At 40.3% G+C, this 242,491-nt stretch overlaps 8 protein-coding genes across 16 annotated transcripts; 3 read left to right on the plus strand and 5 right to left on the minus strand.

The window, feature by feature from the left end:
• Window positions 1-5,358: 5,358 nt before the first annotated feature.
• Window positions 5,359-38,448, minus strand: LOC131191397 (protein regulator of cytokinesis 1-like). Of its 4 annotated transcripts, none has more exons than XM_058169477.1 (14): window positions 38,158-38,448; window positions 32,757-32,889; window positions 30,385-30,507; window positions 28,285-28,518; window positions 27,272-27,448; window positions 26,242-26,394; window positions 25,991-26,138; window positions 25,337-25,473; window positions 21,573-21,668; window positions 16,438-16,578; window positions 15,856-15,945; window positions 14,705-14,797; window positions 10,823-10,924; window positions 5,359-5,928 (listed from the first exon to the last, which is right to left on the minus strand). In XM_058169477.1, the coding sequence occupies exons 1-14, from the start codon at window positions 38,175-38,177 to the stop codon at window positions 5,863-5,865; spliced, it is 1,713 nt and encodes a 570-aa protein (XP_058025460.1). In that variant the 5' UTR covers window positions 38,178-38,448; the 3' UTR covers window positions 5,359-5,862. The 4 variants fall into 4 exon arrangements, with proteins under 4 accessions (XP_058025460.1, XP_058025459.1, XP_058025463.1 ...); XM_058169476.1 differs by lacking the exon at window positions 38,158-38,448 and adding an exon at window positions 35,237-35,394; XM_058169480.1 differs by lacking the exon at window positions 32,757-32,889.
• Window positions 36,830-101,961, plus strand: IDUA (alpha-L-iduronidase). Of its 2 annotated transcripts, none has more exons than XR_009153491.1 (15): window positions 36,830-37,618; window positions 40,765-40,905; window positions 61,844-61,926; window positions 65,948-66,055; window positions 67,007-67,102; window positions 68,694-68,896; window positions 71,060-71,239; window positions 81,632-81,848; window positions 82,802-83,011; window positions 84,784-84,905; window positions 91,505-91,630; window positions 94,826-94,902; window positions 97,983-98,083; window positions 99,708-99,888; window positions 101,048-101,961. XR_009153491.1 is itself a non-coding variant. In XM_058169475.1 (15 exons), exons 1-14 carry the CDS (start codon window positions 37,476-37,478, stop codon window positions 99,803-99,805), a joined length of 1,905 nt encoding a protein of 634 aa, XP_058025458.1. In that variant the 5' UTR covers window positions 36,830-37,475; the 3' UTR covers window positions 99,806-99,839; window positions 101,048-101,961. The 2 variants fall into 2 exon arrangements, 1 of the variants encoding a protein (XP_058025458.1); XM_058169475.1 differs by having other exon boundaries at window positions 99,708-99,839.
• SLC26A1 (solute carrier family 26 member 1) lies at window positions 45,228-59,774 on the minus strand. Of its 2 annotated transcripts, none has more exons than XM_058169473.1 (3): window positions 59,662-59,774; window positions 51,789-52,417; window positions 45,228-47,323 (listed from the first exon to the last, which is right to left on the minus strand). In XM_058169473.1, exons 2-3 carry the CDS (start codon window positions 52,392-52,394, stop codon window positions 45,821-45,823), a joined length of 2,109 nt encoding a protein of 702 aa, XP_058025456.1. In that variant the 5' UTR covers window positions 52,395-52,417; window positions 59,662-59,774; the 3' UTR covers window positions 45,228-45,820. The 2 variants fall into 2 exon arrangements, with proteins under 2 accessions (XP_058025456.1, XP_058025457.1); XM_058169474.1 differs by lacking the exon at window positions 59,662-59,774 and adding an exon at window positions 54,966-55,078.
• Window positions 101,962-103,264: 1,303 nt separating the features above from the next.
• On the minus strand, window positions 103,265-123,626 carry LOC131193235 (purpurin-like). Its single transcript, XM_058173230.1, has 6 exons — window positions 123,593-123,626; window positions 115,885-116,005; window positions 113,086-113,222; window positions 110,616-110,728; window positions 106,031-106,243; window positions 103,265-105,078 (listed from the first exon to the last, which is right to left on the minus strand). Exons 2-6 carry the CDS (start codon window positions 116,002-116,004, stop codon window positions 105,068-105,070), a joined length of 594 nt encoding a protein of 197 aa, XP_058029213.1. The 5' UTR covers window position 116,005; window positions 123,593-123,626; the 3' UTR covers window positions 103,265-105,067.
• An 8,179-nt stretch (window positions 123,627-131,805) lies between these two features.
• On the plus strand, window positions 131,806-179,802 carry PDE6B (phosphodiesterase 6B). The gene is made up of 22 exons (XM_058173229.1): window positions 131,806-132,273; window positions 137,810-137,962; window positions 138,085-138,174; window positions 139,814-139,954; window positions 142,446-142,520; window positions 142,603-142,667; window positions 144,743-144,809; window positions 145,117-145,164; window positions 146,130-146,279; window positions 147,417-147,560; window positions 147,909-147,974; window positions 150,061-150,207; window positions 154,686-154,793; window positions 156,526-156,635; window positions 159,259-159,346; window positions 161,190-161,290; window positions 164,274-164,381; window positions 166,430-166,493; window positions 172,584-172,658; window positions 174,152-174,235; window positions 177,659-177,812; window positions 178,551-179,802. Exons 1-22 carry the CDS (start codon window positions 131,806-131,808, stop codon window positions 178,604-178,606), a joined length of 2,562 nt encoding a protein of 853 aa, XP_058029212.1. The 3' UTR covers window positions 178,607-179,802.
• Window positions 179,803-182,198: 2,396 nt separating this feature from the next.
• ATP5ME (ATP synthase membrane subunit e) lies at window positions 182,199-187,091 on the minus strand. The gene is made up of 4 exons (XM_058169823.1): window positions 186,975-187,091; window positions 184,662-184,716; window positions 183,734-183,832; window positions 182,199-182,383 (listed from the first exon to the last, which is right to left on the minus strand). Exons 1-4 carry the CDS (start codon window positions 187,008-187,010, stop codon window positions 182,361-182,363), a joined length of 213 nt encoding a protein of 70 aa, XP_058025806.1. The 5' UTR covers window positions 187,011-187,091; the 3' UTR covers window positions 182,199-182,360.
• On the plus strand, window positions 187,001-197,844 carry MYL5 (myosin light chain 5). Of its 3 annotated transcripts, none has more exons than XM_058169821.1 (8): window positions 187,001-187,120; window positions 189,430-189,610; window positions 190,314-190,421; window positions 193,449-193,524; window positions 194,016-194,120; window positions 195,082-195,160; window positions 196,465-196,513; window positions 197,402-197,844. In XM_058169821.1, exons 2-8 carry the CDS (start codon window positions 189,608-189,610, stop codon window positions 197,498-197,500), a joined length of 519 nt encoding a protein of 172 aa, XP_058025804.1. In that variant the 5' UTR covers window positions 187,001-187,120; window positions 189,430-189,607; the 3' UTR covers window positions 197,501-197,844. The 3 variants fall into 3 exon arrangements, with proteins under 3 accessions (XP_058025804.1, XP_058025805.1, XP_058025803.1); XM_058169822.1 differs by lacking the exon at window positions 187,001-187,120 and adding an exon at window positions 187,195-187,212; XM_058169820.1 differs by lacking the exon at window positions 187,001-187,120 and having other exon boundaries at window positions 187,977-189,610.
• A 1,878-nt stretch (window positions 197,845-199,722) lies between these two features.
• On the minus strand, window positions 199,723-229,212 carry TMEM175 (transmembrane protein 175). 2 transcript variants are annotated; one of them, XM_058169819.1, is made up of 11 exons: window positions 228,993-229,212; window positions 225,878-225,916; window positions 224,281-224,378; window positions 221,982-222,033; window positions 220,951-220,986; window positions 218,807-218,890; window positions 216,849-217,013; window positions 215,713-215,791; window positions 213,507-213,636; window positions 203,206-203,693; window positions 199,723-200,324 (listed from the first exon to the last, which is right to left on the minus strand). In XM_058169819.1, exons 1-11 carry the CDS (start codon window positions 229,128-229,130, stop codon window positions 200,209-200,211), a joined length of 1,425 nt encoding a protein of 474 aa, XP_058025802.1. In that variant the 5' UTR covers window positions 229,131-229,212; the 3' UTR covers window positions 199,723-200,208. The 2 variants fall into 2 exon arrangements, with proteins under 2 accessions (XP_058025802.1, XP_058025801.1); XM_058169818.1 differs by lacking the exon at window positions 199,723-200,324 and having other exon boundaries at window positions 200,384-203,693.
• Window positions 229,213-242,491: the final 13,279 nt, after the last annotated feature.

The following is a 242,491-nucleotide window of genomic DNA, read 5'->3' on the forward strand; positions in this document are numbered from 1 at the left end:
GGTACAACATTTACAACACAATTGATGATCAATATATCAATATAAATCATAAGGATTGCCAGCAACAAGTTATAGTCATACAGTCATAAGTGGAAAGAGATTGGTGATGGGAACTATGAAATGATTAATAGTAGTGCAGATTCAGTAAATAGTCTGACAGTGTTGAGGGAATTGTTTGTTTAGCAGAGTGATGCCCTTCGGGGAAAAACTGTTCTTGTGTCTAGTTGTTCTGGTGTGCAGTGCTCTATAGCGTCGTTTTGAGGGTAGGAGTTGAAACAGTTTATGTCCAGGATGTAAGGGATCTGTAAATACTTCCCACTTCCTTTTTCAGAGTGACTTATACTCGGGCCATCTCTCCATTGAATAATGTCAGCGTTCCAGGAAACCCCCTCCTGCAGAAAAGACTCTGAGGCAAACATCTTTCAAAGTTCTTTTATTAGCATAGGTAGGCTGGCACAACTGGATGAATTCCGAATCTGGAGATCTGGGTTTTTCCTCAGTAGTACAAAACCCCAGACCACCACACCCCTTGACTCCTCTGCCGATCACGTGCTCCAATCACCAACCATCCCATCTTGAGGCATCACTCCGACCACTCCTTCTCCAGATACAGTCTTGGCCTGACCTCGACCAGCAGGAAGAATGTTATTATGTCTAATGGCCCTTTGTACCACCACCACCCTTCTCCTACTTTCCCACACAGGAGAAAGTGGCAGCGTGTGGAAGCCTTCGGCCTAGTATGGCTTCCAAAGCTGACAGTATGCCTTTTTTACATAATCTTTCAGCTGTTAACTTCTTCCATTCAAAATATTTCACATTACCCAGCGCAGCAGGAATTCATTGATACGACAACAAAACCAGTTTTTATGATCTCACTGATGAGTCTGATCAATCAAATGGCCTAACACAGGGCTGTCAAACTCCTGGCCAGATGCATCATGTGCTGGCCACGCCCTCCCCCCACGGTTTAGCGAAGGAGGTGGGGAAGTCCCAATACGTCACATGACAACGCAAGTTTGACAGCCCTGGCCTAACAGCTCAAACATATAGATTGGCTGTGTCTGTTTGAAGTGATTCTCATTCCAAAGTGCATAAGATGGACATCTAAGTCTCCAGTCTTAAATGATGGAAAACCTCTTAGATACACTTGAATTTAGTTCTAACTTTACTTGACCTCAGGACTAAGCTGGCTTGATTTTGTTAGTACTTGATTGAGAAACTTCCACAGAATATCAGAGCTAAACTGGGAAGTTGAAAAAAAAATCCTCTTAAGTTTGGGGCAAACCACAGTAAATACTGAAATGGGATTGTTCTTTCTCATTCCCTTGATAGCACATATTCAGGAATCTGCTCTAAATAACAGACTTTGGCTGAAATGCAGTAGAAACTATTGAGAAATGCAGTAGGTTGTGGAATGCAGCAGGTGTATGTGTACAGTATGTGGAGGAAGGGAATCCATATAAATAAAGAATTCCCTTTGAGCTGAAATTTATCATCCATCCATCTTGAAAATTTGGTTCTGGATGCTTTATTCAGAGAACTAAAGACATAGAGAAATAGACTGATATCCCTCTGGAATGCAGATGGTGAAAGTTTGAATGCTTAGCTTTTATCTTATTAAAGTGTCCCCCTTAAGTGTGTATTCGATTTTATTAACAAGGAATCAAAACAAATCAACTACTTCATTTAAATCCCATTATTTCTTAATACAATTAGAAGTAACACAGAAACTCAATCTTTTTCCTGCTCTTCTTGGACAAGCAGGGTGTCCTATAAAGACTGATCCCTGTCGTACGCACACAACTATAGTTCCTAAGCAGTCTTCCAGGGGAGCTCCCCAGGTAATAGTCTTGCAGTAAGGATGCTGAAATTCAATAGTATCCTCTTGTGAACAGAAAGAGATTTTGCTCAATCAAGATGAAAAAGAAAATAGGTTAACTTCTCAGGATTCTCAAACATTGTATTATGACTCTCAAAACAGTAAATAGCCGTGGGGGTGCAGTGGTTAGAATGTAGTATTGCAGGCTAATTTTGCCAGCTGCCAGTAGTTCGATCCTGACTGGCTCAAGTTTGACTCAGCCTTCCATCCTTCCGAGACTGGTAAAATGAGGAACCAGACTGTTGGGGGGGGTGGGGTGGCAATATGCAGAATCTGCAAACCATTTAGAGAGGGCTGTAAAGCACTATGAAACAGTATCTAAGTCTAAATATTATTGCTATATAAATTTGGCTTTGCCTGTTTTCCCCTATATAATCTTCCTCATCTGCCATGTTGAAAAACCTACGAATTTGAAATCATTGATGATCGAGGCAGCTGAGAAGCATATTGTATAGTGGTTGGATTAATTTTAAATAAATTATTCAGAGGACAAGCATTGGATGTATTTAGATTTCTAACTATGGTACCAACATATTAGACCCTCTAGAGGGCAGTGTTTAGCTAGAGAAGAATATAGCAAGAATTAAAACAATGCTAATACTATTACAATGTGTTAGCACTAACAATTTTACTTCTGGTTATATTTGATTTTGTTACCATTGCAGTAGTTTTAAATATATGTAAAATAGGAAATTTCTCCTTAATTCCAAGTTGCTTCTCTCCTTGGTTAGTTTCCATCCATTGTGTCTTGGCTTGCCTTCTGGTGCTTTGGAAAATAGGTAGAAAACAGTACCTCTACAGCATACTGTCAACACAATGAAATGTAGGGATAAAACAATTTTATTTTTGCAATATTAGTATGAGAAGCTATGGAAATAAATTATTTCAAAGAAAGTCTGCCTTAATTAACTCAGTCCAATAGTAGTTGGGAATTCACTCTTGAAGTTTTAAAGATTCGGCTTTTAACCAAAAACTAGGTATCTTTCTGAAATATGTGAGAATTTATTCCTTCACCTACATGAGGTTTTGCAATTATAACACAATTTTGTTTTCTTAACATTTTGGAGGCAAATCCAATATAATTAAAATATTTTTGCTGTTAATAAAAATTATCTGCATAGTTTAATTTCTTGCATTTACCATTTCTTAGAAGAAATTGAAATGATATAAGTATGTCATTTGAAGTATATTGTCAGCCTGAGACAAATGTAAAAAGGTCACCATAACCTACTTAAGCATTCCACCTCCCCTGCTGCAGTTTGCTAAAATAAATATTGTGTGTAAATTACAAGTAGTATGACATGTGACATTTTTATCGCAGATATTTATAATGCACAGATATATTTTTCATATATTAAAGATGCATTTGCAAGCATAAGGTCATTTGCACCTCTATAACTGTCTGGTTCGGTTCTGCAACCCAACAAGAAAAACACAGACTTCAGAGGATAATTAGAACTGCAGAAAAAATAATTGCTACCAACCTGCCTTCCATTGAGGACCTGTATACTGCACGAATCAAGAAGAGGGCCGTGAAAATATTTACAGATCCCTCGCATCCTGGACATAAACTGTTTCAACTCCTACCCTCAAAACGACGCTATAGAGCACTGCACACCAGAACAACTAGACACAAGAACAGTTTTTTCCCGAAGGCCATCACTCTGCTAAACAAATAATTCCCTCAACACTGTCAGACTATTTACTGAATCTGCACTACTATTAATCTTCTCATAGTTCCCATCACCAATCTCTTTCCACTTATGACTGTATGACTATAACTTGTTGCTGGCAAAGCTTATGATTTACATTGATATATTGATCATCAATTGTGTTGTAAATGTTGTACCTTGATGAACGTATCTTTTCTTTTATGTACATTGAGAGCATATGCACCAAGACAAATTCCTTGTGTGTCCAATCACACTTGGCCAATAAAATTCTATTCTATTCTATTCTATTCTATTCTATTCTATTCTATTCTATTCTATTCTATTCTATTCTATTCTATTCTAATCTAATCTTTCAAAATTATGAACATTTGCTGGGTTAAAATTGGAAACACAATCATTTATATCCTGCCCTTGACATATTATTCACTATTAGACCATTTTTTATTTATTCTAGGAATTCTGGTAATCCTCAGCGTAGGACCACAATTGAGTCCAATATTTCCGTTGCTAAGTGAAACATTTGTTAAGTGAGTTTGCATTTTACAATCTTGCTTGCCTCAGTTTTTAAGTGAATCACTAATTGTTACATAAATTAGTCAAAGTGCTGTTCAGTGAATCTGGCTTCCTCATTGGTTTTGCTTGTCTGAAGATTTCTAGACCGGGATGCCCTATGCACGGTCACTCACACCCTCGTGATGTCTCGCCTGGATTACTGCAATGCTCTCGACATGGGGCTCCCCCTGAAGGGCATCCGGAGGCTGCAGTTAGTCCAGAATGCGGCTGCGCGGGTGATAGAGGGAGCCCCTCGTGGCTCCCGTATGACACCTATCCTGCGCAGACTGCACTGGCTACCTGTGGCCTTCCGGGTGCGCTTCAAGGTCTTGGTAACCACCTTTAAAGCGCTCCATGGCATAGGGGCGGGTTATTTACGGGACCGCCTACTGCTACCAAATACCTCTCACCGACCCGTGCGCTCTCACAGAGGGACTCCTCAGGGTGCCGTCAGTGAGGCAGTGTCGTCTGGCGACGCCCAGGGGAAGGGCCTTCTCTGTGGGGGCTCCCACCCTCTGGAACGAACTACCCCCAGGACTTCGTCAACTTCCGGACCTCCGAACCTTCCGTCGCGAGCTTAAAACACACTTATTCATCTGCGCAGGACTGGATTAGATTTTAAATTTATTGGTTTTAAATGGGTTTTATTATTTATACTGTTTTTAAATATTCGGCCTTGTAGAATAAGTTTTTTAATTGTTATTTTAATCTGTATTTATATGTTTTTATTTGCCTGTGAACCGCCCTGAGTCCTTCGGGAGATAGGGCGGTATATAAATGTGATTAATAAATAAATAAATAAATAAAAGAGGATCACGTGACTCCAGGCTCTGCAACTGCCATAAACTGCCATTTGCACTTTTTTTTCCCCCTCGTCCTCTACTCTCTCTGGACAACAATCAACCATCTAACAATCAATATAATTTAAACCAGATAAGCACATAATACAAATAAAAAAGGAACTTTAAGTCCCTTTCTGTAATCTTTTTGAAACTTACTGGACAATTTCAAGATCCATGCAAAAGCCATTATATCAAAGCCATCTCAGAAATTAATGTTATTATTAAGTACATACTGTTGCTTGATGAATAGCCATCGTTACCATGGGTCGGTCCCTCCCAAATTCTGTGGCAAAATATTCTGATGGTTTGAGGAGAAATGCCTCCAATGCATTCCAACACAGCATATATTACTACTATATAAACATTATCAGAGGAAGCAGCTCATTTTTTGAAAAAACTTTTTCAAAATAGATGAACTAAAATGTCTTTATTTTTTTACATTTACATAATGTAAATTTACGATTACTTATTTTGTAATCATAAAATGTCAATAATGAATAGGAAAACATATCAATAGATAATCTGACTTTCATTTATTCTCTTAAAACAAGGGCTTTCTGATACTGTACAGTACACCGGCTTTTTTATCACACACCCCCCCCTCAACTTATATATAATTATTCCTTTAATCATACATTTGATATGTTCACTCTGCATTTAAGACATATAAAGGAAACTATTTAAAAGAAACTATTTAAGCTTACTGTTTGCTAAAGTCGTTCTTCCATAAAAATAGCATTTTATTATATAAGTGATGGTATTCTGACATCATTTTATATACATATAACCAGAACAGAAATAGATTATTACAAAAAGTTGACCTATTAGTATCTTATTATATAATTATATAATGTTCATTATATTTACAGTTCCCATTGACTTGATGAGTTTTTAAAAGAATTCAAGTAGGGTTCATTCAATTCTCTTTGAGTGTGGAATTCAAAATCCTGTTGTTGATGCTTGATTTAACTGCAAACTCCTTCTGCAAGGGATAACAAAAATATACAGTAGAGCTAACAAAACATAAATTCATAAATCAGTTTACATTTCAATGCATTTCTCCTTCATGCTCCAATAAAGCTGTAAATCCAATGATCCTATTGTTTTGGTGATCCCAACAACCAAATATGTGTGAATATGCTCACATTATATATTGCGCTAAGCTCTGGCTTGCTTAAATACAGGTAGTCCTCACTTATTAACCACAATTGGAATCAGCAATTCCATCGCTATGCCATGTCATCATCAAGTGACCATACCAACTTACAATGTCAGTTCTAGCTCTAGTTGTAAAGCAAATCATCTGTGGTCTTTAATAAGCGTAACATCTGTTATATTACTGTGACTTGTAATTTCCTGTCAGCTTTCCCACTGATTTTGCTTCTTGAAAGCTGACTGGGAAGGTTGTAAATGCTGTGGCACCCAGGCCCCCCCCCCCACATAAATACATGCCAGCTGCAAGCACCTGCATTGCCATCACACGACCACAGAAATACTGCAGCGGTCGTAAGTGTGAAGCCCAGTTGCAAGTCTTCCTTTTTGAGTGCCATCGTAACTTCAAATGTTGCTGAACCGATAGTTGGGTTGGTAAGAAAGGATTACCTGTAGAGCTTACTGAATCAATCAAAATTGGCTGAGTTTACAGAACACATTCCTCTGAGGCCAAATTTTCTGCCTCACCTGACCTAAAACATTTTAATTAAAAAGCAAAACCAGACAAAACAAAGTTGCAAAGCAAACTACCAGCATCGCCTTTACTTTCAATAACGTTCCCAAAGCATGATGCGAAGTTGCAGCACAGTGCTTTGTACAGAAGTATCTACATCCATTGAATAGGGAAAGATAAGCAGGGATATTAGAACATGGGCAGGGACAGCTTTCGGCAAGCCAAGGCTTTGTAACAAGTTCCCACCAGGTTGCCATATTATGAATGGGTAATCCGCCCAGCACCCGTTTTGCAAGCCTACCCACATCATGTTCTCAGAATTGATCTATTCCAAGAAAAGGATGTGCTCTACATAAAGCAAACCAAGTAATCCATGCTATAGTTTAGTGTGATGGGTTAACCCAGTGACTTGCTCTGTCAACACACTTAAATGGTAGGGAATTTGTAACCAGCACCCCAACCAGCATCACTTACCACTAGCCATGCTGGTTGAGCTGTTATTAGGTACCAGGAATTTCTGGAGCATTGGTTTACTTTCTTGACCTGAAATTACTTTGATGTTTACAATATTTTTTTTAATTTAACAGTGACATCCAATGCATATTTATTTCAAAGTAATCCCCACAAGATTTAGTAGGAGTTACATGCCTACATATGCTTTAGTATATGTGAGATTGTTTGGTGGAATTAAAGCTGCTTGATGGAATTAAATTTAAGATGAACTGTTTTCAACTTTACTTTCTAAAACTTCAATCAAGAAAGTCCCATAATACTATCTGGAAGAATTAAACTGTAATAGAGCTAAGCACTATCAATTACACTTTACAGTACTCCAAATAGTAATAAAATCATTGAGAGTAGCACTATTCTAGTCAGCTTTTTCTAGCTTATGGTAGCTTCCAGCAGTGTAATTCAGTATATTAAACATTTTCTAAAGATTTTCTAAAGATTTCATCACTGAGGGACAGGTGATCATATCTTGCCCTTTATACATTATTTGACAAGGCACTGAAGAGAATTTCACAGAGAACCAATTATTCAAAGCAAATTATTGGAAAACAGAGAAATGGAGATGAGAGTCAAAAGAATATCAGATCAACAAACCAAAAGACTTGTCTCTAAACAAACATTTGGATTTAGGAAAAAAACTTGAAGAAAAAGATGACATAATTCATAGAAGTTGTTCAAAATGAAGACTGCAGAGAATCGTGAACCAATAAACCAATAAAGACATAACTGAATCATTAAGTAGGATAAACTAGGAAAATTTGCAGGTTTGATGAAACAGGGAGCCACTGGCACTCACTGGGGTGAATAAAAATCTTACGACTTTGATAGAAAAGGGATCGCTTAAAGACTGGCAGTTTTACAATGATTAAAAGTTTTTTAGCGGCCATGAAATTGTTGTTAATGACTCCTGGCTGTCAGAAATGGTCATGTCACCCCCTCGCAATCACATGACCGCATGTTGGGTGGTCCACCTTTATGACCAATTGTGGCGTTCCATGGTCATATGACAATTCGTGATATTTCTGGCCAAAAAAAAAATCCTTTCAAATGAATGGATTCATTTAATGACTGCCATGTCCGTTTAAAGATTGCTACAAAATGTCCTGAAAAATTGTCTCTGGTTTATGAGGGTGCCTCAACTTGTGACCACAACGACTTATGACCATAACTGTGGTATCAATTACAGTCATAAGTACAGGACTACCTGCAGAAATCAGAAAATTAGTGAATGAACTGTGAACACGGATCATAATGCCTCAGTATTTTGAATGCTATATTATTTTAGAAAATGGGGAAAAGATTATGATTTGATAGTGTAATCTGACAAAAAGCAAAAAAGTAATCAAGGGGAAGAGGGTTGGTTGAAAGTTTTGGGTTGCTGTTTTTTTAGTGGTATACAGAAGCATGTGTGCAAAAAAGAAGTATGTGTGCAAAAAAGGGATAAGAGAAGAAAAATAGTTAAAAATATAACCATAGAACTGAATCAAAACAGCAGTCTTCAGTTCTCATCAATCCTAACCAATCCTTAGATCTTGAACATGTTATTTGCCTTAGTTTTGATATGCAGCAATATCTAAAATACAGTTATCCATGTTTTGGTTACATAAGCTTAAGTCTTTGTAACACCCACCCCACAATGGACATCCCATTTCTATTGGTGTAAATTTCAAAAATGGTGGTTGTGTTTACATGTATAAGTATTTTACATTATATTTATGCTATAATGTATAATATAAACATTTACATAAAATACATATTACAACAGTATTTTTTTTAAAGAGAAGCTACTAACTTTTAGTAAAATTGAAACTGAATTAACCGCATGCTTTTGCATCTGGCCAATACTGAGGCCACACAAACGCAGAGTATATATGGATCTTCAATGCATGATTGAAGTCATTGGTTTTCAAATGGGGGTGTTTTTTTTTAGTTTACTTTAATATGATCATATGTTGTCTTTTCCTTTTAACTTGCAGCACAACCTGGTGACAATATATGCACTGGGTTCTGGTGAAGGGAGTAAACCAGTGGTGGGTTTCTACTAGTTTGCCCCGGTTCAGGTGAACTGTGGCCGGAGGCTCCATCCAGCCACCTGCACCTCATGACGGACGCTCTGCGCATGTACAGAAGGTTCTGTGCATGCACAGAAGCGCCACATGCGAGTGCGAGCGTGTGCATGGTCCACTTCCGAACCGGTAGCGAAGGTAAGAGAAAACCACTACTGGAGTATAAACCACCCATTTCAAAAGAAATTAGGGTGAAAAATGTGGTAAAAAGTATGTAGATAATGTAGTTTTACCATAGGAAAAGAAAATACGTTTCTGAGGGGGAAAGTACCAGGGAAAAGAGTAGAGCAGAATTTTCATGCGGAGCTAGTTAGAATGGATTCTTTTTCCAGGGAGAGCAAAGCATGATTTTTAACAAGCAGATAGATGGATATTTTAATAGTCATATTAGCTGAAACCCTCCTAGGAATAAAATGATTCTCGGGGGGGAGAGAAACCCCATAACCTTGCCTCAGATGCATGGATATGTTTCAAAATAAGCTGGAATGGAGAACTGTTCAAAGAAACCATTTGAAGTTTACGGGATAGTAAGAAATTCAAAATGTAGTAGCTTGATTGCCAATTGGGATATATGAAACTGAGAATATTTTACAAGTATTAAATGTGCCCTCTTTTTCCATATTTGTTTTTAGGGGCAGTTAGACATAGGATTTAATCAAAACTGCTATTTTGAAAAAAGGGAGCTAGAAGACTTATGTAAAAAAGTAATGATTTATTAGCCCATTGTTGCTAATGAAGTCTTCTTGATAAAAAAGCAAGATCAAATTTAGTTAAAAAATTAAATTTGGCTTCACAAAACTAGTTTGTTAAATAATTACAGGTGGGCACAGAATCAACATTGTGGGTTGAGGGGGAAAAAAGGTATTAATAGCAGAAATGCGATATCAAGGTTTCCTATATTTTGTGCAGAAAATATCATTTTTAACTGAGCTGAGAATAAACAAAACGGGACTGTTTATATAGGATTAAGGCAAGCCTGAATTTAAAAAAAAGAAGTAGCTGAAGAGCAAGTGCAATTAAAAGAATGTTAGTTGGACAAATTAATCCACCAGGATGTGCCTTTGTTCTGTCTTGAATTACTCAGCATTCATGAAGCAATCTTCAAATACAGGTAGTCCTCAACTTACGACCACTACTGATCCCAAAATTTATGTTGCTAAGTGAGACATTTATTGAGTTTTGGCCCATTTTATGACTTTTCTTGCCACAGTTAAGTAAATCATTGCAATTGCTAATTTGGTCACCTGGTTGTTAAATGAATCTGTCTTCCCCATTTTGTTTGTCAGAAGGTCACAAAAGGTGGTCACATGACCCTGGCAACCATCATAAATAGGAGTTGCCAAGCCTCTGAATCTGAAAAAGGCTGCAAGTCACTTTTTTCAGTGCCATTGTAACTGTTAAATCAAGGACTACCTGTAATCCCAGACAGGATAAGGATTAACATTCCCATCCTACAAAACATTCACACAGCCGATGATGATTTCCTCTCCCAAGATGACAGTAATTTAAGAAAATTCCTGGCCCCTATCAATGCCATTACTAAACTGTAATAAACCAATATTTAGTACAGTGCTCCAGATGCTCTACTTATTTCTTATGAATCTATGCAGTAAGAAAACACAAGTTAGACATACCAGAAAATCTGAATAACTAAGTTGGTTGGCAGATTTGCTTTTCTTGCGCTCTTCTAATGATGATTGGTTCAGGGAATATAGAGGTGTGCTTTTGGAAGGAGTCTGCAAAATGTAATACACACCTAGTCTCAAGTTACATCAAATATAGCCAAGCAAATAAGCTGTTGTAGAACAGGAGGAAAAAATGCACCTAATTTAAAAATGATAATTTCATTATCAAGCAAAAGCCTGAAAACAACTCCTGTTCAGAATTAAGTTTTAAGATTCATATATTTCCATTTCTCTGCTCGTTACTTGCACTATTTGCCAGGAAATCTTACTGGTAAACTGTATCTATTTTCCATTTACCATTTGGAAACTGTTCCAAGTAGTCCCTTTAGCAGCATAGGCCTTATATCTTAGCTTTTACCGCCTTTCTTACATTCAATGAATAAGAATCTTGTTTGACAGTACATACATTATGTGTCTGTTCGCTAGCTTTTTCACTGCAGGGAAACTACCCAATATATCTTAGACTGTAGAGCTTTACAGATTATTAGTTTGATTGAAAATGATTTCAGATAACCACTGGCACGGCAAATTGCCTCCCTTGAGTGATGGGACAGAGGGGAACCAAAAAAGGTCGGACAGTTTAGTATAAACTAGAATTAAAAAATTAACCAAAAAAAAAAAGCCATTCTGTTAAATGGCAATTCTTATCATATTTTAGCAAATTCTTATCAAGAAACTTTCCCAGAAGTTAGGCTGTTGGTTTGAGTTCCGAGCTTGGCAATTTGGTTGCAAATGTTTCATCACCATTCAAGGAGACATCATAGGTGCATTTTGAATTGTGGTCGTTAGTAACAACAGCCAGCCACTCAAACTATCAAACAAGGTAAAGCTAGACTATGACCCAGAAGCACCCAGATAACAACTCTAATCCTAATCTGCACCATACAGATGGAATTTAACTATAGCCCAGCAACAACAGCCAGGCAATCAAACAGTCCAAAATCAGACCATGACTCAGAAATATTCAAACGAACATTCAGACTAATTTGCATCTCATTAAAAGGTATTTAAAGACCAGTGTTCTGACAGACAAGCACAATTCAAAATGCACTGAAGATGTCTCCTTGAATGGTGATGAAACATTTGTAACCAAATTGCCAAGCTCGGAGCTCAAACCAACAGCCTAACTACCAACCCGAGCTACTAATATTCAAACAAATTTCAAACATTTCCTAGAAGTGTCCATGTAGTTAAACACAACTCGAGAGATTTGTTTGACGGCTAGAGCCATGACTTATAGAATCTGTTTCATGTCTCACACAATTTTGCAACTCATTATCTCATCTAGCTGGTTAAAAAAACACTTTTTTAAAAAAGATAAAAAGTGAATAAAGAGACCAAAACCAAAAACATAAGGAATAGCATCCATAGTGATAGTCTGCTTCAATTGGCCTTTTGAGTTATCACTTGAATGTCATCAATCATTAAACATAATTAAAAGTAACCCACCCAATTAAGTTTATACAGTATTTTTTAGGTTAGGTTTATATAGTATGTATCTGAAAAGTAAACCAGACCTTTTATTTTCTCTGAATAATTTATCTAAAATGAATGGGATCATCCTTGACCCACAGAGAATATACTAGTAAAGAGACAGCTTTCTGGTTAATCTTTCGTGGGAATGAGTTGTCTGCTTAAATTCAGTATTTTAATCAGAATACTCTGGGAGGAAGGTAACAATCTCTCATTCATGAAACAATTGCTTTCTGCATACCTAAAGGAGCAAGTAAGTCATATCTAATGAACTATCATGGAATTTACTTCCAGATATATATTCAAAGAACTTTAATGGAACTTACTTCCAGATATATATTCAAAGTTCAAGAACACCTTATCTTAACCTTGCATAACACAATAAGCAAATCATAATTCTTCTTGCTTATATCTATCTATCTATCTATCTATCTATCTATCTATCTATCTATCTATCTATCTATCTATCTATCTACCTACCTATCTATCTGGAACTATATATGTATTTACTTTCTTATAACTAAATATATCCAGCTGAAGGATATATTTTTTACATTCTTCTATTTGTTACATAAACAGTCATGATACATCATAAATATTCTTCGTTCTGTACTATGACCTTTCCCTGGCAAATTAAAACTGTATTAAACTTGTAATCTTTTCAACTGTACATTTTCAACAAATCTTATGCAAGCATACTTTATGAAGAAGTATTTTCTCAGAAATGGAAAAATACTGATGTCAGTTACTTTTCTAAAAGTATGTGAATGTAAGATTCCATTCAGCATACACATTGAAAAACCTTGCTCCTAAACATTTAGTATTACAGGTCTAATGAACTTTTATATAAGTAATTTTGTATAAATCCAACAACTGAACACCTGCTGGTAAGAATGTGAGCTTTTCTTAGTATTTTCAGTTTTGTCGTTATGGGTGCATATGAAATATTTTCTGTAAAATATTTTGTAGGCAAAAACTGGACCTCTGCAGTGTTCATCATAACTCTGTATGTCAGATTTCCTAGGATCAATAAGACAATCACTGAGCTTTCATTGACTAGCAGTCAAAACATTTTTGCCAAGTTTGAAACGCCATTTAATATCAAAAAATAAATAGCAATAACAATAGCACTTAGACTTGCAATGTATACCGCTCCATAGTGCTTTACAGCAGAGTTCCCCAGTGTTTTCGCTTTTGCAGATCGGGGATGGGAAGGGGGAGGGGATGGTTCTGCACACGTGCAGCTCCATTTGCGTGAGCAACGTGCTTGCCATTCACGTAATGGAGTTTGCCAGTGTTTGTGCAAATGAGGATGCTTGTGCATGCTTGCCGGCTGTTTCCACAGCCCTGTTGCAAATCCCTCACAGCCCACTAGTAGGCCACGGCCCACAGGTTGGGGATCCCTGCTTTATAGCATTCTCTGAGTGGTTTACAATGTCAGCGTATTGTCTTCTGCAACGATCTGGGTACTCATTTTACTGACCTTGGAAGGATGAAGTCTGAGTCAATCTTGAGCTCCGTCAGGATTGAACTCAAGACTATGGGCAGAGTTACCCTGCAGTACTGCATTCTAGCCCCTGCACCACCAATCTATTTATCATAGATTGATAAATATGGATTATATTTATATATCAAATAAACTTTGAAAAGTAACATTACAAGAGGCAGCACAATCATTTGCTTACCAAGGTAAAACAAGACTAAATTCTTTCTTTAAAAAAAATAATTCTTAACCTCATATACACAGCGCAAAACTAAATAATTTTTCCTGATACACTTTTACAATAAAAGTTATGTTGCCAGAACCAGTTAGAGATGTTAATTATACATGCAAACATAGAAAGCACAGCTTGCATTCCATTAATATCCAAAACAAACAAGAAATTAGTGGAACTTAAATTAGTTTTGAATAAGCACTTATGGAAAGATTATTAACACTCGTCAATTCAAGTTAAGTCCAGTTTTTTTGCTTTTTGTGTTCAAAGCTACACTGATTCAGGAGCTTAGGTCGAAGCTTGCAAATGAAACCCAGTGTGTCATATATGGTCTGTCAAACACATTGTTATTCTCTCTCTAATCCTGGAGGAAACTTCCCTGGATGTCAATCACCAAGCAGATCAGCCAGTAATAGAGCAATTAGGGAAGAGTATAAATCAGGCAGGCTCATGTGTCATATGATCCACAAATGCCTTGCCCTCAATGACAGAAACCCAGCCAATATTGATCAAGTGGATTTGCACTGTGTCTCCAAACTCAAACATACAGCTACTCATTATTGTATTATTCAACATACAGCGGTTAAATATTATTCAACAACTAGTCCGAGTTTTAAAAAGGAATGTGATCAGCTTTACTCACTTTGCTTTGAAATGACTGTTTACTAGGAACAGCAAAATTGGTTGTTATGTTATTGCAACTGGATGCTTTAAGTACACTTAAGTTTGAGGCTACCTGAAAAAAACCAATAGTTCTAGTCAGGAATAAGAAACTTGTAGACATTTCAATAAGCAGCATATTTAAAACCCAATACTAATCTCCAAGAACGTATTCTTAATCTCAAACTTAAAAAAGACCTTTAAAAGTCTTCACTTTCAGGACTGTACTAGATCAAGACAAGAAAAAATCAGACAGAAGGAAAAAAAAAATTTCTTCCTGTCATTTAACAGACAACTGTATCTGGATTGTGGAGTCCTTAGTGCTGAGCTTATTTTTATGATGTTAGAGCAGGGGCATCAAATTTGCAGCCCACGAGCTGGATGCATCACGCACAGGCCATGCCCACCCTGGCTTTGCAAAGGCAAAAAACATCACGATATGTCACGTGACTTCACGTGACACGATCGATTTTGATACCCATGATGTTAGAGCTACTGAGCAGAAAGAATGTTTTAGGGTGGCCTATACTAGACAATCAAGATAGGATTCTAATAGATTTTGTCTCATTTTTTAAAAAAGTATTTAATAATCCAGAAATTGCTTTCAAAATACAGCCCTAATATATTTATTCACTTTTTGTGCAGAATAGAAACTTTGGCAGAAATGTTTAAGACATTCCTGGGGATAATGGACCTGCTGAAATTCCCAATATATCTGTCAGGTTCCAACCGATTTTAAGATTGTTTTATTTTATTTTTTTTTTAAAAATTGAAAGCTGATAACTAAAGGGCCAGCTTCAAACATAATCTTTATTTCCAAGAGTACTTTTGTGTCCCATACAGCTTTACAAACTGAATATAATGGGTTGTTTCAGCCTAGCATTTGACTTGAACCTCTGCTTACCTGCTCAGAAAAAAAAAAGACAAAAATAAAAAGATAGGGAGGAATTTGGAGGTCTGGGGAGAAAACTCAACAATTGCTTCCTGGGATATAGGAATTTCAAGATCAGCCCTTCAAAAAAGACCCTGCAATATTATATTATATTCCTGACTTTTTTATACCATATCTCATGTATACACAGGACAAACAGCATGAACATTTGTTACCAAGTAAGCATTCAGAAAATATTTTACTTTGCGTATCTTGTTTGTAGTTGGAGTATTCAAATGGGCAGGTCTTTTCACAGCTCCTTTTGGAGTCGCAGATTCCTCCCACTTCACTGACTGAAACATGAAAAGTCATTTTAAGGTAATAAATGTTGATACATTTACACCAATCTACATCCAGTCCATACAGACAACCATGACCATCACAGAAATGTATGGATCACTTCCACCTTTTAATTATTGTTAAAAGATGGACAAGCATGTTGAGCCTTCTGTGTTTACATTCTCTCCTTCAAAATTAATTACATTTAGACTATTATTACTCATTAATCTAGCCAAAATTAATCCCTAACGTATTTGCAAACAGATGCCAACCGTGCTTTGAATTCACTTATTTAGCGTCTTGAGAACATGGAGAAAAGGGATAAAAAGATACCAAAAGTATAATTAGTTTTTTTAAAAACTCACTTTCCCCTAAGTTTCAGAATTATTTGTTCAATAGTATGATGCTTGCAGCTAAAAAATAAATAAATGTAAAAGACCTGTCTTCAAGCATGAAAGTTGCTTTATTCCACAATAAAAGCACCGAAATCATGAATAACAACTTACTGTTTTGGGTTGATCTTTTTTAAGTTTGTAATGTTGCAGCTGATGGGCCATGGAATCAAGAAACCTCTGGCTTCTAATAAGAAAATCTGAATCATGATCCTTCTCCCAATTTTCAATTTTTTTCTTCAGTTCTTCTCCTAACTAAATTTGTAAAAGAAATGTCTACATTAATTATTCTGCAACTTTATTTATTCCATTTCTCTAGCTGCCCAATTCAACCAAGTGCCCAAGTAATTAAAGTTTCAAATGTAAAAAAGGCTTACCGTATATACTCGAGTATAAGCCGAGTTTTTCAGCACGTTTTTTGTGCTGAAAAACGTCCCCTCGGCTTATACTCGAGTCTACGTCTTCGGGAACCCCGCACAGGAGGGGGTACCGAACGGACTCCCATGGGAGGGACGGGGAGCGGGCCCACCGAGGTCTCGCGGGATTTGTCGCCCCCAGGCCGGCCCCCATTCCCGTGTCTGGTGGGCGGACGGCGCAAACTTGGCGGGCTGTGCATTGGCGCGGGGAAGCCCTGGTGGTGCAGTGTTCCCGTTCGCCCTGGCCTCCGTCCTCCGATCTCCTGCGCTGGGAGCGGCGGCGAGCCAGCGGCAACCGGGCACCGCGGACTTTGGCAAGGAGGAAGGTGGGAGGGAAGCGGAGCTGCCGGCTGTGGGGGTTGAGGCGTGCAAGAGGTGGCGTGGAAAGGCCTTTTGTGTGTGTGCGTGTGTGCGCGCCTGTGTGCCCTAGGGAGGAGCGGGCTGCCAGCTGTGTGGGGGTTGAGGCGTGCAAGAGGAGCGCGCCTCCTCCTCTTCCTCCACGCTCGCTCCTCTTGCACGCCCCTCAACCCCACCATCCCCCACCCTCTCCGCGCGTGAAGGTCACCTCCTCCCTCTTCCAGGCGGCGGCGGCGGGTCCGGCTCCGGGGGGGGCGCCACAGCCGGGAGCTCCCCTTCCCTCCCACTGGTCCCAGTCCAGCGAGCGGTGGCGACATGCGGCGCGCTCCGCTTCCCCCGTCCGGCTGGATTGGGACCGGCTTGGCTTGGGTCCGCGCGGCGGGGCGGGGGAGCCGCCAGCCTTCTCGGCTGAGGAGGAGGTTTCCCGAGCGGTGGCGTCGGCCGAGAAGGCTGGCGGCTCCCCGCCCGCGCGGACCAAGCCGGTCCCAATCCAGCCGAGCGGTGAAAGCGGGCGGCGCTCGGCATGTCGCCACCGTTCGGCTGGACTGGGACCGTGGGAGGAAGCGGAGCTGCCGGCTGTGGCGCTCCGCCGGAGCCTGAGCCGGAGCCGCCGCCTGGAAGAGGAGGAGGTGACCTTCACGCTGGAGAGGGTGGGGATGGTGGGGTTGAGGGCGTGCAAGAGGAGTGGCGTGGAAAGGCCTTTTGTGTGTGTGTGCGTGTGTGTGCGCCTGTGTGCCCTAGGGAGGAAGCGGGCTGCCAGCTGTGTGGGGGTTGAGGCGTGCAAGAGGAGCGCGCCTCCTCTTCCTCCACGCTCGCTCCTCTTGCACGCCTCAACCCCACCATCCCCACCCTCTCCGCGTGAAGGTCACCTCCTCCCTCTTCCAGGCGGCGGCGGCTCGGCTCAGCGGAGCGCCACAGCCGGCAGCTCGCTTCCTCCCACTGGTCCCAGTCCAGCCGAGCGGTGGCGACATGCGGCGCCGCTCCGCCACCGTTCGGCTGGATTGGGACCGGCTTAACAGGTCCGCGCGGGCGGGGAGCCGCCAGCCTTCTCGGCTGAGGGAGGAGGTTTCCCGAGCGGTGAAAGCGTCGGCCGAGAAGGCTGGCGGCTCCCCGCCCGCGCGGACCAAGCCGGTCCCAATCCAGCCGAACGGTGAAAGCGAGCGCGCCGGCATGTCGCTTTCACCGCTCGCTGGACTGGGACCGTGGGAGGAAGCGGAGCTGCCGGCTGTGGCGCCCGCCGGAGCCTGAGCCGGAGCCGCCGCCTGGAAGAGGAGGAGGTGACCTTCACGCTGAGAGGGTGGGGATGGTGGGGTTGAGGGGCGGCAAGAGGAGCGAGCGTGGAGGAAGAGGAGGAGGCGCGCCTCTTGCACGCCTCAACCCCCACAGCCGGCAGCTCCGCCTCCCTAGGCACACAGGCGCACACACACGCACACACACAAAAAGGCCTTTCCACGCCACTCCTCTTGCACGCCTCAACCCCCACAGCCGGCAGCTCCGCTTCCTCCCACCTTCCTCCTTGCCAAAGTCCGCGGTGCCCGGTTGCTCGCTGGCTCGCCGCCGCTCCCAGCGCAGGAGATCGGAGGACGGAGGCCAGGCGAACGGGAACAGCCCACGCCCGAAGAGGGAAAGGGAGCGAGTGGGTGGGTGGCTGGGACGAGACCCCACCACAAACACACACACACGCCCGTGAGACGCCTTGCTTGCATGTCACACACACGCACCGCTCGCTGGGAAAAAAAGGATGGATGGATGGATGGAAGTAAGGAAGGAAGGATGGATTGATGGATGGAGGCGACCGCTTTGAGCGCAACCCTTCTCCGCAACTAAGGGGGTCAATGTTTTCCCCAATCCTAGGGTGTGGGGAAACAGTCATTCTTTCTTCCCCCCTAGTCTCTCCCGAGATCGCACTGCAGCGCCCATCATCCCCAGCCGGCAATCTGAGCTCGTGCCATCGATGTGGTCCTTGAACTTCCCCCTTCTTGTTTCTAACCCAGCCTAGGATGGCCGGCGTGGAGTGTGTGGTGGTGGTAAAACGGCCAGGAGAAAGCTTTCGCTCTTTTCGAGAGGTCCTCTTGGAAGGCTGCCTTGGAAAGGGAAAGTGGGGAGGGGGCAGAGATTTCTCCCTCAAAGGTCCCCTTGGAAGGCTGGGTTGGAAAGGGAAAGTGGGGAGGGGGCAGAGATTTCTTCCTCGGGTCCTTCTAGAGTCCTTGAGAAACTGATATCATACAAGGTTAATAAATTATACTCCTCCTCCTCATTGATGAGTTTTTCATCCTGAAATTGATTGAAACATTGTACCATCATATGCTGCCATAGTATAGTGTTAACAACATCTGTAAAGATGATATATGAGCATGACACTAAGTTTTTTCTATATTTCCCCCTTTATTGAAAAACTTCCATCATGCTTCTTTCTGAAAACAAAGGTCATTATAATATACCTCATTATATATTTGATTTGATGATATTTCAGTTAATAAATACCATTTAAGGTGTTAAGCTTCTTTTCTTTTTCAGCAGCAAAGTGAATTACAACTTTAAAGAACTTTATTACTTTATATTCATTTATTTTAAGTATAGATTTTAGATTTTTAAACAAATATGTTTAGAGCTTTTATATCTTTCAAGTTATTCAAATTATCCCTCAGCAGGTATATAATGGCATCCAATTCCAATATCATGTTGGGGCTTTTGAGCAAGGGAGGAGGAACGTGAGCACCGCCTTTCGGCTGGCATTCCGGGATTTCCCTTTGTTTAGAGCTGGGAATCCTCCTTCCCCTTTGCACTCCCTCCCTCCTCTCTCTCTCTCTCTCTCTCTCACACACACACACACACACACACAGACTTCTAAAGTCGATTGGCACAATGAAAGGCAAAGACCACAATTGTTTTAAGAAAGAAGCTTTAGCAGGGAGGGGGGATGGGAGGGTGTTTTAAGTTTTGGGAAACAGCCAGGCCAACTGTATTGGAGAAGGTCACACAACTGGCCTTAACATTTTAGCTGCTGTCTTTTTCCTCACACTTGGGTTTAATGATATTAGAGACCCTTATTGCCCTGCCAAAAAAAAAAAAAAGAGCCACCCCAACGTCTATGAAAATTAACCTTCTCTGCCAAGAGACACTGTGCAGGGTATTTTCACTATTGGTGTGCATACAGGCTTAGATTTGTGCTGGGTTCTTAGTGCTTAGAGCACTGACCTTCAGAGGCACCCTGGTCCCTTGGAAGCTAAAGGAGGACTCATTTTCATGCTTGCAGTTGTATTGTCAATTTCTGTGAGACAATGTTGTTGAAGTAACTCACTCACTCATTCATTCATTCATTCATTCCTTGTGTGTCCAATCACACTTAGCCAATAAAAATTCTATTCTATTCTATTCTATTCATTCATTCATTCATTCATTTTATTTTGTCAAATACATATTAAATAATTATATAAATATAAGCATGAATTGAATACATAAAAGGAATACAACTAAAGGGAACATTAGGACAGGGACGGTAGGCACGCTGGTGCTCGTATGCACGCCTTACAGACCTCTTAGGAATGGGGTGAGGTCAATACTAGATAGTCTTTGGTTAAGGCTTTGGGGATTTTGGGAAGAGACCACAGAGTCAGGTAGCACATTCCAGGCATTAACAACTCTGTTACTGAAGTCACATTTTCTGCAATCTAGATTGGAGAGGTTCACTTTTAAGTTTGAATCTATTGTGTTCTCGTGTATTGTTGTGGTTGAAGCTGAAGTAGTCATTGATAGGAAGTACATTGTAGCAGATAATTTTATGAGCTATGCTCAGGTCATACCAAAGGCGGCGTAGTTCTAAATTTTCTAAAGCTGGGAATCCTCCTTCCCCCTTTTGCACTTTTATTGTTTTTCGTTCAAATAAATATTCATGTTATTTTACTTGGCTCTATCTTTATTTTTTACATTGACCAGTAGCTGCCTCATTTCCCACCCTCGGCTTATACTCGAGTCAATAGTTTTTCCCAGTTTTTGTGGTAAAATTAGGTGCCTCGGCTTATATTCGGATCGGCTTATACTCGAGTATATACGGTACTCCAACATCAGTTTCATAATGCTACTTCAGAATAAAACTTTTTATGCCTTAACTATTAAAGCACACAATGCAAACAAATCATCAATGATTTTAAGAGCTGATGGGCCATGGAATCAAGAAACCAGTAGAAATATATATTTCCCATTTGAGTAATTTATAGACAGGATTACATAAACAGAAATTTTTGTAATCTATTAAAGATCCTTATAAAATGAAGTTAGAATAAAAGAGCCAGTATGATTATCTTAACTTCAAGTTACATTGCAGCTCTTTTAACTTGCACTGTTAACATTATTTGATGTTTGTCTTTTTATTTAGGAAGGTTCACTATCACTAAGATCTTCCACTGTTATCCTCATTTCAAAATACACACCTACACAAACAAGACAAGCTATGAAAACATTGTCCTGGCATTTTACCTTTGACAACTGTTTCTGAATCTTCAATCTTTCACGTTCATCTTTGAGTAGGTTACCCCCCCTGTTTAGGAGCCTGCTTGGATCTGTTGATTTTTTCTAAACACAAATACTGAATAGATTAATATACTGAATAACCAAACATGTATTTACTGAAAGCAACTTCAGTATCACTACCAATCCTTTTCATATGGGGATCTTCCTTCAGGCGTATAGCCAAAGGATAATGGTTATTGTGTATGTATTGGATGTAACTTTCTGAGTTCATCAACTTATGCTAGAGTAGCTTTTATTTTAGTGATGAATTTAACAAGAAAACAAATCAGACAATTCTAAGTAGTCCAAGAATGGTTGAGCCAAAGGTGCTTTTTTCAAGAGGCAGCTGGGCTTTCTAGTTTTTCTTCGAATACGTTTTGCTTCTCATCCAAGAAGCTTCTTCAACTCTGACTGGATGGTGGGGAATGGAAGAATTTAGATTCCTTGCAGACAGCTGGTCATTTGCATTCTTTTAGAGCAGGGGTGTCCAAAGTTTTTTTGGTGAGGGCCAAATACAGAAAAATAAGCAAAGGCCCGGGTCACACACAAGAGGTGACATATTGACACATGATTACTGTGTGTATTTCTAACTCACCTATAATGTGAAGAACATTGCTCTCAGTGGGAGCAGTGATGCTGTCCTTTGGATTGAAGGATGGCTGGGATGTCAGGAGAAAGTTTGGTGGTTGAGACACGAAGGACTTCACAGAGATGGCTATCAGTCATTCTGGATCTCAGTCTGCTTTTGTTCTGATTTAACAGAGAAAATGTTTGTTCACACGAACAGGCTCATCATTCTTTTTGCGTGGCGTCTCATCAGAGGAAACTTGGCATGATCCAAACTCTGATAGAAGTCAGGGAGGGAGAGAAGCTGATGTTGACTCTTCAGAGAATCATCACATTGCATTTCAATCAGTTCTAACTGCAGACTCTCCTCCACTTCTTCTGCATCCACCAGGAAGGGGGTCGAGAACAGCTTGATTTGTTTTTCAATGACAGAAAAATCTTGAAAACGCTGGTTGAATTCTGTCACGAGAGATGTAATTACGGAAGCATATTTCTCCTTTTTAGCAGAAAGGTCTGCCTTTGGAAAAGCAGACTTGATTTCAGACAGCGCAGGGAAGTGTGCAGCATTAAAGCTTCGTAGTTGTGTCTCAAACAGGCGGAGCTTTACACAGAAGGCTTTCATGTGCGCATACAGGTGTGACACCAGCTGTTCTTTGCCTTGTAGGTTCTTGTTCAGTGTATTCAGATGATGAGTGAGATCAACTAAAAATGCCAGGTCTGCCAGCCACAGAGGGTCACTCAGTTCATGAAGAGGTCGGCCCTTCTCTTTCAAAAACTTGTCGATTTCTTATCTCAGCGAATAAAACCGCTGCAGCAAAGAGCCGCGGCTCAGCCAGCGCACATCAAGATGGTAGAGTACATCCCTGTATTCAGCATCCACGTCAGATAAGAAAGCTTGAAATTCCCTGTGGTACAGTCCTCTAGCTCGAATTATGTTGACAGTTTTTACAACAGTGTTTATCACATCGCCCAGCTGGACAGTCTTGGCACACAGTGCTTCTCGGTGGATTATACAGTGCATCCTAACAGCCTCATCTCCGCTCTCTTTTACCTTGACGCACACCATGGATGCCATTCCTTTGCGCTCACCCGTCATGGCCGGAGCTCCATCCGTTGTTACTCCACAGAGCTTGTCCCATTTAAGCCCCACCTTTTCAACTGCCTCTGACACAGCGTCAAAAATATTTCCACCCGTCGTTGTGCCTTTTAGGCTCATCATATCAAGCAGCTCCTCCGTACAGCAAAAGTTATCATCGACTCCCTGCAAAATAATTAAAAGCTGTGCGGTGTCTGTATGCCTGTGCTCTCATCGCATGCTATCGAGTAAAAATCAAAAGCACAAGCTTTCTCTCTCAGCTGAAGTTTCAGGTTAGCTGACAAGTCCTCGATTCTCCGCACCACTGTATTTCTGGATAAGCTCACGTTGTTGAAATCCTGCACTTTTTCCGGGCACATTACTTCTGTGACTTTGATGAGGCACTGCTTTATGAAATCACCGTCTGAGAACGGTTTGCCATGCTGGGCAATAAGTTGTGCGACTTCATAGCTTGCTGCTGTGGCGTTTTCCTGTATTTTGTTAGCATGAAATAAAAACTGTTGTTGAGCTTGCAGGCTAGCTGCCATTTGCTTGAATTTCTGTGCTCGTTCGGCACCTGTGTACGATGCGTAGCTCTGATGCTTGGTCTCATAGTGCCGATGGACATTATACTCTTTCATCACGGCAACATCTTCATTGCAAATCAAACAGACACACTTTCCGTTGATTTCTTTAAAGAAATATTCATTTTCCCACCGTGTTTGAAATCTTCTACACTCACTTGCTATCTTGCGTTTCTTCGGTGCTGCCATTTCTGGTGACTCGTGGTAAATATTTTTCTTTGCTTAATTTTGTTTAGTGGAGAAGCACCTTTTCTGTGACTGGCTCCATCTAGTGTTGAAACTGAGAAGTGCAACAGAGCTCAAGCGCCATGTGCGGGCCATATTCAATTATATTTTCAGAATTTGCTGCGGGCCAATAAAAACTGACCCGCGGGCCGCAGTTGGCCCGCGGGCCGTAGTTTGGACACCCTTGTTTTAGAGGGTCGTTGAGGCCATTTGGAGGCTTGTCTGTATCCTCAGAGTCACCAAATGGGTATGGAGCCTTCAAATCAGTCCTTTCAGTTGCAAGAAGGCTCCACACCCATTTGCACTACTCAAGTGACCCTCCAAGTGGCCTCAATGACTTTCTAAAAGAACACAAAAGTTCAGCTGCCTGAAAGGAATATAAATCCTTCCATTCCCCACCATCCAGTCAGAGCTAAAGAAGCTTCTTGGATGAGAAGCAAAACTTCTTTAAAAAAACAACACAGAAAGTCCAGTTGCCGTTTGAAAAAAGCACCTTTGGGTTAGCTTAGAGTTGTTACATTCCCAAAACTGGTCCAAGTCCAACCTCTCCTGAATTCCACTGACCCTCATCTAGCACCAATTTAGTGTTGAACTTTAGTTGACTAGATTCCTGTGTATAAATCTGAACAAGTCTTCTATGCTGCAACCTAACAGATGGTCCTGACTCTTTGCACCTGACATTAATCGTTATAGGAATGTAATGACTCTAAGCTGATGATGTGCTTAACTACACCCCCCCGCCCCCCAGCTGTCTGCTCTTCTCCTACTGTATTGCTTGTATTGTACCTGAACCAATTTTAGGAATGCTGGAAAAAAAACCTGTAGGTTTCCAGATTTTAGCAGTTAAACTCAAATAAACAGGGATTCTCATTGAAATTGAGTTGGATGAAGTTGGATTTCTTCTCTCAGTCTATTAAAATTTGCAGTTATAAAGAATAAAATCAATAAATGGATACTGAAATCAGCTTAATTGATCGTGGCAAAAAGCCTATTATTTTTTTATCACAAATTTTATCATTGCCGATACAACATCCTTTTTCTAGCATCTACATTTAAAAACCAAATAATTTTCTTCTCATTCATCTTACTGGGTTGGAATTCTCCAAATCTGTTCTTTCTGGGGACAATGGGGTGATATTATAACCCTTCTGGAAAATACCAGCACCAGGCAAATAACGCTGTTTTAACTCATATCAGAAATTAGGATTTGCTGTAAAAAAATTAAAAATAATAAATTATTCCAGGCAATTAAAAAGACAGTAAGTTTGAAGAGCATCTACCTCCAATTCAATGAAGTCATCCAGAATGGCCTCCCATTTATGAACACTGTCATAAAGATACTTGGCTTCCTCATAAATCATTTTTATTTTGAACAGTTCTTCATCATGATGATTCAATAATTCTTCTGAGAAATTGTCTATATGAATCAAAAACTTTCATTAAACATAGCAAAAAAAAAAAATAAAGATGCAAAACACATTCATTGTTACTGAACCCAGAAAACTTTTAAACATTTATCCCACTATTCCAATAAACAATAGATAGTTTTTGGGTTGCGTTCAAAGTTATAACACTTCTGAAAGAAGACGACTTATAACCAGTGCTCAGAGTTCTGGATGTTGTAGCATTCCCAGATACATATTTGTGATCTGGGTACTTTATGCCACCGCAGCTAGCTGCAAACATCATGATTTTGTATGTTTCCTGCCAACTTCCCACAAGTCAATGGGGAAGCCAACAGGAAATTTACAGTTGCTCCCACTACTTTTTCACCAATCCTTTGTAGCTCCTGCCCAAAGCAAGCCTCCCATATGCCATTTTCTCTCTTTTGCATGACAAAAAGCACTTATTTGCTTTCAAGCATAGGACTTCTCATGTATAAAGCGAATAATGATTACATTTTGAATATATAAACATATGCTACAGTGAATTACCATCATAAAAGGGCTGAAACGCAGCTTTTTGTTCATCAGAATAAAAGCATTTCTGCCAATAGCTTTCAAGATCTTGCCTGACTTTCAAAATTATTTCTTTAACTTTCTCCTTCTTCATCTCTTCCAGTGTTTGTAATTCTTCTTCCCACTAATGAAAATAAAATGAAACCATTAATTGTGATGGTTACAAAATATATTTCACCTACTATATTCATGTTAGTAACGGAGAGAGAGGTCAAATTTCCCCTTACCATATTCGTGGCTTCAGAGATGGAACACTGGCTGGCCATTTCCGTGAACTGTTCTTGCTTTTCTTGTGGCCACTGAAGCCTGTCCCATAGAAGTTGAACTTGTTTCCTCAGGAGGTCCTTGGTGGCCATCAGAGATTCCTTCTTCTTCTGCAACTAAAGAGGCACACTCAAATAAGTACATGTAAGAAGGTTATCTAAAGAACGGAGAACAAGAGTTTGGTCTAGAAACTCTTGTTTCTAGAGAGTGTGAATTCTAATCCCACCTTAGTCATAAAAGTCAGCTGGGTGACTTTGGGCCAGTCGTCTCTCTCAGCCCAACTTACTTTGCAGAATTGTTGTTGTGTGGAAAATATAAGGAGGCAGATGTGTTGGATATGTTCACAGCTTGAGTTATTTGTAAAAATAATAAAGATGGGGTACAAATAAATAAATAAATAAAAACTAAGGCAAGTGAACTGTGCTTCTCTGTAAATAATAGCCTAAAAGGAAAAGCAAGTCAGATCCAACATAGAACCCAGGTCGACTAGGTAAGTCAATATATTTAGGAGTCAATAGGAAACAAGACGCTCAGTTTCTGTGCTTGTTTGCCCAGTGAAGAATAATGGTTGATACTGTAATATAATCTCTTTCTCTGTATGTAAACATACATGCATGCCTGTTCAAAAGTTGTAAAAATACAGTAACTAAAATGCTATTAAATAGCTTTTAATCATCTTAACCTTGTCCATCATTTGCAAACACTGCTGATATTAAGATCCAAAACATGAGTCTGAACTAAAGAAAACACATATTAATTAAAATTTGACTTATTATCATCCTTCCCACCAGGCCTTAAGTTTTATAATGTTAGACAGTAGACAGATAACACACATGCTATAAATGCTATGAATCTGCACCAAGAAAAGTTGAGATGCTTTCATTTTGGAGCCTTGATTTTTATGCAGTATAACTTTAAACAATATTGTGAGTTAATAGTTCCAAGTAATCAATTCATTCATAGGAATAGAATCTTTTATACAAGAAGCCCAACCTGATGGATAAGCTGTTGGAGATCTTCAAGATACTTTTTTGTAAGACAAATATATCCTTCTTCTTCATCGTCACATAACATATTATTTTCCAGTGATCCATCGGGTGTGTGCCCAATTTCTTTACTATATAGTCTGATTTCTCTTCTTAGTTTATGAAACTCTTCTAACCTTTGTTCCTGTTCAAATAACTCAAATAGTTCAAATGTATCAAAGAGCTTATTTTATTCAATTATTATACAGTTTAGAATCTGCCAACTTGCAATATCACAGAAGAAATAAAAAACAGTATTAATAAGAAAAAAACATGATAACAAATACAAGAACGAACACGATGGACAGGGACTATAGCAGAGAAGACATGCTTCCTGGCTCTTAAAAGATAATTTGATTGATTGATTAAAAGTGCCTGGAACATGCCAGTCCTGTTGGCTCATATAAACAAGGCCATGGAATACCATGGAAGATAGACAGTCCCCTTAAAACATGGCTGTTCAACAAACTTGGGGATCTCATGCCAACAGTGACTCCATGCATTGACTGCATCATGCATAATATTCTAATGTATTCTGTCATCACAAAACAAACACGTATTTCTTTTACATGGTTTTTGTATACTGTTTCAACTGTTGATTTTATTGTAAGCTGCCCACCTGTGTGGGATGGGTGGCCATATAAATTTGATAAATAAATCACTTATAGTCCAGCTGGGGAGCTACCACCCTGAAGAAAACTGTCCCCACAATAGGGTAACAAGGGGATATTAACTGACTTTCCATCAATCATAAAATAGAATCTCTGCATATTTGTCCATTTCATTCTTAATTTGATTGCAAATTTTTTGCATAAATTGGGATGAAAGTGTATCAGGCAGCTTTATAGGATTTTCATTGCACATGGGATGCAGAACAGAGATATCTCATAATGCTCATTCTTTTTTGCTCAAGAAACATTTAGCTTATTTTTTACTGCAATGTCTGACTTGCTAATGAAGGGATATAAATCAGTAACATACCTTTACTTTCAGAAGATCTGTTACATGTTCTTTTATTTCTTCCAGCTGTGTGCTATTCGGAATAGTGCCAGTAGGGATGTAGTAAGGGGCTACACAAAGCTCTGTACATAATGCCTGATCGTCTCGCTGTAGCTGTGTCAACTTCTCCAGCCTCTCCTGTTTTTCTTTGATAGCACTATCTAAAGCCAGACGATATTCCTTCTCTAATTGAAGGATAGTTAACCCATCATCAACCTGTAGTTATACAGCAAATATATATATTTAGCACTTCTGTTAGTGACCTCTAGCCAATTACCTGCTTATTTTACTAGATCTAGTATAGCAAACTCCATGTTCCATCATTACAATTAGACCTTGGAGACACACCTTCTCTATGGCTACCTCCAAACTGTGAAATAATATCAGTCCACATGGCCTTGATCCTGTGGTTATAAGGGAAAGCCTTAAAACATGGCTCTTTCAGCAGACCAATGGAAGATTTGTAACCCTATGCCCATGATGGCGAACCTATGGCACATATGCCAGAGGTGGCATGCAGAGCCTTCTCTGTGGGCACACATGATGTTACCAGCTGCTCTTCTGGTTTCCAGTGCACCGGCCAGCTGGTCTTCGCAGGTGCTGGAAAACGGCCCAAAAAATGGCCAAAAAACTGGCGGTTTTCAGGCCAGAAACAGCCAAAAACCAGGCATGCGTGCACCAGCCAGCTGGTCTTCAGGTTTCCGGTGCTCTGGCGCATGTGAAGACCAGCTGGCCGATGCACATGCTGGAAACCTGAAGACCAGTTGGCCAGCGTGTGCATGCGAACCAGCCAGCTGGTGTTCGAGTTTGTGGTGCTCCAGTGTGTGCACATACACCCGTATTCCAGTTTGGGCACTTGGTGCCAAAAAGGTTCACCATCACAGTCCTATACAAATGTTGGCATTTTACAATTTGGTTCTTGGTATTTTCTCCCCCAATATAGGTAGCTAGGTGTATATTCCAAAGGTGAGGCTGCAATGGTTATTGATTATTTTTGCTAACTACCTTCCTACAAGAGTGATTTTGGGGCTTGCTTTATGTTGCCTGCTGAGTCTTGTTTATGAAATCAGGGTCTATAGGCTAACCCCCCCCCTCAAATTATTCAAATAGCAGAACATCTCTGAGGAGTTACAGAGCAAGAAATATCTGGTTCTAAAGAGGTGCTGGGAGATGCAAGAGGCCTCCTGCTTACCATGGAACTCCAGTTTATGGAAGAAAAGAACAATAGGAAACAGTTTACAAGCTCTTTAGCCAATGAACAATTGAACAGTCAACTGAAATAAGCTTATTATTCTCCCCTTTGCTGAGAAATAGACCATTTCCCCCAGTTTGCTTCAAAAAGTAAGAAATCCCTCAGATAATTCCTGCCCCCATTTCATAATTTTCAGTCCGTCATCAAGCTGCATTCAATTTAATTTACTGTTATTTGTTTTTTAAATAGTCATCCCTAAAAAAAGATAAAAGCAATTTAGCATTTAGAAAATGATGAAATTTTTAAAAATCCTAAAACATTAGAAGTGTTAAATACTGAAATCATGAATTTGAATATTAATTTGTATTCCAATTTAAAAAATCCATTAGAATATGAAATTTAGGAGATTAAGAGGCAGGCTGGGTGAACGGGTAATTTTTAAATTTTCTGCAAAGTCTTTATAATAAAGACCAACTTAATTTCTAACAGATTCCATTTCAGACTTTGGATGCCCCTACCAAGAAAATTACGGTACAAAACTGGCATTTGGGCATTTCCTTGAGGTACCCCAATAAAAAGCAATCAAAACCTGCACTTTGTGTCTGGCGCCCTTCATTGGCCTCGGCACCAGGCTCAGACCCAAATTGGGGACAACAAAACTACTAGAAACAAACACTGGACATTCTCAAATCATGTGTCATATATTGGATAAAATTCTATTTTTCATAATACACAGATTCCATGTATTCTATCACAGATGGTGAAATACAAATGAAAGGATATATACAGAATTGTGCTAAAATGAAATTATAAATAGAAGTCATTTATGGCAGCTTAATATCACTTTAGTTTTGTGTTCTCGGAACAATTAGCAGCTAAAAAGAACTTACCTTGTAAGGGTCCAGACCAAGTTGATATCTGAGTACATTCAGCTGTTTTTTCTGAATTTCGATGTCTTTTTCTATTTTTTCTTTTAAGTGGCTTTCTTCATCAATCATTTCGTTCAACAGTGCCTGTCCAGAAACCCACCCATCCCAATAAAACATGTCAGCATAGCTTTCCAAGCGATCTGTTGAACTGCTTATTTGATCAGAATCCATAGCTAAAATAAAGCCTATATCCATTAGCCCAGGATTTGATATGTGTCCAGGGGCAGTCAAAAAAGGTATCCTATTGTTGTCAATCAAGGCTTTTATTCATGAATGGAATGAAAAGATTTTTTCTGACTCGCTTTCCCCTGTATCCCTCATGCCATTTCCCACATGGTTTTAATGAAAAAAAATGTGATGCATGAGAACAAAACAGAGAATAGTTAAAACTGATCCTATTTTCCTGCTACAAACCAAATGTTGCAATCAGAGGCATACATCTGGAAAATAAAATAGAATAGAATAGAATAGAATAGAATAGAATTTTATTGGCCAAGTGTGATTGGACACACAAGGAATTTGTCTTGGTGCATATGCTCTCAGTGTACATAAAAGAAAAGATACGTTCATCAAGGTACAACATTTACAACACAATTGATGATCAATATATCAATATAAATCATAAGGATTGCCAGCAACAAGTTATAGTCATACAGTCATAAGTGGAAAGAGATTGGTGATGGGAACTATGAAACGATTAATAGTAGTGCAGATTCAGTAAATAGTCTGACAGTGTTGAGGGAATTATTTGTTTAGCAGAGTGATGGCCTTCGGGAAAAAACTGTTCTTGTGTCTAGTTGTTCTGGTGTGCAGTGCTCTATAGCGTCGTTTTGAGGGTAGGAGTTGAAACAGTTTATGTCCAGGATGCGAGGGATCTGCAAAATGACTGCTTACTAAAAAGTAAAAAAGCAAGTACCAGTAATTGATAAGTAGGCTTTTAATTTATAATACTTTGATCTAAATTATATTAAAGTGGCAGTTGCTCAGAGACAGGTTGATACTTGCATTAACTGACTGATTTTAAAGATAAACACCTCTTCCCTTGAGCAATCTATATTGCAGGAGAAAAAAGTACCGTACTGTTCCAGATGCTTTTAAACTTTCTTGTATGGTTAGAGATATAATGGACTTAATGCATCTTTCAAAGGCCAGCTTTCCAGGCTTTTAAGTAGCTGTCCTAAGCACATCAATGTTTTTCACACATTTCCAAAGAGGATAATATAGTCAAACAAGTGAATTTTACTTGAAGCACAATATACCTTAGAGTAACAAACCCCCTCACCAAAAATCTCAAGGTTTTACAAAAAAAAATGCTATTTTTATTTGAATATAGCATCAAACCTTTACAAATATATTTTCCATAAAAATTGCAAAGAGCTTCTTTGCACAGAAATTCTCAATGAAAAAAGGAATGGGAGAAAAATAGAGCGTTTGATAAGATGCCCCTACTCCAGTTTGCTGTATTTCAAAGAATTCAGGCACCATTCTATTTCTTATATTTTTTCCTATGATCTTCCCATCAAGTAGTTTTTCTTTTCTAATTTCAAAATCTCTGAAAAACCTAAATTTTTATCATCAGAAGGATAGGATTATGCAGAATAGTCTGCTCTCCAAGCATGTCATACATTTCAGAAACTTTATGTCGCATTGTCCACATACTTTTCACAGCTTTTATGAGTTGTTTGTCTGAGTCAGTAACTTTGCATATTTGAGGCCTCAAAGTACTGCAATTGCCATGTTCTACTGATGTTGTGACATTTCCAGGTATGTGGGGTGAAATCATATTGGACTTTGGGAGGAGCATTTTGGAAATGGATTTTAAATTTACAGAACGACTGTATTTAAAACTTATTGTGCAAAAATGGTTATTTTGGGATAATCATAAATTATTCTGATCATAGGCAGACTGCCTGTAACCTAACCCCCTACTGTACTTCAATGAAACCAGAATTTCTAATGGAGCAACAAATAGATAGAAATATAGGAATAGAGAATAATAGAAGAGAATAGAGAAGAAAAGAGAGAAGAAAAGAGTCGAGTCAAAATGAATCTGGAAGGGACCTTGAAGTTCTTCTAATCCAGCCCCCTGCTCAAGTAAGAGAACCCATACCATTTCAGACAAGTGACTGTCCCTTCTTACCCGTCTCTCTTTGATTAGTTTCCAACCATTGTTTCTTAACCTGCCCTCTGGTGCTTTGTTGCCCAATATTACATCACACAACAAAATACAATTTCCCTACAAAATGGGTACTGGGAATTGGTACTGGGTGTTTCATGCAATCCAATGTCACATAAGACACTTTACATTTTAAGGCTGTCACCCTGATCCATACCTCAATGTGGGACTTTGCAGCCTGCATGCGTTCAAGCTGCAGCTCTTTGCTAATTCCCATTGCATTCCACAAATCTAGTAGTCTTCCCAGAGCTTGATTCACACTATTAACCAGGGAAGAAGCCAACATTTCACTGAAAAAGAAAAGAGTAATTTCAACGCCATGATGACACTTAATGCAAGCATTGCCCTTGCGCCCATAGCTGCTTTGTGAAAAGACAACTAGACTTTGTTTTTCCTTGAAGACATTTTGCTTCTCATCCAAGAAGCTTCTTCAGTTCTGCTTGCTACGTCAGAATTCTCAATTACATCACCTTGATATTAATATTGTATATCCACGTAATACATTAATACTTTTTTTTAAACAAAAAATGTCAAAGATTGAACTTCACCTCTAATCTGGTGACCATGAAGTGATCTGGACACCCTGGAAAGAACAAGAAGCCAAGGACAAACTTGGCTTCTAATTTGTTAAGAGAGTCCCTAATCTTTAGAAGAAACTTAATGCCGTTCATGTATCTCTGCTGTGCACATGTATACTGTCGGGGCTATTCTTGAGAGAATAGCCCCGACAATATACATGTGCACCCTCTTTTTCTAAAAATAGCTAACATGCCCCTAGACTTCAGGTTCTTGTTGTGCCCTTGTAGTGTTGATTTCTGATAAGTGCTTGGACAAATCCCTGCAGTTTTCTTGGCAAGTTTGCCACTGCCTCCTCCTTAGGGCTGAGAGAAAGTAATTACTGTAGCCCAAAGTCACCCAGCTGGTTCAATAACCCTATACCAGGGGTGGGCAACCTTAAACACTCAAAGAACCACTTGGACCCCTTTTCTACAGAAAAACACACACACACACACACAGGGAGCCCCAAAACCTGGGTGGGCGTGGCCAGCTCGATGTCACTCACTTCCACCCAGTCACATGACCACCTAGCCACAAAACTATGTCTTCTCTCTCTCCTGTGTGTCTCTCTCCCTCTTCCCCCCCCCACTCTCTCTCTGTATGTGTGTGTCTCTCCCCCCCCCCCGCTCCCTTCGGGTGACCGTCCTTCTCCTCCTCCCCCACCCCCGTCGTCTCGTAATTCCCTGGCTGGCTGTGGCTGAGCTGGGAGAATTCCCACGCGCAGGGAGATTCCAGCCTGAAGTGGCAGGAAGTTAAGGCTGCCTTATGTGCAAATGTGGTTCGAAGGCAGGTACAGGGCAGCTTCGCTCCTGCACTCTCCTGTGACCCCCTTTCCCCCTCCTCCTCTCAGGACGCCCGGGCCAGCTATGGTTGAGCCAGGAGCATGTGCACGCGCGGGGAGACCCTCCTCAAGCTCAGGAAAGACGCCCGAGGGGGGGGGCAGCGGCTCGCTTAAGGAGGGTTTCTCTGCGCTTGTAAACGAGAGGATGGCGGGGGGGGGGGGAGAGCGCGCAGGAGCGAAGCTGCCCTGTACCTGTTTTCACGCCACATTTACGCGTAAGGCAGCCTTCGCTTCCTGCAGCTTCGGGCCGGAGTCCAAAAAAGAAATGAGAGGGGTGGGGCAAACCAGTGATGGGACAGGGAGCCGCGGAAGAGGGTCCAAAGAGCCACTTGTGCTGTCCGCAGATTGCCGACCCCTCCCCTATACCAAACTGGCTCTCCAAAACTTCGTTATTAGAGGTACAAAAGTACAATAAAATGTAACACCTAATCAAAAAGAGGTTTAAAAGGATACAAGTCCTTCAGTGATTGAGAAGGCTACAAATTTCATTGAATACAAAAATATATATATATATAAAAAAATTATCCCAGATTTCCACTCAACGATAAATCTCAGTGGAAAACACCAGATGCTTAATAACAAAAGATAAATTACATACTGTAATGCTTTTAAGTGTTCAGAAGCTTCCCCCCCCCTCCACCTTTTGAAACAAAGGTGTAAAATTAGCCAGTATTATTGTCCTCATAATATGCAAGAGGAGATGGACGGAGAAGTCCCAGGACATCTTTCCGAAAGCAACCTGACGACTTTATGTAGCTTAAAGACCCACAATCGATATATCAGGATAAAGACATCCTGGAATCCGGTTTGAGACCTGGGACTCCATGGACACGCCCCATGCTGTTTTGTTGTTTTGGCAGCCAAATATAAGTGGTTAACCACTGCATTCTTTTTTTTTCTAAATTTCCCTGTCCATCATTTCCCTTTTTTTCTAAATTTCCCAGTCCGTAGCCCTGGTCTTTCGGCGTGAATGGTAACCAAGCCCAATCAATACAAAGCTTCACTGCTTAGCTGACAAAAGATGTCAAACCCTATTGCGACATATCGAGCCTCCTTCAAACCTTCCGTTGCTTCCAAGGCGGCTTTTTACGAAGGGGAGCGGCTTCAAAGGGACCACATCAAAGGCACCACTCCCTCCCAAAGGAGCCGTGAGTCCGTCTAACCGCTCAGCGCTCCAGAGGCAGATCCCGTTTCACTTCCCACCAACCTGGCTTCAGAAAACGCCCTCATCCTCTTACCTTTCCCGCGGACGTTTCTCCATGTGGAGTCTAGAGACGGCCGTTGCCGCCGTTCCCACTGCAAGTAAAATCCGAACCGTATGAATTCGGATATCAAGACCCAAAGAAGCAGCAGCCGCCGCCGCCGCCGCCGCCGCCGCCAAAATTCAAACTCGAGAGAAAAATTCAATCGAACGCTAGTCTGGGCCGGGGGCGATTTATGATTGGTCCATCGCATGGGTACGTTATTTCCGGCACTGCCAAAGAAGCCAATCAACGGGAAGAAAAGAAAATGAGGCGTGGCGCTCGCTCGCCTTTAATAGAAACTTCCACCGTTGGGTTTCGCATGAGATGATTGGTCGCCAGGCTGGGAAGGAACCGACGGCTTTGGCCAATTTAAAAAAAAAAAAGCCAGAGGAGAAAGGAAGCTCTATAACAGGGGTCTCCAACCTTGGCAACATTAACAGAACAGAACAGAACAGAACAGAACAATAGAATAGAATAGAATTTTTTTTTTTTTATTGGCCAAGTGTGATTGGACACACAAGGAATTTGTCTTGGTGCATATGCTCTCAGTGTACATAAAAGAAAAGATACCTTCATCAAGGTACAACATTTACAACACAATGATGGTCAACATATCAATATAAATCATAAGGATTACCAGCAACAAAGTTACAGTCATACAGTCATAAGTGGGAGGAGATGGGTGATGGGAACGATGAGAAGATTAATAGTAGTGCAGATTCAGTAAATAGTTTGACAGTGTTGAGGGAATTATTTGTTTAGCAGAGTGATGGCATTCGGGAAAAAAACTGTTCTTGTGTCTAGTTGTTCTGGTGTGCAGTGCTCTATAGCATCGTTTTGAGGGTAGGAGTTGAAACAGTTTATGTCCAGGATGTGAGGGATCTGTAAATATTTTCATGACCCTCTTCTTGATTCGTGCAGTATACAGGCCCTCAATGAAAGGCAGGTTGGTAGCAATTATTTTTTCTGAAGTTCTAATTATCCTCTGAAGTCTGTATCTTTCTTGAACCAGACAGTTATAGAGGTGCAAATGACAGACTCGATAATTCCTCTGTAGAATTAATTTTGTATTATTATTATTATTATTATTATTATTATTATTATTATTATTATTATTATTATTATTATTATTATTATTATTATTATGATGAAATTTATTAATACTTGTGGACTTCAACTCCCAGAATTCCTCAGCCAGCTTGACAAATCTTAAAGTTGCCAAGGTTGGAGACCCCTGGTCTGTAATTAAAAAGTAGGGCGGATTTATTTATTTATTTATTTATTTTATTCAATTTTTATACCGCCCTTCTCCCGAAGGACTCAGGGCGGTGCACAGCCAAGTAAAAAATCACAGTATCAATATTAAAAGAGATTAAAACCAACATATTATAAAGTGGCCAGATTTAAAACGAATTAAAATATTAAAATATGAATAACCCACTAAAATTTTAACCCAATAAAATTGAGGATTGAGGAAAGTTTATAGAATTTCATTTTAACTTCATTCGGCTGTATGGAATAGTTGCGGTCTTGGCTAGTCCAGTGCCTCTCTGAAGACATACTCAGGAAGGCTGCTTCGGATCAATCGATCCCATTGACGCCAATGGAACCTACTCGCTAGTAGATGGTTTTCTCGAAGATGAATCTTGTTTTGTCCAGAATCGCTCTTACAGCGGTTATAAATACAAAATCCCATTGCATATAGGATTAACAACTGATCGCAGTTTGAAAAGGATGTGTACCTTGGGTGGGTTCCAAATTTTTTACTACCGGTTCTGTGGGTGTGGCTTATTTTGTGGGTGTGGCTTCTTGCTCATGTGGCTGGGTGGGCGTGCTATTTATTTATTTATTTAAGGCAACGCCATCCAACCAGGTTTTAGCTTAGCATCGGATGGAAACCATTCGTTAGCTTTTTGGGCAACATGCGATCTGGCTAGGAGGAAAAGCAGGAAGTAAAAATAGAGGATACGACCATATTTTGTAAAGGGGGGTATTAGCAAAAATATGGTGACAGCAACTATGGAATAAAACAGGAGGCAGTGATATCTCCAATGTCAATTTTCTCATGAAATCTACTCCCTATATTAGCGAAGAAATTGTGTAGTAAAGCTTGATAAAATAGCTAACGACGATTTGGATATCAACTTGCTCCCCCCGTTTGAAGAATAGAGTGTGCCGGATAGTGGTGTCAAGCGCAGCTGGAAAGGCGGGGGAATTTCAGATCCGTTGCGCTATGAAGTCGGATAAAACATGGAGTTTTGCGGAGTTATTGAGCCTAATCCTAATGAAAGCGATTGTGGGGTCTGTCCATATAAACGTGGATCTCTCACGCCCTACAGGCGAGTTGAGGCATTTTTGGAAGAGCACGGGATATTGGTAAGAAATGACGGGTTGTTTATGCGGCGAAGTCATGAGGTTTGCAGTTTGAAATCAGCAAATTGAAGACAGATTGTTTAAATATTTAGTTAACTTCGCAGAGTCAAGGTTTTCCCTTACCTCCTTTTTTACAGTACAAAAGTAAGATAAAGCAAAGGCAATCAAAATAAGCATTCCCCTTTCTGATACATATCAATGATTTTTCAAGATTGGTTTCTGATACGTATTTTTATGCGAATGCCTTCGTTATTTGTAAAGAGAATCTGCTCAAAGTGAGATTTAATAGTTTCCTTTAGCCCTGAAGTTAGGTTGCAATTCTAAACACGTTATAGCACAACATAGCACACAATATATAAAGAATTATTTCTTTGAGAAAGCATTGTGGAAGAATGAGCTAGGAATTCAGACATCTCACACCATGAACCCATAGGCAAGCAATGATCTAATGCAACCTTCCCTCTTTTTGCAGTACATAAATAATATATCCTTAAAGAAAGATGGGTGGTTCAGAAATGAGAAAAATAAAAATATTGGCCTACCTAATGGTAGCAAAAAACATGAGCAGCGGGTGAAAAGTTGGAGGTTTTCAATCCGTCTCAGAATCCTTGGGGACTACCCATTGTAGCTCCCTTCAGCCTTGGGGTTGCAGTTTGGAAGGTTAATGCTGACATTTCCTAATTTCTAAGGAGATGCCCTCATTTGTGTTTTCTCTTTCCCCAATGGCAGTGTAATGTATCTGTAATGATATGTGGAAATGACCCTGCGAGATAAGAAGGGAGAGCTGGAGACTAGATCGTCAGTTTGTAAAAGAGATCTTAGCCCATAGAACAGGGTTGCGAAACCATGTCCCTTTTATGATTTGTGGATTGGCTCAGGAATTCTGGGAGTTGAAGTCCACAAGCCATAAAAGGGCCATAGTTCCCCACCTCTGCCATAGAAGGAGGAGAAGGCATGGGAAAAGTTTCAGAAAGGACTTTCCATAGTTTTTGGGAGAAAAAAGGGAAAGGATGGGAGAAATAATTTCAGTTTTGCAGGATTCTGTTAATAGAAACTTACAAGAAAAATAGAGCTACCGGAAATATTGATATTTGTGCTTCTTATCGGAACTACCTCATAGGGCTAACGGTATGAGAGGAGAGTTCCACAATCCTTGCATGCTGCTGGCAAATAAAAGAGGAAACAAATCCTATAGCTCCATCTCCTGCCCCTGTAGAGTTTAGGACACATGTCCAGAGCCTCCTTTTTAAACTGGTTTTCTGCTGCACTCTAGAGTTCCAGAAGAGGTCATGACAGGGGAAAAAAATAAAATATTTTTTAATCTTTACCTGCTGTGCAATGCTGGATCATAGTGTTATTTTTATGCACTGCAATTCAGCTGCCCACCTGCCACTTTGCTGTTGCTGTCAATCAGTGGTGGGTTTCAAAAAATTTTTATTTACAGGTACTGTGGGCATGGCTTGGTGGGTGTGGCTTGGTGGGCGTGGCAGGGAAAGGATACTGTAAAATCTCCATTCCCGCCCCACTCCAGGGGAAGGTTACTGCAAAATCCCCATTTCCTCCCAATCAGCTTGGGAGGACTTGGGAGGCAGAGAATAGATGCGGGTGGGGCCATTCAGAATTTTTACTACCTGTTCTCCGAACTACTCACAATTTCCTGTACTGGTTTTCCAGAACTGATCAGAACCTGCTGAAACCCACCTCTGCTGTCAATGCTGCAAAAATGTAGATTGTGTAGATTAGAAGTGAACTGCATTGTGATAATAAAAAGGTTGAAAAAGGCTTCTCTAGGAAAACATGGCATAGGGCCGGGTTACTTACGGGACCGTCTGCTGCCTCCGAATGCCTTCCACCGGCCCGTGCGCTCTCACAGGGAGGGACTCCTCAGGGTGCCATCAGCTAGGCAGTGCCGACTGGCAACGCCCAGGGGAAGGGCCTTTTCTGTGGGGGCTCCCACCCTCTGGAACGAGCTTCCCCCAGGACTTCGTCAACTTCCTGACCTTCGGACCTTCCGCCGCGAGCTTAAGACACATCTATTTATCTGCGCAGGACTGGACTAGATTTTAAAATTTTAATTGTTTAAATTTTAGATTTGGTTTTAAATTGGGTTTTATTATTTATATGTCTATTTTAAATATTTGGCCTATTTAATAAGTTTTTTAGATTAATGTTTTACTTTGTATATTTATGTTGTTTTTATATGGCTGTACACCGCCCTGAGTCCCTAGGGAGATAGGGCGGTATAAAAGTATGAATAAATAAATAAATAAATAAATAAATAAATAAACCATTACCTTTTGTGTGAAGAAATAAACCTGTCTCACTGAAGAAAAAAAAAGAATGAACAAAATTTAGTTTGTACAAGAAAAAGATAAAGTGAGCTTGCACTGAGTAATTATCAGAGAAAATAAACATAAAAACCTTTAAAATAAAAACAAATTTGTTTCTAACTAAACTTGTTGCCTGTTCTTGCCAACTGAAGGTAAAATCTTTTGTATGCTTTTTTTTGGTATGGTTTTTGTGTTTTTGTTTTATCCTAACTTTTATTTTTTCCCCTTTTAATCAAGAGTTTGATGGAGAGATTCCCATTCCTAATTCAGCAAAAAAATTCCTTCCCTTTTCTACCTGAGTTTTCCAAACTTCCTCTCTCTAAAGTCTGCATTTGTATATGACTCAGGGTGTCAAACTGTCACTTGTACAGATGTAGATAGAAAGGATATCTATTAGGGATAGAGGTAGTTCTCAATTAACAACCACTTTTTCAGCGACCATTTGAAATTAGAACACTTCTGCGAATTTCATAACCAGAATTTCATAATCCGATTCCAACAAGTAAAGTCAGTGGGGAAGCTGGCAGACAGTCGCAAGTTACTGTCATATGCCTTTGTGGTGAACAATTATACGTGATTTTTATAACAGGTTGCGTACAGTTACATTATTTACTTTACAACTATGTTGCCTAGCAGTTGCCAGTCCAAATTGCAGTTGGTAAGTAAGAACTACCTGTGTCTTAAGTTCTACTGGCTGGTAAAAAAAACCCTCCATTTACAAGGTTATTATGTGGAGTGCTAAGATATCTGATGTGAGGAACTTTGAGCTATCAGAAGTGCTAACTATATTAAGTAATAGATTTTCCTCATTTTTTTCAGTCCTCCTCTACCACACAGCCGAGCAGATTTGTTTAATCTCAGTAAAGACCAAATAATTAATTTGGCTTATATTTCATCTGTGCCACAAAATGGTATTGAACAAATTCGAATCCATTGGCTGCTGGAACTTATTCAAGCTGAGTAAGTTAAATTCTTTACTCTCTCTCTCTCTCTCATTTGTAGTTTTTTAGGTTTGTCTAAGTCAAAGATGTCAAACTCGATTTCATTGAGGGCTGCATCAGGGTTGTGTTTGACCTTGGGGGGGATGGGGTGTGGGCGTGGCCAGCTCAACATCACTTGTGTTGGGGGCGCCTGTGATGGCCTGAGTGCTCTGCCAGCAAAAACAGGTTCCCAAGCTCCATTTTCGGCTGTGATAGCCTCTGCTAGTGAAAACTGAGCTCGGGAGGGCTGCCTGTGGCCTTCCAGAGCTCTGTTTTCACTGGCAGAGGTACCATGGGCCAGTCCTTCACTGTTTCCAGGGCGGTTCAGCGGGCCAGATCTAAGCATCTTGAGGGCCGGATCCAGCCCTCGGGCCTTGAGTTTGATACCCCTGGCCTAAATGGTCACATTTTTTCCCCTGAATTAAAGAGACAGCTTGGGAACCATTTGCTGGTTTGGACAAAAAACTAGCTTTTCAAAATAAAGATTTCTGATACCAGACGACGTTTCTTGAAATATGTTGTTGTAAGAATTCTCAGCATGCATATTCATAAGGGATCATTTAGCATATTCTAAAACATAACACCCCATTTTTCATTGGGTCTGATTGGTTATTACAAAGGCTGCCTAGAAAATACTTTGGATGGCATTTTTGCTTTAAAGGTGATTTTATGGCTGAATAATTAAGGGGTGCCCTTTGCATGTGAAATCCCTTGATTATACATGGGCATATATTTTCTTGTGGTTATAAAGTCAGAAGTTATCCAGAAGATGTCTATGTAGCTCTCAGAATATACAGTAGTTAGAAAGAGATACTTCTGTTGTTTCTGAGGAAGAACAGACTGATAGGGCTGCTCTGTGGTCACACTGTGGTTTGGCTTTGATAACAAAGCACGAAATAGTGCAAGCCAGACAGATAAAACATGTTAATTAAGATAGGAGTCCATCATTCTTGTCTAACCTTCCAATTTCCCAACCTCAGAAGGTGGGTGAGCAAGATTTGTATGTGGAGAAATGTGAGTGATGTGAGATGATTACCAGGAAGATGCTAAATGTATTTAAGCAGAGTTCAAAGAGCCCAGTAATGAGGATAGTTTCATTTGGATTTTTGTACTGAGTAGCACAAGGGAGTTGGACTCGCTGATCCATGTGGCTTCTTTGATTGTATATAATTCTGTACGGTACTTTGAATTGTTCCTGCTTCAATGGAAACTTCAGTTGGAGGAACTTAAATGTGCTCACTAGTATAAGATTGTCTGTCTGTCTATCTGTCCATCCATCCATCGATCATCTATCTATCTATCTATCTATCTATCTATCTATCTATCTATCTATCTATCTATCTATCTATCTATAAACCAGATTTGTGAATAGCAATTAGTTTCAGTAGAATTTATATACACTTGCTTCAAGAGGTAGTGAAGAACTACGTGGTCTACCCTGTCTTCTGATGGGCCCTGAATCAACAGTTTTCTTTTTTAAAAAAAATTAAATTTTCCATTTTGTGGACCTCATTTAAAGAAGCAGCTGCCTTCCAGTTCAGAGATTTTTTTTATATAGTGAGTTAAAATTGCAAGAATGTATATTAGAACTGTAATTTGAGGTGTGTGTATTATGAACCCCTGAAGAAACAATAGAAAAAATTTCCTTAAATGTATGTGATATGCACAGTGTTTTTCAGAGGAGATACCAATTCATCTATTAAAGTGGACACTTTCAATTTACTAAACTTTGTTGGCTGTCAGTTGAAGCCTCTTTGAAGACGGAGGAGTTTTTTTTTAATAAAGCAGTTGGGGATATCCATTGAGCAAAATAGAAATACTGGACAGAAACTTTGTGGTATGTGATTCAGTGATTTCCCTTTTGTACTATTGAATGGTGTTGCATATGATGTATTTTGTAAAAGTGCACAAAGGGCTTTAGTAAATACTTTATAATAAATTCTATGAAGAAAGAGAAGAAAATTGAGACCAGTAAGTAAAGCATAGTGGACAAAATGTAGAAAGAGAACTGTATAGTTTCTTCTGATCAGAGTTTAATTTCTACAAAGAGGTCCTGAAGTTGAAACCATACAGTCCGTTTTTTTTTCTTTTAAATGTTTGAGAATAGCCAGCAATAACTCATTATGCTGAGAGGCACTTATTATTGCATAAAGTATTTCAGATGGATTTCCTAGATAGTGGGTTACAAGAGAAATTTTGGAATACTTTATGTCCTGAAATTGTTGAAGGCCTGCAGATGTGGCTTGGATTTACAGGCTAAGTAGCGTCAGATTTGCTTCATACATGGATGGGAAACCATCAAGATATTTCAGAGTTAGAGCTACACTATATTCCTGCCCAGAAAACTACAATGCCATGTAGTCATCAGAAGCTGAGATTGACTGGAACAGGGGTCCCCAACCTTTTGGACCTCAGGGACCACTAAATTCATAATTTTAAATCCCATGGGCCACTAATATGATCTGCCTAATGACCAGCTGGGTGGGCGTGCCTAGGTGGTCATGTGACTGGATGGGCATGACTGGGCCAACTCGATGTCACTCACATTCAAGGGTGCCTCGTCGGCCTCCACTCACCCCTCCCCTGCCAGTCACACCTTGCTTCCCCACCCAGGCTCCTTAGGGCCCCAACAGGAAACAGTTGTTGGAGCTAAGCAGCCACGATGAGAAAGAGTTGGCGAAACAGATGTCTCGGTTCAAATTGGATCTGACTGAGAAGGAGGCTCAGCAGAAGCACCTCACTGAGGACTACGAGCATAGACTTTCCAAGCAGAGGGAAGACCTGCGGGAGTGCAAGGCCAGGTACCGGCGCCTGGAGGCTCAGCAGGCTGAGATGGTCAGTCAGTTCCAGGCCATGATGCAATCCCACTGGAACAAGGCCCTCCGGCTTTTCCGCCACCAGCACAACTTCCCTCCAGTCTTTGCCCAAAGCCCCACACCAGGAGGCTGAAGCAGACCCCAAGTCGTAATTTCTGCCCCCCTCCGACCCACACAAAAGACCCTGAAGGGAAAGACTCTGCAGCAACACAAACGTTCATTGCATGTATCTGGCCCAGGGACCATAGTTTGAGGACCCCCAATTTAGTGCAATATAAAAAAATGCAAATAATTTTTCTGTGGACCACCAAAATTTTCTCATGGACCACCAATGGTCCATGGACCACCAGTTGGTGACCACTGGACTAGAACACTGTTTTATAACAAAATAACAGAGTTGGAAGGGACTTTGGAGATCTTCTAGCCCAACCCCCTGCTCAGGAAATCCTATACAATTTCAGACAAATGATTGTCCAATCTCTTCTTAAAAACTTCCAGTGTTGGAGCATCCACAACTTCTAGAGCCAAGTTGTTTCACTGATTAATTGTTCTATCAGAAAATTTCTCCTTAATTCTAGGTTGCTTCTCTCCTTGTTTAGTTTCCATCCACTGCTTCTTGTCCTGCCCACAGGTGCTTTGGAGAATAGGTTGACTCCCTCCTCTTTATGGCAATCCCTTAGATATTGGAGCACTGCTATCATGTCTTCTCCTAGCTCCCCTAAATAAAGTCCAGGTAGTTCTTGACTTACAATCATTTGGTTAGTGAACATTCAAAATTATAACAGCACTGAAAAAGATGATTTGTGATCATTTTTCACACTTACAACCATTTCAGCATCTTAATCATGTAATCAAAATTCAGACATTTGACAATGGGCTCCTATTTATGACAATTGTGGCAAGAAAGATCATAAAATGGAGCAAAATTCACTTAACAACTTACCTCACTTAGCAACATAACATTTGGGCTCAATTGTGGTCATAAATCAAGGACTACCTGTAATTATGGTTTACAAGAAATACATTTAAGTCTTGTCTATTATTGACTAAATTGTCCTAGATAGCAAGATCATTTCTGCTACAGGTATAAATTTTGTCTTTAATCACAAAATGCCATGAGCTGTTTCTGCCTAATAAGATACACATTTAAAATATTGTTTTAAGAGAAGATGCTCTGCAGTTTAGCAAGCAAAGAACCTCCAACATAAGTAAGTGAAGCTATTGTCTCTCTGGCTTTTCATTTCTTCTGGATGAAACCTTAAAAAGAAACTTTGAAAAGAAGTACAGGATTCCCTGAAAGAAATACCTAATCTTCATTAAAGAAGACATAAGAGAACAGTATATCTTGAGGCAGATATATTTCTAAATAGTGGCTTAGTGTTACAAAAATGAATTGCAGCAAGTTAACAAATTACGGTAGGAACATTTTTTGTGTACAGATACATTTGATTTAAGTCACATTTCCTTAAGATTGAACAATGGCAAACATTCCTTTTTTCAATGCTGAGGCTGGAAGCTTTTGGTCCCTTTAAATGTAGAACAAGATGAGGAACACAGGAATAGAATAGAACAACAGCATTGGAAGGGACCTTGGCTGTCTTCTAGTCCAACCCCCTGCTTAGGCAGGAACCCTACACTACTTTAAACAAATGGTTATCCAACATTTTCTTAAAAATTTCCAGTGTTGGAGCATTCACAACTTCTGCAGGCAAGTCGTTCCACTTATTAATTGTTCTAACTGTCAGGAAATTTCTCCTTAGTTCTAAGTTGCTTCTTTCCTTGATTAGTTTCCACCCATTGCTGCTTGTCTTACCCAAGGAGCCCATGGCAGGGGTCAAAACAGTATCCAATGATCAGAGTTGGAACAAAACTGATTTTGTTTATAGTTAAACTGAACAATAGACAATGTCTAACTTTATTTGATTAAGATTTCATTTGAGGATTACAGTACTTAGCTAAAGGCTTTGGGGATGTGTCCCATATTACCAAACGGGTCTCAAGGAAGCACTCAGTCCAAGCATGTTGAAACCACAATCTGTCTATAATGAACACAAAATCTCCAAACTGCCAATTACTGGATTAAACAACAGAATCATCTGATGTAATTTCCCTCTCTCTTACAAACTGGACAGCACTAGATATACTGTGAAACAGCAACTCGTGCATGTCTTTGTCTGCACTCTTAAAATAGCCTCCTTTTTCCAGGGAAGATATCACTGAAGGATTACAGCAAGCCAAATGTATGCTGATCTCCAGTTCCCGATAGTCTTTGAATGTTTCTTTTAATGCGTTCACCCCAGCTGTGTCCAAAAATGGAATAGAAGAGCAGTCGATGATGACTGTATGAAAGTCACCACCTTCCGGAGCCAAGCACGGTGACATTTCTTTCTGTCCTAATTTGTGATCCAGATGTTGTTGCCCTTTCCTCCTGGATTTTTTCCTTTTGGCAACTTCAAGTGCAGGATTCAGCCCTGTCCTGTTATGGAGGCACTTTAGGAAGAAGTCTTTGTTCGCATAGTAAAGTGGTGCTTCAAAACGGAAGATTTTGATCTTCGGAACTGGGAGAAGGTCTTTATACTCTTCGTCATCTTCATAGAAGACACTGTTCCCGATTTGCCCTAACAAGGCAGCATGTGGGCACTGGGTGCGGCCAATAACGCTGAAGACTGAGAAAATAGCTCCCACCAACAACCCCATTTCTGTGCTGATCAAAGCAGATGAGAGCATGGTAACACACCAAACCAGGGCATCAACTTTGTCCAGGCGGTAGCGTTGAGGAATATCTTTGAATTTTCTAAGGGCTCCCCTTAGACTCACTATTATGATGCAAGCCAAAACGCATTTCTGTAGGTTGTAGAAGAGGGGAGCGAAGAACAGCAGCACAAGCAGTACAACCACGGCACTCACAATGCTCGATACCTGGGTTTGGCATCCGGTGGATGTTTTGACCAGGGACTTAGCCAGAGCTGCGCTAGTGGCGAAGCAGTGGAAGAAAGCTGGAACGATATTACAGAAGCCAATGGCAAACATTTCCTGATTGGCCTTGACGGTATAGGCATACTTCTTGGCAAACATTTCGGAGAGCGAAACGGTGAAAGCAAAGCCAACAATGGCAAGTGGGAGAGCATCAACAGCAACTCTTTGCATAAGGTGGAAGCTGGGCACTTTAGGTGGCATAAATCCAGTCGGAATTTCACCCGATACACTGGATGCATAAACTTCGTTCAGTTTCCCATAATGGGACACCAGGGTGGCAATCACAATTACCACCAGCTCTGTGGGAAGAGGGATCCTGAGCTTGTGTTTGTATTTATCTCCTAGTTCCTTCGCAGTGACTAGTACCGCAATGCAGATAGCGCTGGTGATCACATCGCATACATTTGCTTGAGAAACGTTCTGAAAAATGTTAGCCCAAGTGGTAATCAAGAGCCCATATCCCTGGGCGCGTGGGATTTTTATCCCAATGAGGTATTTAACTTGAGCTGTTAAAATAGTTAACGAAGCACCAGTGGCAAATCCATCCAGCACCGGTTCAGAAAGATACACGGATACAAACCCGAGGTGAAAAATTCCCATCAGGACCTGCAAGAAAAATTAGATCAGGTTAACACTGCTTGGGATATTCAGCTGGAAGATGTTTCTACCTTTGTGGCATTTTAGAATGTCTTATTTCCCCCCAGTTTATCTCGGACCAAAGAAGAACACAATTTGCTGAAAAATAATAGCAAAAATACTATTTATTTATTTATTTATTATTTAAATTTTTATACCGCCCTTCTCCCGAAGGACTCAGGGCGGTGTACAGCCAAGATTAAAACAATTAAATATACAAAATTAAAATATCAGTTAAAATACATATTCAATAATGGCCAAATTAAAACCGTCAAATTGACCCAAACTAAAATACCCCATATAAAATTATTAAAAATTCAAAATTTGAAAATTTAAAAATCAAGCCAGTCCCGCTTGGATAAACAAATAAGTTTTCAATTCACGGCGAAAGGTCCGAAGGTCAGGTAGTTGGCGCAAACCGGGGGGAAGTTCGTTCCAGAGGGTAGGTGCTCCAACAGAGAAGGCCCTTCCCCTGGGGGCCGCCAGCCGACATTGCTTGGCGGACGGCACCCTGAGAAGACCCTCTCTGTGAGAGCGTACGGGTCGGTGGGAGGCATAAGGTAACAGCAGGCGGTCCCGTAAGTACCCGGGCCCTAAGCCATGGAGCGCTTTAAAGGTGGTAACCAGGACCTTGAAGCGCACCCGAAAGACCACAGGTAGCCAGTGCAGACTGCGCAGGAGTGGTGTTACCCCGGAGCAACGTGAAGCTCCCTCAATCACTGCGCAGCTGCATTCTGGACTAACTGGAGTCTCCGAGTGCACTTCAGGGGTAGCCCCATGTAGAGAGCATTGCAATAATCCAGACGAGAAGTGACGAGAGCATGAGTGACCGTGCATAAGGCATCCCGGTCCAGAAAGGGGTGCAACTGGCGAACCAGGCGAACCTGGTAAAAGGCTCTCCTGGAGATGGGCGCCAGGTGGTCTTCAAACGACAGCCGTCCATCCAGGAGAACGCCCAAGTTGCGTACCCTCTCTGTTGGGGCCAGTGACTCGCCCCCAACAGTCAGCCGCGATTGCAGTTGACTGTACCAGGGTGCCGGCATCCACAGCCACTCCGTCTTGGATGGATTGAGTCTGAGTCTGTTTCTCCCCAATTCTAATAATAGAATAGAATAATAGAATTATCCAGACAATCATTAGTACAATAAGTGTATGCAAATGCAGAAGTGTTTTATCTCTGCATCACACATTTGACATTTTTAAAGTAAGCCAACACCCCAAATTTCTGTCTTTATTCTTTTGGTAAATTATGTAAATAGTTATTACTGTGCCTAATCCTTTTTTATCCCATATTAATTTCTTCAACCTACTTTACCCCCCTAGTAGTCCTTTATGACTTGGCTTGATGTATCACTGGAAAAGAGTTATACATATGTATGAAATTACACAGAACTATCCCTAAGTCCAGTTGTAGGGTATTTTGCTAAGATCACATACCTCAGAGTTTGCCCCTGGGGGGCAAAGTGAGAAATGTGCAACCCTATTTCTCAATGTGAAACCTAGCTTTCAGAAGGTCACAAACAAATAGCCTAAAAACAGATTAGTCTATTTGCAAAGCAAGAGGTAAGTGTCTTCCCATTCAAAAGAAAAAGACTTTAAGAACGTTTTCAAACCGTGCATTTAGGAGAAAGAGGTACACGGAATTCAATTTTGATTTCACTACAAATGTTTGATATGGTATAGTTTCATATTACCCTGGTTCTCTTTTCTGTGCTTTAAAAAAAATCTACCCTATCATAAATTCCTTTATCTTTGAGTGCCTTCTTATCTGTTTCCAACTGGGAGAAGCTTTCCAAGTGTGGGTTTTAGATAAGTAACATAATAAGGGAAACAGCCTATATACTTTTTCTCCTTAATTTCTAAATTTTTATTTAAATAAATTGCATTTATTTCTGTAAAGGCTCACTTAATACTTCCAGGTATCAGACTCAGATAAGATAAAAACAGACAAAATAATTGTATGACAATAACATAAAGCAGATAAAGCAGCAGATTTTTAAAAAATATTTTGTGCTTTCATGGTCAAGTTCCTAAGGGGTTTCTTTGTTTTGTGATGTAGACTTAGTCGTCTATTAATTGGATGTTTTAGGTTGGGTTGTTGTTACATATATAAACCAGAGTTATTGAGGAATTTGATGGCTGAGAATTGAATTACATAAATAAGTGAAACAAATTGTCCAAGTAATTTAATTTGAATCTTCACAGAAAGATCTGCCAATCCTTCTTCTAGGATCCCTTTAATTACAAGCATTCATTCTCTTACTCTGTTTATTTACTATTTATTTGTTTCACCAGGATTATATCTATCTATTAAAATTTATTAGAAGTTATACAAAACCCATAAAAAACTAACATAAACTAAAAAAGAGTAAAGAGGGAGCAAAGGGGGGGGGGGAAAGAAAGAAAGCAAAAATGCAGAAAGAAAAAATAACAAAAAAAATAGAAAGAAGCTCCCTAATTTCCTTTGCAGCAAATACAAGAGATACAAAATTATTTTAGCTTACTTCTGTTTGATATTTCATTGCTTTTAATGGTTTTTATGGGGTTCCCCTTCTGTGGGGAGGTTCCCCCCTTCCCCAGAATAAAATACTCTACAAGCAGGGTAGTCAACCTTTTTATACCTACCGCCCACTTTTGTATCTCTGTTAGTAGTAAAATTTTCTAACCGCCCAGAGGTTCCACAGTAAGGCGCCGTGTATTGTCGTCTGTGCATGTCTCTCGCGCATCATGGATTGGGTTGGGGGGGCGCTGGCTACCAGCTCTGCTTATGTTACAGCTGGGTGGTGTGGGGGGGAGATGCGCAAGCTATTCTGGGACAAGGCTGTTTTGTTTGCAGTTGGACTATAGCGCCATTTAGTTTCACTTACGTAATGTGAACTAAACTTATGCGCGGATGATACAAATAGTATATTTTCAGAAATTTAAATTGTCATGGGGAATTTTATGAAAACCTAATGAAAATGTTTTTAAATAATGCTATGAAATTTTTTTAAAAAGTCAATTAAATTAAAAAAAAAGGAAAGTGCTTCAGTATCGGACAAAACCCCTACCGCCCACCATGAAAGCTGGAATGCCCACTAGTGGGCAGTAGGGACCAGGTTGACTACCACTGCTCTACAGAATATTAAGAGAGAGAGAATAAAATATTTCCCCTAAAGAAGAAGAGGAGAAAAATCTGCCCCAGTCTTTCTGCTATAAGAAAACACCCTCAAGCAGTAGCCTGAAGAGGTTAGGCTTTGTGAATAGATATTTTGTGTCCATTCATAAAGCCAGGTCTCTCTACTCCTAAATAAAGGGCAGTCAGCAGCTCTGAATAAGCAGCACAATAGGCAAGGAGCCAAAACTGATAGGATTGGCTCAGACAGACAAAACACCTAGGACAGTGATGGCTAACCTTTTTGCCATTGCGTGCCAGGGAGTGGGGAGACCGTGTGTGCCCACACACATAATTCTATGCACCCTGCGCATGCACCCAACCCCCCCCCCACTTCCCCCCACTCCTGGCACGCAATGGCCCGGTAGGCCCATTTTTCTCTCTCATCTAGCTCCAGAGCCTCTCTATGAGTCTGGGGAGGGCGAAAATGGCGTTCCCCACCCCCGCTGGAAGCTCTCCGGAGGCCAGAAACCGCCTGTTTCCCAACTTCCAGTTGGACAGGAAATGATGTTTTTTGCTGTCCCCAGCCTCCAGGGACTGGAGAGGCTCTAGAGGCTGGGGACAGCAAAACAATCACTTCCTGTCGAACCGGAAGTTGGGAAACGGGCCATTTCTGGCCTCCGGAGGGCCTCCGAGTGGGTGGGGAAGGCCAGTTTTGCCCTCCCCAAACTCATAGAGAAGCTCTGGAGCCAGATGAGAGAGAAAAACAGGCCTTCCTCACCATCCCCCAGGCCCTCCAGAGGCAGGAAACAGCCTGTTTCCCTACTTCTGGTGGGCCCAGAAGGCCTGAAAATCAGCTGGCCCGTGCCAGAGCTGAGCTTGCATGCCCACTTTTATGGCTACGCATGCCACCTGTGGCACACATGCCATAGGTTCGCCTAGGATTTGCATTTCTCCTTTTGCCTGTAGAGCCAGTCATGATCCCATAGGAATCTGGCAACAGCCATTAAAATATTAAAGGGCAGGAACAGGTGTCTCAATCACAAAACCCCCAAAATTGTACAAAACCCCATCCACTCTCAAACCCAATTTGTCAGCCACCTGAGAAACATGCTGTTGCCACTGTTGTTTCTGGCTACCAAATAAATGGAGACCTCCTTTCCAACTGCATCCTACTTCCAATTCATTTCTCTTGCATCTTTCTCCCGGCTTGGAATAAGAACCGGAACAGATTTTACTTCTAGCGGTCCTCTAGTAATATTTGCCTCTTAAGATGGACCACACTTTAAGTTTACATTTACAAATGTATACGGGTTGAGGAATGGTAGGGAAAGACCATACCTGATAAACTCCAGCCATGAAGGTCAGTGCTGTAGCTACCCCAATAGCATAGCATTCTTTCCCACATTCATTGTTTGTCATCCCAAGAGTAAAATTGTAGACCGTGAAGTTCAAATGGGCTTGGTCACCAACACCTTGCTGTGGGTCATCATTCAGGTTGAATCCTGCCAGCAACAATTCTCGATCCACAACCTGTCCAACCATTAAGCTTAATAAACTGAAAATGCCCACGGACACGTGTCTGGAGGTGCCCATGAGAAAATAGATGATGTTGGCAAAGAACGAGGTGTAAAGGCTGTAAATTGGCTTCAAGCCAGCCAACAGAGAATAGGCTATTGCTTGAGGAACTAGAATGATCCCAATGATCAATCCCGACATAACATCTCCCCAGATGTATTCTTTGCAGTTGTATTTGGGAAGCCATTGTAACACGGGAAAGAAATCCAGAATGGCCCTTTTCGTTGTTTTTATGCTGCAGGAACATTTTTTCCTTAGCTGGTTTTTGATGACTGCTGTTTTGCTGACTTTTTCAGGAATCTTTCTTTCCATGTAAAATTGGAGAAGAGATCCATTTTCTGTCGTGACTGTTTCCATTTCTTGTTTCATTCTGGACCAGCTTTAATCAGTTCCTGTGATTTAAAAAGATTACTGTTAAAAAAACATTAAAGACACTTGCAACTTCCTTATTAATGGGACTCAAGCAAACCAATGCATTATTGGAATATTCATTATTTTTATTCAACATGTTCCCTAATCAAACTGATTCTGGGTGAGTCGAAACAACTTTTTAAAATATTAAGTTTACTACAATAGTGGAGGCAAGAAAAAAATCTCTTTTTTTATGCAGGTCATAAATACATATTACGTTATCTGATTTTAAAAAACCATTATGCACAATAGAAACTTAGAGGAGAAGCTAGTTACACAGGTTTGAAGCAACATAGGCAGTCCTCAACTTGGGACTGGACCACAGTTGGGACTGGAACTTCTGCTATTGAGTGAGGCAGCTGTTAAGTGAATCACATGGTTGTTAAGCAAATCACAATTCCTCCATTGCTTTTGAGAAGCCACCTGAGAAGGCCGCAAATGGTGATTTTGGTCGATTGTCAGTTTTATTATGAAAAAGTAATACTCAGTCAAAGACAGGATGTATATCTGCTAAGTGACCAGTTGCTTAGTGACCAGTTGCTTAATGAGCGGTTGAAGTTACATGGAGTCCCAAAAAGTATCTACAACACATCCTTAAAGCTGTGATTTATCCTTACGATTTATATTGATTGTTTTCTAATATGATTTGATTGCTTATTTGTACCCTATGACTATCATTAAGTGTTGTACCTTATGATTCTTGACGAATGTATCTTTTCTTTTATGTACACTGAGAGCATATGCACCAAGACAAATTCCTTGTGTGTCCAATCACACTTGGCCAATAAAAAATTATATTCTATTCTATTCACAGTCACATGGTCTCATTTTGGCACTTGACAACTGGCTCACATTTATAATTGGTTGCAGCATCCCAAAGTCACATGATTGCAATTTGCAATGGATTTTTTGGGGGGGGGGCGCAGTTTCTTTCACAAATCCCCATTCAGAATAATGGATTCATTTGACTACAGGATTTGCTTAACAATTGCGGTAACTCGGTAAAATTTAGTCAGGTCACAGGGTGAGTCTCTTAATGACCGTAATGATTTACAGCTTCATTTTTTTATTTTTTTTATTATACTGTTCTTATTTTCAAAATGTAATGTATTTTTTTTTAAAAAATCAAATGAAAATGATAAATCCACAGATTTTGATTGTGGTATTTTGGATGTCATCAGGTATGGTCCCCCCACTCCCCGCTCCCCTAATGAACAGAGAGGCATCTGCTTTGTACATGGGGGTGAAATTGGACAGAATATGGACATTGTGCTATAAAGCCCTGGAGTTTAGGTTACAAATATGTTTTGGGGCCATATATATAATCCACAAGTGTATTGGTTAGGGTTACTTCACAACAATAAATGTCTTTCATTTATCACCTTATTCTGGACCTTTGTGATAAAAGCATAAGCATTCTAGTTTTTTATTTTGGATAAATCAGAAATCCATTCAGAATAAACATATCATATTGTTTAGGAGTATGGGCATGGATTGTGAAGCAGCTAATTAAGAATCTCATTGCATCCACCAGCAGATTAGTGCACCAAATAACCAGTTTTTAGGTCAACCTTTAATATACACATCTCCAGGGATAATATTTATTCCAGATATTTTTGCTCAGTCTTATCAGACCCCTAGGGTATTTATAATCCTATATTAAAAGCAGAATGGAAGCACAGATGAAGAAAAAAAACCTATTGGGATGGTTTTCTAAGCTCCCAAGAAGATAATCAATCAGCCGCTCTTAAAAGGTTTAAGTGACCTGAACACCGATAGTTGAGGGAAATAGGAAGGAAGAGCATTTTGTAGTATACAGTGCCATAATTGATAACATTAACTCTTAGCTGATAAAGATCAAATAATAACATGCATGAACTCGTCTTCACTTTGAAAGAACCATGGAACCACATCCTTAGTAGCAAGTTTATTAAAAATTTAAGACTGAATTAAATTATGATAAAGATTGCTTACACCAGTGGTTCTCAACTTTTTCTTCTTTTGTGGCCATGGACACCTAAGACTTAACTCAGGATTTAAATCATAATTTTTTTTCTCAAGTCTTCGTGGACCTCCCCTGTGACGACAGCCCCACCCCCGTGGACTACAGATTGAGAACCTCTGGCTTATACTATAAACAGTACATATTTATAAATTAACAGAAATGCTATGCAAGTTTCCTAACTTTGTACGGTCCACCATAAAAAGAGAGTATCTGGAACTTCTTGCTGGGCAAAAATGGAGGAAAGCCTTTATTGAACAGAAAATTCTCAACAGCAATTGTTCTGAGAAAATTTCACTTATTTTTAAGGATTCTCTTGAAGTTTATTCAAAGAGAACTGAGCTTCATGTCCTCCAAAACATCAAATGTAAATAGCCAAAAGTGTATAAAATCTTGTACTGCATTAAAAAAAATTACTTCTGATTAAACCCTCACCCCAGTCCTTATTCTAATGAATCTGCTGCTGCATTCACATGTGGTCCCTTTATCTGTGAAATGGATGGGAGGAGTTCAAGCTTTATTCTTACTTGTCTTGTTCTGCAGTGTAGGTATGATAATGACGACGAGCCCACTTGAATCTCACTGCCTTCCTGGTCAACTGCATTGGAGCAAGTCAGCACTAAAGCCTGTAGAAGATACCTTTAATACATGTAGGCGGTAACGCAAACAAGCAATAGTCAGAGCTAGGTAAAGATTGAAGAGCATGAACAAAGGATTACAAAGTGCAGTCTGAAGCTTCCTCATGTTTCGTCTTGTCTTTTTTCCAAATCTTCTAAATTGTTCAATGGTAAATATTAAACAAGCAATATTCGTTTAGATTGTGTAATAATTGATCCAGTTCCCTCCACCCCCAATAGTTTCCTAACTGGAAGAAGCTATGAATTAAAGAGCAATCCCAGTAACTTGGTTCTTTTTTTTAAAAACTCACTTGTGCTTATCCTCATATGATGCACGTAGCTGGCTTAATCTACTGGAGAATCAGCAACAAAATTCTGAAGTATTTAGATTGCAAGGATTAAATTTGTTTTAACAACAATAATTGAAACAAGGTTACCTTCTAAGATATAGCTTCAGTTACTTTAAATATAAAATTCAAAAATCCATATGAATAATATACGTTACTTGTGTATTTTGTGTTTTTATAGTTTTGTAGTATTCTATTTACTGGTATATAGTTTTATGTTTTAATGTTGTAAGCCATCCATAGCTACCCTCCAGTAAGATGGGCAGCTGATAAATTTGATAAATACCCTGATTCCCCCAAAATAAGAATAAATAAAATTTATAAATAAAATAATAATAAAATTATTATCCCCTGATAATAAGCCCAATCAGGCCAAGCACTTATTTCAGGGTTCAAAAAAATATAAGAACAGGGTCTTATTTTCGGGGGGACATGGTAATAAAAAAATTAGTCCGATCCAGAGCTCTCAAGATAACATGCATGCCTTTAATGTGCCACAGAATTCTACTTGATAAATAAAACTGGCATTTTCCTTATGATAGAATATGTAAGAAAATTGCAGAAATTGAAGCTACATATTCGAGGCAATAATTTCAGATGTCAATCAAAATTAATGAGGTGAGGGAATGTGTAATTACATTGATGTGAGGACAGAAACCCATACCTGATATTTTTCTTGATGTTGGAACCAATCAAATGTCGGCTCTAATCAGCCTTGTAGTTGTTATTTTGATTATTCAAAAAACTAAATAAACCTTGAAATATTAGCTGTTTTTGAACAATTATATATACCCATTGTTTGAATATATTATTCGTCTAGATTCTTGTACCTTATATTTCTGTTAAATTGGCTAAATATATGTCTGGAAATTTTTACTTATTTTAATATTACCTTTACTGAATCATCAACTTTTGTGGATGCCATTTTAGTGCATAAATAACAACTAGAATGTGAGTGGATTAATAACTACTTATCCTTTGCATGGCTGTGTTGTCATATTTACTATCAAGTTACCAGCAAGTATGGGAATTTATGTGAGTTTAACTGTATTCTTCTGAAGGGCACCAGTTTTTGAGGAAGCACATTAGTTGTTGGACTTGGCAAATAACAAATTTAGTTGGGTAAGAATTCCTACTGGTAAAGTAAGAGTCTTTAAAATTTAGTATTGTACTGCTTTACAGTAATGCTTTAATTTAAAGAGCTCTGCTTTGTAAAATTTTGTATACAAAATGGTAGTACTAAGATGAGACAAGCTGAAATGAAAAGATACTATGGATACCATACCAATGCAAATATATTTAGGTAAAACAAAATGACTTAATATTTTGATCTATATTGGAATAATTAAAAAAAAACAAAGTTACACACTGATTAAGTACAACAATAAATATTTCTTTATCTTTTGTTAAAAAAATTGCCTTATCACTACAAACAGGTGTAACTAAACTAAACAAAATTCACCTCTGCTCTTTAAATAAATGTTCAATGTACTGCTTAACAGCTAGAGTTCTAGATAGATATAGCTGAACTTCTTCTTCTTCTTCTTCTTCTTCTTCTTCTTCTTCTTCTTCTTATTATTATTATTATTATTATTATTATTATTATTATTATTATTATTATTATTATTAGCATTTATATCCCGCCCTTCTCCGAAGACTCAGGGCGGCTTACACTATGTTAGCAATAGTCTTCATCCTATTTGTATATTTATATACAAAGTCAACTTATTGCCCCCAACAATCTGGGTCCTCATTTTACCTACCTTATAAAGGATGGAAGGCTGAGTCAACCTTGCGCCTGGTGGGACTAGAACCTGCAGTAATTGCAAGCAGCTGTGTTAATAACAGACTGTCTTAGCAGTCTGAGCCACAGAGGCCCTTTTGCATTTCCTAGCTGATGTTTTTTTTATATAATGGTTTTCTTGTGAAAGTATGCAAATCATGACGTCGAGAATGGTTTCTAGCCTCTTTACTACCAGTGATCATAGAAAGTGTTTGTATTTTCTTCCGTGGAACATATTGGATCTGTGCACATGTGTTGCTTCTCTTCTCTCATATTACATCTATATGTGTGTTAATGCGCAACAGAGCTGAACTGGGGCAACGGCTCGCGTGCCCACAGAGAGGGCACTGCATGCCACCTGTGGCACACATGCCATATAGAAGAGCCATCACTTCAGGGTAGAGAAACTTGTGGTGCCTTCCCCAGCCCTTTGCTAAGGGAAGAACACTAAAAAGGTTTCCGCCAGGTAATCTCAAACACTGGAGCTCTCAAAGAAGGCTATGAGAAATTTAATCAGAGTGTGGCCTTGATAGAGTGGACCATGCTATCAATCATCTACACTCACTGCATAACAGATTAAAAGGATAGGATCCACCCCCTTGGATGATCTCCATCTGGCATCAGATCTCCAGAATGTGATCAAGGAGGGGGATGACAGAAGATGATTTGGGAAGCCTAGAACACCTCAAGACACCCTTTGTGGATCCATAGAAGGAGATCAGTTTAAATGTGTTAAATATCAGAATCTTCACCACAAGCAAAATACATTTGTGATCCCAGACCTGGAAATGTTTTTTCTTGTAGTAAACAGATCCGCCTCTGTTCTATCCACAGCAGCAAAATTAAGAACTTAAAACATGCCACCTATATGACATTCTTGAGGGTTGAGGATCAATCTCTTCCAGTGCTGCCTAACCATAAGAAAGAACAATTCTGCTAGGAGTAAAACAACCCTATGAAGCACTTTTGGCAAGATGCAATCTGTGGATTGCCATTTCTTGGCCATGTTACGTAAACTATGCCAAATAGTTTGTTCTGCCATGGTTAGTGTAAATTGTAGCTATAGAAAACCGAGATGCTGCCATTTTTCCACTGCTACTGCAGAATCTCACTAAACAAAGGAGACATGGGATGGGCTTAGCTTCTTTCCAAATAGCGCTGTGTTAGACAAGAAATGTAAACCTGGATCCATACAAATAATTTTATACATTAAAAAGGGGCAACACACTTCGCATCCTAAATAATTAAAATCCCGCTTTCACGTTTCAAATTCTTCAACTCATCTTAATGTCATATCAAGCAATTCCTCATAACTTATATTTTGCAAAATGTAGTCAGAAATTATGGCTTGGGTGAAGCTGCAATGGAATCTTTTACAACAAGAAAGCCATTTGGGGCGGGCGGGGGGTGGGGAGTCAAGAAATCTACTTTGCCTTTTCTATTTCCATGATAGAAAATGTATCTATTCATAGGAATGGTTCCTTTCATTACCCTAAAAATCTTTTGTAGCGAAATATCCAAAACTACTTCTGGCTGTAGCTTTTGAATCAGTTTGTTGATTAATGAATTTATATTGCTTTATCCCTTAAAAAGTTACTCGTATGTACCATATGACCTCTTGTTGCTGGCGTTTAGAACTTTGGTGCCATTTCCAACATTGTACTGCATCCAAATAACATTTAACCTGACAATGGTTAGTTCTTAATTTGTGAAACCATTATTTCATCATTGATTTTTAACCAAGAATAGGGTTTGAGTCACTGGTTCAGACTTTAATAGTGTAATAATATAATACCTTCCTAACTAAGAACAAAATAATGTTGTTTTTCCACTGTAGGCTAACCATTAAAAGTTAATTCCTGCATTTTTTTTCTCCCTACCTAGGGACTTTTTTTTCTTAGACCAAAGGGTATAATTGCACAGAAAATTTAATACTTCCATTCCTGGTGGAAGTTGGCTGCCTAATACCTGTTGTATTATAGCATAAGCATTCAGTCCAGACATTTGAGTATTCATTCTCGTACTAGGAAGAAGTATTTTAAAAAGCAGAGCTATTGAATGCTTATTTGTATTTCACATTTAAAGCAGAATTTACTAGGTTTGTTTGTGTATTATCTTTATAGATTTGTGCCGTATTCAAACTGACTCATTGTGGTTTACAGTCCAGTAAGAAAGAGATATGCAATAAAACTGTAATTAAAGCATTAGTAAAAAAACAACAAAAATAACCATCAAAAGATAACTCTGGTGCCACGTTTCAGCCTTCATAGCCTGAGGTTGAATTCAGAAATGTATCATCAAAATGACAGTATGGATATATTCATTTCAAGCTTGTTTACTGATTAAAAACCTTTTTGAGACAGTTCTCTTTTGCTTCGGTTCTGCTATTGGTTTTTTTTTTTCTTCCTCCCTAGAATGCCAGAATGAATAATACTGAGTTACAGTAAAAATACCGAAGGTTAATTTAGAAACATACCTCCATCAGGCAAGGAGCAGTAAGGCTCTTGATTTTCATGTCTCTTCTTTTCCCTCCCTCTCGCTCTGTCCCCCCGTTGCCGAGGGAAGCATGGAGAATTAGCTAGTCGAGCTAGGCTGGCTGAGAAACAGGAAATGGCAGGCCGCATCTTTTTGATGAGACAGAAAGCTCTCTTTGTCCACTCTCAGTGCTGAGTCTGTATGTGTGCCTTGCTTATTCATAGGCATTTTTTGCAGTGGCCGTTTGCAGAATTATTGGCTTTCAGTGCCGAGAAACCCGTTGGAGGGATTTTGTTGGAGGAAGGAGAAAGAGCAGCCAAGATACACAGAGCTTCCTTCTACTGCTTGAAATGAAATGTGGAGGTCAGACTCGCTATTCCTAAGCATTACTAAGTTGTTTCCTTAGGGATTAGTCTTTGAGGTTTCCCCTGCTCCTTTTGCTTTCAAATTAAATATCAGGCTTGATATTGGAGTGGGATTACATTAAAAGTCTACGCCGCTTAGGATTCCAATACGGTTGGAGCAAAAAAATATCCCTGTACTGTTTTATTCGTTACTCATCAGACTTCTTCCTCGTCCACCTTTTCTAAAGCCTGAAACTTGATTTTACCTAAGGCACCCTCTGATTTCACAAAAGATTAAGCAGGAATGACAGAAAGCATAGAGCAAAATCAGAGGAGTGAGTCTGAAGAGCCGAAGTTCAGCCTACCAGAATCTGGAATTCAGTACATGAGAGTTTTCTAATAGACTGATAAAAGCTGGCTGGAAACATTAAAGTCTTGCTGTTGCTTACTGTAATAATGTTTGAGGGGCTCATACATTCAGCCAGCTTCAGGTTGGTTGGAATGTTATCGTTCTTCATGGAGCTGTCCTTGGTCCTGGAGAGCTTGGCCCAACCAAATACAAGATAAAAGACTCCTTAGAAGCTCAAGACCGCCACCTCCTCCTCCTCCTCCTCTTTCTCCTCCCCCCACGTACATATCACTGTTATATAACTTGGGGGTTTCTTTGATATACAAAGGAATTGTCATCTGTCCAGAACAGCTTGAGTTCTATTGTGAACGAGCTGTGTCATGTGTGAACCAGTTCCATGTGTATATTTCAAATATACTGTATGATGATAATTTAATCTGATCCAAATTTAGATTTAGCTAGTCATGATTAACTCACACTACTGATTTCCGTGTTTATTTCATAACTGAGTGAGGTTCCAGCTCATTACTGCTCATGTATCTAGAGAACAATGTGTCTTTAGGCAAATCCACATGCAGATTTTAAATATTTGGTTGGCTATTTTTTGGGATAAAGATGGTAATGACAATTTTTTTCTGTGTTACTATGAAGTCTGAAGGTATGTTTAACATTTCTGCAATATAGTACATTTACTTTGTGGTCTGCATGTCACAGAGATGAATTTAACTTATACAAATTGCAATATTTGTTTACATATAAGATGTTTAATGCTGTTTAATACAGCACATGGCTGGTATTCAGTTAACTAACCTAAACTATCTGTTGTAAAGATGTATTTTACCATAGAATACGAACTATACGTATTTGCTTAATGGAGTAACCAAAAGTGATTCCAGAATACAAGTCATCAAAGTTTGAATACTTTCATGAAATCTAGGCCTCTATATAATTCCAACAACTTTTGTTTTTCTTAAATAAGAAAAAAAATCTTAAGTCCTTATATCATAAGAGGCAATCTCAATAATGAGGTATTTTTTATAGCAATCAATATCAGAAGTGAAATTTTCCAAGTAATATTTCTCTCTCTCTCTCTCTCTCTCTCTCTCTCTCTCCCCTTCCCTCCCTTGCTCCCTCCCTCTCTCTGCCTTCTGCATACTGGCTTCAAATTCTAGAGTTATAATTGAATATCTTTGGATGCACCAAGTTAAAGAAGGCTAATGTGTGGGGTATTTTTTTTATTCTCCACTTCATCTTTTTCCGCTGAAGTCAGTATAGCTGGCTGATGTATCTATATGGGTATATACAGTTGCATAGACTCTATCCTATTGTAAACTGAGGTTCATTATTATAAAATAATAAATTAATTGTAAATTAGTTTGCTGCTCCTTTACCTTATTGAAGAAAAGTTTGTGAAATTATACTTGGGGGCAAGGTGGGGAGAATAACTTTCAGTTCAAGCAGCTGTTAAAGGCCTGCAATTTCTTTTTCAGAATGATAAATGGGACACTTCACTACAATTTCACAAACCTGGATAACTTTATGCATCTTCTTTGGGAAAACAAGCTACGTCCTGGTAAATATAAAACCAGCCAATTCTTAGCCCTGTTTTACAATGTTTAAGTGAAGGTATTTGGAATTATGTGTAATCATTTGCTTATCTTGACGACTACAAAAATTTAACAAGCAAATGTTGCAATTCAAGAAGTTAAACTTCCACCATATCTGATGGATATTTTTACATTTCCTTAAGGACAAAGGGCAGTTGAAAGTTACACAGCCTTTGCAAATAATGTTAGCATTAAAATGCTTATACTCCACACAGCTGAACAATTATTGTTTTATATCTGATCCCAGGAAAATCCATAGTTGGATAGACATATACTCTAATGGGCACCGTATCTAATGCCAGTGGATGTGTGTGCATTTCATATTTAGCCAAAGTGGTCAGAAACAGAGACTCTGCAACTATCGTCTAGTGTTATTAGAAGAAAAATTCAATGCTCTTGTTATTATACCAGTCTGTTTCTTGGAAATCAGTGTGGGATCCATCTAATCTTTCAGTGGATGTAGAATTCTATTATCAGATCACTGAATGAATAATAAACCGGAGCATCATTTTAGCTGAATATAATACAGATTGTCCTCAATTTACAACAGTTCATTTAGTGACAATTTGAGATTACAACGGCACTGAAAAAAGTGACTTATGACTGTTTTTCACACGGCCATTGCAGCATCTCCAGGGTCACGTGATTTACATTTGGATACTTGACAACTGGTTCATAAGTATGACAGTTGCAGTGTCCCGGGGTCATGTGATCATCTTTTGCGATGTTCTGAGAAGCAAATCAATGGGGATTCACTTAACGCCGGTGCTACTAACTTAACAACTCCAGTGATTCACTTAGCAACAGTGGTGAGAAAAGTCATAAAATGGGCCAAAACTCACTTTACAAATGTCTCGTTTGGCAACATAAATTCTGTGCTCAATTGTGGTTATAAGTCGAGGACTGTCTGTATATATTCGGGCTTCGTCGCTTGTGTCTTTTAATGCTAGAGGCTCCTGCTCTGTGCTTTTAGAGTGGGGCTAAATATTACTCCTGTTCACACAAAACTGTTTTATTTCATATCAGTCCATTAGCCTATCTATAGATCATTAGGCTATTTGTTGGCTTACAGCTTTCATGACACCTGCCAGTCTTCCTGAATTATTATTTTTTTACATACACATAAGCCACCAAATCAGACAGACTCAAGGTGGCTTGTAATTAAATACTCAATAAAACAATTAGTTCCTGGAAGAAAATGATATTTTGAAAAAATATATAAAAATCCATTTCAGCCTTTCCTCATCTTTTGTCACAGCCTATGGCCTGTTTGAAAAGCAGCCTAATGCTTCGGAAGGAAGGAAGGAAGGAGGGAGGGAGGGAAGGAAGAGAAAGAAAGAAGGAAGGAAAGGAAGGAAGGAAGGAAGGAAGAAAAAGAAAAAGAAAGAAAGAAAGAAAGAAAGATAGATAGATAGATAGATAGATAGATAGATAGATAGATAGATAGATAGATAGATAGATAGATAAAAAAAGGTAGGTAAAATGAGGACCCAGATTGTTGGGGGCAATAAGTTGACTTTGTATATAATATACAAATGGATGAAGACTATTGCTTGACATAGTGTAAGCCGCCCTGAGTTTTCGGAGAAGGGCGGGATATAAATGCAAATAAACTAAATAAAAAAATAGATAGATAGATAGATAGATAGATAGATAGATAGGATAGATAGATAGATAGATCGATCACTGGAGCATTTATTGTGGAGAGAGAGACTATTTAGCAGTCTGGTTATGCTATCACTTTGTGAATGGACAACACACACACCCCTTGCGAGAATGCCCTTCTGTTCTCAAAATTCCACACATGCCCATCAGCCAAAAAAAAAAAAAAAAGGTGCAGAGCTCTTACTTTTAGAATTTTGTCAATTCTAAGTGTCAGCTATTCTTCTCAGTTTTGCTTAGCACCTCTACCAAAGTCCTTTTACCTGAAGTGAAGAGGCTAAAGAGATGGCTTATTTAGCTAGCTATTTAAAAAAAAAATTCATTGGACTGAGTTCACACAGCAGGCTAAACCAAAAAGAAACAAACTGTATTGTAGATTAACAAGCTATATGAACTTGCCGGCAAAGAATGTGCTTCCTTGCAAAGCTGTGATGTTTTTGTGCTATTCGTAAAAAAAAAGGACAATATAAAAAAGTAGTGAGGAAATAGTTGCAATTAATGCCTTCCTTAAAGCAATTTTGAGATCTAGTCTTTTCAATGGGAAAATAAAACCAGTATCTGGACCATGCAACTTCAGCATGAAGTTTATTTGAAATGAAGTGGCTTTTTTTTTAAAGTAGGAATTGATACTATCATAAACTCCACTTTCAATCTGAGTAGTATATAGGTAGTCCTCAAATTAATGAGCAAACTGGGAATAGAATTTCCGTTCCTGAGCAAGGTGTTTGTTAAGTGAGTTGTGCCTAATTTTATGACCGTTGTTACGACCATGGTTGTTAAGCAAATCCAGCTTCTCTTGTTGACTGTTTGATGGAAGCCAGCTGGCAAATGGCAATCATATGATCTCTGGATGCTGCAACTATTGTAAATGCATGCCGGTTACCAAGCCCCCAAATTCTGATCACATAACTGTGGGGATGCTGCAACGGTGGTAAAGGTGAGGTCTAGTTATAAGTCACTTTTTTCAATGCCGTTGTAACTTTGAACAGTCACTAAGCAAATGGTTGTAAGTCGAGGACTATCTGTATAGCCCAGACCCAGGCTGTCCAATGATGGAGAATTATATCTGAGCTAAAGGAAGCTTGAGCAGACATGCCCACTTAACCTCCCAAGTAGAACTTTACAAAAAGATTTCTCAAATTGTTTTGTACCTCAGTTTCTCAGTGGCATTTTAAGAATGCATATCAGGAGGAAATTAGAGGGTACTGATTAAAATAAAATATTTACAGAACCCTCACATCTTGGACATAAACTGTTTCAACTCCTACCCTCAAAACGATGCTACTGCACACCAGAACAACTAGACACAAGAACAGTTTTTTCCCGAACGCCATCACTCTGCTAAACGAATAATTCCCTCAACACTGTCAAACTATTTACTAAGTCTGTATTACTATTAATCTCATCATTCCCGTTACCCATCTCCTTCCACTTATGATTGTATGACTAAAACTTTGTTGCTTGTATCCTTACGATTTATATTGATACTGATTGTTTCCTGATTGCTTATTTGTACCCTATGACTATCATTAAGTGTTGTACCTTATGATTCTCGATGAATGTTATCTTTTCTTTTATGTACACTGAGAGCATATGCACCAAGACAAATTCCTTGTGTGTCCAATCACACTTGGCCAATAAAAATTCTATTCTATTCTATTCTATTCTATTCTATTCTATTCTATTCTATTCTATTCTATTCTATTCTATTCTTGGGCAAGTTCTTGATAAATTCTTAGTTGAGCCATGAACAGTAAATACACCTTAATCCATTTTTTCTATTTCTTATTATATTATATTTTTTTATTTCTTATTCCAACTCTGTAATAAGGGGCTAATAGAACTAGAATGTATTCATCCCATAGAACTTTTATAAGGATTTGGAAAACGTGTGGAAAGCTATGAAAAAAGTGCTGTATAAAATACTATATGTTGTATTACAGTGGATGAATACTTAAAGAATATTCTCACTGGCCTGTCTTGTTCACTTGGAACATCAATAATTAAATTGATAGTGTTTAAATTATTGGTAAGAGTGCACATGGCTATAATTATGGCTTGAAATCTGAACTGCCTTCTTCAAATGTATCCAGTAGAGGATTTGCATTTTTAAGAATTTAATTGGCTTATTTGTCTGTTATCATAAATTATTAGCTGTAGAGGTCCTTTCCTGCTTTACTGCACACTCTAAATGAAATTGATTCCTTGGATATTAACTTTAGTTCACAAATGAGGACTAAAGTAGATGTATACTGGAAAATTCAAAACTGCTATTAATTCTTGATTGATTGAATTGTTTTGCCTTTGTTTTTATATTAAATGAAGGTTTTGAATTGATGGGAAGTCCTTCAGGATACTTCACTGACTTTGATGATAAAAAGCAAGTGGTAGAATGGAAAAACCTGATTTTACAATTGGCCAAAAGATATATAGGTGAGTTAACCAAACTCAGTGTTGGTGCAAACATTTCAGAACAGAACAGAACAGAACTTTATTGTTACTTTAAATCAGGGGTGTCCAAACTTGGCAACTTTAAGACTTATGGACTTCAACTCCCAAAATTCTGGGAGCTGAGGTCCACAAGTCTTAAAGTTGCCAAGTTTGGACATCCCTGATTTAAATGGATCTACCACAAAGATATATCAGCTTTTGGGCTGAGGATCACACTAGGCCTTTGAGCACTATACTGAGGAACATAGTATACATATCTGAACTCTATATTAATTCAGCACAATTAATATGGTTATTTCCTTTTCTTTTACATTACACCTTATAATTCAGCAACGGGTCCATGAAGGGCTACAGCAATTATGTGCATGCCTTTGGGAAAATTGCATCCACTTCAGAGGTTCCTGGTTGTGTTCTCCTATGTAGACAAATTTGGGACCCTACTGTGGAATAAATGGGCAGTGTGGTGACTCAGACTTGTCAGCTGGAAAGCCAGCAGCCTAGGTTTGAGACCCAAGCTCCACGTGATGGGGTGAGCTCTCACTCTCACCCCAGCTCTTGCCAACCTATCAGTTCAACAGCGTGCAAATGCAAGTAGATAAAAAGGTACCACTTTGGTGGGAAGGTGCTCTGTGACGTCATGCTGGTCACATGACCAGGGAAATGTCTCCAGACAGTGCTGGCTTAATGGCCTTGAAACAGAGATGAGCACCACCCCCTGAAGTCAGCAACGAATAGCGGAGTAAAATCTGCAGGGACCCCCACTTTGTGGAATAAATTATCTGTAAATTTTTCATATCCCAGATTGAACATCCATGTTCATTCTTAAAGGCAAAGTCTGCTAGTGTGGAATTATTTGGCCCAAGTGTCCTTCACTTGAAATTTCATAGCCTAATGAGTGAGTTTTAGTATACTAACTGTAAGTTTGGTTTCCAGAGAGGTACGGAGTGAAACATGTTTCTAAGTGGAATTTTGAGACCTGGAATGAACCAGATCACCATGACTTTGACAATGTATCAATAACTGTGAATGGTAAGCTGTTTTAAATGCCTTTTTAAAAAAATTGTGAATAATATGGAAAGAATTCCAAGGAGATGTTAGATGCAAGCAAGGAAAATGTTGTTCATTTTAGATCTTGTAAAACCCAGGCGTAATATGAAATAGATACTGATTTTGCCATCCAGGCTCTTCCAAAACTAGGTTATTGTGCCCAGGTTAGCAAACAGGAATGGTATTTAGTCTTTTGTAACCATTTTAACAATGCATATATTACTTGGCCAGGCTGATCACCCTGATACCGTGTTTCTCCCAAAATAAGCCCTAATGCATCTTTTGAAGCAAAATTTTTTATTTATTTATTTATTTATTTATTATTTTATTTGTCAAACACAACAGTATATATAAGTTTAAGCATGAAATAACCATACAAATTGGATACAATTAAAGGGAACATTAGGACAGGAACGGTAGGCAGCTGGTGCTCTTATGCACGCCCCTTACAGACCTCTTAGGAATGGGTTAGGAATAAATAAATAAGACCAGGTCTTATTTTCAGGGAAACACAGTAATTGTTTCCAAATTACATATGTAGACAGGTATTAGCACTGTGTTTCCCCAAAAATAAGATCCAACCAAAAAATTAACCCTAGCATGATTTATGCTCATAATTATAAGCCGTAGCCCAAAAATAAGCCCCAGTTAAGATCTTCATCTAGACAGACACATTTTAGTACCATATTTTCCCGAAAATAAGACCTAACTGGAAAATAAGCCCTCGTGCTTCTTTTGGAGCAAAAATTAATATAAAACCCAGTCTTATATTTGGGGAAACACAATACAAATTTGATATGAACTGATGTTCCTCGGCTCATAGCTCACCTGCTGCTGAAGTTTGGTCACTGCTGCTGGATAATTGTCCTGCACTCAAGCCCATTCCCCCAAATATTTGAGACGTATGTGTGTATAATACTGGCAAACCTATAGTTCGTTGGGTAAAAGTGATTAAGCCTGAACCACAATACAGGTAATCCTCGACTTACAGCAGTTCATTTAGTGAACATTCAAAGTTGTGTGGTATTGTCACTGAAAGAAATCAACTTATTACCATTTTTCATATTTCTGACCATTGCAGCATCTCCATGGCCACATGATTTAAATTCAGATGCTTGACAACTGGTTCATATTTATGATAGTTGCAGTGTCCTGGGGTCATGTGATCATCTTTGCGACACTCTGACAAGCAAATGAATGGGGAAGCCAGATTCACCTAAGAACCGTGATACTAACTTAACAACTGCAGTGATACACTTAACAACGGTGGCAAGAAAAGTCGTAAAATTTTGGTTGTAAGTCGAGGACTACCTGTAAAGCTGTCCTTCCCCTCAGCTGCTCCTTTATAGCTTTATAAAAATGAAATAATCCTCGAATGTATATATCAAGGACTATGCCTATATAAAAGCAGTGTGCTTTAAAACACGTTGGGATGATATATTTTATTAGCATTCATAATGGAATCCCTAGTCTAGCGTGTTTTGAAGAATGTGATACTTCCCTCTTCCATTGACAAGATACCATATTGATATCAAATGCTGAGTCTTTCACAACTCTTTCATTTTACATCTAGGATTTCTCAACTACTATGATGCTTGTTCTGAAGGATTAAGGGAAGCTAGTTGTCAGCTAAAATTGGGAGGCCCAGGAGATTCCTTTCATCCATTTCCAAAGTCTCCCATTTGCTGGAACCTCCTTGGTCATTGCTACAATGGCACAAATTTTTTCACTGGAGAGACAGGGGTCCGGCTAGACTACATCGCCATGCATAAAAAGGTCAGCTCATTTTTTTAAATGGCCGAGAACTTTAAATGTTCCTGATCCAAGTTAAATGCTCTCATTTATTTATTTTTAATCTGATTAAAAAAGTACAGACAAGGTGGTAAATATTGGGTTGAATAAAAAGTAGCTATTACCTCTTGCAGAGGATTATGTAGCGTATTCAAAGTGCCACTATGTATATTATCTTGTTGGCTTATTTATATCTGAAGCTTTAGTTACTTCTACTAAATCACTGATTGCCCTCTCCCCTCCTTGGAAGAGCATTATAGCTTCTGCTGCCTTAAGAAAGTTCAAAACATTCTTAAAGATCCATCTCATTGGGATCTTTCCAAACTATTACCATCTGGCAGACGGTACAGGTCAATAAAAACAAGGACAAATAGGCTGAAAAACAGCTTCTATCCCAGGGCAATAACTATATTGAATTCTACGGTATAGTGCAATATCAGGTTTTCAATTTCAATTATATAGAATGTAAAGGGTGTGTTTTTATTTTTATAGTTATAATGTACACTGAAGACGGCATTTAATGTCGTTGTACCGTGCGCAATGACAATAAACTATAAACTAAACCTGGCAGCTACAGGCAGTCCAGAAGGCAACAGTGTCGGCCATGTTGGGCATGCCTGATTAGACCTGTGTGGCCCCCATTGTTCCATGAGCTGCTCAGGTTACCAATGAACTTCCCGGTGCAATTCAAGGTGCTTGGTTACCACCTTTATTTGAGGGACCATCTGCCTCCAATTTTTTCTGCCAATCTGGTGTGAAGGGGCAGAATGGATTCTCTCTCAGTCCCATTGATTAAGCAATGTCAACTTGTGGGACTTGTGGGAATGATAGCCCCCCCCCCCCGAGATCTGGATGGCTTCCATCCTTCAGAAAGCTAATAAAGACCTGGTTTTCCCCCAAACTTTGGGGAAGATTGAGTTTGTGTCCCTGTTGGATGAGTTTTCCTGGCTATATTACATACATACATACATACATACATACATACATACATACATACATACATACATACATACATATATATTGCTTTTGAGGCTATTCATTTTGGGGGGGAGATAAGTTTTGTATTTTATATTTTGAATTTTAAGCTGCCCAGGGTTATTGAGAGTTGGATGAACTGTACAACTATAAATAAATAAAATAAAATTTCAAGTACAAAGACTCCCAGTAGATCAGGATGGACAGCTTAGTATGAACAAGGGTTTAACGATCCACAGAATTCCTGGTAGATTGAGAATAAAATAGAGAATATTTATTTTTCTACCTTTATTATTTTTTCAAATATCTCAAGGTGGCAAATATGCCTAATATACCTTTTTCCTCCTATTTTCTCTACAACAACCCTGTGAGGTAGGTTGGGCTGAGAAAGAAAGACTGGCCTAAAGCCACCCAGCTGGCTTTCATTGCTAAAGTGGGACATGAACTCACAGTCTCTCTTATTCTAATCTAGGGCCTTAACCACTAGACTACATTAGCTCTCTGACACCAAGCTGGGTCTTGGAGCCTAATATTAATTAATATTATAAGCTTAATATTATTTATATCTATAGAAATGTAGTTGGATTTATTACTCTCCTATCATTATTTAATAGTATTCCTCTTCTTGCACATTTAAAAAACTTAATTTGGTCATAAATTTTGGCGCTCCTGTGGACCCCCTATAACCTTATAGATCAGTGATGGTTAACCTTTTTGGTGCCGAGTCCCCAAACCCCCCAAAATGCAATGCAAGCACGCCCCCCCCCGTATATGACCCGCCGTCGTGCATGTGTCCCCCTCGTAAGCCCCCCCCGCACATGTGCCCCCCCCCACTGTTTTGGCTTCCAGATTGATTCCAGGCCCAAAACGGCACGGGGGCTAGGTTTTGGGCCTGGAAAGCCGCCTTCACCAACATGTGCCCTGCCACCCCACGCATTTGTGGCAGGGACCCGAAGACCAGTTGGCCAGCAGGAGGTATCCACGCATGCGCAGTGGAGCTGGGCTGGGGTGACAGCTGGAGTGCCTGCAGAGAGGGCTCTGCGTGCCATGGGTTCACAATCACGGTTATAGATGATAAAAAAAGAGAGATTCCCTAGCTTCATTTTGACAATAGTATGAGAGTAGGAGAGCAAGTGTACACTTAATAACAGTTATCACAATACTTATCACCAGGGAGCTGGGAGTTCTCTTCATATCTTGGAACAGGAAACTGAGGCCATGGGACAGATCCAGAAGATGTTTCCCAATTTTGCCTCGGTCCCTATATACAACGATGAGGCTGACCCTCTAGTAGGATGGTCGATTCCACAGCAGTGGAGAGCGGATGTGACCTATGCAGCTATGGTGGTAAAGGTAAGATTGATGCAGGTAAAAGTAGAAGTTTTTGTTTTGAGATTTTTATTGGGTCATTGGAATATCAAAGTAAACAGAAGCGTGTCTAGACTCTCTTGCTCAATTTGCTCTGCTTGTTCGGACAAACATTCAAACTGTCAGGACCAGGCCAGGCTGTAAGAATTTAGACTCGAATCTAGACCAGGAAGGGGACCTTCTCTAGCTTGAAGTCTTTGGAGCATGTGGAAACTGGTAAATATCCTTATGATCACAAATCATAAACCAAGCCCTTAGAGTTGACCAATATTGCTTGCCAACTGATTAGTACTGCTTGCCAATTGAAGGAGCCAACATAATGTGTTCCTGTTACTTCTGGGTTTCAAGACTACTCTGTGGTTAAGCACTTCAGCTCAGAAGAACTGAAAGTAAATAGTAGCTTTTCTGTGTCTGCTTGGACTTGTTCTTCCATTAGAAATAGCAACCAGAGGTAAAAGGAAGAATCTATATGAGAGCATAGGAAAAGTGGTCTGATCTTCCCTCTGGACTATTTTCCTACCAATCTTGTCCTTCCCAGCTCCCTCCATTGTAGTACCATTAGAACATTATGGGAAAAGATGATTCTCAACAGGAAGAGTGAACTCAATTCGCCTGCTTCCTGAATGCTTAGGTCCTTACCTAGATTCAGTGCCTTCTCAGTGGTTACTCTTGTTAGATGAAAAACCCAAGATAGATGCTCCCCAGGCAAATGCATTGCCCAATCCCATCCTAGTTTACCAGTGAGCCACCGGCTTTGATGGAAACTTTAAAAAACCACATTCCAGTGTTACAAAGATCACAGTGAGCAAAAGGTAATGTTCATTTGCCATACTTCTCCGTATTATATTGCAATGATGGCTAACCTTTTCCAAACCAAGTGCCCAAAGTGCACGTGTGTGCAAATGCGTGCGCGCCCGAAACCCCAAAATGCAATGCGTGCATGGCCCCCCTGCATGCACCCCACCCCCCTGTGCATGTGCGCATGCCCCCAACACGTGCCACGCCCCCCACGGGAGAGATCCACTGACCACCTGGCCAGCAGGAGTGTGTGTCTGCGCCCCCCCCCCCCGAGCCAGCCCTCCTGCCAGAAAGTGACTTGGAGCCGGGCCTTCTGCCAGAAAGTGACTTGGACAGTGAGGGGGAAGGGCTGTCAGGATTTACCTCGGGAGCACCGGCTTCCCTTCCTCAGTTCCAGGAGCCAGAAGCAGGTCAGGTGGAAGAGATAACGAGGCCTCCTTCCCCTGACTCTTCCCCCCTCCCCCAGGCTACGCCTGCAGACCCAGCGGACAGCAGTCAGGCTTGGCTCAATCCCAGGTTTCATAGGCAGGAGAGAAGGGAACAACAGAAGCAGGGGAGGAGCAGGCCTAGGAAATGCTGAGTCATGGAGCCACACCCCACAGGATATAAAAGGCAGCGAGAGCTGCTCTGTCTCTTTGTAACGGGCAGATCCACTGATTAAGAGCTGAAGTTTGTTTCTGGGTGACTCACCAGCATCGTGGAAGATAACGGAGGCTCTTGGCAGACGCTGGCTATTCTGCTGCCACAGCTGATAGTGCCGGCTAATTAAGCCATCACTCAGACGGAGGCGAGGGAGGACAGAACGAGGAGGCATGCGCGCATGCACAGCGGAGCTGAACTGGAGCGAGGCTCGCATGCCCACAGAGAAGGCGCTGCGTGCCACCTGTGGCACGTGTGCCATAAATTCGCAATCACAAGCAGGTAGCAAATATCTCTTCGCTCTGTTTCTGCCAGCTTATGCACCAACATAGATAATGAACCAGGACAGGTCCAGAACAGTTCAGAAGAAGGTAAAATAGATAGCAGATAGTTGCTTCATCCAACGTATCTATTTGCAACATCCATCTTACGGGAATACAGCAGGCAACTAGAGGTGGGCTGTTTTCAGAGCCCCCATACACACATCTGCCTTCCCCACTAATTGATAACAGATATCCTCCACCTATGGGACTGCTAAATTGGAACTGGCCTGATGAATGCTTTAGCTTAGTTTTTGTAGGCTTCCCAATGTTTGCAAAGTCAAGCCTAGTGCACCACCTACCGGGGGAAAACTGTATCTGCACCTTGCAATTTTGGTAATCGTAAACATGCTGTGATAGTTGCGTCTTTGGTGCTCTCTGAGCTTTCTTGTTTTCTTACAGACATTTCATTACCCTTAGCTAGCACATCATCAGTGCTAGTAAGGAGTGCTGTTTGCTGTCAGTTTATATTCTGGTGTCTTGTGTATCTGTGGGTGGGAGCAGTCTTAAAAGATTCTTTGGTTGGGCTGTTTAATGTTGGTTCTTTGGCAGTGACCCCTCATTTCAACCCTGAGCTACAAATATTCTCCTTCATAGTAGTGTGTGCCTACCATGTTTAGGTAAAGAATTACAATTTAACATAGACTTCGGAGAAAAAGGGGTGTTAAGTCCAGCATATGATCTTGGCTTAGTCGTAGACCTACATTCACTTATGCCATGTAACCCTACAGTTTTCAGTTAGTGAATGCTGCTTTATTTTAGCTAAGTAAGTAATAAATCCATCCATCGTAGCTTATAGCTTGGTCAATAATTGGAGAACTACCACTGTAGATTTTGTGACAAGATTAGATGAGACCATTAATTTCTCTAAGGCAGGGGTCTCCAACCTTGGCAACTTTAAGACTTGTGGACTTCAACTCCCAGAGTTCCTCAGCCAGCAAAGCTGGCTGAGGAACTCTGGGAGTTGAAGTCCATAAGTCTTAAAGTTGCCAAGGTTGGAGACCCCTGCTGTAGAGAGAATTAGTGGTTTCGAGAATTTATTTATTTCTTTTCAGTCATTTGCATGCACTTCCCATCCAAGACTCAAAGCAACTTACAGCTTAGTGGTATCCTAAACACCTAAGAACAACTAAACAGTGTCCCAAAATATATCATAAATTTATAGTATCTCAAATAAGGTATTTTAACAATTAGGCAGGCATTTGTGTGGAATTATGGGATGGGAATCGCCTATCAGCATGTTGGCTGTTGTTTTCTGGTTAATATACTGGATGACCTCAAAACAACCAGACAAATTTGTTCAGTTGGGGGGGTTACCCGTGTTTACATAAATTAGTGAAGATAAATGACACAAAGCAATAGCACTAGATTTATAGTGCTTCACAGTGTTTTATAGCCCTCTCTAAATGGTTTACAGAGTCAGTATATTGCCCCAGTACCTGGATGAAACTGTCTATCTTGATCCATTCCAGTCCGGTTTCCGGCCTGGTCACAGCACGGAAACAGCCTTGGTCGCGCTGGTTGATGATCTCTTGAGGGCTCGGGACAGAGGTTGTTCCTCTGTCCTGGTCCTATTAGATCTCTCAGCGGCTTTTGATACCATCAATCATGGTATCCTGCTGCGCCGACTCGGGAGACTTGGAGTGGGGGGCACTGTTCATCGGTGGTTCTCCTCCTACCTCTCCGACCGGTCGCAGACGGTGTTGACAGGGGGACAGAGATCGACCCCGAGACGCCTCTTATGTGGGGTGCCGCAAGGGTCGGTTCTCTCCGCCTCTTCTGTTCAACATCTATATGAAGCCGCTGGGTGAGATCATCCGTGGTCTTGGGGTGAGTTGTCATCTATACGCTGATGATACTCAGCTCTATATTTCCACCCCTAACCACCCCAATGAGGCTGTTGAAGTGATGTCCCAGTGCCTGGAGGCCGTACAGGTCTGGATGGGGAGGAACAGACTCAGACTCAATCCCACCAAGACCGAGTGGCTGTGGATGCCGGCGGCCCGGTACAGTCAGCTAATTCCATCACTGACCATTGGGGGCGAGCTATTGGCCCCCACAGAAAGGGCTCGCAATCTGGGCGTCCTCCTGGATGCATGGCTGTCTTTAGAAGATCATATGATGGCCGTCGCCAGGGGAGCTTTTCATCAGGTTTGCCTGATACGCCAGTTACGCCCCTTTCTGGATCGGGCTTTCTTATGCACGGTCGCTCATGCCCTTGTTACATCCCGCCTGGACTACTGTAATGCTCTCTACATGGGGTTCCCCTTGAAGGATACCCGGAGATTCCAACTGGTCCAGAATGCGGCTGCGCGGGTGATAGAGGGAGCACCTTGTGGCTCCCATGTAACATCCCTCCTGCGTAATCTGCACTGGCTCCCGGTGGTCTTCCGGGTTCACTTCAAGGTACTTGTTATCACCTTTAAAGCGCTCCATGGCTTAGGGCCGGGATATTTACAGGACCGCCTACTGCCACCATTAGCCTCTCACCGACCAGTGTGCTCTCACAGAGAGGGCCTCCTCCGGATACCGTCAGCTAAACAATGTCGGCTGGCGACCTCCAGGGGGAGGGCCTTCTCTGTGGGGGCTCCTACCCTCTGGAACGAGCTCCCTCTGGGGCTTCGTCAACTCCCCGACCTCAGGTCCTTCCGCCACGAGCTGAAGACGTTGCTGTTTCGAAGAGCAGGACTAGCTTGAACGTAGTTTTAAATTGGGGTTTTAAATCAGGGGTTTTAAATTTGTATTTAAAAGTTTTAGGCCATCAATTGAATTAATTTTCTATTCTTTTTTGCTGTTTTATATGTATTATATGTTTTCTGTTGTTTTATTGGCTGTGAACCGCCCTGAGTCCTTCGGGAGATGGGCGGTATACAAATATAATAATAAATAAAATAAATAAATAAATAAATATATGTTAAGACACTGCTATGCAAATATTACTTTTTCCATACAGGATAATCCCCTGACATTGATTTTGGAGTATATGAGAAATCAGCTATTCCTCTGGAATACTTTTTTTTTCCCTTTTCAAAACTAATAATAATGATAATTATCTTCAGTGGAAATGCCCAGAAAATTTCAATTCATTATTTTTGTATCAAATTTCAAAAGCTGTCTTAAAAAAGGATGCTAGCCCGATTTGATGAGGGTTCAGCAATAGCTCAGATTGTCTTTATTTTATAAACAGGTAGCGCTTGACTTATGATTACAGTTGAGCCTAAAATTTATGTTGTTAAGACAGTTGTTAAGTGAGTTTTGCCTCACTTTTATGACCTTTCTGATCACAGTTGTTAAGTGAAGCACTACAGTTGCTAGGAGCCCTTACTTTGCTAGGAGCCCTGATGGGGCAATGGTTAGAATGCAATATTGCAGGCTAACTCTGCCTACAGTCTGGAGTTCGATCCTGATGGGACTCGGGTTCGAATCAGCCTTCCATCTTTCTGAGGTTGGTAAACTGCCCAGAGAGTGCTATAAATGGGACAGTTATATAAGTCTAAGTGCTATTGCTATTGTCAGAAGATTGTAAAAAGTGATCATGTGGCCCCAGGACACCGCAAGCTGTAAGTGTGAAAAAAATGGTCATGAGTGACTTTTTTTCAATGCAATTAAAACTTTGTATGGTCAGTAAAAGGAATGGTTGTAAGTTGAGGATTACCTATATTCTGGTAAGAAGTAGAAGCTGGAGGACAGCCTTCAGCAAGAAGGTCATCCTAGGATTTTGAGGACCCAGATTGTTGGAGGCAATATGCTAACTCTGTAAACCGCTTAGAGAGGGCTGTAAAAGCACTATGAAGCGGTATATAAGTCTGGAACGAACTTCCCCCTGGCTTACGTCAAGTGCCTGATCTTCGGACCTTCCGTCGTGAGCTAAAAACACACCTATTTATTCAAGCGGGACTGGCATAATAGTGTTAAATTTTAATTCGGGGTTTTATTAATATTTCTAAAATTTTAAAACTAAATTTTAATTATCAGCCTTTTTGTAATTTGCTAGGTTTTAAATGTTTTAATTTGTATATATTTCGTGTTTTATCTTGGCTGTACACCGCCCTGAGTCCTTCGGGAGAAGGGCGGTATAAAAATTTAATAAAATAAATAAATAAATAAATAAGTGCTATTGTTATTTTAAAACTAACAAAGGTCATCCCTTTAACAGGTTGGGTGGGGGGGTGATCCTCCCCTTTTTTTCCCCAATTAAAAACAATGACAGATCTCTTGAGATATTGCGAATCAAGCATAAAATGTTCATTTGATAGAGCGTCTCTATCTACTTGTGTGTTTTATTGACTGAAGGCTAATTTTTGCAATTGAAGAATGAGTGTCTGGTTGACACATTTCTCCTGAGTTAGCTATTGAAGGATCATCTTAGATTCAAGTTCTTGGTTGCCCAGGAGATGTATTTATTCCCGTAAGCAATACCTTAGAGCAGTATTTCTCAACCCTGTCTCTATTTTAAGACGTTTGGACTTCAACTCCCAGCCTTCCTCAGACACTAAATGCTGGAAGTTGAAGTCCACATGCCTTAAAGAGAAACACTTTAAGAAACACATGCCACAGTTGAGAAACACTGCCCTAGAGGTATTTTTCTCTGAGGAGAGAAGAGTTGTCGGTTTCCAAAAAATTTCCCATAGGTTTATGATCTGAATCATTGTGCTATATTCATGATGGTGAACTTATGGCACGCATGCCACAGTGGCATGAAGAGCCCTCTCTGCAGGCACTTGAGCTGTCACCCCAATTCAGCTCCACTGCGCATGTGTTTGCGTCTCCCACCGGCCAGCTGATTTTCAGGTCTCTGCCGCGCATGCGGGCAGAGGGGAGTGCTGGGGGGGGGTCGTGCATGGGTGGGTGGAGCATGCGGGTGAGTGGGGCATGGGGGGTGCGCACACATTACATTATGGGTTATAAGAGCCCCCCCAGCCCATTTTTGCTCCCAAGAGGTTGAAAGGAGGCCTACTAGGCCTAAAACGGGGTGTGTGGGGGGGTCACATGCACATGTATGGGGGGTGGGGGAGCGCAGGTGTTATATGCACATGCGCAGGGGGTGGGGCGCACAGGGTGGGGTCGCACGCACTTTGCATTATGGGTGTGCGCGAGCTTTCAGCACGCAACAACAAAAAGGTTAGCCATCACTGCTCTATACTGAAAAGCAGTATCTGTTTTTCTTAAATAATTATGCTGAATGCTTAGGGCATCCGAAATGTTCTTCACCCTTCTTATATTCCCTGCTACCCTAGGTACCATGACTAGATTAAGGAAGAAGTAGATTTTAGTGCGTATCATAGTTTATTTATTATTATTTATTTATTTTATTTTATTAAATTTTTATACCGCCCTTCTCCCGAAGGACTCAGGGCAGTGTACAGCCAAGATAAAACACGAAATATATACAAGTTAAAACATTTAAAACCTAGCAAATTACAAAAAGGCTGAATATTAAAATTTAGTTTTAAAATTTTAGAAATACTAATAAAACCCCAAATTAAAATTTGACACTATTATGCCAGTCCCGTTTGAATAAATAGGTGTGTTTTGAGCTCACGACGGAAGGTCCGAAGATCAGGCACTTAACGTAAGCCAGGGGGAAGTTCGTTCCAGAGCGTCGGTGCCCCCACAGAGAAGGCCCTGCTCCTGGGGGCCGCCAGCCGACACTGTTTGGCGGACGGCACCCTGAGGAGACCCTCTCTGTTCTTGGAGCCAGTTGGCATCCATATCTTCAGCAGGGAGAGGTGCCTGGCATTGCTGCCGATTTTGGCACACCACACTTAGTCATGGTTACACAGCAAGGAAGAGAGCTAAGCAGTAAAACTTTCAAAGAAACCTGTCATTATTTACATAAGAGGTTTACACAGTACAAGTACTGCTGAGATGTACTTCCCACAAAGTGAAATAGATATATGCCATTATTCAGATTTTATGGCTAGTTCTCAATGTACTAGACGGAGGCAATTTGTGAAAATATGATTGACTTGTTGGAAACCGGGTTGCAACTAATCATTTTTCAAACTATGTTCAGATATAACAGGATTTCCTTCATCAATTAAGTCACCCAATTCTATAAAACCGGCTGCCTCCTCTCGCCTTATATTTGACCAATTTATCTTCCCATTTAAAAAGATCGAGGAGTGACAGAAAGAAGGAGGAGAAGTCAAACATAATTTCCCTCTTTTTCAAAATTCGCTTTTCAGTATCGATATTAAGCAATTGACATCAGCTTCTGAACGTTGGGAAGGGATGGAATTATCTGGCAGACAGTCCAGAATTTGTATTCACTGAACTTTAGTTGAATGCCATGTGGTAAATGAATTAGAAATTGTAGCTGAAAGATTCCAAACTAAAGTTTCAAATATGGTATACTCAAAATTCCCATCATGTTTTTGTTTATAGTGTTATTGTTAAGTGAATCCAGCTTCCCCATTTACTTTGCTAGGAGCCCTCAGTGGCGCAGTGGTTAAAAGTGCAGTATTGCAGGGTGACTCTGCCCATAGCCAGGAGTTCGATCCTGATCGGCTCATGGTTGACACAGCCTTCCATCCTTCCGAGGTCGGTGAAATGGGGACCCAGATTGTTAGGGGCAAATACGCTGATTCTATAAACTGCTCAAAGAGTGCTATAAAGCCTTATGAAGCGGTATATAAGTCTTAAGTGCTACTGCTGTGAGTTGCCTACTCTTAGGTTTTTCAGTGAAGACCAAGGAACGTTAAGTTTATTTCATTCACATATCCACCTCCCATAAATTAACAGTTAGAAATAGTGACAATGTTTTCCTGGGGCCTCATTCAGTTGAACGCGAACAACTTTTTGTGATTTTATATACAGTTTATAAACAACTCCTTTCTGCAGAACTTGGTGTTCTTAAGAGCTAATCTGCTTTTTTTGTGTGTGTGCGTGTTTTGGCATGGAACATTAATCCTTCTACATCTGATTAGTTATGCTGTCGCAATCCTCCTCTTAAATTCCTAATTTTAGCTGGCTAGGGAATTAGGTCAATTTAAGCTATTGGAAAGGCTTTTTTCCTTGGTGGACCCTGATGCTAAGATGTTACAGCGCTTTTCTTGTTTTCAAGTTGTCACAGCGATCCCGCAACTGGGTTCAATTTATTCTATAAGCAGAGATAAATTTGCAGCGCAGTCATCTGTTTGGAATTAGAAATGAGCCAGAAAAGAAAAGAAAGCTGTATAGTAATCCCAACATGAAATATTTGTGTTCAGCTATGTATGCTGCAAAGGAATCGGATACAATATTATACCCACTGCACAGCTGAAAACCTTAGCTTTTCTTTTAACTGACTGAAACAACTTCTATTTTTTTCCTTGTCGCAATATTGTACTTGGAAATATATGACCAATGCCTGCTGAATTCCTAGTAATCAAAAATAATAAAATCAGTTACTTGTTTAATCAATTTCTATACTGTGTCTCATACCAATAAATTAACTTTGGAATTTCAGTGCTTTGCACAGTGCACAGCATTTCTCTATATTGCAAACCAACTTTTGCTAAGTATACATTAAATAGTATTGATAGGGAATGAAGCTGCCAGATTAAGAGGAAATATTGCAAACCCGTTTTAATGTATATGCGTTTTGTAATCTGAACTGCTGTGTTGCAAAACTTTACTGTGTACAGAATACCCACAACCATGATTTATGTACTATATAATTTCATAAGGGTGATGCAAATCACCATTTCCCCAGCCTAGTGTCTTCAAGCATTCTTAACTTGGGTGTGAATGATGAGAATTGTTAGTCCAAATACATTTAAAGAGCAACAGGTTAGATAGACCTGTGCGCTCTCACAGGGAGGGCCTCCTTAGAGTGCTGTCGGCCAAACAATGTCGGCTGGTGGCCCACAGGGGAAGAGCGTTCTCTGTGGGGGCTCCTGCCCTGTGGAATGAACTACCCGTGGGGCTATGCCTACTCCCTGATCTTCGGACCTTTAAGCGCGAGCTTAAGACTTTCTTCTTTCATCAAGCAGGGCTGGCCTAATGATAAATTTTAATCAAGGGTTTTTTAGTGGGGTTTTTAATGGGGTTATTCTATTTTATAATTTTATCCACGTATTTTACATATTCAGCTTATGGAATTAGATTTTTAATTATTTATTGTATTTTAAAATTTTTGTATCTGTGTTTTATCTATGCTGTACACCGCTCTGAGTCTTCGGAGAAGGGCGGTATAAAAATGTGAACAATAAATAAATAAATAATAAATAGGGTTGGTTTAAAATAATGATCTTGTCCTACAGTGGATTTGCCGTCAAAAATTCTTTGAAGATTACATCTATTACTTGTTACAGTACAATACTTTATTGATTAAAGTATAAATAAAGTATAATAATTGTACTTTATTGTCCAATCAAGTCCAATACTTTATTGATTAATCAATTGACCATATCAAACGTGAGCATCAACCCCAGTAAAATACAATAAAATGAGATAAGATCAGGTACAGTGAAGTGAGACAAAATAGTTATGGTGAGATAAAATAGAATAAAATATAGTAGGCAAGATAAAATAAAGATAAAAGAGTGTAAGCTAAAATAAAAGAAGAATATCACTTGTTTTATTGAACTAACATAATAACCCGCATATTGTCAAATGGTGTTCCTTTACTTTACAGGTAATTGCTCAGCATCAAAATCTTCTGATCGCTAAACCCAACAACACCATCAACTACACTTTGCTAAGCAATGACAATGCGTTTCTGAGTTACCATCCCTATTACTTCACCCAGAGGACCCTTACGGCACGCTTTCAGATGAATAACACAAAGCCCCCCCACATCCAGATGGTGAGGAAGCCGGTGCTGACAGTAATGGGCTTGCTGGCTTTGCTAGGTACAACACCCCTCCCCCCCCCATTCATTTTCACAATTGCTAATCACACTGTCAAATCAAGAATCCAGGCAGTTTAACATTAGTAGTTCAAGGAATTACTAATGGTCAAACCAAATTGGTGGCAGATAAGAGTCAACGGAATTCAAAGTGAACTGGACTTAGATCTCTTGTGGGCATGAAGGGATTTGAGACTGATGATGCATTTGATTCCTTCCTTGGGCTCAGCCTGGTCATCTCCTACACACACTTAACTATTCCCGGAAATGAAGTATCTTGTATTTGATAAAGAAGGAAGAAGTGTATTATGTTGACCAACTGATATTAATTCAACAGAACTGGGAAATAAATCAATCAGTTATCAATCAATAAGTTAAAACTTCATACCTGTTACTGCTCATAACATGCTGGAGGGAAAAACAGTGTGTGGTAGTAAGTAATAGGAATTTGCCTTCCAACAGCAAATAATTAGTGGTTAAAGTACCAGGCTAGAAACCAGAAGACTGTGAGTTCTAGTCCTACCTTTGGCACAAAAGCCAGTTGAGTGAATTTAGACCAGTCACTCTTTCTCAACCCAACTCACTTGGAGAAAATAGAAGGAGGAAGGAGTAGTAGGTATGTTTGCCAACTTGAATTATTTATAAAAATAATAAAGAGGGGATAAAAAAAATCTAAAAATAAAAAATATGGCACAATCTTAGAAGGACAGCTTTTAACCAACAGAAGAAGAACCAATATAGCAACTTAGGTATCTTCAGCTAAAGGTTTATCTGTTACTTTAAAGTTACTTCAGCTTTTCTTATGCAGACATGGAATTCAAATCTTTTGATGGAAGTGTTCTAGCACAGAGTTACAGTTCATGTGGCGGAACTACGATAATGTGCTTTAAATGCCCCTCTGTAAGTTTCTCATTTCAAGCCCTTTTTTTGGTTCAAGGTTTTCTCCCTCTTGTGCAGGAGAAGAGCAAGTTTCTGCCAACATTTCCAGTCACAAATCAGAAGACTACAACACTTTGGGACTATTAGCCAGCTTGCATAAACCTTCAGGACTACAATTGTCGGACAGCTGGCAAGCATCAATACTGATCTATTCAAGCAATGATAACAAGACATCCTCAAACACCAGTACTGTGATTCTAAAGATAGCCAATTATCCTAGACACAAAGGTAAAATTTTGTTACGACTTTTTGAAGGGCTGTTGACCTGATACCAGAGGTGGTATTCAGCAGGTTCTGACCAATTCTGGAGAACCGGTAGCAGAAATTTTGAGTAGTTTGGAGAACCGGTAAATACCACCTCTGGCTGGTCCCACTCCCATCTATTCTCTGCCTCCCGGGTCCCAGCTGATTGGGGGGAAATGGGGATTTTGCAGTAATCTTCCCCTGAAGTGGGGAGGGAATGGAGATTTTATAGTATCCTTCCCCTGGAATGGAGTGAGAATGGAGATTTTACAGTAGCCTTTTCCTGCCATGCCCACCAAGCCACACCATCCCCACCAAGCCACCCCCACAGAACCAGTTTTAAAAAAATTTGAATCCCACCACTTCCTGATACCCTCCAGAAACATGATATTTACATTCAATTTGGAGGAAGTAGGCTTCATGCACTGCTAAACAAATGCAAAGGAGGTCTTTTCTGAGGTCTCACAGGGCAATGGACAGTTCCTAACAGCTACAGCATGACACACACACACACACACACACACACACACACACACACACACAGCCTCATCCTAAAGCAATAACTAAATACTTATTTTTAAACTAGTTGAATAGTATCACAGGAGAGTCATTCTTTAAGCAATATGGGAAGAGGTTTTGGGATTTGAACTCAGGAGGCGCTTGGCCAGCAGATAATCCCTGATGGCTTAATTTGAATAGACAATTCACACCATCTAATTAAGAGAGGTTAAGCGCGCAGAATTGTGTTTTGTGAAACAACAGTATGTTCACTGTTTTGGGTTTTTTTCTTTCGGTTCTGGTGGTGAGACCAAGACAACTTCATGGTGAAAAAAAATCTGATTGTGAGAAAAAAAATCACTTGCTGAAAAGCTTGTCACCCTTTGGCTCTTTCTCTCGAGCAAAACTATTGTTTTCATTCCCATAGAAAGAGTTGTTCCCAAGCAGTGTTCAGAAAGAATCAGAAAACAGTGAAAGGGCTTCCCAGATTTCGCTTCAACCAACAGCCCAGGTTTGAATTCTGCAATAACGGTTTCTGGATTGTTCTCTCTCACTCATCACGTGACGTTTCAAGCAGGCCCCAACCTTTTTAACTGGGGGTTTGCAGGAGGGTGAGAAGTGTTGAGCAGCTTTTGGAGTCGCAAATATCAGCTCAGGGGTTGACAAATCTATTTGGAGATTTGGCTCTTACATCGCCTCCCATCTAGCGGTGAAATCAAAAATTTTTTATTACTGGTTCTATGGGCATGGCTTGGTGGGTGTGGCAGGAGAAGGATACTGCAAAATCTCCATTCCCACTCCACTCTGGGGCCAACCAGAGGTGGTATTTGCCGGTTCTCTGAACTACTCAAAATTTCCACTACTGGTTCTCCAAACTACTCAAAATTTCCTCTACCGGTTCTCCAGAACCTGTCAGAACCTGCTGGATTCCACCCCTGCTCCCATCAGACCAGTCTTCTGAGAGGATTGTATCTTAGTCAAGCCCAGTTGGATTTTTCCTCTCATTCCCTTTCATATTTCAGGATGCAAAACCTTTTCAGTGGCCTACAGGATGAAACAATGACAGCTTGGGTTTCTCAGGCTCCTGATGACCTACCTTTCTGTTTCTTTCTAAAGCTATTTTGTCCAAAAGTTGAGGCCTGAAACTCATCGCTTGAAATCATTAAATAATTGACTGCGAACCAGAACGCTTACGTTTGATTTGATGTTCAACCAAAGCCAAACCTTAAAACTATTACGTTTTCTTTGTCTTCCCAAAGACCTCGTATACGTCACTTACTACATGGATAACAGCCTAACCAATCCATATTTGCAATGGAAGAAAACGGGAATGCCGGATTTTCCTTCTCAGATGCAATTGGAGCAAATAAGAGATGCTGAGGTACAGTATCGTGAACTTGAGAAATGGCTCTTTGGGAAATCAGACCCAAGCCCTACTTATTTGAGAGCAAATGTTTCTGAATTCTGTGAGTTTCTTCCTAAGTATGTTTTGTCGCCCTATATCTCTGCCACATGAAAATTTACTTCAAAATAATCACCATGGCATTATATACATGTTTATGGTACAAACCAGAAAACAAACAAAATGAACTTATTCATTGATGTCCAGACCATGCTGGAAACCATTTGTTTAAGCTAATTTCCCCCAATTTCATCCAGATGTGTTGGATTCAACTCCCACAAATTTTCAGCCATGGTTGGGGAAAGCTTATGTAATGAGGGAGGGAGAGAAGGAAGGAAGGAAGGAAGGAAGGAAGGAAGGAAGGAAGGAAGGAAGGAAGGAAGGAAGGAAGGAAGGAAGGAAGGAAGACAGGGAAGGAAGAAAGGCATTAAAATATCCAGGTAAGAATAAACATTAATAAAGTTTTTCTATAGCTTTGAGTGATATATTGCTGTTAACTGAACAGCAATATATCAATAGGATAGGAACAATAGAATAAAATCCTTAAGATTTTAGCTCAGCCTTACAACAAGAAGGTCCCACACATCTCCCATTTAAAAGCTGAATGGGAAAAAGCATTTTTCCTTGATTATATGCTTAACCTATGGGATGCGGTGGCTCGGTGGCTAAAATGCTGAGCTTGTCGACTGAAAGGTCGGCAGTTCAGTGGTTCGAATCCCTAGTGCTGCGTAACGGGGTGAGCTCCCATTCCTTGTTCCACCTTCTGCCAACCTAGCACTTCGAAAGCACGTAAAAATGCCAGTAGAAAAATAGGGACCACCTTTGGTAGGAAAGTAACAGCGTTCCATGCGCCTTTGGCATTTAGTCATGCCGGCCACATGACCACGGAGACGTCTTCGGACAGTGCTGGCTCTTCGGCTTTGAAACGGAGATGAGCACCACCCCCTAGAGTCGGGAACGACGAGCACATATGTGCGAGGGGAACCTTTACCTTTCAAGCTTAACCTTTGCAACAAGCTCTAGCTACCACCTTACATATTTCTTGTATACTCTTTCGAGCTGCCTTATACTGGTCCCTTATTTCAAACAGCTTGTCCTCCTCCTTTACTGAACGTCGGTACTCTTCTGCTGAATTAGACTCGGTTCTAATTCTCCCGATCTCTTCATGTTAGCAGCCCTTTTGAACATTCTGCTCTTCGTAGCAATAAACAGCTCCCTTGAGAAACATTCTGAAGCAAAACTCATATTTGGCTGTCAACCTCTCGCCTCACTTCCAGTCTCTTGGCTTCAGCTCTGCTCTCATTTGAACTATTGCAAGAGCTACTCTCATCTGAAAAATCCTTCTCTGGTAAAACTTCAAAACCTAAGTTTATTTTAGTATTTGTGTGAACTTGTACCGTTACATTAGCACATAGAATAATAGAGTTGGAAGGGACCTTTGAGGTCTTCTAGTCCAACCTCCTGCTCGAGCAGAAGACCCTATACCATTTCACATAAACAATTGTCCAGGTTTTTTTGGGGGGGAAGCCTACAAGTGACGGAGCACCACAAGTTTTGAAGGCAAGTTGTTTCATTGGTTGATTGCGCCATTAGGACATTTCTCCTTAGTTCTAGGTTGCTTCTGTCTTTGGTTAGTTTCCATCCATTGTTTCTCATCTTGCCTTTTGATGTTTTGACCCCCCGTGCCTATATGTGGCTTTATGATAGTTTCTTTATTCTCCAGTTGTAACAGATACGTTGTTATTCCTTCTCCCCAAGCAATTAAAGGAACTCTAATTCTGAAGGGAGGCAGTGCCACAGTCCTTCAAATAAAAGAATAATGATTTATTTTTTCCAAGTTACATTTTCCAGGATGCTTTGTGGGGAGAGTCAAAATGGCATTAAGCATCACTCTAACATCACTAGCACCATGGAATGATCTCTAAATGAGGGCAAACCCACCCACCCCCATCCCCTATCTACTCACCTATCCTCTGTATCTCTTCTGTCTTGTCCTGTAGAAATAAATCAGGGAGTTGTCCCAATCGGATTCATTCCTTTTATGCTAACCAGATGTTTGCTCCTTGTGGGCCAGCTTTTTCCATGGCTCTGATACGATGTAAGGGGTTATGTAAATGTTTACGGTAATAGATATCTTTACAAACAAAGCCAGAAGGAATGTTTCCCCTTGGATTTTATTTTTGATCTTTTCCCCATGGTCTCCTGTTAGGACTTGCTTGAGCACTAGGGAATCTAACCACCACCTGTGTCCCCTTGAAGCCGCTCAGTGGTTCAGTGCAAATGGGGCTTTTTTAAAAAAACCAAGGGAGACATTGCAGACGATTGTAGCAAAACAGAGAGAATTTCTGAGGAGAATTGGAAATCAGAAATGTTGGCCTCAGCTTCCCTCCCCTATGGGGAACAATATTCATGCTTGGGAGTCACGTGCTCACTAGGGGACAAATCTGAAACAAACAGGTCTAAGCAAGAAAGAGGTGGGGTCTCCCAGCTATATTTCTCCATATCTCTCTTCTTTTGACGTCTTATGTCTCCCACGTTCTCTCCACTAACTATATACGTAAGTGGCAGGAAGCAGGACCAATTGGCTTTGCCTCCTCTCTGCTTTTCTTTTGAATGTGCTTTTTCCTTTGTAATGCCTGCCCATTGGAATGACTTCCCCATATCCATATGTGGTTATATATGGTTGGCCCCATCCTAGCCAAATTGATTAGATGAAATCATGTACTTGCATGAAGGGACGTAATATAAATTTGGGGCTCCTGATGTATTGACATGTTGCTGGTGAATCATATACCACCCAGAGCCACAGTTATTCAAGTTGGGAAGCCATATACTGGTAACGGCGAACCTATGGCACATGTGCCACAGGTGGCATGCAGCGCCTTCTCTGTGGGCACGCGAGCTGTCGCTCCAGTTCAGCTCCGCCGTGCCAGCTGGTCAGTGAATCTCTGCCGCGCATACGCGGGGGGGGGTGCGCATGTGGGGGGCATGCACGCATGCATGGGGGGTGGGGGCATGTAGGGGGGCCATGCGCACATTGCATTTTGGGGTTTTGGGCATGCATGCATTTGCACGCACACACGCTTTGGGCACTTGCTCCAGAAAAGGTTAGCCATCACTGCCATATACATTTCTTAAACAAATAAAATAAATAAAATTTAGGGGCCATTATTTGCTTGTTAGAATTACACCTCACCTTTCCTGCAGGTGGTGTGTACAAGATTCTCCCTCCCATTTTTCCTCAGCATCACAATCCTGAGAGGCAGATTGGGCTGAAAGAGAGCGAAGAACCCAAAGGCAGCTAATGAGCTTCCATGGGTGAAGAGAGATTTGAAGCTGGGTTGTCCTAGTCCAGGGGTCTGCAACTTGGCTCCTTTAAGACTTGTGGACTTCAACTCCCAGAATTCCTCAGCCAGCAAAGCTGGGAGTTGAAGTCCACAAGTCTTAAAGGAGCCAAGTTTGCAGACCCCTGGACTAGTCTAATATCTGAACTCACAGAGATGTAAATGTAACACCTTTCTGTAGTTCTTTAAGTCAGCTGCCCTTTATCCTGGGATCACATCCCCTGAAACATCTTTTAGGCTTGGTCCAGCATACATTCTGCAATGAGTTAAGAAAAGCAGTAAAGATGATCATGATAGATTCCCAGAGTTCAACTTAAGTAGCCAGTTGAACTTCCCAACAGTCATATTTTTAAATGAAGGCTTAAATATGGAATATCTTATGTAAAAATGCAGAAGCCACCCTCTGACCCGGCGCAGGTCCCAACCGGCTCCTTGGTTCTCCGAGGAGCTGCGAGGGATGAAGCGCCAGAGAAGACGCCTAGAGAGTTCCTGGAGGTCTAGCCGTTCGGAAGCTGATTGGACACTAGTGAAGTCCTATACTAGGACTTACCTAGTGGCATTGAGGGAAGCGAGGCGTAGCTACGCCTCCTCCCTCATTGCATCGGCAGATAACCGCCCAGCCGCCCTGTTTCGGGTGACTCGCTCCCTCTTACATCAGGGGGAGCGGGATGACCCGTTGCAGGGACGTGCTGAGGAGTTTAACGGTTATCTATACGATAAAATCGTTCAGCTTCGGGACGGTCTGGACCAGAATTGTAGTGACGCGGGTGAGACTGCGGAGGGCGGTCTTGGTGACATTTTATGGGATGAGTTTGACCCTGTGGCTCCCGAGGACATGGACAGGTTGTTGGGTAGGTTGAATGCCACCACGTGTTTACTGGACCCGTGCCCCTCGTGGCTGGTGCTGGCCACTCAGGAGGTGACACGAGGCTGGCTCCAGGCAATTACAAGCGCTTCTTTGGTGGAGGGAGTCTTCCCGACCGCCTTGAAAGAGGCGGTGGTGAGACCCCTCCTCAAGAAGCCTTCCTGACCCGCTGTTTTAGGTAATTATCGTCGGTCTCCAACCCGCTCATGCTAAGGTTGTAGAGAGTATGGTGGCATATCAGTTTCTACACCTGGATGAAACTGTCTATCTAGACCCGTTCCAGTCCGGCTTCCGGCCCGGTTACAGCACTGAGACGGCTTTGGTCGCGTTGGTGGATGATCTCTGGAGGGCCAGGGATAGGGGATGCTCCTCTGCCCTGGTCCTATTAGACCTCTCAGCGGCTTTCGATACCATCGACCATGGTATCCTGCTGCGCCGGTTGGGGGGATTGGGAGTGGGAGGCACCGTTTATCGGTGGTTCTCCTCCTATCTCTCCGATCGGTCGCAGACAGTGTTGACGGGGGGGCAGAGGTCGGCTCCGAGGCGCCTCACCTGTGGGGGGGCGCCGGGGTCGATCCTCTCGCCCCTTTTGTTCAACATCTATATGAAGCCGCTGGGTGAGATCATCAGTGGCTTCCGTGTGAGGTACCAGCTGTACGCTGATGACACCCAGCTGTACTTTTCCACACCGGGCCACCCCAACGAAGCTATCGAAGTGTTGTCCCGGTACTTGGAGGCCGTACGGGTCTGGATGGGGAGAAACAGGCTCTAGCTCAATCCCTCCAAGACAGAGTGGCTGTGGATGCCGGCATCCCGGTACAGTCAGCTGAGTCCTCGGCTGACTGTTGGGGGCGAGTCATTGGCCCCGATGGAAGGGGTGCGCAACTTGGGCGTCCTCCTGGATGAACGGCTGACTTTTGAAGATCATTTGACGGCCGTCTCCAGGAGAGCTTTTTACCAGGTTCGCCTGGTGCGCCAGTTGCGCCCCTTTCTAGACCGGGATGCCCTATGCACGGTCACTCACGCCCTCGTGACGTCTCGCCTGGATTACTGCAATGCTCTCTACATGGGGCTCCCCTTGAAGGGCATCCGGAGGCTGCAGTTGGTTCAGAATGCGGCTGCGCGGGTTATAGCGGGAGCCCCTCGTGGCTCCCGTATGACACCTATCCTGCGCAGACTGCATTGGCTACCTGTGGCCTTCCGGGTGCGCTTCAAGGTGTTGGTAACCACCTTTAAAGCGCTCCATGGCATAGGGCCGGGTTACCTACGGGACCGCCTACTGCTACTGAATACCTCTCACCGACCCGTGCGCTCTCACAGAGAGGGACTCCTCAGGGTGCCGTCAGCTAGGCAGTGTCGTCTGGCGACGCCCAGGGGAAGGGCCTTCTCTGTGGGGGCTCCCACCCTCTGGAACGAATTCCCCCCAGGACTCCGTCGCGAGCTCAAGATGCATTTATTCATCTGTGCAGGACTGGCTTAGATTTTAAATTCATAGATTTTAAATTTATAGGGGTTTTAAATTTGGTTTTAAGATTTATATTTATATTTTTAATATTTGGCATTAGAATAAGTTTTTTAATAGTTATTTTAATTGTATACAAATGTTTTATGTGCCTGTGAACCGCCCTGAGTCCTTCGGGAGATAGGGCGGTATATAAATTTGAATAATAAATAAAAAATAAATAAATAAATAAATAAATAAATTACAAGGAAAGATATGAGTACAAGAGACAAAGGAGTGGCTTTTTTTTTTTTTAGATCAGGGATCTCCAAACTTGGCAACTTTAATTCTGGACTTCAACTCCCAGAATTCCCCAGCCAGCATAGCTGAGAATTGGAAGTCCATGAGTCTTAAATGTGCCAAGTTTGGATACCCCTGCTTTAGATGATGGCCTTCTACTGATAACTTTCAACTTGCTTAACTATAGCGGTGCAACTCGTATGTGTCATTGTGGTTCTAGAGCAGGGATCTCCAACCTTGGTCTCTTTAAGACTTGTGGACTTCAACTCCCAGAATTCCCCAGCCAGCATAGCTGAGAATTGGAAGTCCATGAGTCTTAAACGTGCCAGGTTTGGATACCCCCTGCTTTAGATGATGGCCTTCTACTGATAACTTTCAACTTGCTTAACTATAGTAGCGCAACTCATATGTGTCGTTGTGGTTCTAGAGCAGGGGTCTCCAACCTTGATCTCTTTAAGACCTGTGGACTTCAACTCCCAGAGTTCCTCAGCCAGCTTTGCTGGCTGAGGGACTCTGTAAGTTGAAGTCCACAAGTCTTAAAGGGACCAAGGTTGGAGACCCCTGTTCTAGAGAATGTTCTCCAGCATCCCAGCCCTTTTTAAAAATTGATTTTAAATCTATTTCTTAGGATCCTGTGGTGAAAGGACCATTTCCAGTACCTGCAAAAGACCATTTAGTGCTGAAGCAAGAACTTCCAATTCCAGCTGTTTTCCTCCTCCATATTTGTGCAAAGCCCCTCTCTGCTCCCAACCAGGTGGGTGTTCTCTTATGCCACTTGCTTGCAAACACCGAAAGTTTAGTAAGGTGGAAACTAAATGACTTTGTCTCTTAGCCTGACTTCACTCCAGAGTTGGGAGAGGCTGGAGGATTCTTGGCGTTCTTTCAATGACTCCCACAGTTCTTTTATTATCCTTTATCAGCACTATTTGATCCAAAGAAGGTTTTTACACTGCTGTGCACCAGATGCCGCTTTTTCTCCCTGGCAAAACATACCCTTGTGCAGAACCTGTAAAAACGATCAAGGTTAGAAAGAAAAGAGGCAGCTTTCCAGCCAGAGGGAAAGCCTGGCCTATAAAGCATCTGTGAAGAACTTTGGCCCATCTGGCTGTTGAACTACAGGTCTCTGGTTCTCTTGCCTCTGGCAGTGCTTGCTGTTATAGTCCAACAATGAATGAGGGATTAGAGGTTTTCAGTCCTTGCTCCAAGAAATAACTATCATGGAGGTAATAAATATATGTCTTAGGCAGCGGTGAAATCCATTTTTTTTTTACTACCGGTTCTGTGGGCATGGCTTGGAGGGCGTGGCAGGAAAAGGATACTGCAAAATCTCCATTCCCACCCCACTCCAAGGAAAGGATACCGTAAAATCCCCATTCCCTCCCCACTCTTAGGGGAAGGCTATTGCAAAATCTCCATTCTCACCCCACGGGGAAGGATATTGCAAAATCCCCATTCCCTCCCCACTCTTGGGGGAAGGATATTATAAAATCTCCATTCCCACTCTACTCTGGGGCCAGCCAGAGGTGGTATTTGCTGGTTCTCCGAATTGCTAAAATTTCTGCCGCCGGTTCTCCAGAACCTGTCAGAACCTGCTGGATTTCACCCCTGGTCTTAGGGCAGTGTTGGCGAACCTTTTTAGCACTGAGTGCTGAAACAGGAGCGCCATCTGGTCTTCGCGCACACATCCGCGCCAGAAACTGGAAGACCAGGTGGTCGGTGTGCATGCACACGGCAGAAACCGGAAGATCATTTTCCTGGCACACGCATGTACACCGGACGGCTGCTCTTCCAGTTTCCGTTGCTCCCACACGCATGAAGACCAGCTGGCCAGTGCGCTAGAACCTGGAAGAGCAACGGGGAACGGCTCGCGTGCACGGAGAGATGGCTTTGCGTGTCACTTCCAGCACGCATGCCATAGGTTCGCCATCATGGTCTTAGGGATATCTGGTTACTCCTAAAACAGGATAGACTTTTGTAGGTCTAGAAGACAAGCAGGTCTCAGAGAATAAGGGTGTCAGGTTTGTACTGAAAAAGCTGCATTCCCCAAGATAGCAATAGTAGTAACACTTAGATTTATATACTGCCCCATAATGCTATACAGCAATCTTTGGCCTGTTTACAAATGTCAACATATTGCCCCCAGCAGTCTGGGTCCTCCTTTTACCGATTTCAGAAGGATGGAAGGTTGTGACAACCTTGAACCCCATCAGGATTGAACTCCAGGCTGTGGGCAGAGTTTGCCTGAAATACTGCATTCTAACCACTGCGCCACCATTTTTTTCACTTGAAAAGAAAAATCTGCCTCTTCCTCACTCTTACAGCTAGTTTGCTGGAGTTGAAAGAAAGGGAAGTTGACATGAACTTTACATCATGAGTTGAATCCTTCCAAATGGGTAGGTGGGTGCTCCACTTTGTTTATTCTGAGATTCTTGTGCTCTAACTTTATGAAAAAAGAGCAGCCTGCTCTGCGTATTGCTCCTGATTTTTTTATTTTTCTATCAAGGCCCCATCGTATATACACTTATCTGGAAGTAAGCAAATCAGAATCAACATATCTTAAGGTTATATTTTTGAAGTGACAAATCCACCAAAGTACCGTATTTTTCAAAGTATAAGATGCACCTTTTTTCCCCAAAAAAGAGGGTGAAAATCTGGGCGCGTCTTATACTCCAGATGTAGCCCCACCCAGCTTCTCAAACTGAGGTTTAAGAGGCTGAAAAAAAGCATCAGAAACGAAGCTTCAGAAAAGAAGCCCCCAAACAGAGCTTCAGAAAAAAAGCCTCCAAATAGAGCTTCAGAGGCTTTTTTTATGAAGCTGTTTCAGAAGTTTCAGAGGCAGAAAAAAAAGCAAAAAAAAGCAAGGCACAGAACTCACAACCAAGGAACCTGTTGCTAAAATTCACCTCTGGGAACAACTGATTGGGGGTATTCGGGGAGGCCAATCCACCTGCCAATCAGCTTTTTTCTTATTTTCCTCCCCCAAAACGAAGGTGTTATACTTATACTCTGGTGCGTTTTATACTCTGAAAAATACGTTAGATTTTATTATTCTGGACCATTTGGCCAATCTTCTCCCATTTTCTGTTTTCATGAGCTCTAAGCAAAGCCTACCAACCTGTATAAGAAGCAAAGATAGCAGGATGGTTTTAGTTTTGATGTTTGTTTGTTTTACTTCTACCTTAGATGTGAACAATGTATAAGGCTGTGTTGGGTTTTTCTTACAGGATGAGCTTTTGCCCCATGCACTTACAAAAATTCAAGAATTTGACAAAAAATATCCTAAGATCTTTTCCTTAATGCAGCAAAGAGCCCCTTATAGCAAAAGACGGTCATCTAGTACGCACAATGTCTTGTCCTACAAAGGATTAACTCTCTGCCCAGTCTTGAGATTGGAAAAATGCAACCGGGATTCACAATCACCAGGCAGCACATATTTGTGCTCACTTTGATTCTGCTTGCAGTGTTGGGAATTTGCAGCGGTAGAAGGGGTTGCAAAGGCATGTGAGTAGCAGTTGCAAGAGCATTCCTCACTATAGTGTTGTGCAAGCTGCTGTATTATTTGTCAACTCAAATTCCTTAAAAGGTGTTGGGAAGAGTTGTAAAGGAGACAGCATCAAGAAACAGCTTGCATTCTCCAAGGATGTGAGATGATATTCCAAAGCTTTACTCTTTTATTGCACATAAATTAAATTCATGGTGAGTGAACACAGTAAGTCTAACATTCCACTTAATCAACTCTAAATGCGCCTTTGAAAATATTCTAGTAAAATCCAAAGCCTGGTTAGTTTTCCTGGTTACTCAGCCATCATTCAAGGCTTTGTTGTTTGTATGAACTGATGTGCTTTCGTTTCTCCTGAATTTGAAATGAATCAACCCGCACCTGAACTGAATCTCAGCTCATATTTTCCATGCATGGCAGTATTTAGTCCAAGCGATTCTGTCTTGGCAGGTGAATGGTGTTCGTTTCATTGGTCTCATGAAAGGACAAGTTCTGATAACGTGGGATGACAGCTGTGTGAATTCAAAGTAGGTCATTTTCAAGAAATCCATCATTTTCCTTTCATTCATTTTTCAGACAAAATACTATTAATGTAACAGCAATTTTTAATTTTGCACACTGTAATGGTTTCTTCGTTAGCAAGCAACTAGCTGGAAAAATTCTTCCCCATCATATTTCTAACCTCCAGTATAGTTAGATAAGGCTACAGAAACCAGGGGCTGATGAATACTTCTCAGCTCACCTTGACTTGCATCTGTAGCACTAAAGAAGTTTGAATCGTATAATGTAAGAAATGGCGTGTGCTGTTTGGGACATTTGCAGGAAAGACTTGAAATCTGTGCCTCTATCATATTTTCCCCAATAATCCTTTTTATTAGAGCTAAAGCCATCTTTCACAAGTGAAAAAAATCAGAACATAGCTGGAAGGGACCTTGGAGGTCTTCTAGTCCAACCCCCTGTTCAAGCAGTAGATCCTATATATCATTTCAGACAAGTGACTGTCCAGTCAATCCTTTAAAACAGGGGTAGTCAACCTTTTTATACCCACCGCCCACTTTTGTGTCTCTGTTAGTAGTAAAATTTTCTAACCGCCCACCAGTTCCACAGTAATGCGCCGTGTATCATCGTCTGCGCATGCCTCTCACGCATCGTGGATTGGGTTTGGGAGGGGGCGCCGGCTACCAACTCTGCTTGTCTGTTACAGCTGGGTGGTGTGGGGGGAGATGCGCGAGCTATTCTGGGACGAGGCTCTTTTGTTTGCGGTCGCACTATAGCGCCATTTAGTTTCACTTAGGTAACGTGAACTAAACTTATGCACGGGCGATACAAATAGTATATTTTCAAAAATTTAAATTGTCACGGGAAATTTTACGAATACCTAATGAAAATGTTTTTAAATAATGCTATGATTTTTTTAAAAAAAGTCAATTCAATTTAAAAAAAGGAAAGTGCTTCAGTATCGGACAAAACCCCACCGCTCACCATGAAAGCTGGAATGCCCACTAGTGAGCAGTAGGGACCAGGTTGACTACCACTGCTTTAAAACCTCCAGTGATGAAGCACCCACAACTTCTGAAGGGAAGCTGTTCCACTGGTTAATTGTCCTCACTGTTAGGAAGTTTCTCCTTAATTCCAGGTTGCTTCTCTCCTTGATTAGTTTCCGTCCATTGTTTCTTGTCCGGCCCTCTGGTGCTTTGGAAAACAAATTGACCCCCTCTTGTTTGGTGGCAGCCTCTCAAATACTAGAATACTGCTATCATATTCATCTTAGTCCTTCTTTTCTGTAGACTAGCCAAAACCAAATCCTGGGTCCTTCATATGTTTTAGTCTCCAGACCTTTAATCATCTTAGTTGCTCTTCTTTGCATTTTTGTCTAAAGTCTCAACATCTTTTTTCTAATGTGGTGACCAAAACTGGATGCAGTATTCCAGGTGTGGCCTTACTAAGGCTTTATATCGCAGTAATAATACTTTATGTGATTATGATTCTATGCTTCTGTTTATACAACCAAGGATTGTATTAGCTTTTTTGGCTGCTGCCAAAGAACCTAATATAATCCTTGGTTGTATAAAAAGAGGCATAGAATTTTTTAAAAAAGGATAAGAATAGAAACTCTCATAAGAAGTCCTTGTCTTACAACCATCCATTTAGTGACCATTCGAAGTTACAATAGCACTGAAAAATGTGACTGAAAAATGACCTGTTTTTAGACTTGTGGCTATTGCAGCATCCTATGGTCATGTGATCAAAATTTGGGCACTTGGCAACTGTCACGTACTTATGACGGCTATATTGTCCCAGAGTCATGTGATTACCATTTGTAACCTTTCCAGACATCTTCTGACAAATAAAGTCAACAACAGAAGCCAGATTTGCTTAACAACCGCATGAATCACTTAACAGTTGTAGTGATTCGCTTAACAACTGTGGGAAAATAAAGGTCATGAAATGAGGCTCAACTCATTTAACCATTGCCTCACCTAATAACAAAAAAATTGGGCTCAATTGTGGTTGTAAGTCAAGGACTACCCATATTTCCCAACTTTGACAACTTTAAGGTGTGTGGACTTCAACTCCCGGAATTCCCCAGCCAACCCACTATACTAAAGAAATGTCTTTGGGATAATTTAATCTTCCCCCATTTACCAGCAGAATTGATCAGTAGCTTTAATAGGAGAGCGGTAGCTCACAAGGTTAAGACACTGGGCTGACAATTGGTGGGCTCGTGTTCAAGACCCAGTTGCTGCTGCGGGATGGGATGAGCTCCATCACACCTTCCAGCTCCTGCCAACCCAGCAGTTTGAAAGCAGGCAACCACAAGTAGATCAATGGGTACCACTTTGGTGGCCAAGTTAACAGGGATATGAAAGGAGCACCCAAATAGGTGTCTCCTGAGCAACAGTGATATCACCATTCAATCCTTTCAACCTAGAAACACTTCGATGCTCCTGACACAACTGTAGTAGTAATAATGGCGGCTTTAATATCTAACATGTTTTTATCCATCTCAAAGGCAGCTCTTTGTCCAATTCATGAAAATAAATATTTTTTTTAAAAAAAAAATGATTTTGCAATTGGTACTGTACTATGCAGAGACATAGGCTCTGGGTTCTCCCCTTGTTGCTTTTTTAAAAAAAGGTGTTTGAGAAAACACTTTCAAATTGGCAAACCTATGGCATGTGTACCAGAGGTGGCATGCAGCACCCTCTCTGTGGGCATGCGAGCCGTCGGCCCAGTTCAGCTCTGCCGCACATATGCGCGTGCCTCCCGCCGGCCAGCTGGTCTTCGGGTCTCTGACGTGCATGCGCTGGGGACGGGACATGTGCATGGGGCCACGCGCACATGCACAGTGGGGATGAGTGGGGTGCATGCAAGGGCCCTCACGCACATGTGGGGGGATGGGGTGCATGCAGGGGGCTGTGTGTGCATTGCATTTTGGGGTTTGGGGCGCATACACGCAGATTCATGCCCACGCATGCGCACTTTGGGCACTCGGTCCAGAAAAGGTTAGCCATCATTGCTTTACAGTCTTTTTCTAGAAACTGCAGAAAAAATAAAAATAACCCCGTAACCCTTGTGATAAATATGCATGTGTATTTTCACACAGATGTTTGAAAAAATTTGAAGTGATGTTTTCAGTCGATGGGAATGAGTATCACCAAATCAGTGTCAAGGACAGTATATTTACGATGTTAATCTACAGCCCAGGTAAAAAAAAAACAACCCACTTCCTGCATTTTTTAAGGTAAAACAAATGCAATTTCAGTTTAAAACCTCAAGCATGCCTTTGGAATTTGATTGGAAACTACAATTCTTACTAAAACTATTTACAATGTTATTTATTATGACCACTGTATTTCATATTAAAACTATAGTCATTAATATAAATTTGTTGGTTTGGGAAGGAAAGCTTTCATTTTAAGCCTTTTTCTAAATCAGGAAAATAGGTTTCTTTTTGAACAGTGTCTTTAAGATCTTCCCTAAAATTCTGTTTCAGGATTGCTGATCTAAGCATTCCTTAGATCCTTATTTAGTGAAACATGTAATGACACCTTCATTTCCATCCATAATGTTTTGAAGCCTCCAGAGGCAGTTAATGGGAGGGAATATTTTTAAAGGGGGAAATTCAAGAAAAATGATGAACATATGCATAAAGTATGTATCTTCTTTAAGTGTTTTACGTCAAATCTTAAATTGATTTTTGAACTGAAGGGAAAATTAATAAACATTTCTGCATGGTATTTTCTGGAGGAGAGTTTCTTGAATTTAAAGAGGGGAGCATGCAGTCCTTGCCACCCATAATTTTCAAATCTCAGATATCCTGCAGTTGATAAGTCATTTAGATCTTTGATGAAAGGGGCCTGCCTGTTTCATGAAAAAAAGGATCCTACAATGGAAATGTAGCCCCACAAATTTCCCTACTCCACTTTGAAAGTCTCTTCAGTTGTATTGGAGTGCAAATCCAGATGGCTCTTTCGTTCAGGTACCGTATATACTCGAGTATAAGCCGAGTTTTTCAGCACGTTTTTTGTGCTGAAAAACGTCCTCTCGGCTTATACTCGAGTATATACGGCTTATACTCGAGGTTTTTTTTTTCTTCTTTTTTTCACATTATACCGGATGGCGCAAACTTGGCGGGCTTTTGCATTAGTGCGGGGAAGCCCTGCCGGTGCAGTGAGAGGGCGGGGCGGGGGAGCCGCCAGCCTTCTCGGCTGAGGAGGAGGTTTCCGACCGGTAGCTGCCTCATTTCCACCTCGCTTATACTCGAGTATACGGCTTATACTCGAGGTTTTTTTCTTCTTTTTCACATTATACCGGATGGCGCAAACTTGGCGGGCTTTTGCATTAGTGCGGGAAGCCCTGCGGTGCAGTGAGAGGCGGGCGGGGAGCCGCCAGCCTTCTCGGCTGAGGAGGAGGTTTCCGACCGGTAGCTGCCTCATTTCCCACCCTCGGCTTATACTCGAGTCCCCAGTTTACCCCAGTTTTTTGGGGTAAAATTGGGGACCTCGGCTTATACTCGGATCGGCTTATATTCGAGTATATACGGTATTCTGCTCCACTGGTAACCAGTTTTCTTCATTATATTTTAATGCAGAAAATCGTGTTGAAAAATATAAGTGGATTGACATATTGATTTCAGGAATTGTCAACCCAAGATAAGAAGATTTGCAATTTCATTTATAACAGAATATTCTTAATGTGGATTAAAATTAAATGATCAGTCGCAATTGTATTTATAGAAATATTTCAGCCTGAGCAGTCAATGTAGGAGTAACTCGTAAAGGAAGTAAAATTTCACAGTTTCTTTTATTTGTTGGGTTTTTTTTTACAGGAACAACACTCGTGGGCTATTACAAAATCCGTGCTGTGGATTACTGGGACAGGCCAGGCCCATTTTCTGTGCCTATGTTCTATAGAGAACCATCTTAAAAAGAAGCAAAAATGTTCATCAGAAGTTATATAGGTTGGCATCTCAGAAGTTATATATGGATGGTTAAAACTGCAAGTTGCAGGTAGTTTTTTATTACAGGCAAACCATAACCCTTAAAAGGAAGGTTTTCTTGTTCTTAACAGAATTCTTCTCCTTTTGTTGGCTGAGTTTTCTGTTCTTCTTCCTCTGATATTATGGAGACACCCTTCTCTCCCAGGTCATTTTTAACTACTCCCCTGGAATTACATCCCAGAAATTAGGAGAACAAAGTAGAGCACTGCTCAACTCCCATTTTCTTCCCTAGACTGCCATAGTTGGCAACAAGAACATTTAATTATTACCTGGAGTGAAATAATGATAATTTCAAGCTGCAGAATCTGGGATGCATGAAAACAAGATGGATTTGTTAACCTTTCCTTAAAGCTACCACATAAGTGTGTGCCGTTTAGAATTCCAGCCACAATATCATGGTCCAGGGATCCCCAACCTCTGTTCTGTGGCCCTGTGCCGGGCTGAAGCCTGTTGGGAACCGGGCCATGCAAGCATCAGATGAATGCACGAAGCTGCAATCATTCAAGCAGTATGTGTGAGAAACCATCCCCTTCCCCTACCGCCACCACTGCCAGTTCACAGAACCGGAAAGGCTGGAGATCGTTGTCATGGTGGATTCATAGAGAACATGAGCACTCATTCCCATAATCCAGTTCAGCTCAAAGAAGATCCTGTCAGACCCGAAAGCCATCTTTTACCTTTGAGCCTTCAGGCCTGCCACAAATTCTACTGTGGGAAAATGGAAGGGGGGATTCTATGGAGTGAAGATGATATGTTGTCAAAATAACACTCTTTCCAGAAAGTCAAGACCGAGTTGCCCTGCAGCTGTGCTGAGAAGACTGGGGAGATATCTTCTGCTCCGGAGGGTACCTGATTTGTGCGTGTGATGGACATGTGGGTGATAGGCAAGGATTTGAACTTTCTTTTGGGTGAGGAAAAGCCAGAAACTCTCAGATTTGAGTTCTTCCAGATGTTCCAATATGACATCTCTAATAAAAGTTAGCTTTGAGGAAATTCAAGCCTCGGAGTTTGATTTCATTGGGGATTTATTTGGAACCCTGACAGATCCCCTTCTTGAGCTTCTACCCAAGCCTTGGAATAAGGAAGCTTCCTCTGCCTCAATCCATCTCATTCTTTTCTTCAAACTTGGCATCATTCAAACACATCACACCCTCTCTATTTTTTTACAGCATCAGGAAGGAAGTAGAAGGAAGCCTCCTTCCAAAGAGTGGAAGGCAGCAGAACCAAGAACAGCTCAGCTTGAATACTTGTATAAGAAGAAACATCCCTGTGAAGCTTGTTTTAAACAAGGATAAATTTAGCACAGGGATTGTATTTTCAATAAATATTTATTTACCTGAAAAAGAGTTTACTTAGAGATGGGCGAGGTAACATATTCCAATTTTCCTGTCAGAATATTTAAGGATGCCTTCCTAGAAAATGCATGCCATTCCAATAAGTAAGGTATGTTCAAAAAAGTCAAGATGGTGACTACAATAGTGCGATTGAAGTACGTACATTGTATGTACATTGCACGTACATTGCAGAGCTTTGACTGCACTGTAATCATCATTATCTTGATCTTTTTGACCATGACCTGGCATAGTAATGGCTGCAGTCTTGGGTTTTTGACCACACCTATGAATGTCCTTGAATTATACTCGGCACTGTCAGCTTTATAGTTTAGGGATCTTCAACTAGGGCTAAAACTACGAGTAAGCACTGTGTTGAGACAAACAAGGTGAGAAGTTTGAATTGGGCAATCTCAATTCAAATATCATCCCAAGTACAAGCCTACTAGGTTTTCCTAAGTGACCCACTGCCAAATGGGTTTGTAAAGATTCCCAATTCTTAAAAAAAAAAATGAGAAAAAATTACTAATTTTCTCATGGTGGGGAACAAAAGAGAACAAAAATAAAGGCATCAGAGTCCAATAGATTTTTTAAAAAAATTAGATTTGAAAATGTTAAGAGAAAAAAAATGATGGTGCTAAAAAAATTTTTTTACACCTGCTCAAGCATGCAAGGTTTGAAAGTTCAGAAATAACCTTTGCCTTCATTGGCAAAAAGGTCTTTCATTTTGATTGTAGGAATTCAAATGTTCAGCTTTGATACTAAATGTAAATTTTGCTTAAATAAAGATTTTCGATAAAAACAAAGTTTCATATATGCCTATATGGGAGTAAGTGGGGATTTGCATGGCCTGGGCATGTTTTAATTGTGGAAGTTATATCATCTAATTCTACTTCAGGCATGCTTGTTATACACAAAGCTTCGACATGTTCCTGCAATGACAAATACATATATTTTGTCTTATATTTTAGACATCAGCATCATTGCAAGCATGAAATGTTCAAGGAAGTGTTAAACAGGGAAGTGGAGGTTTCTGTACAACCACAAACAACCACAAGTTGTTTCTTCGTAGGAGTGCAGTCCTTTCGATTGCTTCTCAGGCAGCTTCAGAATGGCTTCATTTGATGAATACAAAATAATAGTTTGCATATCTGAAACAGTCATCACTGGTTAAATACGCCAAATCACCCGCTTCACATCCTCATATTTGAGTACAAGCCCAGTGTTTTTCATTGGAGAGCAAGTTATATATTTAGGGAAGAGTCATTAAATAGTTAGCAGGGACGCGGTGGCTCAGTGGTAAGACACACTGAGCTTGTCAATCGAAAGGTCGGCAGTTCAGCGGTTCAAATCCCTAGTGCCACGTAACAAGGTGAGCTCCCGTTACTTGTCCCAGCTTCTGCCAACCTGGCAGTTCGAAAGCACGTAAAAAAATGCAAGTAGAAAAAAACCTTTGGCGGGAAGGTAACAGCCTTCCGTGTGCCTTTGGCATTTAGTCACGCCGGCCACATGACCACAGAGACATCTTTGGACAGCGCTGGCTCTTCAGCTTTGAAATGGAGATGAGCCCCACCTCCTAGAGTCTGGAACGACTAGCACATATGTGCGAGGGGAATCTTTACCATTAAATAATTAACAATTCCATGAGTATGCAACAGGCTGGACATTAAGTAAAATTATCCCAATTAATTCAATATGTGAGTCTTCCCCTTCTCTGATATGGAAGATTTGGGATATTTCTCATCTTGCCTACACGTGCTATGCAAGCTGTCCATAGAAAAACTTGTAACTTTTATGTTTATTAAAATAATTTAATGATCTGTCCTAAAGCTACAGTTGCAAATTTAGTTAGAAGGGGAAAAAAGCATTTGTGTTGACAAGAATGGTTAGATAATGTCATTGACTGTTGGGTATGATTTTGGGCAGATTTGGTCCAAAGAGCTGGACTGAGCAACAACAAAAATGGACAAGAAAGGTTCATAATGAGGTTTATTCATTCAAATGGATTCTTATCCTTATTCATAGCAATGTTTATTCTTACACAGTTATAAATTACATTGCAGCATTAGAAAGACAATTCTTGGACCATTTTATCCATACTTCCAAGACACTATACCAACAGGGATTGTGTTGGTATAGAAAATGTTCCAAGGAATAAAGAGAAGGAGGAACTGCCTAAGCTAAATAAAATGTGCTTTGATGTCATCCATGATCTATGCCCTGCATACGTAGGAGGTAAAACGGTTAATCGGTGAACAACGGAGGGATTTGAAAATGGTAATAGGGAAAATAATACTTTTAAGGATCTTTAAGCATGAGCTAATGAATGAATGCAATGCCCCTTTTGACCACCATCCAAAAACAAAAAAACCCCATTGTTCAAACTTATAAAATAAATGTCTCCTCCGTGGAGCATAATTTCCAAATCCTACTGAGAAATACCAGATAAATTGCTAAATAATTAGACAAGCGCAGTAAGGAGTAAAGCTAAAGCCAGAATTGATTAGAATAGAATAATAGAGTTGGAAGGGACCTTGGAGGTCTTTTAGTCCAACCCCCTGCTCAGGGAGGAAACTCTATACCACTTCAGACAAATGGTTATCCAACATCTTAAAAACTTCCATTTTTGGAGCATTCACAATTTCTGGAGGCAAGTTGTTCCACTGATTCATTGTTCTAACTCAGGAAATTTATCCTTAGTTCTAAGTTGCTTCTCTCCTTGATTAGTTTCCACCCATTGCTTCTTGTCCTACCCTCAGGTACTTTGGAGAATAGTTTGACTCCCTCTTCTTTGTGGCAACCCCTGAGATATTAGAATACTGCTATTATGTCTCCCCTAGTTCTTCTCTTCATAAACTAGACATTTCTCCGTTCTTCATATGCTTTAGCCTCCACTCCCCTAATCATCTTAGTTGCTCTTCTTTGCACTCTTTCTAGAGTCTCAACATCTTTTTTACATCGTGGCGACCAAAACTGGATGTAGTATTCCAATTGCCCAGGAAAACTTCATCTGTTGAATAAAACGCTCAAACAAGAAAGCCATGCCGTTCTCTTTCCTTGGTAAGCAGATACAGTGGATGGTCTGCAGGATCTTCATTTGAGAAGCTTCCTCAATTCTATATTTCTAGCAGATGCAATATGCAATAGCATACTGGAGATTGTCCATTTTGGATGGAACTACACAAAGAATAGCAGAGGCCCCATAGAAAGCCTCCCCTTGCAATATCTAGGCTAAGAATTCTGTGAACTACAATTTTCAAATAGTTTGTCCTTCCATACATAACTTTTGTGTCTAACCTAAAGGTGTTTTCAAAAGGCAACTTGACTTTCTTGTTTTGGTAAAAGAAAAAAAGGGGGGGAAAGTCCAGTTGCCTTTTGAAAGAAAGCACCTTTGGGACAACCATGACTTAGATGACCGAGAATCTCCATAAACATCTTGTGTATAACTGATGCTTCTCTATTTAAATTAATAAGTCAAGAGATGGAATTATTGCAAGAGAGGGAAAAGTTGGCATAGGATTTTGAGAAAGTCTGCAGTAGGAAAATTACATTCATAAGGCCTGTATCTTTTGCTGAAGGATTCAGCACCATACCAGATTAATATTGCCCAAGAAAGGTTAAATTAAAAGATAATTGAAAAAGGTCTAGTTTTTAAACTGATGCATCAGTTAATGCAAGAATCTGAGAAGTAATTTGCTGTATACTTGAGCCAGTTTTCTTTCAAAAATCTAAATACTAGAAATCAGAACTTAAATGTGCTTTGGGGGGGAAAAAACGATTCAAAGAATTTGTGAGGAACATGTTTGAGATGTAAACATCAGGCCTTTTACTTCATCTCTGGACTGGACGAGTTTTGCTTTAACAAGCCCCTGTGGAGACAAACAAAATAAATACCCTTTAGTGCCCGTAATGCAAGAAAAATTTGCCCAGATCATATATTTACTTATTTCTGTACATGGCAATTCCACAAGGCAGTTTTTACATTCCTTACTTTTATCTATAGGAGAAACAATAAATATTACAACTGAGGTTCAGACCTTAAAATGACCTGGCAATAGTACAACTTTAATTCTGAGGCAGATTTGGTTTTATTTAAGAGATTCTTTGCTAGAAAAGATGACTGCAATCTCAAGCTTTTTTTAAAAAATTCATAATTGTGGTTGAAGAAAAAGTGGAAGGCTTTCTATATGTAGTCTTCGCAGAAGCATTTTTATCATCTGTGATTGGAGACCTTGGCTGAATTATCATGCTGTGGTATGGTTTATTTAACCCTAATTTATTTAACCCTAATTTTTTAAATCCTATGGTTTATTAAGGTTCACATAGCCAAACCAATTAAACTATATTATGAAGGGTCCTTGTTGCTCTCTGAGCTAGGTTGCTGTCTTTCAGATGTTTCTGAAATAGGTAACATTATCAGTGCTAACATGATTTGGAGCAAAGTATGAACCAGAGCACTATCCTGAATTGTATTGATCATGCACCAGGAATTCTCATGATCTTAGAATCTGAGGCCAGGACTACAATTGCCCAGACTGAAACATTCTTCCCAGCTTCTTCCTTTTCGTAGACAATATCAAATTCGGTCTTCTGGTAGATCAGTGCCTCGAGTCAGTGGTGGGTTGCCCCCGGTTCAGACCGATTCTATAGAACCGGTAGTAAAACTGGCGGGAGGCTCCACCCACTGACCCAAACATCATCAAAAGTGCGCGTGGGGGCACGATACGAACTGGTAGTAAAGGTAAGTAGAACCCACCCCTGCCTCGTGTTGCCCCAAATAATTCAAATTCATGACTGGAGCCATTGGGCCTTTCCACATACCTGTCTGTAGCACAGGCTGGAATAGGCCAGACATGCAGACTTCCTCCTGCTTCTGCTGCACAATTTTCTGAATGGCGGGGGGAAAGCCCCGAGGGTTGCGGGAGAAAACAATGGCGTAACCATCGTCACAGGATCCATCCTCCTTCAGAGTGCGGCAGGCATAAGTGATGGCATAGTTATCGTAATCTGTGTCAATCACCCAGTAATTATCACCTGGAATACAAAATCCAGTATACGTAATGAGTTCTGGTAACTATTGATCGTGTCAGAAATGAAAGGATCAGTATTATTAATTCATGGACCCCGTGCCCTTCCTGCATGTTTTTTTTCCACACACAAAAAATCATTCAGAACTTAGAAAAACCTTCCTGAGACTGTAGGGCAGGGGTGTCAAACTCAATTTCATTGAGGGTCGTATCAGGGTTGTGTTTGACTTTGGGGGACCAAGTGGGCATGGCCAGCTAGACATCCTGCAGCCTCCATACGGTCCTCCCAGGCTCCATTTTCAGCTGCGAGGGTCTCCTGCAGCCCTCTGCCAGCAAACGGAGCCCTGAAGGGTGGCCCTCTTGAGCTCCGTTTTCGCTGGCAGAGGGCTGCAGGAAGCCGTCACTGCTGAAAACGGAGCTTGGGCAGGCCACATGCAGCCCTTCCAAGCTCCATTTTTGCTTGCAGAGGCACTGTGGGCCAGTCCTTTGCTGTTTCCAGGTCAGCCCCGTGGGCCAGATCTAAGCACCCCTGCGGGCCTTGAATTTGACACCCCTGGTGTAGGGCCTAGACTTTGAAAAGACAAAGAGAACAGTTGACCAGATTTTTCATTTGAGGGATTAATATCTTAATGTCTCCAAATTGTTGCTCATCTTTTTTTTTTTTTAACAAAGATAGAAAGCAGCACAAAGGAGAGAGGAAAAAGAAGTAGGGTGACATATTTTTTCTTACCAAAAAATATAACAACTTATATTTTCCCACCATTATTAAGATGTTTTTCAAGTCATGATGCCCACCATTTGAAATACACCCTAAAGCAGAGTTTCCTAACCTTGGCAACTTTAAGATGTGTGGACTTCAACTTCCAGAATTCCCTATCTAGCTGAGGTATTTTGGGAATTAAAGTCCACATGTCTTAAAATAGCCAAGGTTTGGAAACCTCTAAATTTGATCTGCCTCATCACCAAGTTTTAAACTGAATTTATTTTATAATGTTCTTCTGGCATTACAGGAAGGAATTGGAAATTCTTTAGAATTAGGACATCATTTTCATTCTTACTGAAGCCATCTTGAATATTTTTGTAATTAAATAGTGAGTCATACAATCAACAATAAATAGAGAGATATGCATACAAAGCAATAAGATAATGCCAGAAAGACTGCAAATAGATATACGTCTGTGGAGATTCTCAGTCATCCAGGTCATCGCTGTCTCAAAAGTGCTTCTTCAAAAGGTAACTGGACTGTTTTTTCCTTGACGAAGAAGAACCTCCAGAAAAAATAAATGTTCTTCCTCAAGAAAAAAAACAGTCCCATTGCCTTTTGAAGAAATACTTTTGAGAGTGCTTCTATCTCAAGTGCACTATCTCAAATGGATATAATATTGGATTTTAAGCACCATTACAGAATATTTTGATATATTTAGGATTACATGGACGTATGACACATGGGTTTTTCCTCTACATTCTTGGCTATAAACTTACAGGAGATTCAAAAAAGTGGCTGGAAGGGTAGGGTAGAGATGCCTAAAATTATGCACAACATGGTGAAATTAAATAGAAGGGTCTCTTCCTCTCTCATTCTGAAGTCATCTAATAAAACTAGTGAGAGATTCAAAACTTTCCTTTTTTCCCTATGCAACACCTAATTGAACTATGGAATTCTCTACCAGAAGATGAAATAATAGTCATTAAAGATAAGATATATTAATGACATACGGTAAATACAATTGAACGTGTCCAGAAATATTTTACAAGAAGAGTTCTCCATTCCTCTGAAAACAACAAAATACCTTATCCCACCAGACTTGAAATCCTAGGCTTAGAAAACTTGGAACTCCATCGCCTTCGACAAGACCTAAGTTTAACTCATAGAATCATCTATTGTAATGTCCTTCCTGTTAAAGACTACTTCAGCTTTAATTGCAATAATACAAGAGCAACCAATAGATTTAAACTTAATGTTAACCGCTTTAATCTAGATTGCAGAAAATATGATTTCTGTAACAGAATCATTAGTGCTTGGAACACTTTACCTGACTCTGTGGTCTCGTCCCATAATCCTAAAAACTTTAACCAAAAACTTTCTACTATTGACCTCACCCCATTCCTAAGAGGACCATAAGGGGCGTGCATAAGAGCACAAACGTGCCTACCGTTCCTGTCCTATTGTTTTTCTTTTCTTCTTCCTATATATATATATGCTTATACCTCCTAATATTTACTCATATATATGTTTATATATTATATAACCTTTTTGTACGATGCTTATACATATTGTTGTGACAAAATAAATAAATAAATAAATAAATAAATAAATAAATAAATAAATAAATAAATAAATAAATAAAGGTTTCCCCACACATGTGTGCTAGTTGTTTCCAGCTCTAGGGGCGGTGCTCATCTCCGTTTCTAAGCCAAAAAGCCAGCACTGTCCAAAGATGTCTCCATGGTTATGTAGCTGGCATGACTCGATGCCGAAGACACACGGAGCAATGTTACCTTCCCACCAAAATGGTCCTTATTTTTCTACTTGCATATTTTACATGCTTTCGAACTACTAGGTTGGCAGAAGCTGGGACAAGTAACGGGAGCTCACTCCATTATGCGGCACTAGGGATTTGAACCGCTGAACTGCCAACCTTCTGATTGACAAGCTCAGCATCTTAGCCACTGAGCCACCCCGTCCTCCCATTGTTACCATATCAATGGCATACAATGCAATAAATGTACCATATATTTACTCCATTATCAGAGATGATGTCTCTTTCTAACTGAGAAATGATATAAATAAGTTAATGATTAGGCAGGAGAGTTTGTAGAAAGAAGAAAAAGAAGTAAATTGCACCAATAAGTATTTTAAAGAAAATTGGAAACAACTCCTTGGTACCTTTTTTTCTTTTCTATTTTTCTTTTTCTTTCTTTCACTGTTAGCTTTCTCTTTCATTTCCCCTTTATCTTATTTATTTATTTTTTATTTATTTTATTTATTTATTTTGTCACACAGTATATATAAGCATAAGTATGAAATAACTATACAATATATAAACATATATATAAGCATAAGTATGTAATAACTATATTAATTGGCTATAATGAAAGGAAACAATAGGACAGGAACGGTAGGCACGCTTGTGCTCTTATGCAGGCCCCTTACAGACCTCAGGAATGGGGTGAGATCAATAGTAGACAGTTTTGGGTTAAAGCTTTGGGGATTTTGGGAAGAGACCACAGAGTCAGGTAGTGTATTCCAAGTATTAACAACTCTGTTACTGAAGTCATATTTTCTGCAATCAAGATTGGAGCGGTTAACATTAAACTTAAATCTATTGTGTGCTTGTGTATTGTTGCAATTGAAGCTGAAGTAGTCTTTGACAGGAAGGACATTGTAATAGATGATTCTATGAGTTAAACTCAGGTCATGTCGAAGGCGGCGGAGTTCTAAATTTTCTAAATCCAGGATTTCAAGTCTGGTGGCATAATGTATTTTGTTGTATTCAGAGGAGTTGACTCAGCCTTCCATCCTTTATAAGGTAGGTAAAATGAGGACCCAGATTGTTGGGGGGGCAATAAGTTGACTTTGTAAAAATATACAAATAGAATGAGACTATTGCCTTATACACTGTAAGCCGCCCTGAGTCTTCGGAGAAGGGCGGGGTATAAATGTAAACAAAAAAAAACAAAAAACTCTTCTTGTAAAATATTTTTGGACACATTCAATTGTATTGATGTCAGAAATGTGGTATGGGTTCCAGACAAGCGAGCTGTATTCAAGAATTGGTCTAGCAAATGTTTTATATTCTCTGGTTAGTAGTGTAGTGTTTTTGGAGAAGAAGCTACGCAAGATTAGGTTTACAACTCTTAAAACCTTTTTTGCAATGTAGTTACAGTGGGCTTTGGCACTTAGATCATTTGATATGAAAACTCCAAGGTCTTTAACAGGGTGGGGGTCATCTGTAAGGTAATGTCCATCAAGCTTGTACTTAGTGTTTAGGTTCTTTTTTCCAATGTGTAAGACTGAGCGTTTGCTGGTTGAGATTTGGAGTTGCCAAGTTTTAGACCATTCAGACACAAAGTCAAGGTCTTTTTGAAGGGTAGCTGTATTGTTGGTGGTGTTAAATAGTTTGACATCGTCAGCAAAGAGAACACAATTACTTGTGATATGGTCACAGAGATCATTAATGTATAATATGAAGAGTGTTGGTCCAAGAACGCTGCCTTATTTATTTTATTTATTTATTTATTTTAATTTATTTATATTAATTTGTGTTAGTTTTTAACTTCACTTTTAAAAGTTTTAATAATATATTTTTAAAAAGTAGGTAGGAAAATGATGTTGCTTTCATGCTCTGCTTAAAAACTGGGGGGGGGGGGAAACTGACCTCCACTTGACAAATAGCTTGCCAGCCCTTGGTAATTCATGAACATCTTGGCTGGTGTGGTGGGGTCAGGTACCGAATATTGAGCAGCCATATCAGCACAGACCATCCAGAATCTAAAACAGAAAGACATTGAAATTAATTTTAAATTTTTCTATGTAACTAACATATTGTTCTTTTGTCTGGAATATACTGTGCTTGCATCGTGTTCTGATTTCAGTACTATACTGTTTATCACAGTAAATACATACTGGCTGGGGAATTCTGGGAGTTGAAGTCCACACATCTTAAACTTGCTGAGATTTCAAAACACTGGTTTATTAAGAAGATAGCTCAAAGCCATACTATGTCATGCCAAGTGCAATCTGCTTGTCTCGCATCTGCTCTGCAATACTGAATCTGCACTACTATTAATCGTTTCATAGTTCCCATCACCAATCTCTTTCCACTTATGACTGTATGACTATAACTTGTTGCTGGCAATCCTTATGATTTATATTGATATATTGACCATCAATTGTGTTGTAAATGTTGTACCTTGATGAACGTATCTTTTCTTTTATGTACACTGAGAGCATATGCACCAAGACAAATTCCTTGTGTGTCCAATCACACTTGGCCAATAAAAATTCTATTCTATTCTATTCTATTGGTTAGTTATTCCTTTTTGTTCATGCAATGTGTACAACGGACCTAAGGTCTCTGCATTTCCACAAAAATGCTAAATTTTGTATTTTTTAAAACTTGGTTGGGATTTTTGTGGCTTAGTTAGTATGATGCATAAACCTAAGTCATTCTGTGATTTTTCTGGTTTGTTATATTGTGTAAATTCAGACATGAGTCACTGCAGTTGTTAAATGACCATGTTTCCCCGAAAATAAGATCCTGTCTTATACTTTTTTGAACCCTGAAATAAGTGTTTGGCCTTATTGCCATGCACTCAAAAGCCCGATTGGGCTTATTATTAAGGGATGTCTTATTTTGGGGGAAACAGGGTAGTTACATGGTTGTTAAATGAATCTGGCTTTCCCGTGGACTTTGCTTGCTAGAAAGTTGCAAAAGGTGATCACATGACCCCAGGACACTGGAACCATCATAAATATGAATCAGTTGCCAAACATCTTAATTTTGATCACGTGACCATGGGGATGGTGCAACGGTCATAAGTGTGAAAAATGGTTCATAAGTCACTTTTTTGGTACCGTTTTAATTTTGAATGATCACTAAACAAACGTAAGTCAAGTATTACCTGCATTAGTGACAACAGACAATTGAATTGACACACACTAATCACTGCTACACAATCTAAACATATAATGTAATTTTCAGCAATGGCAACTTGGTGCCCTCTATATCCTTTGGATTACAATTCCCAACATTGCTGATGGTTAACTCTGCAGTTTAAGACTTTGATAACCAAATCATCTGTCAGACCTCATTTTACTTATTTGCAGACTTCACAATGCCTGAATTCACATATCATGTGGTTAAGGCACCAGGCGGAAAACAGGAGACCCAGTCCCCTCTGAGGCATAAAAACTTTGGGCCTGTCACTCTCTCTCCGCCCAATTCACCTTGCAGGGTTTTTACTGTGGTAAAAATAGAAGAAGGAAAGAATACTAGACACATTTGTCACCTTGAGGTATTTATAAAAAATAGTAAATGCAGGATAAGAATCCACTGAATAAATAAATAAATAATGACATAGGTTGCTTAACCTAAAGCAGTGGTTAGAATGCAGTATTGCAGGCTACTTCTGCTGACTGCCGGTTGCCAGCAGTTTGGCAGTTTGAGTCTCACAGCTCAAGGTTGATTCAGCTTTCTATCCTTCTGAGGTCAGTAAAATGAGGACCCAGATTGTTGGGGGGCAATATGCTGACTCTGTAAATCGCTTAGAGAGGGCTGCAAATCTATAAATAAATCTAAGTGCTCTTGCTCTTGCTACCCTGTTTCCCCAAAAATAGGATCTAACTGGAAAATAAGTCCTAGCATGATTTTTCAGGATACTTGTAATATAAGCCTTACCGCAAAAATAAGCCCCAGTTAAGATTCTCAGCAAGATGGATGCATTTAGTACTGTATTTCCCCCAAAATAAGACCTAACCAGAAAATAAGCCCTAATGTGTCTTTTGGAGCAAAAATTAATATAAGACCTGGTCTTATTTTTGGAGAAACATGCTGTTGCTATTGCTATTGCTATTGCTATTGCTATTGCTATTGCTATTGCTATTGCTATTGCTATTGCTAGGCCCGATCTTGCTGGGTGAAACAGGTCATTGTGATGTGTGAGACATTTATAAAAACTCAGTTTTATTCAATGAACCATGGCTATATGAGCCAAGGCTTCCACTTCATGACTTCCAACATCATAGTCCCTGGGCACCTTGATCACAAAAATGTAATTCTGCATAAAACGAACAAGTGCCTAATGATACACGGAAACGCTAGTTATTCATAGGCAGCTGCAGCTTACCCAAAAAGCTTCATTCTGCCTTTGGAAGACGCAGTCATAGTCCCATCCTCCTCAATGGTGTATTCAGCGGAGATATTATCCTGTAGAAACAATCCTTCTGGGTCTTTCTTGGCCAGAGCGTACCATTTACCTGCATACTAAAATACAAAATATATATATATAGGCAAGGTTACTAGGAAAGTGAATACAACTTCATGACGAACACTGCACGAGACATGAGTGCAAGCTAAAGTATTAACTGGATCTGATGGAAAGATGGAGCTACTCTTGCAAACTGATTGCCTACCTGTCCTTAATTTAAACACAGACCTTAAACAGATGTCTAATTTGGATACAGTGAAACCATCTCCTGAATCTCTCTAAATAGTTGGAAGTTTGATCTAGTGATTAAGGTGCCTGGCTAGAAACCAGGAGACTGAATTCCACACCCATAAAAGCCAGTTGGGTGACTTTGGGCCAGTCCTCCTCTCAGCCCAACTCACCTTCCAGGATTGTTGTTGTGGGGACAATAGGAGGAGGAAAACACATATAAAGGCAGAATATAAATAAATAGAAATTAATGAAAGCTGAAAGCCATTCAAACAGGAGAATCAAGTAATAATCTATTTCTTACGGTAAAAAAGTGGTCATTTTCACTGTTGTTTGTGAGGGCACTACTACGGTAGTGGCCAAAATTGTGGAAACCTTTTGGGAAAAGTGTATTTTCTAAAACTAGCTAATAACACCACTTTTTTTTTTTTGGAGTAGTACCATAAAATTATATATCAATGGAAAGATAATTTAATCAAGAATGTAATGCAATAACTTTTATGAAGGATTTGCTATTAGAATTGCAGTTGCAGTATAAAGGAGAAAAGTGAAACACATAGAAAAAATGAGATATGCAAAAATTATCATGTCAGTTAATACTATGTTGGGTAACCTTAAGCATGAATTACAGCCTTACCGCGTCTTCCCATGGAGTGAACCAAGTCTTTTAGTTCTGCAGCTGCTCTAATGTGAAACCAAGATTGAATGATTGCTTTTATTAACTAGGTTTTATTGCTGGGTCACTTCTGACTAACAAGTTTCTTTAGTCAACACCATAGTTTTTCAATTGGGTTGGGTATTCCCAGGCCATTCCAGCAGTGGAATATGATTATCTTGAAACTCCAAAAAAGGTGGCGTTAATTAGCCATCAAACCTCAAAAATACACATTTCCCAAAAGGTTTCCACAATTTTGGCCACTACTTTAGGTAGCTATTTGCAAGATGACACATTCAGTTGTACATTAAGAAAATTCTTAACATAAAGGATCAATTAATAATGGAACAAAACTGTTGGAGGAATACACTACTTGTTTTCCTCATGGGAAGCCATCCAGCAGAGGCTGAATTGGGAAATATGTGTCCTTATAGATTTATTGAATTATGTCTCCCATCGTCCCTCGCTATTGGCATATGGGTTGGGGCTGCTGAGAGTATAATTCAGCAAAAACTGGACAGACACAGGTTCACCAATCTGTCATTTATCTACATGAGACACTTTGTCCCAGTGTTTTGGATTCAATGGCCCAAAGCCCCCTTCCATCTCTTTGGTTCTCCCTGGAGAACCCTGAGTTAATAGCCACTTCTTTGGGCTAGGAAATTAAATTAAATAGGAACCACCAAGAAATATAAAGAGTGTGGAATAGACTGGGAAGTTCATCTGGGTCCAGGCTAACTGAGGACCCATCTCACCCCAATAGGACCAGCCTGCAGAAAGGACATGCTATGGACCTCATCAGTCAAGGACTTTTGACTGATGGGATCCAGGAAAAGAGCCTTTTGGGCCATGGTTCCTGCCCTTTGAAACATTGGTTGACGGGTTAAGAGAAGATCCCCACCTCTCCCTATGTGCACCACACTCCCTTCCTCCCAACCTTTAATTGTAAATTATTATTGTTATTTATTGTGTAATGTTTTACTGACCAATAATGTTTGTGAGCCATTAATTAATGTTTGTAGACGAGATGGGCAACACAAAATCATGAATGAATGGAATGGAATGGAATGAATGAATGAATGAAAAGTTTTCAAAAAACAACACAACCAAACAACCAAGCGAAAACAATGTGATATTGCTCTCATATTATTGTCAAAAAATATGGATGGCATATGGACCTGACTGCTATGAAATCAGCAAGAGTAGAGCTGGATTTGAAGGAGATTTTAGGTTATTTTACCTGCCTTGGTGATCAGCCTCCTTCCTAAGTTAGCTACAGTAGGGGCATGAAACAGATACAGCAGACCATTTCCCCCATCCCGTATACCGTGATGGTGAACCTATGGCACACAACATCTTCTCTGTGGGCATGTACGCTGTCACCCCAGTTTAGCTCTGCCACGCATGCATGCGTGCCTCCCACCGGGCAGCTGGTCATCGGGTCTCTGCTGCACATGTGTGGGGGGCAGAGGGCATGCACGGGGGCTGCGCGTGGATTGCATTTTGGAGGTTTGAATGTGCATGGGTGCATTTGCATGTGCACGCTTTGGGCACTCGGTCCAGAAAAAGTTAGCCATCACTGCCATATACTGTACAGTATACGTATCTCCTAAGCCAAAACTATAAAACAAAGCGGAATACTTGCAAGTAGGTTCCTAGGAGCACAGTAAGTTGAGATTAAAAAAATAATAATCAAAACCCTGACTCTGGTAAGAGTGACACATTTTAGAAACCAAATCTGGTTCACAAACCCAAAGTTATGTGGACTTCAACTAATGCCTTTAATTCAATCCACATGCTCTTTTCCCTTGATATTAGTAAGTGTTGATAGTTACCCGTTTGGGGTCAAAGTCTTCCTTCACAGTGAATGAGTCCACCACACATGAAGTCTGTCCCATGCAATCATTAATCATGAAGATCAGGGTCATCAGGAGGGTGTAGTGATTGTATTTCATTCTGTAAAGCAACACAATTCAGCCCAGATTAAAAAGACAGCTCTATCTACCATAATGTCTTGTTTTTATTTACTTGCTTACCGGCATTCATCTTCTAATACTTAACAACAAAGATTCTTCCCTCGCTTTGAGTTCAAAGTCAGGGCATACAGTCCTACAGGTAAGCTCTGCAAGATACTGTCACAAGTGGATAAACGAGTTAAATCTGAGGTCAAGTCACAGAACAAGGTGAGCACTAAGCAACTCAAAAGGCCAAATAATTAGATGGCTTGTTCCTAACTTCACATACAAAGCATCGTATATTTTTTTTAAGAAAAAGAGGTGAAACAGCTTCCTTAACCCTCTTCTGATAAATGCTATAGATCCTTAGGAACAGCTTGTGAACCACAATTGTTCTCAACTCAGCCGACCGCAAAATGCTGAGATTCCCCATATGACCCAGTTAAAGAATCTTCCAGCTGACCAGTGGGAGAACATTAAAAAAAACAACACCACAACACACTTTTGATTGCTCGTTTGGTATTTTGGAAAAAAAAAGTCACTTCAGTTGATAAAATGCAGGAGAGTTGTCGAAGAACCATCTCGCTCTTCACAATTTTTAAAAAGTGACAAACAATGGAACAGGAACAAGAAGGCATGTTACTACTGCAGCTAAATCTCTTCGGGGGTGTTTCTCAATCTCAGCATCATTAAGATGCTGGCTGAGGAAATCTGGGAGTCAAAAGTCCACATATCTTAAACTCGTGAAATTAAGAAATGCTGCTCTATGTGGAATGGGAAGTTAAGACAGGGGTGTCAAATTTGATTTCATTGAGGGCTGCATCAGGGTTGTGTTTGAACTCAGGGGGCCGGGATGGGCATGGCCAGGATTTGCATGGCCAGCTCAACATCACTCATGTCAGGGGCGCCTGTGGTGGCCCAAGCGCTCTGCCAGCGAAAATGGGCTCCTGAGCTCTGTTTTCAGCTGCAATGGCCTCCTGCAACCCTCTGCCAGTAAAAACAGCTCGGGAGGGCTGCCCACAGCCCTCCTGAACTCCATTTTCACTGGTAGAGGCACCGCAGGCTGGTCCTTCGCTGTTTCCCAGGTGACCCCACTGGCCAGATCTAAGCACCCGTGGGCCGAATCCGGCCCCTGGGCCTTGAGTTTGACACTCCTGAGTTAAGAGATTGAAGTTCCTGCCAGTAGGAATGGTTTGCTCCCAAACGTCAAAGAGTTCCAACATTTACAATGGAAAACTAGGCCCTTAGCATCTTAGCATGCACCACAATAGCAACACCACCATGGACTCACAAAAGCAAAAGGAGATGGAGCCAGAGCAGTGGGAACACCATGTGAAGAGTTGTCCTAGATTTTAGTGGGTCAAAATCTGACTGTCTATATCTACTATGAAATATTTGCAAGGTAGTAGATGATTATGTGTGGCAGAAAGTGCTCCTCTTAAACTATATCAGGGAGAAGATGCTGAGGGGTAGTCTTTTTTTTCCTTAAATCAAAATGTGGAAATGTACTACATCTGTCTCTGGCCGTGAAACAATTGTGTAATTTTAGACCTTTGCATTTTGCAATTAGATCCTAGGGAGGAGGCTTCTTTTGCAGGCAAAGCCTATTATTTAAGCTTAAGGATAATTTTGTTGTAATAAAAGATAAGCAAAAGGGGGGGGGAAGTATATATGTCTAGATGATTCCCTCTGAACAATATAATTTTTAAAAAACAATAGGAAGAAAAAAGTGCTATGGAAAGCAGTAACAGCCCTTGAGATCTTTGCATGTTCATGTCAGTCACAGGAAACTGGACCTGTGTCAGCCATAAAGAATCAGCACCACACATGCTGAGTTCAAGTTAAGCTGATTTATTGCTCATGTCTATACACAAGAATGGAGTCAACTAATGGTCAGCATTTAATTAGCACTAGATAAGAATTAAATGGAATTCAAGAAGGGTTGGGCTTAGACCGCTTATGGGAAGGTGAGGACTCCAGACTGATTCCTCGTTTGACTCCACCCTCAGGAGCTCCTTGTTGTTCTCTTACATCCTGCCTGTTGCTGTCCCCTCCCCAAACAATCTCTCTAGCTCGGACTTTCGAAACATTTTGGGAGGGTTGCCCTTGGTTTTTAAAGTGATATGATGATAACCACAATAAAAACAAAAACAAAAGGCAAATTCAGGACAAAATTGTGACTTTGAGAAGGACAAATGCAACTATTAAAGTGATTAAAGACAGACTATATTAGCTCAATTAATATGTTTAATTAATTATTAATTAATAATTCTCTGTGTATGCAATAATGTTCGCCTTGGGCCACATTGAATATTATAACTTGGCAGCAACTTTCAGGGGGTATACCCTATATACGTCTGGTTATTTAGCTCAACTAGATTGCAAGAACTATGATGAAAATGATATGAGGGGCTATAGTGAGAGGGCTATTAATTTTTAGGGCTACAATGAGAACAAAGAAATGTGAGATCCTGTAGATCATAGGTTGTCCTAAACATACCTCTGACATTATTTCCCCTTGTGATGTAATACTTCACCTGAACCATTCACCCCCAAATTTTCCATGCCATTGTCCACCCACTCTCTCTCTCACAGCTCCCCCTTTGAATAATTTTATGGCTGCAATCTTATTCTTTCTTCTGTATCCAGTGAGACTTTTTCTAACTTGGCTTTCCTTAAGAGGCCTGCCACCATCTACCATCCCAGAATTGCAATTGTTGAGATTGATGGTTGCTGAAACAACAGCAGAGAGAATTGCTTGAATGCAAAAGACAGCAGCTTATTATCTCCCCGGTTAATATATCTGCTCATGATCACAGATGTCATTTATCTCTTGGGCTTTCTACAGCAAATGACACCAGTCTTCACTGGATCTGATTAATTTACACCTGCTTCCAAATCATCTGTTGCTTTCTCCAAAGTGGTTGTTTCCGACACCTTCTCAGACTCATAATATCATATAATATGATATAATATATAATATCATAATATCATATTGGACATTAATACAATTGAATGTGTCCAGAAATATTTCACAAGAAGAGTCCTCCACTCCTCCGCTCACAACAAAATACCTTATGCCACCAGACTTGAAATTCTGAGTTTAGAAAATTTAGAACTACGCCGCTTTCGGTATGACCTAAGCATAGCTCATAAAATTATCTGCTACAATGTCCTGTCAATGATTACTTCAGCTTCAACCACAACGATACACGAGTACACAATAGATACAAACTTAAGGTAAACCGCTCCAAATTCAATTGCAGAAAATATGACTTCAGTAACAGAGTGGTCAATGCCTGGAATGCACTATCTGACTCTGTGGTTTCATCCCAAAATCCCCAAAATTTTAACCTTAGACTGGCTACTGTTGACCTCACCCCATTGCTAAGAGGTCTGTAAGGGGCGTGCATAAAAGCACCAGCGTGCCTACCGTCCCTGTCCTAATATTCCTTTTAATTGTATTCCTTTTATGTATTCAATTCATGCTTATACTTATATTAAAAACAACTCCAAGATTTTTAAACTCACCGTTAATCAGTATTCGTTGTCTCAAGAGTTAAAACAGTGAGAAAAGGTCTGTTTTTCAAAAGACCTGTTCACCCTCTGGCCACACCATTTCAAACTCATGGAGAGGGTTCATGCGACATCTTGCAAAAGTATCAGTACTGTGCATCCCAAACTACTAATTAGCGTATTTTGAATCTAGTTCAGGAAGTGCACCATATTACAATCGATATTTGGGATGCTCTCTTATAAGTGATTCTCAAGAGGGCTCCTTTAAGCTAGATAATAAGGTATCACATAAGTTTTCTTGGGTTGCCTTTGTCCTATTGCAATGGTTAATGGAAAATGAGAACAGCAGTGCCCTTTGGTTGACCTTGTTCTGTAGGAATTTAGCATCCACCCCCCCTCCTAGAAGAATGAAATATTTTAGAAAATATTTTAAAAGGCAGAATATATTTCCTTGGATGAGAAATGGAGAAACATGTTTTAAAGACAAAGCAGCTTCCTGACTCCCCCCCCACCTTTGTCAATGGGCCATTAAAGCCTCAGTCAAGCTCACTCATTTCCCCGCACCTTTGTCAATGGGTCAGAGGTAGAAACTCATTCTCCCCACCTTTGTCAATGGACCATCATTTGCAACACAATAGGACTCATCTAGCAACAGAAACTCACCACATGGCAAGGCTCAAGCAAGCTTGAGAGACAACCTACAACGTTAGCTAAGACCCCTAGACTACCTGGGAGTTTGACAACCAATCAGGATACTCTTCCTGTGCCCCAGAAAGTTCAAAGCTCAGAAAAAGCATAAAGCCAGGGAGCGCACAGGATCTCATCCCCTTTTCTGTTCAGGAACTCAAGCCATGTGATCCTGACCACCATTAAACCATCTTTCCAAGCAGCCTCCATGTTTCCAGTGTCTTTGTCCCCACTTGGAACTGAACCCAGATGGATATTTCTTCCAACAGTTCTCTGAGCAAGCTCTGGTTTCTGGCCCTCCTGGTTGTGAGTGTTTTCTTGTGTGATGTGATGTTGTGAAGTAACAATTGAAACAGTCTGCCCTGCTGAAAACCTACTTTACATTGTCTGTTGCTTCAAATGATAAAGTGTTGTTGTTTTTTTAGGTTGTGGTTCACAAATAACTGAAACTTTACAGAAAGCAAAACGTAAAGTCTCCATTCAGTTGTTATCTAAACTACATCATGTGATCTCAATCTTTAGATGTTACCACTAGTGGTTGTATTACAATAACTCCCAGCAGAATTTCCATCTATCCAGTCTTGTGAATATTTAGGACTGTGAAATAATATGAAGTACTCCAGACCAATGTTTCTCAACTTTGAGATGTCTGGACTTCAACTCCCAGTATTCCTTAGCCAGCATACTGGCTGGGGGATTCTGAGGGTTTGTCCATACAACTTAAAATCACCAAGGTTGAGAAACACTGGTCTAAAAAGCCCATTCAGCAAGGGTGAAGCTGATGATATCACAGATGGTGGCTTCTTACCTAACAATTTATTAACAGCAGAGAATAACTCCTCTCTGACCTTAGCTAATCTTGAAAAAGCTAAGCAGGCTCAGAGCTAATTAATACCTGGATGTGAGACTACTACGAAATTTGAGACCTGTAGGCTAAGAAGATGAAAGAAAGATAACTTTGAAGGAAGTAATAGAAAACCACTTCTATAATGTGGCTAAGAAACTCCCCTGGATGTGTTCATAAAATCATGATGATGATTTTTTTTTTGCATAATAGTTCAGTTCCTTTAATATTTTGCTGAGACAAAGTTCTTAAAACTATTGTCCAAATGGGGGAGAATTCACACACAGCTCTCTCAAAACTAGAGTTCCTCCAGTTGCACACCAGAAGTCCTGACTTTATCTGCAATATTTATCTTCAATATCTGCAACAAAGATGATGAGGGGACTGGAAGCTAAACCATATGAAGAACGGTTGCAGGAACTGCATGTCTAGTTTAATGAAACGAAGGACCGGGGGTGACATGATAGCAGTGTTCCAGTATCTCAGGGGCTGCCACAAAGAAGACGGAGTCAAGCTATTCTCCAAAGCACCTGAAGGCAGGACGAGAAGCAATGGGTAGAAACTAATCAAGGAGAGAAGCAAATTAGAACTAAGGAGAAGTTTCCTAACGGTTAGAACAATTAATCAGTGGAACAACTTGCCCTTAGAAGTTGTTTATGCTCCAACACTGGAAGTTTTAAAGAAGATGTTTGTATAACCATTTGTCTGAAGTGGTGTAGGGTATCCTGCCTGGGCAGGGGTTGGATTAGAAAACCTCCAAGGTCCCTTCCAACTCTGTTATGCTATTCTATTCTATTTATCTGCTTAGAGTGAACTGATTTAAGCTGACAAGATCTTTCCTAACAAGGTTTGGCACCTCTGTTATATGCAGAATAGCTGAAAACCTTCATGGGCGACATATGTTCTAGGCCTAACTCATAAAACGGAGAACAAATGTCTTTTAGGCATTTATCTATGAATCCAGCTATCTGATCTCTGTCTCCTCTCATGAAAATAATAAAGAGATAACTCTTTAAGATCACATTAATATCTGCTAAGGAACATGACATTTCTTTTAAATAAGCAAAAAGAAAACAGATGTTCTAAACAAACTTTCTGAAAAACCTACCTTGTTATCTTGTTGGAGCTTCTGGAATTCATTGCAAATAATTCTTGCTGTTGTTGAACTATAGATGACTGTGCTGTTCATGCCTTTAAATAAGGAAGCTTGAAAAGACCCTAATTGGCTATCTATCTTTTGAATCTGAATAAGATGCTTAACTGTGGATTATCCATTATGTAAAAACCATCATCTGTAATCTTTGTACTCGACTGTCCATCTTCAATTATCAATCCACACATCTTTTACATAACAGAAGAAACCATTCCCAACCCCAAAACTTCTAGAACCAAAAACATTTGTCATTTCAGCCAGTATGAAATATATAGCCAGTTAAATGTGCAGAAGTCAATTTTAAAACCGTAGCACAAGATCTGAGTTAGGTTAAATAAATATTTTCCAGCTAAGCCCATGCCCACTTAGCTTTGCAAAATATTTAATACCAATGAGACCTTTATACCATTTTAATCCCTTCTTGAGAAAAGCAATACAATATATCTTACCAGCCAAGGACTAAGAAACCAAGAGGGTCTTGTCTTTCTCTTCGGTTATATTTTACTTTCTATTTTTTACATTTTTTTCTTCTCTTTTGCACCTTTGCCTTTCTTTCTATTCTTCTTTCTTTTAATTTGCATTAGATTTTAGTACTCCAATTAAGTTCCTGAATAAATGCTATATTTTTTATTATAATGAATACAAGTAGTCCTCAACGTATGACCACAATTGAGCACTTATGTTGCTAAATGAGGAATGTGTTGAGTGAGTTTTGCCCCATTTTGCGACTTTTCTTGCCACATTTCTTAATATGTGCTGCACATTGAATCATTGCAGTTGTTAAATTAGTAACACAATTAGTATTATAGTATTATAGTTGTTAAATTAGTAACACAATCTAATTTCCCCATTGACTTTGCTTGTCAGAAGATTGCAAAAGGTGATCACGTGACCCCAGGACACTGCAACCATCCTAAATATGAGTCTGTTGTCAAGCATCCAAATGTAAATCATGTGACCATGGGGATGCTGCCATGGTTATAAGTGTGAAAAATTGTCACGTCACTTTTTTCAGTGCTGTTGTAACCTCAAACAGTCACTAAGTGAACGGTTGTAAGTTGAGAGCTACCTGTATTAGAAATTCATTAGAATCCATTTATCTCTGAGAATAGATTATCCTACATTTATAGCTGTTGCTGAGATTTATTGTTACTGCAGACCAAATCTAACAGGAACTATAAATACATAAAAAAACCAAGTTTATCAATGAGTATTCATTTCAATGATATTTCTTTATAACTGATTATCTTGAGTTAATTGAAGAAATGTAATAAACATCTCCTTATTCTATTCTCCAAAGCTGTTGGAGAAAGGAGATTCACACCTGCTCTGTTTTTTTAAATTATTCTGGTAACATAATTCTTCCTCTTTCATTTTCTGTGCCATACCTAGAATGTAAGAATGGGCCACACTGTCGTGTCCCATTCCTCTGCTGACGGCCGGGTCAGGGAAATCTGAATCAGGCGTGCCTCTGCAGCTCTGCCAAAGTCCTAGCAAAATTCTCAAGACGGGCAGGAGACCAGAAGGTGACTTCAGCAAGATAAGGTAGACTTTGCTTGACTCAGAGAATGCCAGAAAGCAGATTCTTTATATAGGCCATGGGGTGTGGCTCCATGACTCAGCACTTATCCAGGCCTGCCCCTCCCTTCCTTCTGTTGCCGCCGCCTATCAATTCTCCTGAAGCGAGGGTCACTCCAGTCTGCAGCTGTTGGTAATTGACCTTCCTCAGGCTCACATGCTGTGGGGGAGAGGGAGGGGTCTAGTTGCTCCGTTTGCCTGGGCATGGAGCCAGGGCTGGGGGCTGGGGGCGCTTCTTCTTCCTCGGCCTGTCTGGGCATGGAGCCAGGGCTGGGGCCGGGAGGCATGCTAGGACATTCCTCAGCGTTCGGAAGCAGATAAGAAGGCCCTGGCTGCGGCGAAAGCGGACGAGGCACAACACACACAGCAGTGGTCGGTTGCCCCCGGTTTGGACCGGTTTGCAAGAACCAGTAGTAAAACCAGCGGGAAGCTCCGCCCACTGACCCGGACATCATCAGGAAGTTTCTGTGCATGCACAGAAGAACGGGCCCATTGCAAAGCTGTAGTAAAGGTAAGTAGAACCCACCCCCGCTACACAGGACTAGGTTATTCACTGATTATATTCCTTTCACAGGATCAGCTCACAACCAGATCCAGGCAATGGTAGGTCAGAAATATGATGGACATTCTAGTCATTCAACGGTTGAGAAAGAAAATCATGAGGATATGAAGTTTTTCTTGTAATCAAGATTATAGGCATACGGTACGTATGCATTCACTTTTAAGGGTATGAAATTGCTTCAAACATGATCTGAGGATGAGGGTGATGGCATACATGCACATATCTGAGCATAGATGGCACTGAAATGACAGTAGAATATTGATTAACCCTAGCAAAATTTACCTACAGATTTAGCATTCATATAATGTTTATTTGTCAGGATGTTGCTTAGCTCTTTTTGTAGCCCATGTATGTTCTTAAGGTGGGACGGTGTGAAACAAGGAGTCAAGAGAAACTCACTCCTATCCCACTGCATTTTCTTCATAAAGTGGGTATGATCAAACTGAAATTTGGCTTGCTATATGAGCCTGTTGGGGATTAAATACAGTGAGATGTATTAAAAGATGCCTACAAGGAAAAATGCCTTGTAAAGTTGTCCTTGTGCATAGGATTGACATCATCCTGTTTTTCAGAGGTGTGGTGGGTCTTCAAATTCTTGATACATCTTTTCAAACAGAAATGATAGTATAGGACCATGATGGTGAACCGATGGCACGTGTGCTAGATGTGGCACGCAGAGCCATCTCTCCAGGCACAGGAGCCATCGCCCATTACTCTTCCAGATTCAGGCACACCAGCCAGCTGGTCTTCATCCATGCGGGAGCACCAGAAACTGGAAGAGCAGCCACTGCATGCACTGGCCACCTGGTCTTCTGGTTTTTGGCACACATATGTGCACAAAGATCAGCTGGCTGGTATGCCAGAACCCAGAAGAGCAACGGGCGATGGCTTGCATGCCCAAAGACATGGAGAAGGGATCCTGGCAGTCACTTCCTAGGGGAGCAGAGCTGTTGGCCAGGATGGGCAGGCCAGAGTTTCCCTCCCTCCCCTCCCAGTCCTCCAGCCTGTGGCACCAATATGTGTCTGCAGTCCGGAGCACCTTGCCGGCTCGGGCACACAGGGCAACAGGGCAGCGTTTGCTGGCTGGCTGGCCGGCTGCTCTGTCAGATGCTCCTGCCGTCGCCGAGGGCGAGAGGCGAGGGGGTGATGGAATGGGAGCAGAGAAGAAAAGTACATCTCTTGAGGGCATCTTGCCAAAGAGCACCTAACCCAGGGGTGGACTGCTGGGGGTTCGCAGGGGTTCAGGAGAACCTCTAGGTAAGATTCTGTGCAGTTCAGAGAACCTCCAAATCCCACTCTTGGCTGGCCCCGCCCTGCCCACCCCATCCTGTCCCCAAGCGGACTGTTTTGGATGCAGGTAAATGCAGGGCGCATACGGAGGCTTGAGGAGGGCGAAAAATGGCCTACCAGAAGTTCAGGTGTTTGGCCATTTTTGCCCTCCCAGAGGCTCGAGGAATGCCTCCATAGCCCATAGCCCGTGGGGCAGGAGGCTGACGAGGCCACGCCCACCCTTGCTAAAAATTTTGAAGCCCACCCCTGACCTAACCTAACTGGTGGCATTTGCTTAATGCAGTTGGTTGTTCTAAAAACGATCGGTGAGGGGACAGTCTTGGTCTGCAAGGGGAAAAGAAAACACAGGAGCATTGCCAAATGCAAACAGTTGATCCCAATCATTTTCAGCCATTGCGTGTTCTGTATCTGATCAGTTAGTTGGGTACCTTATACCTCCTTCCGGGCCATGTCCCCATGGCTCTCCAGAGGGCAATGAAATGCCAGCCTACTCACTTATGGATAAGCTAAGCTGAATATGATAACTCTCTTGAAGCTGGATTTAAATAGCTAAAGAAGTTCATATCCCAGGCAGGCAGCCCTTCAGTCAGGATCAAATACTGCTTCAACTGTGGAAAAAAGGCATATGTCAACAAAAGGTTTTAAGGAGGCCAGTGGAGGCCAGATTTTGAAGTGAGGAAACATGTGATTTGCTAAATTCCCATGGTCTAAAAATGGACAGAGACATTGTCAAAACTGCCTTTTCTGTTTCAATGGGGTTACATGTTATCTCCGGAGACACACGATAGCACCATTTCTTTATAAATTATAGTTAGGTTTTAAGTCTCTCTACAGAAGGGGTGTCCCACCTTGACAGCTTTAAGACTTGTGGACTTCAACTCCCAGAATTCCCCAGCCAGCATGTTCTCCCCAGGGAGGCGGTGTTTGGGTCTTACACCACCAGTCCATAGCAAAATGGCAGCATCCTTCTATTTTGTCCAACTTTTAATGGTTCAGTGAATTAATGTACTCCTTTCCTTAGATTCATTTTAACGTGGTCTTGGTTTTCATTGCATCCTTTTAATGTTTTAAATGTTCATTGCTATGTTTTATCACTTTCATTTTTAATGGTTGTAAGCTGCCTTAAGTGACATATAGACAGAACCACAGATTAGAAATTTAATAAATAAATGCAGAATAATGACTTGCTATCTTGAAGAGATGACCTGGGCTGAATAGCAATAGCAATAGCTTCAACCACTGGAATGGAATGGAATGGAATGGAATAGAATAGAATAGAATAGAATAGAATAGAATAGAATAGAATAGAATAGAATAGAATAGAATAGAATTCTTTATTGGCCAAGTGTGATTGGACACACAAGGAATTTGCCTTTAGTGCATATGCTCTCAGTGTATATAAAAAGACAAAATACATTCATCAAGGATCACAAGGTAGAACACTTAATGATAGTCATAGGGTACAAATAAGCAATCAGGAAACAATCAATATCAATATAAATCGTAAGGATACAAGCAACAAAGTTACAGTCATGCAGTCATAAGTGGAAGGAGATGAGTGATGGGAACGATGAGAAGATTAATAGTAGTGCAGATTTAGTCAATAGTTTGACAGTGTTGAGGGAATTATTTGCTTAGCAGAGTGATGGCATTCGGGGAAAAACTGTTCTTGTGTCTAGTTGTTCTGGTGTGCAGTGCTCTGTAGCGTCGTTTTGAGGGTAGGAGTTGAAACAGTCCAGGACGTGAGGGGTCTGTAAATATTTTCTCAGCCCTCTTTTTGACTCATGCGGTATACAGGTCCTCAATGGAAGGCAGGTTGGTAGTAATTGTTTTTTCTGCAGTCCTAATTATCCTCTGAAGTCTGTGTCTGTCTTGTTGGGTTGCAGAACCTAACCAGACAGTTATAGAGTGCATATCTTTTCTGTTTCCAATTCTTCTCTGAATGTTATTTCTTTCTTGCTTGGTTTTATTTAGTTTTTTGTTTTATTTACTGCCAACTCAGCCATATTCGCAGGGGAAGGGCAAGAGAGGTTGGGAAAAGAGTAGGAGAGAGAGTAAGTAATCAAAGGACAATGATCATCATCATTAAAATAATCCAAACAGAAATAAGTACAAATGTCCAAAGAACAAGGTAGTATTAAAATATCCAAGTAGTAATCATGGTTTGTTGGCTAAAAAAGAAAGACAGGAAAGGCTACCAGAATATGCTGCCTCTTGGCCACTGGCAAAAGGAAACCTGCTTTTCTTAGCAAATAAAGCATGAACTGCTAGGATTAATATTATTATTTAATCAATCAATATTATTAGGGTCATGTACAGACCATGGGGTATGGTTGGGAAACCAGCTTCAGAATTTGGGAATTGTCCCAACTCAATTTGGACTCAGTCCTCAGTCTTCCAGATTTAAAGTGCAATTTGAAGCTTCATCCTTCCCGTTATCTAGTATAGGAAGAACCCAATTATACCTTTCATGTAAAAGAAGAAGAAAAAAGTACAGGTAGTCCTTGACTTACGACCACAATTGAGCCCAAAATTTCTGTTCCTAAGTGAGGCATTTCTTAAGTGAGTTTTGCTCCATTCATGGCTTTTCTTGCTACAGTTATTAAGTGAATTACTCTATTTCTTAGTTATTAAGTTAGTAGACTGTGATTACAGCACAGGTGGCTGGATTCTGCGCAGCAGCACTGGGGGTTTGACGAAAACACGTGATTAATCCACCATAGCTATTTTACACAACTAATGTAGCAAACCCTTTTGCGTTACTACTCTTTTGCATTTTAGTATTTTAATGACTATGGGCCTCACAGTTTAAGGATTGATACTATGGTATAGTTAGGCCTCGTGTAACTGACAGATTGAATGCCAATTTGTGATTTTAATATGAATTTTATCTGTTATTTATTACCTTATTCTAGAATTTTTAACTGGATATTCCTCAAGTGCTTTTATTAGTTCTAGTCTCTGGTCTTCGACTGCAATAAACTTGATTTGATTTGAGTAGCATAATTGTTAAGTGAATCTCACTTCCCCATTGACTTTGTCAGAAGGTTGCAAAAGCTAATTATATCACCCAGAACAGTGCAACCGTCATAAATACAAACCAGTTGCCAAGCATTCGAATTTTGATCAAATGACCGTGGACTGCAACTGTCATAAGCGTGAAAAACGGTCATAAGTCACTTTTTTCAGGGTTATTGTAACTTCGAATGGTCTAAATGAATGACTGTAAATCTAGAACCACCTGTGGTTGATTGGGGATAGATTTAATGACATTTACCACAGATATCAGCTCTCTGTGAAACAATTTTCAGAAAGAAGGACAGGAGTTTTATGTGTAAAATGTGCTCAAGGAAATAATAACATTCCAGACAATAATATTCCTTGGTAAGGCCCGATAATAAGGAGCTGATTTTGGGGGTGGGGAGAAAGGAGGCAATATATAAAGTCTTTTACTTAATTATTTGCAAGTATACGTTTCCACAAGTGACTTGATTAACAAGATTTGATAATCATGTCATCCAAGAATAAAGTAAGGGAAAAAAAGGAACTTTATCTAAACACCAGTAAATAATTGTGGGATCATCTGACAACTGACACTATTCATGGTGTGCACTGCTGAGAAATTATAAAATATGAATGAAACAAATCATAATAATTATCATTCCACTATGATTGGGTTGACCTCGGTGGTCTCATTGTTAATATGATCCCTTTGATATGAAGTGAGCCTTGACAGTTACTGAATCCAATTGTCTCTATCATTTGTCTCCATTATTTGGCACTTGCTAAAAAAGCGAAGATTTTTTTTCACAGAAGCAATGGCCCTGTTTAGCATTGGATGAATTGGATTGAGCTTCTTGAAATCCAGATTCAGCTCAAACGAGTTCCAGTATTTGAGGGGCTGCCACAAAGAAGAGGGGGGTCAATTATTCTACAAAGCACCAGAGGGCAGGACAAGACACAATGGATGGAAACTAATCAAAGAGAGAAGCAACCTGGAATTAAAGAGAAACTACCTAACAGTGAGGACAATTAACTGGTGGAACAGCTTGCCTTCAGAAATTGTGGATGCACCATCACTAGAGGTTTTTAAGAAGATACTAGGCAGTCATTTGTCTGAAATGGTATAGGTTCTCCCGCTTGAGCAGGGGGCTGGATTAGAAGATCTCCAAGGTCCCTTCCAGATTCTATTCTATTCTATTCTATTCTATTCTATTCTATTCTATTCTATTCTATTCTATTCTATTCTATTCTATTCTATTCTATTCTAGTTGTGTTCAGTCCCAGTTTGCTTCAAACTACTGAGTTTGACTCAGGGGTGAAATCCAGCAGGTTCTAACAGGTTCTGGATAGTAGTGGGTTTCAAAACCCGTTGCTACCAGTTTGCTTGTGGGCGCTCGTATGCTTGCGTACATGTCCGGGTGGGTGGCTGGTCCGCTGCTACCGGTTCGCCCAATCCATCACTAGCGGAAAGTTTGAGAAGTTCGGAGAACCAGCAAATACCACCACTGGCTGGCCCCAGAGTAGGGTGGGAATGGAGATTTTGCAGTATCCTTCCCCTGCCACACCCACCAAGCCACGCCCACCAAGGCACACCATGCCCACAGAACTGGTAATAAAAAAAATTGGATTTCACCACTGGGTTGACTCAATCTTCTATCCTTCCAAGGTTTGGTAAAATGAGGACCCAGATTATTGGGGGCAACATGCTGACATTGTAAGCCACCCAGAAAATGCTGTAAAGCATTATAGGACAATATGTAAGCCTAAGTGCTATTGCAATTGCAATAACACTTTGGTACTGCAGATCTGGCCCAAATTAAATCTCTGGTATTTCTTGGCATTTTTTCTGAATATGATGTCCATAGTCCAATGTAATAATCTTGAGCAAAGCTGAGGATTAACATGTCTTGGTCTTCAGTGATTTGTACATCCTAATTTAATTCAGGATTTTCAACATATGCTAGAAGGAGAGATTTCACTGAGTGAAATAGCCTTTGAAATTGCAATTGTTGAGCTGTAGTGCCATCTAACGGACTGATGAAAGAAATGAAACACTCTGAAACAAGGAAATGTTTTGATCACATATGAAAAGCGGGCATTGCCAATACACCTCATCTAGGCTTTTTTGACACCTTGCAGACACCTGTATGCCTCATTGCCATTCATCGAGATTTTGTTTTTCCAAGCTAGACATATCCAAGCCTTCTATTATTTGTGAGAGTTTCCTCCCAGATCCTTGGCCATCTAATAGGCTTTCCACTGGAGACCTTCAAAATTTTCAATGTTTTTCCAGGAAGGCAACATCCAGAACTAAAGCTCATATTTTGGGAGAGCTCTGGCTAATGCAGAATTGAAAGGAACAAGGTCTTCTTTTGCACCCGACTCAAGAGCATTTAATTTCAGGCAATATAACTGATACCTGTATGTGTGCTTCTCTCTTCGCTGATTATCCAAGCAGGAAAAGACATCAAGCATTTGAATGCCTTAAGCAGAAATCCAACACATGGCCAGCTACAATAAGCCAGCTCTTCCATAAAAAAAAACCAGGTTATCATTTCTTAGAGAAAATACATAGTACTATGTAGTACTGCTTCTTCTGGCCATTTCTATATCAGTCCATTTATAATTGTATCATTAAGTGTTAAATTTGTACCCTATGACTATTATTAAGTGTTGAATGTGTTGTACCTTGATGAAGGTATCTTTTATTTTATGTACACTGAGAGCATATGCACCAAGACAAATTCCTTGTGTGTCCAATCATACTTGGCCAATAAAATTCTATTCTATTCTATTAGTTTTTCCTGACTAGATACACTCCTGCTAAGAACAGGTGTAATTAGATAGGAAACTGACTGGCTAAGGATTACAATTGAGCTGTGTGTATGTAATTAGACTCCAAGAAGCTTACTTCAGTTTTACTATCACCATTAGGAGAAGGGGAACATCATAATCACATATACATACGCCCTTATTTGAAACCAGTCATTTAAGCTGCTTGGTTAAGAAGATCTGCTCTCCCACACCCTGGTCAACAACAATAGCTTGTTGTTGGATAATTGCCTTGCTGATTATAATCTCCACACTCTACACCAACACTGTATTTGTGGGACCACCTTATTCTGCACAGCCGTTGCCTGAAATTCTCCAGAATCAGAATTTCCCATCATGAGCATCAACAAAGAGGAAGTTGAAACTTTCTTGGATAGCAATCCAGATTTTGCCAAGAAGTATTTCGAGAAGAAACTGGAGGATAGAGTTTTCTCTCCCAAGATGAACGGTGAACAGTCCTCAGAAGATAGCATGGGTTTTGAGGGGATGGACCCGGTAGAAACAGAAACGCTTTTTGAGCTGATACAAGACATGCAGGAAAGCATCAACATGGAGAAGGTGGTCTTCAAGACCCTCAAAAGAATCAGTGCTCTCATCAATGCTGCGTGGTGCAGTCTGTTTATGTACAGGCAGCGAAATGGCATCCCAGAGCTGGCTAGCCGGCTGTTCAACGTTCATAAGGACAGCACCTTGGATGAATGTCTGGTGGCCTCTGACTCCGAAATTGTTTTCCCGCTGGACACGGGTGTATTGGGCCATGTTGCTCAGACCAAGAAGACCATAAACATCCAGAATGCTCCTGAGGTAAGGCTTGCGGTTACTCTGTTATTGATAAATGCCAAAGAATAAAAACTAACTAATGTTCATATTTCAGAAGGGTTTTAAGAAGACCGGGATTCTTTCACTATGATTTAGGGACTAGCAACAGCACCTAGCCACCCTTGGCTGATCTCAAACAGCTAAGCAGGCTCAGTTCTAGCCAGTATATGTTTAGGAAACCAAGGATGTAGGCTAGATTGAAAAGTTGCAGAAATACCCCCGAAAGAGACAATAGCAAATTGCTTCCCTATTGCTGGCAAGAAAATTTCATGGATGTGTCCATTAAGTTACAGGGAGATGAAGCTGTTCAGTAGGAAGTTTTATCTTTAACTGGCAATTCTTTGTGGACTTTCAGGAAGCCACTGAAGATACAGCTACCCTTGATGAAAAAAAATATAGCCTTTTTAGATCAAAATAGACAACTTAATACCAACTTTACCTCTCCTTCGCCCCAACTAGCATGTCCTAAGCAAAGGATTGTGGGAATTATTTAATGGAGATCATCAGGTTGCCTATCTTTGGCCTAAGGAAATACCTGTATGGAGATATATCAAATAATTCATAGTGAGTTAAAAACAGAAAATGTTTTTCTCCCTCCCTCGTAATATTTAAAACAAGAGATCATCCAATGACTTAAAATGTGAGAGATTCAGAAGTAATTACAGGCATCAGACAGCTGTTCGTTAAATTAAGGAATTTGCTTCTTCAAAATGTCCGGTTAGCAAAGCTGGCTGAGGAACTCTGGGAGTTGAAGTCCACAAGTCTTAAAGGGACCAAGGTTGGAGACCTCTGTTTTAAAGGAAGAATAGACAGTCACATGGGATTGGATATTCAAAGGACAAAACTCTTGTTGAGTGGCTATCATCCCCAGAATGGAAGGCAGCATAGCCTAACTTCCATTGGTTATAAGCAACAGTAGAGAGGATAATTGTCCTTATGTCATGAACTTGGTTTTCTGGATTCATCTGCCTGGTCAACTTAAACCTTTGGTCTGATTCAGCACAGTTTGCTCATGTTCTTAATGGAAGAAACCAATGAATATATACAGTGGTAGCTTGGTACTTAGCTGCTTTGAAACTCATTGAATTTGGTACTCAATGCATTTTAATGTGAACATTTTGTCCCGGTACTCATCATTTGTTTGGTACTCAGTGCACAGGTTAGAACTTGTTGGTGTTGGCTGTCTTATGACTCACTACATTATTCCTTATGGGAAAAATTTGTTTGGTACGCATTGTTTTTTGCACTCATCGTGCCTCCCAGAACCAATTTATGATGAATACCATGGTACCACTGTAGAAGCTTATTTATTATGGAGAGGGGTGGGTTGGCTGTGCTATTTCTCTACTTGATGTGCCTAAGATAGAACAAGAGCAGCAGCTCTTTAAATCTCAGATCTGTCGCACATCATGAGTTGTAGCGTAAGAAACCTTTTGCAAACCTAGAAACAATAAGAAAAACAGAATAATTGTGTTTACATTCCTCGTGTGTTCATCTATTTTTCCATTCTCTTGTTGTGGTTTAGCACAGCAACAAAGTCTCTTTGTTGGCTCCCTTTTCTATAGAGATTAAGTTCTCTTATTTATTCTCTTTGTAATATTATTTTGGGAGGAGGGGTTCTTCCCCCCCCCTTCTGATCTATCCATTCATTTTAAATTGCCTTCTCTGGTCTGTATGTTTCTGGCTAGACTGTTATTAGCATTTTGTTATTCTGTACATGTGGAATGTGCTTCCAAACCACTGGTTTGGTCCTTGTTTCTATCACTTTGGATTTTTCCTCCTTTATTTTCTTGGTGGATTCTTCTTGATTTCCCAATGGGGCATTACTGATCTTTTCCCCCCTCTTCTTTCCCACCCCATACCTTCCTTTCCAATGCCATGGCAATTCAGTTGACTACCTCTGCCATACTGGCTTGGAGTGAGGGGCTTATATTGAACAAATTGGCGAAAACATGGATATTTCTATAGGGATGATATGGAGGTTAAACCTATCAACTCTGACTCTGAACTGGTATGTCCATCGATGGGAGGTTTAGCATCTTCTGAGCTTCTCTTGCACAATGTATGGTTTTTTGTGGGGAAAATGATGACATTTACATAATACTGTAGACTTGCATAAAGTTATTTTAAAAATGTATTTACCACATTTATATAGCTGCCCATCTCACATAATGACTCTTAGGTTGAACCTAAGAAGAGTGATTCACAGCACTGGCTATCCATTAAATTTTCAGACCACATGACATCCTCAGAAGATCCCATAGCAGTTTAGGATTTCTTGCAAGGTATCAGTTCTATATCTACTTTCTTAATTCTTACAACTCCTACCCTCAAAACGACGCTATAGAGCACTGCACACCAGAACAACTAGACACAAGAACAGTTTTTTCCTGAACGCCATCACTCAGCTAAACAAATAATTCCCTCAACACTATCAAACTATTTACTAAATCTGCGCTACTATTAATCTTCTCATCGTTCCCATCACCCATCTCCCACTTATGACTGTATGACTGTAACTTCATTGCTTGTATCCTTACGATTTATATTGATATTGTTTCCTGATTGCTTATTTGTACCCTATGACTATCATTAAGTGTTGTACTTTATGATTCTTGATGAATGTATTTTGTCTTTTTATTTTACATTGAGAGCATATGCACCAAAGACAAATTCCTTGTGTGTCTAATCACACTTGGCCAATAAAAAATTCTATTCTATTCTATTCTAATTCCAGCCCACAGTGGATACACAAACTTCCTACCTTACTCCCATCCCTCAACTATAAGGGGAAGTAAATTGAATGAAATCAGGTCATTATTTTCTAATTGAGCTCACTGAAACATCATCAGAACCAGTGGTGGGATTCAGCCAGTTCGCACCACTTCAGGAGAACCAGTTGTTAACTTTCTGAGCAGTTTGATGAACTGGTTGTTGGAAGAAATCATTATTTGAATTCCACCACTGAGCACAACTATCTTGTTTCAAGCAACTAAACTGAAAGGTGTATCATCAAATAACTTTGAAGCATTGCAAAAATTGAAAGGCATCTTTAAGGGGGTCTGAATTAGTAAAGTATGATTGGTGCACAAGAAGGAACATGCCTCTAGATGCCTGGTGTTTGGAAGAATGGACAGGGGACTGCTCTTCTCCTATTAGTGGTCAGACATTGAAATAGATGGTTGTTTACTCCAATAATACAGGGCTCTTTCTAAGTTCTTCAAAGAACTTAAAAATTTCAGTCACCATTGAACAGTAATATTCAAAGGATTTTCAAATATAATTTGCTAACATTTGCTTAAGAAAAGTGAGAAGGGTATGACTACATTATAAGATAGCAATAATTTTCATTTCAGAAGCACTTCCACACTGCTACTGGCTTCACTCTCCAAGAAACCGGTTGAAGTTAACCAGGTTTGCTCACACTACAGTTGTCCTTGAAGGGTTGAGAACCAATCAATGGTCCTTCTAGCTAATCATCTGGAGAACACTGTGTCCCTACGGTTGCCATTCATTGGGTAAACACTACTGTTGCTAAGAAGGGAAGCCAACAAGCTGTCAGGGCCTATCTAAAAAAAGAAATAGATACTCCCAAATGAGGGTGGAAGGGGAGGATCCTAAGAGAGAGAAATGGAAATTCCTGACAATGGAAAATGACTCACCTGCACTTAAGCGCCTCAGAACATCAGCCTCTCAAGTTAGAAACTAGAACATTTCCATGTGCTGTGTGGCAGCTGATCTGGAAGTAAATTAACTTAGTTAACCAAGGACAACAGAGTGGAATCAGCAAAACTGTTGTGGCAGTCTATGAATAGTGCCTTCAGGGAAGTTCCTGAGTGGAAAACTGTTGGCGAGCAACCATCCCAGTTGGGAGGAGGGCCCAAGGGGAAAATTAGCGTGGAATCCTTAGATAAACCCAAGAGGCAAGGTCTGATTCCCTCACTCCACCCTGAATGGCAATGAGCCTTATCTTGTCTTTCCGAGGGGAAAGCTACCAGTCTGGGGAGATTCCTGTAGAATAAACATACAACAATAAAGTAGCTTCGTTGAATTCCACACATGTGGGTCTGATTGTTAGAGCCTGACAAAAACAAAAGTACAAGTAGTTCTAAATTTACAACAGTTCATTAAATGACCGTTCAAAGTTACAACAGGGCTAAAAAAGTTTTCAGCACTTTTCACACTTATGACCGTGGCAGCATCTCCATGGTCATATGATCAAAATTCAGACACTTGGCAACTGACTCATATTTATGACGGTTGCCGTGTCCCGGGATCACGTGATCCCCTTTGGCGACCTTCTGACAAGCAAAGTCAATGGGGAAGCCAGATTGACTTGTGTTAGTAACTTAACAACTGCAGTGATTCACTTAACAACTGCGACAAGACATTGAGCAAAATTCACTTAACAACTGTCTCACAACTGAAATTTCCAAATGACCAATTATGGTCATAAGTTGAGGACTACTTATATTCCCTTCCAGATGACAAATATTTGTGCCATATGGCACAAATATATTGAACTTCTTCCCAATCTTAAAATCGAAATTGTGTCCTATTGTATCTGCACACACACATAAGCCAGTATTATTCATTTCAAATCCCTGCAGTCCATAAACGGTTCCTGCTGGGATTACTTCATTGTTAAGTATGCTTTCATAACCGGGTCATTTGCTCATCACAGACCCATAGATAGGATACAGTAGGTAAGGTAAACAAATAGTCTCTTCCACGTGGAATTAAAACCAGCTTGATTCCCCTTTCCCTGAGGTGTGACATTGTAAATAGCCTTCACTGTGTAATTTACCCTTCCCCAGTTGAATGCCCTCTAAATATGTTAAGACAGCAGCTTCCACATTTTCCCTAGAGAATTTATCATATTTAATTTCCAAGGGATCTCTATGGCATCCAGTTGAGTAAAGTGGTGAATTTTTACTTTGAAGGACAGAGCATGTAGAACCTTACTGGTAAATATATTATTTGCAGATGAAAGGAGACAGATTGTGAGTCCATGGAGAGGCAGCGCTGGACTCAGATACTTCAGAATCATTGTAAAATCTCAAACATGGTTTCCCCCCCCCCCAGGATGAATATAGCTTTGCTGCAGATCAGTTCCAAATTTGGGTCAAAACTCCTCCCATTCAGTGTGACCTGCACATTAGTGTATCCCTGTCCTTGCACCTCTAAAGCAGGGGTGTCCAAACTTGGCCACTTTAAGACTGGTGGACTTTAACTCCCAGAGCTCCTCAGCCAGCTTTGATGAGGAACTGTGGGAATTGAAATCCACAAGTCTTTAAGTGGCCAAGGTTGGAGACCCCTGCTCTATAGGACAACCTACCTAACATGACAACACTGTTTTTAAACAGAATTCATACCAAGAATAATTTTGGAACAAAAAAAAATCAAATATGATTTCGATAGTATTGTATATGCTGTATTAAGAAGGGTTTAAAAAAAGGGTTAGGCTGTTAGGTTACATGTTAATTGTTCCTATTTCTTTTCGTTTTTTTTTAAAAAACAGTGCCAACAGTTTAGTACATTTGTTGATGAACTCACTGAGTCTACTACAAAGAACATTCTTGCCACACCAATAATGAATGGCAAAGACGTGGTTGCTGTGATCATGGCAGTGAATAAGATCGGAGGCCCCTTTTTCACCAGTGCAGATGAAAATGTAAGTACTGGGAAATCATCTTCTGAGATATTCTCTAGTCCCCAACATCTACATTTAAATGTAACTGCATTGCCATATGTTGAGTAACTGAGCAAAGTTTTTTTTTTTTTTTAATATCTCAGCTGTTCCTGAAGTATCTCAATTTTGCCTCCTTGAACCTCAAAATTTATCATCTGAGCTACCTTCATAATTGCGAAACACGAAAAGGTCAGGTGAGGAAACTTCTCTAAGCTTCTCTGCTATCTCTAAACCTATCTGTTTGTGTGTGTACGTGCGTGTGCACATGTATGTGTGTAGAAGGCGCCAATTTTTTAACAAATTCTCAAAATGTGACTGAGACTCAGGACCGTTTTGTTTTGACAAGAACATCTTCTGTCAAAGGGCTTTCAGAAATTACTGACTATATGTCTTGAGGATCATAGAAAGGTGACAAAACCAGAACAGGACTGGAACAACCCTTATTGAAACCAAAAGGGGTTGGACCTTTTCTGCCTTCTTATATTTCTTGGCTCTTGGCCTTCTCTCTCTGCTTAGTTTCAAAATCTGGAATGGTAGCCCGCATGCTACCAATAGCGAACCGGTAGAACCGGGATTTCAATCCCACTACTGGTAGGCATGGCCTGTGCATGAGCATCCAGCCCACAGGCTGCCAATTTCGAAAATTCAAATGATTTTCTATAAGTGTCCTAGGTACTTCTCAGTTTCACTCATAAACTCTCGGATTTTGCTGATTACCACCCACTCTCTGTACCAGTGGTTCTCAACCTTTATAGTGCTGCGACCCCTTTAATACATGCTGCAACTCCTTTAATACAGGACGGAGGCATTAAAGTGGAGACTCCTCCACTATTAAGTTTATGGCGCCTGAAGCCAGATTAGGCTAGCGATTGGGAGTGATTGCAGCTGGCTTGAGAGGAAGACATCAGAGCAAAGATTTCTCTCTTTTTTAATTCATCGTGCCTGAAGCCGAATTCGGCTAGCGATTTGAAGAGCTTGCAGCTGGCTTGTGGAATCAACCATTGGAGCGCGATTCTTCGACTCGCAAGTATACTTCCCATATTTCCGATGGTCTTAGGCGACCCCTGGCAAATCGTCATTCGACCCCCAACGAGGTCGCGACCCACAGGTTGAGAACCGCTGCTCTATACAGTAGTATTTTGGTTCTCATCATTAATTGGTTCTGAGAGGTGTGATGAGTGCCAAAAACAATGAGAACCAAACAATTTTTTCCCATAAAGAACAACTTAATGAGCACATCAAGACGTTCTAGCTTGGGTGTTGAGTACCAAACAAATGATGAGTACTGAGACAACGTTTATCTGTCAAAATGCTTTGAGTACCAAATTCAATGAGTTTCAAAACAGTTGAGTACCAAAGTACCACTGTACTGCTATTTTCTCTACTATCATCCTATTGTGTGCCTATTGGAGTCTTCCAATTTGATTGGTGGTGTACCAAAATCATATTCATACACTCCCCCAACACCCCCCACACACTTATCCATGTGCAATTATCATCAAACACATATTCATAACACATGTATTTGTATACAATCATCATTCTCTTTCTCACACATATGACATGTACACACGTACACACACATATCATACTGCAATCACTTTTTTTTTCCCATTTAAATTTTTTTCCTTAGGAATGTTCAAATATCACAGATCAAACGAGTAAGGAAGTGTTTCAAAGAAAATAACAATGAATGTTAACATTTAACGTAATTTTTATAATAAATTGTTTATGAAGCCTGGCCTGACTTTGTCCATGAGAAATCAGAAATGGTGCTTCTGAATTCAGTAGATTGTCTAGGCAATTTATCTTACCTGCTTTGCTCTTCTGCAGGTTTTACTGTGGTCAGGCAATAAAGTATTTGAAGAACTGACTGACATCGAAAGACAATTCCACAAATCTTTTTACACAGTGAGAGCGTATTTGAATTGTGACAGGTATTCAGTAGGTCTTCTGGATATGAATAAGCAAAAGGTAAATTGTTCCTAAGTGTAGCTCAATATAAGCTTGTCTATTTCAGTTCCACAAGTTTTCATGTCCCCTTCCATTTACGTCAAAATATTTGTGCAGCAACATCAGAATGAAACAACCAAAATACTGCAACATTTACAGTGCTATTATCTGCTATTCTTCAAAATATTCCCCTAACACATTTAATTTTGATAGATGAGAATATTTATTTATTTTATTTATTTATTTTGTCACTCAGTATATACAAGCATAAGCATGTAATAACTATACAATATATAAGCATATATATAAGTATGAGTATGTAATAACTATATTAATTGGATATAACGAAAGAAAACAATAGGACAGGAACGGTAGGCACGCTTGTGCTCTTATGCACATCCCTTACAGACTTCTTAGGAATCGGGTGAGGTCAATGGTAGATAGCTTTTGGTTGAAGCTTTGGGGATTTGGGGAAGAGACCACAGAGTCAGGTAGTGTATTCCAAGCATTAACAACTCTGTTACTGAAGTCATATTTTCTGCAATCAAGATTGGAGCGGTTAACATTATGCTTAAATCTATTGTGTGCTCGTGTATTGTTGCAATTGAAGCTGAAGTAGTCTTCGACAGGAAGGACATTGTAATAGATGATTCTGTGAGTTAAACTCAGGTCATATTGAAGGCGGCTTAGTTCTAAATTTTCTAAACCCAGGATTTCAAGTCTGGTGGCATAAGGTATTTTGTTGTATTCAGAGGAGTGGCGAACTCTTGTAAAATATTTCTAGGCACGTTCAATTGTATTGATGTCAGAAATGTGGTGTGGGTTCCAAACAGTCAAGCTGTATTCAAGAATTGGTCTAGCAAATGTTTTATATGCTCTGGTTAGTAGTGTAGTGTTTTTGGAGAAGAACCTACGCAAGATTAGGTTTACAACTTTTAAGGCCTTTTTTGTGATGTAGTTACAGTGGGCTTTGGCACTTAAATCATTTGATATGAAAACTCCAAGGTCTTTAACAGGGTGGGGGTCATCAGTAAGGTAATGTTCATCAAGCTTGTACTTAGTGTTTAGGTTCTTTTTTCCAATATGTAAGACTGAGCATTTGCTGGTTGAGATTTGGAGTTGCCAAGTTTTAGACCATTCAGATAAAAAGTCAAGGTCTTTTTGGAGGATAGCTGTATTGTTGTTGGTGTTAAATAGTTTGACATTGTCAGCAAAGAGAACACAATTACTTGTGATATGGTCACAGAGATCATTAATGTATAATATGAAGAGCGTTGGTCCAAGAACGCTGCCTTGGGGAACGCCACTTTTAACAGGAATAGGATTTGATAGAGCATTACCAATTTTGACCACTTATTGTCTGTTTGATAGGAAAGCTGTTATCCAATTGTGGAGGGGTCCTGAGATGCCGTAGGATTTTAGTTTTAGGAGAAGTTTATCATGTACTACTGAGTTGAAAGCTTTACAGAAGTCTATGTAGATTGCATCTATTGCTTTGCCCTGATCAAGATTTGTAGTCCATATGTTTTTGCAGTGAAGAAGTTGTAAATTATATGATAAATTTTTTCTGAAACCAAATTGTTTGTTAGAGAGTAGGTTGTTTGTTTCTAGATGGAGGGTAATGGATTGGTTGATGATAGAGTCCATTACTTTGCAAATGACACAGCAAAGAGAGATAGGTCTGTAATTTTCAACTAGGCTGGGGTCTCCTTTTTTGAAGATAGGGATGACCGTGGCAAGTGATCAAAGTTTGGGAAGGGAACTGGTCGTGAAAGCTTTTTCAAAAATTATGCTTAGGGGTTCTGCTTTATTAGTGGAAATCTTTTTTAAGAAGTATGCACATAGTCCATCTGTCCATTTGTAGCTCCGAGTTGAACTGTGGTGTCCTTGGTACTCTCTTAATTTGGTGGGTTTTTTGCAGAAATTTCATTACCAAACTAAGTAATATCACCAATTGCTAGATCAACAAAGCTCAAAGAGTAACCAAGGACTCCATATTTAGTTTCACAAATTGGCCTTTCTATATACAAATTATATGCCCAGTCATTGAAATACAGCATTTGTCCGCCATACTTTCCTACAGAATTGTGCAAGTCCAACAATTTATTTGGAATGTTTTCCCAATTTCGTATTAGTTTATTGGTTAAATTGGTTAAATTTATTGTTTCCGTGCCAATGGCAACAGCTCATCTTTTCCTTTGGAAATGATAGGGGTGAAAGGTGGGGGTTTTCATATGCAAACTTCATGTACTTAAATTTCAGAATTTACTCGAGTTACTTGGATTTGAGCAAGGGAAGAATGACGCAAATATTCAAAACAGCCTCCTTTATCAGACAGATGAGTAATTGCAAACCTAATCCACCAGAATCTGTCATACAATGCTAAAAAAACAGTCTCACAAAGAACATCTGTTTGGAAAAGATATTTCTCCAAACTAAAAAAAAAAGTATATTAGGAATAGTTCTCCTTTTTAAAATGTATTTCTCTTTTAACTTTTATTTCACTTTATAGGAATTCTTTGACTTGTGGCCAGTACTAATGGGTGAAGTTCCACCTTATTCAGGACCTCGAACTCCAGATGGCAGAGTAAGTTACTAACCAGATAAGATATCTTTCTCTGTTGGCTTTCCTATTATGAATGTCAGCTCTGGTTTCTGTTTTTTTGTAGGAAATTGCCTTTTATAAAGTCATTGATTATATTTTACATGGAAAGGAAGAAATTAAAGTTATCCCGTAAGTAAATAACTGCGGGGGTGGTGGGGATTGATACAAAGTTGTATGCAGTCAACTCCTACAATCTAGTCTATAGAATGTTGTTGTTCAGTCTGACTCTTCACCGCTCCATGGACCATAGCATGACAGACCCCCTGTACCAGTGGTGGGATTCAAATAATTTAACAACTGGTTCAGCCAGGGTCAGGCTAGTGTTGTGGGACTTGTGGCCCATCCCCATCATCCAGCTCCGCCGTACATGCTGGATGATCGTCCAGTGATTGCCAACCTGACTCTAGGTGAACCAGTTATTAAATTACCACCACCCCCGCTATCAAAGTGGATCCTGGGCGCTGTGCTGCAATGGAGAAATGGGCAACGGAGCGGCTGACATGAGGGAAGGAGGAGGAGCAGGGAGAAGCACTTTTGTGCTCTTATGCATGCCCCTTATAGTCCTCTTAGGAATGGGGTGAGGTTAACAATCGGTTCATCTGAATCGGTGCAAACTGGCTGAATCCCACCATTGCCCTGTCCTCCACTGTCTCTTGGAGTTTGTCCAAATTCATGTTCATTGCATCAATGATACAATCTGACTATCGTTCTACAGAATACAAGATCATTTTTAATAAAGAGTAAAAAAAGAAAATCAGTGCGCTGTTGTAAGTACTGCCCTCTCCGTGGTGCCTTTCAGATGTGTTGAAATAGTGTTTCCAACCAGCCTAATTAATTGAGAATTATTTGGGAATTTCTAGAGTTATAGTCTTTGCCATCTGGAGAACCTCAAGCTGAGAAGAAAGAGTTGGAGTGTTGTGACTGAGCTCAGATGTTCCCTCACTTATAAAGATAATTAATTCTCAGCCTAACATATTTTACACCTTTTTATGAGAATAAGTAATACACTGCCTCTCTCATTTTGGTGGGAAATGAGGTTCTTTTTTTAAAATACAAATGTATGAATTCGAGCACAGGTCCTACAATGAATCTGTAGCTAATAACAAGTTTACCGTGTAAGTTAAGATAAATATAGATATTCTAAAAGTATGAATGAAGAAAATTGAGCTGAAAATGTATCTATTGCTGGGACACTCCAATGTAACTGTAGAGCAGGGGTGTCAAACTCAAGACCCACAGGCCTAATACGGCCCACGGTGTGCTTAGATCTGTCCCACAGGGCTGCCGTGGAAACAGCGAATGACCAGCTTGCAGTGCCCCTGCCAGCAAACACGAACTCTGTTTTGCTGGCAGAGGGTTGCAGGAGGCCATCGCAGCCAAAAACTGAGCTCGGGAACCTGTTTTCACTGGCAGAGCGCTTGGACAGCCACAGGACATGAGTGATATCGAACTGGCAATGCCCATTCTGGTCATGCCCACCCGGGCCCCCTGAGGTCAAACACAACCCTGATGCAGCCCACAATGAAGTCGAGTTTGACACCCCTGCTGCAGAGAAAAGGGAAGAAAAGAATTAATACGATATATGGCATCTTTGCATACAGCCCTGTCATAAAGTGTCTCAAACATTATGTAACTGGATCAACTGGAAGTTATCTGGATAAGTAAATGTGTCAGTGACATTGAAGATACATAAATGGATTAGACAGTGCCATGTGTTCTGTGATGAACAAGGTATTATATCAGAAAACTATCCAAAGAATATACTCTAAAATGATTTAAGTAGGAAGTAATTCGTTGGTTCATACAAACTTACGTAATTCCTTCCCAGGTTTCATTTCTTCAGTACAAATTTATCGTTCTGAGGAGTTGAACCTATTCAATATTTTACATACTTAAAACTCTGAGTGATCAACTTCTGTGCCACAATTTTTCGTGATGTTTTCATGTTTTCAGTTGATACCTGTAAAACATGTTGGTTTATTACTGAAAATAGTGAAAATGCAGCTATATCTACATACTTCATTAGCAAGTCATTTGTTGTTGTTCCTTCCCTCAATTAATTGTTCAAATTCATAGATTTTTTTGTAAAAATACTAGACTACTTTAAAAAGCATGTAAAGAAAGAATAGAAAGTACATTTCATGGTTGACTTAAGTGCATTCTTTTTCTATCAAGCCTAATTTTTCATGTTTTATTCTATTTAGAAATCCCAAAGAAGATCACTGGGCACTGAGCAGTGGCCTCCCTACTTATGTAGCAGAAACTGGTTTTGTAAGTATTTATGTTGACCTCTTTACATAACTCAAGAGTACTTTGGCCAAGAACTAAAGATCTATGTGATAAATTCTTCATGGATAATACGGGCTTATTTTCCCAAATAAGAACTATGTTTGAATCAAAGAGAAGTTTCAATAGCCACTCATGGTATGAGGATGGCCTCAATTTTAAAAAATGAAATATGTATAAATTCTTGGATCACAGCCATAATATGTCAATCATATATACTTTCAGTTTTTACTTAATTTTCAAAATAGCAAAATATATATTGACACATATTTTTTTTCCTGCAATTTTTCAGATTTGCAATATTATGAACATTGCAGCGGATGAAATGTTTACATTTCAGGTATTATAAGCCTGTTCATAAGAGTTTTATATTTGCTCTGCTGGTGCCAGGTGTGAACAACGAGCAGAGTTCAAGCTAACTATTTTACTATGTTGTGCCTATAGCACAATCTGGCAACCTGTCCCTGGGGACAATTAGATAAAATTACGAAGAACTTAGGGAGGGTCAGTCCTAGCCTTTTTGAAGTTGTAGACCAGGGGTTTGCAAACTTGGCTCTTTTAAGACTTGTGGACTTCAACTCCCAGAGTTCCTCAGCCAGTGGAACTCTGGGAGTTGAAGTCCGCAAATCTTAAAAGAGCCAAGTTTGCAGGCCCCTGTTGTAGACAATCAAATGTTCTCGAAATCTTTTGAACTACGGGCTAAAGTGTTTACATATTTTGACCAACTAAAATGGTTCCCCCTCCCCCCAATTCATGTTGGAAGCATCATTTAAGACATTTCCAAGTCAAAATGATTAGCCGGTGATATCACTGTTGCATGGGGGACACCCATGGGGCTTCTTTCACGTCCCTGTCAAAGCAGTGGAGTGAATGATGGAAGTTCACCTCACCACGCAACAGCACTTGAGTCTCAAACATAGGCTTGCTAAACTCCAACCCAGGATCCTAACCATGTGAGCCACTGCACTCCTTACTAATATGGTCAAAGTCCTCAGATTAAAGAGCAAATCATCTAGAGCAGGGGTCTCCAACCTTGACAACTTTAAGACTTGTGAACTTCAACTCCCAGATTACAATTCTGGGAGTTGAAGTCCACAAGTCTTAAAGTTGCCAAGGTTGGAGACCCCTGCTCTAGAGCACATCAATTTGTCTATTTCTATGAAAATCGTATCAAAAAGAAAACATTGTACACAACATTTGATTTAGTAACAGATTTGCATCATATAAATACCGGTAGTTTTATTATTACAAGATCTGCAGGTTAGCCCTAGATCTGTTTAATACTAACATTGCTGGTGTTTTAAGAAAGGCCCTGTTGATGAATCAGGATGGATCATCAAAAATGTTCTCTCAATGCCAATCGTCAACAAAAAAGAAGAAATTGTAGGTGTTGCTACATTTTACAATAGAAAAGATGGGAAGCCCTTTGATGAACAGGACGAAACACTAATGGAGGTAGGCATAATTAATGGATATGAAAATATAATGTGTGTTTCCCATAAAGTAGTTGATTACATATACAGTTCTGCAGTGGCTAATTTAACTTCCAGTGTGACAAACAGAATAAACCAATCCATTCAGCACAGTTCCATTTCCGTTGTTGCCTTGAATTTTGACTGCATATAGCACATAAAGAAACATTGGGCTGAGAACATCTAATGAATAAGATTAAGATTGATAATATTATAAATGGTGGTTTCATATTATCCCTAATATACCTCTCCTTTGTAGATCTTTTTATGTGTAAGCTGATATCTCACTTCTTTCTTTATATGAATATCGAACTGGCCATTGGCCATATTCTGAGGAAGTTTAGAAGTTGTAGTCTAAATGTCCTCAAACACATTTATAGGATAGCAATTTGAGAAATAGCTTTTCTTTTCTATTATCCTGATATCTTTCATTTATCTAAACTCCCATTCTTCCTGTTTCCTCTGATCTTTCACATTCTTTGCCACGTGTGTAATTTGTTTTTATTTTGAGCTCAAATTCTATTTGGGACTCCTTATCAAAGAAATAGTCCCATAACTTCCTGGATGAATTATTGGGTTTACACAGTCATCATTATTAACAGATTATGACTGAACAGAACAGTATCATCAATCCCGCTATCCAAAAATCTTTTTGATGACTGCCATTTTTTTAAAAATTTGCTATTCTCTGGTTTCAATCAATGAAGATAGTTCCCTTGAGCACTTCATTTTCACATAAAAAGGATAGCAGTAATATACAAATCCAGGGGAAAAAAATAATATTCAAGAGTATTCAAGAGTGGCGCAGTGGTTAGAGTGCAGTACTGCAGGCTACTTCTGCTGATCAGCGGCTGCCAGCAGTTTGGCAGATTGAATCCCACCAGGCTCATGGTTGACTCAGCCTTCCATCCTTCCAAGGTGGGTAAAATGAGGACCCAGATTGTTGGGGGCAATATGCTGACTCTGTAAACTGCTTAGAGAGGTCTGGAAAGCACTGTAAAGTGGTATATAAATCTAAGTGCTATTGCTATTAAAAATTGAAAACTCAGCGAAAAAGAAATGGGCAGGGCAAAAAGGAGATTAGCTCCAGTTTATTAATAAAATATTTTTGTTTTTCAAGTCCTTAACACAGTTTCTGGGCTGGTCTGTGCTCAATACTGATACTTATGATAAGATGAATAAACTGGAGAACAGAAAGGACATCGCACAGGATATGGTGCTTTACCATGTACGATGTAACCAGGAGGAACTTCAAGAGCTCTTGGTATGACTTTTAAAGATTTGGCTCTATTCTAATTCTCTCTATTCCTTATTACTTGATTAATTCTGTTTCAACTGTTAAGGGATTGAGAACTCTTTGGATCTTGATCACTACGAAGTCTGCTACAAGATAAGACCAATCATTAAACATCAGTAAATAACAAGCATTGAACAAGGTTGGGATTGTTGGTTTGTTTTTGAGGTTTGTTTTTGTTTTTTGGAAATCATTAAACAGTCAGAAAAATATGTTGGTGATACTGAAAGCTTGCAAGTTTTATCCATCTGCTGCTTTAGATTCCAAAATACACTTCTTGTGTGCTCATAACTTCAACATGCCTGTGTTCCTCCACAGCCAACAAGAGAGAGGTTTGGCAAAGAGGTGAATGAATGTAAAGAGGATGAACTGATGGAACTTCTAGTAAGTGTCGATTGTTGTGAGTGCCTTATTGTGGCATCATGCCCTTCTTTTAAAGATTACAGATCTAAACTGGGAAATCTTTTATTTGGTTGCACATTACATAGGAGAATATTATATAAGCAGATAATGATGTCCTGAGGTCATAGTCCTAAGAGCAGGGCAAGAAGCAATGGGTGGAAACTAGCCAAATGGAAATCCAACCTGGAGCTAAGGAGAAATTTCTTTACTTAGTGGAACAGCTCGCTTCTTGGAGTTATGGGTGCTCCATCATTGGAGGTTTCCAAGAAAAGATTGGACAACCATTTATCGAGGATGAAATAAGGAATCTTGCCTTGGGCAGAGAATTGTATTAGACGACACCAAGGTCGCTTCTAGCACCATGATTTTATGTCTTTCTTGATATGTCTCCTTATGATATATACATTATATATATATATAAAGTGTGTTTCAGCTAAGTAAATATCAATTGTTATTATTTGATTTATAATTTATTCAGCAAAGGCCATTTATACAATACAAGGCAAAAAAAAATTGATTGACCCTATTCATCACAAACGTTTTTCTAGACTTTAATGAAAAATCGCCTCACTATTTCATCTGTGAGTTTTATTAAAATAATGAAAATGGTTTGCAAAAATTATTTCAGTAAAAAGTTTAATCTAAGAGAATTCGCTAGAACTTTCCAATTTCACTTACTGACATGTGAAACCAACCAAGAACCTCAGCTTACCTCAGGCAATATAGATTTAGCATTAATATGGTGCAATCCCTGACAGAAAAAAATATTCCACATTTTTACAAAAGCAAACACATTACAGAGGAAAACACTGACCTCATGTGTCCATAGTTGTCATAGAATACAAATATTTTTTTTATTTCATTTTGTCACAACAGTATACAAACATCGACATAAAACAACAACACATCATATAAGAAAAATATATATATAAGCAAAAGAATGAATAACTATGTTAAATTGATATAATGAAAAGGAACAATAGGACAGGAACGGTAGGCACTTTTGTGCTCTTATGCACGCCCCTGGGAATGGGGTGAGGTCAAAAGTAGACAGTTTTTGGTTGAAGATTTTGGGATTTTGAGTAGAGACTATAGAGTCTCTATATTGGTCATGGCTCATTGCAGGAATGCACAATCATATGCTAACATATGGATGCACTATAGAGATAAAATGGCAAGAAACCGGACACCAGGAAACAGGCAAGAGTTATTTAAATTATTAAATAACAGTTATTTAAAGACAAATGTCATCAAGAATCCAGATCGAAAAACTGGCTATGAGTAGTCTTCCTATCTGACCATATCCTTGTGAGGTTGTAGATGATCACAAGTCTAATCAATTGCCAAAAAAAAAAAAAGGATAACAACAGGCAATAGATCTGTAAATGGTTTGCTTAATTAACCAGAGTTTACATAAACTGCAGTTCTATTTTTGCTAGTATGAGCAAATCAATATCTTGGAAAAGTAAAATGAAATGCTGGCAAAGCTGTTTTGCAGGACAGGAATTGAATAGAGGTCTATCCAAACTAAGTTTGTTTTGGTGTATTCCAGTTATTGAAGTAGCATTAACATAACATAACATAACATCAGAGTTGGAAGGGACCTTGGAGGCCTTCTAGTCCAACCCCCTGCCCAGGCAGGAAACCCTACACCATCTCAGTCAGATGGTTATCCAACATTTTCTTAAAAATTTCCAGTGTTGGAGCATTCACAACTTCTGAAGGCAAGTCGTTCCACTTATTAATTGTTCTAACTGTCAGGAAATTTCTCCTTAGTTCTAAGTTGCTTCTTTCTTTGATCAGTTTCCACCCATTGCTTCTTGTTCTACCCTCAGGTGCTTTGGTGAACAGTCTGACTCCCTCTTCTTTGTGGCAGCCCCTAAGATATTGGAACACAGCTATCATGTCTCCCCTAGTCATGTCTCCCCTAGTCCTTCTTTTTGTTAAACTAAACTAGGCATTAGATGCAAGCATAGTCACTATTTTTATGGCAGTTCAGAGAGCAAAGTCTTGTTGCTTCCACTCTGGAATTTAAACTAGAAGTGCTATTATTCTTTTTTGCCCCCAGGAAGAAATGCTTCCAGATCCTGAAGAATGTGAAATTTACGCCTTTCACTTTTCTGATTTCGAACGGACTGAACTTGATCTTGTAAAATGTGGCATTCAAATGTATTATGAGCTTGGAGTGGTGAAAAAATTCCAAATTCCACAGGAGGTAAATGGTAACTTTTTTGCAGACCCTTCTTCAAATGTGGAGAAAATTTTTTTTAAGAGTAATGAGCACACTGTGGCTTTCCACTCATGTGGCATTTTAAACTTCCTACAAATGAGTTGTCCTTTTAAAATTTGTCTGTTTGTATTATATCCCACATTTCTTTCAGTAGTCCAAAGCAGAATTCATAGCTTTTCTCCTCCAAATTTTCCTACAACTTTAGGGGATAGATTGGGCTGAGAGGTAGTTACTCATCCCAATGTCATCTTGTGGGCTGCCTTGTCTTTTTTATTTTTATTTATTTTTCATATTTATATACCGCCCTATCTCCCTAGGGACTCAGGGCGGTTCACAGGCAATTAAAAATACATATAAATACAAACTAAAATGACAATTAAAAAACTTATACTATAGCCGAATTATTAAAAAACAGTATAAATACTAAAAACCCATTTAAAACCAGTAAATTTAAAATCTAATCCAGTCCCGCGCAGATGAATAAGTGTGTTTTAAGCTCGCGACGAAAGGTTCGGAGGTCCAGAAGTTGACGAAGTCCTGGAGGGAGTTCGTTCCAGAGGGTGGGAGCCCCCACAGAGAAGGCCCTTCCCCTGGGTGTCGCCAGACGGCACTGCCTAGCTGACGGCACCCTGAGGAGTCCCTCTCTGTGAGAGCGCACGGGTCGGTGAGAGGTATTCGGTAGCAGTAGGCGGTCCCGTAAATAGCCCGGCCCTATGCCATGAGAGTAGAATTAAACCTGTGTCTCCCAAGTCATGAGCCAATACCTTAGCCATTTCAACAAGGTGGTACAAAAATAAAGCAAAAACAAAAATCTGTATAGAGAGGGAACAGAAAATCAGATATAGATAGATAAACTTCTTTATTGGCTAAGTGTGATTGGACACACAAGGAATTTGTCTTTGGTGCATATGCTCTCAGTGTACATAAAAAGAAAAGATACATTCGTCAAGAATCAAAAAGTACAACACTTAATGATAGTCACAGGGTACCAATAAGCAATCAAATCATATTAGGAAACAATCGATATAAATCGTAAGGATATTATTATTATTATTATTATTATTATTATTATTATTATTATTATTATTATTATTATTATTATTATTATTTAGATTTTTATACCGCCCTTCTCCCGAAGGACTCAGGGCGGTTTACAGCCAGAATAAGAACACATGCAATATACAATTAAAACAAAATCAAAAAACTTATTATATAATTGGCCGAAAATTTAAAAACATTTGAAATCTAAAAACCCATTAAAATTCATCTAGAAATTTAAAATTTAAAAATTTAAAATTTAAGCCAGCCCTGCGCGAGTAAATAAATACGTTTTCAACTCGCGGCGAAAGGTCCGAAGATCAGGTACTTGCCGCAAACCAGGGGGAAGTTCGTTCCAGAGGGTAGGAGCCCCCACAGAGAAGGATCTTCCCCTGGGGGCTGCCAGCCGGCATTGCTTGGCGGACGGCACCCTGAGAAGTCCCTCTCTGTGTGAGCGTACGGGTCGGTGGGAGGCATGGGGTAACAGTAGGCGGTCCCATAAGTACCCAGGCCCCAAGCCATGGAGCGCTTTAAAGGTAGTGACCAAAACCTTAAAGTGCACCCGAAAGACCACAGGCAGCCAGTGCAGCCTGCGCAGGAGTGGTGTTACATGGGAGCCGCGTGCGGCTCCCTCTATCACCCACGCAGCTGCATTCTGGACTAACTGAAGCCTCCGAGTGCACTTCAAGGGGAGCCCCATGTAGAGAGCATTGCAATAATCCAAGCGAGAGGTAACAAGAGCATGAGTGACTGTGCATAAGGCATCCCGATCAAGGAAGGGGCGCAACTGGCGAACCAGGCGAACCTGGTGAAAAACTCTCCTAGAGACGGCCGTCAAATGATCTTCGAACAACAGCCGTCCATCCAGGAGAACACCCAAGTTGCGCACCCTTTCCATTGGGGCCAATGACTCGCCCCCAACAGTCAGCTGCGGCTGCAGCTGACTGTATCGGGGTGCCGGCATCCACAGCCACTCCGTCTTGGAGGGATTGAGCTTGAGCCTGTTTCTCCCCATCCAGACCCGTACGGCTTCCAAACACCGGGACAGCATTTCAACAGCTTCGTTGGGGTGGCCCGGGGTGGAGAAGTACAGCTGCGTATCATCAGCGTACAGTTGGTATCTCACCCCAAAGCCACTGATGATCTCACCCAGCGGCTTCATATAGATGTTGAACAGGAGAGGCGAGAGAATCGACCCCTGCGGCACCTCACAAGTAAGGCACCTCGCGGTCGACCTCTGCCCTCCTGTCAACACCGTCTGCGACCGGTCAGAGAGATAGGAGGAGAACCACCGGTAAACGGTGCCTCCCACTCCCAAACCCTCCAACCGGTGCAGCAAGATACCATGGTCGATGGTATCAAAAGCCGCTGAGAGATCTAATAGGACCAGGGCAGAGGAACAACCCCTGTCTCTGGCCCTCCAGAGATCATCCACCAACGCGACCAAAGCTGTCTCTGTACTATATCCGGGTCAGAAGCTGGACTGAAACGGGTCTAGATAGACAGCTTCATCCAGGTATTGGGGTAGCTGCCGCGCCACAACACTCTCTACAACCTTCGCAACAAAGCTAACATCTTGTAAACTTCTACAGTTTTGAAACTTAACTGAATTCCCAAGATTTAGAAACCAACTGGCCATTGAAAGTGAAGGCCTAGGAGAAAACACGTGTATGCTTTTAGCCTTCCTTAGTAACTTGTATACCCTAATGAATTTTATTTAGATTATAAACTACTTCAAAATTTTAAGTTAACAGTTCAGGTATCAGTGATCCAAATTAATGAATAAAATCAATTATGGGCTCCCTCAGGAAAAAAGAGGCACAGGTAGTCCTTGACTTACCACCACAATTGAGCCCAAAATTGATGTTGCTAAGTGAAAATTTGTTAAGTGATTTTTGCCCCATTTTACGACTTTTCTTGCCACATTTGTTAAGTGAATCACTGTAGGTCGCAAAAAATGATCACATGGTCCTGGGACACTGCAATCTCAATAAATATGAACCAGTTGTCAAGCATCTGAAGGTAAATCACATGAACATTGGGACACTGAAATGGTCATAAGTGTGAAAAATGGTCATAAATCACTTTTTTTCAGTGCCTTTGTAACTTCGAACCATTGTAAGATGAGAAATCCCTGTAATATATTTCTCCTGAACAGCTGAATACCAAAAATTGGATAAGAAACTTTTTTGCGGGGGGGAGTTTCTTACCTCCTTTAGAGCAGTGGTTCTCAACCTTTATAGTGCTGCGACCCCTTTAATACAATTCCCCACGATGTGGCGACCCCAACCGTAATTTTTTTTTTTTTAAGCAGCGATCTCAGCATGCCTCAGCAGCTGCAGAAGGGGGGGGGGGAAAGCGGCAAACTGTTTTTTTGAATTTATCGTGCCTGAAGCCGTATTGGCTAGCGATCTGAACTGCTTGCGATTTCCTTGAGGACGGAGGCATTAAAGCAGAGACTCCTCTCCTACTAAGTTTATCACGCCTGAAGCCAGATTAGGCTAGCGATTGGGAGTGATTGTAGCTGGCTTAAGAGGGAGACATCAGACCAAAGATTTCTCTCTTTTTTAATTCATTGCGCCTGAAGCCAAATTCACGATTCTTCGACTCGCAAGTATACTTCCCATATTTCCGATGGTCTTAGGCGACCCCTGGTGAATTGTCATTCGACCCCCAACGGGGTTGTGACCCACAGGTTGAGAACCGCTGCTTTAGAGAAAATTGTGGTGCATAAACTTGGTTTGCACTGAGCACCCGGAGGCTTCAGTTGGTCCAGAATGCAGCTGCGCGGGTGATAGAACACCAATCCTGCGCAGACTGCACTGGCTACCTGTGGTCTTCCGGGTGCACTTCAAGGTGTTGGTTATCACCTTTAAAGCGCTCCATGGCATAGGACCGGGATATCTTCGGGACCGCCTTCTGCTATCACATGCCTCCCACCGACCGTACGCTCCCATAGAGAGGGTCTCCTCAGGATGCCGTCAGCCAAACAGTGTCGGCTGGCGACCCCCAGGGGGAGAGCCTTCTCTGTGGGGGCACCTACCCTCTGGAACGAGCTTCCCCCAAGACTTCGACAACTTCCTGACCTCTGGACTTTTCGCCGCGAGCTGAAAACATATCTATTTTTCCGAGCAGGACTGGCTTAATAGGGGTTTTTAATTCGTTTTAAATGGGGTTTACTTTTATATTATGTATTTTATATTTAAATTTAGGCCTTATGGAATAAGTTTTTTAAATAGTTTTTATTGTAATATATTGTATTGTTTTACTTGGCTGTTCACTGCCCTGAGTCCTTCGGGAGAAGGGCGGTATAAAAATTAAAATATTATTATTATTATTATTATTATTATTATTATTATTATTATTATTATTATTATTATTATTATTATTATTATTATTATTATTATCTCTTTTTATTTTCACAGGTCCTGGTGAGGTTTGTTTTTTCAGTCAGTAAAGGTTATCGAAAGATTACCTATCACAACTGGCGCCATGGCTTCAATGTTGCGCAGACTATGTTCACCCTCCTTACGGTACGTTTTTACTAGGCTTTCGTAGAAATGGTTTCAGTTTAGAGTAGGGGTGTCAAACTCAATTTCATTGAGGGCCACATCAGGGTTATGTTTGATCTCAGAGGGCTGGGGTGTGTGGCTAGGGGTTGACGTGGCCAGCTCAACATCACTTGTGTTGGGTGGGGGCATCTGTGGTAGCCAAGTGCTAAGGCAAACTTCCCTGAGACCCTCCTTCACTTTCATTATAATCTCCTTCCTTCCTTCCTTCCTTCCTTCCTTCCTTCCTTCCTTCCTTCCTTCCTTCCTTCCTTCTTCTTTTTCCTTCCCTCTTCATTGTCCTTTCTTCTTCCTTCCTCTCTTTCCTTATTTTTCCTTCCTTGCTCTCTTCCCCTCTTTCTTTCTTTTTCTTTCTTTTTCCTCTTTCCCTTTCTCCTTTTCTGTCCCTTCTTGGATGCTCAAATGTAAAAGGGGAAACATTTCTCCTTTTGTATTTTTTTTAGTTTGTTTTGATACCCCCTGTCAGTGAAAACATAGTGTGCCCCATTTTTGGCTGCGACGGTCTCCTGCAGCCCTCTGCCAGTGAAAACCGAACTTGGGGGGGGCGCATGTGGCACAGGGCTTCAGGCAGAGGGCTGCAGGAGGCCATTGCAGCCAAAAATGGAGTGTGGGGGTGCACGCCTCCCAAGCTTCATTTTCGCTGGCAGAGGCACTGTGGGCCGGTCCTTTGCTGTTTCCAGGCTGACCCCGCGGACCAGATCTAAGCACCCCACTGGCTGGATCCGGCCTTCAGGCCTTGAGTTTGACACCCTTTGTTTAGAGCCACTGTCATTTCCAGATATAACTCTCACTTCTACCATTTACTAGATATAATTGTCTTTGCCCTTAAAACAATGAAATTCATAACTCTCACCCTACCCCGAAATTCTTAGTTTATCTAAGTATCTACAACAATTTTTAGCTCAGATTTTCCAACCTCATTCTGGCTTAAAAGCCAAGATTCAGATATTCCATCGTTTATCAAGAAATTAGGTGATCAGTCACTTTATACAAAAATCACAGTCCGTAATATTTAAAGCACTTTGGTAAAAATTGACTTTATTTGGATGCAGATTTAGGAATGTCGAGATGAGTTACTTAAGCATCCTCAAGGCTTCTGATTCTTAAAATATGCTCAATTACAAAAAAAAAGAAAAAAAGAAAAATAAAGGCCAAAATGTTAAATTCTACTGATTCTGGAAAGGGCTTTGTGGGTTACAAATGGATGGCCGCAAATATGCAAGCTCTTTCGAGATTTTTGAATGCAAGTTCTACTTTCATTTAATTTTAATGCAAAAAACTAAGATAGCTTGTGATACGAATAAAGGTAAAGGTAAAGGTTCCCCTCGCACATACGTGCTAGTCGTTGCTGACTCTAGGGGGCGGTGCTCATCTCTGTTTCAAAGCCGAAGAGCCAGCGCTGTCCGAAGACGTCTCCGTGGTCATGTGGCTGGCATGACTCAATGCCAAAGGCACACGGAATGCTGTTACCTTCCCACCAAAGGTGGTCCCTATTTTTTCTACTTGCATTTTCGCGTACTTTCGAAATATACAAATAGCAATGGAAATTCAGCCTGTCTGTTTTTTTAAAAAAAATCCAACAAAATAAAAGCTAAATCTGATGGAATTAAATACATATATATATACATACATATATATATATATATATATATATATATCTGAGAGGTGGTGTTTTTTTAAAACTTGCTTTGTATAGACAGGTAAATTGAAGCAGTACTACACAGATCTTGAAGCCTTTGCCATGGTCACTGCAGCTTTGTGTCATGATATTGACCACCGAGGAACCAACAATCTTTATCAGATGAAGTAGGTGCTCTTCTTTTATTATCAATGCGATTTATATTGGGATCTGTTGTTTCAGAAGAGATTTCATATTACATTTTACAGGCAGGTCCCCCAGAAGTCAAATGATTCTTCGTGCACGTAGGAAAAACCGCCTGTGTCCACTTACACATTGATGGAGAATCATGTGCTACTTCTCAGTGACAGTTCAAGGATTTCCATCAGTTGGTTTTAACTGACCCCAACAAACAGAACTTAAGAAATTGCAGTCAGAAACAAACAATCGATTCCTAGCTTCTTTTCTCCAAATTAGTTTTATTTATTTATTTATTTAAATTTTTATACCGCCCTTCTCCCGAAGGACTCAGGGCGGTGTACAGCCAAAGATAAAAACAGTAAATATACAAAGTTAAAATATCAATTTAAAATACCTATTCAATAGTGGCCGAATTAAAACCGTCAGATTGACCTAACCTAAAATACCCCATATAAAATTACAAAGGATTAAAAAATTTAAAAATTTAAAATTTAAAAAATCAGTCCAGTCCCGCTTGTATAAATAAGTGAGTTTTTAATTCCCGGCGAAAGGTCCGAAGGTCAGATATTTGGCGCAAACCTGGGGGAAGGTCGTTCCAGAGAGTAGGTGCTCCAACAGAGAAGGCCCTTCCCCTGGGGGCCGCCAGCCGGCATTGCTTGGCGGACGGCACCCTGAGGAGACCCTCTCTGTGAGAGCGTACGGGTCGATGGGAGGCATGTGGTAACAGCAGGCGATCCCGTAAGTACCCGGGCCTTAACTATCTCAGAAAAGTTTGCTTTTCCTCTTGCATATCCACAAGACTTTCAATTGTGCAGAAATAGCACCCAGCTCTTCAGGAAGTATTTTAGCTCTTCACCTTCCCCAAAAGCATCTCCAACCATTACAAATTCTCAAAGAGCAAAAACTCTTTTTGTGATGGCAGAAGCATCCATTCACAGTGCTCCTCCCTGCCCCCATACCAGTGAAAGCAAGTACAATGATAAAGTCAAGGTCCAATCTCTTCCCTAGTGGGCTCAGTTTTGTAATAAAAGGGTATTTGAAATTATTCTCATTTCACCTTTTTTTCTTGAGATCACCAGATACCTTACAACACTGGGGTTTCACTTCAGTGAATATTTTTATTTTCTGAGAGGCATTCTGGGAAACAAAGATGGTACTGGGGCAGGAAGGTGTGAATCCAAGGGTGAAATCCAGCAGGTTCTGACAGGTTCTGGAGAACCGGTAGCAGAATTTTTGAGCAGTTTGGAGAACTGGCAAATATCACTTCTGGTTGGCCCCAGAGTGGGGTGGGAATGGAGATTTTGCAATATCCTTCCCCCAGGAGTGGGGAGGGAATGGGGATTTTGCAGTATCCTACCCCTGCCACGCCCACCAAGCCACGCCCACAGAACTGGTAGTAAAAAAAATTTGGATTTCACCACTGGATGAATCGTGTTTGTTTAGCAACATGATGGCTTTCAATTGAAAAGAAAAGTGAAAAGAGGCAGAAAAATTCTGATGCAGGTGTTCCAGAGACTCTAAATCCCATGAGCGCACCTTGTCAACAGCTACCAGATATGGGATGCAAAAATCCAGGGGATCATTAGAGGGCATCAAAGGGTTTCTAAATCTTTTTGTGGTCTTCTGATTTTGCAGCCCAGATCTGATAGCTGTAGGGTTGCTTTTTCTGATGGCTTATAGCCTCCATAAATATATTTAAAAACTTCAAAACGACCATTTTTAAAGGTTGAGGCCTTCCTTGCATGAATGTATCACTCCTTGTATAAAGAATTATGCAGAAAAAGAATGATACAGTAGATGTTCAGCTGTGAAGGATATGGTGTTCAGCTGTGAAGGATATGGTGAAGGATATGCTTCTAAAGTATATTCATATTTAAATATCTGTCTGCCGTTTTTGCTGCTTAGAAATGTTACAGCTGATATTCTTATTGTTTCCGTTCTGTATTGTTTGCATGTTATCGATAGCTTTGCAAAACTGCCTTGGAAGCAGTGAAGCATATCATAAAATAGTTATAATGATATAGCATAACTAAAGAAAATCATCATTTTAATAAGAGCTTTCATCGCCAAAGATTAGAGAAATTTATTTATTTATTTAGTTCGTCAAACATGAATAAAATAACAGATATAAGTATAAACATGATTATGAATACAGGAAATGCATATGAATAAATGGGGACAGTAGGACAGGGATGGTAGGTATGTTGGTGCGCTTATGTTTACAGATCTCTTAGGAATGGGGTGAGGTCAACGGTAGACAGTCTAAGATTAAAGTTGTGGGGGTTTGGGGAAGTAACCACAGAGTCAGATAGTGCATTCCAGGCACTGACCACTCTGTTGCTGAAATCATGTTTTCTGCAGTCAAGTTTGGAGCGGTTTACCTTAAGTTTGTATCTATTGTGTGCTCATGTATTATTGCGGCTGAAGCTGAAGTAGTCATTGACAGGTAGGACGTTGTAGCAGATAATTTTGTGTAGTACGGTTAGGTAAGATCCATATCATGTACTTCCAGTCCCGAAGCAATCATTTACAAGCTTGAGGATAGAAATAAAGAAGTATTTGGCATTCTCATAATCAATTTTTTTAATCTTCCCTGGTGTTTGCTAACAGATCTCAAAATCCCTTGGCAAAACTTCATGGCTCATCCATACTAGAGAGACACCACTTGGAATTTGGCAAATTTCTGCTCTCCGAAGAGGTGGGTGACCAATATTTTGAATGGCAGAAGTAATTGGGTGGATCCATGTTTTGCTTTTATGGAATTGTGATTGGTAATAAACACGACTCAAATTTTGATTGGAATTAATAATTGGTTTAAAACTTTGCACCAGTTACAAAGCATCCATCAACCTGTTTTTCTTTTCTCAGATACAGGATTTAAAGAAGTCAATTCTTTCAGCTCCCAAGTAGCATAGCTTGCCTTGAGACTGCATTTAACTCCCATGTTAATATACTGTCAACAGAAAATAAAATTGGCTTGTTAACAATTCAACAACAGGTTCAATTAATCATTTTATCAGATGGTTCAAAGCACACACATGTTTAATATTAATTGATTGTTTAAGCCAGTTAATTGGGAATTAAGCTAGAGCACTCTATTTCAAAGTTTAGATCGTCACTACTGAAATTAAAAATGACGGCATTTTTATACAACGACCACTTGGAAAGCAGCATTTCAAGCTGAGAAAAGTGAAGAAAATTACCTTCATCTAGGAGATGGGAGTGAAACAGATGGCAAACTGGTAGAAGTGTCCTGAGGAATAACAGGCATCAGCACACTTCAAAACCGAGTCTGCCAAATATTTAGAGAACAACCAAAAACGTACCTACCCATTTAAGAAATAATTCATCTGAATAAAACACCAGTAGAAACTCCTGCTCAACAGTTACAGAATGATGGATCAATTGGTGGAAAAATAGAAATTGGAAAAGTTGGGTGGGGAAAGTTGAGTATCATAACATGATCCAGTTTGTTTTTCTTTATGTTGTTCTTTCCAAATGATGAAGGTGTTCAGTTACATTTTTGTATTTTATTTATTTATTTATTTATTTAAATTTCTAGACCCCCCTTCTCCCAAAGGACTCAGGGCGGTTTACAGCCATATAAAAAAACAACATTACAAATATTAAGATAATTGAAAATGAAATATTTAAATTTAGGCTAACTCCATTTAAAAACCCATTTAAAATTCCCAATTAAAACTATCAGGCCAGTCCTGCGCGATGAAATAGCCATGTTTTCAGCTCGCGTCGAAAAGTCCGGAGATCAGGGAGTTGGCGGATACCTGGTAGTAGTTCGTTCCAGAGGTTGGAGCCCCCACAGAGAAGGCCTTCCCCCTGGGGGTCGCCAGACGACATTGTCTAGCTGACGGCACCCCAAGGAGGCCCACTCTGTGGGAGCGCACTGGTCGCTGGGAGGCCGTCAGTCACAGTAGGCGGTCCCGTATATTCTGAGCATACAGCAGGGAAGAAGTCATTGAACACAAGACCGGTAAAATCAGTTCAGCACTAATCTGATCACTTTCCATTGGTTTCTGGAAAATTTTCCATTGGCTTTTGGAAAACCGTCTGCAAAAGCCCATGATGAAGTGTGAGATATAATGTGTTTATATTTATCTATATATTTCACACGTGTGTGTGTGTTTTTAGGTCTTGAACCTACGAAAAAGAACTAGTACATCTTCTCAGTATCTATTTGATATGTAAATTATATAATTGTAGTGGAAGGAGTAGAAGAGCCTGGGGATGAAGTCAAATGAGGAATCAGCCTAGCATCGTTAGTAGCCACAAATGATTTAAGTCCAGTGCCCTTCGGATTCTGTTAACTCTTATCTAGTGCCAAAACAGTGCTATTAGTTTACTAGATTCCTGCATAGGCATAAGCAATAAATCATTTACTTGGAACTTAACATGGGGGTCTTTGGCACTTGACAATTAGGCTTTAAAGAAAGATACCATTAGGAAAAGTTAGAGGCACCCAACATGATGCTTAGTTGACAAGACCAATCTTCCACTCTGATTTATGTATTTCTCCCTTTTAGTCCCTGAACATCTACCAGAATCTCAACAGGAGGCAGTATGAACATGTAAATCACTTAATGGATATTGCCATTATAGCCACCGATTTAGCACTGTATTTCAAGTAAGTGAATCATGTGTTAATTACTAAAGAGAATCCACGTGTTTATCACAGTTCTTCAGAATATTGCTACATTTTGAGTGAAACAATCCAAATGGGAAAGAAATAGTAAAGTAGTTTCAGTGCAGGTAGCCCTCGACTTACGACCACAACTGAGCACAACATTTCTGCTGTTAAATGAGACAGCTGCTAAGTGAATTTTGCCCCATTTTACAACTTTTCTTACCACATTTGTTAAGTGAATCACTGCAGTTGTTAAGTTAGCCCCACAGTTGTTAAGTGTCGTGTCCCACTCCTCCGCTGACGGCCGGGTCAGGGAAATCCGAATCAGGCTTGCCTCTGCAGCTCTGCCCAAAGTCCTAGCAAAGTCCTCAGAGCAGGCAGGAGACCAGTAAGTGACTTCAGCAAGATAAGTTCGACTTTGCCTGACTCAGAGACTGCCAGAAAGCAGATCCTTTATATAGGCCATGGGGTGTGGCTCCATGACTCAGCACTCATTAAGGCCTGCCCCTCCCTTCCTTCTGTTGCCTCCGCCTATCCAATCTTCTGATGCGAGGGTCACTCCAATCAGCTGTTGGTAATAAACCCTCCTCAGGCTCACATGCTGTGGAGGAGGGGGAGGGGTCTAGCTGCTCCGTTTGCCTGGGCATGGAGTCAGGGCTGGGGCCGGGAGGTGCTCCTTCTTCTGCACTTTGTCTGGGCATGGAGCCAGGACTGGGGCCGGGAGGCATACATTCCTCCGTGTTCGGGAGCAGATAAGAAGGCCCCGGCTGCTCTGAAGGCGGGCAAGACACAACATTAAGTGAATCTGTCTTCCCTATTGACTTTGCTTGTCAGAAGATCGCAAAAGGGGATCACATGACCTTGGGACAGAGCAAAGGTCATAAATATAAGCCAGTTGCCAAACATCTGAATTTTCATCACTTGACCACGGGGGTGCTGTAATAGTCGTAAGTGTGAAACATGGTCATAACTTCCTTTTTTCAGTGCCGTTGTAACTTTGAACGGTCGCTAAATGAACTGTTGTAAGTTGAGGACTGCCTGTATTCTTTAAAAAATTGATCTGCTCTAATTAGGTTCTGCTCAATCAAACACAGGCAAGAGGATCTGAAATATAATTTGGAGAAGAATATAAGCCCTAAAGCAGGGGTATCCAAACTTGGCCCTTTGAAGAGTGGTGGACTTCAACTCCCAGAATTCCCGAGCCAGCATGAGCTATAAATATGAGCAAGTTGCTGGCTGGGGAATTCTGGGAGCTGAACTCCACCACTCTTCAAGGGGCCAAGTTTGTACATCCCTGCCCTAAAGTGTTATGGTGTTGAATTTACTCATTGCTATTTTTCTTTTCACTGGACCAGGAGTGTCAAACTCAAGGGCCGGCCTGCGGGGCCGGCCTGGAAATAGCAAAGGACCAGCCTGCAGTGCCTCTGGCAGCCAAAATGTTATTTTATTTTATTTTATTTTATTTATTTTTATTTTATTTATTTTGTCACATCATACAAAAAGATTATATAATATATAAACATATATATGAGTAAATATTAGGAGGTATAAGCATATATATATATAGGAAGAAGAAAAGAAAAACAATAGGACAGGAACGGTAGGCACGTTTGTGCGCTTATGCACGCCCCTTATGGTCCTCTTAGGAATGGGGTGAGATCAATAGTAGAAAGTTTTTGGTTAAAGCTTTTAGGATTATGGGAAAAGACCACAGAGTCAGGTAAAGTGTTCCAAGCACTGATGATTCTGTTACAGAAGTCATATTTTCTGCAATCTAGATTAAAGCGGTTAACATTAAGTTTAAATCTATTGGTTGCTCTTGTATTATTGCAATTAAAGCTGAAGTAGTCTTTAACAGGAAGGACATTACAATAGATGATTCTGTGAGTTAAACTTAGGTCTTGTCGAAGGCGACAGAGTTCCAAGTTTTCTAAGCCTAGGATTTCAAGTTTGGTGGGATAAGGTATTTTGTTGTTTTGGGGGGGCCGCATGGCTGGCAAGTTGCTGCAGGAGGCATTCATCCCATCTCCACCCCCCCAGGGTCAGCCCCTGGAGGAGAACTACAATGCTGAACCAGCCAGGGGTGGGTTTCACATATTGTTGCCACTGGTTCGCCCCGTGCGTGCCTTCTGCGCATGCACCCGGCCTTAAAAACGTGGCTAAATAGGATGATATTATGTCCTTATGTCCAGGCAGGTGGGCCCACCCCACCCCCACCTGCAGTCACCGCTACTGGTTCACCTGAACTGGTTCGAACCAGCTGAATAACACCTCTGGAACTGGCCCTTGAAGAAATCCAGTTTGAAACCTATGCACTAGACACTCAAATGTGCAAGTTTCATGTCAACTGTCTTTTATTTTATCCCCTCAGTATCCTGTGCTTTGGATAAGACTGAGAAAGTGACTGGCTAAAAGTTAGATTTCATGGCCAAGGGTGCTTCTCTGATCTTAATCCAACACCTTAATCAGTACATCGCATTGTGGTGTTTTCTACATACAGTGCAGACTATATAGCTTCAATGTGCTGAATTGGTTTATTCTTCCAGAATAGCATTAACTTGTAAATATTAAGGAAGAGCCTGATTTCTTGACATGAAGGCAATATTTTGTTGTCTTTGGGTCTGTAAAATATTCAAGGGTATATCAAGACATGTATGCAGCTTAAGCATTAAAGCACAGGAAGTTGCTTATGTTTCACCAATCGCAAATTCTGCTCCACATTTTCAATATTAGGGCTAATCCAATGGACAATCTATATATGAAAGGGAGGTTTTCATTCGATTTTTAATAGGTAGGGCAGGGGGTAATGGTATGGAATCTGTATCAGAATGAAGGGAGCCCAAGAATTCATTTTCTGTCTAGAATTTGTGCTTATACTGTTGAGTTACTAAAAAATTACTGTGAATTTTGAAGATGCTCAAGCTACAGGAGGGATTGATTTTTTTTTATTTGTTTGCTGTCTGCAATCTTTTTTTTTTTTAAGAAAGAGAACAATGTTTCAGAAAATTGTTGAAGAGTCAAAGACCTACAATGATCAGAAAAAGTGGGTTGAATATATGTCTCTGGAAACCACGAAGAAAGAGATTGTTATGTAAGTGATCCCTTTTTAAAAAACTAAACATATAAATGGCAACAATGAAAAACACAAAATGGCATATTATCTCAGGTTAAATATTTGTGCTAGGTCTACCAGTATGCAGGTATGTATATATAGGCATATATACATATATGTATGTATTTATGTATGTATGTATGTAGATCTTTGGTTATTCGGGTGTTCTCCCGCGTAAAATTGGAAGTGTCTTGGCGACGTTTCGACGAAGTCTCATTCGTCATCTTCAGGCTTCAGCTTCGTGCTTCTGGGAGCAATGTGTGACTGTAGCTGTTTCTTCCTTTTTAACTGCTAGTGGGGGTTTGAACTGATTGGGTGGGAGCTTGGCTGTGCTCTGATTGGATGGGGTTTTTTTGGTGCTCTGATTGGATGGGGGTGTGTCCTCTTTGAGTGGGGGCTTGGTTGTGCTCAGATTAGTCTGAGCTGCAGGGGGATTTGAGCTGGTGAGCTGCACAGCTGTTGTCCGGCTTCGTGTTCGCGGTCGTGCCACATCTTCACAGTGGGTGTCAGTCTGCTGCATGTATGGATTGGAGGGGTATGTATGTATGTACGTACATTTTGGGCCTTTTTGTAAAAATTGGCTATCTGGTTAACATGTAGGTTCTTTGAGAGAGTTGTGGGTGGGGTTTAAGGCATAGAAAGTTAAGAATTCTTGACGTTAAATTTTTGGTGTTTTCCCTAGGAGGAATTACTGAGAATTACAGAGCTACAGGTAGTCCTTGATTTACAACAGTTCATTTAGTGACCGTTCGAAGTTACAACGGCACCGAAAAAAGTGACTTAAAACCATTTTTCACACTTATGAATGATGCAGCATCCCCATAGTCATATGATTTACGTTCATATGCTTGACAACTGGTTCCTATTTACGACGGTTGCAGTGTCCCGGAGACCATATGATCACCTTTTCCAATCTTCTGACAAGCCAAGTCAATGGGGAAGCCTGATTCACTTAACAACCGTGTTACTAATTTAACAACTTGAGCGATTCACTTAACAAGCGTGGCAGGAAAGATTGTAAAATGGGGCAAAGTTCACTCACAAATGTCTCACTTAGCAACATCAGTTTTGGGCTCCATTCTGGTCGTAAGTCGAGGACTACCTGTATGGTCATTTAAGCCGCTTGGATTGGATGAGAAAATTCTAACAGCTGCCTTTTGGAGCTAATTCTCCCAAGACTGCTGTAAATTAAAATATAATAGTCATAAAACCTTAAAGAACTTGGACAATCTGGCCAGAAGCTACCTGAGGCTATCCAACACATGCATGCATACTCACCATCAGCAATATATGGGAAGATGAGGCTTTGCCCAGTCCTTTCTAAAACTTGTACATCAGAAGTGGTATTCAGCAGGTTCTGACCAGTTCTGGAGAACCGGTAGCGGAAATTTTGGGTAGTTCGGAGAACTGGTAAATATCACCTCTGACTGGCCCCGCCCCCACCTATTCTTTGCCTCCCGAGTCCCAGCTGATTGGGAGGAAATGGGGATTTTGCAGTAATCTTCCCCTGGAGTGGGGTAGGAATGGGGATTTTGCAGTAATCAATGCCCACCGAGCCATGCCCACCAAGCCATGCCCTCCCACCAAGCCACGCCCACAGAACTGGTAGTATAAAAATTTGAATCCCACCACTGTTATACATGTTTAGGAATATGTTATTTTGACATACCAAGGTTCCATTTCTAATTCCAAATCATTTCAAAAATTTAATTCCAATAAAACAACGTGAACACTTTGATACAGAACCTTAAGACTCACCTGATGGAGGTATCTAAGTTTTCTAGAGCTGTCTTTCTTTCCTCTCTACTAGATAGATTTCTCTCAAAGCACAATTCCCTGTTTCTCAATGGGTTCCTTTTGGATCAGTTCTTCCTGGTACTCTCATAAGTATATGTGCATGTATCTGCCTTGGACAGCTGCTTGGAAATTTGCTTTGATGCAGAGATTTTGCTGCTTGGGAGAATGTGAATGGACAGAGAAACACAGATTCCCTCATTGTGTTTTTCCTTCTGGCTTCTTCTCTACAGGGCTATGATGATGACCGCCTGTGACTTATCCGCTATTGCAAAACCCTGGGAAATCCAGAGTAAGGTCAGGTGCCTTTCACACAGTGTCTTTTCTTCAAATGTTAAGAGCAATCTGCGAATTGTGCATTTTCCTTATCATGGAGTTTGAATCATTTTATCCTTGTAGTGTCCATCAAAGTGTTAGGGGTTGACCTTACAGCATAAATAAAAGACTGGATCCTGCCCCAGTAAAACAATATAAACTTTACATTGTGTTTGTTTGTTTTCTTTATCGCTTTGGTCTTCCCAACATCCACTTGTAGGCTTCCAGATGATGGAGCTCAGATACATTAGAAATTTCATCAAGACAATTTACAGCCAGTCTAACACATCTTTTTAACAAGTGAGATGTGAAAAAGTATTGTATTCCAGAAACCTCTGGCATGGTGGTTTTTTTTTCTTTACAGGTAATAATCTCAGGTTGTGTTTAAGATGATTAAGTGATGCTGGAGAAATTTTAGAGGTTTAAAATCTCATTGACATCAATGACCTTATGTAAGCATAAACCTCAACAACAAGAGTTGTGAAATGTCGGACTTCCGGGTGGCTCCACCTCTTCGCTGAGCCCTAATTAAAGGGGCTCCGCACTGAACATCGTAAAGCCAGGAAAAGCCGGCTTTAATCTTTTTCCCTGGATGAAAGGGGAAGATAAGAGCAGCAGGAAATGTTGGTAGACCTCCCCAGAGGCTTTGTTTTAATTAAGCAGAGCTTCGAAGGGTCGACGGGTCCCATAAATATTCCTGCCATAAGCTCCGACTTCAGTGCGCTCCTGCAAAAGCAGGAAAAGAAGAAAGTGTCCATCTCTGCTAATTGTCTTATCTTTATGGATCTCTTTAAGCAGACGGAATGAGTGCCAGCGGACAATTATTGGATTGCAAGTATTTTTGATTTCCTGACTTCTACCTTCTAAAAAAGAGAAAAAAATTTTTCCTTTGTTTTAATTGACTCTTAAAGATGGCGCCTGAACGGGAGTGAAAGTGACGAATGGAATTTCAAACAGTCTGTGCAACTAAGAAGATAAGAAATGTTATGTGTGGATTTTAATGAAGTGAACTGAGCTCTCCTATACTTAAAGGGGAAAAGAGAAGTTTCTAGACTTATATTTTGTGAATTTTAAAACTGAAATGGCTACTAAACCACCTAAGACTGGGGGCAGAAGGGTTCTGAACCAGCTTTAGAAGATCTGATTAAAGAGCAAGGGAAAGTGTTTGAAGAAAGGTTTAAGGAGATTATGGATAATAATGAGAAAATAAGAGAAGAAATAAGAGAATAATAAAAAAATAAGAGAAGATATCTTGATGGCTTTTCAAGGTTTGGCAAAAAGACTGGAGGAGGTGGAGGAGGAGGTGCAAGAAATTGTTCAGTCAAATCAACAAATAGAAAATAGAATGGGGGGAATGCAAATCAAATTGGATAAAAATGAAGATCAAGTGGTGGTGATGCAGTATAGAATGATGGAAGGAGCTCTGAGAATTAGAGGTTTGAATGAGGAGAAAGGGGAAGATTAAAAAAAAATTTTATCAGAAGCTCTGGCTGAATTTATTGAACTTGATCCACAAGAGGTTGCTTATCAAATTGACAAAATTTATAGAGTTAATTCTTGGATTGCTAGGCAAAAGAAACTTCCTAGAGACATTGTGGTTTATTTTTTGAAAAGAACAGTGAGGAATCAAATTTTGCAAGTTGCTTTTCAGAAAAACTTGAAAATAGGAGAACAGGAGTTGAAGGTTTTGAAAGAGATTCCTCCCAAGATGTTAAGGGATAGAAAGGACTTTACATTTTTCACCCAAGAACTTAAGAAATACCAGATTCAATTTAGATGGGAGGTTCCAGTTGGCTTGAGAGTGTATTATCAAGGAAGGAGACATCGTATTGACACAGTGCTTAAGGCCAAAGATTTTCTTTCTACAGTGCTGAAATTTGAAATAGAAATAATAGAAAAAGAATTCAAGAGACTCAAATGGGTGTGGAAGCTGAGGTGATTCCAGTGATGTTACCATCAGAGGAACAACCACAAGAACAAAGACTGACGAGGGAGCCCTTAAGCGTAAAGAAAAGGAGCAACAAACTCAAAGTAAAGTTCAGGATTCTGCTACAGAAGCGTGGAGGAGCACGTCAAGATACGGAGGACGATCTTCAGTTGATTGCTCAAAGGCTTCAGCAGCCCAGTAATGGCAAATAAAATCTTGACTTGGAATGTCAATGGTTTGAACTCAGCTCAGAAGAGAAGAAAAATATTTCATTATTTGAAACAATTTAAAATGATGTTATTTGCTTACAAGAAACGCATATTAAATTATCAGATCAAAAGTACCTAATAAACTCAAAGTTAGGTAAACATTTTGTTGCTTCAGCTTTGGAGAAAAACATGGCATAGTGGTTTATTTGAGAAAAGATATACCAGCCAAGTTAATAGAGGCAGATATTCACGGAAGATATATTGCTATTGAACTTACAATAGAAACAAAAGGACTCTCTTGCTTGGTATATATGCACCCAATCAGCAACAAGAAAAATTTTATAGAATGTTATATGATAAGTTGATCTATGGGATTATAAATCGCATTATATTGGGAGATTGGAATGGAGTAATAGATACACGAAAGGACAAGAGAATTTCTTCCAAGAAGATACCTGCACATGCAAAGCTGCCTAAATCCTTTTTGATATGATAGAAGATTTTGAGTTAAGAGATGTATGGAGACTGGAATTTGGAGGAAAGAGACTATACTTTTTTCTGATAGGCATCAATCCTTCTCACGTATTGATTTTATTTTAATTTCTAATGATTTGCTTTTTAGGGTGAAGAAAACTAAGATATTTCCAAGATGTTTGTCTGATCATAGTCCTGTTTGGATGGAATTGCAATATGGAAAAGAGGGTAGAAGAACTTGGAGATTAAATGAAAATTTGTTTAGATATCAGGATAATGTAAATCAATGTAAAAAGCAGATGAAAGAATTTTTTGATTATAATTTGAATAATGAAACATCGATAGAAATGGTTTGGGACTCCAGTAAAGCTTTTATGAGAGGTGTATTAATATATCTTAATAATAGACAGAGAAATAAGCAACAAAGACAGCGTAGGTATTTAGAAGAGGAAATTTATAAGAAACAACAATTATTAATACATAATCCACATGATCAAAAACTTAAAGATGCAATAAAGTTACTACAGAATCAATTTAATATGATAATAGGCCTGGTAGGTGGTTAGCATATACTTTAAGGAAAAGACAAAAACAACGTACTATAGAAAAAATAGAATATAAAGGTAAAGAGAGATATCAACAGGATAAAATTAAAAAAGCTTTTTTAGAATATTATACAAATTTATATCTTAAAGATAATATATTGAATAGGGATATTGATAATTATTTGAAGGAATATAAGGTTAAAAATTTAACTTTAGAACAAACGGATGAACTGAATCGGCCTATAACTTCGGAAGAAATTATTTTGGTAATTAAACAATTAAAAATGGGGAAAACTCCTGGTACGGATGGGCTCACAGTTAGTTATTATAGGAATTTACAGGATGAGATGTTAGGTCCACTTAAGGAATTATTTAATCAGATACAACTAGGAGGGGGAATTCCCCCCTCATGGAGAACCTCTTTTATTTCATTGATACCAAAAGAGGAACAGGATTGTTCTAAACCTGGGAATTATAGGCCAATCTCACTTTTAAATAATGATTATAAGATTTTGTTAAAATAATAGCTAATAGATTAATGTTGATTCTGCAGCGAAGAATTCATAATGATCAATCTGGATTTATAAAAGGGAGACAGATGAGGAATAATGTTAGGCAGATTGTTAATTTACTGGAGTACTTAGAAAAGAAAAATTTTATTCCAGCAGCATTTATTTTTCTCGATGCAGAGAAAGCTTTTGATCGATTGCATTGGGATTTTTTATTTAAATAAATAGAAAAGATGCAATTTGGAGATGCTTTTTTAAGAATAATTCAGGCAATTTATGGAAAGCAAACAGCACAGATTATAATCAATGGTAGCTTAACAGAACCTTTTAAGATTGCAAAAGGAACAAGACAGGGATGTCCTTTATCACCATTATTGTTTATTTTAACTCTAGAACCATTATTGGATAAAATACGAAGTAAAGGAGATAGAGGAATTAGAGTTAGACAGTATGAATATAAGTTAAGAGCTTTTGCAGATGATTTGGTGATTACTTTAACAAACCCTATAAATTCTAGTAAATCTTTGTTGGAAATAATTGATCAATATGGGAATGTCTCAGGGTTTAAGGTAAATCAGAAAAGACAAAAGTGATAATAAAAATATGGCCAGACAACAGAAAGAAAAACTAGAGGAAGTAACAGGATTTCAAATTGTGAAGAAGGTTAAGTACTTAGGGGTTTATATTACGTCATCAACTGTGAAATTGTATAAGCATAACTATGTGGTTTTATGGCAAACAGTTCAGAAGGAGTTGATTGTTTGGAAAAATTGCAATTATCTTTGCTGGGAGAACTGCTGCTATTAAAATGAATGTTTTACCTAGATTTTTATTCCTCTTTCAGATGATACCAATAATTAAGAAAGATAAGAATCTTGAGGAATGGCAGAAGGGAATTAACAAATTTATATGGGAAGGTAAAAAAGCTAGGGTTAAAATGAAAATAATTCAAGATTCTCGGAAAGGGAGGTTTAAAATGCCTAATTTTAAATTATATTATGAAGCAGCTGCTCTCTCTGCAATAAGTGATTGGTTTAATTTAACAGAGGACAGAATTTTGAATATAGAAGGTTATGATTTGCTATATGGATGGCATGCATATTTAATTTATGACAAAAAAGTGGATAAGGCCTTTAAAAATCATGTGCTAAGAAATGCCCTTCATGTGTTTGGAAAAATACTCTTATAAATTAAATTATAAGGTTCCTATATGGGCAAGTCCTAGACATACAGTAGAAAATATAAACATAGAACAGAATCAGGAAATGATTACATATAAAGATCTTTTGTATACTGAAAGAGGTAATTTGCAGTTAAAATCTCTGCAAGTATTAAGAGAGGAAGGGAAAAATTATACTTGGTTTCAATATGAGCAACTACGTGCTAGATGGAAGGGAGATCAGAAAATTGGTATAGAGCAGAACGAGGGAAATTTGGTAAAGCAAATTAGAAATCAGTCTCAGGAGCATATAAAGAGATTGTATAATGTGTTACTTGAAATAGATTCTGAAAGGGACTTGGTAAAGGACTGTATGATAAAGTGGGCACAAAATTTTCAGGAGCCAATATTACTGGAAACGTGGAAAAAATTTGGGTTAGAAATGTTAAATTCACGCAGGCACAGAATCTGAGGAAAATTTTATAAAATGTTTTATAGATGGCATCAAGATGCTAAAAGATTATCGTGTATGTATCCAAAAATGCAAGCAAAATGTTGGAGATGTAATAGTGATGACGCTACATATTTTCACATTTGGTGGACTTGTAAGGACATAAAGACCTTTTGGATAAAAATTTGGTGGATTTTACAAAATGTTCTGAAAAGAAGATAAAGTTCCTGCCGCAATTTTTCTTGTTGGGAATTATTACGGATTGTACAGTAATTGAGACTAAATTGATTTTAAATCTAATAACTGCAGCAAGATTACTAATAGGACAATATTGGAAGAAAAAGAAGTACCAACAATAGAAGAATGGATATTGAAAGTTGCCAATTTGGCTGAGATGGCGAAGATATCAGCCTTTTGAAAGACAATACGCAAGAAAGATACTTAAAGGAATGGAAAAATGGATTGACTATATTCAACGAGATATCAGACTAAGAGTTATCAGACTGTTTTGAATGATTATGATGTATTATTTTGATTGCTTTTGGGGAAGTTAGGAATTGATGATTGTAGGGTACAATTAAGTTGGGATGAAAATTTTTAGCATATGTTTGTTTTATTTTTAACTATACCTTGTGCTCGTTCCGGGAAGTCGGGGGGGGGAGGGGGGTTGCGAAGGGAGGGGGGAGGAGGGGGGGAAAGGGGGGAAAAAATTTTTTGTAAAACTTTTTGAATAAAAAAAAAAAAAAAGAGTTGTGAAATGTCAATGCCAACATCATAAACTTTTTTCCCCATGTACAGGTGGCATTACTTGTAGCAGCTGAATTCTGGGAACAGGGAGATCTGGAAATTTCTGTACTTCAACAACAGCCTATTGTAAGTTCATTTAAAAAAAAAAGTCATTGATTTGCTTCCTGTCTTCTTCTTTTTTCCCCCCTAGTAACTTTTTTATTTCTGGAAAGTGAAATCTTATGCTGTGGGCAGCCCTCCTTTCCAAATGTCCTCCCAGCAGGAGGAAGAGCCAGAGTTAGCTCATTTCTGATTCAGTGGGCATCAGCACTGCAGGATATGTGAAATAAAAGCCTTGCTAGAACATATAGTGTTAGGGACACAGTGGCTCAGTGGCTAAGATGCTGAGCTTGTCGATTGAAAGGTCGGCAGTTTCTAATCCCTAGTGCCGCGTGAGTTCCCGTTACTTGCCCCTGCTTCTGACAACCTAGCAGTTCGAAAGTACCTAAAAAATGCAAGTAGACAAATAGGGACCACCTTTGCTGGGAAGGTAACAGCATTCCGTGCGCCTTTGGCGTTTAGTCATGCCAGCCACATGACCACAGAGACGTCTTTGGACAGCGCTGGCTCTTCGGCTTTGAAACGGAGATGAGCACCGCCCCCTAGAGTCTGGAACGACTAGCACACATGTATGAGGGAAACCTTTACCTTTACCTTTAGAACATATAGTAGAAGCTAATTTGGGAACTTTCCAGGTGAAACAATAGTTTCACCCCATTTTGTAGTCAAAGAGAGATGAAGACAAAAAAAGGGCTTAACTTTCTGACTGTAATATTTCCTCATTAAAATGGGCAAAGGGGCTGAGAAGGAATGGTTCAAGGACAGATAGTCTCTCCTCTGTACGATTCACCCAATTTCCAAAGCAAATTTGGTGGTCACTGAATGGAAGTCACACAAATGTATTACATGTTTTTCCTCCTTTGCCAGGGGAGTAAATATTAGCCATTCATGTGAGAAGAAAGTAAACTTGATTGAGATGACCTCATTTCCCCCCATTTTCCTCTTCCATTTTGCTGATTCATAATCATTCCCTTTATCCTACTGAAGTTATGAGCTATAGGTCATTCTTGACTTACAGCAGTTGGTTTAGTGTTTAGTGACCCGTTCAAAGTTACAACGGCACTGATAAAAAGTGACTTGTGACCGTTTTTCACTTATGACCTTAGCAACATCCCCATGGTCATGTGATCAAAATTCAGATGCTTGCCAATTGATTCACAGTTATGACAGTTGCAATGTCCTGGGGTCATGCGATCAACTTTTGCAAGCTTCTGACAAGCAAAGTCAACGGGGAAACCAGATTCGCTTAACAACCGTGTTACTAATTTAACAGATGCAATGATTCACTTAATAATTGTGGCAAGAAAAATCGTAAAATGAGGCAAAACTCACTTGACCAATGTCTCACATGCCAACGGAAATTTTGGGCTGGTTGTATGTCGAGGACTACTTGTGCTATTAGAGCGCTTTAAGCCCTAAGGTTTCTTGGCAACACTAGAGTTCAGACTTCAAAACTCTGTTCCTTAACAGGATTTAATAAATGTGCCGATTCAAAAACAACCATTGCTATTTTTTCCTAGCCTATGATGGACAGAAGGAAAGCTGCTGAGCTCCCCAGACTTCAAGTTGGTTTCATTGACTTTGTGTGCACATTTGTATACAAGGTAAGCGGATTAATGATCTGATCTATTAGGTCCAGGAACCTTTGCTAAGTTTAAGTCACTGTATGAAACCTCTAGGTTTCCTCTAGGTGATTTGGATTTCATCTCCCATCACAAAACATGAGCAATAGCAAGGGATTATAAGAATTGTAATCCTAACCATCTAGATGGCATTAAGTTGCTTATACTTGGTTGAGGCAGATATTTTTATCACCAACAATATCTCTGCTTATGGCACCTTAGTACAAATCCTTTGGGAGTTAGAAGGCAGTTTTCCATTTCCTTTATTTATAATTAACCTTTTTTTTTTTTGGTTCGCTTATTTTTAAAAATGAGAATCTAGACTTGCACTCTAGCATTTTCTGAGCTTTCTATCCCTTCCAGTGGGATGTTGGAAAGAAATTCTATAAATGGGTTGGACTTTCTCAGGCTACAAGACAGCTCTCCAAAACCGAACAGAATCTGATGGAAATTTGAGCGATGAGGAGAAAGGTTCAAGTTTGAAAATAAGCAACCTCAGAGTAGGGACCAGAAAAACTCCCCCAAAACTATACTCCCACGAAAAGTGGAAGCTATTATGTGTAAACAGAAAACAAACCCACACTCTCTCATACTGATGATCTTACCTAGATGGGTGATGAACTGTCTGCAATCAAGCAGAGAACTTCAGAGAACATCAAGAATCCTATCCCATGCATCTTTTTTTTATATTCTTTGATATTACATAATTGAACTTGCAAATAATTTGCATTGCTAGGCGAGGAAGGCAACTGACCTAGCTTATTGTTTTGAGACACTTGAGAAAAATGCTTTTACAATCTCGAAAATGTCTATCGGCAAGAGAGCTTCACTGCTGCCTTTCTAAAATATCTAAAATATGTTGTCTTCCAGAGACCTGTTCTTCAAGTTCTGATATTATTCTTCGTGGAAAGCATTCTTAATGTACGGATGCTAGGATTAGGTTAGGTTTCAGTGACTACAATAAATAAGCAAATCATCAAGCAAAACAGAAAAAAAATTGTCTGTTTTATTTCCAATTAAAATCTTTACTTCGTAAAAATAGCCTTCTCTTTTCTTGAAGCAAATTATGCTTTTGACCTTGGATAGAACTCTGCTGTGTAACTGATGCTTAATGCAGCTTATAAGAAAAGGGTTGTTTAAATCAGGGGTCCCCAATCTTTTGGACCTCAGGGACTACCAAGTTCATAATTTTAAATCCCGCGGACCACTAATACGAATCCAGCGCACTGCTTGCTGAAGCGCCTGGACTCCCAGTGACGGGATGGGGTCCTTCAGGCTTTCTCCCTCCTGTCTCTTTCTCCTCCCCTCCCCTCTCTCCCCCCACTCTTTCTCTCTCATTCTCTCTCCCCCTCTCTCTCCCACTCATTCTCTCATCTCTCTTTCTTTCTTTCCTTCCCTTTCTCTCCCATTCTTTCTCTCTTTCTTTCTCTCTCTCTTTCCCCTCTCTCTCTCCCACTCATTTTCTCTCATTCTCTCATCCATCTCTCTCTCCCCCTCTTTCATTTTTTATCTCTTTCTCTCTCCCCTCTCTCTACCACTCACTCTCTCTCACTCTCTCACTCTCATTCTCTTTCTCTCTCTCCCTCTCTCTCTCTCTCCCCACTCTTTCTCTCTCATTCTCTCTTTCTCTCTCCCCACTCTTTCTCTCTCATTTTCTTTCTCTCTCCCTCACTCTCTCCCCACACTTTCTCTTTCTCTCTCTCCCTCTCTGTCTCCCCCACTTTCTCTCTCATTCTTTCTCTCTCCCCCTTCTTTCTCTCTCATTCTCTCTTTCTCTCCCCACTCTCTCTCTCTCTCCCCACTCTTTCTCTCTCATTCTCTCTTCTCTCCCCACTCTTTCTCTCATTTTCTCTTCTCTCCCTCACTCTCTCCCCACACTTTCTCTCTCCCTCTTTCTCTCTCTCCCCTTTCTCTCATTCTCTCTTTCTCTCCCCACTCTCTCTCCCCACTCTTCTCTCTCATTCTCTCTTCTCTCTCCCCACTCTCTCTCTCCCCCACTCTTTCTCTCTCATTCTCTCTTTCTGTAGAAACACATGTAAATGGCGGCTGATCAGGGGAGCAGCCGGGTTTTGCTCTCCATTGCAGATACCAGATCAGCCCCCTGCTAGCTCTCGTCTCTCGAGGAGCCTGGCCAAAGTTTCCCACGCCACTTCAGCAAGCGCTCCTCGTGAGACGAGAGCTTGCAGGAGGCCGATCTGGCATCTGCAATAAAGAGCAAACTCTGGCTGCTCCCCAGACCAGTCGCCATTTACCGCTCTGAGTCCCAAGTGGCAGGAGATGAGGGCTGCTTTGTGCCACCAGCTGGGCAAATATAGCGAGGCGGAATGCTGATGCTGTGCAAGTGCAAGTAGTGCTTTGCTCCCGCAGCTTCCAGCCATCGCAATCGCTGCTTTGGCCTGCTTGCACTGCAGCTCCTCCACAAGGGTGGACTGGCAAAAATATGAAGATTTCTCCAAGGACCACCAAAATTTTCTCACGGACCACCAGTGGTCCACAGACCACCGATTGGTGACCACTGGTTTAAATTACCATGAAATGGAATTAGCTTTCCTGAGAAACTCCTCGAGATGAATAAAGGAAATTATATCTCGAATCATAATGCTTAAGCTTATCCTTGTTCCACAAATCAAAATCATACAGGTAAATGACCCACATTTATCCTGGAAATTTTTAAGAAAATGTTGGATAACCATTTGTCTGAGATGATGTAGGGTTTCCTGCCTGGGCAGGGGGTTGGACTAGAAGGCCTCCAAGATCCCTTCCAACTCTGTTGTTATTATATTATTATCCCCCAAATGCTTGGCTGATGATGATGATAATACAGTTCAGACTTTATAGAAAGACAATGGCTTCAGCAACTGAGTTCAAAATAGCTATACAGGTAGTCTTCAACTTAAAAACATTTATTTAGTAACCGTTCGAAGTTAAAAACTGAACTGAAAAAGAGAGACTTATAATTTGTTTTCACATTTAAAACTGTTGCAGCATCCCCACAGCCATGCGATCAAAATTCGGACTCTTGTGTATGTGTTTATGATGGTTGCAGTGTCACTGGGTCATGTGATCCCCTTTTGCGACCTTCTGGCCAGCAAACACAATGTAGAAACCAGATTCACTTAACGACCGTATAACTAACTTAATAGCCACAGTGTTTCACTTAGCAACTTTGGCAAGAAAAGTCATAAAATCAAAAACTCACTCAACCCAGAATCACAACTCACTCGACAACAGTTTAGCAACAGAAATTTTGGGCTCACTTGTAGTTGTAAGTCAAAGACTACCTGTAACAAGGAGATATTGGAGTGACTGGTAAAGGCTACAAACACTTGAGGAGGCTCAAGTCTTTGCCAAAGGACTTGGAGACCATTCATTTGGGATCCTTCTTCCTATTGTTTGCTCCTGTAGGAATTTTCACAGTTCCACCCTGAAATTCTGCCAATGTATGAAAGACTGCTCAACAACCGCAAAGAGTGGAAAGCTCTGGCTGATGAGTCCGAAGCAAAGATGGTAGCCTTGCAGGAGGAACAGAAGAAGGACCAAAAAACAGATGCTCCTAAAGGTTAGGGGGGGGGGGGAAATGAAACTTAGGATCTCTAATATTCTTTCTCCTTCCAACTACTGGCTTTATATAATATGATCTGAATAGTGTGAGAGAAAGCTGATTCTGATAAAACATATTAAAATATCAAAGCATCCTATGTACAGGAGGAGGGTTAGTTTATTTTGCTATGGTTAAGAGGAGAGGTTCCTTCCACATTGGAAAGACTCATTTATGGCCCCAATTGCTCAATGGATTGAAGACATGATATGACTTACAATTTATAAACAAGTTGCTTATATACATAAATTGAGTATGGATAAATTTCAATGAAACATGGTCGTTCTTTATTGGACATCCTTTATCCTTAATATACTTAATTGTGTATTATTTCTGGCATTTTTTTTAACTCTTATTTTTTTTCTTTGTTTAAAGAACAAAAGCAATAGCAGAAATTAGGTTTGAAGCACAGCTAGTAATTTCTCTAAATGAAGTACAAGTTTAGCCATGCCATGTCATTCATCCTCATCGATACCATTTTATAAACTTCTCTCTTTTCTGTCAACAAAATTCTTCTTTTGTAGCAATTCCAAAATCCAACCAATTTTGACTTTCCCCACTCAGTTCAGGTAGCTTCTTTTTCATCTGATGACGGTCCCACAATTAAACATGCAAACATTAAGTAGTTCTTTATAGCCAGTTCTTAAATTGACACCCATTAAATACCTCAGCTAATTATTGCTTTTTTTCTTTTTGCAGCACCAATGGCCAATGGAGGACCTGTTACCTCATCTTCAACTTGTTGCATTATTTAGGTCAACACTTAACATTATAAGACTACAATAGATCAACAGTACTTAATGGCTGTTTCACATATACAGCATCAGAACTAGTTTTGCCAGGTGTACAGATGAACAAGAGCCATAGCAATGCAGATCTAGAAAAGCACGTATGTATTTTCAAATGTGCTTCATGCAAATTCTGCATTTATACCTCTCCTTGAAAAATGTAGCTATATAGCTAAAGATGCTGCCATATGTTCTAAAGTTGTCCTGGAACATGAAATGTATATAGAATAGAATTTTTTTTAATAGAATAGAATAGAATTTTATTGGCCAAGTGTGATTGGACACACAAGGAATTTGTCTTGGTGCATATGCTCTCAGTGTACATAAAAGAAAAGATACGTTCTTTTCTATATGTTGCTAGAGCTACATGAACATTCTGCATCACTGAACTAACTCTCTGCCTCCTGTGGTATTTTGTGACTATATTAGAAGAAATCTAGAATAATCTGCTTCTCAAGGCTGCTTTATAAAATCAAGGGCCAATCATGGCTGAAGTAGTTTGAAATTAAGCAGATTCATAACAAAGCTTTGGGGGACCTAAGGTGCTCTCATCAATAACCCCTACAATGAATAATTTCAGAGCATCATATACGAAGGAGAGACTAATCTATAGATAGGATGCAATCAGCCATCAAAGGGAGAAAAATGAAGTCTATTCCCATATAAATCGCTAGGGAACAGACCCACCATGATCACGAATCCTACTTTTGCAGGACATTAAGTTGCAGTCCTTGTTTCAAATGTACAGTAGAGGGTCTAAAGCAGGGATGTCAAACTCACAGTGTCACGGAGACATCATGTGATGTAGCGGGACTTCCCCCCCCCACTTTGCTAAACCGGGAGTGGGCATGGCCAGCGCATGATACATCCGTCCCCAGGCCAGCAGCTTGACAGCCCTGGTCTAAAGCTTCAGATTTGGACATTAGCTTTTGCTTATTCTTACAGAATACTTCCTTTTTGTATTGACAGAAGTAAATCCCAGGTTAACACACACACACGCACACACACAAATGTGAGGCTTCCTTTCAGATGCAAACCAATTATTTGTTGCGAGCAATTTCTGTTTAAAGACCAAATAAACGCTAAAACTGTCCAGAAGAGCAAATGCAGTTCATTTTCATGTCAGGGATATGATGGGGAAGCAGAGCATATAAGCATTTGAGATCTGGAAAAAAAATATTTTATTTATATTTATTGGCTGCCCAACTCCAGTGAAATAAAATAAAATAAATTCTGTAAAAACATGTGAGGGGTTGAAGACTGAGTCATCCAGAATTATAATTTAGTACTATTGAATGAAAGAGAACTTAAACTGTATATAAGCAAATTGCTTTTTCATCATAAGAGTCTGGAAATGAATATGGACAAGCAAGGACAGCAGCCTGGTAGCAAAATGCGAATTATTCCGCATTTTCATGTTTTCAAAGCTACCTATGGCTGGGCCATGAAAAAACTAGATAGGAAGAAAATTGACTTGCTCAAGCCATGGTCTTGAAGGTGGTTCCTGAACATTTCTCGGTCAGCAAAGGTAACAAACAAGTACTGGAGCATACAGCACCAGACATATCACTGCCATGCAAAATCACAACATTCTCTCTTACAGTACTTATTTCAGTCATGTCATCCAATCAAACTCTCTGGAAAAGGAAGTTATCCTTAGAACAGTCAGAGGTAAGAGGAAATGATGCTGCCAAAAAACTGGGTGAGTAGATATATCAAAGTCACCCCCAGCCAGAGCATAAAGCAAAGGAAAAAAGCCATACAAGATCAGAAAATGTGTAAACTTTAGAAAGTCTGCATCCAATATTGAGAATGAATTGGTGGTCTGATCTTTCCAATTAGGAGGATTCATGTTGGTCAGCAAAAGCTTGTAATTTTTATACAACAGAATGCTACAAAAAGCAGAAATTGGAATATTCTTTGGATCAGACCAGATGTTTCTATTCTTAATCAAATCAGCTTGCTTCACAATGGACCTCAGCAGTTTTATCTAGTCACAGCGAAAAGATTTGTCCTTTTACTATTTACAATACATACATAGCTTTCAAGATATAGTCAGGTGTCTCCAAACACTGTGGAGCATCTTCTTATAGTCTATCTAACAGAAGACTAGTAGCTACCCAAGCATCTTTCAAATGCCTGTTCATTAATAAATACGCCTTCTGATCGTGTCACTATTATTTGAATATTGCCTTTCCAGTCAACTTGTTGCAATATCTTGATGATAACAGATTTAATTTATGTTCACAGGTTAACCCTCACCCTAATCCTAATAATCACAATTCATCCACTTTTCATTCATTACAACTAGTATTGTAGTTTTAATTTTTAAAAAAAATCTAGCTAGGGTATTTAGAAAAAACTAAAGTTTCAATTATATGCTCAATAATTGCTGTTTCTATTATTAAACATTAATGAATATTAATATATAATTCTTGGGAGTGCATCTTCTTTTTGTGCCGTATCCATCATTGGACATTGGCAATCATATTGGCGATCCTATTTTTATCAACAGCTGCACAAAAAAGTGCTGCTGAGTTTTGTCCAAACCAGTCCCTTAGATTTTGAAGCCATGCTGTTCTTCTGCCTGGACCTCGTTTGCCTTCAATCTTTCCCTGGAGGATTAAGTGAAGTATGGCATATTTTTCCGAGTGTCACATCACATGTCCAAAATATTCTAATTTTCACTTTTTAATGGTTTTGATGATTTCCCTTTGCTTTCCCAGGCGGCTTATCACCTCATTTCTGATTTTGTCAACCCAGTTTATACCTAACAGCAGTCTGTAAATCCACATTTCAAATGCTTCTAGTCTCTTGAAGTGGTTTTCTGTCAAGAGACCAAGGAGTGTATATTGTAAATAATCTAACATATGTACACTTAGAAAAAAATGTTATCAGTGGAAGTGAATTACCCCTTTCTAAACCTCTTAAGAAACAAGCACTTCTGCCTTCATCTAAGATCTGAGCTGCTGCACTTCATTTCTAATGGAATACATTGATTTCAGTAGGCTTCATTTGCTTTTTCCAAACCTTTCTTAAGTATGCAAATATGAAGAACATTACTTATTCTGACATAATGTCTTTACAATCCATGTCTGATAAAAACTAAAAAGTAAAGAAAATCAAGAGAACCTCACTATAGAAATCCAGGGAGCCAGTGACATAACCTGCCACACCATCATAAAATCAAGGCAAAAGCATTTAATTTCTCAGTCAATAGCTCAAAGGTTTTTCCAACAATACATGTATCTTTATTATATAACCTTGCTCCTCCTCCTTGCACATTATGCTATTGGTTTTTTAGAAGTTCTGTAGTGTCTAATAAATTTTAAATCAAATAAGTCATAAAAGAAGCTCTCTCTCTAAATATATGATACCAATAAAGGTGAATATTTATAGCTTCGGGTTGAAACGAGAGTCCTTGGTGCTCAGGTTGGTTGCTTTCTTACATTTTGTTACCCAAACTAAGTAACATCATTAATAGCGTGTGTGTACCAGTCAATACACAAACAGCATCAACACAAAGACTTCAACAATTAACTCAGATCAGCACACTGTATTTCATTTAGTCATTTCTTTTTTAATTAGCACTATGCACCTTAAGAAAGTCAACACTATTGTGAATGTCTGTTTATTGATGTAAATAAATGTATTTTAGACATTTAGAATTATTTACTTCAACATTTCAAAGATTGGATATAAAGATGTGGACCAAGGAGGTTTATTTCAGTATTGATTCTTGAGCTGAAAAAGAAAAAAAAGGCAATTAGCAAAAACCGCAGCAAGCTACAACCTAAATGCACACAGAATTTAAACAGATTTTTGAAGAAAGCTTTATGAAATATATTCTTGTCAGATGCTTTGGCAATTCTCCTTAATTGACAATACTTTAGCTGCCAGATGATCAAAGACACAATAATGTTCTCTTCCAAATATGGAAGAATTATATTAGCTTTACACTATAATTTTCCCCTGCTGGAGAAGACTCTTCTGAGTCTCTTGGACTGCAAGGCGATCCAACCGGTCAGTCCTAGAGGAGATCAACCCTGACTGCTCTTTAGAAAGCCAGATCCTGAAGATGAAACTCAAATACTTTGGCCACCTAATGAGAAGGAAGGACTCACTGGAGAAGAGCCTAATGCTGGGAAAGATTGAGAGCAAAAGAAGGGGACGGCAGAGAATGAGGTGGCTGGATGGAGTCATTGAAGCAGTCGGCGTGAAATGGGCTCCAGAGGATGGTAGATGGTAGAGGACGGGAAGGCCTGGAGGAATGTTGTCCATGGGGTCACGATGGGCCGGACACAATTTTGCAACTTACAACAACAACAATTTTCTCCAAATTAAAATAAATATTTAGAATAATCTACAATCAGATGTAGCCACCCTTGAAGCACTTTCATTGAAATCAACAACTGTCCTGGAGAAACCTCTGATGCTATAGAACTGGTTCTTTCCACTGATACCCGAGATGACAGGCCTCCAAAGCCAAGCACAATATAAGAAAAATGACATACACGGAAACATTTGATGCAAGTATATAATCTATGATATTTGCATCATGATGTATGTTTCATCACTTTCCCCAGCCCCCCAGGAGGATATGTCTAAAGTACTGTTTTCATGTGCAGCAAGAGTATTGTATGGACAAACTTGGAAAAGCAATGAAATACTTCCAGTGGAAGATTGGATTAGAAAGTTAACTGGATTTGCAGAAATGTTAAAGCTAGCTAGTTTAGTCAGAAAAAAATAGTCGAAAGATGTTTTTGAAAGAACAGAAACTTTTTGTGGACTTTCTGCTGAAAGAAAAAAGGTTAAAAAGAGACAAAGAAGATGGATAAAAGATTATAATCATTACTCAATAGAAAGAAAGGCAGAAGGCAGAATTATATCTTTATTCCCTTCCTTCCTTTTTTCACTTTCTATCTCTCTCTCTCTGTTTGGATGGATGGATGGATGAATCTATCTATATTATGTGGGAGAGAGGGGATTTCACTGAAATCCAAAACATCAACCTTCCGTTGACATAGAGGTAGCCCACTTACAATCATTCATTTAGTGACTATTGTCAAAATCAAACAAATTTACAGAAAATACCTTCTTCCAATGCTTTTGCAATTCTTTTCAATTCCTCCCGTTTTGCTTTTTCCTCTGCTTCTATTCTCCTATCCTCTGCAGCAATAGGCTTTAAATAGGCTATTGTAAAGTAAAACAATATGTATTCAGAGGAAACATAAATATATTATAATTTATTCCTTCACAGTTCCTTGCTTTCAATTCATTAAAAGCATGTGGAGTTTCAAGATACAAAATATTTAACATAGGCCTCTGGAATAATTTTAGCTTCACAGTGGATCAGATTTATTCTCCACTTTTAGCATTGCTAACATTTTAACTAAATTATTAAGATGCAATTTCACAAAATATAGAAAAAGATAAGTATACAGATTATACTATTTTTTAAATTTTATTAATAAGCCCTGAATTCAGAATGGATTTTTAACAAGATTTTTAAAAATGTTTTAAATTATTAAATTTATATGTCATCCATTTTACCAATAGTGATTTTTATAAAAATGCTTTATAAAATTGAATATGTTCATAATGTTCATGCACCAATAAATATATGCATCAAATCTTAATTTTGCAAGTATAAATGTAGACTCCAATCAGGAGCAATGTGATATTAATAAATTGGTATCAATATACAACAAGCAATCATTTTTTTCACATGAAGTAATAATCCAAGACTTCTTAGAACAGGAGTGTCAAACTTGCGGCCTGCGGGCTGGATGCGTCACACGCCAACCACACCAATGCCCGATTTAGCAAAGAAGAAAAAAGTCACGATACATCACATGAAGATGCTTGTGAATAACTGTTAAGCCAGATGGAACAGCTGGATGTAAATGCATCTACTACAAAAATATTACAGTATTGTTTAATTGATGTATTTTTCAAAACCAACTGTCAGCTATTCACAATCCAAACATAACCCAAAAGGTTATTTTTATTAACCACTTACCATATCTTTTTGCTCCATAAATGATTCCCAACACCAGTGCGGAGTATCTGCAGAACTTTAAATTACAGAAATGTGAACCATAAAGAATATTACGCTTAATTCATAAAAAGACTGAATCCAGATGTTACAATGTATTACATATATTCCACAGTTGTACCATTCTGTATACCCGCTATTATTATGAAGTGGTGTACACATTATACCATTTGTTTAGCCATCATTCAAAGTTATAACAGCACTAGGAAAAATGTCTTCCCCATGGTCACGTGATTAAAATTCAGATGCTTCACAACCAGCATGTATTTATCACGGCTGCAGAGTCCTGGAGTCAGTTACATGATCGCCATTTGCTGGCTGGATCACAGCTGGCTTCTAACAAGCAAAGTCAATGGGGGAAGCCAGATTTGTTTAATAATGGCAGTGATTCACTTAAATCAAGGGTGGGCAATTAATTTCCCCAAGTACCCACACAAGGAACTGGGACTGTTATGGAAGGCCAAACCAACTGGGCTGTGAAAGATAGGCATGCATGCACACCATATGTAAATAAGAAAAAAAGCAGTCACCTTCAAAATAAAGGTAATACAGTTGTATTGAATGCATAGTGTACACTTATTTACATTTGAATTCTAACTTCTGATTGACGGGGGGGGGGGGGGGTTGGGGTTGTACAGGGGCCACCAAATAGGCGGATGTGGCCTGGGGGCTGTAAAATGCTCAGGTCTGACTTGACTTGTGACTCACTTAACAATGCCTTGCTTAGCAACTGAAATTCTGATCCTGACTGTGATCTTAAGGCAAGGACTATCTATACAATTTTGTATATTATACTTGCTTTTAGCAGCATAAAAGCAGTAACCAGAATGAGAATACAAAAATGATAATGACTTGTTTGAACACTTGTTTTCATGTTTTCAAAAGGTTTCCCAGATACTTTTATTTTGTAATGGTATGTTGGAATGTCCTTGGGAGACAAAAGGAAGTTGCAGACTACACAACCTTCATGTAAACAATATCTCAACCCACAGAAGCAGAAAGGACCAGGAAAGCATTGCAGAAAGCATCAGTAAAAATAAACCAGGGGAGAAATATTCCCAGACTTGCAAGATTCTGTCAATGTAACCTTACAAAAGACATAGCTAGTACTGGTAGTTCCTTTTGTCTAGATTACCTCACAAGACTAACCCATATATCCTTTGGCAAAGTCAAAATGGCTTTTAAACAGCATTCAAGACAGACTCTCCCTGACGGGCCTATTTAGTTGTCATTATTACATTTCATCACAACCTTTCTGATAAAGCTAGCTTGTAGATGAAAACCTTTTTAATTCTTTGGGCATATCTAGATCTTGTTAACAATTTCCTGCTAAGCACACTGAAGAGTCTAAAACGCCAGTTATAAATGCTTTATTTATGCTAAATGGTCTGTGATTAATATATATATGTAGGCTATAAAGCACTGTAGTCTAAATGCTATTGCTATTTATATGTATGTGTGTATGTCTATGTATGTGCATGGCTGTATGTGTGTGTGTGTATATATATATGCACACACACACACATATATGTGTATATACACATGTGTGTGTGTATGTATATATATATATATATATATATATATATATAGGTCTTTGGTTATTTGGGTTTTCTCCCGTCTTTGGTTATTTGGGTTTTCTCTTGTTGCAATCACACATTGCTCCAGAAGCACGAAGCTGAAGCCTGAAGATGACGAATGAGACTTCGTCGAAACGTCGCCAAGACACTTCCAATTTTACACGGGAGAAAACCCGAACAACCAAAGACCTATATATATATATATATATATATATATATATATATATATATATATATATATATATATATATATATATATATACACATGTATGTATATACACACACACATATGTATACATATACACCCGTAAATATACATATACATGCAATATACACATACATGCATATATATGTGCATATCTATACATACACACGCATACACATATGTATCTTATCAAGTTTTGCAAATAAAAGAGAACAAGACGTCATTTGAGCGAGGGAGGGAGGGAAATTAACACGAAAACCCGGGCAAGACGAGCTACGTGGAAAACTCCGGATCTGCAGAACCGAAAGGGCAGGAGAGGGGGCCCATCGTTCCCCAGCCAGCCCTTCTGCGTGACCTCCACGGTCACCTTCCGACTAAAAAGGGGGCGCCGGCTGGCCTCCCTCAGGTGCAGGCCTCCCCGCTACCAGACGGAGCGCGCGCATACTGGCCCCTCCAACGGAAGCCCAAAGCGGCACGCGCGGCGCCTCAGCTCACCTTGATGAGCGGAGAAACCTCCACCGGGGCAATCATCTTCTCCTCCCGGCCGAAGGAAAACGGATATGACGCCTAAAGCCGCTTAGAACGCAGGCGCGCCGTGACGCAAGAACGTCGACGTTACAAAACGAGATCGACAGAGAGAGGTAGAGATAGAAAATGGAAGATCGCGGGTGAATGCAATTTTTTTAATAGAGCTACGACGTCAAGAGTATGCCACCGAGAAATCCCATGGAAAGTCTGCGGCTATTTGTATTTTTAACATTTCAAACTTCTATATTTAAAATCAAATAAAAGGAAACTTATAATTTTATAACTTTATAAATGACATTTTTATATGGTGATGTTTTGTACAAGTCTTAGAATCTAAGGATTATTTTACCAATGCCTTTCCCAATACCAAATGCTTTTTCCCTGCGTGCAGACCAACTACACAGTAGTCTAGTGCAAAGGTCTCCAACCTTGGCAACTTTAAGATTTGTGGACTTCAGTTCCCAGAGTTCCTCAGCCAGCAAAGCTCTGGGAATTGAAGTCCACAAATTTTTTTTTTTTGAAAACAACAAAATATCTTATCCCACCAGACTTGAAATCCTAGGCTTAGAAAACTTAGAAGTCCGTCGCCTTAGGCCCACAAGACCTAAGTTTAACTCATAGAATTATCTATTGTAATGTCCTTCCTGTTAAAGACTACTTCAGCTTTAATTGCAATAATACAAGAGCAACCAATAGATTTAAACTTAATGTTAACCGCTTTAATCTAGATTGCAGAAAATATGACTTCTGTAACAGAATCATCAGTGCTTGGAACACATTACCTGACTCTGTGGTCTCTTCCCATAATCCTAAAAGCTTTAACCAAAAAACTTTCTACTATTGACCTCACCCCATTCCTAAGAGGACCATAAGGGGCATGCATAAGCGCACAAACGTGCCTACCGTTCCTGTCCTATTGTTTTTCTTTTTCTTCTTATATATATATATATACTTCCTTATATTTCCTCATATATTTCCTCATATATATGATTATCTACTGTATAATCTTTTTGTGTGATGCTTATATATATATTGTTGTGACAAATAAATAAAATAAATAAAAAGTCTTAAAGTTGCCAAAGTTGGAGACCCCTGGTCTAGTGCAGGGGTCTCCAACCTTGGCAACTTTACGACTTGTGGACTTCAACTCCCAGAATTCCTCAGCCAGCTTTGCTAGAGGTGAAGTCCACAGGTCTTAAAGTTGCCAAGGTTGGAGACCTCTGGTTTAGTGTAAGCCAACAAGAATAATTTTTACTGACTGGCTCAGGAATTCTACAATATTTATGAATTTAATCATTTTTATATCAAAATAAATGGGCTTTTACATGATATATTGTTTGATGAAACAGAAATTATATGCCATGATTAATTCATCAAACAGTTTGAAAACCTTGTTATTGATTTACTTAAAAAGAATGATATATGTTTTGAAAGATACAAGTTGAAAATGTTTTCAAGTACTCTTAAGACACAGCATCCTTAAAAGTTCCTTAAATTGGATCCTAACGAAGAGAGCAACAGCAGAGAGTAAAGATACACACACACACACAGCCTGCCAAAGTCCCAGGGAGAATATCACAATTCAATATAATCAGTGAATATTATTAGCATGAGCAGCTGTGGGCAAATGATCTGAACTGCAAGAAACCATTCCACAAGAATATTTTGAGCCCATAAATATTTCTAACAAGGCCCGTCATTTTAAATATTTGATTTAGTGAAGTCATGTTTCATTTTGCAATAAATCATAAAGTGGTTCATTAACTGCATAAATCGTTTAAATAAGTTAAGTGGAATGTTTAAATTTAAAAATGTAAATTTGGTATCCAAAGCACGCTAAACCCAAATGCAGTTTGCTTATGTATGCTGCCAACTGTGATTGTATAATTACGATTTATGATTTACCATGTTGTGTGAACCCAGATACTCAAAGGGATATCTAGCTTTCTATAAATAGGAACAACTGTTAACCTGTTTAACTAAATCAAAACCACCCAAATCAAGATCTACTCATCCCAATTCAAGGTCATGATGAATTCTCCAGAATTCTTTGTATTTATGATTTATTGTAGTAATAATAATAATGATAAAAGGTATGAAGGAAACTACAAAATCAAATCTTGTTTAATTCTAAGAAATCACAACGAATTATATCAATAAATTGCTCCTTCCCAATGTAGCATCTTCCAAATGTATTTCCCAGAATATACAGGGGTGGAATTCAGAAGTCTTAAAAAGTTAATGCTTGTTTAATCCCTGCCCAGTGAGAAACTGCTCTTATTATGTTATAATATACGAGTTCAAAAGGTACATAAAAATAGCTTGAGTGACAGTTGAATTCACCACCATAGATATTGCAGCTCATAGCAATTGAAGGAATGTCTTACTGGACAACTTCAACTAACTGTTGTTTGTTCACCAGGGAATAGAAGGTATCTTGCAGTTCTGACCAAGTATGGAGTCATCTTGTGAGCTGAAAGTTTTTACAGTGTTGAGATCTTCTTTGGGAATGCCATCTGGAAAGACAAGATCCTCCTCTACATATAAGAAGTGTTGATACAGACAGCTTCCCAGAGATACAGAGGATCTCTCCAGGAAAGATGGTGAGTTTAATCTGTATTAAAAAAATGATGTCTCTATGGTTTTCATAACACAAACTTGATTGAGTAACCTCTTAAAGGGGAAATATTTAGAGGATAATTTAAAAAAGAACACCGGCTTTTTTCAAATATAACTCCAAACTACAGTCTGTATATCCTGTTGCCAGGGCTGTTTTAACGCATGGGCTTGATGGGCACTTGCCTGTGGGCCCCACGAGCATAGGGGCCCCATACTAATCTGTGTATGTTAACCCTTCAATGCAACTTGTATCATATAAATACAGCAACTGTATGGCTTACTGAATATTATTGTGTTTTTCAAACTTCGTGTATTGTTCAAATGTTTATCATGTTGATTAGTTGTTGCTGCACAGCATGTTTTTAATGTTTCAACACCAATTTTGTTGAAAATGCTAATAAAATAAATATATGTTTAATTTTATCGACCATTTACATTTTTATTCCTGTGAGTAGTTGTCGTAGGGGCCCCAGTACACTGCTTTGCCCGGGGCCCATAATGCTGTTAAGATGGCCCTGCCTGTTGCTTTTATACAGGATGGTATGTATAAAACATTATAGCCTCAAGGCTGCATTTTGTTATTTAGGAAAATAACCTGAAAATTATTATCAGCTGCCCTATCTTCTTCTAATTGTGTGATCAGAACAAAGTACGATCTGACTGAATTTATAATTCTCTTCATTTCAGGCCAGCCGAAAAACCAAAAAGAAGGAAGGTGGTGCCAAACGTGCTCAAAGGGCTTCCTCTAATGTTTTCTCCAACTTTGAACAGACACAGATCCAAGAGTTTAAGGAAGTAAGAACATTTCTCTTTAGGATGTTTTAAACTGCACATGAAGGGTATTCCATTATAAAAACTGGACAAGCTTTAATCTATTGTCATCTCACACAACTGGCTTGTTACCGCGCATTGAAAATAGGAGATATTCACTAAGAATATTTATCTGCATACAGTTTCCTTTAAGTCAGAGGGCTTCTTTTTCTATCCATTAGTAGCCTACAGATGTCAGTCAGTGGGGCTTTGAAGTAACATCTTAGAAATGAACCAAATTAAATTTTGAAGAGTAGGATGTGGTAATAGCATCTTTATGTTGTATTTACCCATCAACTTGCTTTTTAAATAGTAAAATCCTTTGCATAGATGTGTCCTACTTTGTTCAGTAGGATTTGAGCCGTGGTGGTGCAGTGGTTAGAGTGCAGCACTGCAGGCTACTTTTGCTGGCTGCCGGCTGCCAGCAATTTGGCAATTCAAATCTCACCAGGCTCAAGGATGACTCAGCCTTCCATCCTGCTGAGATCGGTAAAATGAGGACCCAAATTGTTGGGGGCAATATGCTGACTCTGTAAACCAGAGTGGGGCGGTAGAGCACCATAAAATGGTATATAAGTCTAAGTACTATTGCTATTTACTACTAGAATGTCTACAGTATATTAGATTGCAGCCTAAATCATACCAACAAAAAACAGTTAACAGAAACAAGAAAGGTAGAAAAATATGATATAAAAGTGAGACTCATTTGCACACTGACTCTGCCTACCATGTAAGGGAACTCCCCACCCCCAATTCAGGAATTTTCTATTTTATTTAAGAACATCATTTTTGTTAGTATATCACATGCCATCAATCTATAGGCTGTTGGGATTTAACAGGAAAGTATTTTAATCATAAATAATTTGATAAACACATTTCTTAGCAAAAATGAAATCTCTAGACCAGTTTTACCCATTGTAGTTGCATGGATATCAATTCCCAGAACACTCAGTACAGCCATATTAGCTAAGAAATTCTGAGAGTTTAATCTATGTATCTTGAAGACACCAACCAGGGAAGATTGCTGTAGATTACTTCCTATTTTACTTTAACCATAGAAAATGTAGAGCAGAATAAATAATATACAAAAAATCTACCTGGGAAGTAGATTATGTCTGCAGAAAGAGATTCAATTGTGAAAAATACATTAATGCCATTCACAATGGCTTGTGTGAAGGGGTTCATCCCGTGCTAAAATAAAATCTTCTAGTGTTGTTTTTCTGTTCCTCTTCTAAACCTACAGATCTGCTTGGAGTAGTTGGGAGGTAAGAGAAACATAGACAAAATCATTCCTGACATGAGTGGAAGTTTACCTATGTAGTTTGAAATGTCATTTCAAATTTTTGTTCCTCATGGGAAGAAAAATATTTCCTTTGCCTATAATTGAAAAGCTGTTGAAAGTAAAAATAAATAGATGTATTTTTTTCGTGTTTGAAAAGAACAAGGGTATAAACGTTTTGCTGCTTGACTCACAAAGTTGGATAAAAATGTTTAAGTTTTGAGAAAATATTTTGCTATTACAGGAATGCAAAAACTGTGCCAGATGGATAGTGCAAGGCCCAATGACATTTCTTTTGTGGCATGGTTGCAAAACATAGCCTCATTGGGGGACAAAATACCTCCCTCCATATTTACATGGGCATCTACTTCCTCCCACTTAATCCCAATCTATATCTTCTTACCCCAGCTCCAGTCAGCCTAGCAATTCAAAAGTTTACAAATGCGAGTAGATAAATACCGTGTTCCCCTAAAATTAAGACCCAGTTGGAAAATAAGCCCTAGAATGATTTTTCAGGATGCTTGTAATATAAACCCTATCCCAAAAATAAACCCCAGTTAAGATAGCCAGCCAGATGGACACATTTATTACCATATTTCCCCAAAAGTAAGACCTAACTGGAAAAATAAGACCTAACATGTTTTTTGGAGCAAAACCAGTGGTGGGATTCAGCCAGTTCACACCACTTCAGGAGAACTGGTTGTTAACTTTCTGAGCAGTTTGGCAAACTGGTTGTTGGAAGAAATCATTAGAGCAGAGAACTGGTTGTTAAATTGCTTGAATCCCACCACTGAGCAAAACTTAATACAAGACCAGGTCTTATTTTTGGGGAAACATGGTAAGTACCACTTCGGTGGGAAAGTAACAGTGTTCTGTGCATCTTAGCATATAGTCATGCTGGCCACATGACCATGAAAGCATGTGCAGACAATGCTGGCTGCCTCGGCTAGGAAACGCAGATGAGCACCGCCCTCTAAGGTCTGACTTTACTGGACTGGGGAAACCTTTAACTTACACCTTGCAGACCCTGCTCCCTCCTACATTGGAAATGAAGCCCTCAACCTGCCAAGCCAAGCCCAATGTGGCCCTCAAATCCATAAAAGCTGATTCCTCTAAGCCTGGTTTTCTCAGACTTGGCAACTCTAAGATATGTGAGCTTCACCTCACAGCTTGCTGACTAGGGAATTCTGGGAGATGAAATCCACGCATGTTAAAGTTGCTAAGATTGAGAAACCTTATTCTATATTATTGAAGCAGTCATTAGTCTCCCCCATTATTTGTCCAGTGAATGGCTATTAATTGTGATGTTCAATGTTTTTTCCATAGCTACCATAAAATGTATCATATAACTACAGTATGTATGGTTCTTGGAATCAAGGAAATTATGCATATGTTCCATTTCTGTTTGTCCAAATAGCTAAATTTAAGAGTATAGCTCTTAATGGAGGAGCCTATTCAATAACGATTCCATCTTCCTGTAGAATAATTTGTGATTCTAATTCTGGAAGTATGTTTGAATGTTTTTGATAAGAAAAAAATTGAAGTCTACAGCTCTAAATTTAAGCTTAACTATCACATTTTTGCTTTTCCAAATGTTGGAATATAGAAAAAACTCTCATGTCAATATTCTATCCACTGAAATGCATTGGACCTAGACTGAAGTAAATATGATTAGGGTTGAGATGATACTAGTAACTAACAGATATATAATAAAAATTCTTTTTTTAAAATAGGCTTTCACCCTAATTGATCAGAACAGAGATGGCTTCATAGATAAAGAAGACCTAAAGGATACCTATGCATCATTGGGCAAGTGTTATGAAATTATTTCCTCTCCATTTAAAATCAGTTTTTTCCTTTGTTTTGTAATCTGATACAGTAATAATTACACTTAATTAGAATAAAAGGAACAGAAACAAATTGCAATAAATTAAAGTAGCTTTAAAATCAGACTCTTCTCTGTAGAGAAACAGATGGTAAATATATTTTCTACTCTTAATATAATTTAAATGTAAATTACAATAATTTCTCAATCTATTTCCAAGTGTATTATCCTATTGATTCAAGGAGATTGCAGATAAATTCAGTTTAAAATCTACTTTTGTTATTAATTTCTTGAGCTCTTTATGTTCTTTTAAAATGATTAAAAATTGAAAGGGAGTGGGTGATTGGAAATTGGATTTTTTTGAAACTGGTAAAATTACTTTTTATAAAAATTGGTAGAATTCACCATAAACAAGATTCATGTAAATCTGATATAGCTAAAGACAGATACAATTAATGTCTTTGTTTGATTTTAGGTAAAACAAACGTCAAAGATGATGAATTAGAATCTATGCTTAAAGAAGCTACAGGACCTATTAATTTCACCATGTTTTTGAACTTATTTGGGGAAAAGTTAAGTGGTAAGTTTAGCACTAACTTATAAAGCCATTTCCCCCAAAAAAGACTTAGGCTGAATTTTCCTGTTATTTCTGAATTAGGACAATGAAAGTTTAATTGTAATTCTACAAATGTCCTTATTTGGCGATGTTGCACTTTAATAATAGTGGCTAAAAAAATTAATACAAAAATGAATAGGAAATGTTGAAAACTTTGGGGATTGCCAAATGCAGTCTTCACCACTTTTGATGTGGGCTGATCCACATAGATCCATATACATTTTCGTTCAAAATGTATTCTAAATTATATTTAGAACCAAATTTGGTTTGGTTTTCCAGTATCACACTGGAAAACTGAGAGAGAGGCATGAATTGACTTATTTGGAAATGGACTTCACTTGGAGCTCCTAATTCCCGTTGTCCTAATTTTAGTTTTCCAAACCAAAGCAATTGTTTTCCCTTTAAACAATCCCTTTTTATAGGTTAACAATTTGTCAACCTATCAAGGGACCATAGGCAATTTTGAGCTCTTTTCCCTAGTCCTGTGAGGCATTTCGACCTTAGAACTGCAACAAATTATTATTATATATAAATTATTATTATATATAAAATATATTATATATTATATATTTAAAAAATTGCAGAAAATATGACTTTTGTAACAAAGTTGTTAATGCTTGGAATACACTACCTGACTCTGTGGTCTCTTCTCAAACTCCCAAAAGCTTTAACCAAAAACTGTCTACCATTGACTTCACCCCATTCCTAAGAGGACTATAAGGGGCGTGCATAAGTGCACAAAAGTGCCTACCATTCCTGTGCTATTGTTTTCTTTCATTGTATGTGCTTGTATATAATGTTGTGACAAATAAAAAAAAAATTATTGGAAACCATTAAAGCTGTTGCTAAGTCCTCTAGTCCAGCATTTTAAGGCTCACAAGGAACAAGAGTTCCAACAAATCCAACTGTATCTCATTTTCTGCAGGTACAGATACTGAAGAGACTATACTGAATGCATTTAAAATGTTTGACCCAGACGCTAAAGGCAACGTTAACAAGGATTAGTAAGTATTAGATGGCAAAAAGGTCATTGGGAGTCGGGTGGCATAAATTAAAATAAATTTAAAAATAAATAGCCTTTTATTCTGAAGCAATCCATACTGTCAGTTTGGTTTGAACATAACAGGGATGATACCTCAAGTTTCTGCCTGATTGCATCTAGGCCATTTAAAGTGCAAAAAGTTATGCCAAAGTAATGAAAATTGCTCACAACTTCTTGCTCAGTTCAAAGCTTTGGTATAAACTTTTGGAAGTCTTTAACAGTTAGAAGGCAGTTGACGTGAAGAAGCACCTGTCCCTTTAAAATGTCTGCTCAGATTGTTACTTCTGATTTGAGCTCTTTCTGCAAAGGTTCCCTTCCAGAAAGGAACTAAATGAGAAAATCAAATCAAACCACTTCATAACAGGAGACAGACAGACAGACAGATAGATAGATGACAAGTATATATATCTTAAATATAAGATATATAACAAGGAATATGAATGAAGTAAAAGATGCACAGCAATTAGATAGGAAAAAATAACATACACATAAGTAGTTTAGTTGATTGTTGATTGATTAGTCTAATGGTCATGTCAAATAAAACAAGGCAATACAGCATATTGGGATGTAAAATATTGAATGAAATTATCAGGTAAGATGATTGCCAGTTGGCCTCAGTCTGATCTAGATAGGTTATAACCTATCTAGGTTGAATGGCTACAGCTGTCAACCTTGAAGTCTTTATATGGTCCACGTGTTCATACCGTGTTCGTACCGTGGAAGAAGTAAGACAGTTTATTTACAAGTAAAATCAGAATCTTCAGTTAAAAGACAAATAGCGCACATAGAGGCCCAAACTGGGCAACCTAGGAAGAAATTATTTGGTTCTTATCAGATAAGAGGAGTGACAATTGTATCCTGCGCCTGGAAATATCTTCAGAATGAGGAAGGAGGTAAGAGTCATCCTAGAGTCTCTATTTATAGCTATGTTCAACCGAGGCAAAAACATGACAAATTTGAATACATGTTCTGATAGAAAGTAAGAATTGTCATGTAATGTTTCTAGATCTCTAATCTAAAAAGATGACATCTTCCATGCTGCCATTCAATCATCAAGTAAATTAAGACACCCATACAGACATATAAAGCATATGTTGGAAGTAATGTGCAAGATTTCAATGGCACTTAGCTCACTGACAAAAAGGTACAACTGGGCTTTTGTAATACAGAAAACATTCTCCCAAGTAGGAATGGACAAATATGTATTTTTTTCATGCAACCCTTTATAACATTTTAACACAAATCTCTTCTTTGTTTCTTCAACAGTATGAAACGCTTAATGATGTCCCAAGGCGATAAGTTTACAACAGAAGAGGTCTGTATTTTTAAGAATGCTGTTTTTTAAAGTGGAGAGGAACTTTTTAAAATGCAGCCAGGGTCATCTCAATTAAAAATCAAATTCTTTAACTGGGATATTTATTATGGGGTTATGCCAAACAATTGCCATCTTAGACCAACAAGTTCAAAACAAACTTCTTGAAACAAATAGCTATTGTTCCAAACTCATTTAAACCGAATTTCACAATTATAACACAACTGAATAAATAAAACATTGAAAGTAATGTAAAGGATCCATGAAGCTGCCTTACATAATCCAGATCACTGAAGCATCTATTACCCTGCTGAAATCGAATGGCAACAGCTGTTCAACTGAGGGGTGCTAAACTCTGGATTAAAATTCATTTGCTTCTGTCTGCAACACGCAAATGTGGTTACTGAGGTATGAATTCTTTGATAAAGGGCTGGCTCTAACTGAAAATAAAAAGGTTGCCAAGTTTAATCTAAAGAAAGTGCAGATAGCTTCTAAGCTCTTTTGTACTTCTAATCAGTAGCTAATGTAATATGTACTTAGTGGCCACACAAAATTATTGTACTTTAGAAAAATTAGTTAATCATTACTGTTATTTTCAGGTGGAAGGTAACTAATGGAGTAAGTTCCTTTTGTTGAAGTTATTTTTTGTCCTAATACGGTAAATGGCAATTCAGTTGTGTGAAAATGTTTATGGAGAACCCTGAGATAGCAACTTCTAATTTTGTTACTTCTGTAAACAAAATGTATGCTTTTTTGAGTCTAGCAGGAATTTTTAAGACATGCTTCTACAGTTTCTAACTTTAAAGGCTAAAGAATCACTTGGCAGTGATCTTTGGCCTTGTCCTGCTCAAATTCCTTGGCTAAATTCTTCCTTTTTCTATTGTTTCACAGATAGATCAGATGTTTCAATGCTCCCCTATTGACTCAGCAGGAAATCTGGATTACAAAACTCTCTGCTACACCATCACACATGGAGATGAAAAAGAATGAAATTCATAAGATTTAGGAAGTTATGTTAACATCTGTCACATTAATTAAACAAAACGACAAAACATTTCTTGCTTTCTCTGTGATTTGAAACACTTATTTAAACAGCCATCTTTCCAGATATTGAATTGATGTTTTTAACAAGATCACTTGAAACACACAAATCACAAATCACAAATGCGTTTTTGTGTTACTGAACAGTTAAAAAAGAGAAGAGTTACAGTGTGCACCTTCACATTGTATTTTAAATATACTTTTAAATTACGGTAGCATTTATTGCAGGGATACTTTTATGCAGGTGAAATTTTCAATTGGTGCATCTCTGTATATTCCAGATGTTCATTCACTCTTCCTTCACGGTGAATATTTGAAGCAGTGGAACAGTAGCAGTAGCATAAACTATCGTAGCAGAATATTTCTTCTAGTTTTATACACAGCATTTGACATAGCAGCCACTTGGAAATGTCCCATCTGCATCACTTGACTATCTGCCAGTTAATGTAATTGAGATTTAAAATTCACCTGGAAATAGATTAGGGTTATGGTTCTTTTTAAAAAAATAATCTTTGCCCTGGAATATTCCAAGCAATCTATTATACAGCTAATTGTGTGTGTTGAACAGAGATCAGAATGAGAGACATTGTTCTGTTGTGATTAAAAGAGACCTTCCTCCTAGTCTGAGGGCCAGTTTGGTGCAGTGGTTAAGGAATCAGGCTAGAAACCATGAGATTGTGAATTCTAGTTCCACTGTAGGCACAAAACCACCTGGGTGACCTTGGGCTAGTCACTTTCTCTCAGCCCCCGCAAAGCACCAATGGCCAAAGGACTTCTGAAGAATCTTCCCAAGAAAATTGCAGGGACTTGTCCAAGCAGTCTCCAAGAACTGGACATGACTGAGCCAAAAAGGGCGGGGAGTCTATTCTACCCTCAGGGATGAAAGTTCTCTGAGTGATTTGGGCCTATTAATGTCAGCCTTTCAAGATTGATCCAATATCATGTAGGTCAGCTCTGCTTTCATTGTAAAGCTATGGTAACATAATCTTGTAAGCCTAAATACACACACACACACACACACACACACTTACTTTATCTCTGTGAAAATTAAGAGTCTTGTCTGAGATGTTTACTATAGTTATCTTCCTGCTCCAGACTCAATCCTCGTTTATCTGATCATTGTCCTTCACCTCTTCCCCGTCCTTCAAAGCCATTCCTCTCTGCCTTTTGCATATACTCACCTTAGCCCACCCTACTTTACAGGGTTGTTATTGTGAGGAAAAGTAGATAATGTATTATGCTTAAACAGAAGCGCATATAAAAACAAAAAACAAAACCTGAGATACTACAATGGACTGTTTCTCAGTGGGTTATCTGTTCAACAAACATATATATATGTGAGTGTGCATATATATATTTCATGATGAATAATTAGAATCTCCCATTGTGTTTTGTGACTTTTGCCCAGTTTTCATGAAGGGAAAAAGGAAAACTCTAGCCATGTTTTTACAAAACTCATAGTAGATGGAGAATAGCTGATTTAGAAAGGGAAATAGCATGAACTTAAAAATCTAAGTTCCAAAGCCATGTAAGTAGCATGGATTCCATATCATAGATTTAGGTCTTCACTTAACTCTGAATCTCCATTCATGGAAAGGACTCTATACTCACACTATTTCCACGAGTGCACTTTTTGGCCAGTAAATTTTACTGATTAGTTGTCTGATCATCTCAAAAAGCTAAAATTCAGCAATTCAGAAAAAAGCAGGATATATTCATAGTAAACTGTCACCCCTATAGTCACCCCTAATGTGTAGTCCATTCTCTAATGTGTGGTCTTTGATATTAAAATTGTAGTCTTTCTAGCATTATGCTTTTTTTCTATGCAAGAAGAGAGATTAGCCTAAGTGTCCCAATATTTCTTAGCTTTTAAGTAAGGATTTAATCCTTACTTAAAAGGTAAAGTAAATATCCAAACAGAATATTCACAATATTTTCAAAAGTTGGTGCACCACCTATACATTGTCTTTCTTCACATGGACCTCTGTGAGACTTTCCATATTTTATTTTATAGAATCAAGTTGTTTGAACAGTCCTCTAGAAAATATATGTGTGTGTGTGTGTGTGTGTGTGTGTGTAATTTTATTAAAAGGTTTTTAAAAAGTTAAAAATAATTTTGACTAATATAGAATAAGGGATAAAAAAAATGAAAAAGAAAGATAAAAAAGAGCTAATAGCGGAAGAAAGAAAAAAAGTTAAAAGAAAAAAGATACAAAGAAGTAATTTCTAAACTTCTTTACAGCAGTTTTAGATAAAATTACAAATGTACCTGTTTCTCTAAAGTTATGCTGTGACTCTTATTTTTATAAGCTGTCCTATGAAATCATTAAAACTACAAATCATAAGTTCATTTTTTTCAGTTTTATACAAATGTCCATCAGGGGTTTTCCACTCAGCAATAAACATACTGTATTTTTTCTGATCAAACAAAGGCAATTTGGTCAATGGGCTAAGTCAAATGTTGACAAATACCTTAACTGAGTATTTCCTAATTTAGGAAACTGGAAGGTTTCCTAATTTAGGAAACTGGATGGTTTCTTCCTCTATGAATTAAGATAAAAGATACCTGGAAATTTCCACTATTATATTAGTGATAGACTTCATGGCCATCCAGAAGTTCTTGAAATACTTTTCAAGCTTATGCTAGATCATGGGTGTCAAACTCGCTGTGTCACGTTGCTGTCACATGATGTTTCGTGATGTTTTTCCCATTCGCGGAGCTGGCGTGGCCGTGGCCTATACGCATAACGCATCCAGGTTGACACCCCTGCATCTAGATAATGGTGAAGGAAAGAATCTAAATCACATTCTCTTTCTCCATGCTATGGGCAATAGGTTTTATTTGAAATAGTTTCAAAGACATTTTGAGAAGGAACACTAAAATAATATGAGATACTAACTCTTAATAATTGTAACATTTAATTAAAAAAATAAAATATTCCATTCAATGAACACAGAGGTTGAATAATAAAGGACCAAAGAGCTTTCAGGAACTATAGTTGGATCTTAGTATTTTATGTTGTTATTCAATCTCAAATCTCAGATTATACCATATCTCATAAATACAGTTTAGTGCAGTACTGTAAATTCATTTTTCATTTATATAGTATAGTGCGATGAAAAAAGAAAACAAGATACTTGACAGCTTGCCTCTGTAATGCTTTTGAAGTCCTACTATTCATTCATTATTATTATTATTATTATTATTTTATTATTTTTTTTGAGTAACGACGAGTTTCTATTGAGAAATATTTAGTGCAAAAATTCTCACATTAAATGCCAATATTAAAAGATTTCAAACTTGTAGACATGCCAATAGCTTGATAGTGAAAGCAACCTTGTTAAGTGGAGCAGAGAATAATTCTGAAGAAAAAACCCACAAAACACAGCTAGGAAAATATTTCACGTTTATGATATAAGCCAACTATCCTCAAAAACCAGCATAAGGATTCCAAAGGATTATATGTTTCAAGGCTCTAGCATCAAATAGTTACATTTTAAAAAGCACATTTATTTATTTATTTATTTATTTGTTTGCTTATAAATTTATTTTGCTGTGAGGTTACTCTGGGTGGCTTACAACAACAAAACAGAAAAAAAGATAAAAATGTAACCATAACAATAGCAAAGGAATAAACAATAAAAATAAATGACGGAAGTACAATTAATATGATAAAGCATTAAGGAAAAAATAACTGGAAATGAACATAAACCAAAAAAGTATAAGGACAAACACATGATTGCATGCATAGAAAAGAGGTCAGTTTGTAAACACATCATTTAACCTTGAGGACGTGGAGTAACATGAAGTCTTTCATTACATCCACAGTGAATCAATTCATAAGCAGAGAACAAACGCATACCATCAAGCATTGTACAAGTTCTCAGGTCATGACCATTCATTCAGCAACCATTCACAGTTATAATGGTACTAAACAAGTAAAACTTACAACAGGTCCTTGGAGTTCAAATCCTTGCAGCATCCCTGTGTTCACATAGCACTACCAATAACACTTAGACTTATATACCGCTTCATTGTGCTTTACAGCTCTCTCTAAGGCTAAGCAGTTTACAGAGTCAGCATATTGCTCCCAACAATCTGGGTCCTTATTTTACCGACCTCGGAAGGATGGAATGCTGAGTCAATCATGAGCCTATAAGAATCGAATTGTTGGCAGTGGCAGAATTAGCTTACAATATTGCATACTAACCACTGCGCCACCACGGTTCTATGATTACAAGATTACAAGCTTGGCATTTTTTGCGATTTCTGATGTTCCATGCCAGCTTCCCATAAGTAAATGTTTTATTTGGATAAGTTTCCATTTGTTGATTCTACTGTATACTGCTAGATCTGCTGGCGGCAAATTTGTTTTGTCTCTTGCTCAGTTGAGGAAGCTGCCAGGAAGTTAGAAGCCAAAGTCATGCAAAGTCCTCACTTAATGACCCACATGGTCCCCCTTTAACAACAGTAACTGGGACTGCCAGAATTGCTTAATAACCTTGCCAAGTGACATAGTTGCTAAGTGATATAGTCATGTGATGTCACACTTTATAACTGCGCTGTTTAGCAAAAGAGTTCCCGGTCCCAATTGTCATCATATTCCAAAGACTATTTTAAGTTCTATCTTCCCATCATAACAGAATGATCTTCCTTGCCTCATTCATCACTCTTCATCCACTGATAAATGCCAAATGACTTGGTTATAATACAGCATCACAATAATATTAATTTATTTTCTGAAAGTTACATTAATAAAGTTATGGCTATTAAACCCAAATACTTATGGGATACTAAGGGATACTTATGATGTAGGCTTGTCGCATTATTGAGGCAATAATGGGACAACCCTATACCCTAAATATCCCCTCATCAAGTGATAGTTCCAGCAAACTTTGGTTATACTGACAGCCAACTCTTTCTAAATATTCTCTGAACATTTAGCATGCTAAACATACAGGTTTCTTTAAGAAGTTGCCAGTGCTGAATGAATTGCTTCTTTGAGTAACTTGATAGTAATTTGTTGACTCATAATTCGTTTGTTCAGCTAATCATGTTACTTTATACTGATTTGCTAGATTACACACATTAGACAGCAGCTGTTACGGTTAAAATTCAAGACACACATGGAATTATTTAGCAGGTTAATACATCCTCCAGGTCACTTAATGGCCACAGAATGAATAAGGACATTCATATTATCACTTTTACTGGCTATGACAAATGGCACTTCCCAAGAAACTGCTAACGCCATTATTTTCTCCCAAGTATCTTATGATTCCTCACTAATCATCTATGATCAATGAAGCTATTGAGGTGATGTGCATTCTAGCCACACTCACTGCTCCAGATGCCAGTCCATGAATAAAAAGAAAAGCTGAACATCCCTAAAGAAAGGAACAATTCAGTTTTAGCTGAGTCCTGAATTCTCCAGTTTGCAGAAGTTTCTTGATTTTCCATGTAAAGTGCAGGGAAAACTATGAGAGCGTATCGGCTGGGGATAAACAGGCTTCTTCTTCTTCTAAAACATTGTTCTTTGACCTGGACAGTGACATTATATACTTCAGTATCATCAAGCCAATTCTGACAAGGATGCGTAATACCAGAAAAGCAAATGGGACGATTATTTGCGTGAGATGAAAAATAGTCGTACTTAGCTCGCTCACCACGCAGGTCAGGCAGAAGACTGTAAGGCTCACGCAGGGGTAGAGAGAAAGCTTTGCAAACATGAAGGCGTGCTCTTTGCCACCGTACCGAGCAAAAGGATGCAATGTTTCGACTTCGTGAAAGAGGGCAGCAATCCATATGCTGAACTGGAAGATGCTCGCAAAAAAAATGGTAACGCAGCTAATCTGAATGGCTTCTATTTCGTTGTATGACTTCTCGGCAAACTCGCTGGTCAGCTGGTAAGCGAGAGGCAGTCCGCCAATAAAAGCCAAAGAAAGGGTATTAAGTAGGGTCATCAGTCGCGTGGCTTTTGTCACATGGAGAAAGAGCGAATGATGGACAAACCAGAGAAGACCAATGGTTACAAACGATCCGAAGTAGGCAAGGAAACTTGGACCAAATTCTCTCAGCGCTTCAGCAAGATGACCACTGTATTTCTCTTTAACCATGTTCTCATCAGGAACATTATCTTCACTGTTGAGTAAAGAAAACAAACATTTTAAAGTGATACTTCATGAATTTCCCTTCGGTTTACTGAATTTGTTTACAACCTCAGTAACTTCTTGAATACATTTCATTCTATGCCTAACCAAGAAGAAAATGTTAATGCATCAAGCTAGCTTCTTAAGTTCAGACTCCTTTTTTTTTTTTTTGGTAATTGTAATAGAGTTCTACTTTAGGAATAGTCATATCTGATTACCATGGTAACCATCAGCCGATCTGGGTATGTAATATTTACGGGACCGCCTACTGCTACCGAATACCTCTCACCGACCCGTGCGCTCTCACAGAGAGGGACTCCTCAGGGTGCCGTCAGCGAGACAGTGTCGTCTGGCGACGCCCAGAGGAAGGGCCTTCTCTGTGGGGGCTCCCGCCCTCTGGAACGAACTCCCCCCAGGACTTTGTCAACTTCCGGACCTCCGAACCTTTCGTCGCGAGCTTCCTGTTCCTCAGATAGCTGGCTGTGAATCCCTCCTTGTGAAGTGGGGCCATCGTAATCAGATGGGGCTGTTGATCACATACCTGGCTCCTTGCTGCGTGACTACAGCCCTACCTGAACTGCTAGAGGTGCTTGCTGGCGTGGCGGTGGAGATCCCCAGACTACTGGTCTTGGGGGATTTCAACCTGCCATCTGCCGGCTTGTCGTCGACGGTGGTTCAGGAGTTCCAGGCCTCCATGACGGCCTTGGACCTGATTCAAGTAACTGATGGCCCTACACACATTGGGGGAGGCGCGCTAGACTTGATTTTTATCTCTGGTCAGTGGGTAAATGATCTGGATTTAGGAGATTTAGTGAAAGAACCGGTGTCATGGTCAGATCATTTTATTTATTTATTTATTAATTTATTTATTTATTTATTAATTAAACTTTTATACCGCCCTTCTCCCGAAGGACTCAGGGCGGTGTACAGCCAAGATAAAAAGCAGTAAGTATACAAAGTTAAAAATCAATTTAAAATACCTATTCAATAGTGGCCGAATTAAAACCGTCAAATTGACCAACCTAAAATACCCCATATAAAATTACAGAAAATTTAAAAATTTAAAATTTAAAATTTAGAAATTTAAAAAATCTAAAAAATCAGTCCAGTCCCGCTTGGATGAATAAATAAGTTTTTAATTCCCGACGAAAGGTCCGAAGGTCAGATATTTGGCGCAAACCGGGGAAGGTCGTTCCAGAGTAGGAGCTCCAACAGAAGGCCCTTCCTGGGGCCGCCAGCCGGCATTGCTTGGCGGACGGCACCCTGAGAAGACCCTCTCTGTGAGAGCGTGCGGGTCGGTGGGAGGCATGTGGAAACAGCAGGCGGTCCCGTAAGTACCCGGGCCCTAAGCCATGGGCGCTTTGAAGGTGGTAACCAAAACCTTGAAGCGCACCGGAAGACCACAGGTAGCCAGTGCAGACTGCGCAGGAGAGGTGTTACCGGGAGCAACGCGGTGCTCCCTCAATCACCAGCGCAGCTGCATTCTGGACTAACTGCAGTCTCCGGTACACTTCAAAGGTAGCCCCATGTAGAGCATTGCAATAATCCAGTCGAGAAGTGGCGAGCATGAGTGACCGTGCATAAGGCATCCCGGTCAAGAAAGGCGCAACTGGCGGACCAGGCGAACCTGGTAAAAGCTCTCCTGGAGGCGGCCGTCAAGTGATCTTCAAGCGACAGCCGTTCATCCAGGAGAACGCCCAAGTTGCGCACTCTTTCCGTTGGGGCCAGTGACTCGCCCCAACAGTCAGCAGCGGTTGCAGCTGACTGTACCGGGATGCCGGCATCCACAGCCACTCCGTCTTGGATGGATTGAGTCTGAGTCTGTTTCTCCCCATCCAGACCCGTCGGCCTCCAAACAACGGGACAGCACTTGACAGCTTCGCTGGGGTGGCCTGGGGTGGAAAAGTACAGCTGAGTATCATCAGCGTACAGATGATAACTCACCCCAAAGCCACTGATGACCTCGCCCAGCGGCTTCATGTAGATGTTGAACAGGAGGCGAGAGAATCGACCCCTGCGGCACCCACAAGTGAGGCGCCTCGCGGCGATCTCTGCCCCCTGTCAACACCGACTGCGACCGGTCGGAGAGGTAGGAGGAGAACCACCGATAAACGGTGCCTCCACTCCCAACCCCTCCAACCGGCGCAGCAGGATACCATGGTCGATGGTATCAAAAGCCGATGAGAGATCCAACAGGACCAGGGCAGAGGAACAACCCCTATCCCTGGCCCTCCAGAGGTCATCCACCAACGCGACCAAAGCTGTCTCCGTGCTATAACCAGGCCGGAAGCCGGACTGGAGCAGGTCTAGATAGACAGCTTCCTCCAGGTACTGAGGGAACTGCCGTGCCACCACTCTCTACAACCTTCGCAACAAAGCGAAGGTTGGAACTGGGCGATAATTCCCCAAAATAGCTGGGTCCAGGGAAGGCTTCTTGAGGAGGGGTCTCACCACCGCCTCTTTCAAGGCAGCGGGAAAGACCCCCTCCATCAAAGAAGCATTTATAATACCCCGGAGCCAGCCTCGTGTCACCTCCTGAGTGGCCAGCACCAGCCAGGAGGCACGGGTCCAGTAAACATGTAGTGGCATGCAGCCTCCCAGCAACCTGTCCATGTCCTCGGAGCCACAGAATCAAACTCATCCCAAACCACATCAACAAGACGAGCCTCAGTCATCTCATCTGGATCATCGCAATCTTGGTCCAAGCTATCCCGAAGCTGAGCGATTTTATCGTATAGATAACCACTAAACTCCTCGGCACGTCCCTGTAAGGGGTCATCCCGTCCCCCCTGGTGAAGAAGGGAACGGGTCACCCGAAACAGGGCGGCGGGCGGTTATCTGCCGGCGCAATGAGGGAGGAGGCGTGGAACGCCTCGCCACCCTCAGTGCCACTAGGTAGGTCTTTAAAAAGACCTAACTAGTGTCCGATCAACCGGGCGGCTGGACCTCCAGGTGCTCTCTAGGCGTCTTCTCCGGCGTTTCATCTCTCTCAGCTCCTCAGAGAACCAAGGAGCTAATCGAGATCTGCGCCGGGTCAGAGGCCGCAAAGGCACGACACGGTCCAAAGCCCCAGCCGGGGCCCGTTCCCCGGCCCCGGCCAGTTCTTCAGTCGTGCCATGGGTGAGGTCCTCAGGGGAAGGCCCCAGCCCCGTCTGGAACCTCTCAGGGCCCATCAGGCGCCTGGGACGGAACCAACGCATTGGCCCCGTCTCCCTGCAGTGGTGAGTAGCGGTCTGAAAGTCTAGGCGGAGGAGAAAATGATCTGACCATGACACCGGTATTGTCACTAAATCTCTTACTACCAGATCATTAAACCACTGTCCAGAGATATAAATCAGATCCAGCGCAGATCCCCCCGTGTGAGTAGGGCCATCAGTTACTTGAATCAGGTCCAAGGCCGTCATGGAAGCCTGGAACTCCTGAACCACTGTTGATGACAAGCCAGCCGATGGCAGATTGAAATCGCCCATGACCAAAAGTCTGGGGATCTCAACAGCCACCCCGGCAAGCATCTCCAGTAGCTCAGGCAGGGCTGTAGTCACGTAGCAAGGAGCCAGGTACGCGATCAACAAACCCATCTGATTCTTATGGCCCCACTTCACAAGAAGGATTCACAGCCGGCTATCTGAGGAACAGTGGTCTCTCTCGGCTCTAGACCCTCTCTCATTACAACCGCCACCCTCCACCCCTACCCTGGGCCCTTGGCTGATGGAATGCTCGGAAACCTGGCGGGCACAGTTCAACTAGGGGCACCCCCCCTTCTGCACCCAGCCAGGTCTCCGTAATGCCCATAAAGTCCGTGGATTCCCCCTGGATAAGATCGCAAATCAGGGGGGCCTTGTTAACCACGGACCGGGCATTGCACAACATCAACCGGAGGCCCGGGCTCTGAGGATCCTGACCTTCCGGGGAACGGGGAAAGACTAGGGGGCCGGAGCACACGATCGCTTTTAAACAGCGAACACGTGCTCCCAACGAACGATACGGCCCCTTGCTTCCGCCATATCTGCCCCTCCCACTTACCGTACAGATGGAACCAACTTCCAATTCTGGAACGAACCCCTCACCCCCCTCCCTCGGACCAGATGAAAAAACGCCGTGAACTGGGACTGAGACTGAACCAACCCTCCCCGACGGGATCTCCCCCCCTCCCGTCACTTTCCTCCCCCCCTTTAAAAAACCCTTATTAAAAAACCTATGTACAAAACCCCATAAATTCTTCTTCCTCGCATGCCACCTCTCCGGGTCCCAAGACCCCTCGTTAAGGCCGGCCCTCGATAACCCAGATGGCCATTCCTGCGAGGCGGGGGAACCTCGCAGTTGAAGAAGTTCGGCAGCCGTATATTTCATGCATAAAGATCTAAATAACAGCGGGGAGAGGAAAAGTTCCCGGTCAGTAGATGGTATTGCGGACGATGGGTGAGACCGAACAGTCACAGACAACGGCCAAAAGGCCGGTAGGGCAACAGTTAGATGAAATAAAAGTTGGGCTGATGAATTCTGCCCATAATGTCACCCATCGACTAAGGTCAAAGTTCCACCTGCCAGAGCTGTTCGTATCCAAACCGGCGATAACACTGCCGCTCAAAAAGTGCGGCAAACCGTCCAGGCATCCGCAAAGATGGCAAATGCGGTCAATGATGGTGAATCGTTGGGTTGTTGGTATCCGTGCTGCTAAGCAGAGCTGCCAAAAAATCAGCGGCCCACACTCAGTCGCCGATGTCCTGACGACCGGCTGCAGCAACCCTCGGCCAAGCCAGGCCATTTCTAGCGCGCGCCAATCCGCGCCCTTCCAAAATGGCGGCCGTCGTTCATCATCATTAGTAGTGGCCTCCAATGGTATCAGGGCCTCCAATGGTATCTTCGCCTAGACTTTCAGACCGCCGCTCACCACCGCAGGGAGACGGAGCCAATGCGTTGGTTCCGTCCCAGGCGCCTGATGGACCCGGAGAGGTTCCTGACGGAGCTTGGGCCACTTCCTGAGGATCTTACCCACGGCACGACTGAAGAACTGGTTGCGGCCTGGGAACGGGCCGCGGCTGGGGCTTTGGACCGTGTCGCGCCTTTGCGGCCTCTGACCCGGCGTATATCTCAATTGGCTCCCTGGTTTTCCGAGGAGCTGAGAGAGATGAAACGCCGGAGAAGACGCCTGGAGAGTGTTTGGAGGTCTAGCCGTTCCGAGGCTGATCGGACACTAGTGAGGTCCTTTACTAGGACCTACCTAGTGGCAATGAGGAGGCGGCGTCTCTCGTTCCACCCTCATTGCATCGGCAGATAACCGCCCGGCCGCCCTGTTTCGGGTGACCCGTTCCCTCCTCCATCAAGAGGGACGGGATGACCCCTTACAGGGACGAGCTGAGGAGTTTAACGGTTATCTATACGATAAAATCGTTCAGCTTCGGGATAGTTTGGACCAAGATTGCGATGATCCAGCCGGGACGACAGAGACGCGTCTTGTTGAGGTTATTTGGGATGAGTTTGATTCTGTGGCTCCCGAGGACATGGACAGGTTGCTGGGGAGGTTACATGCAACTACATGTTTACTGGACCCGTGCCCTTCCTGGTTAGTGCTGGCTGCTCAGGAAGTGACACGAGGCTGGCTCCAGGGGATTATAAATGCTTCTTTGATGGAAGGGGTTTTCCCCGCCGCCTTGAAGGAGGCGGTGGTGAGACCTCTCCTCAAGAAGCCTTCCCTGGACCCAGCTATTTTGAGTAATTATCGTCCAGTCTCCAACCTTCGCTTTGTGGCGAAGGTTGTTGAGAGTGTGGTTGCATGGCAGCTCCCCCGGCACCTGGAGGAAACTGTCTATCTGGACCCGTTCCAGTCCGGCTTCCGACCCGGTTATAGCACGGAGACGGCTTTGGTCGCGTTGGTGGATGACCTCTGGAGGGCCAGGGACAGGTTGCTCCTCTGCCTTGGTCCTATTAGATCTCTCAGCGGCTTTCGATGCCATCGACCATGGTATCCTGCTGCGCGGTTGGAGGATTGGGAGTGGGGGCACCGTTTATCGGTGGTTCTCCTCCTATCTCTCTGACCGGTCGCAGACGGTGTTGACAGGGGGCAGAGGTGGTCCTCGAGGCGCCTCACTTGTGGGGTGCCTCAGGGTCGATTCTCTCGCCCACCCTGTTCAACATCTATATGAAGCCGCTGGGTGAGGTCATCAGTGGTTTCGGGTGAGTTATCATCTGTACGCTGATGATACTCAGCTGTACTTTTCCACCCCGGACCACCCCAGCAGGCGGTCAAGTGCTGTCCCGGTGCCTGGAAGCTGTACGGGTCTGGATGGGGAGAAACAGACTCAAGCTCAATCCTCCAAGACGGAGTGGCTGTGGATGCGGCATCCCGGTACAGTCAGCTGCATTCGCAGCTGACTGTTGAAAGCGGTTAGTGGCCCCAAAGGAGGCGGTTCGCAACTTGGGTGTCCTCCTGGACGGACGGCTGTCTTTTGATGAACACCTGGCGGCCGTCGCCAGGAGGGCCTTTTACCAGGTTCGCCTGGTTCGCCAGTTGCGCGTCCCTTCCTTGATCGGGATGCCTTATGCACGGTCACTCACGCTCTGGTTACATCTAGGCTGGATTATTGCAATGCTCTCTACATGGGGCTGCCCTTGAGGTGCACCCGGAGGCTGCAGCTAGTCCAGAATGCGGCTGCGCGAGTAGTAACGGGAGCCGCTCGTGGCTCCCACGTGACATCGCTGCTCCGTAGCTTGCACTGGCTTCCTGTGGTCTTTCGGGTGCGCTTCAAGATTTTGGTAACTATCTTTAAAGCGCTCCATGGCTTAGGACCCGGGTACTTACGAGACCGCCTGCTGTTACCTTTTGCCTCCCACCGACCCGTACGCTCGCACAGAGAGGGTCTCCTCAGGGTGCCGTCCGCCAAACAGTGTCGGCTGGCGGCCCCCAGGAGTAGGGCCTTCTCTGTGGGGGCAGTGGCGCTCTGGAATGAACTTCCCCCCGGTCTGCGTCAAGTGCCCGATCTTCGGACCTTCCGTCGTGAGCTCAAAACATATTTATTCATTAAAGCGGGACTGGCATAATTAGTGATGTATTTTAATTGGGTTTTTAATATTTTTTAACTTTTTAATTTAAATTTTAATAATCGGCCTTTAAAATTTGCTCTTTTTAATTGTTGTTTTAAACTGTATATATCTTTGTTTTTACTTTGGCTGTACACCGCCCTGAGTCCTTCGGGAGAAGGGCGGTATAAAAATTTAATAAAATAAATAAATAAATAAATAAAAACACACTTATTCATCTGCGCAGGACTGGATTAGTTTTTAAATTTGTGGGTTTTTTAATGGGTTTTTATCATTTATTCTAAATTTTTAATCTCGGCCAATTGAATAAGTCTTTTAATTGTATTTTAATAGTATTTATATTGTAATATTATTGTTTATTTTATCTGGCTGTGAACCGCCCTGAGTCCTTCGGGAGAAGGGCGGTATAAAAATTTAAATAATAAATAAATAAATATAGACCTATACAAACTCACCCATTCCTTTATGAGAGTATATGTTTGCTATGGGTGTATTACTTGGAACCCTGACAGTATATACAGGTAGTCCTTGGCTTACCATAGTTCACAGCATTCAAAAATACAACAGCACTGAAAAAAATGACTTATGACCGTTTTTCATACATATGGCTATTGCTGTAACCCCCACAGTCACATGATCAAAATTCAGACACTTGGCAACTGAATCATATTTATAACAGTTGCAGTGTCCTGGGGTAATGTGATCCCCTTTTGTGACCTTCTGACAAGCAATGGGGAAGCCAGTTAACAATCGTGTTACTAACTTAACATCTGCAATGATTCACTTAATAACTGTGGCAAGAAAAGTCGTAAAATGGGGCAAAATCAAAACTCAATTAACAAATGTTTCACTTAGCAACATAAATTGTGGGCTCAATTGTGGTCGTAACTCAAGGACTACCCGCATACTCCACATTCTGTTGCATTTCTAGCAGTAATATTTTGAAGATTATATTTAAGTGAGGAAGAACCACTGTTCACTTTTAAACTGTTCATTGTCCTGATTACATAACATGCATTTTTCCCCTATCAAGAACAAACAAGGATTATAAATTTATCATGAATATAGTAACCCTAAGCAATGATTTATGTCTTTTACAATTCTCAAGGGATTTAGAATGCAGTTTGTTAAGAAGGTCCACTTTAAAAAACCCGAAGAAACAAGGAGTGACTTGCCATAGGATGGTAACCCAAAACCAAACCATGTGTTGTGACTCGTCCTCCCTCCTCTCCTCAGCCGGGTCCCTCCCGTCTCCAACCGGGCCTGTTATCAGACTCCGAGTCTGATAATGAAGATGAACGGCCTGTCATGCCTCCAGCCCCTGGCCCTGGCCCCATGCCCAGAAAGGATTCCATGAGTGAACAAACAAGCCTGATAAACCTCACTCATACGGCATGTGTTCCTTTGGCTCAGCCGTCAGAGGAAGCCAGCCCGGTATTGGAATTGCTCGGGCCTACTCCTTCTGACCCCTTCCTTTCCCAAACAGCAGAAGACAATTCAAAGTGGGAGGATCCTCGCTTCCGGAGATCTGAGAGTTGACGCCACCAGAAGGAAGGGAGGGGCAGGTCTGGATAAATGCTGAGTCATGGAGCCACACCCCACAGCCTATGTAAAGGACCTGCTTGTGGCATTCCAACCTTGAGTCAAGCAAAGTCTTATCGAGCTTGCTGATACCGGACCCTATCGCTGAAGTCACAACTTGGACTCCTGCGTGCCCTGATAAACCTCGAAGGGACTTGGCAAGCTGCAGAGGCTTTGTTGCCAAGTTTGCCACGGACTTCCTTGACTCGTTCGTCGGAGTGGGGGGTGGGACACGACACCATGTGAGTGTGATGTATAAATGTTATCACAGTGCTTGTATGTGCACAGAGCTCAGTGAGAAACCACACCAATGGTTGAAATTCAGATAACCATGCAAACCCTGTACAATGAAGGAAACAAAGCAAGAAGCGGGGAAAATTGTCTCACAATTGTTTCTGTTTGTTGACACAGCACGGATTGCTTGGCATAGAATGTTAAGTTAATCGGGATAATCAGCACATATATTTTTCATTGGACTGAACAAATCCCACCCTTTTGGCCTTCTGGAAAGGTAATTAAAACTTGACTTTGCCGGTTGGCTTGGCGCCCTGAAGGGAAGCACTCACCACTGGGTGTAGTTGACAGGGTAATAAGACCTCATCCCTGTACTGTCCGTCTCTTGGTTCCTGTTTTCTTGCATAGTTTTAAAACATTTTAATTGGCATAGTTCTATAATTTTAACTGTAAGCCTGCTAGAGTCGACTTACTGAAGAGATAAGTGGCATACAAATTTAACAAATAAAATAAATAAAAGCCTGATCGAAAATGGTACTATGAAGATAACAAAGTTCAGGCATGTTTATGAGAGGTCAATCCATGATAATAAAAATAAAGGTAAAGGTTTCCCCTGTCCAGTCATGTCCAACTCTAGGGGCTGGTGCTCATCTCCATTTCTTAGCCGAGGGAGCCAGCATTGTCTGAAGACATTTCCGTGGTCATGTAACCAGCATGACTATAGACCGAGGTGCACAGAATGCTGTTTACCTTCCTAGATAAGTGGTACCTATTTATCTACTTGCATTGGCATGCTTTCAAACTGCTAGATGGGCAGGATCATGCTAAACTTGATGATCATGGATCATTCATGATGATAAATATAGTCAATTATAAATACTATTTTTCCCCTTAGCACTGCATCACACTTGAAAATACTGGGTGCAGTTTTATTCTACCGCTGAAGACTTACCATATGTCCAGAATTAACAGAGTTGCAACAATTGCATAAACTCCATCACTGAAGGTTTCCACTCGTTCCTTACTCAGGGGTTCCTTAAGATAAGAAGTAAAATACTCTACAGGGAGTTCCTCCTCTTGACCTGCCAACAAAAATTAGCACGCTTAATAAAAATGGTTTCTATGTTAAGGTGACCATTGGTTTGCTTCTTCATAAAGCCCTCAACCCCTTCCCCCGAAAGCAGTATCAATTTGGATTATCACCATTCTTATTCTATAGCTGCCTTGTTTATCCAAGCTTGTTGGGAGTATTGTGTTTGCATTATTTTTATACAGGTAGTCCTCGTTTAATGACCATTCATTCAGCAATGGTTTGAAGTTACGGCTGTTGCAGGCCCACTTTTGGTCATGTGATCAAAGTTTGGGTACTTGGCAGTCTGTCTGCATTTACAATCACAGTGTGTGCTTCAACTCCTCCCAACTGCCGCCATCTTTGCTCTTTTGGCTGTCCTGCACTCTTCTGCTGCCACCTAGTCTGCTGCCCCCAGCTGACTTTCGCCATTGTCTTCCTCCTACTGCTGAGGCTTCAGGGAAGACACACAAGAACCTTGTAAAGGGCCAGTTTGGTCTAACGGCTAAGCCACTATGCTAGAAAGCGGGAGTTTGCGAGTTCCAGTCCTGTCTTAACCATGAAAATCAGCCTGGGTGACTTTGGGCCAGTCATTCTCTCTCAGCCCAGCCCACCTCACAGGGTTGTTGTTGAGGGGAAAAATAGGAGGTGGGAGGAGTATTGGTATGCTTGCCACCTTGAGTTATTTATAAAAACAACAGAGGAGGAATAAACAAAAAAAGGCAATAGGTGCCTCAGCTGTGTATGCTTTGTCAGCAGTGGGAAGAAAATCAGCCATCAATAGATATATAGAAATAGACACCACTCAAAAGAGTCAACAAAAGGCTAAGAAGGAAACAAAAAGACCAGCATACATTCTTTTCCAATAGCCAACACCCAGATAAGCAGGAAGTAACATCAGGTGAACAATCAAGTAGAAACTACTATATGCTAATCAAGGAATTACCAAGGAAAAAACAACATCCCTTACAAAACTGACAGGGCTAGTTACTGTATATAACCCTATTCTCAGTGGCACTGACAATGTTTCCTAGTTGGGTAATGAAATGTCTGTTGCAAGCAAACAACTAAGCTCAGAAAGCATCAAGGACTCCACCAACATTTCACTTCAAAGTTGATGAGCTTGCGAAAAGGATCATTACTGAGAGGAACTGGAAACTATCCAGGGAAGTGACTGAACCAAAACATGAATGCTTAAAATAATAAGCTCTCCTTTTCTGTTCTTTTTTCTGTTTGAATTATTAATTTATTTGCTGCTTTTTTTTAATTAAAAAAGTTTTATTTTAACATTCATATCCAATAACATATTTAATGTACCATCATATACAATTAATCGGACCTGCCCGGTCACCACCCCCTTCCTTTAACTCTCTTCCCTTCTCTACCTTCTTCTACTTTCCACAACCATCCTCCCCCTCTCTTATCTACATCCTCTCCTCCTTCCTCCCTACTCCTTTCTTCTCCCTCTTCTATCCCTTCCTTTCCTCTTCCTCCTCTTCTCTTTCCTACCTCCTTCTCTCTTCTACTTCTTTCTTTCCCATCATTCTGAAGTGGTAGCCAGGCAGCTCCGATCTTACATTAATTATACGTCTTCGATCATCTTTGTACATTGACCATCAATCCATTTTCTACCCTCATCCCCCCTCCCCCTCCCTTCCCCTTCCTCCCCCAAATTTATTTGCTGCTTTTTATTGTGAGTCTTTACTCATTTTACATGATGATGATGATCGGGGTGGTATTCAGCAGGTTCTGACCAGTTCTGGAGAACTGGTAGTGGAAATTTTGAGTAGTTTGGAGAACTGGTAAATACCACCTCTGACTGGCCCTGCCCCCATCTATTCTCTGCCTCCAGAGTCCCAGCTGAAATGGGTATTTTGCAGTAACCTTCCCCTGGAGTGGAGAAGTAATGGAGATTTTACAGTATTCTTCCCCTGCCACGCCCACCAAGCCACGTCCACCAAGCCATACCCACAAAACCGGTAGTAAAAAAAAATTGAATCCCACCACTGATGATGATATTGTTGGTATATGTCATCTAGTTCTTAAATTTCCCTGGGGGATATAAAAAGCTTTATAAAACAACACTCACCAAGAATTCTGCTTCTAAACCATTTGGTTAGATGGCTGAGAAGTGGGAAAAAAACAATGAGCCCAAGAAACATGTACGACTGCAAGGAAACAGAGACACGTTTACTGAACATTTTTGCATTGATAGGATGGTAATAAGTAGAAAAGGATGCATTTCCATTTGCCCTACATATCATGTACATAATTAAAATAAAAGACTCTGAATGATTCTTTGGAATCATTTAGCAAGAATGGGTTTTGGAGGAAAAACAGCACTAAGTCCAAATTCACACTTGTCAGTTAACGCTTTATCACAATGAAAAAGAATGGTAATTCAGAGTCATGTATCTCCACAATTCCTTGTAAAGGACTCGGAACAGAGCACTGCAGTGCTTATGGACCTCTTAAGCATATATGTCCCTGAGAAATACATCTTTTAGGCCAAGGTTGGAGACCCTTGTTTTAGGCAGTCTGTATAAAGCAAAAATTCTTTCCGATAAAATAATAAGGTGCCTTTTTCTTGTAATTAATTCATTAAGAATCCTGGGTACTACCGTGTTTCCCCAAAAATAAGACCGTGTCTTATATTTTTTTGAACTCCAAAATAAGCGCTTGGCCTTATTTTTGGGGAGGTCTTATTATTTTGGGGCACATGGAGCAAGATGGGGCTCCTCTTGCCGTCTTACCTGATTTTCAGCTCTGCAGTTAAGTATTTTCAGGGAGGGCTTATTTTTTGGGGGGAGGCTTATTTTAGCGCATGTGCTCAAAAGTCCGATTGGGCTTATTATCAGGGGATGTCTTATTTTCACGGAAACAGGGTAATAGCAAGGATGATCTTCAAAAGTTTTATAGAGCCAGAACAGAATTACTCTCACATGTAGGAAAGCATCAACAAGTTTGGAACAGTAGAAAAATCCTAAAGTGTAGACCAGGGCTGAGGAACTATCGTCCTTTCATGACTTGTGGACTTTAACTCCCAGAATTCCTGAGCCGACTCAGGAATTCTGGGATTTGAAGTCCACAAGTCATAAAGGGGCCATGATTCCTTACCTCTGGTATAGTCTCTCAACATAAAACAAAAGCATCTTATGTATATAATAACTAAATTTAAGGCCTACCACAACATAAGGGTACATTGTCCTAATTCAATGAACATACCAATGGAAAGAAGAAAAATGAGAAAATGGCAGCCAAAAAGCTCAGCGTTGGTCCTCTCAGGATAATCTTTAAGATATGGTATTTATAAAATGCCTTATTTTCAGATTCCTGTATCTGATGATTCAGTAGATATGAATGTCTGAAGCCGTACAATACAATCATCGCCTGCAAAACAAGAAAATATTGCTGCACCATCAGAGGGCAAATAATTATTTAGATGTAAATTCAAATAATCATAGTTTGGGCACTGGGAAGATTTGCCTTGAGTAAGGGGTATGTTGCACCTGGGATCCAAAGATGAAAAGGTGTTTCAGAGCAGGTGTAGACATATATACCATACTTTTTCGGGTCTCCTTAAAGAAGCCATATACTTTTCTGGGCTTACAGAGCAGTTGTGTCCCCACCCATGTCAAAACACCTTATTGTACATTCTTAAGTTAACCTTAGGGAGCGTGATGACTCAGAGGTTAAAGATGCTGAGGTTGTCAGCTGACAAACTGACAGCCCAGGTTAGAGACCCGAGCCCTACAGAACAGGGTGAGCTGCTGTCAGTTGTTCCGGCTCCTTCCCACCTAGCAGTTTGAAAGCATGCAAATCAGAGGTGGGATTCACTTACCTCGCATTGCACGCCACCTTCCGCGCATGCGCACAGCTTCCAAAATGTGGCTAATTATGATGGCATTACTTCGAGTGGGTGGGGCCTACCGCAGTCGGTGCTACCGGTTCGACCGAACTGGACAAAACCGGCTGAATCCCACCACTGATGCAAATCAAGTAGATAAATAGGTACCACTTCAGTGGGAAGGTAACATGATTCTGTGCTTGGCATATATCGTATTTTTCCATGTATAAGATGCTACTTTTTCTTTAAAATATTTACTTGAAAATTGAGGTGCATCTTATACATAGGAGGCCAAGGAGAAGGCCGCACATGCCGGATGAGCCTCTATCTTATATGCAGCTCTATCATTCCTTTCTATTGTAGTTGTTTCCTGTATCACATTGCCAGTCTAGGTTTCATCTCTATTGTTCCTGTGATGCATTTCCTGTTCTTGTTGTATTATTCACTCTAATAAGATGGTTTCTCAACAGTGATGGCTTATAGTGTGCTTACTACAAGAAACTACATGAAACATGGGGGCGTCTTATACATGGAAAAATACGGTAGTCATAAAACCAGCATACATTTGCAATAGTTGCTGTGTCCCAGGGACATGTGACCACCATTTGCAACTTTCCCAGCTGGCTTCCGACAAACAAAATCAATGGGGAAAGCTGGATTCTTAATAACAACTGCAGTGATTCGCTTAACAACCATGGCAAAAAAGTTGCAAAACTGGGTGCGACTCACTTAATTGCCTAGCTTAGCAATGGAAATTAGACTAGCTGTATATTCTCTCACACAGAAAAATAGTGTTGATCCTGTAATTAATAAACATCTCATTTTTAACTATGGTTTATTTAGCTATATAGGCCAGGTAGTCTTCAACTTATGACCACGATTGAGCCCAAAATTTATGTTGCTGAGAGATTAAGAGAGTTTTCCCTCATTTTAAATGACTTTTCTCACCATGTTTGTTAATCAAATCACTGCCGTTCTTAAATTATTAACACGGTTGTTCAAGTGAATCTGATTTCCCCATTGACTTTGCTTGTCAGAAGGTCTCAAAAGGTGCTCAGGTGACCCCGGGACACTGCAACCGTCCTAAATGTCAGTTGTCATACATCCAAATGTAAATCACATGACCATGGGGATGCTGTAACAATCATAAGTGTGAAAAATAGTCATTAAGACAATTTTCAATGCCATTGTAACTTTGAACGGTCACTTAATAGCAATGAACGGTCACTTAATAGCAATAGCATTTAGACTTATATACTGTACCGTTTCACAGTGCTTTACAGCACTCTGTTGTAAGTCAAGGACTATCTGTAGTGAAATATAAAAACAACTATACCTGGATGACACCAATTATAACAGCACAGCTACTAAACATAAAAAGTCCAAATGGTTCTTCAGGAAAAGACGCCATTAAGGAAAACTGCAAAACAAGAAATTAGATTCTTTCTGTATTTCAGAACAGGTTAAAGCAAATCGTTAATCTGAGGTCCTGGGACCAAATTTGTCTCCCTGGATCCCTTCTGTGACTCTCTATGCCTTGCCTTTTGCAAATTAATCTGCAGAAAAATGGTGGCAGGAGTTGCTGTTGTTACATACTGTATACTCCATGTTTGGCTTACTGTCACTCACACAGTTGGCTGGAATACACTAAGACCTGGTCAATTTCAAGAAACAACAAAACTTTTGCTAGTAATAATGTATATTTGCTCTTTCTCACACTCACACTTACCCAGATCCTTCACAACTACCGGTAGCAATAGCACTTAGTCTTATATACGGCTTCACAGTGCTTTACAGCCCTGTCTAAGTGGTTTACAGAGTCAGCCTATTGCCCCCCACAATCTGGGCCCTCTTTTTACCGACCTTGGGAGGCTGGAAGGCTGAGTCAATCTGAGCCAATTAGGATTGAACTCCTGGCAGAGAACAGAGTTAGCCTCCAATTCTGCATCCTAACCACTGTGCCACCATGGCTCTTATAACTAGGCTCTTAGAACTAAAATAACTAGGCTGTTAGGCACTAGCTAGAGGGATAGAAACTGCCAAATCTGGATCCAAGAATGACTCTAAGGGCAGGTTTCAGGATCACGTTGATCCCCAAAGTCCTTGATTTGTTGATTCACAATACTGTCAGCTAGTCTTGCCTTGTTGATTTTCAAGTTTGGTAGCTGTTGATGGGACTTGGGTTTCCCATTGTCTGTTTTGACCCAACTTCCTTTGTCCAATTCAGGTTACATTTTTTCCCCTTTGTTTTCTTAGCAATTTGGTTGTTTCTTTTCTTTAATTACCTCCCCTAAGGGATCTTTAGATAAGATTCCTGGCTGTTTTACTTGCTTATTTTATCTTTAGGGATGGCAGCTTCGGCCTAATATCACACTGTCATTTTGAGACAGGAAATATGTACAAATTGTAGCATGAGCTCTATACTTTTTAAACATCAAAGAAATATATATATCCAAATGCCATCCCAAACATAGGAAGTACCAAAAAATAATAATAATAACACTGTCCATGCTTCAGATCCACCCATTTTACTTCGCCTGTACTAGCTTTCACCTTATGTAATATTCTCCACCAAGAAATATGTGAAATCCCATCTTGTTGCAATTCTGGAAACAGCTTAAAAAGCTCTTCTGTTACAATTTGCTTTTGATTCTAGGTGTGCCTCATTCCAATTTTAATTTAGGTTTTATCTTTGCTTTTAGACCAGGAGTGTCAAACTCAAGGCCTGTGGGTTGCATTTGGCCTGCAGGGCGCTTAAATCTGGCCTTGGGGAAGCCCTGGAAACAGCAAAGGACTGGACTGCAGCGCCTCTGCCAGTGAAAACGGAGCTTGGGAGGACCGCGAATGGCCCTCCCAAGCTCTGTTTTCACTGGCAGTGGGTTGCAGGAGGCCGTCGCAGCCAAAAACAAAGCTCGGGAGCCCATTTTTGCTGGCAGAGCACTTGGGCCACTACAGGTGCCCCCAACACAAGTGATGTCAAGCTGGCCATATCCACCCTCGCCATGCCCCCCACCCGGGGTCAAACACAATCCTGATGAAATAGAGTTTGACACCCATTTTAAACCATACTCTGATTTTAATTATATATTGCTCTGCTTCTATGTTTTCTTTTGTTTGATGTTGGCAACGTGTATAGTTTAGTACATTCATACTCTTATCCACTGTGGCTTCTGCATCTTCAAAATGCATCCTACATTGGATCCGAAGGTTTAATGCGATACATCTCTTTAGTTAATCTCAGATGTATCAAATAATGGCACAAGATTCCAGCATGATGCTAATTTCTATTAAATGGATCATATTTGCACAATGTGTTGAACTACAAATCAGCACCTGCACAGGTGAAACATAAAGCTTGTGTGGTCAATTTGTGGTTCAATGCAATGTATGAATCTGGAAGTCTGGATTATAAGGTATCCAAATCAGGAAGCAGCCTAAAGTTGTGACATACTGCATTAAAGAAATAGAGTGCTTACTTACTGTATATGGCAAAAAAGTAATGCTCATCATGCATGCCTAGGAAAAGGAAGAAATGATATAGCAGATGAAAAGAAACCGTCTCCTGTTCATAGATACAGTAATTCAATTCTCATCATTCTGGGGAGGCAGTCAATCAATCAATCAATCAATCAATCAATCAATCAATCAGAATAGAGCTTGATGGGACCTTGAGGGTCTTTTAGTTCAACCCCCTTTCAGATGAGTGGCTGTCCTATTCTCTTCTAAAAAACCTCCATTGATGAAGCACCTACAACTTCTGAAGTTTTTTTTATTTTTTTTATTTGAATTTATATCCCGCCCTTCTCCGAAGACTCAGGGCAGCTTACACTGTGTTAAGCAATAGTCTTCATCCATTTGTATATTATATACAAAGTCAACTTTTATTGCCCCCAACAATCTGGGTCCTCATTTTATCTACCTTATAAAGGATGGAAGGCTGAGTCAACCTTGGGCCTGGTGGGACTTGAACTTGCAGTAATTGCAAGCAGCTGTGTTAATAACAGACAGACTTAGTCTGCTGAGCCACCAGAGGCCCTGGTGAAGTTGTACTGCAAAATCCTCATTCTGAAATTACCTCACTTTTGTTTTCTATACTAAGGGTAGGACTGAGATGGAGGAGCAAGTCTTTTTCACTCAGAATTGCTAGAATTAGCATCCACAGTATCTTTTTATTATAATAAAATCCTACAAAGGCCATTTTCATTTAAACTATTAATTACAAATTAAGATATAATGACATGAGAAACAGCATATTCTGCTTTCCAAATCTTAATTCCCTTCCTACCCAAATGGCCATTTTGAAATGATACGACTTGAATTAAAAGCTCTCCTAGTATATCAGCACATTTCCTAAAAAACATTTGAAAACTCAAAGCCCCAAATACCAACGCTGTGATTCATCAGTACAATGATTTGAACATATCAAGCTCCATTTCATATCTTACTAAGAGCTGGGAACATCTATTATTTCAAAAAATAGATTTAGGATTTTAAAAAAAAAATTCACTCACCAAATTTGCAAGGGCCAGTACATCATCAATGAGTTCAACCACCTGAAAAAGTCTAGAAAGAAAAAACAAACTATTATAAAACAGACCTACAAAGTTTTGATTCAAAACTAGACTCATTCAAACTGGCAAGTCTTAAAGTTGGTGATAATTATCAAATATTCTCCTGTGTAGCAAAAATGGAAACAAGAACAAGATGTTGTCCGCCAGCAGCCTGCAGAGCTGGCAGTGGAGTCAGACAGTGAGGAGGCTGGCTAGGACAATGGATCAGTCCTGGAGTCAGGGGAAGGCCCCAACGAGAGCTCTGCATCAGAGACAGAGATAGGGCCAGGGCCATCTGGAAGCAATGCACAGAGCCTCCAAAACTAAACAGCAGAGAGGCAGAGGAACAGGAGGAGCCTGTTCCTAGTCCACGCATCTGAAGAGCTTTCAGAAGGCAAGAGCAGCTAAAGCAAAAAGGACAACTCGAGAGTAAGGCCAGGAGATGATTGGCCCCTTCCATAAGGTTTCAAAGAGCAGCAATGGCTCTTGGGTTCTTTGAAGGAAAGCAACGTTGCTACAATTGTTTATTGTCTCCTTTTTCTGAACTTTGTGGGGTTCTTGCCAAGAAAAGCCTTTGTCAGGGTGCCCAAGAAGAGAAGGGTTTATGATAAGGCCGAAGTGAATGACTTTATCTGAAGGACTTTGTTTTGGACTTAATTTGGACTAAGCTGAGAATGAAGTAATTCTCAACTGTTCTAATAAAATATGTTTATTTAGGACTGATTGTGTTTGGTAATAACTACTTGGGCCTAGGTCACAACACAAGATGCAAAGAAAACTGCCAGTTAAAATTCAGCAACTACTCTTCCTAAAATGCCTTTTAAGACAGCAGATTAGACATCCTCAATTCCAATCATCAGGAGTATCAAGACTTTCTGGTGAAGTCATCCAACACTTTGCTCCTATTCTTGCTTGTTCTGTGATTCAGAGAAAGGAAAACACACTGATTTTTTTTCTTGTACATCTTACCTTAAAGGAATTACTATCTCCTTCCTGTGTTGAGTTTGCTGCAAAACACAAGGGCAATTCTCTGGAATCTTGCTCGCTTTCTCGCTCTGGCACATGCAAAGGACTCAGCTCATTTATCTTACTTAGGTTTACCATATTTCACCTACAATGAGTTTCAGATAAGATAGCAGAACCTTTCCTCTACTTTTATTTATTCATTCATCTACTTCGAGTAGATAAAGCTTTCTAGTCAATCCTGAGTCGATCCTCGAGTTTGCCTGGAAAAAATATTTTCTTGGCAACATTTTTGGAAGTGGTTTGCTACTACCTCCTTCCTAAGGCTGAGAGAGGGAGCTGGTTTTGAGCCCAAAGCATGGTTCCTGATCTTGAGCCTGGTGCCATAGCCACTACATCAAATTGCTTTCTTCACTTAATTAATACAATAAAATAAATTAAGAGAATTCTGTCTCTTCTGAAGAAGGAAAAGGAATCAAGTACAAATGTTGGCAGTAAATCAAATAAATAGTGCAACTGTCATTGTTATCATTTGAAAAGTTCTTATTCTTCTTTGATTTTTTTAACTTGTGTCTGGCTGATCTTGATTGGTTTTCATGTATGGACTGCTTCAATCATCAATGCCATTTGCCCAAAGTATGAATGAATGGGCTGCATCTGCACATTAAGGTACATCATCATATCTTTGCTTCTGGCTACACAAGGTCCATAAATTTACTTGTTATGGTCTGAAAATCATGGTTAATATTTAGCATTACATGTCAAGAGGGCCAGTATAGCAGGATAAACAAACCACAGTTTAATGCAATATGTGTGCAAGTTGAAGGGTGACAACTCTTATATCCTAATGAAGGATTTGGAGAAGTACTTCGTGATTGCTTCCTTGAGAACTCGGTTGCTGATGGAATTTGTCTGGGTTCTTAAGTGGCCTTATTTTGAAGACAAGTCTAACTGGTTGGGAGAGGCGAGTAATCTGATTTGTAAGGCTGCGTTTAGGAAATTTTGTAAACCAGTCTGTAAAATTCTGTGGATGAAGTTTGTTTACAAGCTGAGCAGTAACTTCAGCACGGAGCAGAATTGTGTAGAAAGAATAAAGTTGATCGTAATGAAAGGAGATTGAAGGAATAATAAATTATGGCAAGTGAGAGATGCCCATCATCACACCTGCTTTCTTTGGCCACACAGAGTAGCTATTGGTATATTGCTGTTGCGTTTCTAATACCATCCGAATGGATAAATTTACAGTTTTCAAGTGCTTGATACATGTACAGTTTCTAAAACACTCCAAATTTCATACCTCACATGAGCTGCCCAAGCAACAGTTACTATTAAAAAGGTCATCAGATAAACAGCAATTTTGGTGGCTAGCAGCTGCTGGACACTTTCTCCAAGTTTCTGGAAAAAAGGCAAAACATTCATCAAAAAGCCGACAAACTTTTCTTCCATATAACACTACATAATTCCTTTTCAAATAAACAGATGCATGAAAAGGTGTTTTATATAATACATAATTCTTAAGGTGATCTTTATTATATTTTTAAAGCAGTGAAGGAGAGACCTTCACTTATGTTCAAGGACATAAAACTAGCCTAGCTCACAAAATACAAAAATCACCTAATAAGAACTCATACTGTCTATAAATACCGGATAAGTCCTTATGAATCTCAAACTGGCTTATAAACTGTGTTTTCATTTTCAGGAACTGCAAATAAAGCTTATGATTAATGATAGGCCTTCTCTTTTGTTCAATCCTGTATTATCCCTAGGCTTTGGAAAGTACCATAGACTCAAATATTCAGTGCAATTTCTAAATTATTTTATGTAAACCTTGTTTGTGTATATGCGTGTATGTATTTTGTACTTCTGTTCTACATTTATATTATCCAGATTGCTAATTTTAATTACTTATTGTTGTGTATGTGTGGCCTGAGCAAGCCTATTAGCATACTTTATTTAATGTTGTCTTTTAGCCATTTTTCTTTTGTCTGTATCTTTATCTTACCTATCCTGGCATTGTCAATTTCGTTTTGAATATTTGAATACCAATTGTCTTCGGCTGCTTAAAGGCCGCAATAAAGTTAAGTAAGTAAATAATATCATTCAAATTCCTAACTTAGAATACTACACCCTTGTCTTTTAGCATCTTCTACCATTTGTGTACAGTATTTTGAAATCTATATCACAAAATGCTCAGTCTCCTGAAACAATTTTTTATTATATATTTCATTCCTGACATGCTCATCCATGAACTCCTTGCCATCCAAATTCTCAGCCCCCTTCCTAACATTATACAATTCCTCTGGGGAACTCCAATGTGCTTTTTCAAGAGGCAACTGGACTTTCTGTTTTTTGTTTGAAGACGTTTCGCTTCTCATCCAAGATGAGAATGAGAAGCTTCTTCAGCTGGATCTGGATCAGCTCTGAAGAAGCTTCTTGGATGAGAAGCGAAACTTCTTCAAACAAAAATCAAAAAGTTCAGTTGCCTCTTGAAAAAGCACCTTTGAGACAACCATGACTTGGATGATTGAGAATCATCCAAGTCATGGGGAATTTACATTGCTAAAAGTGGTCAAAAGTGGTCAAGAATTAAGAGGGAGAAAAATATGTTGTAATCTATTGTTCTTTGCTATCATTTGTAATGGACTTTCAACCCCAGCATATATCAGCGAGACAATAAACAAAGTTGGTTCCCAATCTGATGTTAACAATACTTAAGAGATTTTTCTCTAGGCCAATAAATTATGGCATTCTGTACTGTGCTTACCTACTATGGGCCTAACTATGGGCATTCCCCAGTATGTTAGAACCACCTTATTGGAAATTCAAACTGCAACTTTAGTTGTTTAGAATCACAACTGATCTTTATGTGGAATATGAAATAAACCGTACGGTACCTCATCTGAATGTATCTTTGTATGAGCCACAGGTAAAATCTGCAACAGAAGAATCATATAGCTATAGTAACAGGCCAGTTTTAATTTGAAAACATGAAACAAATGTGCAGAAAACATCTATGCTTCTGATAAAAAATTAAAAGCAGAATTCCTTGTGTTGAATCTTACCTTTACAGCTTTCCACAGAAACATTTTATGAAATATAATACTGTTTGGCAAGGATGATGGGTTGCATCAGAATTGCTGAAGATACTTAACAGTAATTATTTTCTAAATTGTCAAATCTCAATGGTCGAATTACAAAATAATAAAAATCCTTTTTTGAAATGTATTTTAATGTATTTTAAATGTATTATAAATGTATTATTGAAATTATGTGTGTTAAAAGTTTAAAAAAAACAAAAATTAACACATACTAATACAAAAATAGAAAAGAAAATGATATAAAAGTACAGTAAGAAAAAAACAAAACAAAAAAAAATAGAAAAAGAAGACTTTTTAAAATGTATTTTGACCATGCGGTCCAAACATCAGCCTAAATTAAGGCCAACAATATTCCTATTGACTCCAGATTTTTGTAGAATCTTGTCACAAGCAAGATTCTGGCTGGACTTTAAGATTCCTGTATGAAAGATTGCTACTAGAAACATTTGTCTTAATTACTATCCAAGAATACCGACTTCAATTTATTTGGCCTATATAAGCACCAATTGTCTAATACCGGTAGAGTACTACGTTCCCATAAAGATACTTCTTAATTTAATGTGTACATTATTCAAGGAGGTTTAAATGCCAGGAATGGGAGTGGCGGATAGGTAGATTTAGCAGTGAGCTTTAGGTTAATGATTGATTTAATGATATCCAAAACTTTCTTCTGCAGCCTAATAAGGATGAAACGACTGCACTTAAGAATCTGTCTTTAAATGAAAGGCTCATTATCCATGACATTACCATTTTTAAAATACCAACAGCTTTTAACAGTGCTGCAATGATTGATTTTAAGTCACTTTTTGCAACTGAGGCTTTGGCGGGGAAAAGTCCAAGATACAGCTAGTCCTCATTTAATGACCACAGTTGGGACCAACAAATCAATTAAGTGAAGGGGATGCTAAGTGAAACCACAAATGTGCTTCATGACCTTATCTCAGCTTTCTTTGCTTTATGAACCCGCAAAGATAATAAATGTGAGGACTGGCTGCAAAATAACTTTTTTAATACTGTCGTAACCAGTGGTGGGTTTCAAATTTTTTTACTACCAGTTCTGTGGGTGTGGCTTGGAGGGCATGGCATGGCTTGGTGGGTGTGGCAGGGGAAGATTACTGCAAAATCTCCATTTTCTCTGGGACTCGATCAGCTGGGATTCAGGAGGCAGAGAATAGATGGGGGTGGGGCCAATCAGAGGTGGTATTTACCGGTTCTCCGAACAACTCAAAATTTCTGCTACCGGTTCTCCAGAACTGGTCAGTACCTGCTGAAACCCACCTCTGATTGTAACATTTAAACTTGCTCTACAACTGAGGTGGGGGACTATGGCCCTTTTATGACTTGTGGACTTCAACTTCCAGAATTCCTGAACCAGCATGGCTGGTTTAGGAATTCTAAGAGTAAGTAAGCTCTACGAAATTAAATGAGGATAACCTGTATATTCAATTTTAGCTAAAATGGAAACAGACCCAATTGACTCCACTATAAGATTGCTAGGAGATTGACTTAGGTTTTTCTTTCTCAGACTAAGATTAGAGCTCCATTTGGTCCTGATGGGAATTAACTTACACCTCAGCTAAGATTCAAGAATTTTTTTTAAAAAATTAAAAGTGCACCAAATGTAGTATCAATTTTTGAACATTTGGAAGTTTATGGACTCTTTTTCCAACTAACACTGGCTCTCCCGTTCTGTCTTGATGCTATCATTCCTACCCATTCCAGTGTCCAGCCAAAAATCTGATAAACAAATCTGTATTTCATGAGTTATTAAACATTTATACAGCCACCCAATTCACACACAGTGATCCGCATATATATCCTGTATACATTAATATTAGTTACTAACAATTTTTGTCCATTAGAAACAATGACAGGCAAATTAATATGGAAAGGATCAAAAGGGAGTTTGGGGAGAAGTAAAAGGCAGCAACCCATAAGCAAAATCATTTTAATTTAAAAGATTATATATCGTCTAGCACGACAGCATCCTGACAAGAGAATGGTCTTGGTTAAAGTAAATAAAGATAAGAATATAAAGGACTTCATGCAACTTGTGGATCTTTGTTAACTGAAATACGGTTTGGTGATCTAACCCAACTGCCTGGATTCACATAATACAATTCAACCATACAGCCTGGATTCTCAAAATTCACTTAGCCCAGGCTTGTTGATTTATCTACAAGTCTCTCCCTCTAAGCAACATACACAGTGTCTCATCTTTGGAAATGAAGATTGAAACCAGAAACCAGAACATAACATCACTAACAACAGTGCTCATGGGCGAATTTGACAAGTCATGAACTGAACTGGAGATAGCACCCTTGAAATGTCTACTGAGTGAGAAAGCTGTATAAAAACTCCCTCACACTGTTGTGATGAGGATAAAGAGGCTTTTTGTTTTTTTGCATAGCACAATACACTGTGCTAATGGAGGAGAGAAATAGACAAATCTATTTGTTTTAAATAGAAGGTAACCCACTGCTTGATGCATTGCAGGAGAAAAGTTCACATTTTGCAGTGGGTGCATCACAGCAAAGTTGGATACCTCATTTCCCCTTCCCATCCAGGTACCTACCTTCCAGGAATTTTACCGGCCGTATCTTCTGCCTTATCTTACAGTACTATTAAGTGGGCAGCCTTTCTGCCCTCTCATAGTACTGCAAGACAAACTAGTACATAGATTTTGTTTGCATCTGCACGACAGAGGGATTCAACGCTTGCAACGCACAGGGTGGTGGTGGGGGAGAGGAAACAGCCGCGCACTCAACATCGACCCATCTCTTTCGGCACGCCATCCTGCGTGGATCAAGTACCCGCCTGTTGAACTCCCGCCTGCCGGGATGCAGGGCTCCCTTTCCGAGTGGAAGAGGAGTAAAGAGCCTTGGCCGGTGCGCAGCGGCCTCCGACTCACCATGACGGTGGCGATGATGGAGAAGAGCGCATCGCTGTAAGCCAAGAGCCGCTGCGAGGCTTGGGTGCCACCGCCCAGCTCGCCCAAGCGCCGGTCGTGGCTATACGGCGTCGGGGCACGTCCGCCTCCTTCTGCCATCGTCCTTCTGCTTTTGGGAAGGACGGGCAGAAACAGAGCCGGCAGCCTCCTGCGCCGCCGCTTCCGCTTTCTCTTCGGCAAGACGCCCGCCCTCTCTCCCACCGCTCCGCCTTCGCCTTTTTATTTTGGCGCGTGGAGGCGCTGCTGGACGAGAAATCGTTCGTGGGTCTTTGCTCCTTGGACGAGCGGCTCCCTCTTTCGGCGAAGTTTTCTTCTTGCTCGCAGGATGTAGTTATTTCATATTTTTAAAGATCTTAAACCAAACTCTGGGCAGCTCACGACGACCCAAGTAAAAAAAACAAAACAAACAAAAAAAACCCCCTCAAAACTATATCAAGCGTGAAATTAAAACGAGCCCACACACCTCCCATAATCCTAAAAGCTTTAACCAAAAACTTTCTACTATTGACCTCACCCCATTCCTAAGAGGACCATAAGGGGCGTTTTTTCGGAGTATAAGACACATCTCCCCCGCCCAAAAGAGGGTGAAAATTTGGGTGTGTCTTATACACCGAATGTAGCCCCGTCCAGCCTCTGAAACAGAGGTTTCAGAAGCTGAAAAAAGCCTCTTAAAGGGAGGTTTCAGAGGCTGAAAAAAAAGCAAGGCACAGAGCTCACAACCAATGAACCTGTTGCTAAAATTCCCCTCTGTTGGGAGTATTCCGGGAGGCCCATCCACCTGCCAATCAGCTTTTTTCTCATTTTCCTCCCCAAAAACTAAGGTGCATCTTATAGTCCGAAAAATATGGTAATACATGTGGGGAACCAATTATTTTCAATAATATGACTAGTATATGGCTAGAACTGCAGAATATGGCTAGAACTGCAGAAAAAATAATTGCTACCAACCTGCCTTCCATTGAGGACCTGTATACTGCATGAATCAAGAATAGGGCCATGAAAATATTTACAGATCCCTCACATCCAGGACATAAACTGTTTCAACTCCTACCCTCTAAACGACGCTATAGAGCACTGCACACCAGAACAACTAGATACAAGAACAGTTTTTCCCCGAAGGCCATCACTCTGCTAAACAAATAATTCCTTCAACACTGTCAAACTATTTACTAAGTCTGCACTACTATTAATCTTCTCATCGTTCCCATCACCAATCTCTTTCCACTTATGACTGTATGACTGTAACTTTTTTGCTGGCAATCCTTATGATTTATATTGATATATTGACCATCAATTGTGTTGTAAATGTTGTACCTTGATGAAGGTATCTTTTCTTTTATATACGCTGAGAGCATATGCACCAAGACAAATTCCTTGTGTGTCCAATCACACTTGGCCAATAAAAATTCTATTCTATTCTATTCTATTCTATTCTATTCTATTCTATTCTATTCTATTCTATTCTATTCAGCAGGCACTGGGAGACTCAGATTCCAGTCCATCCTCAGCCACAGAAACTCAATGTTTAGTTATTCTCTTTCACCTCTATTTACCTCACAATGTTGCTTGGGGGGAAATAGGCCTACATACATTGTCTTGAGTTCTACTGTGAAAAGTGGATATTAATGTAATAAATAAGACTTTCTCTGAATCAAACAGGAAATAGTATGAGAGCGCCAAGCCAGGTTACTTGAGAAATTAATGTACGGTATCTGAAGGTCTATTTGTAAGAAGACTAGTCTACGTGCCCATCTATTCATTTTTTTCTTTTTCTTTTCCTTGTGACTCACTGAGATATTGCAATGTCTGATGGTTAAGTTACACTGGCTAATTAAAGTGCACACTGAGTGACTTGGAATTACTGATTCATTTTATAGCTCTGACTGATGCTATCCAAATGAAGAAGTGAAACGGTAAACTGTGACAGAATTCTATTAATTCTTTTTCTCCTAGCCTCCAAAATCTCTTTAAGTGATGCTCGAAGCACATCTAGTTACCATATGATAATGCAATTTATCTGGAGGATGTGACAAGCATTTTGTGACTTAAGAAAAAGTACAAAGTCAAGGGCAAACAAATGGGTACTTGGTACAAAACACTGAATCACAAATTAACTAGCCAAATAATAATCTGCCCTTGCTTGTTAGATAAATTCAGTCTATACATTTACAATTCAATGTATCATGTCAGCTGAAAAAAACTGAGTTAACTATATAAACTATGGTTCAATTAATCTTCAGCTTGTCATGTAAACCCAATCAAAGTGTAGCACTCGATTTCTATAATACTGTACTCTAAGCCAAATCTCTTACATTTTGGTGTAGAATGTAATGTTTATCTGGCTAATTTATTTATTTGTTTTATTTATTAAAATTATTTTCTGATAGTAGAAAAAACCTGAAGCAATGTATCAAAAATTATACAAATATAATTTATTTTAAATTATCTTTATAATAGGTATATTTATATAATGCATATTCATAATATACAGTATATATATATACATACCATATGTATACATACACACACACGTTTATACATATATACAGTGGTGGGATTCAGCCAGTTCGCACCACTTCGGGAGAACCGGTTGTTAACTTTCTGAGCAGTTTGGCAAACTGGTTGTTGGAAGAAATCATTAGGGCAGAGAACTGGTTGTTAAATTACTTGAATCCCACCACTGCATATATATATATATGCAGTGCTGGGATTTTGGTATGTTCGGGTCTTTTCCCGTGTAAGATTGAAAAGAAAAGACCCGAACATACCAAAACCTGCATACATATACCCGTGAAAACCTACGAAAACATATATATATATACATAAATATATATGTGTGTGTGTGTGTGTGTGTGTGTGTATTTGTTTTCTGAGGTTTTCGCGGGTGTTTGTATGTAGGTCTTTGGTTATTTGGGTTTTCTCCCACATAAAATTGGAAGTGTCTTGGCGACGTTTCAACAAAATCCCATTCGTCATCTTCAGGCTGGGTGTTTACAGCTTCGTGCTTCTAGGAGAAATGTGTGATTGCAGCTGTTTTTTCCTTTTAACTGCTAGTGGGGGTTTGAACTGATTGGGTGGGAGCTTGGCTGTGCTCTGATTGGATGGGGTTTTTTTGTGTGCTCTGATTGGCTGGGGGTGTGTCCTGTTTGGGTGGGGGCTTGGTTGTGCTCAGATTAGTCTGTGTTGCAGTGGGATTTGAGCTGGTGAGCTGCATTGCTGTTCTTTGGCTTCGTGTTCGTGGTCGTGCTACATTTTCATAGTGGGTGTCAGTCTGCTGCATGTATGGATTGGAGGGGTTTGAAGTGGCTAATGTTGCAATTGCAGTCTGGCTTCTGGTCCTTGGTCGTACTTCATCATCATTGTGGGTTTGGGTCTGCTTTCTGGGTGGATGTGTGGTGGTGACATCCTGTGTGGACCTCGTGAGTGTGGGTCTGGTGTCATTCTCGTGTTAGGGACTCGTTTGTCAATAAGGGCGGGTTTCCACATGGCTGGTAGGCGGGAGGTATCATCTCGTTTGTTTATGCTGAGTGGGCGTTTTTCTATCTCAATGGCTTCTCTGATTATTCTGTTGTTAAAGTGTTCAGTTTTGGCGATAGTTCTGGTCTTTTTAAAGTCAATATCATGTCCTGTGGCTTTAAGATGTTGGACCAGGGAAGAAGTGGGTTCCTCTTTTTTGACTGAGTTCTTGTGTTTTTCAGTGAGTGCACTTATTCTTCTGTTGGTTTGTCCGATGTATGTGGTGGGGCAGGCGGTGCATGGGATTTCATATACGCCTTGATTTTCTAACTCAATTTTGTCTTTGGGGTTTCTTAGGATGGTGGATATTTTTCGATTTTTGCAGAATGCTGTCTTGATGTTGTGTTTGTGGAGGATCTTGCTGATTCTGTCTGTGGTGCCTTTTATATATGGGAGGAGGGCTGTGCCGTTTTCTTGATCTCTGTCTTGGATTTTAGTGGGGGTTTCTTTTTGGATTAGATTGGTAATCTTATTTCTTTGGAATCCATTGGATGTTAGTACATTAGTGAGAGTGTGTAGTTCGGTTTTTAGGTGTTGTTCATCAGCTAAGCGTTTTGTTCTGGAGATGAGTGTCTTGGCTACGGAGTTGATTTGTGCTGGGTGGTGGTGTGAGAGGCTGGGTGTTTACAGCTTCGTGCTTCTAGGAGAAATGTGTGATCGCAGCTGTTTCTTCCTTTTAACTGCTAGTGGAGGTTTGAACTGATTGGGTGGGAGCTTGGCTGTGCTCTGATTGGATGGGGTTTTCTTTGTGCTCTGATTGGCTGGGGGTGTGTTGACACCCCCAGCCAATCAAAGCACAGCCAACCCCACCATCCAATCAGAGCACAGCCAGACCCCCACCCAATCAGAACACACCTCCACCCAATCAGAACACAGCCAAGCTCCCAACCAATCAGTTCAAACCCCCACTAGCAGTTAAAAGGAAGAAACAGCTGTGATCATACATTTCTCCTAGAAATAGGAAGCTGTAAGCACCTAGCCTGATGACGACGAATGGGATTTCGTCGAAACATCACCAAGACACTTCCAATTTTACGCGGGAGAAAACCCGAATAACCGAAGACCTACATATAAACACCCGCGAAAACCTCAGAAAACATATATATATATATAAAGTGTTTTTCTGTCAAAGCACCTGGTCTGCTCCAATATGGGAGAGAGCATACTGCTTCCCTTTCGCCTTTCAACTCCAATCCAGGAGCCCTCAGGCAAGCATTTTGTGGCAATCCAGGAGCCCTCAGGCAAGTATATATTATATATATACACACACATACGTACGTATGTATGTATGTATGTATGTATGTATATGTACTCCTTGTCACAGGTGAAATTCAGCCAGTTCTCACCGGTTTCTCACCACACTGGGCGGGTGTGGCTGGGGGGGGTTTCATGTGACTGGGTGGGAGTGACATTGAGTTGGCCACACCCACCCACCCACCCAATCACATGACCACCAAGTCACACCCATCAAGTCACATGACGACCAAGCCATGCCCACCAAGCCACGCCCATAGAACTGATAGGGAAAAAGTTTGAATTTCACCCCTAGTCCTAATGTTACAATCATAATTGAGCCAAAAATATTATGTTGCTAAGTGAAACATTTGTTAAGTGAGTTTTGCCCCATTTTATGACTTTTCTTGCCACAGTTATTAACTGAATCATTGCAATTTAATTATTTAATTTTGTTAAGTTAATTTTGTTAAGTTTATTTATTTATTTATTTATTTATCAAACTTATATACCGCACCATCTCCCGTAGGACTCAGGGCGGTTCACAGGCATATTAAAAACAATATAATAAATAAGCATTAAAACCCAGTTAAAACTAAATATTATCCTGGCCTGATCACTAAAACAATAAAAACCAGTAAAACCCCCATTAAAATTTAACTAAAAAATTTTATTCTTAGGCTAGTCCCGCACGCTGAAATAATAAAGTCTTCAGTTCCCGTCTGAAGGTCCGGAGGTCGGGGAGTTGTCGTAATCCCGGAGGAAGCTCGTTCCACAGGGCTGGTGCCGCCACAGAGAAGGCCCTCCCCCTGGGGGTCGCCAACCTGCATTGTTTGGTCGACGGCACCCTGAGGAGGCCCACTCTGTGGGAGCGCACAGGTCGTTGGGAGGCAATCGGCGGCAGAAGGCGGTCTCGAAGGTATCCCGGTCCTAAGCCATGGAGCGCTTTAAAGATGGTAACCAAAACCTTGAATTGCACCCGAAGACTACCGGTAGCCAGTGTAGGCCGCAGGATAGGTGTTATATGGGAGCAACGCGGTGCTCCCTCTATCACCCAGCGGCGCGTTCTGACTAACTGAGCCTCCGGTGCTCTTCAAGGGAGCCCCATGTAGAGAGCATTGCAATAGTCCAGGCGGAAGTGACAGGCGTGAGTGACCGTGCGTAAGGCGTCCCGGTCAAGGAAGGCGCAACTGGCGGATCAGGTGGACCTGATAAAAGCTCCCCTGGCGGCGGCTGTCAAATGATCCTCTAAGGACAGCCGATCATCCAGGAGAACGCCTGTTGCGCACTCCTCCTGGGGTCAGTACTTCCTCCCCCACAGTCAGCGATGGTGTAAGCTGACTGTACCGGGACGCCGGCACCCACAGCCACTCTGTCTTGGAAGGGTTGAGTCGGAGCCTGTTCCTCCCCATCCAGACCCGCACGGCCTCAAGACACCAGCCCATCACCTCAACGGCTTCATTGGGGTGGTTCGGGGTGGAAATGTACAGCTGAGTATCATCAGCGTACAGATGATAATCCACCCCGAAACCACGGATAACCTCACCCAGCGGCTTCATATAGATGTTGAACAGGAGAGGCGAGAGAACAGACCCCTGAGGCACCCCACAAGTGAGGCGCCTAGGGGTTGACCTCTGCCCCCCTGCCAACACCGTCTGCGAACGGTCAGAGAGATAGGAGGAGAACCACCAATAAACGGTGCCTCCCACCCCCAATCCCCCCAACCGTCGCAGCAGGATACCATGGTCGATGGTATCAAAAGCCGCCGAGAGATCTAATAGAACCAGGACAGAGGAACAACCCCTGTCCCGGGCTCTCCAGAGGTCATCCACCAACGCGACCAAAGCCGTCTCGGTGCTGTAACCGGGTCTGAAACCGGACTGGAACGGGTCCAGATAGACAGTTTCCTCCAGGTGTTGAGGAAGCTGATTTGCCACCACACTCTCAACAACCTTCGCTAAGAAGCGAAGGTTGGAGACTGGACGATAGTTCACTAAAACAGCCGGGTCCAGGGAGGGCTTCTTGAGGAGGGGCCTCACCACTGCCTCTTTCAAAGCGGCGGGGAAGACACCCTCCAACAAGGAAGCGTTGGTAACTTCCTGGAGCCAGCCTCGTGTAACCTCCCGAGTGGCCAGCACCATCCAGGAGGGACACGGGTCCAATAAACATGTGGTGGAGTTCAACCTACCCAACAACCTGTCCATGTCCTCAGGAGTCACAGGATTGAACTCAGCCCAGATAGCATTCTCAAGACTTGTCTCCGCCATCCCACCTGAATCTATCCAATAATGTAATGTAATGTAATAATGTTGTTAAGTGAATGTGGCTTTCCCATTGACTTTGCTTGTCAGAAGGTCGCAAAAGGGGATCACATGGCCCTGAGACACAGCAACAGACATAAATATGAGTCAGTTGCCCAAGCATCTGAATTTTGATCATGTGACCACGGGAGTGCTGCATCTGTCATAAGTGTGAAAAATGGTCATAAGCCACTTTTTCCAAATTTGAATGGTCACTAAATGAACTGTTGTAAGTTGAGGACTACCTCTGTGTGTGTGTGTGTGTGTGTGTGTAATATATAATAAAATAGTGAAGGAAGAGTAAAACAAGGTAGTTTTCCCTCTAGCTTCCATTTGCTTTGACTGTTAGTAGATCAGATTCATGTGTATAAATACCATGAAATAAACTTGTAGTGCTTTTGAACTCTATCCTGTCTCCTAATTTCTTATGCATCACATATGGTTAAGTGGTTAAACACAGGTATTGGCTACCAAGCTACAAATCACACCATTTTTTTAATTGGCCTGAACTACTTTGGGTACTTTCCATACACAATAATCCAGAGAGATTGGATTAAATGTCTATGGAGATTCTCAGTCATTCAGGTCATGGCTGTCCCAAAGGTGCTTTTTCAAGAGGCAACTGGACTTTTTTGAAAAAAGAAAGAAAGGGGGGGGAGAGAGAGAGAGAGAGAGAGAAAGAAAGAAAGAAAGAAAGAAGAAAAGGAAGGAAGTCTCCTTTAGTTTCCTTTGTATAGGACATACCTTATGGGTATGAAATGAATATATTTTAATCACAGCATAAAATGATACTGTTAAGAACCTGTTTAACAATTTTAATTTATTATGTTAATGTGCTAACTGAGCATTCCACATGTCTCTGAATTTCATGTGTCAAATTTCTAAAGAGACAGGTATATATCTCAGATACTATTTCCAAGAATGTCGGTGGAAATAAGAATGTTTTGTACCTGCAACGACTATATAGTGAGTTACCTTGGACTGTAATTTACTACTAACTTCACAGGATTAAATTACAAGACTTGCACTGTGTTTATAACCTTGGAGCAGCAATATCATAAAATCAAGCAGGCTGTCTCCTCTGAGAGAGTGGAGATGATACAGAAACTAAAGTCTAGGGGATAATTTAACATTTGATTTGGTACGATGGAGGTCTGGAGGCCATTGCAGAGCCTTCATTTTCCAAAGCACATAACGTGATATTAAAACTGCACTACCTTATTTGAGTGTAAGCTCCATTAAATTCAGTGGGTTTTATATGTATGCAGACCTATATAGGATTCCATTGTAATTCAAAGGCAAGACTGTATAAGGCTAGAAGGCTTTCTAAATTAACCTAACTACTAAAACTGATGTTGTCAATCTGATACTTTTATCACTATACTTTACAAAAGACGTCAACAACACTCGTGTAGGGGTGCCTGTGGTGGCCCGAACGCTCTGCCAGTGAAAACTCTTTTTGACTGTGACAGTGTCCTGCAACCCTCTGCCAGCAAAAACAGAGCTCAGGAGGGCTGCCTGCAGCCCTCACATCAGGGGTGAAATCCAGCAGGTTTTGACAGGTTCTGGAGAATTTTTGGGAAGTTCAGAGAATTGGCAAATACCACCTCTGGCTGGCCTCAGAGTGGGGTGGGAATGGAGATTTTGCAGTAACCTTCCTCTGGAGTAGGGAGGGAATGGAGATTTTACAGTATCCTTCCCCTACCACGCCCACCAAGCCACACCCAGAGAACCAATAGTAAAAAGAATTGATTTTCACCACTGCCTCACATGCTCTGTTTTTGGCTGCGACGGCCTCCTGCAACCCTCTGCCAGAGAAAATAGAGCTCAGGAGGGCCGCCCGCAGCCCTCACATGCTCTGTTTTCGACTGCGATGGCCTCCTGCAACCCTCTGCCAGCGAAAAACCTGTTTTCGCTGGCATAGGGTTGCAGGAGGCCAGTGGCTCTGCCGAGCTCCATTTTCCCTAGCAGAGGCATCGTGGGCTGATCCTTTGATGTTTCCAGGTCAACCCTGTGGGCCTTGAGTTTGACACCCCTATTCTAAGAGTGTTAGCTCTTCCCCCCAAACTGGTATCATCTGCAAATCTGATTTGTTCAAGTGGGAGTTACAAGGAAAAGTAATAGATTAATATAATGAGGGTACAATGAACATTTTATACAGTATTTATAATCTGCTACAAAACTAAACCATGGCATTTTACAATTTACAGCAAAACATGAAAAATAAAAGTAAATAAAATAGTGAAGATAAATCTCTTTTGTGACCTGCCTTTTTTCTTTTGAGTCTACCTGTTTTAATTCTTTCTATGGGATTCTTTGTTCTAGAAATAACTCTCAGGAAGAAAGAAACTAAAAGTATTGCTTTAAGATTCCCCAATTTTCCACTTTGGGAGGATTTGGCTGCGTTTACTTATTTTTAAAAACTTATTGTTGGGCCATTTTATCACAGGCTAACTCTGGAAGGCTATCTGGATCCTGATGCTCAAATATAGCCAACCTTCATTGCTTCACCTTTCACATCTAAGGTTTTTTTTTCCCTAAAGAAATTGAAATTGAGATTTTCTACTTTAATCTAGCATCAGATAATGCTAGATTACAGTTAGACATAGCATGGCATACAAATCCAGATTCTCAATAAGAAGTTATGAATGAGCTTTCTTACCTTAACTTTGATTTTTCATATCATATGGGCTCAGAAGTCAAAATCTTTTTAAAGTTAGCTTTTGTGAAAATTTGATGGTTTTAAAAGACCATACATTTAGAGACCATATATTTCATTAGGGGTTTAACATATTTGACTGTTCCAATTAACTCTTATTTATCTCAAAGTTCTAATTAACATTTGTTTTAAATTATTATGGACATATAGCTATTTGGTCCTACCCCAAAGCACTGTTGTCAATACTTCCTTGTTGTGTTGGTGTTAGTGTTAATATTTCTTTACTGAGATGCTATCAAATTCAAAGAAAATTTGATGAACTGATTTTTGATTTTATACCAGTGGTGGGTTTCAAATTTTTTTTACAACCGGTTCTGTGGGTGTGGCTTGGTGGGCGTGGCATGGCTTGGTGGGCATGGCTTGATGGGTGTGACAGGGGAAGGATACTGTAAAATCGCCATTCCCACCCCACTCCAGGGGAAGGTTACTGCAAAAATCCCCATTTCTTCCCGATCTGCTGAGGCAGAGAATAGATGCGGGCAGGGCCAGTCAGACTTTTACTACCGGTTCTCCAAACTACTCAAAATTTCCGCTACTGGTTCTCCAGAACTGGTCAGAACCTGCTGAAACCCACCTCTGTTTTATGCCATATGTGAAGGGTACTTTATTGTTATAATCATGTTAATTCTAGGATTTGGATATAGAAATGCAAAATTAGAGCAGCTGCATAGTGAAGCTGTTCTTGCTGCAGTACTCTTCTTACACACACACACACACACACACACACACACACACACAGATTCATATATATACTTTACATATGTAGCCAACTGGTTGACTTTGGATAAGTCACTCTCTTTCATTCCTAGCAGGCAGGTAGAGGTAAACCACTTCCAAAATCCTTCAAGGTAAACTGCAGGGACTAGTCTAGGAAGTAGCCGGGAGTCAACGTTGACTTGTAGAAACCAATGTAGATACAATTATCCCTCAGCTTACAACGGTTCATTTAGTGACTGTTCAAAGTTACAACAGCACTGAAAAAAGTGACTTCTGTTTTTTCACACATATGGCCATTGCAGCATCTCCATGGTCATGTGATTAAAATTCAGATGCTTGGCAACTGGCTCATATTTTTATGACGGTTGCCGTTTGCGACTTTCTGACAAACTAACAATTCCAGTGACTCACCTAACAATTGTGGCAAGAAAGATCATAAAATAGGGCAAAAATCACTTCACTGTCTCACTTAGCAACAGGAATTTTGGGCTCAATTGTGGTTGTATGTTGAGGACTATCTGCTTTATGTCTCAGATGGGAGTAGCCTAGCCTTAACCATTACACTAAACTGGATTTCCCTTTTCTGTTGAACGGGGGATTCAATGACATTGTAGCGAAAGAAATCCTTTCTCTATTTTGTTTACATGGATTCTAATTTTGCTTGGGCCTGCATATATTGAGCCAGATTTAGAAAAATGTGAGAGATGTCATGGGAGCCTGGGAAATGTCAGCTGAAATGTCAGCTTGAAATGTCAGCTGATCAACTAGCTTCCTCAAGACCAGCATAGCAAGATTCTCTTAAGGCATCCTATAGAACTGCTAAAATACAGATTGCCTTTAGTTTGGGTGAGGATGGTCCTTGCTTAAGATCTGCTGGTTCAGCAACCGTTTGAAGTGATGATATTGCTGAACAAGGGGGATTTACAATGGGTCCTGATTAGCTGTGGCTGTCACAGTACCCCAGTGATAACATGTCCATGATTTGGACCCTTGACAAAGGGCTTGCAATTAAGGTGTTGTTGCAGTGTCCTACCGTCACATGATTACCAGATTCAGATTCAGACTAACAGAATTGGAAGGGATCAGTCCAAACGCCCCTCCCCCTAAGCAGGAGATCCTACACCGGGGGTAGTCAATCTTTTTATACCTACTGCCCACTTTTGTATCTCTGTTAGTAGTAAAATTTTCTAACCGCCCACCGGCTCCACAGTAATGTGCCATGTATCGTAGTCTGCGTATGCCTCTCGCACATCGTGGATTGGGTTTGGGGGGGGGCACCTGCTACCAGCTCTGCTTGTCTGTTCCAGCTGGGTGGTATGGGGGGAGATGCGTGAGCTATTCTGGGAAGAGGCTCTTTTGTTTGCGGTCGCACTATAGCGCCATTTAGTTTCACTTACATAACGTGAACTAAACTTATACGTGGGCGATAGAAATAGTATATTTTCAGAAATTTAAATTGTCACGGGGAATTTGATGAAAACCTAATGAAAATATTTTTATATAATGCTATGAAATTTTTTTAAAAAGTCAATTAAATTAAAAAAAAGGAAAGTGCTTCAGTATCGGAAAAAAACCCTACCGCCCCACCATGAAAGCTGGAACACCCACTAGTGGGCAGTAGGGACCAGGTTGACTACCAGTGATCTAGTCCATTTCTGACAGATGGCAGTCCAGTCTCTTCTTGAAAGCTTCCAGCAATGAAGCTCCCACAACCATTTGCAACTTTCTCTGCTGGCTTCCAACAAGCAAACTCAATGGAGAAGCAGAAGGTCGCAAAAGGTAATCCCATGATCCTGAGACATTGCAGCTGTCTGGGACTCACCTAACCACCTTAACTGGGACTGTACAAAACAGAACTGCTGAACCAACCCTAGTCTGTTTAGCTGACAATCTACACTCCCCCCACATCTTAATATCCTGAGTAAAATCTGCCCATTTTGCGCTTAAATGTCAGTACTAGCATCAGCCACGGGAAGCTCTAAATCTTGATCCTGTACTAAGAACAAAACCATGACAGTATTTGCAAGACACATTAATAAGCCATCTCCGACCTAGCCAAATCTTGTTTCAGTCTAGACTAGCGTTGGGTGAAGCCAGTTAACAGACAAGGAAACAGGTGAAACCTTAAGTTTATTCTGGTTGAAGTTACTGTATCCTATGCGTAACGTACGTCGCGTATGAGCCTCCCTCCTTTCGAAGAAAACCAGGTAAGGGAGGCATCAATTGCAACAGTTCTCTGAGTGCCGAAACCCATGGGAATGACGTCACAAGGGTCCAAGCAACTTCACGGAAGCCGACGTGGGCGCGCCGAACATTCCGACCAGCAGGCAGGAGAGATAAGAAGTGGACCAGCACACCGGAAAGAGAGAGGGGCGGGAGGAGGCGGCGGAGGAAAAAGAAGAAGGCGGGGCTTAGAACGTTGGGCAGGGCGGGACGAAGCCCTTAGTGGGCGTGGCCCGAAAGTAGGCATCTGCCATAAGGGCTTTCAATGGTTTCGCTAATGCTTGTTAACAACTTTTGTGAAAGGAATCGCTTGCTAGAGAAGACAACGGAAAACCCCCAACTTTTTCCTACTTTGACAATAGTTGTGTTTTATGAGAGCAAAGACAGAATGTTTTTTACTTCGTGGTTTTTTTTAACCCCCACCCAATCTGGAATACAAAGATCAAATGTGTGTGTGTATATCTATCTATCTATCTGTCTGTCTGTCTGTCTATCATATCTATCATAATGAAAGGAAACAATAGGACAGGAACGGTAGGCACTTTTGTGCTCATATGCACGCCCCTTATAGTCCTCTTAGGAATGGGGTGAGGTCAATAGTAGACAGTTTTTGGTTGAAGTTTTGGGAAACTATGTATCTATCTATCTATCTATCTATCTAGCTATCTCTATATCAACCCCCTACAAACAGTCCTGCCAAATTGGCACAAGACAATTCTATATAGTCCACTGTTAAGCTTTCTCAAACTAAA

This window comes from Ahaetulla prasina, chromosome 2, assembly GCF_028640845.1.
Source record: "Ahaetulla prasina isolate Xishuangbanna chromosome 2, ASM2864084v1, whole genome shotgun sequence".
In the NCBI taxonomy this organism is placed as follows: Eukaryota; Metazoa; Chordata; class Lepidosauria; order Squamata; family Colubridae; genus Ahaetulla; species Ahaetulla prasina.

Bases quoted from the DNA above. Each gene is read 5' to 3' on its own strand.
- LOC131191397 (XM_058169476.1), bottom strand. From the start codon at position 35,259: ATGGAGAAACGTCCGCGGGAAAG. The intron at 30,508-32,756 runs GTATGGATCAGG...GTTTCTGGACAG, and splicing joins CTGCAAAGTCCCACATTGAG to GCACTGTTGAACGAAATGAT. The intron at 16,579-21,572 runs GTAAAATGCCAG...TTACAAATTTAG, and splicing joins TTCAGAAACAGTTGTCAAAG to TTAGGAGAAGAACTGAAGAA.
- IDUA (XM_058169475.1), top strand. From the start codon at position 37,476: ATGAAGTCGGATAAAACATGGAGTTTTGCGGAGTTATTGAGCCTAATC. The intron at 84,906-91,504 runs GTACAGTATCGT...TCTATTTCTTAG, and splicing joins AGCAAATAAGAGATGCTGAG to GATCCTGTGGTGAAAGGACC. The intron at 91,631-94,825 runs GTGGGTGTTCTC...CTGTCTTGGCAG, and splicing joins CCCTCTCTGCTCCCAACCAG to GTGAATGGTGTTCGTTTCAT.
- SLC26A1 (XM_058169473.1), bottom strand. From the start codon at position 52,394: ATGAAACAAGAAATGGAAACAGTCACGACAGAAAATGGATCTCTTCTC. The intron at 47,324-51,788 runs GTATGGTCTTTC...TTTTTCTTGCAG, and splicing joins TCATGGCTGGAGTTTATCAG to GTCCTGATGGGAATTTTTCA.
- LOC131193235 (XM_058173230.1), bottom strand. From the start codon at position 116,004: ATGAAATACAATCACTACACCCTCCTGATGACCCTGATCTTCATGATT. The intron at 113,223-115,884 runs GTAACTATCAAC...TTTGTATTTTAG, and splicing joins AAGACTTTGACCCCAAACGG to TATGCAGGTAAATGGTACGC. The intron at 106,244-110,615 runs GTCAGTTTCCCC...TTTGTATTCCAG, and splicing joins AAGCTATTTGTCAAGTGGAG to GTGATAATTACTGGGTGATT.
- PDE6B (XM_058173229.1), top strand. From the start codon at position 131,806: ATGAGCATCAACAAAGAGGAAGTTGAAACTTTCTTGGATAGCAATCCA. The intron at 138,175-139,813 runs GTGAGGAAACTT...GCTCTTCTGCAG, and splicing joins GCGAAACACGAAAAGGTCAG to GTTTTACTGTGGTCAGGCAA. The intron at 166,494-172,583 runs GTCAGGTGCCTT...CCCCATGTACAG, and splicing joins CCTGGGAAATCCAGAGTAAG to GTGGCATTACTTGTAGCAGC.
- ATP5ME (XM_058169823.1), bottom strand. From the start codon at position 187,010: ATGATTGCCCCGGTGGAGGTTTCTCCGCTCATCAAG. The intron at 184,717-186,974 runs GTGAGCTGAGGC...TGTAATTTAAAG, and splicing joins AGGTTTCTCCGCTCATCAAG to TTCTGCAGATACTCCGCACT. The intron at 182,384-183,733 runs GTATTTTCTGTA...TTTCTTTTTCAG, and splicing joins TGCAAAAGCATTGGAAGAAG to CTCAAGAATCAATACTGAAA.
- MYL5 (XM_058169821.1), top strand. The intron at 190,422-193,448 runs GTAAGAACATTT...TTTTTAAAATAG, and splicing joins AGATCCAAGAGTTTAAGGAA to GCTTTCACCCTAATTGATCA. The intron at 195,161-196,464 runs GTAAGTATTAGA...TTTCTTCAACAG, and splicing joins GGCAACGTTAACAAGGATTA to TATGAAACGCTTAATGATGT.
- TMEM175 (XM_058169818.1), bottom strand. From the start codon at position 229,130: ATGGCAGAAGGAGGCGGACGTGCCCCGACGCCGTATAGCCACGACCGG. The intron at 218,891-220,950 runs GTAAGTAAGCAC...CTTGTTTTGCAG, and splicing joins TTACTTTTTTGCCATATACA to TTTTCCTTAATGGCGTCTTT. The intron at 215,792-216,848 runs GTATGTTCATTG...GTTTCCTTGCAG, and splicing joins CATTTTTCTTCTTTCCATTG to TCGTACATGTTTCTTGGGCT.